Genomic DNA, 238,697 nt, shown 5'->3' with positions numbered 1-238,697 from the left:
GGGGGATTTACTACTTGTTTCTTTGAGGTAGTGTGTCACCTTAGGGTTACTGTACAGCAGTAGTTGCTCATTAGCACACCTCTGAAGCTGCCGCTGTTTTCCACTGTCCCTCTGACCCGCTGAACTCACAAGGCAGAGAAAACCCGTCAGCCCCAACATACGACCCCCCCCCGCCAAGTTTGAAAGTGTCTTCGTCTCTGCACCACATGTCCGTAACACATGATGCTGGTGGTAGCGTACTTTCTACAGTGTCCCAGTTAAATGCACATTTACCCAATATGACTGAGTTTAGATATCGATCTTTTAATATGAGACTCGATCCTTGAGCAGCAACATTTGGGAAGTATTGATATTACCATATCAATCTGCACCACTAGGACAACCCACCTTCTGCACTCCTCGGCGGGGGGGGGGGCCTTTTAAATAACGATGTTACAATGGTACGTCATCAGTGACGAATGATGCCATCGTCTGTAGGCCCAACCCTTGAGTGCAGGTTTTTTAAATTACGAGATGGATTTTCATTTGGACTTTTATTTCAGAATGAAGTCATAAAAACCAACAACATCCTCGGCTAGAAACACATTAAAAGTGCTCTTAAAAAAATAACATTTAATGCTGTGTTACAATATCCTCCACCATTGACCATGATAATATATCATGAGTTATCTGGCAAGTGCGACAATAACTGTCCATCTGACCTTTAACCTGGTGTGACTTATAAAGTGCACTGCACTCCTGCACATGGAAAATTTCATTTCAGGCCTCACACAATGGCCTGTTTCTGTCTGTCTCCTGCAAAAGTCTGCTTCAGAACAGATACACATTTGAATTTCCTGTAGATGAAGTAACTGTAAGGATGAATCTCTGAGACAACTTACCAAAGTACAGAGTGCATGTTAGGAGAAGGTTCTAACAGTGTTAATACAGTATGACCTTATTTAAAATCAATCCTGTGTTTCATTATTAAGCTGCACTGAATCTCAGACCAGTGTGTGTTGTTCTCCAGTCCATTTTTAGTGGAGGATGCGGTGTAGGTAGCGTTCAGAGTGTCTGGCACACTCCTGTCTTGCAACATCCAACCTCCATGACGAGGGTTTGAAAGGATTATGGTACTCTGGGATGTCTTCCTCAGTCGCTGGCACAAATTCTTCCGGACTGGGCTCTATGTTGGCCTCCTCATCCTCAACAGTGTAGTCTGATAATGGCTCCCCAATCCTGGAAGGCAGAGAAGTAACTGGGGTTAAGCTGAGCTATTTAACCCTAATGTACTATATATAATAAAGTTTGAGCACATTAGGCTGCTTATCAATACTTTAACACATAAACAAATGCAGTTGTTGACGTGTTAATGCATGCCAGTTCAAGACAATTGCACAAATTGAACTGACCAGAGCATGCAGCACATGACAGGTGACTGAGGGAAAGAGAGGAGGCAAAAAAGCCATCTGGGACTCCAGAAAAAGCCTCAAGATAGCTGTGGCTAAAGGCAAAAACGAGAGCCCAGAGGAAGAAGTAGCCAGGTTTGGCTTCCGGCATCACAGGGCTGAGTCAGCAAATAGGACTGCTTACCGAGATAACCAGCTAACGGCAGCTAACGTTACATATAGCAGCATACTTACTGCTTACTTACTGCTTACTTTAGCAACAAGGCTACCGGTACCTGTCTACCAGGACACTACATAAATCACCTCAGTACTGTAACTGGCCTCCGTCGTCATTCTCAAAAGGCCATGTACGGCCCAGGGCCAGTGATGTTAAAATGCTGTTTCTAAGTGAGTACAATGTGTACCAAGTTTACCATCTTGTCAGCATGCTAACACTTGCTAATAATCACTAAACATATAGTAGAAAAGATGGATGGGAATGTCATCAGTGTTGTATTGTATTATTGTATTATTATGTATTATTTGCATGGGACAAATTAAAAGTTTGACCTGAGATACAGTAAGGGATCACCAGAGTTCTTAAGGGTGACATGATTGTCTGCACCTTATTTCATGACAACCCATCCAATAGTTGTTGAGATATTTCAGAAGTGGAGGCCCACCGACTGACATTGCCATCTCTAGTGGCTAGAAGTTCTTACAGTACGCCATTTTGTTAGTACCACACCGCCCTGTAGACTCACACCACCATTTTACCATTATGTGGGACTTCATTCACTCCTGCAAATCTAATTTCTTCTCAGTGAGGAATGTGGAAAGCAAAGCATGACAGTTTTTGCGTGTGTGTGTGTGTGTGTGTAGTGGTATGCAGAGAGAGGAGGACACGGTCTTGTGAGGTCATACTGAGTTTGTTAGGCACATGACAATTTACACGCTGCATGTCAAGATTCAGAGAGAGTCTGGACTCATGTTTGACAGGATCTTGAACACTAACAAGATCAACTGAATGTTTAAACAAACAAAAAACAGACATGGGACAGATTATTAATAAAAAACAAGAGAAAACAGAGAACTGCTCTGCCTTTTCCCTTTAACCCCTCATCTACACATCACTTTTCACATCCTTTCTTTACTTTCTGCTGGCCTCTGTCACTTACCTGAGATATCCTGATGCTTTGAGCCACTTGTGCTCTCTGTGTCCCTCGGCCCTGATGCCCGCCTTATTCCTCGCTCGGACCCGGAGCCCCACCAAGGCCTGGGCCAGGCCTGCCTCGCCCTCAATCTCCTCGCCTTCCTCCTCCTTCGCCGCCTCTGCTCCCTCCCTGTCTGTATCCATCCCTTGCCACACCAGCTTCGCCCGATGTTCAGCGTCTCTGCCTCCCGCTGTTCTGAACAGCCTATGCAGCTGGTGCAGGTTGACCCCTGTAAAGATGTTGGAGCAGCCTGACTTCCTGCTACGTCGATTGGAAAATTGCCACAGCGCAGACAGACCATCCTCAGAGGAAGTGGATGCTGGGGCCTCTTCCATGTTGCGAAGGTGGGAAGCTTACGGGCAGTGATATAAGGACAGGAGGGGAAGGTAAAAGGGCTGATGGGAGAGTAAGATGACCTGAGAAGGTTGGAGAGAGAGGAAAGTGGTCAAACTAAAGAGATCACAGCCAAAGCTTGAACCTTCAGCCAGCAGACACATTTCCATTGCAGCAGCCAAAAAGTCCATGAACGTCAGACACCCTTTCCTGTGTGACAAAGTCTTATCTCATTATTTATACCTCTGTGCAGGAAGTAGTGATGGGACAATAAAAAACTTTATTGCTGATCGTGGTGAAATGTAATTATTGGGAGAGTCTTGGATCGAGATATCTGTGAATATCCACACATGAATTATTTGAAAAGCCGTCTAGCCTGCTGACGTGCAGTCCTAAATTGGTGTCCTGATTTATTTTGAACTGCCTAAGCCAGTCACTGTGGCTGAAGGCATGACGTGCTCCAAACTAAAAAAACAACAGGGGGTGAGGTTACCACCATTTATTTATCCTTTATTTGTGAAGGAGGACCTTATGATTTATGATGACTTATTTAAGAGAAAGATCTTCATTGAATGATTTTTAAACAAACTGACCTTAAAGGACAACACAGTTTCATACTCTATTACTTTGTTTATATTTGGCAGACACTGCCACCTTTCCAGCTTCAAACAGTGTTCTGGGACCTGATTTTCCTCTGAGAACAGCTTGTTTATTCAGTTATGGAAAGGTGAATATTCCTGAGTTTGTAAAATGACCTCATTAATATTGTAAACATTAAAAATCTGAGTTTGGATTTCTTCTCCTAAACATAGAGTCCATTTAAGGATGATTTTCATTATACATCAAGCTGTCAGCTACTTTTTCCAACTAATCATTTAGGCCATGAATTGTCAGAAAATAGTGAAAAACATGCAACACAATTTTCCAAATCTCAATTGGACATGGTCAAAATACTTGGATTGTACAAACAATAGTCCAAAAGCAAAGAAATCAAAATTTAATATCAGAAAATATTCACATTTAAAAAGCTGAAACCAGTAGAATTCTGACATTTTTTCTTTAAAGAGGACTAATCAAAGCAGATGCTGATTATTTTTCTGTTGACTGATGAATCTATAATCCCCACATCCAAACCTGCCTTCAGTTTAAGTGTCCCAGCCTCCTGTATCAATACATTCTACCACACATATCCTTCTAAGAACCCATAAGCCATGTTTTGAGTTAGTTAACACAACTTCTTCTTGAGAGACTTACATTTTGGAAACAGTATTGATAAGCAAGGTGAATGGATGAGTAGAAATCAGATTGCTGCTCTGTCATACAGTTCTACATAACTATACATATAAGTGACAAGCTGGATATAGAATAGAAGATAGTCTAAGTCAACCTCATGCTTCATATGTTTTAACTGGTAATTTAGCTGTTTCTCATGTAATTTTACATTAACAGTAATCTACAGTAATCTACATTAATTCCATAAAAAGTATCCTGGCTAAAACTGTTCACAGCTGTCTACTATAGCAACAAAAACAGGCGTTTACACTAAATACCTCAACATTGTTTTAAACACTGGTATAATGAGAATATAATGAGAGTGCTTACCTCTGGCCTTCTGTAGTTTAAATGAGACAAACCCTGACCATGCACCACAGACGAACAGACAACCTAATTATATGTCTATCTAACCGGGATCCAGACAGCAACCTTCACTAATGCCCAGCCGACCCACTTCCGACCCAGCGCGTCAGTGGCGCTGGAAACTGCAGGGGGAACAATCAGAGAGTAGGCTAATCCATGGATGACGTCGGTGTGGAGGTGCTTACCTGAAAACAAGAACAAAAACAAAAAACCTGACATAACAGACAAACAAACAAACAAACAAACAGTAGTCAGCAAGTCTGAGAGAGAGAGGAGGCACACACACACACACTGCACTGCATTTTTTTGCATCAGGTGTGATTGATTGACTCACTTTATTGGCCCAAAGGTTGCAGTGTGGACACACATTTGGACACCATGACAGTACACAGTCTGAATACACAGCACCACCCTACAGCTCTTACACAGTAGTCCACTTACAAGAATTTGATGCCTGTGCTTTTCTTTTATCCCTGTACACAAAGTCCAAACTATACACTCAGAAGCATTAGGAAGGTTGCAGAAAATGAACTGTGATGTGTGCTTACTGTTACAGAGCAGCTTGTCCTTCACACCTCAGTCTGCTCTGTTTGATCTGCAAGTTAAACTCTTTAACTGGACACATGACATGAACAGACAATGATCAATGAACTGCATGTCTTTATGCATCTCCCAACACTGTCAGTGCGTATACATGAGATTAATAAGTGAAATTATTATTTATATAATTAACAATTATTATATGTAGACTCAGCTTCTTTTCGTTTTTTATATCTGCAATAACCCTACCAGTACTATTTATTCATTCTTTTTATATAATATATTTATATATTTAAACATTTCGTTATACATTTGTTACATCTGTGTTTTAACAGAGTTTTCTACAGTGTTTTTTAAAAAAGCCATGCATGTAATTTCGTTCTGCTCACTACTTTTTTGTTCTGTGCTGAATGACAATAAAGAGCTCTTGAATCTTGAATCTTGAGCAATTGTCTCACAGTGAGGCAAAGCCCCCTATAGGACACAGGGGAAATAGCATGTATTTGGCTTATGGGCCAAAATATAAATAAATTACCCTATCTAGTGAAAAATATATATTTTTAAAATTCCATAACTCATCCAGGACCACAAGAATGATAGGCTGATAACATGGGGTGCATGATTTTATGCTGTAATGACAGTGGGATGAAAAAAAAATAGTTTTAATGGGTTTTGATGGTTCATAATATGTACTACAGTTTTACCTGTCTATCTGTAACATACACAGTGTATTATAGACATATTATATGACCTGAGATTGAAAAATAACAACTACCTTTGGCAATATGCATGAATACAGCCAACATGATCCTAAAATGAAAGTTAAAAAAACATGAAATGTATGTCACATGAGGGTTAACTGGAAAGTCAATGTGTATGTCAAATAAATGCTGATGAGAACTGCCACATTTACACTAAACTCATCAGAGCGCTTGGTTTTCCTACAGCACTTGAAGGCAGCCTAATTAACCCAGAACAATTAGCAGGTGTGTTTGAGGACAGCTACTATAAATCTCAGTGGATCCGCCTCCAGGTCATTCTCTTGTCTCACACACTGAGTCTGACCTCTTTTCTTCCGAAACCAAACATGTGTGCTGTTTTTGCTGGACTGCTGAGGGCTCTTGCTCCCAGGACAGGTGTCATGATTCAGCAGCGAGCGGGTTACATCAACAGCAAACCACCTAAAGATAAAGTTGGTCCAGTGGTGAGTTGGCACATTTCATGTTTAGCTCTGTAATGTAACTCAAAAATGTCGAAAATCACTCTTTTATAATTTCTTATGATAAGTTCTCTCTGAATATGCTAGTGTAGCTAACCAGCATGGCCTGCTGTGCCCTGCAGGAGTCTGTGTTCGTGCTGACTGTGATGACTCTGGCCGTCCTCGGACCTTCTGGATGGATCTTCGCCCACTTGGACGATTATAAAAGCCGTCCATGATGGATGAGCCCTGGAGCGTCGTTTACACTTGTTAAAGCCGGTGTGCCTGCTCTTATAAGTGCCATTTGAGCCCTTTCGAGTTTTTTGTTCACATAATAAACTTTCTCTATTACACATGGTCAGTTTCTATTTATTTTACCTGGTGCAGTTCCTCTCGACACCACCAGGTGTCGGAAGCTATCAACGGAAGTGAAACCTCTTCGCTCATAAATAAACAGTGTCTCCACAAGGCATCCATGACAGGTCGTGTTCTCTGCAGGTACTTTTCACATCACCGAATCATCGCACGGAGCTAAAGTGCTTTTTGAATGCACCATGAAGCCGCAGCATGGGGCCAAAAGGCGCCCATCTGTGCCAAAAGCAGCCGGAGCTGTGGCTGCGCTGTCCCTGCAAGAGGAGCTGGTCGCAGCGATACACGGAGCATTTGAAGTGGCTGTGGAGATCGCAGTTCAGGAGGTGACAAAGCTCGTCGGTCAAGCAACAGGAGACGTCCGTGAAGAGATGCGACGGGAGAACGAGTCGCTCAAACAAAGACTGCAGAGAGCTGAAGCTCTGCTGGAGTCGGCGCGCAGGGAGGGAGGAGGTGGCAGCTCTCCTCCACTTAAAGACCTGGCAGCCTCCGACCAGGGAGATCAACCGCCGCACCCGACATGCGATCAAAGGAGCCCAAATCGTGACAGTGTGCGCGGTCGCAAGGGGGTGAGAGGTGGGGGGAGTCCTGCAGGTCACAGCCGTGCAGACCATGTGAGGGGGGATGTGGTGACACAGCATGTCAGGGATGCTGCTTCACACCAGGAGGAAAATAATGGCTGTGCTGTTGCTTGTGATGCCTTGACTATAGGTAGGCCCATGATCCAGTTTTTATTATCTGTGACTTTGTAAAGTAGAATAAATGGTACCCACAGTGGCTGCATGTTTTGTAGTGACAGTTGCTTTTGTGTTTGTTACTGTACTCATGTGTTATTAACAGGCAGGATGGCTGAAGTGCAATTTTCTGTCAATAAATGTGCACACAGGGTCACTTCAGTAATTTTCAATATGTAGAAGCTAATGTCACTGTTAGAAAAATACCCCAAATTCATACTTGAGTAAAAGTAAAGATATTGTGTATAAGTATTGTAACAGTCAACAACATATAGGCTAGTACCTGAGAAAAAGTTTACAAGTATCTGATATTATATGTACTTCAATATCAAAAGTAATTTTCTGGCAATAAATGTACTAATGTATCAAAAATACAAGTAAATTATACGTGTATGTATTTACTGTATACTACGAGTCAACTGAAAATTGGCCCGGCTGGTTATCAGATCTGATATTCAACATTTTTCTGATTATCAGAATCTAGCAGACAAAATAGTAATTGATACTTTGGCTTTGATGCAGCATACAATCTGTAGAGTAATAACTGAAGCTGTAGTTGAGTAAAAAGTACAATATTTTTTATGTATTTACCTCAACTGTAGCAAAGTAGCAGTATAAAGGAGCAAAAAATGGAAATACTGACTCGTTTATTTCCTTTCCTTCAGTGTTTTATATGTCCGTGTGCATATAAAAGATCTTGAAAGTAAAAAGGTCACACCAACAGAAACGCCTCGTCAGTAGTATTGCCTTTAATTCGGTGACTTTGTGACATCACACTACATCACCATGTCACACATGTGCATAATGTATGCCTAGCAGCTAGTTTGGCGTGTAAGAATTGGTGTCGTTGTTCAGGCATGTGTGAGCTGACCAGTCAGAGGAGGCTGGATATTTGGGAGAGACTGGAGCTAAAACAGAGTGTTTTAGACAGAGGGGGAATACAGAGCTGCAGCACTCGCCAGTATAAGAAAACTGATGTGGTTTTTGAACATTAAAGCATGTAAAGCTATTCCAATAGTAACCCAGAGAAAACTTATGAACCTGAAAATGAGCATAATGTCTCCTTTATTTTCAGTTTTGACTTATTTTTAATCATTAACTTGAGAACAGACTTCAGAACATCAGCAACATTATGGGATCACCATTTGTTCCTCCTAAATTCTATTGTTGTCCCTCTTACTAAATATATACAGTGTACGGTAGTTACAGAAGTAATGTTCTTGTTATAGTAATAATATAGAAAAATGTAAACTGTCCAGTGTTACCTTGCTCACTGCATGTGCCTGTGATCTTTCTGTTTGCAGAAGTCAGTGAAGCGATGTCCCGTGTATGTGTGGTGAGGGTGGAAAGCATGAACCAGCAATGTCGAGACCTGACAGCTCAAGACCGCAGCTCGCCACCACTTCCCAGTTCGGATGACGAGACCACTTTTGGGCAGGTCACAGTGAAGCAAGAGAAGCCAGAAGAAGAGAGAGATGGCTCAGCTTGCTGTTTAGACTCGATCAAAGTGGAGGATTTTAGCCCCGAGTGTATGTTAGCGGTCCACTCCAAAATGATGGAGGAGTGGAAGCAAGAAGTGCTGGATAGTCAGGAGCAAGACTCAAACAGTCCTCTGTCTTGCACCGGGCTGCCTCAGGGTGAGAAGAGAAACAATGAGTGTCTGAAACAACCACAGAATGTCTCTTTTATAGCCACAGATCGAGTGAGGGTAACTAGACTGGGGTTGATTAGAACGTCTGTGATCGTAATATCTCTTGCTATAGTTTTTGTTTGAAAGGGAACGGAGCAAAGGTAGTAAGCAATTTTTTAATCAAATGTCCATTAGCGTTGCAACAATCAGTCAGTTAATGAGACAATCAAAATGAAATGAATCGTCAATTATTGTGATAATTGATTAATCATTTCAGTCGTCTTTGAAGCAAAAATGTCGGACATTTGTCATTGTCATTTGGCTTTTCTTTGTCATTTATGACAGTACATGAAGAGTCTTTGGGTTTTGGACTTTGTTGGACAAAGAAGCACTTTGAAGATGTCACTTTGAGCCCTGGGAAATTGTGTTAAAGCTTTTTTTTCCTTTTACACTATTTTGATATTTTATAGACTAAACGACATATTGATTAATCATGACAATATCAGCAGATTAGTTGATAATGAAAAGAATTGTTTGCTGTAGCCCTGATGTCCATTCACATTGATCAGTTATAAAACCAATACGTAATCAACCAGTTTGCATGATGTCAAACTTTACACCTTCATGCGTTTAGGTATTGGGGCCAAATTTTGGCATTTTGACTTCCAATTTGGTTACTGAACAGGAACGTATTCCTTTAACATTTTAAATGCCTTGAAGTCATCAAGTCATTTGAAAAACTTAATAGCTTTGAATAAATATGGTGGCCAGTATGGCTCAATACAAATGTACTGCTGTGTCTTCTTATGACTGATTTAAACCCACAAAAAAGTTGACTGTAAAATATTAAAATGTGGCAACAACATTGCCACAACACCTCATCATGTGGCACTGAGGTGAAAAAGTTTTCAAATTTCCCTCAATTTACCCCCACAATCTTTTCTTTTACACAGCTCATCCTCCAAACCTGATGGCCAACCTCCCGCAGCCCACAGATCTCCCATCCCTCTCCTCAGAGTTCCCGAACATCTTCCCAGAAGCCCCTCCACAGGTTTACGGAGTCCATGTACGGACCAGCCGCAACCTCGGCCACGTCAACCTTTACGCCTGCAAGTTCTGCGGTCAGACGTTCCACCTGCCCAGCCTGCTGCGGCGACACTCCGGCCAGTGCCAGCAGAAGCTCCAGCAGTGTTTTCAGCAGCCCGTAGCAGGAAGCAGGAGGAACAGACTGCAGCTTTATCCGCCGGGCTGCAGCCCCTTCCGCTGCACGGTGTGCAACCGAGAGTTCAACCGCATGGAGAACCTCAAGACTCACCTTCGCATCCACACCGGAGAGAGGCCGTACACCTGCTCGGTCTGCTCCAAGTGTTTCCGTCACTCCGGGGCCTTGACCAGGCACTTTCGTATCCACACTGGAGAGAAGCCTTACATCTGCGGACAGTGTGGGAAGTCTTTCAGAAACTGTGGAGGGCTTAAATTCCACCAGCGGTCACACAGCAAGCAGCTACAGTGATGTGGGACGCAGCAGCGTTAAAGTCTTCAAGATTACATTTGTGAGATGTAAACTGCTGATTTTATGCAATGCTCAACGGTCATGTTTTGATTTGATCATTTTTATGTTAAAGAAATCATTTTACAGGTTTTTACAGCCTCCCAATTGTCTGGATAGACATGTGATCTATAACGTACCTTATGTACACCCGAAGCTCATGATGGCCTCAAGAATTATATTAATATATGTAATATATATTAATTAGAAAAAGTTTGTCAGTAGCATTTTAAAGCGTTACAAGGAAGCATCATCAGCATTTCACAGCAGGGTTATACTTACTGGCTAATATCAGATTTTTGAGACACAAGTTGCCCGCACATGCCAGACGAACCTTAAAGGTACCCTCCACACACGTGTTCAGGCATGCATACAAATTCTCTGCTGTGTGTCCAACATGTTTTTTTGCAGGAAAGAAAGTGTAATAACCACATTAAAATGCCTCAAATGACACCTACTTCTTCTCCCTCAATAACAGGTTCAGACTGAATATGCAATTATTTTTAATTTCACAAGTGTAATTGCTGTAAAGTCCATTCTCAGTGTATGTGTGTCGTTTTATGAGCTCTCAACCAGAAATCAGGATCCAAACAAGTTATAGGAACAGTCAAGTGCATCGTATTGAGGTTAAATTATTGAGTTAGTGAAACAAGAAGCTTTATTTAAGTGTTGATGTTCTATAAATCCTCTCATTAGCAGAAACGCACCAAGTAGAGAGACAAAGTATAGAGTATAGACTGTAGCTATGTGATCACTTACTGAGTCAGCCATTTAGCTGCATACTGTGCAGTATATGATGGCTCAGTAGTACTTCCAAGTGCCATTTTATTTCTAACTTGTTTTATGATGGTTATTAAAGAACATCAGTTTGTGACTTGTTTTCATGGCGATCCTGTTTTTCAAATGATATGTATGTGTGCCTATCGAAATAAGCATCTTATTTTGAAGAAAATAATTTCATTTTCTGAATAAAATGTATGGAAATTACCCAAAAATTAGACAAAGTATGTCTGCTTTGTTGGACTGTACCAATATACAGATGACTATGGAAGTGCATGGGTTGAAATCTATTATTATTATTCTTCAGAGATGGAAGGTAACAAAGTGCGTTTACTGAAGTAGAGTCACTGACCCCAAAACATACATCCAGGTCCAGAACAACAACAATCTCTGCAGAGTCCCTGTCCACCTCAGGAAGTGTTCAGAGTCAGACAGCAGTCAGGTTTGACATCAATAGACAGAAGATGACTTGGGAGCATGCAGATTGCCAGTAGAGGGCGACAAAGATCATATCATATATCATCACTGTGTAAAACTCATAATCCCACGCTTGTATTCAATGAAATTAAGGTTACAGTTCACAAGATGTTACTGTCAGTGACGAGCATTGTTTCCTGGAGTCTGCATAGTCAACCCTCTCTTATCCACGCAATAACCCCTGATACAGATGTACTATGAAGGTGAACAAAACAAAACATTCCAGTAATATGGATTTAAGAAAACTCGTTTGTCTTTTTAAATGGCTATTAAATGGCTACATTTTCCACTTAACTGAAAACAATGTTTTAGGATCAGTGGACTTGACAGTACAACACAGGTCATCAAATAACATTTTGAGTTTCACTATCTTTTCTCCAAAAACTACACAGTGCCCCTTTAAAATGAAAAATACTTTATATTACATATTTACATATTTTGATTTTTTCTTTGAGGGTGAAATCATATTCGATTATTTTATTATTTATTTTAACAAAGTAATACTTTTTTTGGGGGGGGGGGACATATCAGACACAACATTATTATCTAAAGCATAATATTTGTATATGTCTTGAAACATGTCTTTGAGTTAATTTTAGAAACAGACTCACTTTTATGTTTCAATATAATATCTACGTCCTCCACACTAAAAGGAGCTTACACAATGTACATCAGTTCAACTGAGCAGCCAAAGATCACCCTGCTCTGTGCTCGATTGCATCGGTCATACTCCCTCTTTTCTGTTATCACCTATTCGGCCTGCATTAAACCCGGAAGCGGACGTTCTCAGAGCAACACGAAGCTAACAAAGCTAGCTGGGACCAGCAGCCGTCCACAAACAAAACAACTGCCTTATCCGCCGGGTTTCTCCGCTGACAACCTGACGGTTTGATACACCGCCTCGTCTGGACAGGTTAATGTTGGTGCGGGAGGGCAGGCTGCCCTCATGCTGACCGGGCCGGTTGAATTTGGAGGCGCTTCCTTCCTCCGGGCTGATGATGTCGGTGGGACTCGCTAGTTAACGCCTGAGCTCTTCACAGCACTGCTGCTGCTTCACAAGTTGCCTGTTGTTGGACACTCAGCTCGGGGTAACTAATCTCCTTCATGCCCGGCAGATAATATTAGCGGGAGTAGCAAAAATATCTCTGAAGAGCCCCTCTGTTAGCAAGCAAGTTAACTTTCCTGTTTGACAGCTTGTCACAGGCCACAGTGCTTAGCTCTGATTTAGAGAGATGCTCCTCTCAGTCACGATGAATAGTTACATTTTTAAAAGGTAGTGCAGAAGAAAGATGGTCAGGGATGGAGTACACTCAACAACATGCCCTTGTAGTGACAGATTAGGATTACTTGTGTCGAAAACAAAGTACTAAAGTAAAAGTTAAAGTAGCTTTTTTGAAAACTATATAAGTTACCTGAAAAGATTGAATTTAGTATATTAAATGAAACACACCCCTCCATTCCCTGGTTAACTCTGTGGTGCTTTCAGATCTACTCTCAAGGAATTGTAAAGATTACCTCTGAGAGTAAAGGTTCAATCAAAAAACATCCATGACAAGCTACAGCAGGTTACCTTGAAAAGTTTTTAATGAGATACCATCCATTGCTGAAAATAAAAATAACTTTACATCAGGCTGAAAAAGCTTTTTCAAGTTCCCCCTGTGGTTGAGTTTGAAGTGTGTTGCACCTCTGTTGGGTGATGTCCTAAACCTCACCAGCACAGTTCTGGTTTGTGTTGGTCAGGTGATGTTTCACCTCATTTCAATCTGAATAACACACACTTATGTAAACTGACGTCTCTCTTTTGTAAGTATAACAGAAAAGTGTTTTAGCAGCATCATAGACAACACAGACTGATAAACTCACAATTTACACATCGTATACTTGCTGAAACCAACTGGAAAATGGTTGTGTTGTCTCAAGCTGCCCTTAAAAGTTATAAAAAGACAACATCAGACCTGTCTCCTCATATGCTTTTTTTCCCATATTGACCAATATTGGTTTTATCCCAATTTTTAGTTTGATTGGGACCTTTTCTGCCTGGGTTGACTCAGACCAAAGGCTTATTTTGCAGATCATCTTAATCTGTGCTTTGTTGCTTTTGAAATAGCCAAACCACCTACATATTAGGGACCAAAATTATGTACTGGTACAACAAAATAAAAAAGTAAGGCACACCAGTGCAACCAGTGTAAAATGTAAGTCTGGAGCCCTGCATATAATTGACGTCATGTCACGATTTTTGTCAAGAATTTGTTATCCACTTTCCTAATCAGTAGCTCAAACAATGCTTTGCAGTAGGAAATGGGCGTGAACTTTGACGTTCAAGCCAAAAACCTGCAGACTGACTGGCTGCTGTGTGTATTTCTGCTGTGTTATAGGTTGTTGGATCTAAGCATATTGAGAAAAAATGTCCAAAGCTTATCATCAATATCATACATTTTATTGTGATCTTGTATTGCGATAATTTTATCACCCAGCTATAGCAATCCTGTAAACGTGCCTGCTTTCTTCTCCTCACTCTGCACAGGAATGATGATGCACGGCGTGTCCCAGGAGCCGTCACAGGGTACAGGGGACAGGGCGGAGCTGGTACACACATCATCTAAAGAGACCCCCGGGTCTCCAGATGCCTCTGAGTTGGGGAGCCCACGATGCACACAAAACTTTGATCTCTTCAACATGGTTGTGTCCTATAAGAGAATGGCTCTGTTTCTAGAGCCAGTTGTTGATGCAGTGGAGCTGACCCGCTTCCTGCTCGGGTATGTATGTGTATGTGTGTACCCTGTTTGAGCATCATAGTGAGTAGTGAGATGGCAGGAAGGCATGTTGGAGTATTCACTGTCATCTTCTTTGTTTAATCCCTCAGATGGAAGATGCCTTTTTGCTCTCTGCTTGTCTGTGTATTCCTCAATGTCTTCTTCTGCACTGTTAATGAAGGTAAAACGAGGCATTAATATTAATCCAGCTTTTGTTGCATGTTTTAAAAGACACATGAATCATTTATTAACTGGCAGCTGTGTGTTGTCTACCTCTCTGGTATCAGTGGGTTGGTTCACAGTGGGTGTGCTGGCACTCTGTATGCCTGCTGCCTTGGGTTACCTGCAGGACAGGTGTGGGGGCAGAGCCTCAGAAGCTGAGCTCGAGAAGAGGCGCTTCTACGCTGTGCACCGCCGAGACCTGCAGACAGTTCATCTCACCAAACAGGAGGCCATGCTGGAAGTCAAAGACCTGTAAGATGTGCTCAGGGCTGCAACTCATGATTATTTCATCATTGATTAGTCCTCTGGGGATTTTCTTGATCAGTTGTTTCTGAGATTTGTAAGTCTATTAAATGTTAAGGAATAGGAAAAACTTTTTTTTAAGCCAGACTTAATGTTGTGTTATTGTGTCGTTTGCCCGACCAACAGTCCAAAACCAAAATATATTCAGTTTACCACCAGATAAGACAAATAAAGAGAGCAAATCATCACATTTGAGAGGCTAGAAGATGGTAATGTTTGGTATTTTGGTTTGAAAAATTACTTGAAAAACTAACTGCCAATTTATTTTTCTGTTTATTAACTATTCCATTATTTACTAATGTGGTGAGTGTGTGTGCGCACACTTGTCTTTGGGTGTTTCCTAACCCAAGCCAGATCTGAATCTATATCTGTTTGAAATAATATGTTGAGTTAACGGGCCGTCACAGTTTTTTTTGTAAAAACATGTTCAAAGCTGTTCCACAAAAAGAAACCTGCACATTACAAACTTGTATTGGTTCTCGATCATCAAAACATTGTCTACAGCTCCGCTTTAAGAACACCTTTAAATTAGCCAGTTTTCTTTTTTATACCATCATTAAATAATAACCAATGAAAATGACAAAAATCTTATTTAGTTAATCTTTTCTTTACCTTTTTTGGAACAAGTTTACAAATTGTGTATATGTGACATTTGTACTTGGTATTTCTTCATGTGTGGGTTGAAGTGTAGTTCTTACACTGCTTGTGTGTGCTTCTGTTTCTTCTTCAGGTTGAAGCACCTGGATGACATGCTGTCCTCTGCCTGCCTATCAGCAGAAGCTGTTTATAAGGTCCTGTACTGGGATAATCACACCAAGTCATCAAGGTCAGCATCTACACACACACACACACACACACACGCCTGTCATTATAACTACTTTTGTTGGATGATATACTGAAGTTGCTTACACAATGTAAGCTTGTTGTTCGCTGTGAAGGCAACGCTCTGTTAAGTTAGCGTTGAGTTAGCTACCAAGCTAATGTCAATCCAAACTCATGTTCAGGGTAGGTCAGTAGTTACAGCATTAACTGCATGATATGATAACCTACTTGAAATAAAAACGTACTGAGCAATGAATCATATGATACATGGTCTGTCTGTGAGCTGACATTTGTAATGTCTCCCTCAAGGTTCTACGGAGGGATGTTAATATTGGCGTGTCTGCTGTATGCCGTCCCTGTGGGCTGGGTGTTCGCTGGGCTCAACAGCGCCATCTTCCTGTGGAACAGAGACTTCTGCAGAGGTGAGTTCATCTTGTCTGGGAGAAGCAAACTCTAATTCTTGTTTAAGAAAGTAAAGCTGAAGCAAAGTTTCTTTTCTCTCGTGGCTCCAGTTTTGTTGGACCTATGGAAGCTGTTCCACGTGGGCCAGACGCAGGCCTCAGAGGGAGTGTGTGAAGAACAGGAGCAAGGCAACTTGTTGGACAGGACCCCCACACCAACGAGTATGGAGGTGAGAGGAAGGAACATGGTGGAAAAAAGTGCATGTGGGTTTGAATGCTGAAGGATTAACTGGTTGTGATTTACATTAAAACCAACCATGTCTGTAAGCTTCTTATCCAGTTTATCCTATGCTCTCATCCAGTACGTGTCATGTAAATCCATGCACAGATTTGCTCCATCCATCCATCCAAAGAGCCACTTTTTTCAGTTGTGAATTTATTCGCACAGACAGGGGCTCAGATTAATGTGACTGTATCCGCTCAAAGGCCTCTGCATCACTGCAAGGCAACAGCGAACTGCAAAATAAAAAACACTCAAGGTGGTCAAGGTTCAAGAATATCCGTTAATCATCCGACAGTTAATAACATCCTCCTGTATCCTGAGCTGCTTAGATTGATGAGTGAGGGCACGACCACTCTCCAAGGTGCTGATCCTAGGACGGCCAGAAACTCAAGAGCTGCTTCTCAGCCCAGTATTTATACATTACTCTGTGTGTGTGTGTGTGTGTGTGTGTGTGTGTGTGTGTGTGATGACAGGACCTGTCTCCTGGCAGTGTGGAGGAAGCTGAGGAGGCAGAGCCTGATGATGAATTCAAGGATGCCATTGAGGTAAATACTTCTCTGAATTTAATTATTCACTTTTTTACTATTTTTTAATGCCACAGGTGTTACCCCTAAATCCTAAATCAGTTGTTTTGGTGTTGTAATTCTCAGAATGTTTTTTGTTTTTCTAACTACTACAGCTGCAAAATGTATCAAAATAATATATTAATTGCAATATTATAATAGGATAAGCTGCAATTTTTTGATCAGGATAAACAAAGCAGTATAATAATGTAGTACTGTAGTGCTGCAGAGATGCCCTGGCCTTCAAATCTTGTCCATAATCCCAATATGATTAATTTAGAGCCTGACCAATATATCGGGTGACCGATATTGCCCTGTCACAGATATATTGGTATCAGCGTATGTCTTTACAGAACAATATGGAAAAAAAAATGCTTGGGCTGATTTATAATGATTAAATTCCCACTAAGGTTCACTGTGTCAGTTCGCTGATGTTTTTTAAACAATAGAGTTTATTGTTAATCTGTAAATTATCTTGCCTCTGTGACACATCTTTGTCACAGTTGTTTGATAACCACATTGGAGTGATCATTGCAAAGAATCTGTGTATATCAGCAGATACTGTATATCGATATCTGAATTTTTTACTCCCTAATATAAGTATGCACATCAACCCAAAAAATCCAGTATTGATCAGGCTCTTCTTAACCATAGCATGCCTGTTAGGATAAAAAGAAAGATAACTGCAGCCGTATACTGGTGTGTGTCCACTTGTCACTCTGACAGGTAACAATTTTCACAAGTTGTTTGAATATATTTGGTTTTAAATACAGTGGCTTTAGAAACTATATTGCATTTGATTGATTGCATTACTTATTTGAACATAGTTGTTGGAGTTTACCATCACTGTATAAAAAATCCTCCTCTCTTGACGTATTTCCTGTTACTTCCTGTTTTATCTCTGCTGTCCTCTGAACTCAGGAGACAATGTCCCTGCAGGTAAGTGTCGCCTCCTTCTGATTAAAAGAGGCTAGTGCACTGCCACCAATTACTCACATCATACTGCAGGAACTACTTGACACATGAACAACAGCTTCATGTGTTGTCAGCTGGTGACCTTGTGCTGTAGTCCTGTCTTTGCTCTTTGAAGAAGCTTGGTTTTGGGTGTGTTCCTGTGCAATCACACTGAATGTCAGTATTTGTGGGTAACGTTGTTCTCATCTGTTGCTCTGCTTCCTGATCAGGAAACCCCTTTGGTCTTAGTGGTAAGTGGATTTCCTGCTGCCTCCCACCCATCCATCTACACATCCATTATTATTATACATATTATATTATATATAATATGCATAATATCCATTTTATATTATATATTCATGTGCTTGCTCCCTTGGCACGAGTTACTGTTTGCAATAGTGATAATAATAATCCCATCAAACAGGGTGCTCATTCAATTCAATTCTGCATAACTGGCATTGTTCATGAGACATATTGCAGTAGAGAAATCAGCTTTTCCTTGTACAGGCATCCAAACCAGGTCAGTCAGATGGATTTATCTGCTTGTGTAATAGTAAATGTATTTTATAGTTTGTGATCGGCAGTTTGCTTTTCAATGTAGCTGTAATGGCCTGTAATGGTTTGAAATTGGCTATCTTCTGTTGAACACACAGCCAGCAGAAACAAGTCATCTGTTCCCTTATGGCCCTGTGTGTTGTGGTTGGGTCGGATGGTTTTCTTTGACAAAACAAATCCTCTTCACTTCTTCTTTGTCCTCTTACTCTCTGGTCCTCTGGTACCATAAAGTCGTGGTTGTGCCTTCCGGTGGAATAAATTGTGCCACTCTGATTGCCTGGCCACTGGTTTCTAGAAAGTGGGGAAAATACCTTATAATAAGTCTTGTCCTGTGAACTTGTAGGTAAAAGGCGTGAAGCTTCGCTGGCCTCACGATTTGATTCGGATTCACCTGTCATCGATTCGAATGCACATTGATTCTCAATGCATCCTCAATGTATGGTATCCTCAATTTTCTGTTCACATGGCTAATTTTTCATCATTTAATACAAAGCAGATAACAATCATAAAATGTATTTATACAGCAAATATAAACAAGGTGCTTCACAGAAGAGGAAAAGAAAAATAACCAACAGCAGCTTAAAACAGCACAAAGAAGAGCAACAGTTAAAAAGTAGCAAAAAACACAACAAAAGGACTATAAAACATTGTGGGATAAAAACAAAGCTGAGTAAGAGTAAAGTGATAGAATCCAATTGCTTATTTAACAGTAAAATAAATGTTAATTCTCTTTAAATTTAGAAAGTGCCTTTTAAAATGGTAATTTACAAAAATATTGTTTTCACATAGACGGGCATTTTTTCTCTCGTGAAAACGGCTAATGTGGTTTGTAATGGTTGTGAAGCAGATTTCACAAACACCATGTGTCATGTCCAGTTTGTGCTTAAAATCTGAAAAGTCCCCAGATGTCCACTGGGTGTGTGTTTTTATCACTGGCAGCTGATACCTGCCTTCCCCCGACATATCTCCTAACGTGAGCCTGATGTCCGCCGACAGTACATCGGAGCATTAGAGCTATGTTGCAACCTAACTATACAGCTTTCTTGTGCAGCTGAGGCTGGAAAATCAACATTAAATAGTGGCTGCAAACTCAGGATTACGCTCTGTCTTTGCATCAATGCAGAATTTTCCACATCTGCATTGCAATGCATTGTACAACTGAGGAATTTCCACACCTTAAATGAAAATGTAGGTAGATATAGAGACCACAGATGGACCAGACATAAGCATTCACCTTGTTGCTTGCAATCAGCCTATGAGCATATAAGATGACATTCACCGATAGCAGTGGCCGATGTTTCTGTTGTCACATCAATTTTGCAATAGCACATGAATGGGTTCCTGGCCTGTTACATCCCTGCCGTCATTTTGTAAGGCTGTGTAAGTAATGAAACATTCTCCTCAGTGAGTAGGTAGTTGTAAAGCGTTGTGTCAAAGGCTTTTAAAGATTTTTTTTCATGTAAAGGAAAGTTAGATTTAGGGCTCCTTCACAAATTTGTTTGGGTGAATTTGTGCTCTTTCAAAGATTGTTTTGAATGACTTTAAAACTCAGAATCAGTTATTTTTTAATAATGAAGATTGGAGTAATGAATAAAAAACATCAGCATCAGCCGTCAGCAAAGTTGTTATGTTAAACGTCTGGTCCCTAATAGAGATTTACACGTAGGCAGGTAAGAGGTTCATGTAGTTTCCCCCTTGATCTATCTCCCTTGTAGTCCCAGTACTTTCCATCATCATACTGATTCATATGCCAAACATCTATTTGTCAAACTGGCTGAGACTCCCATCACAATGAATTTAACCCAGTTTAATGTCTCTGAGCTCGGCCGTTTCCTGTCGAGGTTTTCATACTCCATCAAACCAACTCCAGTTACTGTAGCTTACACAGCATTTAAATGTCTCTTTCCTCTCCCACCCCTTTCCTCCCTCCTTCCTCCATCTCCCTCAGGAGGATGATGACGGGCCTCTCGGCGCTCCCGAGTATGACACCATCTCTGAAAATGGACTCCTGAGCCGCAACGAACCAATCCGCAGCAAGGTGTCCAAACTGACAGAGAAACTGCGTAAGCGCTACCCCACCACCAGCACAGGTCGGTTCGCTCTGACTCACCCACTGGTTGATTTCCTCTTATATGACCTCAGATGCATTTCATTTTATATTATATTTCCTAATAATAGCATTTATCCCTCTGTCTTTCTTCAAAGGCAACTGTTCCAGCTGCAATGCCGTCTTCTCAGTGCTGAAGAAAAGGGTGAGACTGAAAACTTGTGACAAGAATTGGGGATATATTTAGGTGTTGCGTCATCATGTTTAATTTTGTCTTTTATTGGCTCGAGCTCTAACACGATGTCTCTCCGTTTTACAGAGGAACTGCAGTAACTGTGGCAACAGCTTCTGTTCCCGCTGCTGCTCCTTTAAAGTGCTGAGATCTTGCATGGGGGCAACAGGTGAGAACGGGAAAATGAAAAAATTGCATAATTTTAACATTTTACTTTTAGACAGATTGATGTAATTTCATGACAGTTGCATCATGTCACATCACAATATCCTGTATCTGTGTCTGTTCTTCACTGTATGATCTTATTCTCTTATTCTTATTTCTCTTTCAGCTCCAGAGGCCCAGAGGGAGACTGTGTTTGTTTGTGCTGCCTGTAATTCCTCTCTCATCAAGTTACAGTGAGATGGCAGGCCACTCTTGTTTTCCAGTGGTCAGCTGGAGGTCATTCACTGTTCGGCCCTGAGCCCTACTCCCACCTTACTGAAACCCTAACACATGCCTTGGTTTTCAAGTCAAGCACCTCTATCTGTCAGGACACCTCCTGTGTTGAACCACGAGAACCTTTCCCATGTCTAATGTCTCGGTTGCTTCCCTCTGTAGCTACTTGTGTTGCTTCTGGGACTTTTACTGTAATCTGTTACATATTTGAAGAACTGGACCTTGTGAATCTATGAGACTTTCTACAGAGCACAATAGCTCAAAAATCAAAGGACCTCTTCCCTTTGCTGAGCAGAGGGAGGTGTAAAGTGTGCAGGGTGGAGGCCAGGATTTCACTTGAATGTTGCCATCTTCAGCCCTGTGTAGCAGTTTAACTGTACTGTAATGCTGAGAGGACTTTTCTGTACGAACAAGGCCAGGACTGTATAGATTTGGCACGTTTTCATATTGTTGATGAATGCGATTGTGTGAGCAAAAGCTGGCAGTGTGAATTTAGTTTGTAATGGAAAATAATGGATGTACGGCCAAAAGAAGAAGCTTTGATTGCCACAATGTGCACAGGCTGGCTTGGCAAACTTGTCAGAATTTTTGCCAGTCTTGTTTACAGTCCGCTACTCCACTTTGACCTGCGGCTCCACAACAATGTCATGTGATTAGTTCTGGCTTTGTGAAAGAATTTGGGGAACATTTTCGTCAGTTTACTTCTGTTTTACTAGTTATATCTGCTGCCACTGCAAAACACGTTATTGGTACGCACATTATTTACCAGACCTCAAGTTTGTAAATGGGCATTTGCTTAGCAAAAAACTCAGATTAAAACTCAATAACTTGAGGTTTCCTTTTTTAAACAGTGTTCCCATCAGCTACAGGACCTTACAAGACATAAGGGGAGCAGATATGACATGCCATAAACAATGATAACTTTAAGGCAGTAAACAGAAAATGCATGGCCTGCAATTAATCACAATACATTTTTCAAGTTGCCAGTGATGGTGTTCTGGAGGGCGGGTGAATGAGGCTTTGTCAACATTAGGACAAGTTTGTTACCCGGCTCGGTGTACTTGTAATGATCAAATTGGATCATTTTGTCATCATTTTTCCCTTGTTGACATGTCAGTTAAGATTTTTTAGAGCGTAGCAGCAAACTAGAAGTCAAAAAAGCTGCTAAAGTTCCCTGGAGCAACAAGCTTTTCCTCTAACTGGATCAAAGTTGACCCAACTGGATTAAAGTTGTTTGAATGGATCGAGCAACCAGCTGAAGTTGTCATCAGAGCCTCACACTCTTGCAAGCGGGACTTAAAAGAATTGTTGTTGAGGCATTATAAGCCAAAATGTGGCTCTTGGTGGTGAAATTGTTTTAATCATGATTCAGACACAGACGATTGTAATTGTTTGCTTTGCTTTTATTGTAATCATAGAAAAACTGTCACGATGAATTGTTCTATTATATCTAATATATTTAATTTAAAACTCCCGAAAGTGCAAGTTATTGTTTGACCTAATAATTCATTCTGTATATATTGCCCTTATTTTATGGATGAGATATGCCATTATTGAAATAAACTCTGTGATGATTTGATTGACTTAAAGTCACAAGTGGTAAGTATGGTGTTTTCGACATTTTTGGGTCCAAAGAAATACAGATTTACTTTCAGCAACTTGAACATTGTCTTTTCAAAACGGGACAACCCATAAAAATACATCAGTTGTAGTTTATTATTTTTGGAAATTTCAAAGAAAGAAATTCAAACCTCATAAATTCAGATGGATGGTTCTCAAAACAAAATGGTTCAATATTAACAATTTCAGATCACCAGATCGAGGATCTGCATCAAATTGTACTCACTCATAGATACCAGATAAATATACCTGACCATCCTCAACAAGGTCCATGCATTATTCCCTGAGAAATGAACGAAATTAAGGACACCCTATCTCACAACGTTAGAGAAAACAAGAAGAAATACCCGAATCTGTTCCTTTATCTGGATCCGCACCAAAGGTTAATGGGGTCTATTCTGGGCTGAGACACATCCTCCATCCAAGTTTAATGGAAATCTGTGCAGTAGTTTTTGTGTAATCCTGCCAACAAACCAACCAACCAATGAAAAAACAGACAGGGGGGAAAACATAACCTTGGCAGTAATAAGCCTGCAGTTATGAATACATTTCACAGTAATGTTTTAATTTTCTTATAAGACACCTTCCTATGACAAAATATTTAAAGCAGCATTGGAAATCATGTTTATGGGAGCCCATATCTGCCAGTTAAAGAAAAAAAAATAAGATGAAAACTAAGCTTGATAAAAAAAAATAATCCCATGGCAGAGGGATATTCAATTATAACACAAATCGAAATTATGAGATAAGTCATAATTGTGATAAAAAAAAGTCAATATATGAGATAAAAGTTAGATAAAAAGTCATTATGCGATTAAAAAAATCAAAATTATGAGATTAAAAAGTCAACATTTATCTCATAATTACAATTTTATAGCATCATTTCTTATTATACTTACCACGGGAACATTTCATGTATGTTCTTTGTTTACATGGCTGAAATGTGCTTCCATACATGTGAGACAGCTGAATTAATATTACCTACACTGTACTTTAGCCCCTCCTCCTCCTCCTCCTCCTCCTCCCCCTGCCCACCCCGCCCTTCCCCCCTCCACTCCTCCAATCCGTCCCCGTGTCCCACTAAAGCGATTTCAGCGCATGCAGGGACTCGTACCCTACGGCTACGGATGGCAACATGGCGACAGAGGTAAGTCTGGCACATTGTCTGTTTGGTTTTTCCTGCCGAGGTGTCGATGAGCAGCGCGAACAATTCAGTGTTCAGTGAAACGAGGCGGGCGCGCGGGCAGTGGACGTGGTCAACGAGGGTGAAACTGTGCCGTACTTGAGTCACTCCTGACGGCGGTGTCCTACATTATCATGCCGGCTCCGTCCGGGAGGGTTCGGTTCGGTCTCCCTGGCGTTTTTAAAGGGAAACCCAGAAACGTGGAGTGTGAGAGTCAGCTGAGGCTTCGTGGAGCAGAAATGGGGCAGAAACACGGATCACCGCGCGATGTTAAGCTGTTTTGGTGAAAGCAGATCTGTTGTTGTCTTGTTGAGACGCCCTGTTAATCCGGTGACAGGCCACTGTAGTGTGTGGACACTGCTGACCACACACACACACACACACACACACACACACACACACACACACACACACACACACGCGAGCAGCGTTCAGCACCATGGACAGCAGCCACGCCGCCCTGACCTTCCTCTCTGCTTTTCCAGCCTCCATCTGTGCTCCCACAAACGCTCAAATAAAGAATATTGATGAGCTCAAATTGATGTTTACCCAACACACACCTGGATCCAATCAACATTTCCAGCACGAACATTATAGATTACAAGTGTGTGTGTGTGTGTGTGTGTGCGCCCTTTTATCAGTCTGCCTCATCTTGTTCCACCTGATCAATCTGTTGTGAGCTGTAGTGAAATGTTGTCCTGTCTCCTGCAAGCTCTACTCTCCGCTTTGTGTGTGTGTGTGTGTGTGTGTGGGACAGATAGTATGTCCAATGCCGGGCTCGGCTCCAACAGACAACAAGGCAGAAATGAGCGCAGACACTGAGCCACAGAGTGATTGATCACATCTCGTCTGCTTCTCCTCTATCACCCTATACTTCCGATTCAGCCTCTGTTTGTACACATTAGGAGCGGACTGGTGCACAGAGATCTGGAGCTCCCTCTGGGGACTCATTATAAATACTTAACTGTATCAAACCTCATTATATTTGTCTGTTTGTCTGTTTGTGTGTGTGTGTGTGTGTGTGTGTGTGTGTTTTATCCTCCCCTAGTTCCACAATCTGCAGGAGTTGAGGCACAGTGCATCTCTGGCAAACAAAGTCTTCATCCAGAGAGACTACAGTGAAGGAACCACCTGCAAGTTTCAGACCAAGTTCCCCTCGGAGCTGGAGAGCAGGGTGAGGAGACGGCAGCATTCAGTCACACATGCATTTATAGATGTAATATGTAACACTTCTGCATTTCAATGTCTAAAACTGACCAGAACTTTGAGCGTTTTTGAGTTGTGCACTTACATTATCCAAAATGTTTCCAACAATGTTCAAATCCTGAGGTAACGTTGCATTTTATTCAGTCGCTATAACTCCGAGAGAGCCACAGGGTGAGGAAGGAAGGAAGTCGGTAAACATGAGAGCCACAGACTTCCTTCCTCACCCTGTGGCTCTCTCGGAGTTATAGCGACTGAATGAAATGCAACGTTTCCTCAGGATTTGAACATTGTTGGAAACATTTTGGAAACATACAGTCAATACAATTTTAGAATATTATCTCCTCCTTGAACGTTTGTGCCTGAGTCAGTTCAGTGGTGGTTGTTTCACAATGAAGACAACAACTCCCATGATCCCTCGTGGCAGGTATTACATATATTTGTGGTCATCATAGCACTTGGTATGATATGACATGATGTCATTGTGGCCTGTAAGTGTGAAGACGGCAACACACAGTAAAAACTGATGCTTTAATTAATCAAAAGTATTTGTTAATGTCATCAATGTGTTGTGTGAGACATTTAGAGATATTAGGTCAGAAAATAACAGAGGTCTTTCTCAAACAAAGTCTTTCTAATACAGTCGTTTGCTGCATGTTGGAAGAGATAAATGTTGCTAAATTGGAAGCAATATGTGCCAATTATTTTATTTACTATGTTTAACCAAGAGAACTATTACAATAATAATGCAAACATTTCTGTAAACAAACTACAACTTTCAACTCATTATGAAACCAGGCATCAGTAACAAGACTGGCAACGTCTATATAGTTATTATAGTTATTATAGTTATTCTTAACGCCTGTCACCATGCCACTTTTGTCCACAGGGGCCGCCAGAATCAACCAAAAAATGAACGCTCCTTGTAGCTGCTTTAACTTTCGAACACCCGTTACACTGCCCATCTCCCCAACTCCTTTAATAAAAACATGAATAATACAAGCAAGAATAATTAATGATTTTGATGGCATTTTCAATTGATTTGAGCCATTAATTAATTAATTTATTTTGGCAGTTTCCGTCCTCCATATGAAGCGACCTGACGTTGTGTTCAGAGTGGTTAAGAGTTAAAACAATTGCATGGTGAAGGGGAGACGTCTCCACAGAACATTTATTATTTTTAGTACCCCAGCAACAGGACTGTTAATGGTAAATCCTGGTGGTCCAGTGGTGAACAAACATGCCATATAACTGAAATGTGACTGGTTGGATTTCAGCCATGCAGGGACCTTTGTTGCATGTCATGTACCGGTACTTTATGTTTTCTGTCTGTACCCCTACTGTCACTATCAAATAAAGGCAAAATGACCAAAAAACATCTGTACCAATCGTAACCCTGCTCCTCATGACTGCGTGTGTCTCCAGATTGAGCGGACACTGTTTGAAGACACTGTGAAGACGCTGAATAGCTACTACGCAGAGGCAGAGAAGATAGGAGGCCAGTCCTACCTGGAGGGGTGTCTGGCCTGTGCTACTGCATATCTTATCTTCCTCTGCATGGAGACACGCTATGAGAAGGTTAGACTGGTGATCTCAGTGCATTATATTGGTTTTGGACAATGATTAACATGTCTGGGAATCCTTACCCATTCTCATTTTTCTTCTGTCTGCGTGTTAGGTGTTGAAGAAGATAGCCAAGTACATTCAGGAGCAGAATGAGAAGATTTACGCTCCCAGAGGGCTGCTCATCACAGATCCCATAGAGAGAGGAATGCGTGTTGTATCCTTTCTCAGTGTTTTTGGTTACATGCACACAAAAGCTATAGCATTTATGTTTTCTGTTTAATTAACCACACACCACAGATAATTCTTGATCCCTAACTACTCTCCCACCAGATAGAGATTTCCATCTATGAAGACCGGGGCTCCAGTGGCTCCAGCTCAGGGAGCAGCTCCGTGTCCGGCAGCACTGCTCGATGACTGGGTACTTCCTTAACGCCTGCGTCCCCCTGATCACTCCCAACCCTAGAGGAGAACTTAGGACAATGATGCTACTCCTGTTTCAACTCTTAGCTCACACAAAGGATTCACTAGCTTTCAACCAAGAGAGGCTCCTAACGCGCTGACACATGCTAAAGCTTTTTTTCACATTGAACGCTTAAAACACACACTTTCGTAGTTTTTTGCAAAGCAATGTGCATGTGCTGACTCAGTCATGTTACTGTAGGATGTCTCTGTGAAAAGAACATTTTGTTAGCAATACTTTGTGTGATCGTACCGTCGTAGCTTCCTTCCTGTCCTCTTTGACGTTACCACAGCTGTGTGTAATATGGTGGGTGAGAGAAGGATATGAGAATAAAAAAGAGGGAGGAAGGAAGTGCAGAGGCGGGAGTGAAGACCACAGGTCGCACCAGACCTCATACCTCAGCCACCGCAGTTGCACCAACGTGGTCCATGTCAGCCACAACTGAAACGGACCAACCAGGAACCTGGACTTAACACATCACCATCAACCCTGCGCACCAGACACTGGCTTTTAAGATTTTAGGAAATATACAGGTGCATCTCAAAAAATTAGTTTAAAAAAAGTTCAATATTTCTTGTCGGAAGAGAAGAGCTCTAATCAGCTAATAAATTCAGAACACCTTTACTTACAACCAGCCTTTAATCTCTCAGTCTGGTTCAGTACACACAACCACAATCATGGAGAAGACTGCTGACTTGACAGGTGTCCAGAAGACACTCACTGACACCCTCCACAAGGAGGGTACGCCACAGAAGTTGACTGGAAGGGAAAAGTGTGGTAGGAAAAGGTGCACAAGCAACAGGGATGGCCGCAGCCTTGAGAGGATTGTCAAGCAAAGCGGATTCAAGAACTTGGGGGAGCTTCACAAGGAGTGGACTGAGGCTGGAGTCAGTGCATCAAGAGCCACCACGCACAGACGTGTCCAGGAAATGGGCAACAAGTGTCGCATTCCCAATGTCAAGCCACTCCTGAACCAGAGACAACGTCAGAAGCGTCTTACCTGGGCTAAGGAGAAGAACTGGACTGCTGCACAGTGGTCCAAAGTCCTCTTTTCAGATGAAAGTAAATTTTGCATTTCATTTGGAAATCAAGGCTTCAGAGTCTGGAGGAAGAATGGAGAGGCACAGGATCCAGGTTCCTTGAAATCCAGTGTGAATGCTCCATGCTTCTGTCTGCTGACAAGCTTTATGGAGATGCTGACTTCCTTTTCCAGCAGGACTTGGCACCTGCCCATAGTGCCAAAATTACTAGTAACCAATATTTCACTAATGAATCTAGAATATATGGAAGTTTCACTTTTTGAATTCAATTACGGAATAATGAACTTTTCCATGATATTCTAATTTATTGAGATGCACCTGTAAGTAGGATGTATAAGTATTTAAGTAAGGCATCACCTCCCCAGAGCCCAGAGAAAGTGTACAAAAAACCTCCTCCTCCTCCACCTCCGATGTAAATCATGCTGTCTGGTAGCAGATGAATGTCATTCAGCCTGTCCATGTACATAATGTAGCAGATCTTCCATCTTTTCCTCTCACGTGAAGCCTATACTTCATTTGTTAGACACACGAACACAGGCACTTGCACAAATCTAAGTACTAACCTCTTGGTTTCCATGAGTGAGACCAACTCTTCCTAAATTTTTGATTATGCAAAGATGTACTGTGCATTAAACACGAAAGTGAGCGGACAAAGGATGGGTCAAAAAGTCTTCCTGAATCTTTACCTGTCGTGTTTGAAAATACACCAACCCTTCCTCGATTTCAGAACAATCTTCCAAAGAACAAAAACTGCCAAAAACTGGCTCACAAATGTGAAAGTGTCTCTTGTTTTGGTGACATTTTGTGCAAGAACAAACTTTCGTACTGCTTGTTGTTTGATACACATGGCAATGAGCTAATATGACTGGTGTCAAATAAATACTGTTTCATCACAGCTGCACCGAGCTCATCTTTGTTATTGGACTGTAAATCTACAATATAGACCTTTGCACATTTTGGCTTGTTGACTTCCATTAAAAGCTCTGGTATTTATGAGAACATTAATGACAATAGGCCATAATTATATCCCAGCATGCACAGCTGCAACTCGAACTCTGAATCTGTCATTATTAAAGGTGCAATATGTAAGAATTTTAGAAACATTCAAAACATTAGCTAAAATATCAACAGAATGTGATAGTTTTGACATTATGAAGAGATACCTACTGAAGTTAGCATGCTAACCATTTAGCCCGAGGCCCGAAAACCTCTTTCTCCCAGCGGTCCAAAGTTCCTGTTCTAGTGGTGTAAACACCAACATCCCCCTGATAGTAAGCTAGCTGCACGGCTAACACAGCTAACAGTAGCTACAGTCATGGGTGTATAAAATATATATACAGTTAGCAGCAGCTAGCAGCTATGCCGGTGATATGCTGACCCTATTTGTTGCAAGTATGAATTCAAGGTGACTTATTCTTACGTATTGCACCTTTAAAGCAGCACTAATCAAAACTTTCATATTAATGATGTATCAAATAACTGCATGTGATCTGGTGAGAGTCACTTATAGTCGTGACAGTGCCCTTCAGCTCTACTGAGCTTTATAGCATCCCATAGCTTATTACTTTGGTTTAACACAACTCTATTGTTTTGTTCCAGTCATTCTGCTCTCAACAGGGTCGTTTCCACCCACAAGTGTCAGCTGTTTTCAGCCAGAGAGCTCTCATAAACCCACTGTTCCTGCTTAGCAATAAACAGCAGACACACACAGTTAACCAGTAGCTGGTGAACCTGGTGAAGAATTTGGCAGCTGAAGAGCCAGATAATTCCCTCTGGGGTTGTTGGAGACCAAAAACACAGTTACATAGACCCAATATCTGTCTTACATTTATCATGTGGGCAGAAACATGACTCCAAATGAATGGTAATGCTGCTCAGTAACTGCTGGATGTTTTAATACCACCTTAGCCATAGCAATTTGTTGGGTGGTAATACCATATATCACTGTTGTGCTATTTCTGGTCAGCTGAAGTTTCATATTCTACAAGACATGTCTGGAGCTTCACAGTAAAACAGCGCTGCAGCATTCTCCTAAACAACTGAAGTAGATAGGGACTTGTTTTAGAACATAAAAAAAAACCCCAAAAACAACTGAAAAAGACACAAAATGGCTCCGTACTGCTCACCCGCCATAATCCAAGTATCCGGAGGCTCCCAGATCACAAATTGATTTGATTTACACTCTGAAATCTTCACTGTGGCTGCAAAGCTAAAAGCGTCAGCATGCACCCTGTCTGAATTGGGTGTACAAGCTTGGCTGCGTGTATACAGTGTAAATAACACCATTTTACGTTTGAAGCTCCAGAAATGTTTTGTGGACTGAGAACCTTCACATAACGCTCCATCAGCACGTAGGGGAGCACATAATGACTGAATTTTAATTCTTGGGTGAACTTATCCTTTAGTGCCATCAATTCCAACTGTGTGACAGCCATCATCGGTGGCACTTTCTCACAACTAACTTCATGTTTGAGGTTTTTCATCTTGGCTGGACAGGATTTTAATTAACTCACTATACAGACGTGCTTTCATATCACCATGCGAAATGTATTATAAATGATTAACTGAAAAGTAGGTACAAACATTTATTTTAAGCATGATAAGCCTTTTTCAAAACATTCTGACAAGTCACAGAAGGAAAGGCGCAGGTGTAAATAATAAAATGACTGATGGTTCAATGCCATTTAGCTTCTTCAGTTTCAGGGTCCTGGCTGTGAAAAAGCCCTATAACACATAAAAATAATAATTTAAATGTATTTCATGCACTATATTCACCAGGCATTAAATGTCGGATTTAAAAAACATTGCTAACTTTATGTTGTGGCAAGCTTCGGTCAGGAAAATCCCCTCATGCATGCTTGACTGGATATTCGACACTACAACAGCTGGGCAGAGGGCAGGATACTGATCCCAGTTTTTCAGTCTTCACTTTCAACATGGAGGGAGTACTGCGTGCTCTCAGCTCACCAGAGCCTCCAGACTGCGGGACGTCCACGCACTACGATATGCATTCTGATTAAATACATTCTGTTACTGCAAGTCACAGGACGTCAAGTCTTTAAGAAAATGGTTGCATGCAGTGCTGGTTAAAGGCTGTCTTACTGTGTCATCGTTACCCTCAAGACTACCATCCCCTGAGATCTGCCAGTGCAGAGAGCACCATCACATACTGTAGTAAAACTGTCTTAAAGGAGGAGGCTTCAAACGTGGAGACAGAGGTGGAGCGGACACCATCGTAAAATGGAGCCAATGCTGCATGAATACAGGGACAGAAGAAGCAAGAAAAAAATGGTGGAGGATATCAAAGACAGGCAGACATCAGATTAAGACAAAGCAGTGCAAATGGCTGAAGCTGATGAAGATGGCAGCCACATGGAAGTAGGATGAGTAAAGGCAGAGGAGAGGTGTGCCAACACAGGGGACACAGGGGGATAGAGGTACTCAGTATCTCTCTTTTGTACAGAAAAGATCTGTGTCAGCCACACACATCAGATCTGGTTCTTACTGGTTCATTTTCAGCTTTTAGGGAAAACCCAGTGCAACAGATGTGATTCTTTGTACATGATAATGATGATAATCTGACAATATTGAATTGTAGCGGTTTATTTAGTGAGCTTACATTGGCACATAGAAAAAAGCAACTATAGCAGTAGCACTAAAAGTAAATAATGAAAAAAAGATGAAGAAACAAAAATATTACTAAAATAATACAAAAAAACTACTCATAGAGTAAAGGAAAAAACAATACCTCTGCCTTAGTGTTTTAAAACCATGTGTTCTGTAACATTATTGTATGTGTGAATCTGATTTTGTGTTGTATTTCATGTGATTATCCTCACAGACCTGCAGAAACATAAACATGAAAGAAAATTAAAAAGAAAACAAATAATAGGTTATTTTAAATGCATATACTTATCATTAAAAAGGTCCAGTGTGTAGGATTTAGAAGGATCTATTGGCAGAAATGTAACAAAACATTTATAATTAAGTTTTCATTCATGTATTATCACCTGAAACTATGGTTTGTTGTGTTTTTGTTACCTTAGAGTGAGCCTTTTATGTCTACAGAGGAACCGGTCCTCTTCCACTGAGTCCGACATGTTTGTACGGTAGCCCAGAAAAGCCAAACTAATCTTCTGCTGTAGTGAGGGCTTCTCACATCTTTTCATGTTTTTAGTAGCCATCATACGGAAGGGTGAGGCAAGGGGTGTTCAGTTGGTTGCAATCTACAACCCCACCACTAGATGCAACTAAATCCTACACATTGGACTTTCAGGGTGCTCAATTAAAAAAAAAAAAAAAATAATAATAATAATAATAACGTGAAAAAATATGCTTACCTGCACAGCGGCCATTCTTGACAGTGTAACCTTTACCACACTGAATGAAAGAAGAAAGAAATTAGTTGATATTAAAACCAAATATTTTGAATCATTTAGATTTTAGAAACAGCAAAGAAGCAAGCAATCAATCAGTAACATTACTGACAGAGTGCTCACAACGATATTTTGATAAAACTGTGTTTGATTGAACTAATCTTGCCTGTGACAAAAAACAACAAGAGACAGACTGTGGTGGTTTGGATACATTTATAATGTCACTATAGAGACTGACTGAAACATTACCCTTGCTCAGAGTTCATGCCGCGGATCCGTTCTGCGTACCTGCGTGTCGTTGGCAAGCGCAGTCGTTTCCCCTTCTTTGGGATAGGCTACTTCCACCACTGAGTTCATTTCACCCGGCTGGAGGCTTCGAGTGATGGAGCTGCCGTCTGGCCAGGAGACCTCCAGTACCGTCACCTCATCGTTTCCTGGGAGTCAAGGGAAGAAAAATCAGAGCGTCACACAGGAGGCAAATAAATTAGCTTAGCTTAGCATGAAGAGTGGATGCAGGGGAAACCTGGGTCTGTCCTGAGTTAAAAAACACTGTTAGGGTGATGGATCTCTGTCCAAAACCACAAATTGTTGTTTTTCTTTGTGTATGGAATAACAACAAATACATGTTAACCAATGAGCTTGGTGTATTCTTTAACTTCGGACAGAGCCAGGTTAGCGGTTTATCCCTGCCCTCAGTCTTAATGCTAAGCTAATCTTGCTATGTAACTCTAAGTTTATTGTAGAAACGTTACATATTATATCCTTAATAAGAGATATATGTTTGAGTATCACATTTTCTTTCAGTATCTGTAAATTACATAGTGTAAAGGACGTTACCTAAACCAAAGTGTGCCACAGGCTCCATCTCACACAGGTACCCTGAGCCTCCGTCAATGATGCGCGTGTGAGCGCCGCTCTGGCTGGTGAAGGCTGTTACCTTGGCTCCCCGGGCGAAAGAGCCAAACTGGGTGCGAGGGACGACCCGCAGCCAGTTGTTGGACGAGCCCTGATGAGGTTGGACAGTTTAGGTTTTGTATCTTAAGGGCTCAGTTACTATAAACAACACTGTAATCAAGTAGTTTTAAGACAATTGTACTCGAGAACATACACTTTATTCCACTGCAAATATCTGAGCTGGATTACTTTTCTGATTAATATTTTCCATACACACATTGTACAACATAACCTTTTGAAATTATGACATGTTATAACATGTTTTTTCCTCTCCTTTACAACCTCAATAATCACCTCATGAACCTCAGATTCATCTTGTGACCCGACCCCTAGGTTGGGAACCCCTGAACTAAGCTACCCAACAGTTTATGAAGTAGTTAAAACTAGCTCTACCTCAACAAGCTATAACAGTAAAATGCTGTGCACACATTGATGGATCAGTATTGACAATCTAATAATGTCACTTATAATACAGCAGTCACAGGGAACACTTTCAGTAGTAGTTTGACTGCAAAATTAGTAGTTTTACTTTTGATACTTTAAAAGAACTTTCATTTTGTGTTGAATCTGGTGGCCCCTGTGGACAAACTTGGTACAACTGCCTTCCATCTAAAGATGTTGATCTGGCTAGCGTGTGCATTACTTCTGAAAGTGAGTGAAAGAAAGACGCAACATATTTTTGATACTAAGTAAAATTTGTCTTAGTGCCGTTCCACCAGATTACAGAGCAGCGTCTTTTGTCAGCATGCCGCCAAAAACAGGCTTTAAATTTGATGACCTTGTGCATTGTATGCATCGAGTAAGTATTTTAACATTGTTGTGTTGGTGCTTTTGTTTAAGCAACACATGCACATACACACCTGTGTGACCTTGAAGACAGAGATGGGCTGCTGGGCACTCTCCCCATGTGCAAGCAGCAGGTCCAGCTGTCCGTCCCCATCCAAGTCTGTCACAGTGCCACCTGTCCAAAACAGACAGCAGGCTTTCACTGCACTGACCTACATAACAACTTCACTGTGGTGTTTATCTGACAGCTGTGTCTCTGTAAATCTCATCCAAACAGAGACGTGGCAGAGGTGTCACATACTCACTTCAATTTCTAACATTTTGAGACTTAAACGGAGGAAAATGTTGTCAAATGTCGTCTGTTCTGAGTTTAGAGGAGGCTGACCTGTTCCTCGCCCCTGTGGCTCTGCAGCGTCTCCAACGTTCAGCTGCTGGATCAAAGGGTCTGCATCGGCTCTCCTCGACACCCTGCAAACAAACACACAAGACTGTAAAAATAGCTAATGATATCAGGATCTTTTTTTACTGGTTTTTAGTGGTTTTTTATTTGAACTTGGGTTCACTTGATAATTGAAATGTCACCTGAACAGCCTGTTGGGGGCACTGCCCCTGTAAGCAATATTATTGAAAAACACGTCCAGCTCCTTGTCATTGTCAAAGTCGGCAGCGATGACTGTGCGAATAGGTGAAGGATCAGCAAATCTTCCAGTAGCAATGTTCTGCACAAGAGAACACTGTCAGCTCTTTCTATGTCAAACTCTTTACAGCTTACAGACTTTTAATTGTCACCCCGGACTCCTTCACTGTCCTGTTCTCCTTCCTTACCCGGAATTTAGAGTCGCTGCCCTGCAGGAAAAGTCTGTGCGGGCCGTTCCAGTTGCCATACACAATATCCGTCTTCCCATCGCCATTGAAGTCTGCCAGTGCTACTCCTCTGCCGTGCTGGTACCTATCCTCCACACCTTTACAAGTTGACACAAGGTCGAAAGCTTTAGTGCTGGATAAAAAATACTCCATATTTGCATTTTTAAATTTAAAAAAAAATTTAAATATAATTTATTTTTAAAGCAACATCATGCAGCTATTTTACTTTAAAATTACAGCTTTAAATCATTTTGTGTCTTGTTTACAGAGAACATAGAAAATAGAAAAGACATTGTCAACAATAAATGTGTTTTTTCAGCCTTGATGTCCATTATTTCTATATATTATCTAGATTGGACTTATATAGTTATTACTGCCACTGAGTTTTCTATTTTATATGTTGGGTTCATCTACAAATGACCTGCCATAGATGTGCATTTCTTGACTGTTTATTGGGGGGCTTGTAGCGACCTCTTTACTTATTTTTTACTTAATAAGGTGGGGAAAAAATATTATTGTATTTTGCTATTTTGTATATAAGTTCCATATTTGTCTATTGTTGCTGTTTTTGCAGTTCAGCCTGGGGGACTTTCAGCATCCACTTAAAGCAAAATCATGTAGAAATTGTCAGTTTGTGCGATTTGGCTGTCGCTAACTGAAGCTGCCGTTAGCTAGTTAGCTCGGTTAGCCATGCAGCTAGCAGCCTGAACAGCTTTCTCTAGCAGGGCAAAACATATTAGGTGTGAAAACACAAGTATAAACTTTGAAAAGACAGGAACTCAGTACTCTACTCAAAAACTACATTTATTCAAAAGTATTTCTACTCCTGCTTTCAGCTTCTTCACTTCCTCTACAACTACTCTCACCTGCCTGTCTGGCCATATCAACAAAAGTCCCATCTCCATTATTCTTGAACAGGAAGTTGTATCCGTTTTCGTTGTCACAGAACACATCCGACCTCGACTCACTCAGGATCGGTCCAACCACCACCCCGCGTCCACCTGCACAACAAGCGAACCGCTGATTCAGCACACTTCCAATACATCACAGACTTCACTCCTCCAAGCCGACTCCTGACCTGTTAACCTGTTGACCCCGGCCTCTGCAGCCACGTCCGACAGCGCGACGACGCCCGCGTTCACATCACTGGCAGCATCGTCCATTTCCAAGAGAGCGTGGGGACCGACATTGCCACTGGCGTAGTTGGCCACATATATTGAGTAACGGCCTGTTCCCTGCAGAGCAACAACAGGCAATAGAGTGAGGGGAAGGAATTGTAAACATTGAGAAAAGTACAGAAGTTTTACTAACCTTTCTGTCAACACATGCAACCGAGCGTCCTGCCATGCTTTTAGCAACTCCACGACGCACATTGAGCTCGTCGCTCAGAAGATCTTCAAAGCGGCCGTTCCGAAACTTGAAGAGCTTGTCTGAATAAGTTGCCTTTCCTGCATCAAAAAAAAGTCAGTGATCATGAGGAAAAATCAGTCAGCGGGGGCAAAAATTTTGAGGACACATGAGAATGAGAATGCACACGTTACCAGAGTAGGCATTGTTTGTGTTGAGGAAGTAGATCTCCTCACGTCCGTCTCCATCAACATCACAGGCGGTAACTCCAATAGCAGCCCCTGTTCTGTCCCTCAGGGCGTAGTATGGAGAGTTACTGTCATCAACAGCAATGTTTATCAGCCTGTTTTGAGTGCGATCGTACTTCAGCACCAGGTTGGGCCCATTGTACCTGAGAGAGAACATCACATGGGTTTGTTTTGCTCGAAGAATTTCTGCAAAGACACAATTAACAGAAACTGTCTCGCCATCACTCTCACACTCACCCTGCCACAACCACCTCCAGGTCGCCATCGCCATCCACGTCTGTCACAGCCATCCCATAGTTGAGTTGTGTGGGATTGTGCAGACTGTCGGGAGGAAGCATCGTCTGCGTTACTACCTGAAACATGGGCTCGGAGCTCTGGGCGTGGGACCGATGCCAGAGTCCGACCAGGAGGAGCAACAGACCTGAGCCCCACATCACTGCCACCTGGTGGGACACAGCACAGAGCTGGGGCAGTTAATTCAATACGCCGATCAGGGCTCCAGGGTGCAACTATTTCTGACACCCATGCACCCAAAAAGTGCAATAAAACAACTGAGGTTGTTGCCATTTGTTGTTACGTGTGCTGTGATTAAGAAAACCATGAAGAAAAACATGTATTTGCACCTTTATTGGTGTTATAATGTGTTTAAAAATGTAATCAAAATGTATCACTGTGTTCACCTAAATTATATGATTGTGCACCTAAATGAAAAAGTTAGGCGCACCAGTGCAACCAGTGTAAAATGTTAGCCTGGACCCCTGCAGATGAAGCACAAGTTTAGTATAGAGCACAACAGAATCATGAGCAAACATAATGTATAAAGATGCTGTACAGTATATTCATGACATGATAGACAGCATAGAAGTATCCTTCAGTAAAGCAAGAGTCAGCTTCCAGCATCAGATTCATTTAAAGGTGAGGTGGACCACATTGATTTTACACATTCTGACTGTTTGTTTATGTATGTTGAAAGGCCCAGAAGTTTATGAACATGCATTACTAGTTCACCGAGTGCCCCAGCGATAAATATCCCTTTAAATGACAAAAAACATTTATCTGAAAGTATTCAAAGTAATCATCAGATCAGACTAAAGTATAATGAAAAAAGTCTCCAGAAACATAAAAATGATTAGAAAGCACAATAGAAGATTTACAATTTGAATTTGAGGTATTTATTTCAAAATCCGCCAGTGAACACCATTAAGGTTTCCCCATTTTGAGAATAATTTCCAGATGCTTGCACACACATACTGAACATAAATCTACTGTATGTGGTTGCATACCTCCTATGGGAAAATCAACAGTTTTGAAACCACAGTGCACCATCTGCACACAACTATACTCTATTATTAATGACATTTCCTATATTATTAGAATTATTATTCCCTATTTATTATTAGAACTTTATCTTGTTTAATTGCTGATGCACGACACAATCTTTTGGTTTGATGCCTATTCCCCATCCCTGCTTGTTCCTGAGCACAGTGTTATGCAGAGATAACGTTACTTTAAAACCCGTCTTACCTGACAACAGTATCTGTATGTAGAAATGAAATTATCCGACCTAGATGCACCGATGTGAGTTCACTCAGCGCCGTTTGTTTGAAGCTGCACGATTTACACAATATGCTTTCAAAATTTACGAAACAGCTTGTGTAACGTGTATAAGATTGGCCAATCAGCAAAGGACTATGTGAATAATTGAAATGTTGACCAATAGCTGACTCTGCGCCCATGAGATGCGGAAGTCTGCTCTGTTTTGTAGGCGCTGCTCTACAAATGCATTACAAAAAACAACACATTAAAGCGACGGCACATTATAAACCCTCGCCGGGGTCGAAAACGTGACATATATAGAAAAAGGAATATTCTGATAAAAACTACTTCGACACGAGACAAACGTGCTCGCCGTCAAGAATGCTTCAGCTGAAGCGCCAGACAAAAACAACATCTCCCAGAATACTTTGCGTGGTCATACGCCTGCGTCAGTTGTGCGACGAAGATCTGTTGCTAAACAAACCAAACACGGGTAAGCTGAGCTGAGAGTAACATTTATTTTATATAACTTGGTTTACAAATGATTTAATTCGGAAATAACTTAACATAATTACATTTTGATTGTGCATTGATAAGAACTTTCTTCTCGTGTCCTCAATAAACGATCATTACAGTCTTAGAGAGGACGTTTTGTTAAGCTAGGGTTAGCTAGCTAAATCTGCATGCTAACTGCGGATAAAAGCAATGAAACGTTAGTCGTTTAAATGCTATTGGTTTGATATTCAGACAGTTCTGTCGGAGGAATTAACTAGTTCATGTCACTCATATATAATATATACATAGGAGGCATTTATTTAAAAAGTGTTTTTTAATGTTTTACGTGTAAAGCAGTACAACGAATAATAACCCGAACCTTGTAAGCAGAAGTCCCGTTAAGAGGAGCAGCATTTTTGTAATGCAGTGATGTCATAAAAAAGTTTATTATTTGTATCTTTTTGTCTCCCAGCCTCTGATGTATTGTCCCTGTGTTGCATTTTAATTAGTCTTTTTTTTTGGGAATAAAGAATAATTTGTATTATCATTAAAGTAATTCAAATCTGTTAATGGTTTATTAAAATGTATTACATGATATTATGTATTGTTTTTTCACTGATTCGTCCTCCGTTTCCTCTCCTCTGTGATCCAGATCTGTTAAAATAATTTAATAATGGAGTCTGAACAGCCAAAAGAAGACGGTGCTCCAGCCCAGCCAACACCAACACCTCCATCTCAGTCAAAGAAGCCAAGTCAGGCTCTTTACGTTCCCAAGCAACGACCTCAAGGCTCCAAAGACAAAGCTCAGACTCAGGGAGGAGATAAACCAAGACCCAGGCCTCGCTACACAGACAAGGCAAGGAAAAACGCCAAGAACAAGAAGGACAAGGCTGGAGCAGCGGATAAGGGAGCTCCTGTTGGAGGAGAAGAGGGAGGTAAGGTACAGGATGGTGACAACAAGTCCGATGTGAAGGAAGAGGGGTTACAGGATGCAGATGTGCAGGTAAATGGGCACTGTGACTCAACCGGTGGGGAGGCAGAATCTTCCTTGCAGCTGGAAGCAATGGCCCTTCAGGACGAACAGGAGGAAGAGGAGAGTTGGGACACCTTGTTCAATGATGATGGAGACTGTCTGGAACCACACCTGGTTGAAGAGGTGAGAGCTTGATGAAGGTCACACAATAACCTGAATAACCTTACCAAAATGCCTGTATACCCGTTTGCCAGTTTACTTGTGCACCTAGCTAAAACGTATGTCCCCCATCTCTTTCCTTCCTCTCCAACCTGTCCTTGCTCTTCTCAACTCTTTACCCTTCCAGCTGGCTGTGAAGGAAGGTAGAAAGAAGGAATCAATCCAGCAGGCCAGGTTTGATTACTACAACATGGACCAATATGAAGATGACGATGATGACATTGACCTCAGCGAGGAAGAGCTTTCTCACATCTTAGAGATCTACGACTTCCCCACAGACTTTAAGACAGAGGATCTTCTCAAGTTATTTCAGTGCTACCAGTATGTATAATTCATTGTACTACTGCTAGCCTTAAAAACTACAATGTACTTCAGGTTTCTTGTTCTTGCAGCATTTTCAAAATTGGAGTCCTCACAAAAAGACCTTTCAGCAATTATAGATATTTATTGCTTCTAAGATCCACAAGACTCAGAAGTATCAGTTAAACTCTATCTTCCTTTTTCTTGTAACAACTTCTTTACTGCTTTTGTGTGATTTCCCACTGTCACTCATTTCAGACAAAGAGGCTTTGACATCAAGTGGGTGGATGACAAACATGCCCTGGCCCTCTTCTCAAGCCCCATACCAGGTAGGTGAGGCGCTGTCTCACATAAATGTGGTTTTGGGTGTGGACCTTACAATACATTATTCTTTTTGGTAAATATAATGGTTGTGATACTTTTTCCTGCCACAATGGGAGGAAAACTCTTTAATAAAGCGGTCAGTGCACATGAGTAGACCCCGACCAACCAACTGCTTGAAAAATTCAACATTATTATCATGAAGTAGGTATTAAGCTGCAGTGCTGGGCTATTATTTGATATTGTAAATTGTTAGGGGAAACATCTCTGAATCTCTTTATAACATCATCTTAGAAATGTACTTTTTTGTATTCAAATAATACCAAACAACAAGTTGACATTTGCAATGTATTTATTTTCCATTTTCAGCCCGTGAAGCTTTAAGATCCAAACATCCAATGATGAAGTTGCGACCTCTTTCCAAATCCTCCTCTGCCACAAAGGCCAAAGCCCGTAGCTGCTCAGGTACAGATACAGCCGTCCATCTCGCCAGCTCATTATCCGTTTGTTGTCAGTAACTCATGCCTTTATGGACTAACATGCCCTGTGTCCCTCCTGTCACGCAGACTACCTCCTGCCTGCTAAAGAGAGACCTCAGACTAGTGCAGCACTGGCTCGCCAGCTTGTCATCGGCGCCCTCGGTGTGAAGAGCAACGTGACGAAGGAGCAGCGTGATGCAGAGAGGAGGAAGCTGCAGGAGGCCAGAGGTGCGTTATTCAAAGAGATGTATATTCAACGTATGATTGAGGTTTTTACAAGCAGAACTAGAGATTCACAGTATGGGTTTTTTTGAGCCATTACCAATAACCGATAATTACCTGCTTCTCACGGCCGGTGCTGATAAGATATCTTATAATTTAACATTTTTTAAAAAGAAGTTCCTAAGCTGTAGTTATTCACACCTCAGGGTAAGGAAGGCTCAGATGTAGTCAGCGAAGATGGATGATTTAATATTCCACAGCTCTAATAAGATTTAGTGTGTAAAAAGCTTCCACATCAACAACAACACGTTTGGCTTTGTTGTCTACAATGTGTGGCTTTGCCTATGTGCTCTTCTTCTTCTTTGTCTTCTCTTCCTCCTCATCCTACTCTACCTCCTTCTTCTTGCCCCCTTCTCTTCTTCTTTCTCCTCTTTTATTTTCTTCTTCTTCTTCTTCCTCCTTTTCTTCTTAGTTTATTGGTAGAGTGCACACCTACTTTAAAGGTGCATACTGCCACGTACTGTATTAGAGTGTGTAGATTCTGTGCTTGTTAAGTCAATGAAAGCAATTTTTTAAAATCTAGATAAGCCTATATATATTTTCTCTAGGCCGAGAATATACATTTCCTGACATTGGGATAATTTACTTATTTTATAATTTATTGTCGCAATATATTGTGCATCCCTAAGCGGAACCCTTTAAAGTCTGTCTTCCTCACCAGTTTAAGAAGCAGACTTCTGAAATACTGCAGATCCTCATCTTGGTTGGACTGTTGCTGTGAATAATGGGTTTAATATATGCAAATTTCCCTGATTAAATAAGTGTTTAACTCACACAACACCTGACTGTCCTGGTTTTTGCATAACAAGGTTGCCACCACAAGTGGGAGCTGTTTTTCTACTTTACAGAAGTAAATGGAAAGTGTTGTTGCAAGTCGATGCCAAGAGAAGTTGCTCTTCATCCACTGCTGTGCAGATCATAGCTAGTCTATAATCAGTACAGCAGCCATTTCCCTTCACAGATGGAACATAAGTATATAGGCGCAGAAAACCCCAAATGGCTGTCCACTGAACAGCCAGTCAGGAAGTCAGGGATTTGAGTATAGAAAACTAAAAACAGCTCCTTTGTTCTCTGCGAGCTTTTTATTTAAGGTCACAACACGCACAGTGAATGTCAGAGCAGAAGTGCATCATGTGCTGAACACTGTGTTCTTGGATGGAGCGCCACGGTTGGTCATGGCATCCAGAGATGAATTTACAGACAGCACAGCTCTTCACTGCCCTGCACGTGACAAAGACAGCTATACACATTTAGAACAACATGTCACATAACTGTTATTTAGTTTAAGGCTTTCGCTGATTGATGTATTCAACTGTGTCTCTGTGATTTACCTTTCAGAACAAAAGCGCCTGGCAGCCAAACAAAAGGAGGATGTTTGGGAGGGGAGGTGATGGGAGAGAAAACTACCCCGCTCATTCTGTTTTGGTTAGATTCCTTGATTCAGCAGACACTAAAGTCTGCTCTGTTTTTTCTCAACTGGCCACTCCTTCCTACAGCCACAATTCCCAGAAATGTATTTTTTTTCCTGCAGGGTAACATCTGATGTGAGCATCCTGCCACTGTTCCCTCACCTTTATGCTCATACTTGTCCCAGTTGCCTCTGTGACATGACCAAGGCTAACACACCTGTTTTCATATCTCCTAACATTGTAACCACAGGCTGTAGTGAAGCACTGAGTTGAATCATTTATAAAGGGTAACCCATACTTAGAGAGAACAATGTTTTGTGTAGATCTAAGGCCTCATGTTTGTCTTTATATGGAATTATTTTAATGTTTTTAAATGTGGGGCAGCAAAGCTTTCTGTTAAATTCAGTCCTGATGATACAGTACATTGTACTGCACATGAAGACATTGTTAAGTTTAGGCTCCGTTTGAATTATTGGATTAAAAGTTGTGTCATAAAAAATAAAAAAAAGCAATATTGTTTATAGTTAGTTTGATGACCAGCCCGTGGATTGTCTTATTAAACATTTTCTGAAAATTGAAAAGTCTAAAGCCAAAGCTGCTGCTGTTCTGGTCCAGTATGGCTGTTCTGTCTGAGTCTTTTTGTCCAAGCAGGACTGATGATGATGATGATGATGATAAAGTAGTCATCAGATTTCAACCAAATAAGCTTTTAGTTGAGAGATTTTGTCTTCATGTTGCTAGCCATGTTTGGTTTTGTGAGAGACTACTTTGTCCCTATTCAAAAACAACCACTGTAATTTATGCATCCATTAATGGAGACATAGCAAAAACTTGTCCTGTTACCGTTTGGAGAGATTGTCAATAACTGGTGAATATTCCTGTACTGGTACATTTGAAGAATACATCCTGAAAATGAGTAGCGTGGCTGCACAGTATTAAATCTAGGGTCAGTAAACTTGAGTGAAACTGTTGAGCAGATGTATTTACATTTTAATTTGTCAAACTGAAATGCTTTCATGAAATAAACTGTTGAATATATGTTTTTAAAAAATTAGGTCACCATTTTCACCGTAACAGCAGTTTTGATGATCTGATTGAAATTAAAGCAACATGTAGAAATTGGCATTTTGTGCGCTTTGGCGTTTCCCAAAGTTTCTGACTGCAACACCACTGTCGTAAATACAAATCCAGGTCTGTAACAATTTGTCAATGTGGGTGCTAACTACAAATAAAACTGTTATGTCATAATAATGTTATGTGTTGAAAACTTCTTGAACTAAACATGTATGTACTGCTGTGATCCTACCCTCACACTGAAGTTACATAGTGCAGAAACAAGTGATGGGGGGAGGGAGGAGTGGCTGAGACAGAGACACCAAAATGATTTTGAAGCTGTTATTTTAAGGTAAAGAAAGTTACATAATGTTGTTTTAAAGTATAACATGATCTATTGAGAAAGTTCTGCGACATTTGGGTTTTATCACAACTCTTTCAAACTTCAGAAAACAAATGTGTGGCTAGCAATCTCAACATGCAGTTCTTTATTTTTGGAAAGCTCAGATTCCTGACTGTAAAAAGCTTTCACTCGACATAGAGAGAGATGATGTTTATTTAATTAAACGTTCAACTTCAACTTTGGATTCAGAGTCAGCTTTTATAATTCCGCTTCCTGAATCAAACACATCCAGGAGGCTCAGGAGACCTTAGTGACAGCTGGAGGCAGATGCCGCCTTTGAGGCTTAACCCAGCTGACCACAAACCATGTGGCGCTGTGTCTCCTTCACCCCCTCAGCCAATAGTTAAGTCTCGCTCTCCTGGCTGCATATTTGTTTTTTCACTGGAAATTAGTGACCTTTATATCAACTTCAAGCTAAAAAAAATGCTTTAATAGTTGGCAACATATTGACACAACACATGACAATATTTGAACCCATGTTTGAAAAGGTGATCATTTATACTAAAGCATGTTGCTGGCACACATTATGTAGTAATAGTAGTTGTGTGAGATTTTACTCTGCTATATCCAAATCAGTGCCGTGCAAGAATGTTTAGCTCATTAACACAGGACGACTGAGACACAGTGCCACGTGGCTCATTGCGGGCTAATTAAAGTGCAGCAGCCTCAGAGGAGGCACCATTACATTTTCCGTTTTTGTGCTCATTTCTTTTTAAATGAGCGGTTTACAATGAGCATGACAAATTAATATTCATCAAATACAATCTCTTCATGTATCTCTCTCCAGACATTCCTTGTTTCCAGAGGTGTATTTATACAACAGGAACAGTAGGAGTGACTAATTAATGTTGTTTGTTGACATCATACATTGTTAAAGTTAATGAAAATGCTTCAAATCATGTCTTTTAAGTGTTTTTATGGACACAAGGGCAGGACATTAAGCAGGGATTACCAGTGAGAGAGAGACTATTTTATTGAATGAGGGAGGTAATATTTTCCAGGGAATGAAAGTAAAGAAATGTAAAGGTAACTACACCAACTATACTATCTACTGCTTTCGTGACACAAGTAAATTATTGTGGTTTGACTCCTTCTCACTCATACTTATCTGTTTAACTTTATGCATATCACTGTTAAGAATTCAGGTCTTTGTCTTAGTTCTGCCTCCTGTTTAACCCTTTCTTATTTATTTTTTTGTCCTGGTTTTGTATATTTTTGTTTTGTTTTTTGTATTGGTGAAGCCACGTCTCAACTGGTGGCACACCATACGCCATAACTTAAATTCAGGTATTCTATTATGCTGTTGTAATATATTACTATGAGGTACTACTATTTGAAAACTATATAAGAGTTAAGGAACTGCATACTGATATACTTTGGTTTCATCAAGCAGTGACGCATAGTCAAAAGCGGCTGGCTGGCTATGTATTTATTAATTTCTTTTACATGAACTATGATGAAAAATACTGTTTTAAATGAATAGTGTGTACCTATGTAAAATATCAGATAGAAGCATATCATGCATATGCAACTCCTTTGGTCAGCCAGCTGGGGACCAGTGGTTGTATCATGGTGGCCGTGGTCTCCTCTAGTGGCAGCTGCTCACAGTGCACACGTGACTTTCTCTTTCATGACCTAAATGACTTCCAGTGTTGAATAAAACCAAATGTGGACAAATTGTCATAGTGAGTCTGCCAGAACAGAAGTGGACCTCCCTGAACTCTGTTGTTCTTGCAGCTGAACTACATACGCAGCCGGTAGCTGCTCTTTACCATCATCGTGTGAGATCTGAGGCCTGCCTATAATCTCATGCTTTGCTGTGGCTTCACTAGGGGCTGATGTGCTGCAGAGCAGCCTGCTGGGTGCCTCACACACAATCATTAGATTAACTACACAAACACAAACCACTACTGAGCAAGTAGTGGGTCTAAGTGCCAACTCAGCCCTAGATGTGCTGCACAGAAACACTATTATGTCATGGAGCAAATGAGATGTGAGGCATGGTCCAAATGAAAGAATAATCTGATGTCCCGCCACAATAAAGGACTCGGGTGGGGGAGGGTGGTGCGTTTTCATAGCAACAAACAAACACACCTTACGTATGTCACCCTCTTCTTCAATGCAAAGCTTTGCTATGACACACTACTGATCACCGCCTGAGCAATCAGTGGTGTCTCTGCATTATTATTATTATTATTATTATTATTATTATTATTATTATTATTATTATTATTATTATTGTTATATCACATTTAAGTGCCAGGAACAATGTACAAAAAGCATTAATCTCATAACAAGATCATACAAAGACATGTACTAGATTTAGCTAAGCTACTAGCTAATTTCCATCTGCCATCCTAGACTATAGACTATACCTATACTAGAGTATGTTTTCTTGGTCTGGTAGCTTATGGTGGCTAATGTTAACTAATATTAGCAAATTTTGCTAATTTTGCTGTATAATGGGAATTACTGATTTGGTTTGTTCACTTCTCTACTTGTGCTACTGTTACAGTAGCATAGCATTAGTAGTTTAGCATTTATAATATACTATTTTGTCAAGCTCAGGGTGGGAAGCTCAATTGCAGGGATAATGTTATGCTGCTGTTTTCCAGGTTGCAAGTTGTATAAACATAGGGAATCTGACATGCAAACCATGCAGCTCCCATAGACTTCAATACAGCTGTCACCACAGTCTGCCACCAAGGCAGCTATCCTTCTTTTTAGGTTCCTTGACTAACAGCCAACCGCAGCACTTTCCCAAGTGCTGCCAATGTCACTAAAAAGGTTCTATCACTTTCTTTACGTACTTATCACTCATGGGATTTTAATTTGCCATTTTACGTTAGGGACGTGAAAATTATAATCTACACAAAGTCATAAAAGGGAAAAAAATAAGGCCAAAGTAAGACACATATTTTAAGTATAGCCTATGTAATGTGACAATGGGCAGCTGTGAGTGTTTCCAGTGTGTGTATGTGTTCACCAGTGGGAATGAGGTTGGAAACAACCATAAAACTCCGGTTAGCTCAGGCTCCCTGGGAAAAGATGGCAAACCCAGTTGCTGTTTAATCTTTTTAAATCTTTTTTAAATAGGCTGAGGGAGGCAATGGAGTCCACACACGGCCGTGAACTGAATTGCTTTACAGAGGTACCTTTTAATTTTGTTATTTATCTTACATAAAAAGATAAATGGCATATAAATAATGCATCTTATGAACTATGTATACTATAGTCAGTTAAATGAGGGAATCTCTTTTAACTTATCGGACTCTGCAGTCAAATAACCATACCTCAAATAACCATACAGTTTGTCAATCTGACGTTTATTCTTTAACTACCATTACCAAGTACTGTTAAAGCTGCAATACCCTGGTACAACCAGATCTCATCTGATGTTAGCGATGTTGAACAGGTAGAGAACAAACAGGTGGAAATATTTTCATCATAAAATTGACAATACAAAACACAGCCACACAGGGACAAGTTTCAATTCAAAAGTACATTAAAATTCTGCATAAATTAAGAGACCTAAAGAACAATATTCCAGAGAGGTAATATAAAACTGTACATGACAATACATTTGCAATACATTACAATATTTATTCAAATAAGGCAAAATAGCACCATGAAATAATAATAATAATAAAAAATTCTCATTCAAAACCAAAAACCACACAGTTGTAACAGGAAATACTGCACTTGTAATGTGAACAGTGAAAGCACAGGAAGCACGCACAAGGTTTGTAAGCTGGGTTGATATTATATAGATGACAGTCTGGTGATGTGCTGTCAAAGTAAAGGACTTGTTGTTCTCATGTGCCTTCATGTCATTACTTTGTTTACTGTGGTTTATGTTTTGATCAAGGTAATTAAACTTGTTACAAAATTCGACACATTTTTAAAATTGTTAACTACTCTATGTTTTATCAAGGTGACATGATGCTTGAGATGGCCTCGTTTGGTCTTTTTCTTCCTTTTTTGTCTTGTCTTTCTACATTTATCCTCTTATCTTTTAGACTTTCTCACAAGAACAGTCACTGCTGATGACAAATCAGTCACGGGATACTAATTAATCATTTTTAATTCATTTGCATGAAGACCCTCTCATACCATCCCAGTTTCCCACCCTCCTCCCTGTGACCCTCCTCCCTCTGACCCTCGTCTTTTATCTACTGACAAGTCATTGTCATTCAACCTTCTTCCCCATGACGTTGAGGTGTGGTGAGGAGTTGTACAGTTGTTATGTCCTTAAATATGCATGTTCCTTAATTCACAGGAAGTTGTTGGAGATCTGGCGTTGGTGGTCAAACAAGTCCTCCGCCTCGGCGCTGTAGGCATCACCTGATGAGAACAGACAATGAGGAGAAGTGGAACACATGGCAACAAATAGGGGAAGTATTGAGATTTGGAAATTGAGAGGATTTATGTGCACTGAAAGCGTCTTCACACTGTACCTGCGTGGCAGCCAAACATGTAAACTCGAGCTCCATCGTACTTGCATCGACAGCGCATCACGTTGTTCTGGAAATCAGACTCAGCCATGTCTAAGGAAGGGTTGACCTCCACCTGTAAAAGAGAACAGACTTGAGATGAGATGCTGCCAAATTCAAGTCAATCATCCTCCTCACAGTTGTGTACCGTGCCTTGCTAAACAGATAATTTATCAACAATGAACACAAAGACTGAAGAATACCCAAAGACTGTCAAATATGAGTATGATTGAAATGTTTTCCTATTCTAGAGCCGTTCTTTTGCTATATGTGGAAAATTGTCTGTGTAATTACAGTTAAAAATGATTTTTTTTGCTTTACAAAATAAAGAAAAAGACAACAAAAAAGCAAATAAGTGACAGAGCAACAGAAAAGCAGACAACCAGCTAGAAACAAGAGGCAAAACAAAAACATAAATAAAACAAACTGTCTGGCGCCTACAGCAAGCAACACCCAGTAAACCCTATTCAGAGGACCTCAGATTCCTACTGGTATTATATGGCCCAGTAGCCAGGTGCCTGACCATGCAAGACTCTAAACATGATTAAAATAATCTTTAGTTGGATTCTGAATCTGATGAGAAACCAGTGTAAAGACGTCAGGATTGGTGTAAAATGAGACCTTCTCTCAGACTTTGTCAGAATCTTGGCAGCAGCATTTTGTGCTGCTTGGTAGCAGTTTAGGGATGTCTTGCTAAGATAGGTGAAGAGGGAGTTACAGTAATCAAGATAGGAAGAAATAATTTGAGCAGTATCTTTCTGCTGGTGAAACCAGGAGTGGACCAAACAATTTACATGTTGGTGAAGACCCCAGGCCTTCCATAGAAACACCTATATTATGGACGGTAGGTTTACCAGAGGAAATTGAAGAGCCAAATTTTTCCATTGGATTCAGGACAACGCCATCTGGGGCAAAAATAAGAATTTCTGTTTTGTCAGTGTTTAGCTGTAGACAATTACCAGCCTTCATATCTTTTACATAATTGAAGCAATTTAGTAAAACAGTTTTAAAACATTATGAGGCTTAAACTAAATGTATAATTGAATGTCGTCTGCATAGCAATACTAGGAGATACCATTAAAATGGAGAGAGGTAGCAAGTACAATGCAAACAGCAATGGTCCCAGACAGAACAAAACAGAGATTGAGTCAATGTACTGTCCTCCCCATTTTCATTGCAACACCTGTGCAAACAAAGTGTTTCTCAGTCTCCATGGCTACTCATCTTGGTACTAGAACCACTCGCAAACACAGTTATAGCATCCTAGCATGTCTTTCTTGTTGGAATACAATACATTAGCACATGCATTGTATTTCCCTGTATGCAGATGATATTTTATTATAGTTGTCAGAAGTATAAGTCTCCCTTAAGCATGTATACTGAGCTTTCAAAGGATTTCAAAGACATCTCTGGATGTGACATTGACTGAATTGGTTAACATCCTAACTAACACTCCATACTGAAAAAAAACGATCCACCTTTAGCCTGAACCATCAATGATTCCTTTATCTATCTGGGGAAAAAAGATTCACCCCACAACACAGAAAGCAGTCAAAGACAATTTTGAAAATAGAAACTCTCATATCAACAGGTACCTTTGCAGAATTTAATATCTACAACAAAAGGCAAATATTGACCATGGCTAAAATTGCTGTTGTTTCTTATGTAGGTTATTAAAGCCCCTTTTACACAGATGCCTCTACACCGCCTTCGTTTTTTAAAATTGAACCAAGCAGCGTTGGCATAACGCCGCCCAAGTCTGTTAGTACCTCAGCTGGCAGGTCAGAAGTGGAACAAACTTTATTTTGACGTTAGACAAAAACTGCCCAGTCTGTTGTGGTAATAAAATTAGAATATTCTTGCAAATGTTTTGGAAGGTTTCCTATTGTCTTGCTAATTCCTATGTTGAATGATTTACTACAATGTGTTCCAGACCTGGCTAGTTGTATTTATCTTTGTCTTAATCTTATATGTATGCTAAATATTAAGTCAGGGCCAGAAAAGGTTGGCTTAGCATAGCATAAAGACTGGAAACAATATAAAACTGCTTGGCTGGATCTGCCCAAAGCTTAAAAAATCTGCCCACTGGCCCCTCTTTGGGGGGTTATGTGCAGAACAATTTCTTGGTTGGGAGCCTGGAGACGAAGTAAGTTTCCATCTAAGTCTAAACTGGGAACTCTGCTAACAGTGTCTTTCAATAAAGCAAGGGAACAAGTGAGAAAGTGACATTTCAGACAGTTGGGAAACAACTGGTTTTCCACAAGGCCAACTGCAAAGCCACAGGATTATTGTTCTGTCCTTTTCTATATGGATCATAATGTATAAATTGGGGGTTCAGGCGCTGCATGACATCACTTTCCACTGTTATCTCGACGCAGGAGAAAAAAGGGCTAGAGATGCAGATGACAGTTTGGGGTTTGGATTTAAGTTGCAGCCTATCATTAGGCTGTAGCCATGGTTGGTTGCCATGGTTTGTTGTTTTCCACCCTGTCTGTCTGCCCGCACCATATATAACAAAAAGCGCACAAATGAATTTTCCTGATGCACACATCAAACAGATAACCTGACCACATATTCAACAAAGCAGCCCAGTCTCATTTTTTTATATACTGTATAAATGTTGTGGTACCAATTATATTTACAGCTAAATATATAATATTAATAATTCTTTTTCATTACCTTTTCAGCCAAATTTGGTGTCAAGAACTTCATATATTTTTATGATTGCATGTTGAGAGCAGCCAGTGATTTCAGCACGTACTTTATAGTCCCGGTGTAAAACACTATATTAACTTGGTGGCAGCTGATGCCCTTTTAAAAGCTCTTGTAATAATGTGAAACAAAGGGCCCAAAGCCTGTTTTACAGAACAATGAAAGGTCGTCACTGTCATGTAAAAGACTGTGAGGTTGTGCAGCTGATTTTTAAATGACGGAGCAATCAGCAGCAATCAAGCTGAGGTGGACGTGACTCATTGGTTTAAATGTATGGTCCTAAAAATGGCTGCCACCCTGCCATTCTCGGTAAAGACTCACCCAGCTGCATGAAAGACAAGCGAGCATCTGCGCCCTCCCTCCACCTCTCAATTCTTACACAAATTTATGAGCAGCTCAACTACTGTCGAACCGCAATCGTGGCCGCAAAGTGCTGCTGGGTCGCGTCGTCTTGGCAGAGGCGTGGATCTCTGCTTTATGACATGTATGTGGGTTTACCTCTTAAGACGTGGCTCATCACACAGTGCGGACAGACCACTCCTGCATGTGCTGTACTTTACATACAGCCTACAGACACGCATGCAAGACAAACATCTTGATTTTATGTCAGAAATAAGTAGAAACTGTAAACATCATCACTTTGTTGCCACTGAGCTGTCAGGAAAAAATAGAACAAATGACACAGAGGACAGATTAGTAGGTCACCGCAGCAGATTGGGTGTCTAGAAGCCAGAAGTTGTCGAGCCAACAAACTCCTCTTTTAAACATAAAACCCGGTCTGTACAAATGTAAAGTGCTGACAGAGCTGCTCCACTGCCAATAAGCCTGTACTTTCTGAAAGGGTGGACTAATAGCAGGTCTACTTTCTATATAAATCCAGACTAAATTCACTTTCCTTAAATACGCACACACCCTTAAAACTACATACATGCTGTACACCTGAAACAGCCAAGAGCCATTTACTGAAATTATAGTCTTTTATCGCAGCTTTTATCTCATGTGCGCCTTCAGATGTTGAAACACCGGCCCCTGTGTTTTTTTCTCTTTCATGCCCGATCTAAGAGGTTGTGTAAGCACCTAAAATGATGCCATTTCACCGTGAAGATCGAAAGGTGGATTATTTTTTTCTCTGCATTATTTTTGCAGAACAATGGCAAAATTAACTCTTCAGACAGCTGAGCAGACTGTGTAAAACACTCAGCTGACATTTCACTTGCGTAGATGTTTTTTTTTTCCTCCTCACCTGGAAGACGTATTCACCGGGTCGTATGTCAGTAATGTCGATCCACTGGCAGTCAATGTCGTGGCGATAGGTGTCCCAGCAGCCAACTGAGATACCTTGCTGTCCCATATTATAGCAGGCATAACGCTTATGGATACCTGGTAGAAAACAAACAGATTGAACCACATGAGGAGAGAAAAAAAGAAGACTATGATGTGAAAAGTTTCTCTGCTGTCAAGTGTCTGAGCCTGAAATTATCTGGTCTGTTTTTGGGGAAATTTCAAAAGAATAGAAAGGATCTGAGCTGCATAAAACTGTCTGGGTGTTTATGAAGCCAAGATCAATTTAGGCTTGGCCTCTGATCTCACAGCCCGCCGCTGACTTTGAATGCTCATTATGGGATTCAGCTTTGCACTTTTATGTATTCTTGATTCCCTTGTTTGTCACGAATGGGCTCCTTTTTCCAGATCTTTCCCTCAAAAAGCAGATTTATGTTGCATGAATCTGTCATTTGTCTTACCGTCAGGGCAGTAGGTGTCCTCCAGACAGAAGCTGGCTTTGTGACCTTCGGCCACCTTGGACCCATTGAGGGTCAGCAGATCGTAGTGGGTGAACACCTCGATGCTGTGGTAGTGCCTGAGAATTGGATCAGGATGGCAAGATTAATACGTGAAGGAAGTAAATAAATAAAGAGAGACAGATCGCCATTATATGTTTTTGTCTTTCACAAATTCTCACCTACATCATCCTGTGAAAAAAAACTCTGATGTTTATTTAAAATGTCGCAGCCATAAATCAAGCTACACTGTTGTGAAGCAAACAAACAGACACAGACAATTAAAAAAACACAAGTGGGCAGATGGATATCTGTTTAGTGTCGCTCTTTCTCTCATTCCCAGACCAGACTTTACCCCAAACTGCGAGTCCAACCATGTGTTTGCTGCTCGTGGAGGTAGTGATTGGGTTGCGGCTGGGAGGGACACCGAGCTGTGCCTCCCGTTTTGGGACACAGAACCACAACCGCTGAGATAAGAAGCCAGGCTGCTCTGAGCGCAGTCATGGCTGTGACTGTAACAACTGGGTGACCGAAGAGGAGGATGTTTATTGTAAACATCATTTTGGAGAATAAAAGATTGTGTTCATTGCATGAAATGACAGACTTTTATGCGTGTTTGGTTATTTATAGTCCACATCTCAAAAATATCACTGCACCCAGTGATCTTAATTCTCAAATTCCCATTCATCTTCTCCTGCAGACATTCAATTGTTTGACCTCTGGTTCCAACACCCTAAATTGCTTCTTTTTCTTGTGCCACTTCATAATGATGCCCAGTCTTGTGCCATGGAGGAGGTTATACAGCATATTTTTCCAACCGAACCCTGCAGCAGCTCAAATTACCACAAAGTTACTCCCTATCTGGTTGAAGGCGTAAAATGATCAGCTGCTGGTTGCAAATGAAAAACCTGAAAGCTCCTCTAAGAGACACAGCTGCTTGGGACAAAACACTGCAAATGTCTGGTTCAGGTTATGAAGCCTTCCTTCTCTCAGTCCTACCTGTGACACTGGTGCCACGTCCAGCTCTCTCTGGTGGCTCGGGGTCGGAAGTCAGCGCGGCCCATGTTCATGATACGGGAGGAGAAGCGCAGCAGGCGGCGGTGTCCATAGGGCCATTGCATTCTGGCAGCAGAGGAGGACAGGCAGTTCTCTTCGTTAGCGCAGGTCAGCAGGTGGAGGGGTCGGTCCTCCAGGTAGGCCGTCTCTTGGACGAGCTGGGCATCTAGTACAAGGTCAGGAGCAGCTGTGGGGGTCAAGACTCAGAGTTAATTACGCTCTCACTGAGCAAATAATACGACAGCGCTCAAACGTTTTTGCTGGTTTTGACTCACTTTCTACACATGTGACTCCTGCAGCTCTACCATCTCCTCCTCTGGGGCAGTAGACATTGGTGTTTCTGCGACACTGCTGGATGGACATCTCAGTGCCGATGCAGTGAGTTCCACTCAGAACCACCTCAGCAGCATCTGAAGAACCGGGCCAGTACCAGGTCTCCTGCACAGAGACGCAAGAAGAGAACAAATTCACACACCGAATCATTCCAGACATGCAGAAAATATGTCAGAGCTGAAGGCAAATAGCAGCCTCTGCTGTGCACAAAGAAACCCCCTCTTTTATGGGAACTATCAGTACACATGATCACATTTTCCACTCTTTTTCACAATTTTAAAACTGCCTGTAAAATGTTTCCCAGCAGCCCCCCCCTCAAAACACACTCAGGCTGCCCTTTCCATGCACAGTTCTATTTTCAGTTTGTTTGCTCTGTGAATTTCTTCCGATCTCTCTTCGCCTCACTTTCCCTCTTTTATTTTCGGTGTGCTGGAAGTGGACGTTTGAGAAGCCTGTAATTACCTCAGGCCTCGGTAATAACACAGCACAGACTCACAAACAGTAGGACGGAAAGGGGAGAGAGAGAAAGAGAGAGAGAGAGAGGTGGAGAAGGAAATACAGAAGCACACAAAACAAAAGCCCAGGGACAGAAGAGGAGAGGAAGAAGCAGAAACTTGCAAAAAGCATCAACAGATTCTATTCTGCTCTTTACCTGATGAGCTCTTGAGGCGAAACCCAAGCCCAGCTGTCGACAGACCACCATGGCCTCATTGATGCCCCAGTTCTCACTGCAGACCGAACCCCAACGCTTCACCCCTCCGACCTCCATCAGAACCTCCACACGGCCCTCTGATGACTCCCTGCCTCCTGCCAGACGCACCTGATTGTTCAGAGGAGAAAGTGTTTCTTTGTCAGTCCTATGATAAACCTAATGCCTTTGTATGCATGTGTGTGTTTTTGTGTGTTTCCCACCGTGGTCTGCATGCCGGTGTTGGGGACGTTGCAGCGGACTGCCACGTCCTGGCTGTGTTTGCAGGTGTAAAGGGGCACCTCTCTGTAGTGACACTCCATGATGGACTTTTCCCTGCCTGTGCACTGCACACTGTTCATATGGATTGGACCAGTACCTACAGAAGAAGGGTGGGGAGCGAGAGTTGATTGATTCGCATGTGTCTTACCAACCATAAGCCACATGCAAAACGACAGACTACACACATGGTACATAAAAGACTCTAAAACCTGATGGATCTTTTGCCACAGATGTCCGCAGAGTGGGATTAAGAGCCCAGACATGATCAGGGCCTCTGATGTGGCTCTGAAACTGAGCTTAGCCAGAGAGCTTTCAGTCTAAATGACTCTATACTGTGCACCAGGGCCTTGCTTTATGAACCAAAATAGATAAATGGCAAAATGGAGGAAAATCTTTGAACACATCTCTGTTTGTGGAGGTGTGTGAGGCCCAGGCTAAAGCCCTAAAAAGCCCTATAATTTGGCCTCAAATAGCAAATGATGTCATCGAGTCTACCCATGAACCCTCACACCGCTCCTGCAACACACAGATTCATCTCTTCTGTGCTATATGCTCGCACAACTCTGGCAAAATGGCCCGAGACATTAAAAGCCACAATGCTCCATTTTGACATTTGCCATGTTCATTATTCACACATAACTGCACCATAGCACCTACTTTAATAGAGCCCTAAAAGTAACACTCCAGTGGTTTCCATGAATTACTTCATTAAATAAAGTAGAGAGAAGGAAATGCACCCACCATTATAGGACATGCTATGTGCTCATTTGGGCCGAAAGATAATGGGAGGAAATTAACGTGATTACAGAGTCACTGCAGAGGTATGGCAGAAAAAAAAAAAAAAAGACAGTAAATGAGTGTGTGAAAGTGGGGTCCATTTCCTCTGAAAATGTTTAACTCCGTTACTGCCAGACAATTTAGTGGACTATATTTTCATGCCCACAACAAAAGCAGTGCCAAAGTAATCACAAGCCTTCTGAATGTTTGGCCTGCTCACTGCTGATTGCCTGACATCCTGGTTTCAAAGCTGCGCTGACATTTCACATACAACAGGTTTATTTTGACAGCAACACATGCCGTTGTTTTGTTCGCTGGTCATGGGTAGAGTCCCTCAACAATCAGCTTCTGCGATAGAAGTAGAAATCAGGCTGTAAACAGTTTCCCTGGGTTTATTTGTCTGCTGGGGCGCATGGTTCTTGGAGTGCTGCGTTTAGCAACAGACATTTAGGCTGAGAAGTGTTTAGTCTAAAAGATCACTGAGCTCAACTGATCATGCTCAGAGTGCATGGTGAACTCGGGCACTGATGCAGAGTCCGTAACATTCAGCACATAACTTATTATCAGATCAGTAGCCAGGGGTCAATTTTAGACTCTATGCTTTTATGAAAGAGGAAATCCGCTCAAGAGGACAAACCCAGTTATAGTTTGGTTTAAACATGACGTCACTAGTCACGGTGAGTAAATGCATCACTGGGAAGCACCAGAAAGACTTCAAAGCGCAGTTTGACTTTATGTACACGATGTGTGTGGCTATGTTTACAGTATGTGTGCCATCTTACCCTGGCCCAGCTGAGCCTTGGTGAGGGCCTCTTTGGCTGTCCCAAATCCCAGCTCTCTGCACACAACGCTGGCTGCACTGATGTCCCACAGGTGGTCACACACGGAGCCCCACTTCCCCTCTCTCAGCACCTCCACACGGCCCTCCCCGATGCGGGGCCCCGCCTTCAGACGCACGACCGGCTGGAAGGAAAACAATTGATCATTATTTTATGATAGCTTTATAGTCTTTATGTTATGTTTCTCTTAAAAGAAAATCCTATGGGTGTTAATACTTGGACCAGAAGATATTCTTTTGTAAACTCATTCTATTTCCTCTGTCTTTTGCTTTAGCTGAATGAAGACAAAACATTTTTTTCTCAACGTAGCCGAACGGCACAAGCAAAATTCTAATTTTAAAGTAATAGTCTGACATTTTGATAGACACATGTACTTGCTTTCATGCTGAGAGTTAGTTGAGACGATTAAAACCACAGCCAGGAGATGGTTAGCTTAGCTTAGACTGCTAGCCCATCTGTCTAAAGCACACCTAAAAAAGACACTGTAAAACTGCAATTTGACGTTTTTACACTTGGAATCAATTTTCTTATCTAACAGTAGGCAGGAATGCAAAGAAGCATTTCCCAACATGTCAAACTATTTCTTTATGTCCCCCCTCAGCACAGACTGTTTTCCTGATGTAGCCCTAATTTAGCATTCTTGCTCTTTTTAGCCCTCTGTAAGTGTTTAATGACCAGACGTTAAATGTAGGAACGACAGTCATAACCATAACTATTTTAACATGTGGTCTAATTAGTCTATTTTTACAGGAACAGTTTGGATTTAATTTAACATGTATGGAAAAATGAGAGAGTTTGATGAGAAGGCTGCAGAGCCTTTCTTCTGTCTGATTAGATATCTCATTCGTTTGATTTCTACACAAACAGACATGTAAAAAAAAGAATTACATGCTGTGACTATGTCTTGGCTGGGGGCAGAGAGAACATCAGGCCATATTTCAAGGTAAAACAACATATTTGATTAGCTGTTAGCTAACGTTTCACCACTTCCTAGCTAACGGTACTATTTGATTACATCCAGTATGTTTCACTTCCAGGCTTAAATAAATGTGTCCAAGATGTGTGCTGATATTTTTGAATTATTATATGCTTTTTCTATTGTATGGTGTAACACTGTCTAGAAGTAATGTTAGCGAGAAAGTGGTTGGATGGGTTACACCCCGCCTTTCCGAAACCCCGCTGTTCCGAAAATAGACTTCCATTTTTCGTAATCGCGGGGTTTCCCATTTTTTCTAAAGACCCCGCTATTCCGAAAAGGCTATTGGGGAACCCCTGGCCCTAACCCTAACCCTATTGGGAAGTAATTGGAACTTGAAAGTCGGATTCAGAACAGCGGTGTTTCGGAGTGGAGGGGTTTCGCAATGGAGGGTTTTCGGAATGGAGGCCGTCCCCCGGTTGGATGCTCACGTTAGCTGTTGTCGAACAGTAGCTACAGGGTAATCAAATATGTTGTTTTACTTTTCAATACGGCCCGCCGTGTGAATATGGTCTATTCAATTGGGGCAGAGCCTGACTAGCTGTTTCCCTCTGATTTCAGCCCTTATGCTAAGCTAAGCTAATTGCCCACTGACTGTAGCTTCAACTATTTAGCCAATACATATTTTTAAGTGGCCGATTGTATAAATCTACCCAATCTTCTCCATGAAAATTAATAAGCATATTACCTAAAATATCTTGCTATTTCTTTTATTTTCACGCATTTGCTCATAATCTGTTTCCCCCTTCACACTCACTGTCACAGCAGGTGGTGCGGGTGCTCTGCCGTAGCGTGCAAACTGGGATCCAGGGATACAGCGGACCACAGCGTGCATGCCACCGCTGCATGGGACGTCATTCCTGGGGAGGGACAGCTGTGCCTGGCACTGCGAGAGAGAGACCTCCAGACCCTTACACTGCACCTTCTCCACCCAGTAGGCCTTCTTGCTGATCTGTGTCCTCAGCCTGGTCGGGGAAGGAAGTGGAGGAGAAAGGGAAAACAGAGGTAAGAGATGTACTTGTGATTTGTCACATGACTCATGATATGATACCCGGTTATAAAGTTATGTTGTTCAAAGAGAGGACTGTACCTGGAGGATGGATCGGCTAACTTGGAGTCCCAAAGTTTCCTGAAAGAAACAGAACATCACACTTTGGATTAAACTGTGCACCTTTATATAGACTAAACAACCAGCTGTGCTTCACACTCCCACAGTCTGCTCATGTTCTCCTCCCTCCTCCCAGTCTCCTCTTTCCTCCTCAATCATCCTTTCTTCTCTTCCTTGACAACCCCACTCTGTCTATCAACCCCTAAATAAACAAATTGAATGCTGTGAAGGAGACACAACATGCTGGAAAGGGCGTGTGTGTCTTTGGATAAACATAGCCCTCATGTAAGAGACAGGCAGATTTACAATAACGGATCACATAATTCCCTCTTTCTCCTTTCTTTGCTCTCAAACCACCACTTTCATGTCACGACTATTTTTTTTTTAGATCTTCCATTTCTACATTCAAGGGTATTACTGTTTCAGTGTTTGTCTATATGTCTACAGTGGATGTCTGGTTTTGGGCTTCCAGGTGGAAAAAAACCTAAAAATACGAATAAGCCACTATACATTAATCCCTGCGAGAAGTGTTATTGAGGTCTGCCAACTCCAACAGGGTTTCTTAAACTGTGTCTAGTTTTATGGATATTACCTTAAACTAGAGTCAAATCCTAAAGGGAAACAGTGTGTATACACAAAATGAGGCCCCGTATGCCTCGGCACACACGCCCGCACACGCACACACGCACGCACACACACACACACACACACACACACACACACACACACACACGCAAGCACACCATTCTAAAACCTTAAAAAAGTACAGAAGAAGAAGAAGAAGAAGAAGAAGAAGAAGAAGAAGAGGAGGAGGAGGAGGAAGAAGAAAAAAGCGAGTTCAATAAAAGAATGATTCACACACCAGGCAGAGTCTGGGAAGTGTCTCAGTGTGACACACTCACACACACACACACACTCCAGCTGACCACTTGCATCGACCAGTGTGACCACAGACAGGTGCAGCGTGACTGACGCCCTTCATGAATGTGCCTGAATTAAATGAGTCAGAACACCAAGTTTAGACAGGAGGACGCTTTACCGTACAACCATGATGCAATTAAATATTTGGCAAACTAAAACGGGAGATGTTTCCTCTCCAGGAGAACCCCAGTATCCTGGTATTCCACGGGTTATTATGCACTGTCCCAACACTCGATGAGAAATGTGTTTGAGGCTGGGAAGGCTTCATAAGGAAACCCACAATAGCAGGCCTGAGTCAGACAAACTATTGAACATGTGCAACACAAATCATTTACAATCGGGCCAGACAGTGAACAGCAAACTGTGTATTTCTTTTACTATGAATGGAAATTTCCATCCTCAGATAAACTTACACGGTTACATATCATTATTTTGGGATGTTTGTTGCTGTCCAGCAGCGGAGAAATGTAATTTAGGCAGCCAGTCTGGTCAAGACAACTGGTCTCCTACCGTGGATAAAGTTTCCTCTTCTACACTGAACACATTCAATTTGGTAAAATCTGCAAAGAAAGGCTAAATCCTAGGCTCTCTTTGCATTGTACCTAGACCGAAAATATCTTAAACCTGCAAAACTGATTTTCTTGGCAACATTGACAACATGACCTGTAAAGTGGTCAAACAGTGACTTATTTACACATCCAGCAGTCACGTTCCAACATTATCATTCATCTGTGGCCGAGTTTCTCCACCTGATGGATGTGAGTTCACTCTCTTTAAGCTCTGCTTTTGGTCTCCACCAACTCCTGAGGGAAAAATCTGGCTCTTTAGCTGTTAAACGCTCGGAGCATTTAGCAGCTAAACAAGCTCCCCCAGCTCATCGCTAACTGTGTCCGTCTCTTGTTTAGTGCTGAACAGATAGCTTACAGTGGATTTATCAGAGCGTGACAACAGCTTCTGCTGGAGTCCAGGTTGAAAGTGAAACGGAAAATAAATTTAAACTCTACAGATGCTAAAACAGCCCGTAGAGCTAAAGGGAACTAAACCATTTTACATACATAGCCTACATATTGATACGAAAATATTGATTAGGTACTTCCCATTTTGTGTATCATTAGACTTGTATTGCACTACATTGTAGAGAAAAATATATAATTGAAGTTACTAGTTTCTTTAGTTGCTACTAAAGTTAGTTGCTATAAAATTTGACATGAGATAGAATATTACTATTTTACCTCATTGTCATCTGCTTTGAAGTTTTCCCTTCCTTTATCCTACCTTTCCTGTTCATTCTCCTTTCTTTCTTTCTTTCTTTCTTTCTTTCTTTCTTTCTTTCTTTCTTTCTTTCTTTCTTTCTTTTTCTTTCTTTCTTTCTTTCTGTCTTTCTTTCTTTCTTTCTTTCTTTCTTTCTTTCTTCCTTCCTTCCTTCCCACCACCTCAGGGGAATGTAAATCAGTACATATGTATTGTATGCATGCATGTATGTGTAAGTTATTTGTTTGTTTCTTTTGTGTGTGTGTTTGCACACTGTAAAACGTTTCATAACTCGGTGGTAAATCAAAATGAGGGAGACAGACTCTGAGGGGGTGTTGGTTCATGGTTTGGAGGAGGGGGAGGAGGGGGGAGTGCTACCCATATAATTGCCTGCTCTGCTTGGCAGTGTCTGCTGTGCGGTCGAGCAGTAGCATGTTGGTTCGCACACACCAGACATGGAAATATGCACTTACATATCAGCTTTCCCAGCCTTGCCTCTGTAAAAACAAAGCCCTTTAAAACCCCAGCGTCGTTACCCAACGTTATGACTGCATGCTGGGAAACATGGAGCGAGTGATGTAAGTCTGAACCCTTTGTGAACTGGGCAACTTTTATAAGCATCGCCTAACTTCACACGGTGACAAAAAGCATGTTCTTATTGTTGTCATTGACACATTTGAGTTGTCCTACTAAGAGTTGAAACTCAGACAGTGGATGTTGCTCAACCTTTCACACAGGTTGGACCTGAGTTATGACTTTCTCGCTCTTATAAGGAGTTTTACAGGAAGGGAAGGGAACCACAGCATCATGCTTCAGGCGCAACAAACAGGTTGTGACCACAGCACTGCTGAGGACTTTCTTACTTCTCAGGATCTTCAGCGCGGTGCCAGGTTTTTTATTCAACTCTGACCACACAATGCCATAAGCCGCACTGGAGAGAGGAGCTGACTGTCAGGAAAGCAGAGATAACCTGTTATTATACTGCATGAATGCAAAGCTGCCTAACTGGAACAATTGGCTCACCAAGGAGACAGCAGGTTGCCACACTGACTCCACAACAGCCTCCAGACAATCCCATCAACCTCCATGGAACGAAAACTCATAGGGGTGATAATGATGTACTTTCCATGAAATGTGGTTTTTAGTATAATTACCACAAAGGCATAAGTCTTTTAACTGAGGAGGAGTGAAGGAGCAGGGGTTAAAGTCAATTGAGCTGAAGAAGTTACTGTGGGCCTCAAAGAGAGTGTTGATGTGATGAAACACGGGAGCTGGAAAATGGCTTTAGCTCTTGCCTTTTGTAAGCACAGCAAAGTGGGGGAGTATTTAAACATCTGTAAAAATGCGCTGAGCAATTTAACAGGCTGAGACAAAGCCAGTCACACCAAAAAAGCAACCACACGGCCAGAGAGGGGAGTGCTGACACAGCAAAGGGTGTGCAGCAGGTTCAGTCGAGAGAATGTTCTCGATCAGAGGATCCCTCAGACCATAATTACAGTTGTCCCAGTGGACACAAACCCCAACGAAGAGCAGGCATGAACCACAGCCAGCACAGTGGGTAGCACCAGGAGGACGTTACGTGACTGTTAGCATGTTGGGATCAATATAAACAAGAGCCTGAAGCCGCGCTGTGCAGATGTCAGGCTGTAGTAAGGCACAAAATACTAACATTGCTACAAGTTTAGCAGTAATGTTTGCCATGAACACCATCTTATCACTGAGTTATCCAGCTAAGGCTGAAGGGGATATCAGCAGGTATCTAATAAACCAAGGTATAGCACAAGTTAAAATTTGGACCCAATGATGGCATGTACTACAAGGAACTTATACCTGATAATGAAACAGTCTCTACACCTGTTATATTCATTCTTAATGCCCGTTACCAAGTTTGATTCCATGCTGAAGCTGAATTGAGCAGTCTCACAGCCTGAGCAAAGAAGCTGCTCTGTAGTCTGGTGGTATGGCGCTAAAACAAAGTTGTTGTTTTTTTATATCGCTGTTATTAATCTAACATCACCCCAAATAGATACGTTACCTCATCACCATGCATCTGCAAACAGCTGTTTCTAAAGAAACATTTTTATTAAAAATGTGTTGCCCTTTTCTTTCACTCGCTTCCAGGACAAATGGACATGCTAGCCTGATCAAGAACTTCTGGCACAAGGTGGTGGTGGTCATACCACTTTTGTCCACAGGGGCCGCCAGAATCAACAAAAAAATGAAAGTGCCTTGTAGCTGCTTGAAGGGATTATTGAAATTTTCCTGACAAGAACTTGAATGTCGTTGAAACCAGGTTTCATGGCAATCCATCTAAAAGTTCTTGATATATAATTTCCTCAAAAACACAAATATCAACCTCATGGTGGCACTAAAGTAAAAGTCAGGAGATAAAGTCCTTAGAAGACATTGTTTGTGAAGTCTGTATCAAAGTCTGAGACTGCGATCTATTCAGGAGCTTTTGCGATATGAGCCCAAGTGGGCTTCATCCTCTGGGGACCATGAATGTCTGTACAAAACTTTATGTAAATAAAAGTGGTGGACTGACAGACATTGTCATCCAGAGGGCAATGCTGGTCATGGCCATTGTTGCTTGTCATTGGACAAGATTTTTTTTTCTGAGAAATTCTACCTCGGGAAACATTTTCAAAAATACACCCAACATAAATATCTACCAGATGCCAAAGATCCACCTCTTGCTTCTGGTTCTTTCTGTGAAAAAAAACCTTCTTCTCCTCTCAGTTGTTTACTGCCGGACAAAAATGGCTACTGCGTTCGTCTCCCACGTAGCTGGGTGGAGACTTACAAAAAACAAACAACATTCCCTGGCCTGCTCCAGTCTTTACACAGGCTGCTGGTTGGGTTCTTGGCACTGAAATACGGTGTTTCTCCGGACAACTCTGAGGTGTTTTTCAGGGTTGTTGTCCACATTAGCATGGGATTTAGAAAGTTAGCACAATAGAGAACACGACTTGGCCATGTGATTACATCTTTGCTCCTTCTTTGAATTGAAAGAGTTCCTTACTTGAACAACAAAGAAAAATTGGGTAAAAGTTTCTCACATCACTGCATCTGAACAGCACGGCTCTGAAGAAGCCTTAAAGGATAAGACACAGTGTGAGAGAGTTATTCATCGCTAGTTCTGTGGCTGTGGTGGTGAACAGGGCAGCTGAGGAGGAGCAGCCTGTATCCTACAGCAGAGCTGAGCCGAGCAGGGCACAAGGGGTAATTATTGGCTGCATGGAGAGACAGATGGTACAGGGCAGGCCAGCGGTCAGTACAGTCGTTCTGTTAGCCAAGCCATAAAAAGACCTCTGTGGGCAGACAGATGGACACATTCACATGTGCACAAGCCTATGTGTGTGCATGTGAATCTTGTACATTGTTTATGCAGCGTCTCGTAAGATGCTGCGCAACGAGGGTGGAGGGAGGGATGTTTTAGAGTGTGTGTGTGTGTTAGTGAGGTATTGGGGTTTTGATGGTATGTGTGTAAGGGCTTTGAAGGTTTGTGTAGGTGCTTGTGTGGGTATTTATGGCTAAAGTTAGACGAATGAGTTGGATTTATAGAGACAAAATAAGCCTGACAACCTGACATTATTAGTTGAGCAAATGATTTGTGTTTGAGGGACAATAAAAGAGTTATGAAAAGATATTAGAAATAGAAAGCTGGAGTTTGTTTTCCTTTCCGACCTAGCCTCTGTGCTAGCTCTCATGATTAAATGGGTTTTCTGCCTATATGTTCAACTAAATGTGCATCTATGACTGTAAGACCTAGTAAAACATGCTCATGTGTAGCTGTGACTGTTGATGAACTTGCGTTATGATTTTCAGCTTGCGTCACTTGAAGCGTCAGTGTTCGCGTGTTCTTGCGCAGACCATTCTTCTGGCCTAATTTTGATGTAGTGATGTGATATATGATCTGGAGTCTGCAGAGGATGTTTTTTTTTTTTAACTTGGCCGTTCCTGTTTCTTACTTCCAGCCCTCCTGTGTTTGTTAAGCGGAGCAGAGCGGAGAGACACTTCTGAAACGCACTATGGCGAGTCTGTTGGAATCACAAGCATTGTCTAGAGCAGCCAGACTGCAACACAGGCGCACCCGATGGTATCAAGCCATAAGCCAACCTACTGTTGAAATTTCTCCGTTTTGATAACACTTACCTTTCCATCATTGTGTTATAACTGTGTCCTGTATCAAGAGGATCGTCAAGCTGGAGGGAAGAATCTGACTAGGAGCCCAGGGTCATGCTGCTTACGTTACAGCAGGCAGAGGACTACTCTTTATCGTATGATGAGCTCTTCCTCCAGCTTAAGCTCCATGGACTCGGTTGGGAGCCAAACCAAAGATTGCTGCACCATATCCTTACAATTCTTGGAACGCTGTCTGCAAGGGCAAACGCTGTTCGGCACACTCCTCTTGTGCTTGTCCTACTCATGATATCCAGGTGTTCAACAGGTTTGGCATTCTGGATGAGCAAGAATTCCCATCACTGGACACACGCTCTAATCTTTCTGTGTCTTCCATGCCTCGGATGAGCTGCATGTCATCTCTTTTGCCATCATGGGACTATGATCGCTGTTGGAAATCATTTGCTTCCGTGATCGATCCAGTCAGTGTGTGGGCTTCTTCCCAGCCTTGTTACCGAGCTATGGCTGCTTCTCCACGGGCTCATCACCGAGCTTTGATCACCCAAAAACATGAAGTACATCATCAGCATCAGCGGCGTAACCAGTGGAAGGAAAACCACACTCACTGACAGACTGATCAAGAACCTGCCCAACTGCTGTGTGGTACATCAGGATGACTTCTTCAAGCCCCAAGATCAGATTGAAGCTGGTGAAGCTGGCTTTAAGCAGAACGATGTCATTACTACTCTGGACATGGACGCCATGATGAGTACGATCTATGCACGACTGGAGAACCTGGTGATGTTTGAGAAATCTCATGGCGTTACATACTGATAGTGTCCCGAAGTCTGACCATCAGGAGGATTCACATCCTTACTGTGGAGGGCTATAGACCTACGGACCTTTGATTGAAGTGCTGAACTAACCCCGGCCTGTTTGATGGCCACGTCTGGCCCATACTACACAGAGCAGAATCACAGAAATGATTTTAGACTCTGATTAGACTTTGCTGGTATCAATGTTTATGATTTATTGTTATGTGACGTAACTGTTTTTAGTATTTTTTTTTTTCTGTCACCTTTTATAATAATAATAATAATAATAATTATTTATTATTCCTGAACATGTTCATCTAATCTTGTTTGGTGAAGTTCTTCAGGCTGCATCTTTGCATGAAAGTTGCTCTACAGTTATTATTTGTATTTATGTGGAAGTGCTGCTGCACACAGTTTCCACTCGCGGGCTCTTAATTGTAAGTGATTAGACACCCTGTAATGAGGGTTTCACGTAAAGACACACACCATAATGATGATGATAATCTGGTAGTCTGGATCTGACATTAATAATATACTCACTGAGACTATTTTAAAGGTCTCTGTGAGGCCCAGTCAGCCAATGGGGCAGACAGGCCTGGCCTGACGGGCCACAGCGGACTTGTCATGCCAAGTGTGGGTGTACTAATGACAGCGGTTGTGGTTAACCTCTACTACGGGGGGTGGGGAGCAGCAGTCCAGGCATGGGGCCGCCTAATCCGTGATATTCCACCGCACTTTTCCATCCCTTTCATAACCACACGCGCGCGCACACACACACAAACACACACACACACACACACACACACACTTTCTGTCTCCCTCCTCTTCTGCCACTCTCACACATTCACCTGTAGGCGTTTTGGTCAAACGCTTCTGCATCCGGGAATCCTAACATGCCACATACGACACGGCTGCTGCTGAGGTCCCAGCCATTGTTACACACATGACGCCACCTCCCAGCATTCTTCACCTCCAGCACTCCTTCCGTCACCAGGCCGCCATTGTTGCCGGTCAGCACGGGCCGGAGACGAGCCTCCTCCAAGTGAACCGATCCCTGCCCACGAGAAAACAAGCAGTTTTTAAAGACGATTTATAACTCAGTATTTATCCTAAATAAAGACGTTTATTTGAACTCCTTCCCTGCCAGAGGATAGAGATGGATCTGTGTCAGCCTCCACCCACATCAACCAGGCTTTTGTCCTGCATTCTAAAACAGGATTGACTTGAGTCAATAAACAGGACTTTGTTTAACTTTACAGCTGCAGACAGCACGCAATCGAGACAAGAATAACACGATAAGATGACACACCATGTCTCTAATCACCACTCTCTCTAATCATCCACAGTATGTACTGTAGGCAACAGGAAGGAAACTAGCAGAAAACACAGTTTGTTTAATGTGACTGGGTAAGTGTCATGATGATCACAAAATGGTAAAGAAAGTGTAAACTCTGCAAGTTGAAAGGGAAGAAAGCCAAACACAAGTGACAATTTCCTTTCATCTGACTTTCTTGTGTGTTTGAGGAGTCTGAGCTGTAGATCTTCTGGTGGTTTGGTCCTAAACTTAAAGTCCTGCTGCTGCCTAAGAGCTGGATCTGGAGAAGGTCTGGTTTTAGGTTTGCCTCTAATTATACATATCCTCTGGCCTGTGGCTCTACAAATGACATTTATGTATGGGAGTCTGAATAAAGCTAGATTGGGTTACTTTTTTTGGTGTGTACTAGAGGTTGTGTGTCTATGTGTGTGTTTTTACCTGTGTGTGTGTCTCCACTCCCATGTCTGGATAAACAGGCTCAGGTTCGACATGGTTCCCACTGAGCTGCTGATTCCTGTCGCTCCGCCGCTCTGGCTGGGGCTGCCTGTCTACCTGTCCCCCTGCATCTCGTCTCACTGCTTGTGGACTGGTCCTCGCCGTCTCCTGTCTCTGCCTGTAGGATGCGCCGTTTGCCAGACGTGGAGGCAGATCGTGACCTTGTGGCAGAGGTATGCTGACCTGTGAACTTACTCTGGAACCGCCTCGATTCCGTCGCAAGATCTGGATCTCGTGGCCATTTTCCTGTGGGGAGATGTTGCTGCGGCGAGAAGACGTTGGGTTGCGATTGAGGGCGATCTCATGGCCTCTTGAGGAAGAAGAGGAGATGCCGGCTGGGGCTGGTGGTGCAGCTGGAGGAGACACAGACTGTGGTGGGTTTCTCTGTCTTGGCTGGCTTGGCTGTTGCCTGGAGGATGACGGAGTCTCGTCCAGGGAGACAGGTGGGGAGTCAGGTCTCCTTTCTGGGCTGCAAATGACCCCCAGGTCCTCAGCGTGGGTGCAGTCATTGATTCCCCAACCATTGGATTTACAATCTGCAATGGAAGCCTCTGTGCCCCTGCAGCGCACATTGTCCAACCAGATCAAACCTAACGGTCAGTGAAGAAAAAGAAGCACATTAGTTGTTTTTTATCAGTTAGGTGTTAAAAGCTAAACACCATCAGCTGGACATACCTTGTCCCTGGCCAAACTTGGCACTGTGCGCCCATGTAAAGCCACGTTGGAAGCCCAGCTGTCGGCACACCACATTGGCCAGGTTGAGATCCACCTCGTCATCACACACCGTGCCCCATGCACCATTGTAGAACACCTCCACACGTCCCTCGTTTGCACCGCGCCGACCCACGCCTGCTAGACGCAATTGCACCCCCTGGGCAGACAGCGGAGGGGGGTGGATGAGAAGCAGGAGGAGGAGTGCGGAGAGGGAGCTGAGGCACAGCATCCTGGAGGGAAGAAAAAAAAACGGGGTGATGGGAAAGAAATGAAAGCGCTGCAATGATGGGAAAAGAGAGGCAGAGCAGGACTGAAAACAGAGAAGTTGCATGTAAAGCTGCAGCCCCTATATGCACGTGTTACCACAAAAATCCCAAAAATCACACAAGGCCATGAAACTCACATTCCATACTCTGACAAAACATATAATTAGAAACTTCTCCTCTAACCCTAATGGGACATTTCACTTGAAAATGAAAGATTGATAGATGTTTTTATCCTTTAAAATAATCAGTCATTCAAAGGACAGTCAGAGGCTTGAGAAACACTGTGAAAACGTGGCCCAGTCAGGGCAGAGGGAGTAATAACCCCAGCTAAAAGTAGCCTCTCCATCCAGCCAACGGAAACTTTGGCTTTCCGCAAACCCTCAGGCTTAGCTGCATGCATTTAGCCAACAGACACAAAAGCAAATAAACACCGTCGTAAAAATGTTCTCACACATAAATAAAGCAGCAGGTCTGCGCCTGTGAGAGATGTTTTAGTTAATGAGCAATTATTAATTCATCCTAGGGCCACCCCTGAAACCTGCTTCTCACAGCAGAGAAACTGGAGAGATAAGGAGCGTGAGGAGAGGAGATCTGGAGGATGAAATTCATCCACACAGGGGTCAGGCAAATTCTGCTTTCCATATACCTACATATAGTACAAGCAAATATGTCAATAAAAGCTCAGACTAATGAGGGGGGGGATTAATGATGTTAAAGGAGAGATACATGTGGATGAGTTTTGGCAGCTGCAGGGATGAAATCAATGATGAATTCTGGAGAAAAAGTTAAAAAAAAACAAAAAAAAAGAATAATGCTGAAGTAGAACTCACCTATCTGTTGATCTCAGGCTGGAGTCACTGGGAGAAAGAAGGGAGCAAGCACCGGAGGGAAAGAAGGCAGTGAGTTTTCTCCTGCTGTCTCTCTATTCTCCTCTTTTCCCTCCCTCTTTCTTTTTCTGTCACTCCCTCAGATCTGCTTCTTCATCCATCCCTCCCATTTTCTTCATTTATACAACTTTTTTTCCCTTCCCTTTTCATCGAGTCACGTTTGTCCCGTCCATCAAAGAAAATGTGCAAAATGAAAACTGACCACCAAAATCAATTAAACCAACCGAGGAAAGATTATACAAACACAAGAAATGAATTTGATCTTTTCTTTCTCCAGATGTCAAATCAGACTACTTAGATTTAATGATTTTGTAATAATTATGATTGTGCATCCAACACAGACTTGTTAACACTTGTTGTTGCTGTTGTGCATCAGGTAGTTCACATCAAACCGGCCTCTTTCTCACAGGCTGGTCACATGGTTGGGATACCACAAGACACGTGAGCTCAACTTATAAAAGACTGTCATTTCATTTTTCATTTTCAAGGATTTTTTTCTCCTCATTTTAAACACTTGGGTCAGCCATCTATGTTTGTTTTACTGTTTGTGTATTGAATGTTGAATCAGAGTCTTACCCAATCCTCAGTCTCATCTAATTGTAGACCTCAATGTAAAAAAAGGAGAAATCACTTTCCCCTCTGATGTCTGAAAGACTGTGAGGGTGTGCGTTTTCATCCCACACAATGGCAAAATCATATGCACACACACACACACACACACACACACACACTGTTCTGGCACCATCCCATGCCCACAGTTAGTGGTGTCATGAAATAAATACTATGTAAGAGCAGAGCTGCCTGTCTGAACTCTTTCTCTTTGCATAAAGTTCAGTTTCATAAGATCCTCAGTCGTGGCACCTCCTCACTTAAAGGAAGCTCTCTCTAAGAATAGAGACGGATGGTGGCTCTATGTTTAAATGAAGTAGGGAAGCTACTCCCAAAAATGAGGCTATGGTGCTCTACAGTCAATGAACTGAATCTAACACTGATAAAAATGTCAAGCAAAGTCTTCTTTTGAAGTGTTTCCATATCTCATTTGTTGGAATAGCTTCTTCTTCATTATTATGTAGGTTTCAGTGCTGCTCAGCAGAGAAGAAACATGAATGAATAACTGGTCTTTAAAGGAAAAGTTCACCGCAAAATGAAAACTCAGTCATTATTCTACTCACCTCAATACTGATAGAAAGTTAGGTGAATTTTCGTAGTCCACTAAACATTTCTGGAGCTTCACAGCAAAACAGCGCTATGATGTTCTCCTAAATAAGTTAAGTAGATGGGGTCTTGTTTTAAAACATAAAAAAACAACCAAATAAAACACAAAAATGGCTTCATACCACTAGTCCGACGTAATCCAATTATCCAGAAGCCCCGAAATCCCAAATTGAATAAAAAAGACAAATTACGACCATGATGTCTGATCGAAATGGTGCACTCACCTCAGATGGGATGCATGCTAATGCTTGGCCACTACAGTTAAGATTTCAGGGTGTAAATATTGTCTTTTCAAATCAATTTGGACTCTCTGGAGACATGGATTACACTGGACGAGCAGTATGGAGCCATTATATGTGTTTTGGGGGTTGTTGTTTTACATTTTAAAACAAGTCCCCATCTATTTCAATTGTCTAGGAGGACGCTGTTCTGCTGTGAAACTCCTGAAATGTTTTGTGGACTACAAAACTTCACCTGATTTTCCATCGGCATGGAGGTGAGTAGATAATGAACCTTTCCTTTAAAACTCCTAAATTTATCAACATGCCATAAGTATACAACTTGCAGTAAACATTTACAGGTCAGTTGATCCTCCACTAGATTTTCATTCTGCTTTTGTGGTGGAAGACAGCTCACTGTGATCAGGTGGGTCAGGAGACTAAATACTGAAGCTCAAGAGCTCGCTCTAGTGGAGTAAATCAATATTGTTGAACATCAGTCTCATACATAACAAATTAAGAAAATAGGCTAAACGCAGACAAAGGAATGAAACATCTTCACAACTTTGGTAAATGTCACAAAGAAGTGCAGCAAAATATTGAATCACAAGCGATATAGGGAAATAAAGTCATCAGACAATACATGCAGCCAAAGGGAACATACATTTAGAAAAAACAAGCAAAATCAAGTAAATATAAATACATATATGTAATAAAAGACTTCACTGCAGTGCATCCAACTGAGGTCAAGCGATGTATTTTAGGGTCACATTCTCTATTGCTTGTATCATTTCGATTAACTGCAAATCAGCACATATTCATATCGTCCAATCTTCTTAATGTGTGATCAAATATAAGGTATATATACATATAGGGGGGTATGAAAATGATGTTAGCACGTTGTCAGTGGTTGTCAGTTTTTAATCATTTGATGAACTGAAATATTACACCACAACACATCACAACAAAGAGACAAAACAATCTGGGATTTTTAAACAGCAAAACCAAAGCAAATTCCAAACGAACGCTGAGTCGCCCTCTTCAGTATCCTGACAGCATGGATATTGTTGGGTATCGTTTACGGTGAGTCATGCACTTGTCTCTCTCGATGAACAGCGAGTGAGTTTTACAGTTTATGTCCTTCTCAAGAGTAATACGTGACTCCTCCAGGTGTGACAGGGAGCCTCTGGCCTCGCTCAGCTGCTGGTGCAGAGACGCCAGTGTGGCATCAAGCTGCCTCACCTCCCCTTCCAAGCTATAGACAAAGGAAACAAATAAAGTGAAGTTAGAGGGAAAGGAGGTAGATGAAAGAATGAGATGAGACAGGCTGTACCTGAGCTGGGGTTGGTCTCTGCAGAGCTCCATGTTGGGTCTGAGGGAGCGCTGGTAAAGCCTGGACTGAGCGACTCTCAGTGGAGCCTCTTTGTCGTGGATGGCCTGCTGGAGAGCTACGATGTTCCTCTCCTGAGCACCGATCTGCTCCAAGATCTGCACACACGATCAAGAAACATGAAAAAAATCAATCAGTTAGCTACTCTGTCTACAGTGGTGGGATGTAACAAAGTAGAATAATTAAAATACTGTACTAAGTTATATTTTTTCACTTGAGTACTTTCTTTTCATGCTACTTCATACTTTTACTCCACTTTCTGTCAGAGGGAAATATTTTGTTCTTTTTACTCCACCACATTTATCTGACAGCTTCAGTCATTGATAGTTTACAAATTAAGATTTTTACATACAAAAACATATAAGAGCTTATTAAATATGATGTTATGGATTAAAGTACTGTACCTATCAATATATACAAGTAGAGCTAAAGTGATTAGTCGATTGACAAACTATTTTGATGATGGCTTGAATCATGTTTCATGTGGAAACATTTCATGGTACGGCCTTTTCCTTGTAATTATTTTAATTTTTTAAATTTTTTTTATAATTTTGCAATTTATTATTGACAACTATTGGTTGCACAGAACAAACAAAATGTGCCTGTTTTATCAGAATTTCCTGTCTGTCTGTCTGTCTGCTTGCCTGCCTGCCTGCCTGCCTGTCTGTCTGCCTACCTGTGGGAGCTTCATCTCCAGCTGGGTCTTGGCCTCGATCAGCTCCACACAGCGCAGGCTGAAGGCTCGGTCTACTCTGGAGCACTGGACTCTCAGATCGTCTGTGGTGTCCTGCAGCACTCGCTCCACCAGCAGTCTGACAAACACACACACACACACACACACACACACACACACACACACACACACACACACACACACACACACACACACAAACAGCTTCACTGAAAACACTGCCATGTTTAGCTTCCATCACCCTAAGATAAACCTGGATTGGTGCAGATTAAACAGACTGACCTGAGACTGTTGGTGGCCTGTTCCTCCTGCAGCGCCTTGGACAGGTTGTCTTGTGTAAACTGTGTCCAAGATGTGCAGTTACACACCCTGCAGCAGACCAGGAGACAGGTTGTCTTAAAATATGTACAGGGTTTCTTATTATCTAATGCTAGAGTTATTGTATGTATAGGTTTTGAAAAACACAGTCAGACTCACTGGTCCTGCAAGGTGGCTGAGCTGGGGTGGTGCTGTGTATCTGGGCTCATGTTACTGTATCTTCCACTGCGGTCATCAAAGTTGTAGGCCTGGTACTTATCGGACCAGTCCAACTCTAACGTCTGCTTGGCCTCTCTGTTCATCCTGACACATAAACAAAGACTCAAACCAATGTAAGAGCTTCATCCTGACACATCAGGACACATGAGGCAGTTTAACTTGCAGGGGACAGGCTTCGACACTCACTTGATCTGACAGACAACCTGAGCTGTAGTCCTCTTCAGAAGAGCCTGGACACTCCTGATCAAGTCCACTTCCTGCAAGACACACAGTCACACTCCATGTTACTGTAATGTGTGTGACACTGAGCCCCCTGCTGGTGATGTTTACCATTACAATGAATACAGTATCAGACACTTGATCCTGAGAATATTACTGTTAGAGAGCAACCGAATGGGCTGCAAACAATATTTAGGCTACCTTCAGATTATGTTTTGATTGCTTGATGGACCATTTGGTCTATAAAACTTTAGAAAAAAGTGATAAGTACTACTCTCAAGCCCAAGGTGATATCATCAAATTACTTAGACCAATAAATATTTAGTATAATATAATTTAAAACAAGGAAAATCAGTGAATTCTGACACTTTAGAATCTACACCAAATATCCAGTTGGCATTTTTGCTTGAAATGGACTTGAAGTTATAAATTGATTTTTGATTGATAATTTTCAGTGGCCCTTCTGACCCCCTATACAACATGTCTGTGTGGCCCCTGCTCACAGGCTACAGCATGCTGTGTCTTATAACTTTATCGCTCACCTTTAACAGCTCCTCCTCCACAGAGTCCCGGACCAGGTCTGGTCCCGGTCTTCTGGCCCTGCAGCTCAGATTATCGGTGGCGATGGCGTACGGAGTCTCGGTGGCGTCCAGCGCCTTCTCCAGCCTCTTCTTCTGCGCCAGCAGCGCCTCGGTGTCGGCCCGCAGCTGCTCGATGTGCCGCTGCAGCTCAGACTTCCAGCAGTGGATCTCTTGCAGTCTCTCTCCCAGAAGACGTGTTCCGTCGGCCTGGGTCTTCAGAGTGTCCGCCTCGGTGTCCTGGTACAGAGTCTTGGACTCTCGCTGGATGCTCCTGGCTGCTCTGCCGTCGGCACCGGCCTGCTGGAGGATGCTGTGGTAGTTGGAGAACCACTCAGACGGGTTGTATTTAGCGGAGCGGTACCCGGCGGTGGCTGAGCCTGAGGACGGCTGCGGGAGCTCCGGCCTGACGGGAGGCTCTTTGTCCGGGCCCCCCTGAGCCACAGCCCTGCTGTCATAGTGCGGCCTTGACACTAAAACCTCAGAGCTCATTTTCTGACAATTAAATATCAGGTGCAAGAAAAATAAAGTGTTAAAATCAGATTTTGGACTAAATTAAAAGCAGCTCCAGAGATGCACAGATCTCACTGTCCTGAAGCAAAGCTGTGTTTGTTTGGCGTTGCCTGGTTACACCTGTTGGCAGGATTCTCACGTGACTAATGATTAAATGAGCTGATAGCAATTAAAGCAATGTTATTATGCTACACAAGAGAATATATTATAGTGATATCATTAATAATAAAAATATCTGGGGTCCAATCAAGCTCAAATGAGTCCTGTTTTATCCTTTATTTATATATCCAGTATTCAATCAGGTAAAAGCCGCACTGAGATTAAAAGTTATTTCTAAGAGGTGACCTGGCCAATACAGACAAACACATTCAACTGTTGCACACTACAAATGAGTGAACCCAATATTCATGTGAAATACAAGATCAGGGAGAAAAGAAAGAAAGATCAACTCTTATCATGCTTGAAAACAGAAGAGATATACATTTCAGGGGACATTAACCCGAGAGTACAATTCTCATGATTTTTTAAAATTGAACTAAATTCCCCCTGATAATCAACTATGAGATGGCCATTGAGCAGCAGCATACAGAGTTCAGTGGTATAGATTTCCACAGCCAGTATTTAGACGTACAGTACAGGTGTGTTTGTGACTACTGCTGTCTTCTTCTTTTATGTCTTATAGTAGACTTACAGGAAAATTCTCCAAGAATATCAGTAAAGCACATATAGTTGTCTGTGTACTGTGTTATGGGCACTGTGTGCATATAGAATTTATATAAAAATGGAAAATCCCCCCATAATATTCTTGTTTTATCTGGTTCATTTCTCCATCACGTTGACAGTAGATATCAGACAAGATGTATTCTGACAGTCATATTGAGAATTGTTACATCATTAAGTACTGACACTTTTTATTTATGTGTTCAGTTTGCTAAAGGTACAACGTTTTGGATTTTAAGATTTTAAGATGACTAATTCATTCAGAATATCTTGATTTTCTTCAGTCATTAAGTGTTGAAAATGGCTTCCTGCTCACAGCATTGAAACTAGGAATACTGAATACAAATGTGGTTTCTCAAAATTTAGATTTTTTAATTGAACTTATTATAGTAGGATTATTATTTGGAATCTTGTCATTTTGTTTTGACACAATATTTCTGTTTTTTTTAAAAATCTCAGTTGCCCCTGCAGTACTCCAGAGAACCCCTAGAGGTTTACTTGCCCACATTTCCAACACTGTGTTGGAGCAGATTGTGTGGTAAATATACAGTCGTTATAAACCATGATATGGGCAAATGTCAGACTCATCTGGAGTCAGTGAAGAAGGGGAACACAGAGTTTAGCTAAATGCTAACACAAATGTTTCAGTGTTGAGTGTAATAAAGCTGAGCATTTCCAGAGACAGTTATCAGGCCTTGAGCTTTGCCTGTCTCCAGAGACATGAGGTGATGAGTCAACAAAGTGGCAAATGCTGTGTCATTAAAATTCAGTGTTGCAGGCAGTCACAGGCAGTGTTGCAATGGCTGACATTTCCCTTCATTACCATGAACACACACACACACACACACACACACACACACACACACACACACACACACACACACACACACACACACACACACACACACACAGACACACACACACACTAGTTGAGTCAATCCCACATACATTCCCTGCTGCCAAAAACAAAAATAATCCCCAACAAACGCACTTTGGGGTTCATTCAATAGCCCAGAGTTACAACTAACAGTTGACACTGTGCTGATAATGTGTCATTCCACCATTGATTATTAATGACGTGTTGTTTCAGTGATGACTCCACTCTGTTTCTCAAAGTTTAGTTTATTCATTCACTTTTACAAAAGGTGTAAATACTCTGCATGAGGGATATTTAGATAATACAGTCATTCATACATTGTATTCACGCCACAACATCGCTGTTGCTCATCTGCAAGTGGTTGCCAGGTTGTTGCACTAGACCCGACAATCATTTTAAAACTATCTATTCACAATTATAATTATGTTTTAAGGAAAATAGATTCTTTTATTCTGCACCTTTATGTATAACTTTTTAAAAATGATTTGTCTAACAAAAACCAAATACGTTATCAATATGAGCTTTACACTTTTATATTAACATTAAGCAATCTTGATAAGGTAAATGAGCCTGTGTAAAATCAGAATAAAAATCAGTGAATACAAGTTAAACTACCTAATTTATGTCACGGTATAATTAGATGTCAGTTATGTTTGGATAATCAGAAGGACAACCCTCGTCCAGACAAGAGAAAGGTTTGACCAAATGGTACACGGACATGTGTTGGTCAGCTGTTGACTGAGCGTATACAAACACTGCTCAGGTGTGTCTGGTGTGGAACTCATTGCAGTAGATACCTTCTGTCACGATGAGGTTTTGATACACAGACTCTTGTTGGTCTTCGCATTGCTTGGAGGGGCCCATGTTTGAGTAAACTGCAGCTTCTTCAATTTCATAAACCTAAAAGAGAAAAAAACAGATGTATAGATAAACAGGTACAGCTGCACTTATGAGAGCATTGTAACATCAGAGTTAGTTATGTAATACATTTGGCTCCCGAGTGCTAATTTGTCAATAATAGTAAAAAAAAAAGGTAATTATTTGAGAGTAAACATGGTGATGTCAGTTGATCAATTTGTCTTCCATCACATTTGTCCTCACGAAGACATCTTTACGTCCTATTGACTTTTTATTTATTATCACTATCAGGTTAAATATTATAACCTGTATACAGATAAAGAAAACAGAAATGTAGTAGATAATAGAAAATAAGAAAAATACTCAGTTACATAAATAAAAGACCTTTTTGATTTTATGTAATGAAGCCATTTTCTGCACAATAATCTTTTTTGTTTAAACAAGTTGTGGCTTCTACTTTATTGTCTCTAGGATGAACAGAATCAGCAGCATGTTCTTCATTGCTTGCCACACTTTTATAATTTGAACCGTAATGATCATTATCGTCTTTTGGAGCCACTTGTGAGATTTGTTTTATTGATGTTTTCTTACAGTAGTCACATCCCTCGTTTCCCCTGCTTCATTCTTCTTTGTTATTTTCCTGTTGACATTGACTTCAGGTCCTGGAGACACACAAGTATACAACACAACATAGTGAGTCACAGCTTTATGTGCGAATGACTTTGTGAGTTTGTGCATGTTGTGTGTGATGCATACCTCTCAGTTTGCATTTATAAACTACGACCAGGGCAAGTGCCAGTATCAACAGTACAGCTGGAGGCACAGTGAAAACCACAGCGTGCATGGGTATAACATCTAAAAAAATACAGAACAGAGAGAAGAACACTTCCTGAAAACACATCAGCAGCACGACTCTCACGATCATGTTACATGAAGACATTGGCCTCACTGCTGGTTCAATGCACGATATGTAATTTCTGCTCTCAATCAAAACAAAACAAAAGGACAATACAATACGTACAATATGAAACTTCTGCTGCTGAAGCGCTCTGCTCAACTGCTTAGAGCCGCCTAGAGATTCTGGATTAGAGCACGACCCTCTGGTAAATAGACATCTGGAATCACTTCAGATTCTGCTATGATCAGGAACTGTTTACTGGCGTGAGGAGAGCTCAGAGATTACTTTAAAATTTTGGGGATTAAAAAGTAGATCCCTGTTTATCATCCTGCAGCAGTGATCCGCGAATCCGTTTTCAGGTGTTTGTGTTAGATAAGGTTGACTGCCGACTAGAGCTAGAGGGGAAATGCACTGAATGCACCAAGAGTTGTCTTTAACCACACTGACACACACACATCCTCAGTGTGTGCCGTTGCTCGCCAAAGTTAGCTTACGGCTAGTGTAGAGTAAAGTTAACTGGCTGTTTGGGGCAGATAAACACTGCATGAGTAACACAAATAAACACAAATGTTCCTGCTGTCACACTTGCTTTAATGTCAATGTAAACACCATTAAACCACCAGCACTGCTGATGAAAATCTATCTTATGTGACTCAGGCACAAATTGTTTCCCACTTCCCTATTCTGGATATAGTGACAGGCGACTACATGAAGCACATCACTACCTTGAGTAAACTTGTGTATTTCTCTGGCTTTGAACATTGTTAAAAAAACATTTAGGATAATATAATTACACAAAATATATAACCAAGGACTAGTTACATATTATGTCTTTAAATCACATGAGTGCAAACACACACATACCTTTGATATGTTTGCCAGGCATGTGTGTTGATTGTGATCCGACAGTGATGTTAGGGGTCACAGTGCTGCTCTGCTGTGGAAAGACTGTCACAGAGAACTGTTTATTTCCACAGAGTTTTGAATTAAAATATATTCAGCTGTTTTTTATTCCTGTTGTTTTCAAATCTTACCTACTGATAGTTGAATCTTGGTGTAGTTACCAGGTCTCCACTGTGGGTCTGACCCACACCAGTATGTCTCAACATCACCTGCTTTCAGCTCTGTGATTGTCACTGAGAAAGAGCTCGATGAGGGATCAACTTGTAGTGTGAAATTGCTTTGACTCCTCACCATGTCTGTACAGTTGTTGTAATGGGCTCCCCTACAGAGGAACTTCCTGTTATCCCTGTGTTGTGGTGGATAGGGACACTGCATAGTTACTGGACGTCCCACGATGCCGCTCAGTTTCTCTGACTTCACACAGCACCACTCTGTTAAAGCAGAAGGAGTTTTGAGCAAAGTATTTGCACATCTAATAACACATCTGCTATTATTCATTTTTTAAAACCTTCTTTGGCATTTTAAGCCTTCATGATGATAATGATCGGCCTATTTATTTACTTGGCTCTACTTTCACTTTAACTTCAGAAGGGTAGCTATCAAATCCAGTTTTGGACACGCCACACCAGTATTTTCCAGCATCTGTAAGACGAAGGTCAGAGATGGTCACTGTGAAGACTTGTTTCTTTTTGTCATCGCGGATGGAGTATTTCTTCGTCTTCGCTTTGGTCGTGCTAATCAGAACATCACTGTCACTGGCGCAGTCATTCCTGCACAGGTACTTTGCATAAGACATAAGTCCCCTGTCATAGGGACAGGACACTGTTACTATTGTCCCTTCGTATCCAGACACATGGATCGTCTTTGCTGCGTGTGTCACACAGCTCAGAGGAACTGTGAAGAGAAGATAACATGAAATAGAAAAAAAAAAAGTCTGGATACAGGTCCTAATTTTAATCACAAAAATAAAGAAGAAAAGAAAAACCAACAAAGAAAAAGACAAAACAATGATCTACCTCAGGTGTGGAAAACTGAAGAACAATGAACAAGACAGCACGGTGTGGCTACTTTTTGAGTTCTTCACCCTAAATGAGTTTAACTCTACCTGCGTTTAAATTACAAAACTTCTAATCATTTTAATTTCACAGATGTGCATGTGTGAGCCTCGGTATGATGTACATGTTGTCCTATAGACATAAATACTAGATGTATTCTCATAAAAGAGTACGATCAAAAAAGTTTTCTGACAAGTCCATTGAATGTGTTTATGTAATTTGCAGAACTTACTGCAGAGGATGAACAGCAGATTTTGAAGACTCCACATCTTGATGTTACTGCAGCGTGGAAATTACATCTGAAGCAGCTGTGATGGTGTGGTTATTATTTCTCTCTCTCTCTCTCTCTCTCTCTCTCTCTCTCTCTCTCTCTCTCTCTGTCTCTCTCTCTCTCTCTCTCACACACACACACACACACAAACACAATGGTGTGTTCAAAGGTGTGAATATGACACTATATGTGTTAACTGAAACAAATACTGAAATCTCTCTGTCCACCTTACAGACCAACTACTTTATCAGCCTAAACTATCACACAGTTTCTATGGCCCGAAGCTGAGCTGAAGTACAAATATAATATGGTATCACTCCTTTCTTTCTCTGGCATATAAACCTACTTTGACACTGTTATCAATAAAAATACAAACATTGCCTTTATTTCACCAATGGTACCACTTTAAATTAAGGTCCTTATGGTTGTAAGAGTTAATTAAAGCTGCTGTAGGTGTTTTAGCTAACTTCCTGTCCATTTTGCGGTTGGCAATCCCCTCCCTGCTCTCTACTTCACCACATGAAAGTGGAGATTATTAGATACTTTATTACGGACTTAATGACAGTAGACTATGCTTTTTGCAGCTACTAGATCTAAGATGAGAACAAGGCCTTATTAAGGTTAATACATCCATATAAGGGCCTTATTACCTATTAACTCGGTACAAGCTTATTAGGCTTATTGTAAGGACCTTAGTGTAAAGCGTTACCAACTTTTTTCACTTTTGGACAGAGCTGGACTAGCTCTCTCAACCTGCTTTCAATAGCCATGGTAAACTAAGCTAACGTCTCCTAGCCTTCATGAAAACAAACAAGCGTATTTACTAAAACGTCAAACTTTTCCTTTAAAACAACCTAAATGGATGACTGCAGATTTCCATCACACATTGAGTTTGCAAGCTTGAATCTCTACAGTAAAAGACAAAGCAGGAGTAGCTAACCATTCTAGTGGATGATACGTGCATAAAGTGTTTAATTTAGTAACCTCAGCGTGAATGCAGCTTCCTGCTCTGTGTCACCTCGGTGTCAGTATGGTGCTCTGATGGTTGTTTGACGTGTGAGGTTTACATAAGACAACAGTGCACTCACAGTGTGAGGTTGTCATTAAAAATGTCACCCGGCCTCTGTGTGACAAATTGAGCCATAATGTGCTGACCACATGCACAGAGCACAACACTACCGAGGTACAACATGTGTTGCACTGTGCAGTTTTATGGAAGATATTTTAATCAGAAGAGAAAGATCTTCATTGACTGATTTTTAAGCCCAAACAAACTAGATAAGCAAACGAGTCAGTGACATATACACCAGAAAAAAGTGTTTTTTCAAAAACTTCAAATAACAGGCATAAAAATGATTGACTTTTGTTCTACTAGCTCTCATCTTTATAGAAACATATGTTATTTTTAGATTTTCAATTGGAATCAGAATTTATGTGACAATTTGTTGTATTAGTGCCTAAAATCGTCATATGCTGTGACATGAAAATAATTGTATATAAAATGAAAATGGATTATACCTTTCTTAAGTTACTCACTTTATCAAAGTCCTTTATCATAACTAAACTGTGATCCATTATAGTTTTGTGAAAATTAATTAAATTTGTGTATTATTTTCTAAATCATTGCTCAATGTGAGACCTATGTCGTCAGTCTTTCAACGTATTTTCTATTTATTGTGACAAATCTTGCTATAAAATTATAAAAATATTTGTGACTCTTGCTCATACTATTTTCTATGTATTCCATGAACATTTTCACGTTTTATCATTAATAAAGGTATGTTATTTTCACAATTTCGAATGTCACACCAAATGATATAGTGTCACACCATATGATCATGTCGCCATGTGTCAATGCAAACCATGTATTAACCTACCTATTGGTGAGTACTGATCACTCATATGGCAGGAAATATTAATTAGGGTTATTCTCTGCATTTCATAACTGCGTTCCTCTTAGTTGCACTGCCTACAGCGTTCTAGTCCAATGATATTTTAGATATCATGTATTGCCAGGCTTCAAGAAATCTGCCCCAAGGCCTTTTGAATCAACAATGAAGGCACCCTCTAAAACCCTCCCTCAGACCTTCCTATTGGTCAGCGAATGGAAACAGACCGTTGTCGTTTACTTTTCTTTTCTTTGCCTCAGCAACTCCTCTCTCCTTGCAGGGTCGGAGTTCAGTCTCTCCCTGTATCTTTTTGTCCTCTCTGCACTTGTCATTATTTGCCTCAAGCTGACAAAAGAAAAGGGAATGTATGGTTTAAGACGAAGACAAAACATTGTTTAGACTTAAACAGCATTCTAAGGTTTCTGTGAAGGGGTCTGCTGTGTCTGTCTGATAGACTAGAAATCTGTATCACCGAATAAAACTAAACTAAACTAAACACAAACTATTGTGGATAATTACAGCTTTTATGTGATGATGGATGCAAACAAATGTTTAAAAGGACAAAACATACATTGGACTTTGTTATTTATTGTTATATTTGCAGGAAATTACAATTCGTATCATATGGTGTGACAATCAAAATCATATGGCGTGACAGGCAGACATGTCACACCATGTGATGAAGTGTCACACCATATTATGTTTTCTGCACTTAGCACAACCTTGAGTCTTGTAGCTACACATTAACATGCTAACAAGATGCTAGCTATAACAAAGCAACATAGATTTACATGTAATTATGACAAAAAAAATAAAATTTCTTTTGCATTTCTATGAAAAATGTGTCACACCAAAAGACATCCGGAAGTGGGACTTTTGTCAGAGTGCCAACAAAATCTGATTTATTGAAAACATAAAAATGATAACTCACCTCAGAAACCTGTCATTGTCTGGTATTGATAGTACTGAACAACCTTGCTGAAGAAGGAGCTCTCATTCCCAAGGATGTCAAAACAGTTGCCCGTTGAAATATCCCAAAATAGTGTCACACCATATGATTTTGATTTGTGTGACAAAATCTTTTTGATCAGAACTGACTCAAAACATTATGCTTGGACTTTGAAAAGAGTAGGCTCACAAATAGACATCTGTATTATTTTTCTGTGTTGTTTTGAGAATTTTTGCATTTATTTTTCTTAGCTTTATTCAAGTTCTTACTTTGAGAAACAAGTGCCGGACAGTCACACCATATGAGTTTTGTTATGTTTGGTTGAAAATTCTGAAAAAATGAGTGATGAACTGTTTTAATGTTGAGTATGTTCACATAAAGCATAATTGCACAATATTGAGAAGGTTTTTGACAAATATATTTTTTATTTATACATGTTTGACACTGAAGACAGCAAAACTGCCATGTCACGTCACACACCCAAACTCTCTTTGTTTTCATGACTGAAAAAACAAACTGACCTTAAAGGACAACACAGTTTCACACTGTTTTACTTTGTTTATATGTGGCAGACCCTACCACCTCTCTAGCTTCAAACAGTGTACTGGGACCTTATTTTCCTCTGAGAACAGCTTGTTTATTCACTTATGGAACAGTTACATATTTGTGAGTTTGTATTATTACCGCAATAAAATAAATAATACAATTCTGTTTGAGTTTGAATTTCTTCTCCAAAACTACATAACAAACACAAACACCACAACAAGATGAGCTAAGCAAACATCTTTGCTGTCATGATTCATCACCTCACTGCAAGGAAAAAGTGTGGGCTGATTAATAATTATTAATGTGATATCTAGAAAATGTTCTATTGATTCTTCCTTCTGTAGATCAACTGCCTGATACTGGATTCAGTGTAAAGGTAAACAGCACCAGCAGAGGGCACACGGTGACACACAATAATGAGTGTGTGTGTGTGTGTGTGTGTGTGTGTGTGTGTGTGTGTGTGTGTTTTGTAGGGAGTGGATGTGTTCAGCAGCGCTCAGGCTCCTCTGCAGAGAACAACAGCTCAGGTCAGTTTGAATTCTACTACTTGAGAAAAGTGAATAATAATCTTCTGAACTGTGCGTGTGTGTTTGTGTGTCAGTCAGGATGAACAATGCGGCCTCAGAGACGTTAGAGTTGGACTGGTCTGATACGTACCAGACCTATAACTTTGATGGCCCCAGTGGAAGATACAGTAACATGACACGGAGCCAGTTATATACAGTTCAGTAGTTTAGTTCAGTAGTTTCCTACATGGGGGTCGGGCCCCGCAAGATTAATTTTAGGGGTCTTGAGATGATTAATGGAAGAGGAAAGAGGAAAAGGTTCTGCTACACAAATGTATATTCATATTTTTGACTGTTTAATCTTTGCTTTCTAAAGAAAATATGAGATATTTTGAACTCTTTGTGTCTCAAATAGTTATTTAAATAAAACCATCTGATAAGTTTAGAAGGAAATGTCTCTTTGATGGAACGGCTAACACCTCAAGTACATCTGCATTCTTTCTATGCCAAAGTAAATCGCTTTTTTCAGAGGCTAAACACTCAAAACCTCATAAACCTTGTACAAAATACAAATGTGGTGGAAATGTAGAAATTTTATGGGTTTAAGAGAAAAGTCTCTTGATGCCATGACCCAAAGCCAACAGGAAGTCAGCCATTTTGAATTTAGTGCTCAATTATGCCTATTTACATGTGTTCAACTTGTCCTACAGCCTTAACTAAAATATAAAATCTTAATTTGAAATGTAACAAGAAGCTATATTAGTCTAAATGTAGGCTACATGTTGTGGAGTAAACTGTGTAATATTTCTCTCTCAGTAGCTTAAAATGGAAATACTCATGTTAAGTGCAAGTGTGTCAAAACTGTACAAAAAGTGCAGTACTTGAGTAAATGTACTTTGTTACCTTCCACCACTTTATTTCAGTTCGTCTCGAACTGACAGTCACTGACAGTGTGACAGTATTGTTTTTATGTCCTGTTTATATGGTGCAACAAACATTACCGATGAGTCGCTCCAATAATAACAGATCTACAAAGACTGGTTTTATTCATTTATTCACTTTAACCTTAGATACATATATGTTATAAAGATATATACATGTTATATTAAGCTGAAAGGGTTTTCTGACAAGGAGTGCAGATGTGCTAAACAGTTTGATAAATTGACAAAAAGCAATCATAACGAGTGTAAAGGTAAAAAAAATAAATAAGTGCAAATAATCAGATTACTTTAGCTTTCAGTCAGAAAAATGAAAAGGTTGGAACACGGTGGTATGCAGTGTTGGGCAAGCTACTTGGAAAGTGTAGTGAGCTAAGCTACCAGTTACTCTACATTAAATTAAGCTTCACTACACCGAAGCTACCCCCCAGAGAAATGTAGCAAGCTAAGCTACAGCAACATGGCAAAAGTAGTTTAACTACATTGAAGCTATTTTTTTTTTTATATTGGAACAACTTCATTCCAAGGCAAAGCTATCTCAGTGATCAATAAAACTGTCAATCAGCTCACGTTCCATTTCCATGGAGGCCATTTTAGTTGGGTGGACCCTCTACAAAAGAAATAAAATTCTACAATTTTGTATATTGTATTATTCAACTATCAATGCACACTTAATTCTAACATCCATGGACAATCATGCACCTTACTACCATAGCAATATCCACCTGACTTGCACTAATGTACAGTGTCCTACACTGTAGCACATTAACATAATTAAACAGTGTATACTCAGCAAATAGTATATTATAGTTATAGTTTTCGTTAGGGTTCTCTAGGCTGTATTCTAGTTTCAGCTTTTATATTTATATTTTATATTTGAGTTAGTCTATTTAGTTATTTATATAATTCAGCCTTTTAATTGTATTTGTTTCTCATTGTTTTTGTATTTTGAATCATGTCAAGTGGCTGTAACACTTTAATTTCCCTTTGGGATTAATAAAGTACTCTATCCATCTACCAGTATCCCATATAACTGGCAGTTTCAAAAGTGGTATTTTTAGGCCCACTCTGTACTAGTAGCTATATCTACATACATTTTAAGCTGATAATTTTGACTAACCACCATACTTTGATTTTGTGTTTCTCTGTTCCCTCATTTCCCCACCTCTTACCTCCTATATGTAACGTTACTGTATTTGTTTATTATTTAAGTTTGTCTTTTGCAAGTTGTTAGCTGGTGTTTGCAGACTGCACTGACTTGTGATAATTAGCTTGGTTGGCGATGGTTGTGTTAGCTTATTCTGGAATCACCTGAATGTGTGTTCTTAAATTTGTGTTCGAAGTCTTGGACGTTGAGAGCAGCTTCTTCTTGGGGTTGCACAGCAAGCACCTGAACACATAATTTTTCTCTGTTGTTTCATTCAAACTCATGTATTTCTCGAGGTACGGCCACGGCGACTCCCTCGGGATCAATTCGTCTCCGTCCTCCTCACCCTCTGCCATCTTTCCATCAAGTATCGTAACTCACTCAAGCAAGCTAACTTGTCTGTATTCCCCTGCAGCAGAGACGTTGTAGCCAGCCCAAGGATTGGTCCGTGATGTCACCGTCATACGGAAGTGCTTCTGTCGGCTCCACATACACGGCCGTGTATGGCGGTGGCGTCACTGACTGATCCTTTTATTTCAGACCGCAGCAGAAAGCTCCGCTACGCTGAGCTTCAGAGATGTTTGTAAAAATGTAGCTTGTGTGGACGCTACCGCACTACTTGGTTAATAAAAGAGCTAAGCTACTGAAAAGCTATTTGATTCAGAAAACAGCGACGCTACCACCACGCTACTGAGAAATGTAGTTAAACTAGTAACGCCGCTACTTGTAGCGACGCTACTGCCCAACACTGGTGGTATGTGAGTTTGTGTTGTTCAGCTGTTGAGACCAAACAAACAGGATCATACGGGTCCAAGCATGACCTAAAGATGTGAAGTTTCCTCCCAGGTGTGCATGCTGTTCATCTCTTGGCTTTCATGGGAAACTGGTCACAGTATCATTTGTTCTGTTTTGGTACACAGAGTCTTCACCTGCATCGTCAGAGTGATCAGAGGAAGCGTCCTGCCTCCAGTGCACTACGTCTTGATTTGCATAAATCTAAAAAAGAAAAAAAAATCACCCATCAATAAACAGATAAGAGGGTGGTGTTACACAGATGTGAAATCAAGATAGTATGCACACATTTTAATACCCACTTAATGCACCACAATATCCAGCACTTAAAATGGTCTAATGATCAGCTTCATGTTTTTATGCTCAGTACTCTGGTACAGATAAACACATTTTAACATTGTCAGGTCAGATTGCTGTGAATTTCTTTTTTTTAAGTTTAAAATATCCCTTTGACCATGAAAATGCTTCCTAATAGTCACCAATAACCTCCAGACCTTTAATCTGGCACCACTGACATAAAAACAAGAGTAAGGCTCTTATGTGTATTTACTACAGTTTTTACCATATTCACATTTCCCCAGTTAGAACTAAACGTAAGTGCAGCTAAGTCTGATGGGGACGTTTTAGTTTTGCTAGTTTGTGTATTTGGTCATAAACCAAAGTTTTGGACAAATTAAAATTCTGACCTGATGATGGCGCTAGATGAAAAGTTATTAGGATTCATCCTCTTGAGATCATGAATGCACAAAAAGTTATGGCAATTCATCTGATAGTTGAGATATTTCAGTCTGGACCACAGTGGTGGACCGACCGACAGGTGGACATCAATCATAACCTAAAGCGATGCTGCTAGCAAAAAATAAAAAAAGCGAAAAAGAAAAAAGGCATTCACTTCACCTATCAAAATCTAACGGACCTGAAATTCTCTGTGCACATTCACGCTCTGAAAGGGATGGAAGTGTCTATATAGTACACCAGACTGCAGTGAATTATCAGTAAGATGTTGTCCCACATGTTTGCAATAAGCCTCTTTTGTCTACCAGCAATTCTTTGTTTACTTACGTCTTCTCCATCCATCACTTTCTCTGCTGGCGGTGCCTCGGTTTTGTTGCTGTTGTTGACGACTCCGGCTTCTGGAAACACACAGCAGAACAAATGGTAACACTGTTTGTTTGCTTGTGTAGAAGGGTGGAAAAATAGCCTCTATTTCAAGTGAAAGAAAAACTGACACCCCCTTATTTTTTTCATGTATTTTTACATTTAAATGGCTACTTAATAAATTAGTCCCTCTCACATTTAAGGGAAATGTTGCTGTTATTTTCTCGTCACAGTAGGTGTCGCTGTAAGACCAGACACAGTAGAGGACAGACAACTCAAAGCCGTGTTGCCATGTTACAGGCAGAATAAACATGGTGCTCTAGTTGATCGCAAGCAGATAACTTGTCTCTGTTCCTTACTGCCTCATGTTAAATGTGGTTAAGGCAACTCAAAATGAGCCATCATACTTTCTAGAGGTTACATAAATATTCAGATGTAGCTGAATCTTAACTGCGTGAAAAGAATACTTTATGTTTGATTTTGAAGTTAAAAGGTGCAGTAGTGAATTCATAACCACATTTTGGTGAAAAGTATTCAGTTTGGAGTTCATGAGTTTTCTGTAAAATACGGTAAATTTGTAGCAGTTTTGTGGACCGTTAATTGTTGTTAGACAGACACCACGTGATCAATCACGTACCTTGCACTTTGTGACATTTGTATTTATAAACTAAGACCAGGGCAGCAAGCGTCAGTATGAGCAGCACAGCAGGCATGATGAAAACCACAGGGTGGGGGACAGTTGCATCTGCAACAAAAAAAGAACAGAGTAAAAATATACACTTCCTGAAAACACAGCACTGTGAAGCACAAATCTCAGACAAATCTTAAATATAATCTTAAAGACAAAACAGTGGAAGTAGCACCAAATATTAGAAACTGTGGTTTCATATCATTTCATGTATTCAGTGTGTGTTTTAAGATGGAGAACTGTCGGTACTCCACATGTGACCCCCCCCCCCCCCCACACACACACACACGTACCTATGATAAGTTTGCCATGTGTTGATTGTGATCCTACAGGCTCCTCCACAGTGGTGGGAGCGATCAAAGTGCTGTGAGAGACTGGCAGAAAAAAAAGCTTCTTTGTACGCTCAACAAATATTCTTATTTCTAGCCATGTTAGCTGCAGGGCACGACATCTTGTACAGATATTTACAGTCCCTAGAGGATTAATCCTAGTTATTTTAGTGATACGCTGACTTGCAATGAAATATCTCAAAATCTACTGCATGGATTCACACCTTGTAAAGACATTTATGGTTGACTTTAGGGCTGACATGAAATCACATTTTAGCTACAACACAATTAACGCAGCAGAAAGAATTCTTGATCATGATATTTTTGCGATATCTATAGAATAAAAAAAATGCTTTCAAATTAATCTCCTAAAAAACTCTAAGATAACTTTCAGCTAGCTTTAGTTTGTCTTCTCCTCTGACAGAAGCCACAAACTGTGGTAGTGACTTGCTAGATACTGCGTCTTCTTCTTGCTGTTATTCTTCCTGTTTTATGGTGAGTGGCAACCAACCAATATATAAATATGTATATGTATATATATATATATACACACACACACACACACACACACATATATATGTATATATATATATACATATATGTATATATACACATACACATACACATACAAACCCTTTTTTATAAAATATCTCAACAACTGTTGGATGAACGACTGCATTTTTTTATAGACATGTATCTTCCTCTCAGGATTTAATGTATTATTAAAAAGATTCTTTGACTTTTCATCTGTTGCCATCAACAGATCACATTTTCAGTTGTTATCACAATCTTGAAGACAAACACACACACACACACACACACACACACACACACACACACAAACACACACACACACACACGCACACACACACGTACCTATGACATGTTTGCCATGTGTTGATTGTGATCCTACAGGCTCCCTCACAGTGGTGGGAGCGATCAAAATGCTGTGAGAGACTGGCAGAAAAAAAAGCTTCTTAGTACGCTTAACAAATATTCTTATTTCTAGCCATGTTAGCCGCAGGACACGACATTTTGTACAGATATTTACAGTCCCTAGAGGATTAATCCTAGTTATTTTAGTGATACACTGACTTTTCACTTATGCAATGAAATATCTCAAAATCTACTGCATGGATTCACACCTTGTAAAGACATTTATGTTTGACTTTAGGGCTTATCTTCCTCTCAGGATTTCATGTATAATTAGAAAGATTCCTTGACTTTTCATCTGTTGCCATTTTAAGCCTTCATGATGATAATGATGGGCCTATTTATTTACTTGGCTTTACGTTCACTTTAACTTCAGAAGGGTAGCTATCAAATCCAGGTATGGACACGCCACACCAGTATTTTCCAGCATCTGTAAGACGAAGGTCAGAGATGGTCACTGTGAAGACTTGTCTCTCTTTGTCATCGCGGATGGAGTATTTGTTCGTCTTCGCTTTGGTCGTGCTAATCAGAACATCACTGTCACTGGCGCAGTCATTCCTGCACAGGTACTTTGCATAAGACATATGTCCCCTTTCATATAGACAGGACACTGTGACTATCGTCCCTTCGTATCCAGACACATGGATCGTCTTTGCTGCGTGTGTCACACAGCTCAGAGGAACTGTGAAGAGAAGATAACATGAAATAGAAAGAAAAAAAGTCAGGATACAGGTCCTAATTTTAATCACTAAAATAAAGAAGAAAAGAAAAACCAACAAAGAAAAAGACAAAACAATGATCTACCTCAGGTGTGGAAAACTGAAGAACAAAGAACAAGTCAGCACGGTGTGGCTACTTTTTGAGTTCTTCACCCTAAATGAGTTTAACTCTACCTGCGTTTAAATTACCAAACTTCTAATCATTTTAATCTCACAGATGTGCATGTGTGAGCCTCGGTATGATGTACATGTTGTCCTATAGACATAAATACTAGATGTATTCTCATAAAAGTGTACGATCAAAAAAGTTTTCTGACAAGTCCATTGAATGTGTTTATGTAATTTGCAGAACTTACTGCAGAGGATGAACAGCAGATTTTGAAGACTCCACATCTTGATGTTACTGCAGCGTGGAAATTACATCTGAAGTAGCTGTGATGGTGTGGTTATTATTTTCTCTCTCTCTCTCTCTCTCTCTCTCTCTCTCTCTCTCTCTCTCTCTCTCTCTCACACACACACACACACACACAAACACAGCAGTGTGTTCAAAGCTGTGAATGGTAAACTAAGCATTTACTAAAACGTCAAATGTTTTCTTTTTAGGCAACCTCAATGGATGACTGCAGATTTCCATCACACATTGAGTTTTCCAGCTTGAATCTTTACAGTAAAAGGCAAAGCAGGAGTAGCTAAGCCTCAGAATTTTATTTTATTTTTTAACTACTTAAGCATTTCATTGTATATTGTATATAGTACTTTATTGTTTCTTATTGTTTTTATATTTGCCCTTCTATCTATCTATCTATCTATCTATCTATCTATCTATCTATCTATCTATCTATCTATCTATCTATCTATCTATCTATCTATCTATCTATCTATCTATCTATCTATCTATCTATCTATCTATCTATCTATCTAACCATTCTAGTGCATGATACGTGCATAAAGTGTTTAATTTAGTAACCTCAGCGTGAATGCAGCTTCCTGCTCTGTGTCACCTCAGTGTCAGTATGGTGCTCTGATGGTTGTTTGACATGTGAAGTTTAGATAAGACAACAGTGCACTCACAGTGTGAGGTTGTCACTAAAAATGTCACCCGGCCTCTGTGTGACAAATTGAGCCATAATGCACTGACCACATGCACAGAGCACAACACTACTGAGGTACAACATGTGTGTTGGATTTTTAAGCCCAAACAAACTAGATAAGCAAACTCTCTTTATTTTCATGACTGAATAAACAAACTGACCTTAAAGGACAACACAGTTTCACACTGTTTTACTTGTTTATATGTGGTGGACCCTGCCACCTCTCTAGCTTCAAACAGTGTACTGGGACCTTATTTTCCTCTGAGAACAGCTTGTTTATTCACTTATGGAACAGTTATATATTTGTGAGTTTGTATTGTTACCGCAATAAAATAAATAATACAATTCTGTTTGAGTTTGAATTTCTTCTCCAAAACTACATAACAAACACAAACACCTTTAAACTGTCTGTCATATTAAAGATGAGCTAAGCAAACATCTTTGCTGTCATGATTCATCACCTCACTGCAAGGAAAAAGTGTGGGCTGATTAATAATTATTAATGTGATATCTGGAAAATGTTCTATTGATTCTTCCTTCTGTAGATCAACTGCCTGATACTGGATTCAGTGTAAAGGTAAACAGCACCAGCAGAGGGCACACGGTGACACACAATAATGAGTGTGTGTGTGTGTGTGTGTGTGTGTGTGTTTTGTAGGGAGTGGATGTGTTCAGCAGCGCTCAGGCTCCTCTGCAGAGAACAACAGCTCAGGTCAGTTTGAATTCTACTACTTGAGAAAAGTGAATAATAATCTTCTGAACTGTGCGTGTGTGTTTGTGTGTCAGTCAGGATGAACAATGCGGCCTCAGAGACGTTAGAGTTGGACTGGTCTGATACGTACCAGACCTATAACTTTGATGGCCCCAGTGGAAGATACAGTAACATGACACGGAGCCAGTTATATACAGTTCAGTAGTTTAGTTCAGTAGTTTCCTACATGGGGGTCGGGCCCCGCAAGATTAATTTTAGGGGTCTTGAGATGATTAATGGAAGAGGAAAGAGGAAAAGGTTCTGCTACGCAAATGTATATTCATATTTTTGACTGCTTAATCTTTGCTTTCTAAAGAAAATATGAGATATTTTGAACTCTTTGTGTCTCAAATAGTTATTTAAATAAAACCATCTGATAAGTTTAGAAGGAAATGTCTCTTTGATGGAACGGCTAACACGTCAAGTACATCTGCATTCTTTCTATGCCAAAGTAAATCGCTTTTTTCAGAGGCTAAACACTCAAAACCTCATAAACCTTGTACAAAATACAAATGTGGTGGAAATGTAGAAATTTTATGGGTTTAAGAGAAAAGTCTCTTGATGCCATGACCCAAAGCCAACAGGAAGTCAGCCATTTTGGATTTAGTTCTCAATTATGCCAATTTACATGTGTTCAACTTGTCCTACAGCCTTAACTAAAATATAAAATCTTAATTTGAAATGTAACAAGAAGCTATATTAGTCTAAATGTAGGCTACATGTTGTGGAGTAAACTGTGTAATATTTCTCTCTCAGTAGCTTAAAATGGAAATACTCATGTTAAGTGCAAGTGTGTCAAAACTGTACAAAAAGTGCAGTACTTGAGTAAATGTACTTTGTTACTTTCCACCACTTTATTTCAGTTCGTCTCGAACTGTCAGTCACTGACAGTGTGACAGTATTGTTTTTATGTCCTGTTTATATGGTGCAACAAACATTACTGATGAGTCGCTCCAATAATAACAGATCTACAAAGACTGGTTTTATTCATTTATTCACTTTAACCTTAGATACATATATGTTATAAAGATATATACATGTTATATTAAGCTGAAAGGGTTTTCTGACAAGTAGTGCAGATGTGCTAAACAGTTTGATAAATTGACAAAAAGCAATCATAACGAGTGTAAAGGTAAAAAAAAAAATAAGTGCAAATAATCAGATTACTTTAGCTTTCAGTCAGAAAAATGAAAAGGTTGGAACACGGTGGTATGTGAGTTTGTGTTGTTCAGCTGTTGAGACCAAACAAACAGGATCGTACGGGTCGAAGCATGACCTAAAGATGTGAAGTTTCCTCCCAGGTGTGCATGCTGTTCATCTCTTGGCTTTCATGGGAAACTGGTTACAGTAGATATCATCTGTGTTTTGGTACACAGAGTCTTCACCTGCATCGTCATAATGACCATAGGAAGCGTCCTGCCCCCAGTGCACTACGTCTTGATTTGCATATAACTAAAAAAGAAAAAAGAAAAAAAAAATCACCCATCAATAAACAGATAAGAGGGTGGTGTGAATTTCTTTTCACAGCATATGGGATATTTCAGTCTGGACCACAGTGGTGGACCTACTGACAGGTCGACATCATCATAACCTAAAGCGACGCCGCGAGCACGGCTACAAATGTTTTCAATAATAATAAATAAATAACGGCATTAATTTTACAGTAGACATTCACGGCCACCAGAGAAAGACCTTCCATGGGTTTTGTGACCACTTAACTTTTCCGCCGAAATGTCCTCATGTGCCCAAGATTCATCAGAATCTAACGGACCTGAAATTCTCTGTGCACATTCACGCTCTGAAAGGGATGGAGGTGTCTATATAGTACACTAGATAGTGTAATGGACAGACTGCAGTGAATTACCAGTAAGACGTTGTCCCACATGTTTGCAATATGGTGACTAATGAACGCCGCAGCCTCTTTTGTCTACCAGCAATTCTTTGTTTACTTACGTCTTCTCCATCCATCACTTTCTCTGCTGGCGGTGCCTCGGTTTTGTTGCTGTTGTTGACGACTGTGGCTTCTGGAAACACACAGCAGAAGAAATGGTAACACTGTTTGTTTGCTTGTGTAAAAGGGTCTTCATGTATCTTTATATTTAAATGGCTACTTAATAAATTAGTCCCTCTCACATTTAAGGGAAATGTTGCTGTTATTTTCTCGTCACAGTAGGTGTCGCTGTAAGACCAGTCACAGTAGAGGACAGACAACTCAAAGCCGTGTTGCCATGTTACAGGCAGAATAAACATGGTGCTCCAGTTGATCGCAAGCAGATAACTTGTCTCTGTTCCTTACTGCTTCACAGCTTCACAGCCACCCAGGACTGTGCAGCAAAATAGCTACTGGCCCAGGTACCCCTAGGCTTGAGGCCAGTAACATTTGCTTATGTGTATATGTGTGCATGCCTGTGTGTATGTGTGCATGGGTTCTGTGCATGCATTGACTATGCTTTAAATCACGTACCTTGCACTTTGTGACATTTGTATTTATAAACTAAGACCAGGGCAGCAAGCGTCAGTATGAGCAGCACAGCAGGCACGATGAAAACCACAGGATGGGGGACAGTTGCATCTGCAACAAAAAAAGAACAGAGTAAAAATATACACTTCCTGAAAACACAGCACTGTGAAGCACAAATCTCAGACAAATGTTATTACAACCTTAAAGACAAACACACACGCACGCACGCACACACACACACACACCTATGATATGTTTGCCAGGGATGCCATGTGTTGATTGTGATCCTACAGGCTCCTCCACAGTGGTGGGAGGGATCAAAGTGCTGTGAGAGACTGGCAGAAAAAAAAGCTTCTTAGTACGCTCAACAAATATTCTTATTTCTAGCCATGTTAGCCGCAGGGCACGACATTTTGTACAGATATTTACAGTCCCTAGAGGATTAATCCTAGTTATTTTAGTGATACGCTGACTTTTCACTTATGCAATGAAATATCTCAAAATCTACTGCATGGATTCACACCTTGTAAAGACATTTATGGTTGACTTTAGGGCTGACATGAAATCACATTTTTGCAACACAATTGACGCAGCAGAAAGAATTCTTGATCATGATATTAGAAATGACATAAACATAAACATAAACATTATAGCTGCAAAGCACACACTCTACAATTCACTCTTTCAGCTCTTCTTTAATTTGATGAAGAGTTTTGATAGTAATCGAATTACATCTAATACATGTTGACCTACGCGATTATTAATAGTGCATAGTTTCAGGAATCCAGAAGAAGTGAGGAGGGATTAAATCCATTATGTCATGGTGACATGATGCTAACTGAAGCTGCAGGATAGTTGGCATCAAACCTGTATGTAACTTAAAGAGACATTCAACTTCACTGTCATATATTGAGCTGTGTTCTCCATCTATTGCTCTTTTAATAATCTTACCTACTGATAGTTGAATCTTGGTGTAGTTACCAGCACTCCACTGTGGGTCTGACACACACCAGTATGTCCCAGCATCACCTGGTTTCAGCTCTTTTATTGTCACCGAGAAAATGCTGGAAGCAGGATTATCTTGCGGTGTGAACCTGCTCGTCACCATGCCTGCACAGTTTTTTCGGTGGCCTCCCCTACAGAGGAACTTCCTGTAATTCTTGTGTTGTGGTGGATAGGGACACCTCATAGTTACTTGACCTCCCACGGTGCCGCTCTGTTTCTTTGACTTTACACAGCACCACTCTGTTAAAACAGGACATGTGAACAATCATTTTTTAAGAATCCAACACCACTGCAGCCTGTATTTAGGTCGGATTAGAAATGATGTGCATGGCTCGACTTTTCCTTCAAATATTTAATATACAAGCTTCTGTTGTTTCTTCTTAATATCTATTTGACAGAAAACTGTTTTCTGCTGTGTAGAGTAATGGTTTACTCCTGTAGGATGAGGTAGAATTATTTTCTCACCTTTGACTTGCAGGTCAACAGCAGTGAAAACATCCAGGCCTGCGTCTCTGTGGACGCCACAAAGGTACCGCCCAGAATCTGTCTGGGTCACGTTGATAATAGTCGCTTTGAATGTCTTCAGCCTCCTGTCATCATGAAGTCTGAACTTTCCATTTTGTTGGCTGGTAGAGTTGATTAACGCCTGCTGCAGACATGTGGAGCTCAGGTTTCCTCTGCAGATGTACTTCAGGTTGTTCTGGTCCACAGACTCATATGGACAACCGAAGGACACTGTAGCTTCCTCGTTACTTTGGAGTTTGATGGATTGGTCACAGCAGGTGTCTGCCAGTAAAATAAACAACATCACAGACTGTCACAAGTACAGATGTAAATATTCAGGCTCTTTATTTGAGTAAAAGAAGCAAAGTCACAACGTAAAAAATGTACTTAAGTAAAATACATTAAAACACAGTAGATTAAATGTGAAAGTGTCTCGTACTTAAGTACAGGTTTGAGGTCACTAGTTACTTTTCATATTACATACTGCATTTTAATGAATAATGACCAACTAATTAAGTAATATTTAACATGATATTTTTACTTTTACTCAAGTATGATTTTTGGTCATTTTAATGTGTCTTCTTGTGGTTGACTGGGGCCACTGGTGAAGTGCTGTTTGTCTAAGGGCGAGGCATGACAGTGTTGTATCATTGCCGGATTATTTTACTGATGCATACTGTATAAGTGTAATCAGCATAATGTATGGCCAATGAGGAGCTATTTCCTTTAAAACTAATTTACTTTTAGGCAGTTTAATCTAATCATTGCATTCAATTTTATAGAATGATCACATGTTTTGTATGTAAAAATGAATCTGCAAATCAACTATCTGTTAGACAAATGTAGTGTAGAGTAAAAAGTACAATATTTGCCTGAAATGTGGTGGTGTAGAAGTTTAAAGTAGCAGCAAATGGAAACATGCAAGTACAGAAAAGTACTTGAGAGCTTGATCAAATGTACTTATATACATTTCAACGCTGTAAATAAGTCTGTTTAATGTTCGTCTCATAGCTAAAACACATTGTGTAGACAACCCGCAGCAATTAAACAACAAGGTCTGGATAGGCAACATGCAGTGAGTGAATGTAACTAAGTACATTCACTCAGGTATTGTACTTAAGTACAATTGTGAGGTACTTGTACTTTATTTGCATATTTCCAATTTCTGCTACTTGATACTTCCTCGTACCACATTTTGACGGAACATATTGTGCTTTTATTCCATTACATTTACTTGATGACTTTAGTTACTAGTTACTTTGTAGATTGCAGGCGTCATCAGAGCCAAAGTCGAATGTTTTAGAAAAACACAGATTCCAATAATCAAAAAAATGCTGAGTATCAGATACAATAATTGGCCAGATCAACAATCAGACGACCCTAGTATACAGTGCATATGTAAGTATTACTTTTACTTGTACTTTTGATATGTAAGTACATTTATTGCCAGACAATTACTATTGATACTTAAATACAGTTAATATCAGATACTTTCAGACTTTTACTCTAGTACTATTTGTATGGATGGCTTTCACTTTTACCAAAGTAATATTTTAAAACAATATCTGTACTTTTATTTAAGTATGACCTCCAAGTACCTTATACAACACTGGTAAAATTGCATATTTAATTTTACTTGACACTGTGGGGTTTATTTTTATTTACTTACCTTGTTCTACTTGCAGCTTTACTTCAGTGTAGATATCTTTTCCATTCCTTTCCACCCCGCACCAGTACTTGCCAGCATCCGCATGACTCAGATCAGAGATGGTCGCTGTGAACACTCGACTTGTTTGGTCATCTTTGATGGAGTATTTGCTCTTCTTTGCTCCTGTCGTCATGATAACAACATCCTCGCTGGCGCAGTTATTCTTGCACAGGTACTTCACATAAAATTCATATCCCTCTCCATAGGGACAAGGAACATCAACCTCTCCCCCTTCATATCCATAGACACGGATCAACCCTGCTGCTGTCGTCACACAGCTCAGAGCAACTGCAAGGAGTAGACAACACAACATTTATCAAAACAAGCAAACAAGCAAACAAACCAACAAACTTGGAAATTGTCCTGATTTTCTCATTTTAGGTCTAAGCAGCTTCTTGTCAATTTGTCACTGGACATATACAGTCTGTACATTTGAATCTGTTGTCATATCATCTTTTATCTTATCATAGACATAAATACTGGTAGCTGTAGTGAAACTTACTGCAGAGAGTGAACGACAGGCTTTGAAGGCTCCACATCCTCATTCCACTGCAAAGAAACAGAAACACAACTAACATTAAAAAGGCTAAGGTATCAAATGTGTTGCAAACTCTCACTTCTGCATTTAGATCACCAACCTTGACCAATAGCATAGTTACATCTATAAATATCTATCAAAGATGAATTTCCTGTCGTGTAAAAAACTGACTGTGTGGCACAGAGGGAACAAACTACCCTTCACCCCAGTCAGGGGAGTGGTAATTAATATTTGCATTAATTGATTTTATGGCATCCTTGTTAACATCTGAAGTACAAACAGTTCCTTTAAGTTCATGGTTGGTGAAATTTGCTTTACAAGTTCAATCAGGTGTTCACATTGCCGCCACAAAGGGGCACTATATCCAACCTTATACATTCATACAGTGACACAATGGTACATAAATAAAACTTGTAAATGAACTTTAGTCCTCATGTAATATTAATCATAACATGGTATCTGCCTGACATCATTCAATATTTTGTCAGTCAAAGTAGACCACATGAAAAACATACTCAATACTAACAACTTGTATTTGTTGTTTTGTGGCGGTAACATCCTTCAGAAGGGCGGTAGACCTTTACTTTATAAAATCGACAGCTAAGAGCTATCATATCTCACTTAACATCACACACATTGTACACTGCTTCACACCCTGCCCCTCACACTTCCTGAGTCTGCCACTCACTGAAGCCAACGCCAAAGAACCAATATCTGCAGTTCCTCGAATGGCAGGCTTCATATTCAAACCCACATATTAGAACATCCAAGTTTACAGGAGAAATACACGTTACACATGATACACGTGTTTACAGCCTGGTACAAAACACAGTTTTGGTCTCTATTGCTAATTTTTCCACTGCCAATTTTTATAAAACTCACTTGTTTAATGTATATTAAGTAAATGAAGTAAATAACTAATTAATGTCACCATGAAACAGCTGATAGAGTGCTAGTTCCATCAGCATAGTGATGAGTTTTCTGTAAAACAGGCAGCAGCCAATAGCATGGAGTAAACGTCACGCCCTGCCCCAATCGGCGGCTGAGATGCTGATGCTGACTCTCCCCAGACTGGAAGCTCCCAGTGGACATGGTCTGACCAGGAAGGAACAACGAGAAGAAGATGGTAGCTAACTTTGCAAAGGGAATACGGTACTGGGTTGGGTTTTTTGCCAGGTTTGGGAGACTGGCAACCCAGGGCTCAAGGACCACTTACCAAGCTAACAGCAGATAACTACCAGCAGTAAGTGCTTTAGCAGCAAAGCTACAGGTATCTGTCTATCTACAGGTACCAGGAAACTCCATAAATCACTGGCCTCCATCATCATTCTTGAAGGCTGTGTACGGTCTGGAGCTGTTCACTGACAGGCAGCTGGTTATCAGAACGTTTGTTCGACAGTTACTTTAGCAACTAGGAAAGCTATCTGTCCAGAGCTGCTCCAGACAAAGCAGGCTGAGGTCAGCAGAGGGAAAACCAGCAAATATTTTCTCCATTAAACATGATCCAGTGTCACCCAAAACACTGAATAAAGTTATAAAGTTGGGCTTCTATTTATACATCCATGGGTGCAGGATGAGTCATCCACATTTGAAATGATTTTCCAGGAAGTTACAAACTCCAAAATACCATAAAAAAATACCCTCAAAACAGCCTTTTTGCCACTGTTGGGCCTGATACTGGTGGATAGGTGAGATATGGAGCAAGACATATGTGATAAAAACACTTAAACAGCGATTGTGACTTCATGGGAACTTTAAGGGTGTGGCCGCTTCTGGTAACAGCTAGTCACTGGCTGTCATCAAACAGGTTTCATCACTATGACATCATGCATCATTTATTTTTTTTAATCAGAGCTTCAGAGCCTTGTACTGCGAGACAACTGTTTTCACAGGGTGAGTAGGAATTCTTGATCTACTAATGTGGCAACAAAACCAATTCATTCATTCAGTTTTGAAATCCATTTAGCAATTTATTAACGCAGGATGTTTTGAATTGTGTCTCTGAATTTACTTGAGCACAGAATACTAAACATTACCAAAAACATTTTGCTCCTCAGACAGAAACATTGAAAATGTCAAGAATTATTGCAGTTGTTATTCTAGTAGTAAAAGAAGTGTAAGAACCGCAGTTAAAACATTTCTGTTTGAATAAGATGATCTTCAGTGTGTACTTCCGTCTTTGTGAGGACAGCTACATAAGATATCACAATTAGCTGGGACCCCCTGTAGAAACCAGACATACTTACAGCCTAAAATATTGTGCCACCGCTACAACTACTGACCCCACCCTGGCCAGTGCATTATAAAATGCCAGTGGCGGTATATGTGGGTGAAAGCATGTGTGTATTTTCCCTGAGCTCAGCCATTCCCTCGACTCCAGCTGACCGCTCAGCTGTGCCTCTCGCATACTGCAGCACAAACTGTTTCCATATCTCGCACACTCTCACACTGAAAGGTTAACATTAGGACCCCTGTGCAGAGGGATAAGTGCGTCCCGAATTAGCGAGGATGCCAAGGCGAGCTGAGCTGTTGCCAGGTTGGGTTGCCAAGGGGTTTTGGGTGTTGTACCGCGGGTTGGGTTTCTGCAGTGTGGCCTGTTTGCATGTCGGCAGTGTGCAGGACGCGTGTGTTGTGGTCTTCTCAAACTACAGCCCAAGACAGACAAACACACACACACACACACACACACACAGGGGAGGGGACTGTTATATATAGGCGACCCTCTCAAGTCTTTAGGGCCTATCTTAAACCTTAAAGCTATGTGCCATGTCTCCCTCTACGTCTTACTCGCTTGACTTCTCTCTCACACACTTTACTCACATCAGAGGAAATCTTTTAACTTCACAGAACTAACTGCTACATCTACGGCTATGATTTATTTGCAGAATTCATAAAATAAATTCAGTTTTAACATTTTGAACTTGCATGGACTTTGTGTCAATTCCTGTTGCCCTGGGCGAATTCAGGCCTACCCTTACCTTTCCGTTTACTTTGTATGCAATCTCGCCGCCACTAAAACTTGCTTTGCTTTCTGTCTGAACACACCTTAAAAGTCAGGATAACTCAGCTTGCTGCCTTGATTTTGATCTTGATTATGTGTAGAACAGAATTGCCAAAAGAAGCTGTACCATGCAGTGGAAATGAGGCTCCTCTCTCACTGTCTTACTTCAGACTTAAACCACAAAGAAACTTTCACTCACCTGCATGTTGACAATTATGCATGTCAGGAATTAAGGAATAACACAGTGGAAGGTTAACAGTGATTTTATTCTGTAGCACACTTTGCCACTGCAAACGGAAGTGTGTGTGTGTGTGTGTGTGTGTGTGTGTGTGTGTGTGTGTGTGGGAGGGGACATTCCACACATTCTTGCTCTTCCTGAGGAAAGAGGAAAGCGTCACACACACACAACTGCTGACAGCAGGCGGAGGGAGAGGTGGGCATACACCCCTCTAAGGTCATTCACACATCCGCCTCTTCTTTCAGCCCTCAACCCATCAAGCTCTCAAAGTCTCAGCCATCCATCCATCTGACAGTAGTTTTCATTTTGACAGGAACATTTCGGCTGCTGTCAGGCTACATCACTTTCCTGTAACTTCTTGTTAGCCTGCTTAAATTTTGTGTGATATTTCAGGCCTCAAGAGTCTGCTTTCATGAAACTCATGGGGAAAAAACATTAGCACATTAGCGACTTAGCTGGACCTGATCGTCTACATGGAAAAAATAATTGCTTCTCTTGCTTTACTCTCGCTCTCAGCTATGAATGCATGAACACACACACACACACACACAGGCAAGAGGATGCCAACAAGAACAGTGGCTCGTCAAAGCTCCATGGGGGTAGCTACGCCAGCAGTGACGCACTGCTGCTCTCCTGCCAGCTTATGGTCACTGAACACTCATAATGGTTTTTTCTTTTGGGTAGTTAGGTGGACAATATGTCTTTGTTTATGTCCATGTGGACCGAACGAGAGGCTGGTAAGTTTTGATCCTTCATTTTTTTGGTCCTACTATTAACTTCAGTTGCCATTTGTTTTTAATTATCTGCATCTCAACCACACTGAGCCTCGCTGTGCACAGAGTGTGTGACGCATCGAGACAGGGTTGTTGATGGAATATAAGGAAAGGCCCCTAAATTAAAGGAAAAATCAAATAAATACCTTTTATGAATTAAACAGAAAGACAAGCTGAAGGACGGCTTTTTATTTTCTGTAAATATATAAACCCTTTGAATTCATTAGCAAAACACACAGACACACACTTAGTACATAAAGACTCACAGAGCTGCACACTGTTCACTTCTGTCAGAAGACTCCTAAATTTTACAGAAAGCTTTTTACAAAGCAAACTTTCATTTCAAGAATGATCACACAAGCGGTATCGTCACGAGGATAAAAACATTAACCAGTAAGGCACAAAATTAATTTAAGCTCATCGTTCATTCATTCATTCACTGTCTCACTCATGCACAAACACATTTACACACAAAGCACAGGCAGCACATTGGCTACTGAAATGTTCGAACTGTCTTTTCTTCTGCAAGGCAACAATAAGTTGCACAGCACTGCAGAATGATGGCCAGTGGGCCATTTTCTGTTTATTCCTCTGTTCCTCTTTGCGTCTTTCTCGCTGACCTTTCTTAAGAGGCAATCCACCCTGTGTTGCCCAGAGCCATGGAGAGATCTCTCAGTCTGTGTCTATTTGACAGGGGTTTTTTCCCGCTTTCTGCGCTCTTACATACAGCTTCAGGAAGTCCTTGTAGCGAGGCGCGCAGCCAAGCCAGGCTTCGCCAAAATGAACAGAGCCAGTCAAAAGGAACTCATCCCCTCCAGGATGCACACCGCACTGTGCTGGAACATTGATGCGTCCACTCCAGCGCCGTCCTTTGGCTCCACTCCAAGCAAACACCCTGCTCTTCTGTCGGAACAGCCGACTCAGAGTCACCACGGCAGCAGCGTGGTCGTTAGTGCCCGGTGCCACTGCTTGAAAGATGCCACTGCCGGCTACAGAGACAGGAACAGAAGAGATAAAGAGGACATTTAATCAATCAATCAATCAATCAATCAAGGATAGTGTGTGACTACGTAACTGAAACTTCTGAAACAAAAGACACTAAAAAAAAAACAATAATACCAATATTATGTGCACCATTACCACTACCTCTCAATATCATGTGCAATACTACTCCTCATTATTATTAACGTTTAGTATCATGTGGATTATCCTGTTGATTATCAGTTTCAATATTACTTCTCTTTTGCTACCTTCAATACCACTGCCAATTTAACTGTCAAAATTTCTGTTTTTGGTCATTTTTAGTTAACTTTTGCCTAAACTCGTCTTTCTTAACAATTTCCCTCGGGATTAATAGAGTTCTATCTTATCTTAACTGTTGGAAACTGTCATTACAAATGAAAAGTTCAATTAATAAGGAATAAAAGGTCACATATTGACAATGTCTTTAAAGAAAGGTAATATGTGTTGTCAGTTTCTTTGTTGCGAGTTACATGAGAAGCTATCAGTCCCTTGTTTGTATGGCACATATGTAGTGTGAGCCAGCTGCCACTTAGCCTAGCTTAGCATAAAAACAGACTCCCTGAAGTCTCTGCTGGTCTAAACAGTCGAGATATAACATCTTACTTGGTGAGCGATTTGTTTCCTTTGAATGGAGCCAGGCTAGTTTCCCACTGTTTCCAGTCTTTATGTTAAGCTAACATGGTTCTGGCTCTAGCTTTATCATTATCGTAGGGACATGAGAGCACTAATGATCTTCTCATCTAACTCACGACAGGAAAGGGAAAAAGTGTATTACCCAAAATGTCAAACTATTCCTTCAGTGTGTACATGTGTGCTTGTGTTTATGTATTTACCAAAGTCACTGGTGCACACAGCCATGAGGACCTCTTCATCAGAGCACGGCTTGCAGGTGACTAAAATGGAAAACATGAAACATTAAATACGCTCACAATAGGAACCACATTTGTTCTTATTTCCATGATTCATTTTCTTTGGTCATTAGCTTTTGTACCATCCTGTGACTTTTGCCACGCTTACTCTGTTTCCTGTTCTCTCTTGCTCTCTGCACTGGTGGTGCTTACGAGACCAAAGAGAGACATCAAGAGAGTATGTGAATGAGGACAGCAGGTGAGGGAGGAGACGTAATCACAGAATTACCCCTTGACCCTGTCAGCTATAAAAACAGCTATAAACCGTCCAGACACACACACACACACACACACGCACACGCACACACACACACACACACACACACACAGGCTTTCTTCTGTCTCATTAGGGGAGCAGTCCAGCCTTTCTCTCCACCCACCGCTTGACTCATATGGGTGGGCTACCCAACATTCCCTGTCTTGGTTTTGGGGGGAGGGATGTCTGTTCTTGATTGACAGTTGAGAGACGATTGGCTAACTCTTTTGCTTGCCCCTAACGTGACCTTTTGATTGGTCTGCTTGTTTTTGTAAGTCTGGCTGAGACAAGGGAGAGTGGGAGTGAGGAAGTGGGGGAGGTGTGGGTGTCGGAGCATGTAGGTGAGATGAAGAAACAGGGGTGAAACAGAAACGTGCCCTTTTGTCACTTTCACTTTATGTCAGTGAGAATGGAGTTGCATGCATGAGCGGTTTTTGAAACATTTGTGTTTTGGTGTGTTTACATTCATTCAAACAGTACTGGAAGAAGTATTAACAATGCAGCTACAAGGGACTTTCATTTTGTGTTGATTCTGGTGGCCCCTGTTGACAAAAGCGGTGTGAGCACCACTGCCTCATGTCTAAAGATCTGGATCTGGCTATCATGTGCATTTGTTTTGAAAGTGAGTAAAAGAAAGATGCAACGGGTTGGCGGCCGACGTGTCCTGGAAACCTAAAGCGTCAGCTTTGGACGAGTTGGGAATGAGACTCAAAAATCTGCGTTTCATACAAATAGGCCCTTTAAACACGTGTTTGCAGGATACATAGCGATGAGGGAATGTATCTATTTGTGGCTATATGTAAGATTAATAACAGCAATATGTTTTTGGTTATACAAAGTCAACTTAGTTTTAGCGCTGTACCACCAGACTACAAAGCAGCTTCTTTCCTCAGACCGTGAGACTTCTCAATTCATCCTGAGCACTCCGCCAAAACTTGAATGATTTACCCAACCTATTTAAGTCTGAATCCGACCTGGTGATGGCCCTTAAGAATAACTATAATAACTAGAGTATGTAGAACTAACCAGTTTTCTGTGTTTCATAACCAGTTAAAAGGTCCTTGTAGTAAGTCCTGCATTCAAAAGTATTAGCAGCATAATATACTTAAGGTATCAAAAGTAAAATCACTCATTATGCAGAATTCCCCTATTAATGTTATATGAATATACCATTGGATCATTATTATTTATGTATTAATATAAAAGTGGTATTTTCATGTTTGTAGTCGGTCAGAGTGGAGCTGATTTTAACTATTTCATACAACGTTGGGTAATTTAATCTACAACAGTAGTAAATCCCTCTGACAGTTACACTTAAGTAACTTAAGTATTAAGTAATACTTAAGTAAATGTACTTTTGCTTAAGTATTGCTTAAGTTATGCTATTTTCCAACACTTGTTCTTCAGAACAACCTAATTTGCTTATACTTTGCCTTGTATATATGATTTTTCCAATAACAGATAGTGAATACAGTTTTTTTTCAAAACGTTTTTTGTTCACAACTTAAAGCAACATTTTGTGCGATTTGGTGCCCCCCACAGTTTCTGAATGCAACACCACTGTCGTTAATACAAATCCCACGTCTGTAACAATTTGTCAGACGTAATGTAGGTGCTGACTACAGACAAAACTCATTACATCATAACAATGTTACGTGTTGTTATATTGCAGTCACAAGTGATGAGGCTGAGACAGAGACACCATTTACCCTGTAACAAGACCATCAACATGATTTTGAAGCTGTTATTTTAGGGTAAAAAAGTAAACATTTGGAAATTTGCGAAATTAGTGGTGAGGGTCGGAAAATGGCCATGAGTACTGTAAACAACTTGCGGCAAGAGAAAATGTTCTTATAATGCTGTATGTTTGAACTTGTAAGTGACCAGTGAAACTCTGATTTGAACTTTAAAAAACTAGAATTAGGCAAGTAGATACCAACATTCAGTGTCTCTGTTCACACAGAAAATCACAAGAACCGTTACTTTTTCTGGTGGAACAAGTCTCAGTGCCTATAAAAGCCAACAACACAATACAAATAATGAACAATTATAATACGATGATAATAATAATAATACATTCTCTTACCTAAACCAGGGTGCAGGTATGGATACATGTGTGTCCCGGGCCCCTGACTGGGCACCAGCTCGTACTGGAAAGCCGTGATCCTCCGGCTGATGTCTGTCTGAGGGACGGCCTCCACAAAGAGAGCTCCCTCTGCCAGGCTGAAACAGTGCACCGTGCCCTGAGCGTGGTCCTTCTCTGCCAGCAGCAGCGTCAGATCCCCGGCACGCTCCAGATACACATGAGAACCCTGAACACGAAGGACCAGGAGCGCACATATGAGCTCCATCCATCTGACACATCATACAGTAGTGGTTATGTTCTGAATGTTCATTTCTTAATATTGGTGTCATAATGTACCTGGGAGTACGTGTGGGGTTTGATGCACACATGGAGACCTGCCATGTGTCCAGATGAGGGCTCTGTGTTTGGCCGCAGGTTGACAATGATGGCTCCTGTGGGGTAGAGCCACTCCAGAGACCCCTGAGAGCAGCGTAGGTAGATCTGCTCCACATCTCTACGGTGAGACTCATGGCTCAAACCACTGCAGACGAGAGGGCGGATTATATTTTCACATTTTTAATAACAGGCACGCAGTTTGCTCTCTGAAGATTTGGATCAAATGCCTGAAATCGTCAAGCAACCAACAATAAGGAAACTTGGATCCAGGACTTCAGAGCCCTAAAAATGTTCCTGTATAAAAATCTATAGTGCCAGAGTTATGGAAACATGTGCAAGGGATTTAATGATACTGCAACATTCATTAAGAGCAACTCTGGCACAGCTGTCTGCCAACAAATCTCTCACTTTGGACGGATGCGGTCGCTTGTCTCTGATGTGCATAAGCTACCTCAACACCAGGAACTGATTGGGCTATTAAGTCGTTAGAAGTCGGAGGCCGGGAAACTTTACAACACACAGTGCGAAGTCATTTTTTATGACTTGGGGACTTGGAGGAGTGTTCAAAGGCCCCATAGAGCCATATTTACTCAAGATAGGAACCGGAACAGAGACATTCCTCTGATCACAAGGACGTTTCCATAATCTTAAAGGTGCAGTATGTGTTTTTGGAGAAGATATTTTAATCAGAAGAGAAAGATCTTCACTGACTGATTTTAAAACAACCTAAATACACAAACTCTCTTTGTTTTCACGACTGAATAAACAAACTGACCTTAAAGGACAACACAGCTTCATACTGTTTTACTTTGTTTATATGTGGTGGACCCTGCCACCTTTCTAGCTTCAAACAGTGTTCTGGGAGGCTTATTTTTCCTTCCTTGTTTATTCAGTTGTGGAGAAAAAACAATATATCTGAGTTTGTATATTCACTTAATTAATATTGTAAAATCCTGAGTTTTAATTTCTTCTACAAAACTACACAGTGCCCCTTTAAAGTGAGTTTTAGCACATGGAGAATCTTGTCAAAGTGGTTAGATAAAGGCACTTCCTGTGAACATTTAATTGTTTTTACCATTTTTTTTCATCTTGAGAGGACAGATTGTGGAGAAAGACTTTAATACAAATGCGAATTTAATACGAATTTACGGAGATCTGACGTCATAAGAAGTAGTAACCACAAGCGGTGGCACAAAGCGGCCAAAAGCATCCTGCGCTACTTTTCACCGCAGATCTGCAGGAGGATGTGAAAGTCACTCATTCTACTCTGACCTTCCACTGCCCTTCCTGAGGATTACATGGAAATCTTAATCAAACACCCATGCGTCTAATTACCCCTTTGAGCCCGCTGAAATCCCCCGTAATGCGCAACAGAACCGGTTCAAAGAAACAGCCTCCCCCTCACACACGGCTGAAGCTCCTATCATGACTCCCACACAATTTAATATCCACAGATGAGAGTTCAAAGTACATGAAAGTGCAAGATCACTTTACAAAAAAACGTTACGATTTTGTTATTCCTGAAGAAAATGACTCTAACATGCTGATAACATTCCTGAATCGTGCGCTAGGTGTGTTTTCTTTGTCTCCAGTGATGACAGTACACTCTCCTTCTCTGGTCGGTTGCTTGTTATCTGCTCCTGAACTCATCCTCACCTTCCCCGCCAGCTGCACTGGTCGCTGGAGTACTGCGCCACCGCCCCGCACAGGAGCGCAGCGGTGATCCAGTGCGCAGCCCACGGCCGGAGCATGGTGGCCCGTCCGCCCCGGCGGTCACCGGATCCCGCACAGCAGACCAGCGATCCCGCGCGCTCTGCTGCTCCCGAACCGCAATATCCAGCCGCGAAATATCCCCCAGAGATCCGTTCGGCGCGCGCGGACTACATGGCGGGTTCAGCCGAGGCAAACGATGCGTCCGAGGCAGGAAAACATTTTGACAAGAGATGTCTGAGAGACGGAGCCGTGTGTGTGCGCGCGCTGCAGGACGACAGACTGTTAAAAACACTTCTGCTGCGTGCGCTCTGCGTCACATCACCGGGGGCGCGTGCCAGAAGCGGAGTTGACTTGAGTGACACGCGAGCGGCCGCTCCAAACCACCCCCACATGTTCCCACTGAAGGATGTGTGTGTGTGTGTGTGTGTGTGTGTGTGTGTGGAGAGAACGCCCTCGAGCTTATCATTTCAGCCTAAAAAGTGCCATCAAACTTTTACGCACGTGAAATCGGACCACTGATTGGTAAAGAGCACTCACCAGAGCCCGAGACAGTGATAATCAATAATTGGAGCAATGTTTGAAACGTTCACAATGAAAAGATAGAAAGAAAAAAAAATACAAACAACAAATAAAAGTCACACAAACGGTCAACTTTTTAGTTTTAATTCACTTCCATTCGGCCTATCAGCTCCTTGTGCTCAGTTAAATCCGCTCAGTGCCAGAGACAAACAGTGCAAGCCTGTGTGTGAGTGTGTGTGCTGGCTTTGCAAACAGATGGATCATATTAAAGCAGTGAAAATGAGAGCAGCATGCAGGTTTGGAAGAGCAGCATCCAAAGACTGCTGCCGCTCCCTCAAACCTTCACTAAAAACCTCTGCAGTCGGTAAAGATATTCGGGATTATTCATTTGGGATTGTCTGTTTTATAACCACTTTTTCCGTGTCAGTCCTGTGTTTCAATAGTCGACCTGCCTCTTGGGAAAAGAGAAAGGCCTTGACAGAACAAATAGTCACACGTGTGCTCCAAACGTCTGTTTGGTTCTCGGGCGGTTTTCCCGTGAGAAAACAGTCGGAACAGCAAGCATGTTACTGACTCGTCACATTCCCCCACACAGCCAGAGCTATGTAACGCATTTCGAGAAATACCGAAACACAGACTCCCCTACACACACACACACACACACACACACACACACACACACACACACACACACACACACACACACACCCCACTTCCCCTCACTCACTCACTCACTCAGTGCTGTTGAGTAAGCCTCTGTGTTGGGATAGCCAGTTAAAGTATCAAAACTCATTCAGAGAGATTTTTATATGAACATTTTATAATATTAATAAAATATTATTCATTTCCCTTTTTGTGATCGCTCTGGACCTCACTGTGCTGCAAGCCAAAGGAAACCTTCGTTTGACTGCAAAACACTCAAAGTGTGAGTGAATGGAGTCTGTAAACACTTTCTGACAAGGCAGTGATGTAGGGATTTGTAGGCTAACCAGGAAGTTAGCATCGCCCAGGTTCCCTCTACAAAGCTGATGGGATTTTTGAATTGGATTTTGGAATATCGCCAAAAATAAACACAAGTTTATGATACTAACACGTTTTGTTCAGCAAGATAACCTTCACAGATGAACGCCACACATCGCTAGAGGTAAAAAGCTAACGTTAGGCTATAAACAGACAACATTGCAGTCGCATGACTTAAACGTTACCACCACTAAGCATCTTACTATACAATTACTATACAGGTTTTCTGTCAGTTGATCAACCTACAGGTTGTAAAGTTAGAGTTAGAATAGTTTTGAGCTAAAGTCCACCTAGGGAGTAGACGAGTCTCCATGTTTGGGATGATGACGTTTAATGTCCCTGACAACCTCTGTAGTCTCATTTAGCCACCTGTTAGCAACCACTGTTTTTAAGACACGTAAGCGGTTTATAATTAATTTAAGGATGAATTTTATGACATAGAACAAAATGTATCTTAAGCCTGTGGTAACTACAGACCTTCTTTCAGGCATTTAACCGAAAACCCATTCAAAAAACCCATTGACTTTGAGACGAGGGAACCAGATGTGCAAAAATGCTAACCAATTTCCGTGTTTTGGACTCATTACTGCATCAATCTATAAACAGTTTATAAGTTGTAACTAATGGCTTCGATCACTATTTGTTAATGCTTTATAGATCATTTAAGCCAGTAATGAGGACAACACTCTGTTATGGGAAAGATCCTTGACCTTTGATTTATTGGATCATATTTCCACTTTACTCCTGTAAAATGGCTGCAGAGGATGCTGACCAAAAAACTATTAATTACTTCATTCATTAAAGGTGCAATATGTAAGAATTTTGGTAGAAAAAACATTCAAAACTCAACTAAAGTTAAGAAATTGTTTTTCAGGCCCATTTTTAAATGAACAAAAACATGTTGCACCTTTAAGCTTAGGTGCATTGACAATCCCTCGATCAAACGACCTGACAGGCAAGGTGATTTTCTACACTTCCCTTCTAATGCACAAAACATATTCCCCCAGTTCCTGGAATTGAAAAAGATGTAAATTGAAGCCCAAAGATCTGGAGTTAGCCAGGCGAGTCTGACCTGAGTCTAATCTTGTCACCACAGCCGAGGAAGTCTGAGCTGCTGATGTGCCGTTTGACCTCATGTGCTCCTTCACCATGTGAAGTATTTACAGAGCAGCAGAGCCTCTGACCTGCTCCCCTTCTCCCCCCCGCCGTCACCTGGCTCTTCTCAAGAGGCCTGACAGGAGGAACGCTCCGTCTGTCCACACACTGCTTCCTCACGGAGCCACACACACATTCCTCTATCTCTGATTTCAGTCTACATGACCTTTATTTCCTCACAACTCGCGCACAGCACGCTCCTCTCTCTTTTTTAAAACCTTTATTTACCCACAGGGTCCAACGGAGGAGCTCCCAACTGGATCTGTTTGGAGGGTTAAGAGCCTTGCTCAAGGGCAGCTTCACAGTCGTTGTTGAAGGAGGAGGAAACATCACTCAGCAGCACCAACAACTTCATACTGAAGAAAGCAGTACAAAAGCAGTGAAAATGAAAATGAATGAAATGTAATTCAGGCAGACCAGCTTACTGCACAGACCTATAGCAGACACATACCCTTGTTTCCTGAGGAAGTAAAGCAATACAACCTGCATAAGACCTAAAACATGCAGATGCACTGTTTTGGGACCATCTCTTGAGAGGGAACACCACAGCATCTATCCTACAAGTCTCTCTGAGCTGTCTTTGTCATATGAACTGTGTGCTAGTATCTGCCTGTTTACATGGAGGATAAAATGTGCAACATTTCTGCATTGGTATGGGTTGCAATTGTATAAACATAGGCAATCCAACAAATTATTGTCATTATGGAGCTTCCCAATTGACCAGCAATTGAAAACATGACGGACAGTGAAAAATCTGGAGGCACATTAAGCGATATGTCAAGAGAAAACAACATAATTGATAAGTCATGACCCAATGTTAGCATTCAACAACTTCCTTGCTAATAGTACAGTCTGATTACATCCCATACAATATCTTCAAATCAATAACAATGTATCTGCAATTTAAATAATCTGAAAAGTAGTTTAACTTGAATTTCACAAAGCTAATTAGCTTTCACAGGAGCATCACCATTTGATTAAGTTTCTGATTTACCTTGTTATATTATAACAAACTGAATAGAACAATAAAGTAAATGATTGTAGAAGGAGAGAGATGTTGAAACAAAGGAATGTGGTAAAGTTCCAGGTGAATGAAAAAGCCTTGAGTGTGTGACCTCTGTCAGCTCTCTTCACCCAAACACACCCAACTTTTATCTCTTTTTCTTATCAGCTGCACTGCCAGAGAGCATACGGCTGTGTAAGTGCATATGTGTGTGTGCATTTTGTTTCTACGTACATGCACGTTTATTTGACCAGCGAGGGCAAGCAGGCTCCAGGGTCAGGGTCATTCATTGTGTGTGTGTGTGTGTTATCAGGTCTGATGTCTGCAGAGAGACAGAGTGTAAACACTGAGTAAAGCTCTGTTTACGCTCTTTCTGAGTCTCTTTCATAGATTCTCCATTAGAGCTCGCTCTGATCATCTACCAAGTGCTTCATCACGAGGGCAGAGTGGGTAAAGCAGACAGGATGTATGTAGACAGAGTGCGGCCTTACTTAAACAAATCACTTTAGTTCGTTACATTCTTAAATATATGGTCTCCATTTGGTGGACATTTATCCAAAGCACCTTATAGCTCAATGACTGCGTATATGAGAGTGACCACAAATAACTGTCAGGCCTGCTGTTCACTCAAATATTTAGCAACAGTCATGGTTAGCAGAGGTGATAAATGTATTCAGCGTGTGTCCAATAAAAAGTTATGAGGGATTAAAAAGCCCAAAAAATGTACTAACACAATGCTAATGTAAATATATGCTAACATGCTGACAATGAAATGTGAACTGATTTTAAGCAAATGCAATGTTTATCATGTACACCATCTCAGTTTATCACGTTAGCCTGCTAACGTTTGATGATTAGCTGCAAACATTAAGTACAACTGAGGCTAATGGGAATGTCATTAGCATAGCATGAATTGATTATTGAATGAAGGTATTTCCAACACTCACCAACTTTTGACCTGATAGTGGAGCTTGAGGAAAATTCAGTGGATCACCAACGTTATCATAATTTATCCACTGGGAGCCATGAATGTACAAAATTATGTGCAAGTTGTTCTCATAGATGTTGAGGTATTTCACAGAATAATGGTTGATCTGAAGGTGGAGGATCACCGAAGTCATCAGGATACGTCCTCTGGGGACCATGGATGTCTGTGCATAGTGTCACAGCAATGCTTCTGATAGTTGCTGAGATCTTTCAGTTGGGACAGACCAACTGACCAGAGCTAGCCTTGTAGCATGAAAAATAAACCCAGTCACCACATACTTAAAGGGTAACTCCATGAATTTTATACACCAGAAAGGTGTGTCCTTTTGAAAAGGAAGAAGAATGTGTGGAATCAAAAAAGGTGTAATTGCTGGTTCTGCAATGCTTTTCCAAACCTGTTGCCTAAATTACCCACAATGCAATTTAGCCTCTGAGTGACATCACTGGAGGCAATTTATCAGATTACATGCAGCTTCCCCTGGAGCCACAAAATACTTTTTTCTTTTTACACATGCAGTCGTACTCCACTTTACACTTTAATGTGTAAAATTGGTGGAGTTACAATCAATTCAAATCTTGCAAATCAGAGCCAAATGATAAACAATTATTAATTGAAAAGAAAATAATCTGCAATTATTTTGATCATTTAAGTTACTTTTTAAGCAAAAATACCAGACAGTAAACTAAATATCTTTACCTTTTAGACTGAAAACAAGCTATTTGAATACTCAACCTTGGGTTTTAGGAAATGTCTCTTCATAAAGACAAAAACAATGAATCAACTAACCAAGAAACTAATCATCAGATCAATCAACAATTATCACTGGTCGCAGCCCTACTGCAAAGAATGACATGTCTCAGGAAAACACCGTCTTGTTTAAGTGTTTGTGTATAGAATTACAGAGGGGGAAGAAGGGTCTAGATGGAGAATGAGTGCTAAGTGGATGTGATATTTTTCTCAGCCCCTACACAGCACTGTACTGTGGGTGGCAGAGGCCTGGGGGTTTTCACCTCAAACCCCAGGCTGAGTCAGGCCAAACAGTCTTACAATTTATCAAAAACAATGAATTCAAGCCAAACTTCTAATATGGTGCAGTGACTCTGTGCCTTCACACCACTGTGCAAATGTACATTCAGTCTATGATAACAAACAAAGGTAGTGAAAATAAAACTTTGGCAGAGTCGAAGACCTCTCTCCAGTTTTTTTTACTGCAACTGCTGTTTCCTTACAAACTGCTGCGGCCAGATTTACAGTAAGGCGGACCACGTCGCCGACCCAGGAAACAACGCGGGAGATTTTGTGGGGAAAGGTCTGTTTACCTTTGGGCAGAAAAACTCCACAGTCTGTGAGGTAAAATAAACTTTTTGTGTGTGTTTATGTATCAGAACTGTTCTCTCTTAAAGAGGTTATTGTTCTTTAGATTTCATAAGAGACCCAGGGAAAGAAAAACAAATACGCAGTATCCATGGTTGTACATTTGTAGCAGATGTGTGTGTGGATCTGATTTTGCACGGTTGCATCAGAGAAGACTGTTAAGAAATCAGTGAACGACTCAGGCTATAAAACATCTCACCCTCAGTAAGTTGAACCTTCTGCGATGACACGCTGATCATTTCCTTTAAAGTTTAAGTATAAAGGTTAGCATATACCAGTCTCAGTCCACACAAGATTAGAAAACACAATATCATTTTATTCCTCCAATGGTCAACACTGGCAATCATCACATCCTCTGGCACGATAAGAGTAAAATATAAAGGCCTTTAATATGTAATTAATTTACCAAAGCATCCCTTCTTGTTTTCTTTCTTGCCAAATCATTCAACTCTGGGTCAGGGTGTGGTGGCCTCTATTAGCTTAAACATCCTTGTTTGAGCTTTTAAAAGGAAAAGTTGTCAAAATATTGTCTTTCTTGCCTATTATTTGATGAGAATATCAAGGCCACTCTCATATCTGCCGGTTGAATATGAAGCTATATCCAGGAGCCTTTGCACAAAGACGAGAAACAAATGGAAACAACTAGCCTGGCTCGAATGAAAGGTATCAAAGTCTGGCTATAAGCACCTCTGAAGCTCAGTTTAATCCACACAAAAACTGAAGTGTAAAAATGAACACAAACTGCACCCATATTGCTATTTTTTTGTACGTATTAATCGACTACTAACAATAATACTATCAATGACTTACAAGCACTGTGTGGTTCTATCTGACGTCACTCAGGCAGAAATAGTAGTATCATCCGGCATTTACCTGAAAGCTACTGTATTGTGACAAGTGACCAAATGAAACAGGTCGTTTCCTTGAATAACATCTCAGTTACAAGTATGAATAGAGACTTCAAACATTCTTGTTCACTGACTTTCCAGAGGGCATTTAAAAATATTACATTTCTTTACTTTTGCACTTCTTACATCTTTTAAATCTACTGTATTTCTAGTTTTATTTACATGATTGTATTTATTTATTTAATCTTTTATAAACTGTCTTATTTCCTGTTTCTTTTTCTAGTTTATGTATTGTTATGCTTTTATGTAAAACACTTTGAATTGCCTCGTGTATAAAATGTGCTTTTCATATAAACTTGCTTTGCCTAAACAGACGTGATATGAAGTGTTAAATACTGAGTTTTAGAGCTATTGGTAGGCTCATTTTGTAACCTTTGGAAAGAACCACGATAGATGTTTCCTCTTGTTTCCGGTCTATGTGCTAAGCTGTCTGCCGTAGCTTCATATTTTATGGCCAGATATGAGATGGTGGTTTCAGTTTTCTCCCAGTGCTGTAGATCAGGTGTGAGGCAGAGAAATCAGGGCTGGGATGTGTCGTTCCATCAACTCTGCCAAGTAAATCTTGAAGAACATTTCCACATTCTTTCCCATGCATAAAAACATCTTTTAACACTTACAATAAATAATAACCATCTCTTTCCTTTGTCTTGGTAGTCTCCATTCCAGTGTTCAGTTCACGTTTCCTGTTATCACCTGCCTGCCAATCCCACAGTCCTCTGCCTTCCTCTCAGCTGCCTGTTAAATCTGCAGGAGTCCTCCTGTCTTCTCTGTCACCCTGAGCAGTCAGTTGAAATGGAAGTAATCTATTCCTTCCTTTAGCTGCAAAGAGTTGAGGTTTTCCTCCAGGACGCCTCCTGTCATGTCCTACACATTGAACAACAATATGAGTGAAGCAACAGGAACAAAAAGCATGGTGGAAGGTCAACACTAAAACACAAGAAAGCATCTAACTCTTGTATTTGCTTTGTCTTTTGAAGGTGCTATTTGTAAGAAAAGTTGATTTTTGAGTCACATTCCCAACGCTTTGGGATTGTAGGACGGGTCGGTCACCATCCAAAAATCAACCTCTCTTACAAATAGCACCTTTAAATGAAGGAATGAAAGTCCTTCATGTCTTCAGTATTCTCTACTGTTTGTTTTACCTACTGAACTACAGTCAAAGGTTATTTACAGTACACTCAGTTTAACAAAGTTCACATGAATTGTATAGTTGTTGATTATATTTATTTGACATCTAGGAATAAAAAAACATGTGATTGAGTCCAGGTGTGAGTGTGTGTGTGTGTGTGTGTGTGTGTGTGTGTGTGTGTGTGTGTGTAATATAGAACAAGAGAGAGGGAGAATGATTGAGTCCAGGTCTCCTTGTCCTCTGACTATAATTACTTCTCCCAATTCCCATAATTGAGCAATTAGTAGCCCCCGTAGGTGGGGTCACTCTGGATTTGATGTCTGAATCTGGCTAGGTGGTAAATAGGCAATTAGTGATTTGGCTGCCAGAACAGCCGTGTGTGTGTGTGTGTATGTGTGTGTGTGTGTGGTATTTTAAATTAATAGAAACTGAACGAAAAGAGAGCACAAAATGTTCAAAACTCGACAGTGGCAAAAACATCAGACGTTTGCACAAGCATCATGTGATCAAAGATCAGGCTGCTGTCTCTACCCATTTCCTGACTGCCCTCTGTGTGTGTGTTTGTGTCTGTGTGTGTGTTATGTCCTGTGCCGGGCACACGCCCTTGATCATTATGTCGTTAACTTAGATTACAGACCTGAGGGACAGGCGGCCAGAAACAGCAAACATACAACACACAAACACGCTTTCTGCTCACCAGTTTAACACAGATAATGAAAGGGGCGGAGGCATCTTTGTAGTGCTGCACTGGGATTTTTGGCTTCGGTCTTTGCTGGAGGGATATCAGGAGAGAGAGAGACAAAAAGCACATATCATTGTTGGTCACAGCTTCATAGAAATCCAATTCACTGGAATAAAGTGGTTGTGACCTTCCGTTTGAATCTTATCTTATGTAGCTTAAAAAGCTCATCCTTGGCTTGAGGACCTTGTTTACATTGAATCACAATAAACCCGTTGTACTTAGTATCCACAGTGGTTGCTCTCACCTTGGATTCCTCATACGTGTAAAAGCCTTTCTGGATCTTGTTCTCATCGACATCACAGAAGGCCTTCACCTGATGAATGAATCAGAATGGTGGTGAAAGTGAAAAAGGAGACGTTTTCCACCAGTTCTACCCACTGATAGGCAGAAAACAGTAAACAATAGAAATAATTTGGCTGGTGTTTCACATCTGACTGGCAGTAACGTACCTTCTCCTGATTGGTCGGGCTGAGGCAGCGGTACAGCTTCCGGCCCTGTTTCCCAGCATTCCATATGGTGAAGCTCTCCCATTGGCTAAGAACTCTCTCCTGCAGGAAGTCCACTCGCAGCTTCCAAATGGTTTCTCTGGAAACAGAGGAGATGAGTACAGGATGAGAGGGTGGATACAAAAGCAGGAAGTGTACACGCTTTAAATGAGAGATGCTGTCAAGATTGTTGGATTCATTGAGTGAGAAAAAGACTTTTGAACTGAGGAAGAGGAGTGGACAGATATACTATACGCAGTGATGGGATATAACTAAGTACATTTACTCAAGTACTGGACTGAAGTACAACTTCAACATACTTTACAATATCAGGCAGGTTGTTATAATGTCATGGCTGATGTTAGGGTGTATATTCCACCATCACCTCCTTCTGGTGACTGAACTGACTATGGAAGATTTCACTAACCATGACTGAATGATATTTAAATGGAAACGATCGCTCAACCCTTGTGTTTAGATCATTTGGCTAAATTGTCGATGTGTTTACAGCCTGTCTGATCGTCTGACTGCTCGTGTTTTTCTCTCGCCAGACTGTTTTAGTGAAGTCGCCAAGTCCCTGGATCTCAGTAATTACTTTGTTGAGCACGATGCTGAAAACAACTGAAAGAAATTAAAGATACAACTTCAGAATTACGACCTAAACCGTATTAAACTGAAACAATCCTCTCTCCTCTTTAAATACATTTTCCAATAGAGTTCACTGTATTTAATAAAAACTAGACAGATTTTACAAGTGGATGGAAAAAATCATGCCTGTTTTAAATTAGCTTGTTTTCCTGTTGCATGCACCTTGACTGATATGCACAGCTGTGCACAGGCCTCACACACACACACGCACACACACACACGCACACACACACCTTTACACTCAGATACGTCTTCACACTTTTCACCCCTTCCTCCTCTCTCTCTCTCTCTCACACACACACACACACACATGCACACACACACCTTTACACTCAGATATGTCTTCACACTTTTCACCCCTTCCTCCTCTCTCTCTCTCTTACACACACACACACACAGGCATGCACTGATATTGAGTAATTATATGGACACATGCACAGGAGGTGCTCCACTCTCATCTCCTGATGTGAGTCTAACAGTGGGCCTCACATGACAAACAAACCCAAACCCACCACCATGGAGGAGCGCGGGTGGTCTCCAGAGTGTCCTCTGTACATTCTCCATACAGGCTTTGATTCTTCTAAGACATGGCAAAAACATGGCAGAGACTTACTATAAACTCTGTCTGTATACACATACTGAAGCCTTCATCCTCCTAATACCCTGCAGATCAAAAGGCAAACACACTTTCACACACTCTGGTGTAGATTCGCATACGCACGCTCACATTTATAAACACAGCCCTTCTGTGTTAAGAAGCCTCTCATCTCAGTTACTCATTGGCACCATCTTAACTTCTTTTAAACACACTTCTCACCTCACCAACATGGCCTCTACAATTACATGTGCGTGTGTGCGACACAGAGAGAAGATGATGGTTTCATTTGACTAAAGAGAGGAAGTAGGTAGGCTGTGGATGAGGAGGGGTGACAAGAAGTAGGGGAGAGTGGAAAGTAGGCTTGAAATAGGCATCCAAAAATAGACAGATGATAGATGAAGACAGAGAGGAGGATGATCGGCAAAGGAGTGCGTCAATGCGGGCAGATATACGAGGAGCGGACAGATGCAGCGGAGGGAGGAAGGAAGGAAGGAAAGACGGGAGGAGGGAAGGAAGGAGGGATAACAGGAAAAGATGGGATGAAAGGGAGAGAGCTGCGGGGGGAGGGAAAACAAGAAAGACCCTCTCCTTTTGGTGTGTTTTACGTTTTGAGGCACACCTGCAGACTCTACATGACCTTGCTGAAGTGCAGGCAACAGCAGGAGTGATAGGTCCTTCACACACCCACCCACAAACCCACCCACACACATACACACACACACACATACACAAGCATCAAGCTCAGATTCCCTCCCAACAGTGTGTGAGAGATACTGAACATTCCAAGCGGAGAAGAAAACAGGTTGAAATTCCTGATTAATATGCTGGGAAAGTGTCAGGAACTCCAAAAACATTCTAAAAATCTGAAGATTACGAGACATGGGTCCGTGTGTGTGTGTGTGAATTAGTGTGTGAGAGTATCAGTCCCTGAGAAAATCTGGGATGCCAGCAGGCAGCTGTGAGTAGGTGGAGGATCAACGCTGTGTCCAAGTATGTGTGTGTGTGTGTTTGTGATGGGGACTGACTCTTTCACAGAGTGTGTGGCAGCCTGCTCGTGGTAACGGTACACCAGCTGGCACTGATCGACTCTGGCCACGCCCCCTCCTTGGCGAATACTCTGGTAGAAGAAGAGCAAGTCCTCCGGTACTCCCTGGAGAGGGAGAAGTAAAGTGTGACAGGATCAACATCAGTATTACAGTTCTATATTAGAGCCCGATTGATGCATCATATGGCCGTTATTATTGGCTGATACTGGCCCACCACAGATACATTGTATTGGCAAACATTTTGTTGGATATGCACTGATATGAGATAAAGTTATTTATAATTATTAAATTCCCAGTAAAGTTTACTGTTTCTGTGCACTGATGTCATTTTAGACAATAAAGTTTATTGTTCACCTGTAAAATATCCTGCATCCACACACTGAAATCTGAATGTTGGTTCAGTCCGTTCAGGTAAGAACATAAGATAAATGAAGTCAAAGAGCAATTGTTTAAATGAACGTTTTAGTATCCTGATTATTGTCTGAATTGCCATTTTGTTTCATTCACTCAGCCTGACATTGTTCAGTTCAGTTCAGCTCAGACTTTTATTGTCCCTCGAAGGGAAATTTGACTTACAGAAGTGGGTAAAAACACAAACATAACATACAAGAGGACATAAGACATCCCGATAGAATAACAACCAAAAGAAAATAAAATGCAAGTGTTCAATCCATTGGAATGGTAGCGATAATAAAGTGCTGCCTAACAGTGCAGTTAAGGTTTTAGAGCAAAAAAAAGTGCATTTTTTCCACTTGGAACAAAGGAAAGTTCACACCTATTGCTCTATTGCTCCTCCAAGAGTGGATAGTCAGAGCAAGCCAAGATCGACCTTGCCATTTGTCCGTCTTAAATATCTGACATAGAAAGCTGCTGTGTGCCAATTATTTTGCTGGCAGTTTTTATACGATATTGGACAGCCGATTTTTGTCATGCCCTGAAAGATTACCATACCAGGAGATAAAACCATCAGTGTGTCCATGATTTCTCTGTGGGAGGAGCAGACATTTTGTTTTGTTTTCCCCAAACCAATCCAGGCCACTGGAAAGTGATGTGTTTTGCGGCGGATATGAGCAATCAACTTCATGTTTTTCACCTTGATCAATAACAATATGTTGATTTAAAGGGGAATTCCACCAATTTTACACATATTTACAGATGTTGTGGAGAACCACTGCATTCATGAAAACAGCTGCATCAATCTTATCTGTACTTGTTTTCTGTTACTATTTTTCACGAATGTCACTATACAGCTAGCTATATAGGAAGATTCTTACGTTCTTACTTAGCTCTGGTTGGTCAATTGTTTCTCTGATTGAGGGAACAGCTGTCACAAAGAGAGGTTTGGAGCCAGGCAAACATTTTAAAATAAAGTGAGCAGAAAATGGAGCTTAACTGAGGGTGGATTGACACTTGGACTGTGTTAAATTAGGGTAAGCAAGAAAGACATAAACGAGAAAGAAACACTAACACAGAGTGAAAAGTCTTTGGGAGCAGTTTTGGGTGTGAACTCTGACCTTGCCTCCCTCGTCAAACGGTCCGACCTTCAGGAACCAGCTCCTCGAGCAGAACCATGTTGGCATGACGACTGTGGGCCCATGAGACGTGTATACCTGAGACACAAGAACAGTTCAGACTATGTGCACAACATTTGAACATATACAGGCTATAAATCACATAATAATTGTCATATACTACTGTATACAGTGTTCATACTGGTCCCTGTGATGGGACCAAGTTTTGTACATTTTGCTGTCAAACCCTTGAAGATCAACGATGAATTTGTCGAAATGCTCCATGGAAATGTTTACTCAGAGAACTCAGGATACAACATGTCTATTTTTAAATGTCTTGCTCTATTTTAAACATAGTTGAGCCAACATTAAGTGTGTTAGTAATGTGTTGGGTCACTGCAAGTCAAAAGATATTCCCTCATTTGGTGCACTGACAAGGACAGGTTAAATAAGATTATAGACACGAGAGGTTAAGAGGGAACTACAGGACATGAGTACAGCTGATAATACAGTATTAGATGCTGAGAGTATAAATAAAGTTTTATCATTTTCATATAAAAATCGCTTCATGTTAAATGCAAACAAACAAACAAACAAACAAACAAGTCTGCACTCGGGCTTCCACAATCAAATCCTGAAAGAGTGTAATTAGATTCATCCTCATCATGCTCCCCCTCTCTCACACACACAAATACACACACCCGGTGCAGGAAACAACGTTTTATTTCAGCTTTAACAATAAAATAAATTCTTGTCGTGGTTAGAGACCATAACATTAATATCAGCTAAAACCTCTCCCGGATTTGGCAGACAGCTCGGGGATTTTTCCCAGTTGGCTTTCAGGAACAAACAGTCAAATCTGCGTAAGTTAACTTTGAATTCTGCAAACAAAACAGGTTAGAGTGCAGCCACATGAGCTCTCTTACAGAAGTGCGCGCTTCCTGGAGTGTGCAGGGGAAGGATACGAAATTCCACCCTCTGGCACGTGATCATTGACTAATGAGTTTGTTTTGGCCTCTCTTTCTCTTTCTAACCACAACCTCTTTAATACACCAGGACCACTTTACGGCCTCTAAAACTCTTTCTCGTTATACCCCCACCTCATGCCTACGCATCTCTCCAGACCCCCACCCCTTCTTGTTCCTTATTTTCATCTGTGTGTGAGTGAGTGTAAGTTTTTTTGTTCAGCAGCAGTGTTGCGTTTTGAATCGGAGGGTCATTCCAGGTGGATGTTTCTTCGTCACAAGTGTTCCAAATGCTGAGCTTATATATCTGTGTGTACATGTGCATGTGTGTATGATTGTTCTTATTGGAAGTGGAACACTACTGCATAACTGAAATGCATCACAGATGAAGAAAATTGTGAAAAACATCTGGATTCAGCCAGTCGAACAGCTGGACAGAATCGAGTGAGTGAGTGTGTATGTGTGTGTGTCCACCTACGTACCACTCCTCTCCCTTCTGTTGTAATATTGCAACATTTTGCAGATGTATGCTGTGGCCAAAAGCATGAATAAGAGGAATAAGAATGAGTTCTGGGAAACCAGGGGACAGAAAGGGGGAAAAAGTCAGCGTGGATGGGAGAAGTAAGTGGGGTTGGGCAGGTTTAGGATAACCATATCTAATGTACTACAGATGAACGCTCAGGTTCCAGCTCTGGATCAGGTTAAACAAGCACCACCCTGTGTAAATCTCTGGTTTAACTCCGTTCGATTCAGTTTCTTTTACCCAGAAACAGAAAGTAAAGGCACATAAAGTGAAGCAGGAGAAGGGGAAGGGAAAGGAGCTGCTTTTAAGCCCGCAGAATCAATGTATGATCTCATTCTCATGCTCCATGAAACTTAATATCATATAAATATCCTGGAATGTCTGCTAAGGAGTTATGCAGACGGTGTGTGTGTGTGTGTGTGTGTGTGTGTGTGTGTGTGTGTGTGTGTGTGTGTGTGTGTGTGAGAGAGAGAGTGAGTGAGTGTGTTTTAGAGAGAGCGGGTCCAGGTTGTCTTGTATCCTTGGTGACAGTGTGTTTTGTTCAGTTGATTTCCATCTCTACATAAATAGAAAAACTGCCAGTGGTTTACTTTTTATATCACTCGCTCCCTTATCATTTGGTGATTAATGGGACTATTTTGTGTGGTCAAAGTATTTAGTTGTAAAAGTTGAAAGTGTAAAGATTTTCACTTAAAAACACCTTGTGTAAGATATGGCTTACTTCAAAGGTCACTCCAAACAAATAGGGGGCAGAATATCATCTAACTATAAAGGAAAGAGTCGCTGTCCATCTGCCTGCTGTATGTATCTACTTCACACATGGCAGGGTGCTGCTGAGGACCCAAGGAAGCCTGGTGTCAAATTTGGTGCAATTTGGACATGTGAAATGTTCAATATAAAAGCTTTCAATAAACAGCGAACACTACTCTGTGCGACAGCGGCAGCGCAGTTTCAGCGCTCTGGCTTCATGACTCTGCAGACTAAAGGGCTCACATGTGATCCCCCCTCTCGTGATCTCATGGGGAAGCAGATGTAAACAAAATGTTGCATCAGTGTGGTGCAACAACTTGCAGAAGGTTACATGAGTCTGGAAGAGTTAGGTGACACAGTCAAAAGGGGTTGTCTATTCTTCAGCGAGAATTGGAGGTGAGATTTGTTGAAGTTTCTGTCTGCAGAATGCTAGCTAACGTTAGCCTAAAGTGCTAAAAAGTTCATCATTGCTTGGCGAAACTGTCAGCTGCCCTGGGATGCCTCTCTCATTTGTTGCTGTATTCTGGCTCGGAAAGTACGGATGTAATCATGCAGATTTTAAACCATAAATATCAAAAACGTTTGCTATTATCTTGGCGGCCCTGATGGGCCTGTGAGCAGTTCAGTTCAGGAGTTGGCCTGGGCCGGGACCTTGGATCAGAGGAAGATTGTGGTGTTTACACCACGGGCAATGGAGCCCAGCTCAACCAGGATCAGCAGCCTCCAAGTGAGCGCGGCTGGACGCTGAACTGAGAAAAAACAGAACAGACAGGTCCCAGTTTGAAGACGGGTGATTTACTACGCCTCCGACAAGGACTCTGACTCCAAGAATGAATTAGACGGCAGGCAGGGACAAGAAAAAAAAGGAGTTAAGCGGGAGAGGAGTGAGAGGAAGTACGGTCTTCACATCTTATTTTCACATCTGACTCAGTGACCTGAGGATTATTTTGACAGAACCAGAGGTGATTGTTGGAACAAAGGAAAGACAGACAGATTCTGTGAATTTTGCTTTGTTTCTGTCAAGTTGGAATGAAGTGTGTAACAAAGCAAATCTTGGAGTGAAATTTGAATTCAGATGGTGTACAGTTTTTTTGTTTTCTGTTTAGTAAGGAAAACATTCTGAAGGTTTATTTTGTTTATTTCTATGGAAGAAAAAGCTAAAAGAGCTTGTGAAACATAGAAAACTATCCACTCCAATACAAATCCCAGCTGAAACAACAGGGAGCTGTCAGATAATCACCTCTTGTGATACAAAGTGGTTTTACAAAACATGAGGGGCTGCAGCTAGCTGGTTAGCATGCTAACTTCAGTAAACATCTCTGTAACACAATACATAGACGTCTCTTCACACTCTGCTGATAATGTTAGTTCATCTTTTGAATAATTTAAATTAAAGTTATGTTTATATTTTCATATTGTCTGATGTTGTCATATAGTATTTCATATCTGTATGTTTTTTTCTGATATAAACTGTCTAAACATCAACATCAGTTTTGCCAATCGCAGTGTAATATTAAAGTTTAATTACAGCCAACACCAGATGCCAGAGTAGTGACAATGTTATTAGTTTTATTATTTGAAATGGTCTGATTAGGTGATATTACAGGCAAGACATGTCAGATGACACTTGGATCCTGACCATTCAGAACTTGCCATCTTCATTTATTTCACATCTGCGACGGCAGGAAGCTCTAACTCCAGCTGCTCTGGCCCAACAGCAGCCATTTTTCTGTTCTGGTCCATAAAACAAGCTGAGGCCGAGCTTTTAAATTTTGGCGATGGATTTATTTACAGTAACTATACTGTTGTCTTTAGTGATGCTAATACGTGGCAACTTTCACACAGCAGTATACTACAATAAGCACTGTATCAGTTGAAACAAAAACACTATAAAATGAACTTTTCCACTGCCAACAGTTTCCACTATGGACTACCCTCAGCAGACAGCTGGCAGTGTGACAGTCTGTTTCCTCTGGTGGGACTGAGATGGACAGAGAGATGCTGCGTCCTCCGTCCAGCCCGCTGCCACATTTCCGTGGAAACTGCAGACAGCAGGTACGTATCCTGTTTCTGTCTGACCTGGTCGCTGCCTGGCACATGACCTCTTCCATACACACAAACACACATACACAGACATAGCATGTGTGCCCAGACACACACACTGTGCCATGCTGGGGGTATTTACCTGTGTGATGAGCTGATCCTGACTGATTGTGTTGATCCAGCGGGTGTAACGCTCAGTAGACCCCTCTGGAAGCCTCTGTACTTTACAGCCAATCAGCTATCATGAAAACACACATACATGTACAGTATATATGAGCATGGCATGCTTTTTTCTGTCAGAAACCACTGGAAACATTTACAGAAATTCTGGAAAATGCTGCCATACATGTAACTAGAATCTTTTTTTGTCATGGGTTGGTCTAACGCTTTAATTCACTTCTGTTTTGGACAGTATGACCTCAAAATAAAGGTACAGCTTAACAGTCTAACAATCAAAAAAAACACATCAATGTTTAAAGGTCCAGTACACAACATTCAGCCAGGTCAGGAAACAACTGTTTGCAATGTAAAGATGTAGTGGAGTAAAGACATCCTGAGCTGACAGTGATGTCACACTCCCTCTTTGTGTCTTCTGTTTTTTGTTTTGGATAGCCGGTCCGGCCCGCACGTGTACGTTAGTGCATGTGAGCCCCCTCCCTCCAGAAGCTTTGGACCACTCAGTTTATAGCTACAGCGAGCAGGGTTGGGGACAAACACCACAATCAAGACTGCATTTGCATGAAAATAGGTCTACCTACCCTTCAATACTTCAAAAGTAGCCCAATTCCACAGGAAAACCGCAGGAAAACCGCAGACTTCCTCGCAAAGCAAATAATAGCCAAGGCGTACATCCTCTTGCTCGCTTAATGTACTTACATCGTCACTTGACGTTGTCACCAAAAGGGTAACTATATTCCGTTATCTCCTGTGTTGAGGGGATGTTTTTTTTTCTTTTTTTGGCATTTCTAGTGGCCACCATAGTTTCTCCTATACGTTTGGTGAGACTAGATGTATTTGGTGGTTGCAATCTCCAACCTCACCACTAGATGCTGCTAAATCCTCCCCACTGGTCCTTTAAATAATCAATTAGTTGATGGATGGAAAACTAATTTACAACAAATGTATCAGTTAACTGTTCAACTCATATACATAAATACAAAAATACCAAAAACTTGCTCGTTCCAGCTTCTCAAATGTAAATATCTGCAGCATTTATTTGCCGTGTATGATAGCAATGTGAATATCTTTAGGTTTTGGGCAATTTTTTTTGACAAAACATGACATTTTTAAAATGTCACAGTTGGCTCTGACAGCTTGTGATGGGAATTTTCCTGACATTTTACAGGTCAAACAATTCATTGATGAAAACAAAGGTTAGTTAGATCAACATTATGTAGAAATTGGCATTTTGTGTGATTTGGCGCCCCCCACTGTTACACCACTCTTGTATACAAATCCCAGGTCTATCAATGTGTCAGACGTAACGTAGGTGCTAACTACAAACAAAACTCATTACGTTATAACAATGTTATGTGTTGAGAACTTGTATGTTGAAGTAAACATGTATGTAACACTGTGATCCTACCCTCTCACTGAAGTTACATAGTGCAGAAACAAGTGATAGGGGGGCAGAGTGGCTGAGACAGAGACACCATTCACCCTATTACAAGACACTGTACCATCAACGTGTAGTATATAGTGATAGTATAACAATAAAGAGAGGCTTACATAAAGAAGAGGGAGTAAACACAGAACTGAAAAATAAAACAGGACCACATATTTATCCAGCACCATAAAATATTACAGTCATAACAGCGGGAGTCAGGTTGTTTGTGCGGGGCAGCAAGCCTGCTGTCTCCATGCTGTCTCCCTCACTTCCCTCACACACATGACCTTTAACCTCTGACCTGGCAGGCCACAGAAAGCATCAACACCGGATACTCACACCGTTATGCATGCCAACTGCATAGAGACACACACACACACACACACACACACACACACACACACACACACACACACACACACACACACACGCTCACTGACTTGATTTTTAGGGAGGGATTGGTCAGAGAGAGAAAGGGAAGAGGAGGGAGGGACGTAAGGAGAAAAGAAAGGGAGGAGGGGTGAAGGCAGAGTGAAACAGAGGGAAGGAAGTGAGTAAGCAAATACTTGAGGGAAAACTTACAGAGTTTGGGTGGAGGACAGACGCCTCATATTGCAGACGAACTCTTTCAGGCAACATAACATCATCCTGGAAAATGAAAGATTATCAGTTAACACACAGATGACATGTTAATTATAGTAAATATAGTTTAGGTTTCACCATTAACTTATATGTGAGCTGCCAGTATCTACAGTATCTATCTAGAGACAGAGAGCCCACGAATAGCTAGATAAACATCTATTTCAGAGTGATAGGTAGGCTGTGAGCAAGCCAGCTTTATTAATCTCGACAGGGAAACTGCAGTTTTACAGCAGCTACTTCACATAAGATATAATTAAAATGCCGACATAAAATAACTTATTCATAAAATGGAGACACAAAAACATGAATAAATTAAGAAACATCACGATTGTAATACCCGTATACTTAAACTAAAATAAACAACACATTATTTTCCTGGACTTTGTGTGAAGAAAGAAGACAGATGTTTATGAAAGAGTATTTGAATGAAGAGACACAGATAAGTTTCACTTTGAGGTTTCAGAGGAAAAGGCGCACCAGGATATGAACAGTGTTGATCAGCAGGACAGAATTAAATGTACGAGAGCAAAAAGAAGTTGACTGTTTTCTGAGAAAGCAATCTTATTTTCATTGAGTTTTCATTTAATTCTGGCAACAGTCTATCAGCAGAAAAATAGTCTTTGATATACTGTATGACTCAGAAACAAAATAAAGATGAATGTGAGATCACAAATTCAGATGTTGTGGCCTTCGATTTGCAGTTTTAATAACTCAGCCTTCGGACAAGCGACCTCAAAGCACTGACAGCAGACATCCACATGAACATACACATATTAAACACACACACACACACACACACACACACACACACACACACACACACATATATATCAAGTACGTCTCTCAGGTCATTAGTCATGTGTTCTGACAGGTCTGACAAACAGTCACTGAGCTGCTGATGTGTCTACGTACAGCCTGTATATTTGGACAAACCAACATGATCTAATTAGTTTTGACTCACTACTGTATGTGTTATGGAAAACATCTGGAGAATGAAATGAAACATGCTCTCTCTGACACACACACACACACACACACACACACACACACACACACACACACACACACACACTTACCGCATCCTGAAAGCACAAGTACTGTCCACAGCTCTGAGATATTGCCTTATTCTTGGCATATCCCACTGAAAGAAAAAACAAAACTGTATATTTATGTGTGTGTGTGTATTTTGTGTATTTCTATTATGATATTCAATCATTACACATGTGGCAACATCAAAAATAACCTAATCACAGTCACATACATGAGGCAGGGAGCCCATCACAGTGATCACAACGCTGTTTTATTTCTGTCAAACATTATTGATCCCTGATTAGTCTTCAGGATATAAAACTAAACTATAAACTTTTGAAACTAAACAAATCAAAGCTTCTACATAATCACTAAAGATGTTTTCACATCATTTAGATTTTTTATGAACAAATAAATGCTAACAAAGTGAATTTTATGCATGCAATATACGTAGGCTTTAAAAAAAACCCTGCTCACTAAAGTGACATAAAATTACAGTGTAATTTAATTCAAACATCTGATTATTTCCCATTGATGTTTTAAATGAAAGACTTGAAATGCAAAACAAAATTAATTTACTGTTTTCTATTTAAGATTTAAAGTATTTCCATTCCAGCTTTTCTATTCCCCACTTTGAGTTTAACATTTGATGTTTCCCTCGTCTTTCCACTGCCATTTTCAGTTTCATCTGTACAATTTAAGCTTCCGGTTGGAGCATTTCCATTTAAGGTTTTGCATTTTAAATTTCACCTTTTACATTTTCACTTTGAAATTTCGAATTATCATTTTACATTTCAAATTTTTCAATTTCCTTTTTCTTTTTAAGTTCAATCTTGGCCTGATTATTCCTAGTTGGGTGGTGAAATAATAAGATTATTAATTATTAGTATAAATCTGGACTTTTAAGTATAATAATGACCAAAAATATCCTCCATGCAGAGGATGCTTATTTGTTAAGCATCCTCTGCATGGAGGATATTTATAATATTTGTGACTACACAATTTCTGCATTTCTCCACCTGTATGAATCTGATACACTCTCGCTCAGTGTTGACAAAGATTGCTTGCGTTTTTGCACCCTTACATGTACTTGTGTACACGAGCATTGTCCATAGTGACTCTAGTGAAGTTTAAACAGACGTTGGAGTGCAATATCATCAGAGCAGGGTGTCTGGTGCAGGTACATAAGAGCACAAATGTCCACAAATGAATGCTGGGGCCAAACCAAAACAGTGCTTTAATAGTCATGAGCAAAACCTTTAAATAAATGCTAAAATCAACTGGAAACCAACGAAGCAGTGCAAATATGTCCCATGTCACATATCCTACTTGAATGGATCACCAACATATGTTACTCATTTCCTTCAGTCACTCACTGTATTACAAGCATGTTTGACAAGTTAATCTAAACTCAAGGTCCACTTACTAGCTTTTTCTCAACTATAGTCCTTCCCTGCAAAAATACTAACTACAGTCTATTGACAGATAACATTGGCCGTCTGTGAACACCAGACCCAAACTGGTCACAGGATCTTCTGGGAAGATGTCACTAGAGTCTGGGCATATGGTTGAAAGCTTGTGAAAGGCTTGTGAGCTTTGAGTATCATGTGTTGTGCTCAAATTTTGGCAAAGTTTAACTGATTTTAGGACCATTTCTCCTTAAAAACTGTCTGATCAATTCCTTTCATTTGTCTATTCTTTAGGTCAATATCTGGCTTCATATGTAAAAATGAACTGCTGAAGTCATAGTCTGACCAGATTATCCAATCAGGAGCTGGAATTGATTGCTGATCAGCAACCTAAAAGTCTACTGACCTCCTCGGGGTTGTGCAGAGTCGTGACCAGAGATCACTAAAGAGATGCCCCTCGCCTCCAGCCTCTCCCTCCAACCCTCCACCACTTTCCTGGAGTCATCCTTAAGGACCCACACATACACAGAATTTGAACTTCAACTGAACTCTCATATTCTGAGACAAATGAACTTCTCGCACTACTAAATGCGCCAACAAACCAACTCACAGTGCTTGCGTCGTCAAAGACAGACAGCTCCATGGTTCCAGTGAAGTCTTGGTGTAACACGGCCTGCAGACATTCATCCAGCCAGCAGGATGCATTGTACATTGGCATGACAATACTCTGATCTCAGAAAACACAGAGAGGGATTTTACAGTCAGTGCAAGCGGCAAAAAATAAAAATAAATAATAAATAAGAGAAGTTAAATTGGAAAATGGATGAAACTGCTGCTTGTGACACTTCTTAAAGATGATTTGTGATTGATTTCTGGGACAAATGATTCAACAGATAGCTTAATTTAACGGTGTACCAGTGTTTAAAAGAAGACCTTTGTTCTTATATTATCTCAGTACATCACTGTGTGTGGGAGAGTGTCAGTCTGTCACCCACCACATCCACTGCCCTCCTCTCCTCCTCCCCCTCCTCCTCCTCCTGCCCTCCCGGCGGTGTTTCCGCTTCATTTTCGGTGGTGCGGAGTCGCTTCGCTGGGTTCATATATGAGCCACCCCCGGTCCCTCTGCCCGAAGAGTCTGCTACTTATCTGGGCAACGAAACAGCCGCCGGCCGAGGTCTGAACTCAGTTTAGCAGACTTAAAATGTGATGCAACTATAGCTGAAAACAATGAAGTTGAGTCGAGTGATGTTCAGAAGGAGTCGGTGACGAGCAGTAACCCACGCGGGCTACACGTGAGAAAAATGTCAGTTACAACAAATGTTTTAACTGTTCTGTAACTTTAATGGATCCAAGTCAACAAAAACATATTTTAAAAGGTCTTCTGTGCATTTAAGTGTCGGTAAAGGCGACAAACTGAGCGAAACGTGTAGTCAAAACTCGCTGCGTGGGGAACTGATTCACGACTTCCGCAAACAATGAATCCCTGACGCTCATTGGCTCGTGCAAAACACGGACAGACACCTGATTCGCTGGAGCCGACTGTCAATCATCTGGAATAGTGACGTCTCCTTTTTTAAACTTTTCTCTCATTTTCTTAAAGACATGCATGTCTTAAAAATAATGACTGAACATTTCAAAATAAAAATAAACAATGTGATGGAGTTTACATACATTCATTCACATGAATAAGCCTGTAAGATTTTCAATAAGCATCATTTAGATATTGCTTGAAATATTTTTTTCTATATGTCTGGAATTTCATGAAAATTCATATTTTGATAGTCAGCAAACATAATTTGACCAAAAAACAAGTTTCTCATGGAGATCAATTCAGTTTTAATGTGATCTAACTCTGGTATGTTGTTTATCTGATAACATGAGGTGATATGTGACAACTACAAGGTCATGGTCAGGTAATGAACCATCAAGCTATAGTGTTACCTGTGATTTGTTGAATCAATTCAATTGAAGACACTGATTTGACTACTGACATCATAACAGCGTGACATGTATTGAAATATATATATAGAATCAAATCATTTTCACTGTTGTTGAGCACATTTAAACAGTTAAAATGACTAAAACAACCACAGTTTAATATAGTTTATAAATGCTTAAACTAAAGTTTCCATTAATAAGTTATCTTTGGTTTATTCAGAAGGAGAACTACAGTGTGATTGAACATTTTAACAACATTTTATTTTCATTTTTCAAATACATTTCAGATCATTTTGGGATTTTTAAGACAAATACTAACTGAAAAAAATGTTCCCTTCATATGTCGGTACCTGTTTTGTTTGAAACAGTGCAGCTCTCTGTAGCTTCCCTGATGTGCTGAATAGGGAACCAGATCAGTGTGTTTTTTTTATGTTAACGTTGGCAGCGTGGGAGGTTTGTCTTGGTGAGCAGACAGAAAAACAGGATGGGCTGAAATATTGTTTTCGACCGTTTTCATTTTCTCTAGTGTCAATGTGTGTGTCTGTGTGTGTGTGTGTGTGTGGTTCATTGCAGTCTGTTTAATGGTATGTTTTGTACTACTGTGCCAGCTCCAGGTGGTGTATCAGTATCAGTGAGTTAAAATCGGTGGGTAAAATGTATTTGAATCTACTGTGACTAGAGGTACTGTAACAGCAAAATGAATAAACATCACAGCACTGAATTTAAGCAGCGGTACTCCAACAGTTTAATTCAGGAACTGAGTCAGGAATCAAGCAACATCACTCCTGGATTATGAAATATCCAAACTCTGGAGTACAGAAATCACTTTAATCCTCCTTTTAATCCTTTAATTGTTCTCTTTTGCTGTTGTGATAAATCAATTCATGAGCACCAAAAAAGACAAAAGCTGCTTAACTTCTTACCCACTTCCTCTTTACTGTAGCTAAAGTCCCCATGATATTTTTAATGAAGTCCTCAGTTTCACTTCACGGACACACAATCCTGCTTAATCAGGGCACCACTCAGGCAGGATGTTGTTCAGAGATTGCGCTGCAGTATAATTGCTCCCACATTGCAGCAGCATCTCCACCAGACTTTGCTTAATTTATCACTTTGAATGCGTCTTTAAATTGGACGGATGCCTCACTGCAGGCCAGGAACAACAGCTCCAAGGGGGGGGGGCAACATACCAAGGCCAGGATCAGGGATTATTCTCTCATGCTTGAGTGCATGATAAATGGGATCAAGAGAGAACTCGCCCTGGCTGTACAGATGCAATAACGTGCACACACGCCTGCTTAACAGGATAGTTTATAGAAAGACTGCGTGTGCTCCTATGAAAACAGCTAACAAAGATAAATGATGTTAAATGTTTGGAACACTGTGAGAGTCCACAGACACCTTTCATTGATCCCTGCAGGAGTGTTGCACCGGGCCTGTGAGGCAAAACAGATATTAATTTCTGACTCATAGAGATTAATAGTTTCAGACAGCCATGCATGATTAACTAAGTCGAGTATATTACTCAGGTGTTTCACTCCCAGAGGTTCAGGTTGAGGTTATGAGTCCCTCTGAGTCTGTTCAGACTGTGGCTGTGAAGCTCCTCCACTTCGTTGCACTGCAGGTCCACAGGGTCTCTGATACACTTTTGCAATAGAACAAAATATTCTGTACTCGCTCTCACAACCGGTCTCACAATCTATCACCGCCGCCTGTTTACTCGCCTCCCTCCACCAAATCAACACCACATGGCGACGTCGCATTTCAAACGTGCACATGAGTTGAGTTACTGTATCTGGAGGTCGAGACTGCAGCTGTTTCGATCTGCGATCCGATTGCACTTGTTTTTGCTTGGGCCGAAGTTACAGACATTAAAGAGATGGGAAGTGTGCGAGTGTGGTGGGAGATGTGGGCATGGTTGGATTTCCTTCATTCATGCAGTTTTGCTTTGGGATTTGCACCTATTTGACCTTAGGAGAATTTGTGGTGGTTTTAGTTAGAGCCTGACCGATTTATCGGTTGACCGATATTGTCTGCTGGTATTGGCCTATCACAGATATATTGGTATTGGTATTGTTGATATTGGTCGATATGAAACTGTGCTTGGGGTGATTTATAATTATTGAAATCTGAGTGAATTTTACTGTTTCAGTTCACTGATGTCATTTTAGACAATAAAGTTTAGTATTAAACTGTAGAATTTCCTGCCTCATTTACATATTTTTGTCTCAAGTGTTTGATAACCCACATTTGAGGTTAACAATGTGTGTATATCTACCGATATATATCGATATAGGACTTTTTTACTCCCTAATATCAGTATCAGTATAAAAACTGCATATCGGTCAGGCTCTAGTTGGAATTTATCTTGTCCCATGCACCCGACCCATGCACACACACACACACACACACACACACAGAGAGAGAGAGATAGTAGACACACAACATGTTGACAGGGGCCATTATCAGTCATTCTTTCATTTTAAAACTTTTTCAAGAGCCAGAAATTTCCACAACAACTGGCCGTACTGCCAAGAAGATTCCCCCTTGACTTTAGTAGATAACAATGTATCTGGAAAATTGAAAAAGCCCAATTTCCATGATCCCAGGGACCAAAACAGTAGTTTTATGTGCTGATTGTCTTAAGAGCAGCGTGAGTTAAAGGTGCAATATGTAGTTTTGGGGTAGAACTTTGATTCAGAGGAGAAAGATCTTCAACAAACTCTTTGTTTTCATGACTGAATAAACTGAATAAACAAACAGAACTTAAAGGACAACACAGTTTCATATGTTTTACTTTACATTTGGCGGACCCTGCCACCTTTCTAGCTTAACAGTGTTCTGGGGCCTTATTTCTCTCTGAACAGCTTGGAAAAGAGTTGTATTAGTACCTCATTAATATTGTAAATGTTCAAATTCTGAGTTTGAGTTTCTTCTTCAAAACTACTTTTAATTTTCTCTCTCTCTTTGATATGTACCTGCTAAAAATGCTAGATGTGAAAGTCAGTGGTGGAAGTATTCAGATCCTTTACTAATACAACACTGTTTAAAAAAAACAAACTCAACAACAGGTCGAAGTCCTGAAGTTAAAATCCTTTCAAGATACTTGTGTTTTACTGGACAGGACGGGTGTGTAAAATTGTAATCTGTGAAGTGAAGTGAATTGAAGTAAAATGTACAATATTTGCCTGAGATGTATTTGAGTAGAAGTATAAAAATGGATACTCTCAAGTACCACAAATTTTTACTTGAGTACCGTACCTGAGTAAATGTACTTCATTCCAGCACTGTTAAAAGTATCATTTCTTCAGTGCGAGAGTTCATCAGTTTCTTTTCTTTAGAGAGTGTTAGGCGTTCCCATCATCAGTGAAATCAGCTGCTGCTGTGTTTGGCCTGATTTAAAAAAGCACACACACACACACATACACACACACTGACAGCTGGATGTGGTGTTACTGTGTAACACCTCATTACCACTGTAGTACAGCTGTTGTTTACGGTGCTAAGTCTTGGAACATAAAGTGTGCTGACTGCTGTCCGAGTCACTCACAGACATGTAGTTGTGTAAATTTTGAATCACAAGTGTGAAAGATCACCTCTGACTGAATAGCTTGAGAGCAAAACGGCAGGATGCAGACTGTGTTAATACTACCATCTAGTGTTGAATGAGCAGGACAGCTCGTATCAGCTCCATGCTTTCCTCGGCCATAACATACAGTGCTCAAACTCTGGCCTTGGTTCCTGTTATGTTAGTGTATGTGTGTGTGACTGTTCTTGGTAGAGTGTGGTCAAAGAAAGAAATGTGCCCTCGGCTGAATCTGCAGCTCCCATCTACTTTACAACAATCTTAGGCTTATTGCAGAGATGTCTGGCAACAACTTTACTGTTTGGTTCAGGCTCATTAGTCTCATGGCAATGTGTTTGGCAAGAGCAGGCAGCTATTTTCTAAAAAAACACATTATACACCACCTGCTCAGCAACAAACATCAGGCAGACGCAGTTAGTGACTAAGTTAGCTCGACATCAACTTTAAATCCGATGATATGTCAGTAATGTTAGCAAAACAAAACAAAACAAACAAAAAACTGTTACTGTTGGTAACCAGATTAAATATATCCTGCGACTAAAACATATTGGGCTGTTTTTACAAGCCAGGATGTTGCATAGGCCCTATAGGACACCCCCAGCTGGAGGGGCGTCAGTGAGGAAGAATAACTTTTAAGTCATTTATTTCAGACACTCAATCTACTTTAAAAAGTCAGCAACGCTCACGCCTATGCATGTGTTTCATTGCTAAATAAACTCAGTGGTTGTACTGCAATACCAGATGAGATGTTATTAATACCGATGCCATTATTGATTCTGCTCATGGGTCAGATTCTCTCCCCTATTGATTCCTGATCAACCTTGGTCAAGCTGGCTGTAGACTGAGAGATAGTTGCAGCAGCAGACTGTCTGACTGTCGACATCTAAAATGGATGAAATGAAAGAATATTTGAACGGCACTTGTTTTCATCTAAGTTTTCGTAGTTGAAGAAAAAATATGCTCAGCTGGCCTGCTTGGTGCTAATGTTATAACATAGTGTATTCACAGCTGGTACCGCATAGGGATTCGTTCATAGAGTGTTAAATATGTACATGGCATTACTGGAATTTAAGGCCGTGTTGCATAAAAGCAATTTGTAGACATGATTTTGCCTTCATTGTTTCCAGAAAACATGAACCAGATCATTTTGGAACCGGTTCCCAATGAATCATTGACTCAAGACTCAGTTCTCGGTTCCCATCCCATCTGTGATAAACAGATATTGCTGTGTACACAATTTTCTGTATCTTTAACCGATGAAAGAAAAAAATGATTAACTCATCAATCAAACAATTGAACACTTGAGAAATTATAATGCAAACACCATTCATTTATTGGTATAATATTCCATAATACTATAGGTATCATTCTGTTAAATACATATGTACTAAGCCTGTGTGTATCTATAGGCAGGCATTTCACATTCAGGTCCAGGTTCAGTGCAGTGATGACCAAACATCTCGTCTCGTCAGGTCCTTTTGATCCTAACACAGAAGTGAACGAGGAGCCGAGGAGAAGAGCCTGACACACCAGTTAATCATCTGTAATTCACCTTCTTACTCCGCCTTTATCTCTTCATCCCTCATTTTTACGCTCAAGTCATTGATCTTGTCGTTTTTTTCCTCTGTCGACTAAATGCCTTTCCATTCACTTGGGTTGAATCTCATTGAAGGAGGGACAGAGCGGTCTCCCTGAGGTCCTCCTCAATGGCGCCAATATCAACCAGCCGGGAATGGATTGTGGGTCAGCTGTAGAGACAGGCACGCGGGTCCGATAGGGTACAATCAGTGATCAGTTTAGGTCCAGGTTGAGACAGTTAGGTCTAGCTTAGGCTGGTTTAGTCCAGTTTTGAATCCACCTGGATCCTCTTGGGGCTACTTGCCTTTAAGGACAAACTAACTTAGGACCAGATGCTTTTGAGCTTGCAGGGTAACAAGGCAATGCAAAATAGATATAATTATGTTGATGTAAGAAGGGAAACCTAAGTCAAGTAGTTCTTGAACTGTCTCTGAATCTCACAGTAACACACTCCTGGGGCCTTCTCTGGCGATTCAATTGTGCCAATAAAGCTCAAGATACTATTTGACTCAGCAGAGAAAGAGGATTTATTTGATGAACTCATCTCAGGTGCTCGGTTAGAATAGCATAGTTTGGAGTCTCGGGGGAGTGGGATGCATTCATGCTTTCGTCGGTGAAGCAGCAGCGGTAAGGATCCTTGTGAATCTCTGTGGACAATCAGAGTATGTGGCTTCATCCCAATCTTCTCAAGGAACAGTTCTGTCTCTGTGGTCAGAGGGCGCTCCGAGTCGTCACTGATGATGGGGAAAAGGCATCGAGGGGACTGTTCAGATACACCCTGTTAGTTTGGTGGCGTGTGCATGTTTGTGTCTGTGCACCCTTAAGTGCGCCTGAGTGTGTGTGTGTGTGTGAGAGAGAGAGTTAGCTTTTCTTCAAGAGTTCAGGTTATATAGCAGCTGATGTGTCTCTAGACAGACACACGTACATCCAGTCCAAGTTTGATCCGCTTCAAGTGTGCACAATGACATCAGACCAGGATCTGCAGTCCAGTTCAGGCTCATTTAAAATTAGTCTCCTTGTAGTCAGCATAGATGAATCCAAAAAGAGTCCGTTCTCCCTCTGCAGGCCAGAGCATGAAAGATGCAGGCGTCTCAGAGGAAGGGGTTGTGGCTGTGTGTCTGTGACTGCGACTGAGTGCGGTGTGCCGGTCGGGGAGAAAGGGGGAGCAGCGGCTGCGGGAGGTTGGAGGGAAGGTCCAGGAGTCCGGCAGGAGGTTGTGTAAGAGAGGAGGGGAGGACGGGTGGCTGGTGGTGCAGAGGGAGGGGCAGCGACGGGCTGTAGGAGAGCATGTGAGGGGGCAGCGGGGATGTAGAGGAAGGTCGCATTTGGTTGAGGGTGAGGCGAGGCTGGTCGCAGTGGAAGGGGTTGGTGGGAGACGGAGCACTCAGACCTGAGAAGACAGAATTGGGGGGAAAACTTTTTTAATGACATCACAATAATGTTCCTTCTTATTCCTGGAAATTGATGGAAAATTATCCTGAACACATATCAGTCCAGCCCAAAGTACATTCAAAGCTGTAGTTGAACCATTTGGAGTACACGCCTACATTTATTAATGCAAAATAAGCCCGCAGATGACCTGTAACTGCCTCTATTAGCTGGAAAACACAATGGGTCCACATCAAATAGTCAAATTATAAAACAGTATCATTGGAAATGAAATGAACACTTAGCACTTGTTTTTCTGGGAGGAAATTTCCAGGCGCTGGGCAAAGAAATGAAATTTTATGATCTCAATATACCCCTGCCTGAAAGCAACAGGGGCAAAAACTCACTGTAGTTCTTTATTCCCTTATTTACACTAACTTTGTGCATATGAAATAGTCAAAAACAAGTTCTTTAGTGGAAAAAACAGCCTATTAAGAGAGCAAAAAGCATAATAGACTACATAATCTTGCATCATTTTCAGGTTTATGGATTTAAAAACTGTAATAAAATATATATTGCTGGATTTGAAATCTCATTGGCTACATGATGCACCAATCATCTGGAGGCTGGTGTGTAAGTGGTTCAGGAGGGAGGAGAAAGAAGAGACAGTGGGCAACTTGTCTACACAATCAAGCATTGGCTGTTTTAGGCCCTAGGGCGGGCTTAGAAGCTCATATCTGCTCAAATGAGCTGTCAATCAAATGGCTGCCATCTCCGGTGTTGAGGGATAATGGCATCTGCTGTAAAATAGTAATAGGAGTTTTTTGATCAGCTAGGCCTTTGGGAGTAACAGAAGATGATTAACTTGTTTGTTTGTTTGATTGTACCTTGCATACCTTGTGGTCTTATCTTGGTGGTTGGCATGAATTGAATCCAAGCTTTCTAACGATGTATGGCATGACTATACACTTTAATTAAGCTGTTAGCCTTTTTGCTCAGCTGTGTTTGTAAAGTTTGGTGAGCTACCCGCACGGCCCATGAGGGGGTTGCTGACTTTTAACAGGTTTTTAAGTACAGAATGTGAGTTCTTGAATGGCTGTTTGTTACCTGAGAGGAAGGGGTTGTTGTGCGTCTTGCTAGGCGGGTTGGAGGGTATCAGAGCATCTAAATTGACCAGCGAGGCTCCTGTAGGTCCCAGAAAGGCCTCGGGGGTTCGACACATACGTGTAGGTGGGGCGCTGAGTGGGGGTGCTAGCCGGGACAGGTCAAACATCTCTGGGCTGGCCGACTCCCGTCCGTTTACCTGGGGTTTCACCGGAGGGTCACTCCCAAACGGATCAGGATTGGAATCTGCTTCAGCAAACGGGTCAGAGTTCACTTTAACCCCGAACAGCTCTGCATCTGCATCAAGACAAAGACAAAGGATTATTAAAATAGTTATTGGAGCATATAATGAAATATGATGATGTAACATATTGTGCACAATGTAGTAGTTAGCTCAACAACTCCTCTGGAGGGATGAACACCATTGGTCCAAAGGATATTTGGTGTTTTGATGATGGTGGTGGAGAGCGCTGACAAACATGTTGCTCCAAAATATCACTTATCATAATAAGGTTGAAATAAGGTGCCATTGAAGGCTACAGCCTATGATTCACATGGCTTTTAGGACTTTTAGTGATCCCTTTAGCTCTGCAAGGAAAGTAATAACAAGGACTACACATTATAATGTGATCCCTTACCACAGATGTAAACAAACTAACTATGTGTAATGTGGAGAGAGGTGCTGCGTTTGTAGTTTGTTTTTGTACATTCTAGTACATTGTAAGGTACATTGTCCTTATTTTGTTCAACTCTTTAATGTTGTCAAATAAACCAAAATCTGTTTATTTCAAACCAGTTTTAAATAAAATGCAATATGCATTTGCCAAAGGTCATATAGGCATTCATTTCAGTGCTGTTGTATCAGATCCCATTAAAGATATAATATGTAACATTTCTGCTTTAAAATGTCTATTTTACTCAAGGTGCGTTTCATTTGTTTGACTGTAATTATAATATCCGGGAGAGAGAATCAGAGAATGAAGCCGGAACTTTGCGACACAAAGTGTATGTTGTATTGTAATATTTTGCTTAACAACACATACAAAATGTGGATTAATAACACCTTTGGTCTTGTAGATCATATTCACACGGCAGCCATTCAGGGTGGGAAACTTGAATGCTGGGATAATGTTATGGGGCTTTGTTCCAGGATGAAAGTCATATGAACGCAGGGAGTCAGACAAATTGTTATCATTTCACAGCTTCCTGATCGATCAGCAGCTGAAAAGATGATGATAGTGAAAAATCTGGAGGGATGTCGGTCTATATTTCAAGGTAAAGCAACTTATTTGATAGCCTATTCCCTAACGTTAGCATTCAGCCACTTCCAAGCTAATGTTAGCATTGGATTACATCCAGTGTGTTTCACTTCCAGGCTTAAATAAATGTGTCAAACATGTGTGTTGGTATTTTAGAATTAATTTACACCTCTTTTTCAGTACTGTGTAACACTATCACGGTAATGCTAACTAGGAAGTAGTTCAACGCCAACATAGTTGTTGTTTAAGGAAGTTAATGGGATATCAAATATGTTGTTTTACCTCGACGGATGGCACGATGTCCCTCCGGATTTGAACTCTCCATTGTCTTTTCAGTTGCAGTTGTTGATCAATCAGAAGCGGTGAAAATATTACATTTGTCAGATTCCTTACGTTTATAGGACTTGCAATCTGGAACACAGTTCTATGACATTCGAGCTTCCCACCCTGAGCGTGATGTCAGAGGGAAATGGCTGCTGTGTGAATATGGTCTATAGTACTGTGAATTTTCAGTAAGTTATCTTGTAGTCAGCCTACCAGCTGTACATGTGTTCATGCTGGAACAGGATTTTTTCTTTACAACCACTTTCAATGCAGGGGACTTTGCTTCTGTATGATCCCAATGTACAGTTCAATCCTCAGTACTTCTGTCTGTCCTGTACTACCCTACCTGTGGGACTAGCTGGTTGAGGGGAGGACACTTGAGGAACCTCTTGTTTAGGCTTCTCCTCTTCCTGTGCAGCAAACGGATCTACTCCATCACCACCTGCACGTTGACCAGAGTAAAATCTTTAATTTAGGACACAGAAATCGTCAACATACATGATGAGACCTGTGTTTTTGAAAGGTACCTCCGTCTGTTGGGCTGTCCCACGCTTGATCAACAGGACTGGAGGAGACAGGCGCTCCTTCCCAGGGATCTGTGCATGAGTCGGGGCACGGAGCCCAAGGATTGGCCGCGTCGGAGGATGAGGGAGGGCCCGCCCCCGCCCAAGGGCTACCAATCACAGGAGTGCTGGAGTGGACCGCTGTGAGGAAAGGCACGACTCAGTGTGAAGCATTAAAAACATACAAAGAAGACACGATGAGTGGCTGACAGTAAGTCGAACATCTCGTTGGCCTTTGTGTGCTTGTGATGAACCACCCACCTACGGAGTCCCAGGGGTCAGAGGTGGCGTTACAGGTGGGTTGGGCAGAGTTCCAGGGGTCACCAGGCGGAGGTGGGGCCTCAGATGAGGCGCCAAATATGTCCACCAGGTCCAGCATGGCTGACTACAGAGGGGGCAGAAAACATTTCGGTAAATATGTGGCAAATATTCTCAGGTTTGCAACCAACAATACAATACCCCTCATCTCACCGTCCTCCTAAAAAAGAGTTAAACGTGAAAGGCTGTCTCTGGAGCCACTATTTGGTTTGTCTCTTCTGGGCTACTGTAGAAACATGATAGTGCCCCATGTCGGACTTCACTGAATCTCCCTCTGTAGATATATAAGACTCATTCTAAGACAACAAAAATGATTCTTAGTTTCAGGTGATTATACACCAATGGAAACACAATTATGAATATTATATTCCATTTCTGCCAGAAGAAGAGTATGAGGTCTTCTACAGTTACTGTGACCGTGATGCTGTTGCTGAAATGTTTATCCTATGAACCCCATGTTTGTCCAGATTTAATCATTTTATTTTTTTCAGATACACTGATGGATAGTGTTTCTTAATGGTTTGAAAATTCTGAAAAAAGAAAAGACAACGTCACAAACTCATTTGAAGCTGATGTTGGTCTTAATTCACCTACCAGAAAATGGTTAGTTCATTGTACAAAATACAGACTGTTGTTTCCCTTGAGCCTCTACAAGCACAATTGTTTACAGTATGTTCCACTGCCACTTAACTGAATACACACATGTATAGTGTCAGTCTGAGTTATATAATCATTCACTGGTCTGTTATTGTGGAGAGCCAGTGTGTTGCTAACTGTACGCAATGAGACTGCGTGACATAATGCAGTGAAAAGCGCTTGAAGTATTTCAGAGACAGTTTGTCGGCTGCAGCTGAACTCCACTGTTTACTCTGCAGCAGTTGGCAGAGCAGACAGCAGAGCAGTCTGATAACAACATTTTGTTTACTGCTCAGCTGCACATATGGCATCACTGTAACAGCACTGACACATTTTACATTTGAGGGATCCTCACTTTGTGTACATACAGTACAGCAGAGACCAAACATCTGTCATATCTCACACGATATGTTAACATATGTGAGGGTATCGTAAAAACCTTTCAGACTGACTGTGCAGTATGATGACATGTTAAGTGGGTATTTGGAAGTATGATACCATAAAAAACTGCTCATGGTGAGTCATCGTGATATTATCAGGTAGTTTTATTTTAGCACATAAATAAATACCTGAAAAAATGGCATCTATTATTATTACTATTATTTATTTATTTTTTTCTTACTTAAAATGACATTTACCACACTTCACTTCACATGTCAACATCTTGATTACAACGATGTGCATAAATCAGTGCCATCATTTAGACAGAAACAATGGCTACATATGTACCAACAGAAACATCCACACGGCCTCTCTCATCTACCTTTCTTGGATCTCTCGACTCTTTTAAAAACCATTTAATTGCATTCATGAGGGGACCAGTAGCAGACTGGTGTGTTTGAGGGGCAGGGGCGAAAAAAATAAAACAGGCACCAGCTGTATGTGGTGGGGCACCCTTGCAAAGAAAAACGTTACATATTTATAGAAAAGAGAGGGCACACCTTACATTTTGACCGCTGGAAGGGCAACCTAGAGGGCACTTTATCATGTTTCATCTACAATATGGGCATGCAAGAGGGCACTTTGTGGCATTTTTTTCAAACATGGGAGCACTTGTGGGGCAGGTCGCCAACTCCCTGAATCAACCAGTAGTGTGGACGTACCTGAATGACTTTGTGACATTACATCTAGGTTGGAAGCCAATCATGGTCCAGTTAGCAACTTAGACCAGAATGATGTGGAAACTTGAAATCTGAATTGAACATGCTGAGAATTAAGTACTAAGAATATTGTGTGTAATAGATTCTGGATTTTTCACTGATGAAGAGGGAGCAGACGTAATTGACACAAGAGATGATTCCAGGTTGAGTATTTTTATATTTTTATGTTTTAATCCATGTCTTAGTTTAATCTTGCTACATGAATTGTAACGCACTAAATCAAGCCAAATCAGATAAAAGGCCAAAACTGATGATACAGGACATGATGACCTATGACATCAACCAGACCTTGTAAATATGTCAGGAATTACATCAGTCAGAAGCTCACCTTGACCTTTTTTCCCCTGATCTTTATTCCCTTGCTTTTTTCTGTGAAGCACCTGAAAGCTCCACGATTTCCACGATGAGCAAAGTAATATAACCAATTACACACCATGAAGACCTTTACATAAGACAGCTGGTGACTCTGATAGGCTCTTTGACAGGCCAATGAGTAAAGGAGCTACACGATAAGGAGTATGCTTTCAGGGAAATGTCATGCTGAGCTCAAGGTTAGACAAGACAAAGTCATTGTCATTCAGCAGGCATCTCTTTCTCCTCTCTCTCGGCTCTCTAGTGTTTCTCACTCTAACCTCCCTCATTATGCTGATCTATGTCTTTTTGTCTCGTTTCCCTCCCTAGCCCACAGTCCGCACTATAAACTCCACTTCATTCTCTAAATGTCTGCCAGCAACCACCTACAAATGCACCCGCCCACCTCTCTGTGCAAACACACACTCGTGTAGCACGCATGCACCCACACAAGTACTGTACAGCACACACACACACACGTTTTTAAACTCACCTCCTGTGTCCCTGACTGGCTCTCTCTCCTGCTCTCATCCAGGGCCTTCTGCAACAGAGACTCGTCTCCTTGACGACAGCACTGCTCCTGCAGGGGCGGCATCATGACATCATCAACATTATCGCCGCGGCATTGAGCACGGACGCACGTACACACACACACACACACAAACACACACACACCAGCGTTAGTGAAACAGTCGTTGGTTTTGGCCCAGTAAGATGAGGGCGGCACTGGTGGCTTTTTTGGGCTGTTGAAATATTTAGTTGACAGAGAGCAGAAGCTGGTCCAGAGCAAAGCAGAGAGAAGGAATGTTTCAAATGCAGAAGTTTAAACATTTAGGCAAAATCTGAAGAGCTTGAGAGCCACTGGGAGACACAGCTGAGGTCCTGGATGGACGTAAGCTGGCTACAGAAGGAAAAAGTTGGGAGGAAAGTCGTTAGTTGGCCACAGAGACGCACTTCAGTTCAGATGTAATTAACAACAGAGGATTAATAAATGTGGATACTGAATGGTCAGGAGCGAAGCGTGTTTCTGTGTGTATGTACCTGCTCAGGCTCCTTTTGGCTAAGACTTTAGGCAATCTGTAGCTGTGTATGTCTCCATCCATCGCTATGGTAACAGGGGAAGGAAGGGCTAGCTAGATGAAGGTGGGCGAATGTTCAGATTTTTTTGTAACAGAATTTTCATCATTGGAATCAGCAAGACATATGAGACATGTGGTTAGAGTACAAAGGAGGAGTGTGTGTGTGTGTGTGTGTGTGTGTGTGTGTGTGTGTGTGTGTGTGTGTGTGTCGTTTTACCTTCTGACTCTCCTCCCTGCTCATGGCTAAGGCCAGCTGGAGCTGCAGCTCCTCCTCGCCACTGGTCTGCGGTCGGGCCTGCTCCAGGTCTGAGGCGGCGCGAGGGGACGAGGACGAGGCTGCAGATGGGAACAAGTGAGGGAGTTTGAAGGAGGACGCAACGATGGCGCGTGTGGAGGAATGGTCAGACTGACGCAGGGGTGCATGAGACACGGGGCACAGGAAGTGTGGGGCTGATTTGAATATTTTCAGGCCGACACTGCAGTATTGATAATCTATGTGGTGGATTGTTCAAAGTGCTGGGCTACAGCACAAATTGCATTTCACTTGGGATCAGCCTGAGTATGAGTGCGTATTTTTAACACCAGATCCAATTATTCACACATTGCCAACACATAAAATAAGCTGGTCAGTGCTTCGTATAAGATTAAAGGAGATACAGTCCATGGTTTTATAATAACAATGTATCAATGACAGCGTGAAAGGAGCCGCTCATAATGATGAACCTACAGAGAATTATCACCTGAATCTGCAGCTTCCTTCTGCTTTATGAAGCCTAATATTGAGTTCCAGCTCATTGTTTTGCTGCCTAGTCTGCAACTTAACTGTTTTGGCTCACCGTCACTCGTAGGTGTCATTTACACTAGGGACATGTCCCCACCACTTTTTAAAAATGCTAATTTTGTCTCCATCACTTTTTAAAAGCCAGTGGGTAAAATGAGCCAGCCCCGGTTTCGAGGTAACCATAAACAAAAGTACTCATGTGACCACGAATGGACAGAGTCATAAGCAAACCAGATAAAAAAGAAAAGATTATTTTCATGCTGAGTAAATTCATCATGTTTCCAAAGTTATCCATCCTGTATCTTAAATGTAATAGATATGTTTTGGACATTGTAGCATGTTAATATAAAACTTTGTAAGCTACAAACCAAGGCCATAAACTTAGCATTGCATTAATTAGCTTAGCGTTATTGTTCATTTGATAATAGATGTCAGAATCTTGCTACAATAGCCTAAGGTCTGGAAATGTACTAAGGTCATCGCATCTTTTTGCCAGATTTTATGGTACATAATCAGACAGTAAATGGATATTCAGCTGGGAATCGAACCAGCAACCTTCCGATTTCTGGACGACCTTCTTCACCTCCTGAGCTACAGACGCCTGCAATGGTGACTTACAGTACAGTACTATTTCCAAAAGTAAATTAATGTCTCCCCTTTTTCCTCGACCCTTGAATTCTTGTGAACTGCTTGTTTCTCTAATGTTAAAAAAGTGTGCATGATGATTATTATGATGAGTGATGATGAGTATGTTCTGAAAAATGATTAGAAACTGCACTAAACGGGTGAAATCATGAATACTGCAGTGACAGGCCACAGGGGCTTTCCTTTCTTTTTTCCATTTCTCTTCTCTGAACTAATCCGCTTACCTGAACAGCCAATCAGAATGACTTCTCTCACTGACATGTGCGGGACACGCACTGACTAGAGCCACAGACGCTCACTGACTGCACTGACAATGCCCGACAACTGACTGTCGGCCTGGTGTGTAGGGGCTTTGAAAGAAGATTTTGTCATCTGAGTTCTTATATTCCCTCCACTTTTCAACACAAAGTGACGTTCTTGTCCCTGTTTTTCTGGGAAGCAGCTGTGTGCAGCTCTTCAGTGGAGGTTGGGCGGTTGGCCAGCTGTTCAACCAACCAGTTAGTCCTAATCCCTGAAGCTTTTTCTTTTGCCAAACTGCCTTATGGCAGGGAAAAACACCAATATGACTGCGGTTCTCACCAGGCTATAAAAACAAGTAGTTGTGAGTGCCTCTCTGGTCTCAGGGGGTGCTAAAGAGCCCATTACGGCTGCTTCGCGTGATTGTGGTACGGCACCACATCTGAGGCGAAGAAGATGCTGCCCTAGGAAACTTACATGGACAAGCAACACAAAGGTGAGATTTATGCTCGATCAGAAGTGTTTTCAAACAGTGTTTTTTGGTTTTGTGGTTTTCAAATATCTCCCACGCAGCAGATGGGACAGACATGAATGCAGCTATTAAAAAACAGCACCTTCCATTGTATTCACGCCACAACACTGCTGTTGTTCGAATCATCTGCCCCCTCAAGTGGCTGCCAGTTTGTTGCACTACCTAAGGTTGCTAATGCTAGCTAATGTTAATGTTGCTAACACTAGTTAGCTCACATTAACATTGCTAACTCTACCTAATGTTGACAATGCTAACACAAGTTAACGTTAATGTCACTAACGCTAGCTAGTTAACATCAGGGCAGTATAATATGCTGGGCTCATAATGACGAAATCAGCCATTTTTATGTTTTAACACACTGACAACTACCAATAATAGTGATTACGTGCAAAAAGCTTGTCTGTGCTGCCACAATGTGGCAGTGGCAGCAAAATCTCTAAATACCCACAATACTCACAGTTGAAGGAGGATGGAGAGCCTCTGGAGCGGCTGAACTCCTCTCCGTACAGCACAGCCATGCTGGGCTGGCTCGTTCGCCTGCCTGGGTGGTAAGACGGTGGTATACCTCCATACACACCCCCGCCGCCGCCTCCACTGCCGCCCCCAGCCATTCGCTCTTTGGTCTTAAGGGCTTGACTCCTCTCCTGGCGGAGCCGCTCCTCGTCTCGGAGGAGACACACCAGTTGCCGTGCTTTTTCTCTCACATTGGCCCCCTGGTCTCTGCCGTCACGGTCGACGTATTGGAAGTCACGTAGCGTCTGAACCACACATGGACAACAGACATTTCCATGACCTTTTAGAGATGAACATGAGCTGAGCCTCAGAAAAGTAATGACATAACTTTGTAATTTTATTCCAAGATTCTAGTAAAAATGGAAGTAGGGCATGCAATAAACAGGTAACAAGGTTATTTTCTCAACTGGTTTACTTTTCTTTTCAATGTTTGAATGTATTTTTACTGTTATTTTTTACTGAATGTAGTGTAACCTTCACTGATTATACAGTTTTTTTCTTTATGTGTGCCAAGGTGACAACTTCCAATGATCAAATGAACAATAAACAATAAACCAGCTCTGCGCCTGAGCCGATCAGACTGCTGAGGTTCTCCTCTTGTTGCGGTCCAGTACCTGAATAGTGAATGCGTTCTCTCGGCACTGCTGGGCCACTCTTTCTGATCCTGTCTTCAGCAGGTAATCCAACAGAGTCAGGGCCTGCAGGCAAATGCTGATTACAACACTGATACCCCAAATTTAGCATTTATTTACATCTCCACACTGTGTAGTTGAAGAAAAAAAACATAAATATCTACCTTTTACACTAGACAAGAAAAAAAACCCTGTTTTTATTGATGGAGTCTGACAGGCTGAAGGAAAGAAGCTGCTCTGTAGTCTGTATGTGCAGCAGAGGATACTGATGTATCTCTTGACAGATGGCAGCATGGTGAACAGACTGTGGGGTGGGTGTTGTCTTTTAGTATGTTGTCTTTGGGCTCTGTGCCGACATCTCACTTCACTGATATCACTGATGCTTTAAGTTTTGCAAAAATGTAGTCACAAACCAAATTATTGGAGAAAAATAATTTTGACCAGATGTAGTGGATGAAGTTAGGAGATCAAAGTTATTACAATACATCCTCTGACGACTTTTAATGTTTCACAACACGTAATAGTTGTTGACATATTTAAATACAGAGCTAACTAGACTGGCACTTCGCCAAGGCCCAACAGTCTCCTTCAATTCAATCAAGTCCAATCCAATATCAAACTTGATAGCCCTGTATCACTCAAAATTTTGAACCACCCATAACTGCTTCGCCATAATTTAAGAACACCAGATTTAGGATCTGCATCAAATTGTACTCACTCAGACATTAACAATATATTTAATGAAAAAACGCCCTATCCCACAATTTTAAATAAAGTGAGAAAGAATTCCTGGATCCACACCAAACGTTCATAGGGTCTATTCTGGGCTGAGATCCATCCTCCATACAAGTTTCACCAAAATCCCTTCTGTAGTTTTTGTGTAATCCTGCTGACAAACCAACAACCCAACAAACAAACAGATATAAGTTAAAACATAACCTGCTTCACGGAGGTAAATAGTCAACCTCACGGTGGCACAAAAGGAAAAATAAGAGTATCAGCACGGCCAGTAACCTCTCGGGATCTTGAATATCTGCTCTAAATTTCATGAGCAGAACATCTGAGAGAAGACATTTCACTCTGAACCACAAATGTCAACCTCGTGTTGGAACCAGAGGAAAAGTCCAAAGATCACCCAATCAAGTCACTGGGGTTCATCCACTGGGGAACATGAATGTCTGCACGAAATGTAATGGCATTCCATGTAACAGTTGTCCGGCCCTGCCGCCAGCATGGCTGAAAACTGAAAGCGGCTGAATTTTTTCAGAGGCAGACAGAGGTGTGAAGTGTGTTTGCGGAGGGAAAGAAGAATAGATGTTTAAGGGGAAAAGGTGAGGAGAGGGAAGTAGTAGTGAGTGACAAGCGGTCAGAAGGAAGCTTAATAAACCAAACTAAAGTCAGCTAGCAGAAAGGTAGAGAAACACATACAGACAGGATGTATGTCTTATTAAACTGAGTCGTTGCATCAGACAGATGACAGTGTCTTTCATTAGGTTACCTTGTAGACATGTCTCCAGTTCTTGCCGCTGTCATTGAGGCGTTTCCACACCATGCCCATGACCTCGGCAAACGCCACCACATTGAAGGTCAAGTCAGCGATTTCTGACATGAGAGACGAGGACGGGCCCCATGGATCGTTGGAGGTGGCCTCGCGGACCTACACATCACCAGAGGAGGGGCAAAGAGGCCTATTTGTTAACAAAGTATTTAAATTTCATTCATGTATTGATGGTTTTCACCCCGTACCAATCTTAACATCAATGTTAGTTTAAACTCTTCCCAACACATAAAAGCTCCTACACATCTACAACATTTGTGGAGAACGAAGATCATTTAAAATACCTTGATCTCCGCTTCTGAATAGTTGTGCACAATATTCTTCACCTGCCGGCGTAGGGCTGAGGTTGTCATGGTGACAGGTGATGGAGGATGTGGAGGGAAAGAAAGTGACAAACAAACACTCGACAGATGAAGAGAGGTGGTGAAAGGGGGATCGTGGACTGGAGGAGGAGGAGGAGAGGAGCAGTAGCTATGGCGATGAAGGCTCCTCTTCTCTGTCAGGAGTTACAGGACGCCCCTGTAAGTAAGAGATGGAGACGATACATGAAAAGTTTTCTCATGGTTTTCAGGTAATCTGTCACACCCCAGTTAAACAAACTCCATATCGATTCAGTGAGTAATGTTGACTACAACTTCAGCCACATTTTACTCTCTTCAATTACATTTTGGTAAACTAGCACCATCGAAACTATGCCGAATTATCTATTAGCAGGTGCTGTTTGCGATGTATCCCTGCATTTAAAGAAAAGTATCACTGGATTACTTTGATGTGGCAGAAAACAAAAACATGAAGATTCTAAGGCAAGTTCTGGAGTTATAAGGAGGCTCCTTTTTCTATGATTTCTAGCTCACAATAACAACACTAACGTGCTAATGTTACGCAAGTATAACGTTTACCGTGTTCACCATCTTAGTTTAACATGCTAACATTCGCTAATCAGCACTAAACACAAACTACAGATGCCATTGGTTGTGCAGATATATAAATGTAAACCACTGTGCTGGGCAGGTTGAAATTTTGACCTGATGATGGAGCTAGATGAAGAGTTAAGGGATCAGCAAAGTTAATACGATCCACCCTGAGAGGAACATGAGCCACATCTCCATCCAAACTGTAAGGCTATATCGCTAGCATGGTTAGAAACAACAAGTCAAGGTAAAAAGCTGCCCTCGTTGATTTATTGCTTTGCTATTTACATCAATATGAAAACACCTAGCAGTATAAACAATGACTGATGATAGTGACTGAATGCTCATAATTGCGGCCCACTCAGGAAGTAGGTCATACGAAAGCTCTGGCACTCAGGTGTCTGATGAAGCTTCTTGGTAGCTTATGTTATTCAGGCCAACAGACACACACACACATACACATATATACACACAACCCATTTTTCTCTTCCAAAGTCATATTTCACAGAGGACACAAGGGAATTGATCATTAAAGATTCCTCTGATACTTCTCCCTCTGCGTGCGACTAAGCCAGCACTGGAGCAGAGCTGAACTAGGGTGACCTCACTAAACTAAACCTCCTCTCATCAGTGATCGTCTCACTATAAAATGTCAGATCGTTATTGATTGAGGAGGTGAAATTTTGAATGATAACGTAAGGTCCTGGGTGTCCCAACGCATCATCTGCAACTAATAAAATCACCGGTGAACTCTAATGCATTTCTTTAATTAGTGATTATTGTGTGAATACAAATGTTCATTTGCTTTAGAGTTTTTTTATTCAAGACTAAACCACTATGTCTTTGAGTAGCGAGTTTACCTACAGAGACTGAATATCACCTTAGATTTTGGATATTGTTATATCCTGTTATGGCACAAGTGTTGTCTTTTCCTGGCTTTAAAGGCTGTATTACAGTAAAGTGATGTCATTTTCTGAACTTACAAGGTACAAGGTAATTTATTCATCATTATCCAACACAGGGGTTGCATAGTGAAATGAAATATTAAAATTAACATTAACAGATTCTTGTACTAATACTTGTCTTTACCCACTTTGCCATTGCATCCTAATTTCTGATAATTATTTATCAAAAATCTCGAGTTGAGAGAGCCAAGGGGTAAAATGAACTGCCCCAAAAGTTAATTTTAAGGAAGTACACTTCACATTACTCATTTCATGTTGGACTGAAGCACATGGAGAGAGTGGTAAGCAAACCAGAGCAAAAAAAGATTATTGTCATGGCAAGTAAATTCATCATGTTTCTGAAGTTACCAATCTTGAATAAAACAGATGTGTTTTTGACATTATAGCATGTTAATTAAAGTCAGCGTAAGCTTCAAAACAAGGTCATAAAGTAAATGGATCTGAGCCACTGTGTCAAACAGTTTGGTCAAAATGGAGGTTGTGTGGAGCAAGATTTGCCAGTGTGTACACACGCACGCACGCACACACACACACACACACGCACACACACACACACACACACACACACACACACACACACACACACACAAATATGTTGTACATAAAAGCACATTTAGACATACATTCTCTCTGTAGTTAACAAAAGATTACAGTCTAATCTTTACTGAAATTGTTAAGTTTGCATGTTTAACAAACGATCATAATCATATGGTTAGAAATATTGTTATCAGATGTTTCAAACTCTCTAATAGGGATATGAGTATTAATAACGTGATGTTTTTTATTTAGCTTTCATTCATTTCATGCCACACTGGGATTATGAGACAAAGGTTTCAGTTCAGCGCCTGTACTATGGCTGTGAATATGAGAACATTATTACCAGTCGGCTCGCTGTAATCATTACTTACAATAATAATTATGTGTAACAATTACTGACTTTTTAAAGATTCCTGCGTGTTCTTTTTTATGGTTGATTTATTTTTAATGTCACTGTCCACTGCTGCCCCAAAGCAGTTCACAAAGCCTGCCACAGTGAAACAAGTCACAGGATGCCTCATCCTGCTGAAAAGCAAACATCAGCAGAAGCACAGAGGACCTGAGATGCACACAGCAGGGATCCAGACAGAAAACTCCGAGAGGAGGACGAGCCTGACAGTGTTTGTTCATGTGAGAAACAGAGACAGTGAAGGGCAGGAAGAAGAAAGTGAAGCTCAGCAACTTCAACCGGTATCACCTTTCTGCATAATCATCTTCAGCTTTGTGTTTGGACACACACACACACACACACACACACACACACACACACACACACACACACACACACACACTCTCTCTCTCTCTCACACACACAGGTTATTAAAGGCTGGCGCTGTCAACTGTATGAGGTGTTTGAAACTATTGCTCTTCATCCCTCTATCCCTTAATCTGACCCTCACACCACAACAGATAATTCACTTTGTGGGAGTAATGTGATCTTTTTCTGTGCTCTAAAATAAATCTGAGAGGACAAGGGGAACGAGTCATCAGCTGAAAGAGTGCGCAAGTATGTTGCTGTTCAAATTCAAAACACATCCACCCTTGTAACAAAGGAAGTTCCCCTTTTCTGCATAATTGTGAGCCAAGTATGTGCTGCTTCCACTGCCCTCACTGTAACTACTGTCTATATATTTTATTTTGTTTTTTATTTTATTAAATTCTAAATTAAAAATATTTTATATATGTTCTGTATGTTTAGCATGAAGGGGCGACCCTTTTGTGCAGCCCTGTGTTGTAAAATGACACATAATTAACCTTAATTATGTAATACTATAGAAGCATCAGACTTTAAAGGACCAGTGTGTAGGATTTAGTTGCCGCTAAAAAAAAGAGCCAGTGTTTGGTTTGTCTGTTCTGAGCTACTGTCGAAACATAGTGCAACATGGCGGACCCTTTGGAAGAGGACCTGCTCTGACTGAAAACATAATGATTCTTAGTTTCAGGTGATTATATATGAATGAAAACATGATCATGAATGTTAAGATCCATTTCCTTCAATAGATCCTCCTAAATCCTACAAACAGGACTTTTCAGTTTAAAAGTAAAAGTATTCATAATTAAAGGTATAATTTGTGGAAGATGGCCAGAATTTGAAGGTAGCTCCAAAAAACATAGGGGGCAGCATATCATCTGAATAATGAGCAATTGGTACTCTTTGCTAGCTGTCCTTGGCTGTAGTTAGCTAATTAGCTCTTTGCTCATTGTCAGCTGTGGAGCCAGTGGCACCAGAGTTTGTCTGGATTGGGACCTTGGTTCATAGGGGGAGTCACCATGGGCAACAGGGCCCAGCTCAACTGGATTTGGGGATAAAGTACAGAGGTGATTTACAGCGGCTCTGACCAAGATTATGGGGACGACAAGACACAGCAGGCAGGGACAGGAAAGGTGTGCAGCAGTTGGACATCAGCAGCGGGTATAAACGGCGTGTAGAGCTGTAATAATTTCACATCCTACCTAGCAATGAGTTAACAAGGCAACTAAGCTGGTAAAAGCGAGGAACTTGAATTCAGAAGTAGTACAGTTGTATTTTTCTATTTAGTAAAGAAAATAGAAGCAAGAGTATTTCTTCCCCTCTTGACATTTTTCGTCCTTAAAATTATGTCATCACTGTTGTTTCTCAACTCTCATGTTTGTTCATTTTTTAAGAATATTTAAGAGTAAAATTCTGGCCATGACTTACAAACTGTGCCTTTAACAACCCTGTCAGTTGAGCTGTAAGCAGCACTGAAATGTTGTAGTTGGTTTAGGTGGAGCTAATTTTAATTACTTCACATACTGTAGTTTAATGTGTAATATAAATGATGTTCTGTAAAATCTCAATCCGAAAATTAGTCACTACAGCTTTAAGTCATTTTCTTTCTTAAATGTAGTGAAATAAAAACCTGAAACAACACTGCATTTGTTTCAGTTTGTTTCTTTGACATGCTAATAAGCTACTGAAGTTAAGATATTATGAGAAATGGTCTTAGTGCCACATGTGTGGTGAACTTTATATGTGAATCCACAAAACTCTAACATGTATGAATCCATCCCTGAAACATCATGAACTTGTGCCCAAACTTTTTAATTTCGGGGGCCAAAATGGAGACCTAATGGTGGGCCAGGGGTTGAGAAGGTGCAAAATGATAATGTTAATAAACATCTTATTAAGCCTAACAAGGGTGTTACTACCTGTCATATAACACTTATTACAAGGGCTTTAATATAAAGTGTACCCAATTTGAGATGCTTTTCACTGGAAACATCTGGTGGGCCAAACTGATCGTTATGCCGGGCCAACTTTGACCCAGGGGCCCCACTTTGGAGAGCCTTGAACAAAATATTTCTGGCATATTGTACAGCTCAGTTTTAATGTGTACATTGGAGGAAGACTCATGCAGCACACACACACACACTCACTCTCACACACACAGTGATGAAGTCATCCGGGGACTAACTGTGGAGCTGCTGTGTGAATAATCCAACAACTCCTTGCACACACCGACAGCCCCCGTGTTGGTTTTACTGGGATATGGGCACACGCTGTGATTCACGGCCACAAGCTCTACATTCAAATGACTCATCTGAGCGTAACAACATGAATTCACTCCGAGTCACAGTCACTCGGTCACCTGATGCAATCATCAGCTTAGGTCGTGACGCTCAACTCCAGAGAGACAGCCGCTCTTCACTTGAAACAAGACGACTCCATCACACCGGCTGATCCGTCCACGTTAGTGATCGGCTGCTTGTAACTTCGTGAGCTCCCGTCTGATGCGTCAAATTGCCCAAACACAGAGATCTTACGTCACCCCGTCGTCCACGTTTATGCATGCGCATGCGTGCTGTGGCAGCAGGTGTACTGTGTTTTTCAGGTGGCGATGGAGAGGGGAGGGGGGGCGCCCATGGTGGGTATGCATAATGCATTTCTACCCCACCTCCCTCCACACACACACACACACACACACACACACACTCTTGCGGTGGATTCCCTGTGCGGGTTGCCATGTGTAGCACAAAATCCAGCGCGAGGCCAACTACCACTGGAGTAACATGTAGGTCGGCAGCACAGCTCAACACACTGTAGACTGCACGTTAATATTATCATTATGTTATTATGTTGTGACTGTCATCTCAACAACATGCAGCAGCCTACCTTGCCCATCGCTCATCTCCCGCCGTGTCCACAGAGCATCCTCGCCTCTCTGCCACCACCTCTCCAAGTCCCCGATAATGTGTGCCCTCCGCTGGGATCGGGTAAGCAGGGCAACCACAACGATCCCCCACCCTGCACCTAGATCCGGAAAACGTGAGAGAGGAGCCGAGCAGTGCGCGTTAGAGGAACCGCTGAATGGGAATGTCAGCGGCTAAATCCCGGCCTACCCTGGGTGACGCGAGCCGCTCGGGCAGGCAGTCAGCGGTGAAATCCGCATAGGACAAGGATAAGCCACACACAGCACACGGCAGCTCGCTCGCTCCCTCTCTCACTCAGGCAGCAGCAGCAGCAGCAGCAGCAGCAGCCCTCATCCACACACGCACACGGCACCGGCAGTATGGCAGGTCACGCACAGCACCGCAGCGCACCGCACAGCGCACGGCAGTCACAACGGGGAGCGTAAACGGAGAGGCAGGCACGGGGGCGAGTCTTTGCAGAGTCAGCGGTACTGGTCACCCCAGTGGTGGAATGTAACTAAGTACATGTACTCGAGTACAAAGAACAAATTCGAGGCACTTTGCCTTTTCATTTGGTGCAGCTTCATACTTCTACTCCACTACATCTTATTTTGTTTCACAGCTTTACTAGTTACTTTTCACAGAGTAACGCGTAAAAGCGTGTATCTCCAAATTTGGTGAGTTTGAATTCAATTTTGTTTCTGATAAACTGACGGATCGAGTGTTCCTGTAAAGGTACAGAGCTTTCTCCTGCTTCTTAAAGGCGCACTATGTAGTTTTACGAAAGAAATTTAAACCAGAAGAGAAGGCTCTCCACTGACTGATTTTTTATGCCCAAACAAACTAAACAAACAAACTGACCTTAAGGGACAACACAGTTTCATACTGTTTTACTTTGTTTATATGTGGCGGACCCTGCCACCTTTCTAGCTTCAAACAGTGTTCTGGGGACCTTATTTTCCTCTGAGAACAGCTTGTTTATTCAGTCATGGAAAAGTAATTTTTTCTGAGTTTGTATTATCACCTCATTAATATTGACAATATTAAAATTCTGAGTTTGAATTTCCTCTCCAAAACTACATTGTACCCCTTCAAGCTAAATAAACTCCTCTTTCAATTAGATGGAAAATACAGTGTCACAACACTAAAAAACTGTTATTCTGACATTGTGAATAGTTGACTTTTTAGAGATACAGTACGTGTTTCTCACTGGACAGCGAAGCTACAAAAATGATTTTTGATAGAATATTATACATTAAACCAGCGGTTTTCAACCTGGGGGTCAGGACCCTCAATGGGGCCAAGAGTTAATCTGAGCTCACCTTTAAAATGAGCTCAACCTTAAACATCTCCAGCAGCAGAATGAAACACACATCCAAAAACATCAGATATAATAGTGAAACAATATTAATGAGCATTTTACTGCACAATGAGTACAGTGTGCTGATAATACTTACATACTTATACTTAAGTATGGTTTAGATATGCAGGACTTTTACTTGTGGTGCAGTATTTCACAGTGTCTTATTAGTACTTTGACTTAAAAGCTGAATAATTGTTCTGCACTGATGATGAGTGTGAAAAAGTGAATAATACTGATCAAATGTTACTCCAGATCCACTGTGCCAGAGGAACAAAGAGTTTTATTGAACAATATTAGGTAAAAACAGAGATTTCTATGTGACACCTTTTATTACATTTAGTGTATATATTGAGTCGGCTCCTGTGCCTGCCTCCTAATAGTGTGTGTCCTGTTCATCTCCCTCATTAGGCTCATCCAGCAGGTCACACATGTTGTCCACCAGGTCCTCCATCAGAGCATAAACCTGCCAGATAGATAAAAAAATATATACATATATAGATTAATGTATTCAAAGGATGTAGGACTGTGGGAGAATCTAAAAGACTACTCGAGGGACTCAGGAGAGACAGATAAAAATAAAAGAAAGGTAAAAATTAAAGTAACAATGGCTGAGACGTTCTGACTATTTATCACTAGTATAATATTACTAGTTTAATCACAAGTATAGATCAAGCTGTAAAGAAACTGGATCCTACAGTACCCATAATGCAGGAGGATAGTGTCTAAATGGCCACTTCTTTTAAACCTCAACCTCCTCCTGTAATGCAAGTCACAAACCTAACCTGAGATAATCTTGATGACATCTAAACAACAACACACTTTGGAAAACTCCTCCAGACATTTACATCCGCCAAGGAGGTTATGTTTTCACCCCTGTCTGCGTTGGTTTGTGAGCAGGATTTCACAAAAACTACTGAACGGATGTCCACAAAACTTGGATGGACGATGGATCACAGTCGAGAATGGACCCCATTAACGTTTGGTGCGGATCCGGGTAAAGGGACATATCCAGGACATTTTTCTCACCTACTTTGTAAAGTGCAATATGTAAGAATTTTAGTGTTCAAAAATTATTTATTTTTCATTTATTATTTATTTTGCCAGCGGTCCGAAGCTCCTGTGCTAGTGGTGTAAACGCTCCCAAGGTAGTCCGGCTAGCTGCACGGCTAACTGAGCTAACAAGCTGATGGTAGTTGCAGTCATGGATGTATTAACAGCATACGGTTAGTAGCAATAAGCAGTTGCTCTGGTTATATGCTGCCCCTATTTGTTGGGAGTATGATTTCAACAGGTGGCTAATTATTACATATTGCACCTTTAACATTGCGAGATAGGGCGTTTTTCCGATATTGTTGTTAATTTCTCAGCGAATAATGGATGGATCTTCGTCAAAAAAAATCAGGCGTATTTAGGTGGAAGCACAAACAGGGTCGGTTGGGCCTTGGTGGAAATATGAGCGCTACTGAGGGCCATTCTAGTTTACGACTGTTGTCACAGGTTGAGTGGTACGCCTCATGATGGAAATTGGTGTCCTGAAAAATCTGAAAAAAAAAACAACAAAAAAAACTGCATGAAAAGATAATTAAAAAGACTTGCCTTTTTGTGCAGGAGCCTTGTGTAAATGACCATCGGCTCTACATTGTGGTCATTAGGACTTTGTTGACAGATGCTCTCTGGACGGGTGTCAGTCAGCGAGGCCGCTTCCTGCCCTTGCTTCTTCCTAGTGTGTTTCCCCGCTTCATCCGTTCTTTTGCCCTTCGTTCTGCTGTCCTGTGCACAGGATGGACAGACAGAAGACGGACAGAGTTAGACAGAGCGAATGAGAGAAAGATGTTGGTGTGAACTGGCGATGAATGACAGTGGAGTATCCAGTGGGGAGTTGACACTGTGTTGGTTGATAAGTGGATGCATGCGTCATACGTAATTAAAATGACCTCCCACATACCACAAGGTGTTTATTATGTCCTGTGCTGCTTGACTTAACATATAGCTGTGTGTGTGTGTGTGTGCGCGCGTGCACCACAGATGGCTTGGACTAGTCCGAGTGCTATTAATTCACACCCTGGGCACACAATTGGAGAGCAGGTGCACGTTTTCACGCAGTGCTCAGTTACCATGGTACCCTGTGAGTAATAAGGCTGTACCTTACCATGACTCAACCATCACACAGAGGAGAAAATCACTCAGCAAAATATGGACAAAACTGTGTCTCCAGCCTATTTCTAAATTTAATATCAAATACTTTTTTTGCCTTTGATGGCTGACAATAGAATCACTAGAAGAGAGATCTAACACGTCCAAGAAGACCAAAAAGGTTGTTTTTTCCACCAGGACACAGCATCTTGTGTTTATTTGAACGTCACAGTCAGCCTCCTCATTAATGTTCTCAATCTTTGTGCTGACTATGAAAAGTTGCTGAAATTCAGATTTGTGAATAGGACGATGCAAAGTGGCTGTCTATAATGAGGATGGGTGCAGGAAAACAATCATCCGCATTCAAATGAACGGCTGCTATAAGTGACATTTTTTACTCATTATCTCACCCGCCCAGTCACACTGCAAAAACATGACTGGCCACACTAGCATACTATAATGATTACTCTGGGGGACAAAACACGGATACACACACACACACACCAGTGAACACACACTTGCTCCCAGGAATTTCTGGCAAAAAATGTGAAATCAGAGACTGTTGTGTCCACAGAGAATGAGGAGGAGAGGTGGACTCTCTGTGCTCACACACTGTCAAAGTGGATGGACAGTGTTTCCCAGATGTCAAACCTTTAATATGAAGATGCCGACCACATTATCATCACCATCATGTTGCTGCTGTTTACATACACCCTGACACAGATTCAAAAAATGCACTTCATGGTGATGTTCATATTTGTATATACATAACTGTATATATGTTCTGTAATTTATGTAGTACAAAGGAGTTTACAAACTTTCATTTCATTATGCAACCCTGTGTTGTATAAATGACCTTGTACCTTGTATCCTGAATGTGCATGAATTAGTCTAGCACACTAAAAATATTTGTTTCACAGCTACATTTTGTGGCAAAGGTGCCCCTCCATGACATCGTTTTAGAAAACTATCCTATATGACATAACACTGTAGGTGTATGCATTAATGAGAACCAGGCAGTGGGCGACTTGATTGCAGTGGTGATTCATGAAGGCCAGCTGAAGTGATGTGTTGTGTTTTACAATACATGATATTTCATTCATGCTCATAATATAAATACTTTAGAATCTGCTGCCACTAAGTGGCAAAATATTGGTCCCATCTCTGTATTGTATTGAGTGAGCTACAGGAACACATTTACTTTCCCTTCACCTCCAGTGATTTTTTCACTTGTCGCCGACTTTGACTATCCTTTGTTAACATCTTTAAATCTTGACCTCACCCCATTCCTCTCCTCTTTAGCAGCTGCTCCCCCCTTTTTCTCACTCTGCTCATCGTCATCGTCTTTGTTGTCAGCCAGATCTGCGATGTAATAACACAGTAGTGAGCAGCATAAATCCGAAAATCTTCCAATGTCTAAAGAGAAAGTCTAAATCTCACCAGCATCATAGATTTGGGATTCCTCCTCCTTATCGATCCATGTGTCTTTTTCTGGAAGGCCCAGCAGGTTTCTGAGCCACATGGCCTCAGTAACCATCATGTCCAGCAGTTTCCTCCACAGCTGCTGCCTGCAGGGGGCACCACACACCACCATAACCTGTAGGTTTACTACACTGGGTTTGCAATTGAGGAGCGTGGGTGTGTGTATAAAGGAGCCAAGATGCTACAACAGAGATGCTACATGACTCATGTGTGTTGATTCCTCACCCCACAGCTGCTGCTGTTAGATGATGTATCGGTTCAGTAGGTTCACAAAGCTGCAGAAGCAGAGAGTTGAGCTGGGCCAGGCTCTTTTCCTGAGCTGACTCTGGCTCGGGCAGAGACAGCACAACCTTACGTAGGGGAACAGTTGAATGGACAAATATGTTATGTCTCTGATGCCTCATCATGATATAAAAATGTACAGATGGGTACACAGTGCATTCAACGACTATAACCTGCTAAATGGATAAATCTGCAAAATTTACTGCGACACATACTCTATTGAAGCACCACATATCGTCTCTACCTGTCGGAGTGTATTAACAGAGAGGTCCCAGATGTGTCCTGGCTTCACCTCTTGCCACAGCCTCTTCAGGTCCTCCACTGGCTGATCACGGTACTGCAACTAAAAATAATGTATGGAGCAGTAACAAAAGCATGAACATGTGACCACAAGACTACAATGAACAGAACTTACTGTCACTCTTCAGAATGAACTGACACTGTTAGTTATGCTCCTCTAACAACTGTAATGCATGTCATTATTTTTATTCTCCCCACAAGGGAAGAGAAGAAATATGTGTGCCACCTTTTGTGGCTGTTATATGACCAACAGCTAAGAGCTGTAATCATCCTAATATCTGATGATGACAGATGTGACGTTGAAAAGAAAGGTCACCCAATATTCCAATTACAGGTGAGATGGGCTATAATAAGAGATAATATTTTACCTTTGATGTTTGGTTACACTTTCCAGTGTTGTTTCCAATCATTCCCTCCATGTCTACTGCTATCTGCCATATTTACCTACCCCAGGTCAATAGTATTCCCTCCTAAGGTTTAACAGAGGTACTGCCCAATCTCAATCCTTGCATCTTCTCAAGTACTAATAAACTGGTGTTTTTCCTCGTTATCGTAAACATGCGTGTGTTCAACCTAAGGTATAACCAACCTCTTAGCCTGCTCACTCTCAGCATCTACCACCCTATATCTAAAGTATCTGTTGGAGAAAGTATGAGTACTCTACACAGTGCTGAGACAACCTTAATTAAGGTGACAAATGATTTACTTCTTTCTTGCAGATAAAGGTGAAAGCTCCATACTGATCCAGCTTCGGTAGACTTGACTGTGGCCCCCCCAAGTGGTTGCCAGTTTGTTGTAACTGACGTTGCTAACGCTATTTAGCTAACCCTAACGTTGCAAACCGCAGCTAATATTAACGTCAATAACTCTAGCTGATGTCAACATCACTAATGCTAGCTAGCTAACTAATGTTAGGCAGGACAGCATGCTGGGCCCATCCTGTAAAAATCTGCAAAATAATTAAGTTTCTTCTTCTTCTTGTCTAATGTAGCTGAGGAGACTTATTCACTAGCTCTGTATTCACTAGATCAAACTAATCAGCCTACCAATTAAAGCCAAGTTTCTATTGCACTGCCATGGCAACATAAACTCTTTATATTTCCCACCGTACAGTGCAGAGCCAATAGTGGCTAATTTAAGATATTAGTAGTTATGATCTATTATAGGTTAATGAGCTGTCATGAATTATGATGGCAGTACTATAACTGCGGAGAACAAAACGAATGGGGCCCATCATTAAACACAGGTTGCGAAGGGGCAGCCATAATGGGCTGATTGAAGCCCTGCCTACAGTCAGAGAATTGTCAAAGAGGAACAACACATTCGTGGGGCATCTCACACTGAATGAGGTGGTGTGACTATAATTCAGACTGAAGTAAATATGAACAATGAAAGATGTCTGATACATCGGTGATACATGAAACTGGGCCACCCAGAAGTACGATTAGCAACGTGTCTCAAACTACACGTGAAACAAAAATTACACATTGTATGGTATCATGCTCTGTAGACAACACTGGTTATATTTATATTTTATTCAAACTCCAAGGAGGGTTTGCACAAAGTAAAACCACAATGTCACTGATCACTAAAAGAGTGGTTAAATTGCTTCTATCTGTCAGATTTACCTTGGGGTTTTTGCTTAAAAACTCTTGCTCTTCAGTGATGTAGAGTTCTGCAGGAGAGCTGGGTCTCTCTGGGCTGTGGACCCCCTGCAGCATCTCATACATAATCGACCGACACAGTTTCACTGTCACTTTCTTTTCCAGCTTCGTCTGTTCATGACAGACACACACAAGAAACACAGACAAAAACACATATGGGTGTCTGTTTCTGCAAAAACCTTGAACAGCAGATACATAGTTTAATTGTACAGCACCTCTAGGAAAAGTCTCTGGTCTGCAGTTTTGTCCTGGTACAGAGACACTCCCCTTAATGTGACCTGTATGGAGGCTCCTCGCAGCAACACGGGGTGAGTATTGAGCTGCCACTGTTCAGTTTTGATGCCTGGCGTCTCTGATTTAAATATGAACACCATCCGCTGGGTATCACCTGGTAAGATCACATCTTGGATGGGGGGGGGGGAACAAAATGAAAAGCAGAAAGGCAGGTTGAGTACTGGTTGAAAGACACAGGGTGATGGGCTGACACAGGGACAAACACTGTGTGACGTAAGAGTGGTGCCAGCAGGTGTCTGATGTTTGTCTTATGTTTGCTTGTACCAGAGGGGGAGCTGAAGTAGAAGCACTGAGACTTTCTTTGTGACTGCAGGTGAGGAAAGTGGCGTGGCACGAGAAGCTGCTGCCAGCTGTAGTAGATAGCTGTGCTGCCCTCATTGTGGAGCTCCAGGTGGGTTGTGGCAATTTCTCCAGTCAGGGTCTCAAAGATTACTGTGGCACTGATTCCTACTTCTCCCTGATCCATGAGCATAGGAGAAAGAGAGGTGTCACAAATCAAAGCAAGTGTTAAAGGCAGCAAAACAAAGAACATGCGTCTGTAGTATGTTTACCACAACAGCTCACCTAGCATAGCATAATGTCCATTTCTAGCAGAGTCATCTTATAGTCATCACTCTGCGGCTTTCAGTTTCTGGTTTTAGTAGAAATAATGTTTTCATACTCTAATTCTAAAACATAATTATACAAATATTTAATATAAATGGCTGTTTATACTGTTTTACATGTTGTGAGGTGAGAATGATCTTTAAATATGTAGAATCCCCAATTACTAATTATTTTTCATCAGAGCATGACAGCCAGAGTGACGCTTTGCGCAGGAAGTCAGTCAATTAAAGGAACTTGGGATCTCCACTTTACATCTTAACAAAACAACATGTTGGGTGTTTCCTCTTTGACTGTGGCCCACCAATCACTTCCTGATGTTTTAAACACTGAAAGCCTACCTATGATTGGACAGCTGCAGGGACTCTTAATACTTGAATACTGGAGGATGTGTTGAGTTTGATTTATGTTGCCGTACAGGAACACTTCAACTTAAATTCGGTCATTATTCACTCGCCCACATACCAGTGGAAAGTCAGGCAAAGTTTCACAGTCCACAAACATTTCTGGAGCTTCACAGTAAAACAGGGTTGCAGCATTCTCCTAAACAACTAAAGAACAGAGGGATTTGATTTAAAATGTAAAAGAAGACCGGAAGGTTCTGTACAGCTTGTCTTTGGGAGCCCCCAAACCCCAAATTCATTTGAAGAGATGTTTTCTACGCCCTTTTTTAAGCCAAAATCTTCACTCTAGAAGCCAAGCTAGCAAAGCTAAAAGTGTTAGCACACACCTCATGTGAAGTGGGTGCACAAGCTTAAAGGTCGTCAACGGTGTAAATAACATCTTTTCATATCAAGAGCTTCTGGATACTTGGATTGACCTGGATAAGCTGTATGGAGCCATTGTAGTGGGTTTTTTTTATACTATACGTAAAACAAGACTACGAAACTTTACCCAACTTTCCAACGACATGGGGGTGAGTAGATAATGACTGATTTTTTTTTTTTTGGGTGTGCTGTTCCTTTAATATCAAGCACCGAACAGGCAAAGTGCTGAAGGAACTATTGCTGTGGAAATGGACATTATACTGAATTTATCAAGACAACAGGTAAACATGGAGGAAGTGTTGTCTTTGAATGAACTGGGAACATAGGATGATAATAATTTCTCTAATATAAGCCCAGATTTCTCCGAGCTGAGTAATAATATCTGAGAATGTGCCGTACAGACGTCATGGTTTGAACTGTTTAAAGGACGTTCTGTACCTGGTTAGTGGTAGAGTTTCCAGTCCAGGGAGCAAGCAGACCACAGAACCTCAAGGCAGGAAAGGGTAGAGCACATGACCGAACATCATCATACTGTGCCAGTGGATCACTGAGGAAGACAGGGAGATAGTAGGAGATAGTAGTACCAAGTCCACAAGTTAGACAATATGAGTACGTTATTATTGTCAGTGTCACAATTTAGCTGCTGCAATTAACGATTATTTTCGTCATCGATTAATCTGTTGATTATTTTATAAACTAAACGATTAACTGTTTAGTTTATAAACGGGTAAAAAAAAAAAAAAAATGTGAAAAATGCTAATCCCAAATTTCCAGATTCTTTAAATTGCTTCTTTTGTCGAACCAACAGTCCCAAACCCAAACACATACTGACATAAATGACAAGCAGCAAGTCCTCACATATGAGTAGCTGAAACCAAATGTTTGGCAATTTTGCCTGAAATATGACCAAAAAGATTAATCGATTATCAAAAATAGTTGGCAATTAATTGTCTTTCTTTCTTTCTTTCTTTCTTTCTTTCTTTCTTTCTTTCTTTCTTTCTTTCTTTCTTTCTTTTTTCTGTACATATACATACATATATATATATATATATATATACATATACATATATATATATATATATATATATACACACACACAAACACACACATATATACATATATATATACATACACACACACATATATATACACACACACACACACACACACACACACACACACACACACACACACAGGCCCAGTTTTCACTTATTCAGATTATAAAAAGTTGAACTCTTGTTAGAAAGTATGGCAAATACAATTTTTTTCCTCACAGGTTCTCCTTCGTCATCTCCTTGTACTCCTTCTCCTCTTCTTCCTTCTCCAGTGAGGGACTACGACACACTGTTACAAAAGTGCATGGCTTGCCAATCACCGCCAGTGCATCGATAGCCTGTAATCAAAGTGACACAGACAGGTCAGCTGGTTCCTGTAAATGGAAAGCAATAGCCACAGTCATTTTCAGTCCAACTTCAATAGATATGTATGTATGTCCATGTCTCATATCCAGGCAGTACAGCTGGAGAGGAAATAAGGTAATATTCAGCATTTTCTGATTATTGGAAAAAAAGTTAATTTTAATCCAATTGCTGATAAAATAAATACATTATAAAGGTTAAAGTTGCTGCTTTGGCTCTGATGCTGACTGCAATCTGTTAAGTAACTAGTAACTAAAGTTATCAAATAAACGTAGTGGAGTTAAAGTGCAATATTTTCCTCCAAAATACAGTGGAGTGGAAGTATAAAGTAGCAGAAAAATGGAAATACTCAAGTAAAGTACAAGTACCTCAAAATTGTACTTAAGTACAGTACTTGAGTAAATGTACTCAGTTACATTCAATCAGACAAGTGAATGAAGGGTACTGGAGGGAAGATTTCTTTCTTTCTTTGGTTGTTGAATCCCAGAAGGGTAGTGTTTTTCTGTTGCACATTCTGTCTGTTACATACTTTTCTAAATCTAACAAGCAAAGAGCCACCAGGACAAAGTCAAGCTGCTGTTGTAAAACACCTCTATCTTCTTCAAGGTGTGATATGTATATGTAGCATTTTAGTTGAAAACATTCCTAAATTTACTAAAATGATCAACATAATGTGAAGAAATAACAGTTTTGATGTCATGATGAAGTTTGCATGCTAACCAGCCAGTCCTGGCCCATCCTGGTCAGAAGGTAATGTGCTAGCAGCGTAAGTGACAATTTGATTTGAGAATGAATAAGACAGGAGGCCAACTCTTACATATTGCACCTTAAATAATTTTAAATGTCAATGACAGGGTTTTCAGGTCATAAAACCAATGATCTGTTGCTCTTTACAAATTCAAATACGATAGTCTAACAATAGCATAGCCGTCAGTGTTGAAAAAAAAAATGTAATAGAAAAATTTAATCGACTCTTGGATTTGGAGAATCGCGACACTGCTAGTTCCTCCTGTATTTCAAACTTCTCCACAGTTTTAAGTAGCACTCGTGACTTGATTTTCTTTCACAGCTTTCTCTCCTTCCTTCCATTGGGCTTTCTGCCTCTCTTCTTGTCCACCACAAAGCAACAGACAAGTCGGCTGCTGACAGGACAATCTGTCTCTGTCTGTGTGTTAGTCAGAAGGCACTTCAGAACTCAAATCACCTCAGCATCACATGAGCCACCAGCATGACAGAACACATTGCTACCAAGTCCTCTTATGTCACACGTATGTATGTGCGTGTGTGTGTGTGTGTGTGTAAAGAGAGAGAGAAATAGTGGGAGGAAGTCATTTGAATAAACCTTCCCATCATCAGCACCTGTTACTCGGTGTGTTAATAAGATTAATTGGGAACTGGCTGTGCAAAGAAGTGCAGATTTGTCTAAGTGTTTACCCCAGAACCTCCTGCCCCTGCTGATAAAGTCATTGTGATGCAGAGAGAGCAGTAAGGCACGTTCGGTCCCTTTTCTTGGGCTCTGTTAGTCCACAAATCTCAGTAGTACTACTCTATGAGTGGTCATGCTCCAGATTTCATAACTGTACCGTCGCTGTGTTAGCATGTATTTAAACACAGAGTGTATATGCTGCAGTGCTTCATTAATCTCATTATGCATCTGCATGATTTGCAGGTAATCAAATATATCATCACATATTTGCACAACAGTATGTGACCAGCCTTCTGCGTGTGTTTTCGCCCTGGTGCCTGAATGCTTGTGTATATGTGTGGGCGTGCGTGTACATTTGCTTGTCTGCCTTGCCACCGTGATGTAGTTTATTCCGTGTACAGAAAACCAAGAACAGTGTGGCCGATGCTGGGTGTTCACAAGCTGTTCTGAAGAGACTGATCATGAGCAGCTCCAGCAGCTAGAGACACAGTGTCCCGAGGGTGTGAGCAGCTTCAGCGTGATGTGTGGTTGGACAATTGGTCCAATGATTCAGCTGTTTGTGTCGATGTGCAATCTAGATCTGAAATTACGAACATACATTTACAAGTATGTAGTTGGCATTGCGTTATTGACCTTGCCAATTATCAGATCTGATATTAAGCATTTTTCTGATAATCAGAATCTTTTTTTTTATTCGATGGCGGGTAAAAAAAATAATTTATGTAGTGGAGTACAACATATGTCTCAAAATGTAGTGGAGAGGACTATAATTTTGCATATTCTGCTGATAATTTTAGTTGATTTGAAATGTTGAACTTTTACACTGAAATTATTACATACTGCACCTTTTTTTCCTGAAAGCCTCACAAAGATGGCACTCCTCAGAGTGATAAAGTCAAATCTGAAAAGTGATTGACATTTTTTAGTCTTCTTCATTATTTTGGTAATCCAGTGATGCTTGTCTATACATCCACAATTGTACTGCAAGCAGGAACTGCTAATAGCTGATTCAGCACAGTTTTGATGGTGCCAATTTGCCAAAATATTATCAAATACAGCCTAAAGAGGTGGGGTGAAGTTGGCTCTCTTTGATAATTTCCCATGCTTTTTGGAAATGTCATCAAGCTACAACTTTCTATCATAACAACCTGTTTTGTACTGTAGAGTAAATAATACATCACATGTAGTAATTATTACTGATAATGCTGAGCAATCCTGGTGGTTATACTGTACCTCAAAACATACTGTACACAACCCTGTCCTGCAATCTCTCGTTAGTACATGAACTTGAAGTGCTACTGAGCCATACCAGCATTCACTGTTAAAGTATTAATGCTTGTGTTACCTTTTTGATGTCTATGTCCTGAACGACCTCTCCAAGTTCCTGGCACTGGTGCTGCAGGTGCTCACTCTGGTCCAAAGTCTGAGAGCCTAGATGCAGAGTCTCAGCACAAATTACTCCTGCAGGATGAAAAGTTTACCACATTGAGAACACAGTAACTCTCAGTGTCTTTTCTTGTTTGGGTGCAAGCATTCACATCCAGCTCACATTGCATTACCTTCTTTGAATTTTAACAATCTTCTTTGAAGATGTTTTGGGATCGCCCTCGTTGCCTTACTGTGTGAAAGCGGCTGGATTCTGAAGATCACGTTATCATGTGGTCTCGCGAATCCATCTTTACAGGCTTGTGACCAAACCAGAATGGTTATGTGGAAAATATTTAGTCAATGCTATTTTATATCATTTAGATGAGAGGTTCCAATTTAAATGGTTATGTGGACACGAGATAAAGTGATGCAATAAGATGTGCTGAAACGCTCCAAAGCATTAAATCAGAACAGAACATTTGGTTCAAAAGTGGTTCCACCCGCTGTGAAGCATCTAATCTGCCAGAAATATAACAGAAGAAGAAAAATATGTTTGTTTTTTTGCAACTTTATTGAGAAAATGCAATTTATTGATTCATTTGCTCTGCCTGTTAATACAATTTTCAAGATGGAACCACATCATGACCTGGGAACAACATTTGCGTTTCTGGTTCAGTGGATTGTGGCTTCGTTCATTTTTTAACACTTGTTTGAACAACATGTTGTTTCAAGCCTTTTTGACCATCGAGGCGTTCTGCAATCCTTAAATCTTCTAAAAAAAAAGTCACACGACCACTAACCACTTCTGTTTTGCCACCACCAATGTTTCTGTCCCTCCTGAAAGCAATGTTGCCTAATGCTAACCCCACATGTGGCGAACATGCACAGAAAGAATATTTTTATTCCAACCAGAAAGAAAGCATCAGATAAAACATTACATGGTTATAAGGCATTAATATTTTCCTAATGAATGGATTATCACAGGTTTACACCAGGGTTAGGTGTTTGGGTGGTTAGATTAGGCAATTTCTATTCAGACTGAGCTATTATTCGGAATAATAGGGTCCATGTAAAGGCAGCAAAAGTTGTTCAGACCAATCGGCGTCCTATGAGGAACTTCTGGCATCTATGGGCGTGGTCTGGGCGTGATGAGTTGATCAGTGAGAGAAGCAACTGTTCTCTTCTAGAGGTTAGCAGAGAGGTTAGTGCTCTCCTACTGTTGATCTGATTGGTTGAAGTTGAAGACTGATAAGTTGTGATCGACAGATGGTTCATCCAATCACCTGCCAAGTATTTTTTGAAAACAGTTTCCAAGGACGACTTCCCCAGATGATGTAACAAACCATCTGGCACGTCAGGTTACTTGATGCCAAGCGTGGTTATTAAAAATGTGTCATCAGAGGGAGAAGTGGATGTCTCAACTGTCACTTCACAGAGCACTGTTTTTTTTTTTGTTTTTTTTTTGGGACACCACTAGCTTTCAGGTGAACACACAATCAAAAGGAACAGAGTCAAGAACAAGGCTGAAGAAAAAAGATGGGACAAGGTGTACTGTAGGCGTCTGTGTGTACCTGATTCCTGGTGTGTGCTGCTCGGCTGTGCTACGTGTGTGACAGGTTCACATCTGCCCCTCTCTGTCTGAGTCAGAGCGGCTGTGATGGCTCCCATTTCATCTTCAGAACGCTTGGGGAGATTCCCAAACTCACTGCCCACACGGTAACCCTAAGACATCGAAGAAAAGGCACGACTGACTGAAGACGCTTCAGAGAAAATGAGAACAGAGCTTTGGAGCTTTTAGTTATTGAAGAACTATAACAAATATGAGATACGAGTCCGACAGATGACTAAAGACAAAGTGGACCAGAGAAAGCAAATGTGTGTCATGCATATCCAGAGCGGATGAGTGGCATTACTTGGGTTAGAAATTCCCTCTGCTCCTGAGTTTCTCTGAAATGGTCGGCTTGGTTCATCAGTAAGTTTTCGACTGGCCTGTGGAGTACGTCTTCAACGATGACAACGAAAAGAGCAGCAGATAGAACAGAGACAGCGATAAGACCTTAATGCAAAGTAAATCAAATATATATCTTTTTAAATTAGCAAATAGCTTGCTCTTTAAAGCAACATTATGCAACTTTTATACCTTCAACTTCAAAATCATTTTCATGATGCAGTGTCTTCAAAATACAAGTTTTCAACACATAACATTGTTATGACGTTATGAGTTTTGTTTGCAGTCAGCACCTACATTACATCTGACAGATTGTTACAGACCTGGGATTTGTATTTACGACAGTGGTGTTGCACTCAGAAACTGTGGGGAGCGCAAAATCACACAAAATGCCAATTTCTACATAATGTTGCTTTAATTTGCCTGAAATAAGAAACCTCTTTTTGAGATTATGCATGTATGAGGTTTGTTAATAAACACCTGATTCAGGTACAAGTGTGTTTTCTATTATATAATGCTCGTTGTTGTTTTGGTCAGTTGCTAATGTTAATAAAAATTCAGGTAAGAGAGTTTATTGTGGCGTCTCTCATATTTCCTGCTGTTGTATACAGGTTAAGGCTGTAATAACGATGCTATTTTGATCCCTCTCTGGTGCAGGTCGCTGTGCTCTCTAATCATCTCACCAGATAAGAAACCCTGCTGACGTCTGCGCTGTGCCATATGTGTGTCCCAACGCTGCAGGGCATTACCCTGGGTGTTTCCGTGGCCAGAGGGGAGCCCACGCTCATCCTCCACAGCCTCAGAGGGAGGCCATCCTGGGGTCTCTGATGGTGGATCTCTCTTGGACTTTGGTATTCGCGTTAACAACTGGACAGTGGAGGGAGGATGTAAGGAACCAGAGGTGATTAATTAATTAATTAATCTTCAAGTGCAGTTGTTAGTAGAGCTGCAACGATTCATTGATTAGTTGTTTGAAAGAAAATAAATCTGTAACTATTTAGTTTTAATGAATTTTCAAGCAATAATGTCTAATATTTAGTAGTTCCAGCTTGTTAAACGTGAGGATTTGCTGCTTTTCTCTGTCATTTATGACAGACCAGGCTTTGAGTTTTGGGCTGTTGGTTGGACAGAAGAACACATTTTGGTTAGGGACATTTAAGAGATTAACCAATTCATTGTTGAAAACAATCAGCAGATTAATCAATAATGCTATTTGTTAGTTTACAGAGCCTGAACTGCTATTGTTTGATATTTTTTTTAAATACTGTATTTACAAAATGAATTGTCTTTTTAAATGTACACCCATTACAGTGTATGTGTTCTGAAAGCACCTCTGTCATCCCTTTGGCCTCCAGATAACTTCTGAAATCCTCTAAACTACCCAGGATGCAATGTGGAAGAATCATGCCTTTCTCATCAAACCGAAGCCATTCTGATCCTGAAAAGAGAAGAGCATGGAAAACAAAAAGAAAAAAAAAATACAAGAAGCAGAAATACAAGCAATTTTAGCCTTAAAGGAACAGTTCACCCCAAAATGAAACTTCAATCATTATCTACTCACCCCCATGCTGATGCAAAGTCAGGCATTTTCTTGACCACAAAACATTTCTGGAGTTTCACAACAAAATGTATTCTAAATCTGCACTGTGGCTGCTAAGCCAAAAGCATTAGTGTGCACCTGGTCTGAAGTGGGTGCACTATCTTGACCGCATGTAGAGGATGTAAGCAACGTTTTATTTAAATCAATTTGGGATGTCAGGATTTCCTTAGCGAGTATTACGCTGGATGAGATGTATGGAGCCATTTTATGTTTTTTTTTAAGTTGTCTTTTTTGTTTTATAAAGTTCCTATCTACTTCAGTTGTTTAGGAGAATGTTGCAAACACTGTTTTGCTGTGAAGCTCCAGAAATGTTTTGTGGACTACAAAACTTCACCCGACTTTCCAACAGCATGTTGGTGAGTAGATAATGACTGAATTAAAAAATTTTAGTTGAATTAATTTTTTTAAGAATGCATGATATGACTGCGATGTTATTATCCATGAGGACAAAGGAAAACAACTAACCTGCGCAGTCCGGAGGTTGAGAGTCAGGGTCCAGGTTCAGTGGATGAGTTGGTTGTGTCTTATGTGCACGAGCCATGAGCACTGGTTTTTGACGGCCCTTGGGTGGCCTTGGTATGTGAAGCTGCAGTGATAATCACATACTCAGTTACATATACTACCGCTTTAAAAGGAAGTACCTTGATCTCACACACACATGATTTATATTGCATTTGGGGAGCAAAATAATCTTCCAATAAATAATGGTAATTAGTGCATATGGATGGGGTAGGTTTACTTTCTTAAGGTCGGGGGGGTGAACAGCCAGAGCCTGGGTATCCTCGCCTTTAAGAGTGGAATTCTTGGACTGGTCATCACCCAGAATGTACACCTCCTCTGATGGTTCTGGTTTCTTGTGTTCTGGAGGAAAGAAAATGAAACAGAGTGTGTGTTTGACTAATAGGTTATAACAAACTGGGTGCTAAAATACTGAAAAGTATAGTCTCTCTCTCTCTCTGTATCTCTAAAAACAGATTATAATGATTCATGTTGTTATTAGTGATGTCCTGATTTTAACCTTTAAAAACTGAAAAGAGGTACTTCTTCATTGTGCAGAAGCACATCAGTGCTCACACACACACACACACACACACACAAACACGCACGCACGCACACACACACACACACACACACACACACACACACACACACACACACACACTGAGCCAAAGAGAAAACCCTGGAACGCTGACATGGTTATGCAATTCTGTTAATTTCTTTGTCCAACCGTGCCTGATTATCGTTTCCATGGCCACAGCAACAACCATCATGAGTCCTTGGCTTTTTGTAAGTGTTTCACTTTGTTTCCTGCATGTTTTCAATCACAGACTCGGTTCAGTTTGTCAGATGAGTGCTTTGCTTCACTGAAGGCAAGAGATGCCCTTGTCCTTTGAGGAAAGAAATTGCTGCAGCACTTTTATACAGCAAACAATCTATGGCCATGATACTGACCTATTTTCTGACTTAAACTTTGTTTATTCCTTCCTCTGGTTTAAGGCATCCACAGACGCATGGAGGCGTTGCTTCCTGCTCTGACTATATGAAAGGCATCTTTGTAGGCGAGCTGTATTTACTGTTACACTGCTCTCAAATACTGTTTTGAAGTACATTTAATGCAAGGCTACTTCTACTTCACTTATTGTACTTTTCACTCCACTTACACAACATTTATTAAATAAGTTGACGAAGGTTCTCAGTCATCCAGGTGTCTCTCTGTCTGCTCTGGATCTTTTAGAGGTTTTGACAAAGGTCCAGCTTATTTTATTAAATAACTTTACCAGTTCCTCAGCATATTCTGATTACAAAACAGAATATAATCAATACATACTTTGATGTATTATTGCAGGTTAGGATCAGATAATACTGTATTGAACCCTGGGGGGAATTCTCAAACTAGCCTAGTATCTAATGAATAACATGTTCAAGTAGTTAGTAGTAGTTAAAAGTATATATAGCTTTATATATTAATCTCACATGCATGACAAATAGCCTACATTTACTTGGATATAAGTATATGTAGGCTTATTTTGATGATAATGCCGTCGTGCTTTTACTTGAGCACATTATTGCCACAGGGATATCAGTTGAAAGAGGGAGAGCAGGTCAGTTAGTGTCAGCAGTGAGGCTAACACTTAATGTAACGTTAGCCTCCAAACAGAAAGACAGAGTTGAAGTACAGAGACGCATGGGTGTAGCTGACCTGGGTGACTTGGGAGTCTTAACTCCTTCTTCGGTGAATCACCGCGGCTCATTTGGTCTAAAAGTCGTTAAAACAATATTTAGCAGCAAACGTTGTAGCCTCACCTAGCAATAGTTATCTGTGCTAAACGAGCAAGCTAGCTGCGCTCTGACTGCTAGTGCACCGTAACCATGGCAACGGACGCTCCAAAACGGCGGAGCAAAGAAGGACTCTCTCTCTCTCTCTCTCTCTCCTCTCTCTCTCTCTCTCTCTCTCTCTCTCTCTCTCTCTCTCTCTCTCTCTCTCTCAACATCATCATCAACAACAACAACAACAACTTTTTTTTATTTCTGTGTCATGCCAATATCTGTCCCATCCCACATGGGATTACAAGACACCATCACAATATGCAGAACAAATGTGATCTTCAGGTTTTATCAGTATAAATCAGTATATTGTATATAAAATACATAAATGCATGAAATAAATGAAAACCCCAAATACTGTATCATCAATTAATTGCGTGTTAAAAAAGAAGAGAGAAACAGCACATGAAATCGTGACGTTCAAGTGCATTGTATGATGGACAAATAAATGTAGATTATCTTAATAAAGAGCTTGTTTCTCTCATCTCCCGTGCTTTCTCCAGGTAACTGGCTAGTCTAAATGTTTCATATGTAAAAAGCCATCTTAATCGTTGTGCATCATACAAAATCAATAGGCCTATCTATTTATAATTATCTCCGTAGCCTATATGTACAAAAAAATATATAATTTTCTACGTCAGTCAAACAGCAAACTAGAACAAGTCTTCCACACTGACATACCGTCCTGTTACAACCAGAAGTGGTAAAACAGCCTCCTGCTTAGCACATAAGGATGTTTGCTTTTTACTTAAATTATACAAAGCATAGTTCTCCCTCATAAAGTTTCCTCAAAACACGATGCTCTCCTAAAGAACACAGTCCCTTCCGTCAATCAGCATGACGCGGTTCAGGAGAGCCTATTAAGACAGCTGACATCAGCCCGAGCAGGCCTATAAAACGTCGGATCACAGACTCTGCTCACTTTGTTGTGGAACGATGGAAGTGGGCAGCATCTCCACCGGCGCGCAGATCACCTCCATCCCTGCTCCGCACCAGCTCAGCTGCCCCTCCATAGACGGTCCACAGTTTCATGGCAATATGGACGGGCAGTGCGCCGGGTCCTCCAAAGTCTTACTGGCTTACAAAAACGCGTCGCAGCACCTGAGTTCGTCGGGACTCAAAGCGGGCTTGGGGTTACTTAAAGTGGCCACGTCTCAGTGGAAACAGGAGAAGAAGACGCGCGCAGAGGCAGCCGTAAGACAGCTGTCCACTGTCAACAGCAGCTTTCCCTGCAAACGATCCCCACTGGATCAGCTGGCAGCTCTGGTTCTCCACGGTCAAACCCGGCAGCGCCACATCGGCCAAGAGCACCGACAGGACCACCTTCACTCCACCAAGCCGCAGAACTGTAAGCGCATCGTGGTTCTCGGTGCGCCACGGGTCGGCAAGACCTCCATCCTGAGAAGATACCTCCGGGACGGATTTGTGGAGGAGTACAGTCCCACCTCAGAGGATTTCCTCAGGAAACTGTTTCGTATCCGCGGAGAGACGTACCAAATTGACATCCTGGACGCGTCCAGGGAAAGGGACTTCCCAGCCAAGCGGCGGCTGTCTATCCTCACCGGTGAGTACTGGCTCAGTCATCTCTGTCCTGCAAACTGTGTAGTTTTTTTATTTGTTCATAACAGAAGAAACAATGCAGGTGATAGATGCATGCGTAAAAGGTGCATGGATATGTCAAGAAAAATAAACTATCGGAGGAAGATAATTAGGGCTTAATTTATTTTTGATTTTATTTAAGGAAAAATAATTGATTTCTTTTCCATGATAATTTTTTTTGCAGGTGACATTTTTCTGCTGGTATTCAGTCTGGATGACCGGAGCTCTTTCGAAGAGGTTTGCGCCCTGCGAGCGGAGATTCTGGCTGCTAAATCCAAGCTCACCAAATCCTCTGTGCCAGAGCAGTGCGCACAGCCGCCGGTTCCCCTGGTGGTCTGCGCCAACAAAGTGGATCTCCTGGAGTCTGAGAGAGGACTATCAAAGGCAGAGGTGCTCCGAGTCCTCGGAGACGACTGTGCCTATTTTGAAACTTCTGCGAAGGACAGCACGAATCTCGAGAAAGTCTTCGAGACTTTGGCAAAGCGAGGCGGGCTTCCGACTGAAACTGGCCCGTCTCAGCACCGCAAAGTCTCTCTCCGCTCGTACCAGGAGCTGCGCACGGGCCGTGTGCCGGGCAGGGGGAGCCAGGCCCCGGGGCGCGATGATCCCTGCGGCGCCCTGCACCCACTGGCTCGTCGGCCGAGTTTTCGCACGGATCTCCGACAAGTCATTGGGCCACATACGGCAAGAAAGCCCGGCAAAGCACTGGAAAAATGTCAGATCCAGTGAGAGACTAATAGAGTTTGAGTGTTGTGGAGCAAATTAAACAAAAGCATCGATATTCATTGAAATATAATGCATTTTCGCTGTCAAGTTACATGGACTTGAGTGTATGTTTTCAAAATAAAATATTTTTTAATATCACTATGGCTTGCTTATTAACATCTATCTATCTATCTATCTATCTATCTATCTATCTATCTATCTATCTATCTATCTATCTATCTGAGTGTGTATTGTTTGTTATCCAATCACTCAACTGTGAGGGAGAAAGTGGGAGTATGTTGAGTCAGGAACCTTGATCATTTGATTACTGTATGACTATTGCATAATCTGTATTCAGAAATCTATTAGGTAGCAACTCTCTCTCTCACCCACTCTTTTTTTCCTCTTCCTCTGTGTGTGTGTGTGTGTGTGTGTGTGTGTTATGCATGGATTCGTGATTGCCAGAGGTCCACAGCCTGAATCCCACACATCCTGAGCAACCACATCAAAGTCAGGGTTTCCAGTTGGCATATACCTTCCCATCCCACACATCTCTATAAATGACTTCTCATCCTGTGCGCCCCTCATGCACGTCAACCACGTCCACACAAGTTATGTAGCTTTCACCTCCAGGATGGCTGTCAGCTCATTGGGTGTTCTGTGCAGAGGCCTCTGTAACAGGCGGAGAAGAGAGTGGATGTGAGGCAGGGTGTTGGTCTGCTTACATCTCTCTAAGTGTAGCAGGGTAGCACCAAGATATGACATGTCAGGATGAAAGTCCTTTCAACAGACGACATGAATTATAATGTGAGAAAGAAACAGTTGTACTGCAGTGATTGCCCTGACACAGTTTAAGACACCTCACACACATCCATGGGCGTCAGAAGCATTTAAAGAGGGTGGGACAACTTTAATGGAGTGTTGTTTGTCATTTCATGTATTCTGAGGCCTTTAAACAGGCAGTTTGATACTTAAGTTAGTGGTAGGCCTACATTTTGCAATCTTATCCAGAAAAAGTTTTTGAAGATAATAAAAAGCTAAACATATATAAATTGATTCAGTGACTCATTCATAACAGCTTTGTGGCACAGGCTTATAATACTGTAACTTTTTGGCTATAAATACACATTTGCTAACATTTTAAATAGAAAATAACTTAAAATTCAACACATAGAATCAAAAACTCAAATGAAATATCCAAATTATTGTGATACAATCATTCACCAGCAATGACTTTTCTATTTAATAAATTCCAAAACCTCACACTGTTATAATATCACCTAATGTAATGGTGGCACTGCAGTAATAGTTTAGGGTTTAGGGATTTAGGGATAAATCTTTATACAATCTTTATATCTTTATATACATACATACATATATACAAACTGTGTAAAAAGTTAGGTTACGCTAAATTGTCCGTAGGTGTGAATGTGAGCGTTAATGGTTGTTTGTCTCTTCATGTCAGCCCTGTGATGAACTGGCGACTTATCCAGGTTGTACCCCACCGTGACCCAATGTCAGCTGGGATTGGCTCCAGCCCCCTGTGACCCTGATAAGGATAAGCAGTTTCAGATAATGGATGGATGGATCTTTATACCCTCTGTCCCTTTTTGTTTAGTTCACTTGTTTCACTTAATTTTATCCCTTTCCTTCCCTCCCTGTTTTTAGTCTTGTTTGCCATCTCCCTTTCCTCTCTCCTGCCATGTTTCCCTTCTTCCTATCTAGTTTACTCTCTCTGTTTGAGGCTCTTTGTGGTGACAGTGTCTGACCCACCTCAAGTCAGCTGCCTGGCATTGGCACTTCAGTGACTAGTTAACGTTTGCGCCGTATTTGCGAGGATATGTGCATGTACTGACTGTGTCAGTCTGCCTCGGTGCAAGGTGGCAGTGAAAAGGAGTTTCATTGATTTGGGCATTCTCTCAATATGCAAGTGGGATGGAGACAGATGGTGCGCATTTTCAACATTTTCAACAAGTGTGTGTGTGCGAGTGTGTGTGTGCCCATTTGTAACAAGCTAAATAAAAGGACACTGTCTCTTGTGCACTGATAAATGGTCTAATAACACCCATCCCACGCTGTCACCTAAAAGTGGTAATAAAAGTGCTACCTCTCACCCCTCTTCTTTACGTATGTAATGTGATAATCACCGCATGTCACTGTCCTGCCCCCATGTGTATTTTTTCTCAGAAAGGAAAACGTGAGAGTAGTTTCTCTAATCTGGGAGCCCTAATTGGGTACTTAGGTAAAGGTGTGTAGTCTGGATATGTGAGTCATGGTGCCTGAAAGCCTCAGAACATTTTCTGCACCAATGTCAGGCCAGGAAAACCTAATATTGAGTATAAAGAGCCCCTCCTAATAATGCATGCAGGGAAGCTCATATCCACTTACACGCATTATTAAATGCATAGCCTGATGACCTGTAATCATCTCACCTCATTCCTACTAGCTACGACACATAGGCTAAGCAGTATACAACTCTAGTGAGGTCAGGTTTACCATTCGAAAAGTTTTTTATTTTTATTTTAAATTTTTAACATTGTGTCCTTGATTGCAGACAGATAAAAACAGGCCTCTCATTTGTAGCAAACAGATTTTTGATCGCTGAAATGACAGTTGTCCCGTGCAAGTGATATTAGCTGTAACTTTTCGCTAATTATGCTAACGTTAACTGAAAAGGCCTCTGTTGGCTCACTGTAATGTCTCCAGATTCTTGTTTAACAATGAGAAAGCCCTAAAAGTGGTCAAAAATATGCAGTTGATGCCTTCATGTATGATACTGTGCTGAAAGATTGAAGCTAAAGCTGTCAAACCGGTGAGGGAGAGTGGCAACAGGGGAAGGACCCACATGCTGACAGGATGATTTCAATGATTTAGAGATTCAGTAGGCTTACAGGCAGGTCCAGGTTACGGTTCAGCTTACAGAAGCTCGCAAGCAGAAAACTTGAGGCATGAAAGCCAACATTGTGGCGGCAATAATGGCAAGAAAATGCACGGGAATCAGTGAAGAGAGAGGTGACTGAATGGAAGGACATTGAGGAAGAATGAGCCAGAACATGACAGAGGTGGACATTGTGACAAAAGCTACACATCCAAGGACAAAAGTCAGCATTCTCACCAGTTGATGATATAGAACAGTGTTTCTCAAACTTTTCACACTTTGTACCACCTCAGAACATATTAGGCTTTCAAAGTACATACATAATGACTGATGCTGCACATCATGCTGCTTAAGTAGCTAATAGCACTTGTGCACGGTACATTGTTGTCAACTTCAGTTTCAACAGGGCTGCTTTAAAATACGCACCTCTTTCTCCGCACCGGGTAGTTTCCTTTTTGGAGCCATGTTTGTAGTGTTTTTGAACCTTTCATTTGACCTGTGCTTAGGCCTACTATGTTGGCGGCACAGTGTCACTTCAGCTTGTAACTACTGTAAGTATGACCGTGTGGTGTGCATAAACCTGACCACAAGAAAAGACTTATTTAAATGACATTTCAATGTAAGTTCTGCAGCATTTTTAACAGCTTAAAACAGCAAAAGTTTTTAAATTAAAGGTTGAGATCATTCATTGACTGATTTTTAAGCCTAATCAAACTAAATAAACAAACTCTCACTGTATATGTATAAGTCTTTTGTGGCTCCAGAGGTGGCTGCTTATGCTTTTTCTTGTGGGTCTGCATACAGAGTATCCCTCTTACTAGAGCTGCGTACACACCACTTGAACATGTGGATAAATCCAAAGCTCAACAGGCCTCTCTTAGTTACAGCTGCTAAGCTATGATCGGACAATCACTAATTGTTTGTCTGTAAAGATATTTGTATCCTTCATCATGTAAAAGTGTTATGTTTTGGCCACAATAGGCCTTCTCAAATGTAATACCATCAATGGACTGACTGATGTTGAATGGCTGTTTGTTCATGTTTTCTGTCTCTGTAAGTGTGTCAGTCTGAACTCAGCCTTGTTGCTATCGCGTGCTGGGAGGTTCACATTGCAGGAAACTGCAGCACTACTGCAACTGGCCCCGACGACTATTGCTGCACGTGTAGTGGTACTTTTCATCTAGCTCTTTGTTACAATGGTCACTGCGCACACAAGGACACACACAAGGACACACACACACACACACACACCCTCATATACAGCCAAACACTTATGAACAAGTGCTCCTGCCTCTGTTTGCACGTGTGGAGGATTCACATATGTTCCTGATGTTCTGTCTGTCGGTCTGTTTCTCTGACACACACACACACACACACGCACGCACGCACGCACGCACGCACGCACACACGCACACACACACACACACACAAACACACACACACACACACACACACACACACACACACACACACACACACACACACACACACTACTGAAACGTGATGCTGTTTTTCCACTCAGCCTTGTTCTTCGCCAGAACAACTGTTCTGATCATAAGCGGCCAGTTCTACAAACCCAATTTCTTTGCATTTCCTTGCTGACACATTGTGGATGCTTGGTGTTGCACACACAAAACTGTTTATAGGCCACTTCAGTTGGACAACGAGCAGAGTTTGGAAGGTCTGCATCAGATGCAGTCAACTCCTCCTCTACTATGATTTCAGACCTCCTGATGTTGAATGCACACAACCAGTAGGATTAGAACATCCGCTACTGCTGTCATCACATCATTTCCTGACTTTCTGTGAGTTCAAATACAAGGTGGGACATGATGATGTCTACACCTGGCGTATGGAAAGTTGTTTTTGTCAACAGTCCAATCAGTCACTAGTTCACTGCAGCAGGGGCAAGATCATGCCACATAGATAAGGATGTAGGGAGGCAGGCAGCTTGTCACGCAATGAGATGACAGAGAAATGAAATGACAGCGATGGAACAAGCACACAAATGTGACAGGTTGAAAGCTGGTACACTCAGGCTGTTACAAGTTGAGAAAACAGTAAATTTGTGGCCTGTAATGATGTTAAAATTGTAAAAAATGTATGTTAAATTCATGATCGTTAACGCTGTCACTGTTGTACTCTGCCACAATTTGTTAACTTCCTGCAGAAGGGCTGTCTGTCCACCATGGTTGAATCGAGCACGCGGACCCTGCCATTTGGCGGACCCTGCCACCTCTCCAGCTTCAAACAGTGTTCTGGGGACCATATTTTCCTCTGAGAACAGCTTGTTTATTCACTTATGGAAAAAAAAAAATAATTGTATTATTAGGCTACCTCATTAATATTGTAAATATTGAAATTCTGACTTTGAAATGTTCCTTTCCAAAACTACATAGTGCCCCTTAAAGTAAGTTTGTTTGTTTACTTAATATCAAAACGTGCCCGTAGGGGCCCCAAAGTCCACCTGGTCTAATTTAACCGTTTGATCCGGCCCTGATAACAATCAATCATGTGATTATCAGTCAAAGAGCTTGAAGGCTGTGCTTGTGTTACACTTTCTAGAATACTCACATCCACAGACCTGTTCAGCATACCCAGGGAGCTGTGGACAGCCCTATACAAAGCAATAGGACCCCCCCTACAGGCAGGAAGAGCACTACAGGGAGGAAGTGAAAGTGAAGCTACTGCAGCAGCAACACGTCTGATCACCTGCGGGCTGGGAAAACAAAGTAAGAAGCAAACTAATGGTATTATAACAGTTTGTGTAGATTAAGAGTATTTGTCAAGGGAAGTAAAGTGTGTGTGTGTGTGTGTGTGTGTGTGTGTGTGTGTGTGTGTGTCTTGTACCAGTTTTGTGAGAGCAGTGAGCTTCAGCCACTCTGTGCTCAACAGAGCGAAAGTGAGAGCTGTCCCGGATGTTGTTGTGACTGTGATAAACTCTGTCCTCCTCTGAACAGCCTGCATTATATGACCACACAGTTTCAACAATCAAAGTGTATGTTGGATTGCAATCGGATTGAATATATTCTGCCTCTCTTTCTGTCTCTCTTCCTGTCTCTCTTTGTCTCTCTCTCTCCTTTTAAAAGGATTTCAGCAGAGTTGAACTTACAGAGATGACACCAGGATGGATCCCAGGTTTAATTCTGCTTGTGCTGTTCACATTATGTGATCAAATCCACGGCCGTTATCAGCACAAAGGTACAGCACACTACGCATACATCATGAAGACTGCTTTCACAGGGATGCATCAGATTTTAATAGACACGCAGACACAGTGACACAGATGTACAAACAAGGGTGCAGTACAGTAGGTATGACAGTGGGGAAGAGTGAATGAGTGTCTCTGGTTCATTGGTGCGTGCTGCCATGCTTCATAATGTCCACTAGAGGGCAGACAGAGTACACAGAGTTTGGTTCAGATGATAAAAGTTTGACTTTACAACATAAAGGTGGGTGATATTAAAGGAAGCAATGTCTCTGCAGGTTTATCATGAGAGGAGAGCTAAAAATAGAAAGCCCTTCAACTGACAAAATAAAGTCAAAGGTTTAAGACCAGTCAAAAACCTTTAAATTACCCTTAAAGGGGCACTATGTAGTTTTGGAGAAGAAATTCAAACTCTACTACTAACAGTAGGATTACTGTATGTATATTTTTGAGCCAGCAGATTTGGTGACATTTTCAGAAGACCCTAATAAATTCATTATTGAACCAAACTTCATGACAAATTAGTTTGTGTTCCTCTCATTCCATGACAGAGAGAGCTGTAGAAATCATTGGAAGTAAAGACTGCCATCACATACATGTTCTTTACAAGTGGATGTAAACTTTTGCCCATGACTGTATATGTACATACATAGTTGTCTGTGGTGACTCACCCTGTGATCCCAGGTCCCCATCCAGGCAAACTCTAGGGCTGCTGGCTCCAATGCTAACTTAGACGTGAGCTAATTTGGTGATATGCTGCCCCCTTTGTTTTTGGAGCTACCTTAAAATTCTAAATGCCATATTCTACAAATAACGCCTTTAAAGCTGCTGCATGTATCAGCACTCCTGATGACTTTGAATGAGAATACATAGAGTTACAACCAGGATCCAACCACACATTCAACATATTTCAAATCAAAGCAGTCAAGTGTGATTTCATCAATAATTCTTGGCAAATGATTGGAAATATGTAAACAAACACACCTCCTGAAACAGATTATTTTATTTATTAACACCATTTTTTGTTTATTCATGTCACAGGTTCAACACATCCAAAAGACTTGACAATCATCCTTGTTGGAAAAACTGGAACAGGAAAGAGTGCTTCTGGAAACACCATCCTGGGTACAAACGCCTTTAAAGAGGAAATGTCGCCTGAGTCTGTGACTGCAGGCTGTCACAGAGAAGAGGTGAACGATGGCGGCAGGAACGTTGTCGTCATGGACAGCCCGGGGCTGTTCGACACACAGAAAACACAAGCAGAAGTGAAAGCAAAAATTAAGGAGTGTGTTAACCTGTCAGTTCCTGGACCACATGCCTTTCTGTTAGTGATCAGTCTGAAGTCAAGATTCACAGAGGAGGAGAAGGCAGCTGTGAAGTGGATCCAGGATAATTTTGGCTCAGATTCCTCCATGTATACCATAGTCCTGTTCACACATGCTGACTCCTTAGAGGGTAAATCTGTGGGAGAATATGTGAGCGAGAGCAAAGATCTACAAAGACTGATAAACGAGTGCGGAGGAAGATACCATTCACTCATCAATGACAAGGGACGAAGCAGAACCCAGGTCAGAGAACTCCTGGAGAAGATAGACAACATGGTGAAGTCCAATGGTGGAAAACATTACACCAATGAGATGTACCAAGAGGCCCAGAGGGAACTTGAGGAGGAGAGGAAAAAGTGGGAGGAGGAGGAAGAACGAAGGAAGAAGCAAGAGGAAGAGAGGATCAGGTGGGAGGGGGAGGAAGAAGAAAGGAAGAAGCAAGAGGAAGAGAGGATCAGAGAGGGGTCTGGTTGGCACAAAGGGCTGAAGTCAGTTGTTGATGTGGTAAACGTAGTTGTTGATGTGGGAAATTTACTTGTTAATGTGGGAAGATTATTCAAGAGCGATGGACAGGGGGGAGAAAAGGGGCCGAGTGAAGTTCACGAGTGGAACACCCAGTATAATATTAGAATGGATTGCCCTGGATGCAGGAAGGAGCCCATAGAGAATGCCGCTGTGCAGCGTCTAGAATATAGTGACAAGCCCCCGGAGCCAGGTAACCTCCAGGTTGTCAAGGAGATAGATGAAACACTCGCAGACGGCGTTAAATTCATTAAAAAAAAGTGTAAGCAGTGGTTCGGTCGGTGATAAACAAGATAAATTTGAAGAAATATTAGCTGAGCCTGAAACACTTGATTACCTCTGCTAAGATGCCTGCTAGCTAAAATCAACAGAAACACAGGGTTCCCAAGCATCCCGGAAAACCTGGGAGTCAGCTGACCCATTTACCATTCACTGAAAACACATAGAAAATTAGACAAGAAGCGAAATCTTGTTTTGCCCTGGAAAATTATTTCAACAGTCTCCTGCTGTCCTTTAGCTGGGACAGAAGTACTAGGCTAGATCAGTTAGCAGTGTGTTAAATAAAAGAAAATGCTGCATGCTACTTATCGGTGTATAAGCTCGATTCCTACATTTTAAAGCAACATTGTGCAACTTTTTTACCTTAAAGGTCCTATTTGTAAGAAAATGCCAATTCCTACATAATGTTGCTTTAAGCAGTATCAGTGGCATATTCGATGCTAGTATTGCTATCAGAACGACCCTAGTTTTTATAAGGTTTACAGATTAACGGTGCTTTATTCCCAACTTGTTTTAATGATTTGATTCAGTTTATGGATGTATTAAGGAGAACAAATTCAGTTGTTAGAGTTGACATGTTTGCTAGCTTGTTTCTCAACATTAGCGAGGAGCAATGGTTTCAAATCTGGTTTCAAATCTGTGTTGGGCAAATGATGTTTTCACTTTTAGTGCTCCCCTTAAGGTGATCAAATATCCTTAAAGACATTCCACCTTGATGTCACTTAATGCCACATTATGCCACTAGTTAACTGAATTTAAAGTAAAATATGAAAGCTGTTATGAACACTGTTAGGCTCATCTGACAGAGGTTAATAAAATACAGGCAAGAGACAAGTTCCCTGTGCATGCACCGCTTCCAGAGGTTTCCCAGTGGAATTCATCAGAGTATGTAGAGCAACAGGCTATATTTCTATTTTTGGAAAAAAGACAGAACTCGAGAGAATAATAGCCTGTTTATAGACTTAAAACCCTTTCCATCAACACTCCAAGTCAGAAGATGGTGCTAGTTTTCAACTGCCTACAAACATCAGAAGAAGAAGTCAAACCCACAGCCTCTTCACTACTCACACTTGGAACAACACCATCGACCTCCTGTGAGCCGGAAATCGAAAGTAAGACACAAGAGAATGTATTTGTAACATTTGGAGTACATTTAGACTTTTTTTTTGCTCAGAGTAGTAGAGTGTGTGTGAGAGAGGTTCTGACATAGGCTTCTTTTGGGGACAAATTTCAGACTTGAGAGTAGTTAACTGGGGACAGGAAACTGTGCCCCACTTGAGAAAAAGTAGATTTGCACATCAGTAATAAAGGTTGAGGTAAAGATGAGGCAAGTAGGAATGCAGGAAATGAATGTAGGTCAGTGTAGAGTCCCGAAGGTGGCGTAAGGCAAAGTGTGTGTATGTGTGTGTGCGTGCATGTGCGTGTGTGTTTGTATGTGTGTGTGTGTGTGTGTGTGTGTGTCTGCCTTGAGAACCTGTTAACCCTGCCCCCGTGACTGTGCAGCCTCTAATGTGAATACACGTGTACACACATTGTAATCTGTCTTGCAGTAATATCTGCATCACGTTTTCATGCACTTTAATGAGTTTTGGAGAGTTCTGTGAGAGCTTAATCAGCTTAAGCTGCCTTGTTCTTGACAGTATGAGAGAAAGTGAGAGCTATCTCGGGTATTATTGTAACTTGAATAGGGTTTGTCCATCTCTACTTTCCAAGGGAATACTGCATTATATGACCAAAAAATTTAATGCAATTTTTATTATGTTGTTTTCATTCTAATTGTTTGTTCATTGCAATCTGATTTAATAGATTTTAATGTTTTAATTACATTTAAAGTTAAACTTACAACAAGATATCCCATTTTTAACGTAAAGGATTAACTCTTACAGGTCACTTTTGACGAAATCTGTCTTATTCTTCTGCTTTTGAAAGTAGATCAGTACTCTATGTTCTGCTGCTCAGCACTGTGAACCACCAGCTGAAGGGAAACTTAAACAGAAACCAAAACTTTGTTTGTTGAAGTCAACAGTCAGAATAAGGTTGGGGAGTTTCCATTGAAAAGTACTGATCAACAGTTACAGGAGGGACAAAGTTATAAAGTAAAGCAGTTAGCAAGATTTATTTTATGATTTTCATTTTAAATCTTTTCTTTTTTTCTTTAAGGCTTCTGCAGAGTTAACAGTTACAGAGATGACACCAGGATGGATCCCAGGTTTAATTCTGCTTGTGCTGTTCATATTATGTGATCAAATCCACGGCCGTTATCAGCACAAAGGTACAGCACATTACACATACATCATGAAGACTGCTTTCACAGGGATGCATCAGATTTTAATAGACACGCAGACACAGTGACACAGATGTACAAACAAGGGTGCAGTACAGTAGGTATGACAGTGGGGAAGAGTGAATGAGTGTCTCTGGTTCATTGGTGCGTGCTGCCATGCTTCATAATGTCCACTAGAGGGCAGACAGAGTACACAGAGTTTGGTTCAGACGATAAAAGTTTGACTTTACAACACAAAGGTGGGTGATATTAAAGGAAGCAATGTCTCTGTAGGTTTATCATGAGATATCCAAGATATGGATATAGTCATGACCTGATATCATCATAAATATAACTGCAAAAATGCTTTAAAGGTGCACTATGCAGTTTTTGGGGAAGAAATTTTAATCAGAAGAGAAATATCTTCATTGACTAAATAAACATACTGTCTTCATTTGCATGACTGAACAAACAATCTGACCTCAAATGACAACACAATTTCACACTGTTTTACTTTGTATATGTGGCGGACCCTGCCACCTTTCTAGCTTCAAACAGTGTTCTGGGACCTCATTTTCCTCTGAGAACAGCTTGATTATTCAGTTTTTGAAAAATTGAATATTTCTGATTTTGATTCTTACCTCATTAATATTCTAAATATTACAATTCTGACAATGAAAACTCTAAAACTACATAGTGCCCCTTTAAATACTGTAGTTAGTTAAAGCTATCTATCAGTGCAAACACACACACACGCACACCTCCTGAAACGGACTATTTCATTTATCAACACCAATTTATTATTAATTGTCCACAGGTTCAACACATCCAAAAAACCTGACAATCATTCTGGTTGGAAAAACTGGAACAGGAAAGAGTGCTTCTGGAAACACCATCCTGGGTACAAAGGCCTTTAAAGAGGAAATGTCGCCTGAGTCTGTGACTGCAGGCTGTCACAGAGAAGAGGTGAACGATGGCGGCAGGAACGTTGTCGTCATGGACAGCCCGGGGCTGTTCGACACACAGAAAACACAAGCAGAAGTGAAAGCAAAAATTAAGGAGTGTGTTAACCTGTCAGTTCCTGGACCACATGCCTTTCTGTTAGTGATCAGTCTGAAGTCAAGATTCACAGAGGAGGAGAAGGCAGCTGTGAAGTGGATCCAGGATAATTTTGGCTCAGATTCCTCCATGTATACCATAGTCCTGTTCACACATGCTGACTTGTTAGTGGGTAAATCTGTGGAAGAATATGTGAGAGAGAGCAAAGATCTACAAAGACTGATAAACGAGTGCGGAGGAAGATACCATTCACTCATCAATGACAAGGGACGAAGCAGAACCCAGGTCAGAGAACTCCTGGAGAAGATAGACAACATGGTGAAGTCCAATGGTGGAAAACATTACACCAATGAGATGTACCAAGAGGCCCAGAGGGAACTTGAGGAGGAGAGGAAAAAGAGAGAGGAGGAGGAAGAACGAAGGAAGAAGCAAGAGGAAGAGAGGATCAGATGGACGGAGAGGAAAAAGTGGGAGGAGGAGAAGAAACACTGGGAGGAAGAGCTAAGAAAAAAGAGAGAGACAGTCAAACACGAGACGAGCACGTTTAATTGGCGTGACATGGTAGTATTTGTTCAACTGCTAAAGGTCGGTGCAGATTATTATAACAGTAACCCTGAAGTCGTCAAGGAAATAAGTCATGCAATTGTTGAAGGTTCTAAATACATTAAAGATGGTGCTAAGCAGCTGTTCAAGCAATTCATGGAGGGACTAAATAATGCCAACTGAACCAAGTACTTGCGTTTACTGAGATGATAGCCTAATAGCTGTTTCCTAAAGTCACCGCTTAAAGCTCACAGACAGTAATTATTAACTGCTTTTGCTATTTTTATTATTTGGTGCTGTGAATAGACTGACAGCTGTGATAACACATTATTAAAGTTGGCAGTGACATTTGGAGTTTATTAAGATGTATCTGTTCAGTTGATTTGTCAGTACTGTCTAGACGGCGACTGAAAATGATCTTTTTAAATAATGAAGCTCTTTGTTAACATCTGCACCATTCCATTAATGTATCTTTGATTTCCCTTTAGAGTTGTGATTAATTGTCAAATTAAACAAACTTTTGTCTCACTTATTCTGTGGATGTGGTTGTGTAATAATGTTGCATATGTGCACGATGAGTGCTGAGCATTTTTTCTGTTCAAGAATTTTTAGATTTACGTTGCGTGAAAAAAATATGTCGCAGTTGTTTTTTTCTACTATTGAAATGAGATACGTGCTATATACAGATGTTTTTCTATGTCATTGTGTCAGCAAAAAAAAGGTCAATAAAGGTTTGAAGGTCAGTTTGTTTTGTCCTGGCATTCATTTATAATTCCATTTATTTATTCGTAAGTGTTACAACAAGGCTATGATTTCACAGAAGAAATGAGTAGAGCCATAATTGTAATTTTAAACATACAAAGTCACATTTAAAGCAACATTGTGAAGAAATTCGCATTTTGTGCGATTTGACGCCCCACAGAGTTTCTGAGTGCAACACTGCTGTCGTAAATACAAATCCCAGGTCTGTAACAATGTGTCAGACGTAATGTAGGTGTTAACTACACACAAAACTCATTACGTCATAACAATGTTATGCGTTGAAAACGTCATTTGTTCGAAGAAATGCTGTCAAAGTGCCCCCCTGGAGGCTCCTATGGTAGAGAAAACATGCTAAAGTGCCCTCTAGGTTGCCCTTCCAGTGGTCAAAATCTGTGCCGTCTCTTCATGATAAATATATCACGACTCTCTATGCGCTGGTGCCCCCCTGCATACAGCTGGTGCCCTTATTTATTTTTTCCGCCCCTGCCCCTCAAACATCCACCACTGGTAGATATTTAAGAGACGTCAACAATTGAAGGATGTGATGTCATTCAAAAGGTTTTCTTGTTCCCTCCCTTTTTAAACAATGTGGCCTTATATGGTTATAATAAGATGACCTAATGTTTATCAGCTAAACAGCTTGAATGCAGTTTCCATGTTGCGGTCACACTTTCTAAAACATACCAGCCATAGCCTGACACAAACCTGTTCTACATATTCAGAGAGCTGTGGACAGCCTCTGTGGGGGATGCACATTTTTTAGATGTAAACCAAAGACAATACAAGGAAATAGGAAGCCCCCCGTGCATAACTTAGGCCAGGCTTCCAGAAGTTTCCCAGAAACCTAACGTGAGAGTCAAGCCACAGAGCTTCTATGTTCACTACTCAGGCCTGGAACGACACATTTGGCCACCTGGGAACTGGAAAAGGTCAATCCGCAGTAATGGCTGAAGGTAGGACAATCTACGTGACTTGATGTTAAAACAGAAAGAATGATCCTTTGATAACTATCAGATGTGTGACACTGACTGTGATACTGTGACACTGGGACGAGCACAAGAAGGAGATAGGAAAAAAAATGCAGACCTTGATGAAGTTCTCAGTGACTGATAGTCTATTTTCTTTTGTGTCTCAATGGTATCATTTCATATCACAGAAATACCACTGCGAGAAAAGAAGCAGAGAACTCTACCTCGGACTGATGGGTGTGGTCTGAACAACTTTGACGGTATGCTCATTCATTGCCTCTCTCACTAAACCTCTCAGTATCATTTGACATATGCCACTTTCTAACAATGAACGCTTTAGTTAAATTAGAGACTTTATTAATGTTAATACGTGGTTTATTGTTTCTGAAATCAGTAACAAATTTTGGGTTGCCAGGTTGTGAAAAGTCCTTCTTGAGTGTTGCTGTCGATCTTTGTAGCTGCTCGGCTTATCAAAAAGTAAAGTAAAATGGGGCACTTCTTAAAAGATTTCTTGACTTTTGAGTTCTTGCAACTTATGATCATGGGACTGGAGTTGTCACAAAGTCATGAATGAAATAGTTCTTCCACTACAATTAGACATAAGAGCATGGTTATAAATATAATAAATGGGTCATGAACAAGTTTAGGTTCCAGTTGCCCTGTAACTATTTTGCAAACAGGACGGTAAGCGATTGAACGCTCTTCCTGAGAGATGAAAGCTGCTCTGACATCAATGTTTCTCACCAAAACACATTGTGTGTGTTTCCTTTCTCAAAAAAAACAAACAAAAAAAAAACTTGCAATGTCGACTTCTGTAATATTTTAAATGAATCAATTTTATGTATTATAAGAAATGGATACGAGACTGCCAAGTCATTTGAATGAAAATCATTCACAATTTTGGTGTTTCCAGCTTTGCTTCCGCATTGTGCGGCCTACTGCCAACAAGCTTTAGTGTTTGTCCTGCTGGCCCCGCCCGTGTGGTCCCACTAACAAATACCTTTTCTCGGCTCTAGCAAAAATGTAACTCCATGTTTTAAAAAAGGCATAACAGACAGTGTAATAACCCCCCCCCCCCCCATTTGATGTTTGAGGTGTCCTAGAAACATTTTTACAGGCGTCTGTTTTATAATACTTTTTAGGCCACAGGGTATTTATTTAGTTCCAACTAACAGTGCCTTACTCTCACCAACATTGCTCAATAGTGCTACTAGCAGTCAAAGACTCGCCAGGGTACGCTGTATGAAGTCATTACGGAATTAACTTAATGTAAATATACAAGTTTTGTTCATTTCAAGTTGACTAAACTTATAATTTTTTATTTTCAGGCCACTTTCAGAACGTTTATAAACAAATTCCTCTAACTTGAAGTGTTTTGACTTTAATGACGAGTTGGATGAATGTACTGGACAGAGTTCAATCAACTAATTAAAATAAGCTTCTAAAGAGACATGATCAGCCCAAAATATTTACCGTCTACCTTTAAAGAAAAAGCTTAAAGATGAATCGAGTTATACTAGAGGGAGACACACAACGTCTATAGAGGTCTTTCACAAGCCAGGCAACCCGGGTAGTGCCTATAAATCAAGACTGCAAAGAAAAAGAAGAAATGATTTACTTTTGCCTTGTTCTCAATATTTAATTTTACCTTTGCTGTTACAGCTCTAGATTTGTCTGGAGGGTTGAGGATTGTCCTGGTGGGCAAGACCGGATCAGGGAAGAGTGCATCAGGAAACACCATCCTTGGGAGAGCCGCCTTCAAAGAGGACCCGAGCCCTGTGTCTGTGACCAAGCACTGTGAGACACAGAGCGGGGAAGTGGACGGGACTGTGGTCCAGGTCATTGACACTCCAGGTCTGTTTGATACAGGCATCACAGAGGAAGAATTAAAAACCAGAATAGAGGAGTGCGTCAAGATGTCGGTGCCCGGCCCTCACGCCTTCCTGCTGGTGATCCGGCTCGGAGTAAGGTTCACTGAGGAGGAAAGGAATGCTGTGAAGTGGATCCAGGATAATTTTGGAGATGATGCCTCCATGTACACTATCATGCTGTTTACATGTAAAGATCAGGCCAAAGCTGACAATGCTCTGAAGGAGTGCAAGGAGCTGCGGAGACTCTCGATAACGTTCGGACGCAGATACCACGCCTTCAACAACAACGACGCAGACGACCGGGTGCAGGTCACAGAGCTGATCACCATGATCAAGGAAATGATACAGGATAACGGCGGGAAACACTACACGAATGAGATGTACGAGAAGGCCCAGAGGAAGCTGAGAGAGGAGGAGGAGCAAAAGAGGCAGGAGGAGGAAGAGAAGAAAGAGGAGGAGAGGAAAATGTGGGACGCAGAGAGGGAGAAGGAAGAGAAAGAGAGAGAAAAGAAGAAAAGGGTTAAAAGAAAGAATATACGTGTGGCGTCGGCTGCCGCTGTGTTGTTGGTGGCAGCTGGGGTGGTTATAGCGGTGGGAGCTGAGATGACAGTGGCTTTGGCTCTTGGAGCTCCGGTGCTCATCATGGGAGTGTTATGTGGTATAGTTGCCTTTTGCATATGGAAGGACATAAGATGCAAAGGCAAAACAAGTGTTCCAGTATAACCAGTAACAAGGACATGTCCATCAACTGCAGTATTAGTATTGCACAGATCACTACTGACTGCTAAGAACCAATCAGTGATGTTGTTTTTAGCTTTTTCTGCATTCTGCTTCCGAGATGATTTGACACAACACTGCAGTAACAGAAGTATGTGAATTTAATGTGAAGTAAACGGTATGAAATGCAGTTTTTGTTTTGTTTGTTTTCTTTTGGCTCATTTATTGCTTGGAGTTTATACATGAAACCCACACCATGACTTGGGGCTGGGTCTAGGCATAGGCATTCTTGGCACATGCAGAGAGCCTTATTACAGCTGGAGGGGTTGCAATACATTTTAAAATGTTTTAAAAGTATAGAAGGATCTCAAGTCTCAAACTTTATTTGAATGTTTATATATTTATTTATACATGACAAGACACACAGTAGCTATACTTTTCTTATACGTGCATGACTAACCAACTGTGTATGAATAAATAAGCTAAAATATATACCTGACTAAATTAATATTTAGTAGAGTTTAATAATAATAATAATAATAATAATAATAATAATAATAATAATAACCATGTGGCATTTCAGTAAGTTTGTTTTCACCAAATATCAACATGTGTGTAGGGAGCCCAGAGAAAATAGTCCGCCTTTAGTAATCTGTCCATTTAATCTGGCACTGTTCAGGATTTATACTTAAACAGGTGTTTTCTGGTTTATGAGAAACCATTTGAATTTGAATCATAAAGTCGGTAAATACAGTTTCTAACTTATGTGATAGCTGGTCAGATTACATATTCATGCAGGTTTATTCCTGTTCCTTATTTAAACTATGATGCACTGTTGCCCTGTCTTTATTATTAGCAACATGACAAGCTCACTTCCCCAGGAAATGAGAGACAATGGTAAATATCCGCCGACCGATCGCATTTAAGTGAGTGAGCATTCTTAAGAGAGCAACCTCTCACTATACTGCCACTACTTCACTGTCAGTACACACCATCTACAACAACATGACCAGGAAAGGCCTCACAGAAATGAACTATAGGTGGGTCTGTGTCAGCCACATGTTAATTAAAGTCATTTTGCTTTATTATCTGGTGATGAAGCTGAGTCCCATTTCTTCACAAACTGTTTTGTACAAGTCAAATGATTTTTTTCTTAACATTTGTATCCATCGCATCAAGATTTTAACCCATGATAGGCGATCTCCTCTCTCTTTGACATTATCTAAAAGTAAAGAAACCCCTACAGGCTTGTTTCTTTGTCCAATAGGAAAGTAGTTTGGCCCAAGTTTGCTCTTCTATTCTTTATTAGCAAATTTCAAATTCAGTTGCAAGACTCAAAATCAGAGAGGGTAATGAGGTGTTATATATTCAGTACTTTTCTATTTTCAAAGTGTAACAATTAAATGTTGTCACATGCAGTATTTCCCATTTGTGATGACTTATGTATTCATGTGTTATATGGGTTATCTTTCAACTGTTGGAGCTCGAAAGAATAGTATAATTTACAGGTCAGGACACTCAGACGAACAGTTAATGTCTTTTATGCCTTTTAAAAGTCTTAAAGGTGCAATATGTAAGAATTTTGATTTAAGACATTCAAAAATGAACTAAAATTATCAACAGAATGTGGATAAATAACAGTTTGGATATGATGTGGAAGATGTCCTTGTATTGTGCTAGAGAGATATATCTATTGAAATTAGCATGCTAACCAGTTAGCCCCTTGCCAGTTTGTAACAAGAGGTGATAGTCCGATAGTAAACAACACCAAGCTCAGCTAATGCGATTGCTAGCTGCATAGTTGACTGAGCTTACTAGCTAAATAGCAGCTATAGTTAGCAGCAGTTGGCAGTTACTCTGGTGATTTGCTGCCCCCTATTTGTTTGGAGTATGAATCTGACAGGTGGCCAATTCTTACATAGTGCACCTTTAAAGTGGTTATTACATTTAGCAGGATATTTTATGCACTCGAGCTCTCACATGTCTCTCAAGGTTCTGGGATTAGGCTCAGTTTTGTTGTCTTATTGTTGTCCTATCAAAACAATAAAACTGGAGATAAACTTGAATAAAGTAAAATACAATAGGTAGCACTGAAGGACAAACAAATAAATTAAAATAAATGTATTATATTTACAAAACAGATACTCAGTTATGTGTGTATACCATATATAGTATACTGTATAGGTAGAAGCGGTTAACTATCACAGTTGCAATTGACCAAAAAACATACTTTATTGTTAGGTTTTAGTTGGTAGTTACACATTTCTGCTACTACTCCAATACATTTGTAGGAGATACACTAATAATAAATGTAATTTATTAATCACTGGATTAATAAAACACTCGTTAATGGGGCACCACCTCCGTTATTTTGTCTATTTGAATAATCCGGAGGTAATTAATCAAATTCGACTGGACAAGTTTAACTTGTATCAATTTTAATCAATTTCAGATCAATTTATTCAATCTCATATATGAAGTAGTGAGATTCTACACATATCCATCGGTTCTCCACATTAAAAACAAACCTGCACAGACAACGACATAAGGTTAAATATGTTTATTGACTAAATAAGTCAGGTTAAATAAATGAAATGGCAATTTAAATGAATAACAACAGGTAACAGGAAAAGTGAAATAACTAAGTAATGGGTTATTAGTGGAATATAGGCTGATGGTGAGATCATGAGTTAGGGTGAAGCATTTAAATATTACGGTAGTAATTTTAATACTAACGAGACCCTAAACGAATTTCTCTTAAGCTACAAGATCAGAACCAGAGCCATATACACCATCTCATGTATCATGTGTGAATCCAGCTGTTGTGAGTGATGGAGAGCCTACTTTCTTAGCAGAATGGTTGAGTCTGCGGCGGCGGATTCCCTCGGGTGATCTGCGGCTCTAGCAGTCAGTCCCGGTCCAATGGCCGGGTTCAGCTCGTCCGGTATCAGTCGGTTGGGCACCTCGGTCCGTTGTCTTAGGAAGAGGGCAGCTGGTCCCGTACCGATCCGGTGCAGATCTTGGCTCAATGCCCAGCGGGATGATACCGCTAGCGAGCGCTGGGGGCTTGTCACAGAGTCTGTCTTTCGTTGGAAACCGCTTGCACGGTCTCGGACACAGCAAGTTGCTGTAGTGTCTTGATGATGATTGTGATAAAGATGTTCTTCTTCGTTTCTTCGAGTGGTTCTGGCGAGAGGCTCTGACTTTGTAAACTAAATTTAACTTCTTGAATAAAATAACTGAGGATGATACGTTGATCAGGCGGATCTTCCGTTGTTAGTTAATGCAAGATAATCTAACTTAAGTTCACTTCTTCAAAAGCAGGTTACGATACTTAACGGTATAAAACAAATTAAAACAGAACTTCGTTCTGGTACAAACTTAATAAAAGAAGCTAATCAATACTGCGAAAAAATATAAAGTGAGAAAAATCAACGCGTGAGCACTTCTGTTGAGATCGCTGTCTTGGAGCGTGTTTCAAAGTAAAGTAAAGAGCTTCAAAATAAGTTACAAAAGAAAAACTTAAACAAACTAAAACTAAAAACTGAAAATAAAAACTACTTTAAAAACTGAACTGAAAACTGAACAAAAACCGAACTGAACCGAGAGACGTGATCTCTCCGTTTTATTATTCGCAAATCGAGGCGTGTCTAGGCGGGGCTTACCGGCTTTTGTCTCCAAGATTTAAACGTTACAAAACAGTGCTTCACCTTCTCACAGATTCTCACCATGGCTTAATAGATGTACGTTGTCTATCATGAAAATGATTATGACGTGATTAAACATTAATTATACATATTCAGCTTAATACTTGTTAAAACAAAGACATATCAGAGTCATTTACTGGTTATAACCATGAACATATTAAACAGAATATTTCTCGTCCAACTGTATCAGGACTCACCATCAGGAGGTGCTGTGGTTCCACCGAACACAGTACAGATTAAACATTAAAATTTGATTTCAGTCAATCTTAATCGTAGAGAAACGGGAGAAAGATCAGTTTTATGAGCTTCTCTTACTGATTCTTAATGTGTTAGAATTAAGATTGTGAGATACTGACTTAATGGTTAATTAGAAATGGTCTGAAATCTGGAAGAATACAGAGGCCATTTGAATGGAATGTGACCACAGATAAGGATACCAGGCATATGTCGTAAATTACAGACGGGAGTATCACATAGAACAACTCAGCAGAAGGTGTCTGATGTCCACTCTGGAGAGTGTGTTCGTGGATCAGAAGTAAGAGACAGAGAGAAAGAGGGAGAGATCAGACATGTTACTTAATTTCCAAATGTAAAGACATTGTATTAACACATTCTGATGACCAGTTCGTTCGTCCCTCCTGGTGAACTGGCACAGGACTCAACATGACCTGTGTGAGGAGTATTTATCTGTTTTGAGGGGAAAGAGAGTTCAGAAATGGGAGTTTAGTTGTAAATTAATTAAAACTGTCCTCATTTGAAGTCTTTATGGTTCAGAGAAGCACTGTCCTCTCTGCCAGGTCAGCCTGGAAGACGCCTCCTTCCTGTAAATCTTCTTCATCCAGATGAAAAGGGTTAACAAGAACAACAGGGCCTCAATTTAATGCAGAGGCGATGGCATAAGTTCCTACACATTGTACAGGAAAAAGAGTTTTGTTTGTGGTGCGACCGCATTGACAAAATTACATTTAAATGTGTTCAGCATCAGAGATAATGACAGAATGAGTGATGGAGAGTGGCAGACAGGAAGTAATGGCAAAGCTTTGGATTGTGCAGTGTAACAAACAAAGCTGGAAGTTTGGAACAATACAGGATAAGTCCTACACAGCATTTTATAATTCAGCTGTGATTTATTTCTAATTATCATATATTGTTTCACTAGACTGGAGGGATACAGATAATAACAGTTCCTAAATAATGCTACATTTGTGTTTTTACTTGAGAAAAACAGAGGTCAAGGAAAAAGTATTTTCAGGAACATGTAGGCCTATTGCCTAAAGTGGGCCTACTTAGGAGATACAATACTGTACTTATAGTGGACTTCAGCAGCCTGAAGTGGTTCAGGTTTACAATGTTGATATTGGTAGTGCTTTTAATGTAGTGATGTAAAAGAAAAAAGAAAGAAAACAGACATTTCACAAAATACAATTATTCATGCTGAGAGATAGAAGAGAAGATCGATACCACTTGCCTGTGTGTACAGAAGGCCTATTTATGAGGCTACAGCCAGCAGCTGGTTAGCCTTAGCAGGGACTAGAAACAGGGGGAACAGCTGGGCTGGCTCCGTCCAAATCTGATTAAATCCACATACCAGCACCTCTACAACTCACTAATCTGTTTATCCATGCACAAACTGAAGTATAAAAGCGACATGTGGTGTTAATGTGCTGAAAGTGGTATCGATCTTAGTTAAAGTAAAAAAAAACTTTAAAAAGCAGTAAACACGATCAGTTTAAAACTTCATTTTTAAAATTTCAGTTATATATATATACACACATATATGAGACTATATTTGTAATTTATGTAGTGAAAAATTAGGAATTAGATCAATAAATAAACCAGATATTGTGCCTTTGCAGAAAAAATACCAAAACAGTATTGCTTTTATGGATGAAGCACTCATCGTCTCCTGATTAAAATATCTGTATCTGTTTAGTGTTTTCAGATAAGACCTATGATGTTTCTGTCAGTGCCAGCTTATGCTATGAATTCACCCTGACTGGGTTTATCTCAAACAAGCACCAGTGTGGAGCCTGGAAGCTTCCATGGGTATTCCTGCTCTCATAACTGGATTATTAGAACATCAAACAACACTTTTTGGAAGTTGTGGTCACATTGTTTTATTCTTGCAAGTCAAACATTAAACATTATATAGTGTTGTCAACACACAATGGTATCCTGGATAAGAGTGTACATTTAAAAGAGATGTCGTAGCTGTTTCAAGGCAGGCAGGCTGTAACTAAACTGCATGAATATACATCAATGAAGTGATGAAATGCAATGAAATCTTACAAATTACGCAAATGTGCATCTGAATTTGAAAAAGCAATTAAATGACCTGACTTCAGAACTTTGCCAAAGTTTCATGGCATGCTTGACACAACTTAGCTGTCTTTTGTTTTAGGTTTCATCCACCACCCGATGGCTTTAGAGATCCCTGCGCCTGCAAACATTAAAGCTGACCCAGTGGATGTTACTGCAGGGCCTCTAACTGCAGCTGTGAGGACTGCTGCCGCAAGCAAGTGATCAGCTGCCTTGTCCACAGTGTTTCCCCACCCTCTCCGCCATTCATCCGATTCCATTTTTCTCTGGGCCTCTGCGTTAATGCAGCTGCTATAATGGTTACCATTTAACTGCACTATCTCGTCTATCTTTTCAAAGAGATCAGCCACCTGAGTGAGATTTCCTCTGCATGTGTTGTCAAACACAACGTACCCAGCTGTAGACCTCCTGATGAACTCTTTGTGCTCAGAACTTTGGTTTAAATAAGCCTCAATAGACTGATCCTTGAGCTCATCTCCCCGAGTGAAAAGCACCAGTGTGTACTTTGAGGCTTCCGCACCAAAGTTGTTATTTATCCACTTGACGGCGTTTTTCTCCTCCTCTGTGAACCGTACATCCAGTCTGACCACCAGCAGGAAAATATGCGGTCCTGGCACAGACATCATGATACATTTCTCTATTTCACTTTTCAACTGGACCTCTGTAGTCGATGTGTCAGAGATGCCAGGGGTGTCGACGACACTCACAGTTCTTTCATCAGAGTGGCAGCTCTTTTTCTGACACGTCTTTGTCACAGAGGACAATCTCATTCCTGTGACAAAATCTTCTCGTCCCAGGATAGTGTTCCCTGTTGCACTCTTTCCTGACCCAGTCTTCCCCAGCAGGACAATCCTCAGGTCTCTGTTTACTGGAGAGCTGGAGTCTGTGGACAAAGAGACAGTGAAACAGCTTGTATGAATTCTGGGGTTTTAGGTCAGCTTATAAGAAGTGCATATGTCTGAGTCACATGTCTGTAAAAATACCTTCAGTTAAGCTTAAACCCATCTTGTTGTAGAGAAAGAAATACCAGGAAACAGAAACAGATCTTGCAGCTCACAAAACGTCTGCACTTGTGTGTGATAGTCAGACCTCCCTCTCTCCCCTTTTCTCTCCCTCTCCGCCTCAGTCGTTTCCTGAGAAATGAAACTCTCTCTTTCCTTCACAGTGGCTTCCCGAAAATTAAACCAACCTTCCAGAGAGCAACTGGAATGGCTTCAAAACATCATTAAAATTGCTTAGATGGAAACTTTGACATGCTGAATCTAATCTCAGCTTTATGACACACTCTTGAATTAGACTTGGCATTTTTAACGCATTTTGTGTTGCCTTTTGTGGACAGAAACCAGAGATCTAGTCAACAACATGAGTTGACAATTTTTTTTTATTGCTGTGTCTCATTCACTGATAATCAACGTTCAAGGTTAATTTACATTGGCACTTTGTAATACAGCATTTCACAGTGAAATGCAGCCTTCAGAACACACAGAACACAACCAATGAAGCCAACCAATCAGAGGCAGAGCAGGGCCCATCAGGGAGCTGGGGGGGATAGAGAGGGATGCCAGGTTAACAAGGGGGACGGCGTCCACCCTCATCCCCCCTGAAATCACGTACCCCATTATAATCATACTATACTCATTCATTATACATGCATTATAATGCATTGTAAATGTAGGTTACCAATGTTTCTGTCCTTACAGCTCTGAGAGAACATGTCTTTATTTTCGTTTCTTATCAGATAAAAAATGCATTTTTCCCATCTCTTAGATAAACTCATGTGCCTGCAGTTTGATCATGTGGTCAAAGATCAGTACACAAAAGTATACAAGTACATTTTTGTGTTGTGTTTCTCTACATCGTCAAGACCCTTCACTTTACTCTGATGGGTTAACACTGTGGTGTCATTAAAAGAAGTTTCAAAGGTTTTTCTTTTGAGATAAGACCTACGGTGGTTCTATCAGCGCCAGCTTCCTCTAATAAATTCACCCTCACTTCATCAAACATCAAACATCACATCTTAAGGTTGATGTTGCATTGTTTTATTTAATTTTTACAAATCAAACAGAAAAATGACAATAGTGTTCTCCACATTAAATAACAATATTGTACAGCATCGACAATTAAAATGTTTGTCATAATAGGCTCATTTACTGGTCAAAGCAGCAAGGCAGTGCTAATGAAATCACAATAACATTCTGACAAGAAAAGAAAATTGAAGTTGCACTCATCTATGAAATAGCAATAAATAGAATGAGTTTAGAAGTTTGCTTCACTTTCATCATATAAATCAGATTTAATATAAAAGGACTATTGACTGAGCACCCCAAGAATAAACCCCTGATTCAACAATAATGGCTTATTTTAACTTATTTCTTCTCAAAACATTTCAAGTTATGTCATTAATGTCATCTAATAAAAACTGATAAATATTATTTTAGAAAAGAGTTCATTTGCATATTAATTTTAGCTTGAAACTGCAGCTTTTATCTCGGGTACATTATATAATAATGTAATTTATTTAAGGTCAACATGAGATGTTTTATATTTATGTTGTGAAACCAACCGGAGTAATTGTGACCCCAACAAAGAAAAAATATGTTTTAATCTGTGTGCTCTGCATCTGTGTCTGTGACTGATGATGCCCCTAACCCCCCCCTGTGCTTTTGACCTGGGTCCCACAGGACATTACATACATACGTTGGTATCTTTAAAAGCACTGGTTTATAGAGACAAAGAAAACAATGTTATGAAGTCATTAGGAACGACAGAGGAAGAATGATAGAATAAAGCACCTGTGAGATATGATCAAAAAGTATACCTCTGAGGTTTGTGGTCCCCCTGCCAGGAGGGTTAAGGTTTAAGGGTCATGGCTTTACACAACTTAGCTGTCTGTTGTTTTAGGGCTCACCCACGTCCCGATTGCTTTAGAAATGCTTCCAACTCCAGCCACTATTAAGGGCCCAATGGATACAGCAGCTGCTTCCTCTGCTATTATAGCAGCACCAGCTACAGGAGCAGTGGTGACTGCTGCTGCCACAAGCAACTGATTACCTACAGCCTGCAAAGTGTTTCCACACTTTCTCCGCCATTCATCTGATTTCATTTTTTTCTGGGCCTCTTCGTAAATGCTGCTGGTATAATGGTTACCATTTAACTGCACTATCCTGTCTATCTTTTCAAAGAGATCAGCCACCTGAGTGCGATTTCCTCTGCATGTGTTTTCAAACACAAAGTACCCAGCTGTAGAACTCTTGATGAACTCTTTGAGCTCAGAACATTGGTTTAAATAAGCCTCAATAGACTTTCCCTGGAGCACATCTCCCCGTGTGAAAAGCACCAGTGTGTACTTCGAGGCTTCCGCACCAAAGTTGTCCTTGATCCACTTAACAGTATTCTTCTCCTCCTCTGTGAACCGTACATCCAGTCTGCTCACCAGCAGGAAAATATGTGGTCCTGGCACAGACATCATGATACATTTCTCTATTTCACTTTTCAACTGGACCTCTGTAGTCGATGTGTCAAAGATGCCAGGGGTGTCGACGACACTCACAGTTCTTTCCTCAAGTTGAGCGGTTGCTCTTTTACAATTTTTTGTCACAGAGGACGGAGAGATGCTTGAGGCAAAAGCATCTTGTTTCAGGATAGTGTTCCCTGTTGCACTCTTTCCTGACCCAGTCCTCCCCAGCAGGACAATCCTCAGGTCCCTGATTACTGCAGAGCTGGAGTCTGTGGACAAAGAGACAGTGAAACAGCTTGTATGAATTCTTTGTTTGGGACAGATTACATAAGGAGTGTAAAAAGCCTGAATAATTGTCTACACACAAGTAAAGACACTGACCTTTGGTTGAGCTTAAAGGCATGTTGCTGTCGCGAAGTACCACAAAACACAGGTAAACCTGAATTTCAACAACAGAGTCCGTCTGTGTGTTTCTCAGCTTTATCCTGCAACTTGTCAGTACTTATGTTTGGTAGTTACACCTCCCTCTCTCCCCTTCTTTGTGTCTCCGCCTCAGTGGTTTCCCAAGAAGTGAAACTCTCGCTGTCTCTCTCCTTCACAGCAGTTTCAAGGAAACTGTTGACATGGCTTCAAAACATCATTCAAATTGTTTCCACATGCTGAGTCTACATCAGGTGTTTCACACAGTTTTAAAGAAAACTAGCTCATTTGCGTCGCCTTTTGTAGACAGATACCAGTGACCTAGCCAACAATATGAGTTGACTAAATGTCCTACTTTATGTCCCATTCACTGATAATGATCAACGTTCAAAGTTTATTTTTATGGGCACTGTACAGCATTGTGCAATGAAATGCTCCTCCATTTTGAACACATGTTGAAACTGTAAAAATGAGACAAAGAAATTTAGAATACTTTTTTTTAATTGTCTAAAAATAAGTATGAAAAGAATCAGAAAATATAGAATAAAGAAATAAAATAACCCACTGCACACACACACACACACACACACACACACACACACACACACACACACACACACACACACACACACACACACACACAAACAAACAAGTGTAACATTAATATGAAAAGAAATAACGTACAGTAGTGGTGGCAATAAGGTAGGAGACTGTTGCAAGGGTAATAATAGAGCAACGTGTCAGGAAAGAAACAAAAACTTTATAACAAACGCAGCACAGCACAAATTCACAGATGCACTGTATTTTTATGTATACAACATGTATTACGTGTCCTAAGGGGCAGCTGAGGGACGAAGACACAAGTCAGGATGTCTGAAGACAACATCCCTGCAAGCCTGGACCCTCACCAGTTTGAACTCAGAACCAACAGATCCACAGAGGATGCCTTATCCACTGCCCTCCACTCAGTCTTCACACACCTTGAAAATAACAACAGCTACATCAGGATGTTGTTTGTTGACTTCAGCTCAGTATTCGACACAATCTCACCATGAAGCTGACTTGAAAACCCAACAATCTGAGTACAACACTCTGCAGGATATCGGACTTCTGCACAGGCAGACCCCAGACAGCTTGGATTGGCAGTCACACCTCCTCTACGTTCAACCAACAAACAAACAAACAGACACAAGTGAAAACATAACCTCCTTGGTGAAGGTAATAATGAAGTAATGAAGTGAAATAATATTGAAGTCAGTGTGGGAGTGGTCTCTTGTGCCATCTAGTGGCTCTACAGGGCAACTTTTCATTTACCCTCCTGCATGCTGTCAGGGTCCACATAGCTCAATACATTTTTTTCACCACAATAAATTGCTATCTGTAAAGGCCATTTCCACTGCTTTTGGTGGTTTTGCACTATAATATGTGTCATGTTGTGCTAGTTAGGCTCCAATCAGCTTTTACCTACTCCTCTTTAGCTCCGTCCATTGCCTCAATCACTCCGACTCCAAGAAATAACAGCATGGTAGCAATAAACAGTGTCTGTAACAAAGTGTCCTTGTGCTGTCATTTTTTCCATAACTATCTGTGTTTGTGTGAGTGAGTGTGTGTGAGTGTGAGTGTGTTTAGTATGCAGTATTACACAGTGCTGCCCTCCTACACCCCTGTGTATGACATACAGAGGGACAAGCTGGCCACTCATAACAGAAGAAAGACACCAGCTACTCACATCACACGGCTACACCACCAAGAAACACGCAAAGGATCATCATCACGCCATCTGTGGACATCTGACCGCTTGATTACGGATTGAAAAGTGAGTTTTATTTGAGAGCATTTTTGAGATTTTTGCCTGAAATGTGAACTGGTGGTGAATTGCTTTAACTTAAGAAAACAGGTGCAATTGGAACAAGTTCAATGATATTATTTTTGTATACTTTAAATTGCACAATTATATGTTGTACTGCTCTTTAATAAGATCTATAATTACTTAAAATGTGCTTTTTAAATGTAAATTGTCTGAAAACTCTGTCATTACACAGGTGTTACTGAGAAGACCGGCACTCATCTCAACAACTCTCAATCACTGGATATCTTACTGAATATCTGTGGCAAGACTTTCGCTTACTGAGTGAGAACTCAACTCTCAGCAACCTCCTCATCCAGAGAGACAAGAAAAAATCAGGACTGAGGTTTGTCAAACGAACCTTTATTAAAGCTTCTTCAGCGGCCATGGCATCAACAGGTCTTCAGCTGCTGGGCTTGGTGTTGGCTGTGCTGGGTTGGGTGTTTGGGGCGTTGGTGTGTGCCGCTCCCCTGTGGCGCGTGTCTGCCTTCGTGGGTGGAGAGCTGGTGATCGCCCAGGTGTTGTGGGAGGGACTGTGGATGAACTGCCTGTCTCAGACCACAGGCCAGATCCAGTGCAAGACCTATGACTCCACCCTGGCCCTGCCCAGGTCTGCCCAAGCTGCCCGGGGCCTCACTGTTCTCTCCCTGCTCCTCTGCCTTCTGGCCCTCACTCTCGGGGTGGCAGGGGCCAAGTGTACTCACTGCATGGGTGACGGTAACCAGGCCTCCAAGGCTCGGCTGGCTAGGATAGCAGGGGTGCTCTACCTTGTGGCTGGCCTGGCCTACTTGATACCCATCTGCTGGACTGCCTACGCCATCATCCGGGACTTCTACGATCCAAACATTGCGGCGCCTTTGAAGAGAGAGCTAGGCCCTGCTCTGTACCTGGGCTGGGGGGCCTGCGTGCTGCTCCTAGTAGGGGGCGCTCTTCTGCATGTTGGCTCCTCTCCACCAGGAGGAAGAACGCTGCCTGTTTTCGGAGGAGCAGCAAAGGACAACCCAGGAGAGGGGAAGCAACAGGAAAAATCTTTCGTATGAGATCATTTTAATGGACATGTGAGGTACAAATAAACACAGAGGTCACAACCTCATCAGACTGACTGCAAGGTAACGATATATTGAATATATATACAGACATACAAACATCTTATAAAGCAGAGTTGGTATGTCTTTCTTTCAAGGAGCATTTCACCTGAAAATGAAAATTTAGTCTTTATCTACCCACTCTCACACTGACGTTAAGTCAGGTGAAGTCCCTGAAACATTTCTGGAGCTTCACAAAAAAACAGCGTTGCAGCATTCTCCTAAACAACTGAAGTTGTTGGGAACTTGCTTTAAAACATAAAAAACAACCACAAAAAACAACCAACCAAACAAAAAAAAAACCAACCCAAAAATGGCTCCATACAGCTGATCTGGTGTATTCTAAGTCTCTGTAAGCGCCGAGATCCAAAATTAATTTGAAAAGATTTTTTTTACACCCTTGGCTTAAAAAAGCCATATCAATTTGGGATCTCAGGGCCTAAAGACTTGGATTACGCTGGAAAAAATGTTTTTTTACACTTATAAATCAATAAATCACAATAAATTCCCATTAACTGCAGTTGTTTGGAAGAATGCTTTTGTGGACTCAGAGCTTCACCAACTTTCCAATAGCATGAAGTGAGTAGACGGTGACTGAATTCTTTATTTTTGGGTGAACTGTCTCTTTAAGTTTCAATGTGGATTTCATTACATGTTGGTAAATGATGGTTTTGCATTTATCAGTAAATAAACATGATACACTTTAAACTCATTAAAAAGGTTTCTAATAGAATTTACATAATGTAATAGCTTTGTGTCAGAGTGGGAGGTGACATGAACTGTGGGAGGATTTAAGATGTTTAGAGGTTTACTAATGTGTGTGACTTACATTTCTCAAATTCCACTCTGCCTCTGCTTGTGTTTGTGTGTGTGTGTGTGTGCGTGCGTGTGTGTGGGCAGTCTGTGTACAGAAGGCCAGTGTACATAGTATATCTGTGTATGCTGATGTGTTCACTGACAATATGTGAGGGCAGTCAGAGCTGATGCTTGTTTATTTAATTTTTATGAATCTTTCTGAGTATTTGGGGTTTTCCGACCAGAATTACTCTTTATATTTTATTTTTCCTTTTTTTAAAACAAAAATGTATTTCTTTATTCTTGTTTACATTTGTTTGACTGTGTAATTTTACTTTACCTTCATAAACACCCCTATTTTGAGGTGGTTTCTATTGCCTACATATGAGAAATGATAGTTTACTTTTATGTAATATTATTATCTCCAGTAGTCGTAGTTTTGTAATTTAGTTAAAAGCAGCTAGTGGAACATTCAATTTGTGTTGATTCTGGCGGCCCCTGTGGACAAAAGTGGAATGAGCAGCACGGCCTCCTGTCATAATTTGGATTTGTTTTGAAAGCAATTGAAAGACCAATACAACACATTTTTAATACTACTTTTCTTTATAAAACGCAGCTGTATTGAGGGTGTATTTCAATGAGGTAATGTATCTATTTGTGAGTATGTAAGATTAAAAACTGTAATATGACTTTAATGAAAAAAGCACTACAGAGCAGCCTTTTTCCTCAGGCTGTCAGAGCCCTCAACTCATCCTCAGCACTCTGCCATAAAAAATGATTTTATTTTTATGACTTATCCGACCCAGATAAGTCGGAACAGATAAATAATAATTTGAGACTGTTCATAAACAGACATAAACAGTTAAATGTTCTTGATCTGATCTAAACTGTATTTTTGACCTTGTGTTCTCTTAGTTTACTAACTCTCATCATTGTATAGAAGTCATCCCTGGGCTCTGGCTGGGTGAGGATATTTAGAAAAGGTTAAGGTTAGGATGACATAGTCTAGATCTAACTTTTGCCACACCTCTAAGTTGACTTAATAACATTACACCTTATAAATTATTCAGTACATAAGTGTGACATTGTATTTTGCACCTTTGCTTTTTATTGACTGTCTTCTGTATAATTTATACAATTTATAACCACTTGTGCTTACTAAATATATGTTTGCATTCCACTACAACTGTTTTTTTATAAGTAAGATGTAAACCCTATGTGATGTAATGCACTGTGTGTTTATGTGCAGAATAAATACCTACTGTGTCCCGCTTTCTCTCTGTCGTGTTTCTCAGGACTACGAAACACATACAGATGACATCTACCAGAGATGTGTATGCTACCTGACACGTGTTTCACTTTGCTGGAATGATTAAACAATGAATAGGCAATGTTATACTGTATGTTCAAGGCTTGTGGAAAAAAGCAACACTTGCACACTCAATCCAATTTAATATTAACATAAATGGACAAGAATTCAAACCATAATTTGTGATGGTGACAGCAGACATAACACACTTGGGGGCAGTAAACACTGAGCAACGGATGTGCTCTCTAACATGAACTGTCACATGTCATGACTGTCATGACACCCACTGCAACACTGATTATTTACAGGCAGTGGACAAGACAATGAAAACACCCATAAGCACTATGTATTTTAATTACGTTTGAGAGACAGTTTGCCATACCGTTGCACTTAAAGGGTAACTCCACCAATTTTACACATACAATTTGTTCAAATGTGCTTACAGGTCTTGGGGAGTACTACTGCACACGTGAAAAAATAGTAGCATTAAAATCCTATTGTAGCTCCAAGGAAGCTGTATGTAATCTGACCTGATAAATTGCCTCCGGTGATGATGCTCAGTGGCAACGTTGCATTGTGGGTAATGTAGACACCAGGTTTTAAAAAGCAGGCCACTGGTAGCTGTACTCCTGTAACATAGTTGGACTCATTATGGACAGTTTTAAAAACAATAAGTAGAACCAAATATCACCTTTTTTATTCCACCCATTCTTCTTCTTTTTCAAAACATGGCACCTACATTACCCACAATGCAACTTAGCCACTGAGTGACATCATGGGAGGCAATTTATCAGATTACATGCAGCTTCCTCTGGAGCCACAAAACACTACAAATATACTACTTCACATATACAGTAATACTCCCTGAGACCTGTAAACACACTTTGATGTGTAAAATTGGTGGAGTTTTCCTTTAATGTGTGCCATATAAGGGCTTTTCACATTACGTAGTTGACCCTGGGATAACTTAACTTCTCTGCACACCTGCATTGTTAACCCAGGCTTAAATTAAACCAAGTGCAATGACTGATTGATGATTCACACTGCACTTCTACTAGGCCTAGGTTAACTACTATTCAAATCAAATCAAATCAATCTTTATTTATATGGCACTTTTCATGCAGTTTTGCAGCACAAAGTGCCTCACAGAGGTTAAAAACAAACAAACAGAGCAAGACAACATCATAAAAACCCCAAGCCTCCCACACCCATAAACATACACACAGATACACAGTTACATACACACTCACGTACATACATAGACATACTGACATACATACACCCCCACACACACAAACATACACACACCCACAGACATACACTAGTTATTGCTAAGGAGACATGGCTCGGCACAAAGATCAGAGGTGAGGAACAGCTACCTTTGGGGGCCGTGCACACCGAGAGGAATCAAGGTCCATGACTGCAGGGGCGCCACCAAAAGGACCGCCCCAGCCCAGGTAGACAGGAGGCTCCACACCAAGACGTAAAGCTCTCCCGCCACTCCGGCCAGGGCCGTCCTCGGGACAGCACCCCCAACGGTGGACCAGAAGCAACTCCCGGTGTGGTAGGCCCCCAGGAGGAAACACTGGAGAATCGAGGGGCTAAAACAGTAAAATAAGATAAAAGGTATAGAAGCTAAAACTGAGGGAATAGAACAATATAATGTATAAAATAGACCATAAATAACGACTAAAACATTGAAATAAAACATTGAGATAAAACAAGTAAGTAATAAAACAGGATTGGCTTAACTAAGAATTAATATAAAATAGAATAATAATAATAAAAAATAAATAAATAAATAATAAAAAATGTCGGTAATTAGAAAGAGTTAAATGAGCTCAATTAAATGCCTGATTGATATTGTCTGTTGAACTATGTGTGACTACTCTGTGTACCTTAGAGCTGTTTCACAACGGCACCTTTCAGCCCTGTGTTAAATTTTCTGGAGATAACCCACAAAGCTGCCCGGGAGCAGGGTCAGCAAGCCCTAGGCCAAAGTCAGGGTTGGCCCACTTTGAAATGTGCTAGTATTGTGCGAGTGTGAAGGATTTCTCAGTTTGGGGCTAGGAAGGTTCGAAAAATGTTTTTAGCCCTGGGCCATGTGAGCCCTTGATTTTATGACTGTTGCACTCTCTGCTAAAATACATTGCTGTTTTTGTTTTTCATGTACATTTTGGGCATGGCGATTTGGCCTCTTCAGAGCACCGTGACGAGCCTCCTGACACTTTGAAAACACCTCTTAAAATATGGCCCACCAATGTTGTATGTTTGCAAGTGTGACTAAAATAAGGCTTTAACTGCTTCTTAGCTGTTGTTGGTGTTACAGAACAATTATGTTGTACAACCTGGAGAAGTTTCAAACGTGCCAATACATGTCCATGTCTCTAGCTGAACTGCTATAATCCCTTCAGAGTGATCCAGAGGTTGTAGGTGTGTGAGTTATGTGTGTTAAAAAAAGCTTCAAGGACACAACTTTTATTGGACACATAAAAGATACTGACGACAGCGTGGTGCCGACAGTCAGCCAAGAAAAGAAACATATGTCCAACAGTGTCTCCATGTAGTCTTGACTGCATGTTGCTCTGCTTACTGTGCAAGAGATTTAGACTTGTTTAAAGGGCATAAAGGACTGGACTGTCCCAAAAGTTCCCCTTAGAAAAGAACAGGCGTTAGGCCAAAGGTTTTTTGTCAAGGCAACTGGGCGATGCTAACTTCCAGGTGGGACTTTAAAAATACGTCATCCCTACAGCACCCTATGGGAAAAATTACATCTCCCTTCAGATACAATAAGGAAACAGCCAGTTTTATGAATCTGTTTCTTTTAAAGAAATGAAATACTTTAAATAAATCAATAAAATATGCTAAAAGGAAAAATACAACAACATGTAAAGCTCCAAAAATGTGTTAATTTCTTTCTTTCCTTCCTTTATTCTTGTCTCATATGTATATATTTGCTGTAGGCAATGTCTTCTTCACTACATGACATTTTTTGTTGAGAACTTAACTCAAGTCGCTGTAATAACCCCTGAGTGTGCGTGTGTGTGTGAGCCTTGTAATGCTACATGGACACGTTACAATAATCGTACCAAAACGACTTTTTAAAGGTGGGGAAGAAATTTTAATCAGAAGAGAAAGATCTTTATTGACTGATATTTTTTTTATGCCTCAACAAACTAAATAAACAAACTCTTTGTTTTCATGTCCTTAAAGGACCTTACTTTGTTTATATTTGGCGGACCCTGCCACCTTTCTAGCTTCAAACAGTGTTCTGGGACCTTATTCTCCTCTGAGAACAGCTTGTTTATTAAGTTATGGAAAAAAATAATATTTTAGTTTGTGTTATTACCTCATTAATATCATAAATATTAAGATTCTGAGTCTGAATGTCCTCTCCAAAACTACATAGTGCCTCTTTAACGGACTCAAGTCTCTGCTTGGTTGAGAAAGTCGGCTATTGTCCTCTTAAAGAGACAGCGTGTGTCCGTGCGCTCTCGCAGCTGCAGGAAGGGTGCGTATGACTTTAAAACGCCACATGACAGTTCGTGGTGGGGAAAGTGGGCTGTGTGTGTGTGTGTGTGTGTGTGTGTGTGTGTGTGTGTGTGTGTGTGTGTGTGTGTGTGTTGCTTTTCGGGGCTACAGCATTCTCAAACCCCGCTGTCGACCTTTGGATCTCGGAGCCGCGGGGCGGGTAGGCAGCTCCTCCACGCACGCTGGCAATTGGCTGCTCTCTTCTCTTCTGTCTTCAGCTGCTTCCTCTCTGCACATCGTGGCCCAAACACGGAGGAACACACACACACACACACACACACACACATACACACGTTCTCGCACGCGCGCTATGTGGCGTGAGTGCGCGCGATGCTGCTGGAGCCCAAAGTCCCCACGGTCCGTGGCGCAGTCTCTTATCGAAATGTTTGAAGATTAACGAGGTTATCCGTGTCCTGTAGAGCACAGGCTACTGCCAGCTGTACCCTGCGGGCCAGGAGGGCGACAGAGCGGGCGGACAGCGTGTCTAGTCGGGCTGGGAGGACGGAAGTCACCGCTGTAGCTGCTGCATCGGACCGCTGTACATCACGGAACCATGACCGAGAAGCGGATGTCGCGGTGGTATTTCGGAGGGCTGGCGTCGTCCGGAGCCGCCTGCTGCACGCATCCTCTGGATCTCATCAAGGTGAGGGGCCGAAGTGTGTGTGTAGCCCTCCGTCCGGTGGTGTGTGAAGGAGTGCAGGCCTGAACACCGGGCTACAGCTGGAGCAGCAGGAGCCACACATGACGGGCTGCACTACCACCTGACCTATCATCACATTACTATATATGTCTGTTAGATATCAGGAGCTCAGAGAGCTTATCGTGGCATGACATACTCATACTGAAGTCTCCCGTTTTCTGTGGAGTCACTTGAGGTCAAAGGGAGGACAACACAGTTTCATACTGTTTTACTTTGTTTATATGTGGCGGACCCTGCCACCTTTCTAGCTTCAAACAGCGTTCTGGGGACCTTATTTTCCTCTGAGAACAACTTGTTTATTCACTTATGGAAACTAAATATTTCTGAGTTTGTATTATTACCTCATTACTATTGTAAACATTTCTTCATATTGCCCTTTTAAAGGTGCACTTTGTAGTTTTGGGAAATAAATGCAGAAACTCAGAAAGGTAATGTTTACAATGATGATGAGACGTTTATAATTTCCATAAGTGAATAAACAAGCTGTTCTCTGAGGAAAATAAGGTCCCCAGAGCACTGTTTGAAGCTAGAAAGGTGGCAGGGTCCGCCACATACAAACAAAATAAAACAGTATAAAAGTTGTGTTGTCCTTTCAGGTCAGTTTGTTTATTCGGTTTATTCCGTAATGAAAACAAAGAGTTTGTTTATTTAGTTTGTCTAAGCATGAAAATCGATCAATGAAGATCCTTATCTTCTGATCAAAATTTCTTGTCAAAAACTACATAGTGCTCCTTTAGAATATAGGGCACATACTCACCGATATCAATGATGTGTAAAATAGTATAGAAAGTAGTTGTTAGATTGCAGAGAATGGTCCAAAATAGCTGTAGTTTCACATTTAGTTATTCATTTAGATGTATAACTTGGTAACTAAAACCTCCACCAGCAGCCCGTTAGTGCTCGACAGTGGGTGTGTTTCTCAGTGGGGTCATACATGTTCATTCTTGTTAATCTTTGCCACGCTGCGCTGCACACAGCAGTCAATCACACCATCTCCACCCAATGCCAAAATCCGTACTCAGTTCACTTCCACCTCTCATTTAGTTGCATTGAATACAACAGCACATGACCCCATCACACTAATTGGTGGTCATGCAGTCATGTGGTGCGTAATTATATAGACATGGCTGGTAATCACCACATCGCAGTTAAAGTCAGGGCTTCATTTCTCTCCTAACCTGCTTGTTAGCTGGTGATGCCATATCCAGTTATAGTAGCATAAGACTGAGGCTTGTTGATAAAGGTTCTCAGTCATCCAGGTCATGGTAAATCTAGCTGCTGTATCGTAGGCAGCTGGACTTGTTTCAGTTTCTTGAAGATGTTTCACCTCTCATCCAAGAGGCTTCTTCAGTTCTATCTAACTGGACGGGAGTTGGCTGGCTTTTAAACTCTGTGTGGGAGTGTCCTTACAAAGTCGTTAAGGACACGTGTGACCTCTGAGTTTCAGAGTCGTTAGGGCCACTTGTGAGTTGTTGGTCAAACCGGCCTAGGCCTAAGCCTCTTGGATGAGAGGTGAAACGTCTTCAAGAGACTGAGGCTTCTTGTAGATCTACTGCAGCTTCAGCTATCTTTTCATCAAATCCGTAAAAAGGGTTTTTTCTTTCTTTTTTTTTTTAACCTTTATTTGTTTAGATTTTGGCAAATAAGCACCTTTTTAAAAGTGTGCTAAATTAGTGTTTAGACGTTCCTGTTTGCAATGTAGCCCTGGCTTTACAGACAACTATCACTAGATTATTTTAATACTGATGAAAACTGAAAAACGTGATGATTCACAGGCAAGTTCTGTAGTTATACACTAGGTGTTCTTTCTATGTTTTCTAAATGGATTTATGGGTGTTTATCTGCAGTCAGAGATAATGATATCATTGGAAAGTGTCACACTGATTCTTTCTATCGTATCCGTGTTATGACTTTGAGAAGGTGTGTCAGTTTTGATGCAAATTGAGCACTGGAGCGTGAAGGGTTTTAAGATATCTTGAGCTGTTTGTGTTGTACCATCTGGGAAGTTGTCACTGGAAGCTGTTTGGGAAAGGGCAGCCACTTTCGAAAAATGCTTGACAGGCATCTATCAAAGTCTACTATGGTCTAACTTCAATCAATCGGATCCACAGTTGGAGAGCACGACCGGCAGAGCCAGCTGACGTCACACTAATATTCAGCCGGTATGGAACAGAGTTTCCTACATTAAGTTGAGCGCAGCAGTTCAACTCTGTTCCTTAGTGCTTCATTTTGTAGTTGGACCCCTTCACATTGAGCTGTTTTTGGTGACCTTTAGTGCACAAGAGCAGTTATTGCGGACACTATTTCATTCTGTGATAAAAGCAGCGTGGTATTTATTATAAGAAGCAAACAGCACTTATTTAAACAGGAGGAATTCAGTATTAAAAGCAGTGATTTATAAAGTACTAATTGTACAGCGGTCAAAAGTTCACCTGATATGGATATGAACAGCTTTAAAATTAAGGCTGAGACTCAGTGCTTGAACCACAAAGTCATTGTTTAATCTCCAGATCATTGTGCTGGAGTACAGAGCTGGCCGGACAAAAGAATGTGTCACTGTCCAAATACTTAGAAAAGACATGTTATCTTAAAGCGGTCAAACTTCTAGTTACAGTTGCGGTTGGGTGAGGAGTGTTGCTGGTGTTTAATGTAGCTGACGCCGTGTTTGGTCCCCTATCAGGACCGGTGCTTTCATGAGAAGGTGCTCGAGCTGGTGAAGTTGAGTGTTGTTGATTACAAAATAATATAAAACATTAAAAACATGCTCTTAAAAACTCAGAACTTGAGAACATGTGAAAGAATACTTTAAAAACTAGTGTTCATCAGTTGGTGACTACCTACAGCGCAGTGGATGCACAAACTGTTGGCATATAATTACCATGTTGGTAATGGAGAACTCCATGAATTTTAAGGAAAGCTATCATTAATTTGTAGAAATGAGAACGTGTGATGAAAGCTGGAGACAGCACTGTGTTAATCATTGTCACCTCCTGTGACGGAGTAGATCAGTGCTTACATGGTGTACACTGTTCATATTTGCACAACGTGTACAGTGAATTTCAACAGCACCCATTTCTCTGTGTCGCAAGCTTTACAAGGCAACGCCAACACCACAGTTTGTCCCATCACTGCTTGAGAAAAGAAGGCTCGAATGAAAGGATGGTAGCATCCTGAACGAGACAGTGTTAATTTCTGTGCAGAATGGGCACTTTTTTCCATTAAAACGATAAATAACGTAATGCAGATGTGGGTAAAATCACATAGAAAATGATCAAACTGATGTTCAAACCAATGAGGCTGTTAGCATTTGGTTTGTTAAGAGTGATCCGATCACAGGCAGACAGCTTTCAGCATGTCACTTCACACCTGACATTAAATAGGTCTCGACACAGATTCACCTCTTGTGATCGGGTCTCACTTCCCTGCTCTACATGCAATATACACCTACATCACTGGAACAAACCCATATAATGTTTTTTACACAAAGAAAGAAATATCTTTGTATGATTGCCAAATTAACAAAAAGGCCCAAATAGTTCAGAATTTGTTGTAGACAGGGTTTCACAAAGTTTATAAGTTTCTCCAAACGCAACAACTCTCAAAATGTAGCATTTTTTTAAGGGAGTTCCCCATGCACATCATAGAAGACGCCTATATTTGTTAATGTTTGCTGTATTTGTAAAAGTTGACGTTTACTTTCAATATGTTATCTATTCTTTAATAGATTTGGTGTAAATGGTAAAATCAGTTGGAACAATGTATTCCTTGTTTGGAGGTATGACGCGCTACAGACACAAAACCAGACAGGCTGGTATTTCTGTAACAAAAGGACACTTTTTATAAGGAAATCTTGATGTATTGTATTTAATGCTGAATTTACAAGACGGCACCAGTGATTGAGGATTTACCGCAGTGGTTTCACAAAGTTCGTTAGGTCACGTGATTTGTAAGGGAGTCTGGGGATATATCCGTTACTAGTTCAATGGTTAGTTGAAACTGCGTTCACAACTGTCTGCTGTCAACATCTGCAGGTTACGAGAGCATAAACATGTCATTTACATTGAAGTGTACTACGTGGAAATCAGATTGTTGTGATTGCTGTTGTGGCTTTTTTGTGTTGTTTGGCGGAGGACGTCGGTTTCCGTGGTCCTTCGGTGTGGCCCAGGACACGTTTGTACACACTGCCAGAAGAATGTGGCCACATGCGCCCCAGACCACCTCCCACTGTGGTGATCAGATCTCAAATGTGCCCTCAATATGTCTTGAAGGTGTTCACAGCTGAACTTTGAGCTGTCCACTTGTGATTGGATCACTCAGGGCCAATGACCTGTGCTCCACTGTTAAGTATTATATGAAATCAAGCTCGCGGAAAAAAACTTCTGTAACTCATTCTGTTAAATTTTAATCAGACAATAATAGCAATTAAACAATAAAAAAAATCGCCTTGTCCACTATTGTGCAGCCTGATCAGTCCATTTGTTTCATGCTCTTGTGTAAGAGGCTGTAACCTTAGTCCAAAATTGAACATTATTGCATCTATTTTGCTCCAGTGAGCACACACAGTTCGCCTTCCAAGCCGAGCTTCTTGTGGTGATTCAAACATTTTTTACCCGCAAAGCTTATAAAAGACACGAGAACTCAGTTTGCTCTGTTTTCTGTCACTGCACAGTGAGGCAGATGGGGACTTGTGCTGTACACTTATCACATCCCTGCAAAAGTAAACAACAGCGAATTTAGGACTGAAGTGTAATTTAGAGGAGACAGTATGTGAATGTGGTGTTTAGCAGGAAAGAAGAGCTTTACCAAACACACGTATCACACGGCAAAGATTGCCTCGTCATGTTTTATTGATTTCCTCCTTTGTGTTAACCCAGGCATTGATTACACCATCAAATAAGCTGCTCTATCTATCGCTGCTCATCTGATACAGCAGAGTTGCCAAACAAGAAATGTCTGCTTCACCCGAAAAGACTTTTAAGCCTGTCACTTATCAACTCATCTGGGTGTAATATTTCACCAAGGTGTGAGAGAGCTGATGTTGCTGTGCATGTGCGCCTTAGCTTCCTGATGGCTCAGTAGGACATTGTCTTAACACATTTCTGCACTGTGTGGTTTCCTTAATCAGAGCATCAAGAAATTAGCAGTTGCAGTCAGTCCTGCCTACATTGAGATTAAATTCCCTGAAGTAATTTATTTTGGCTCAAGAATAGACTGTTCTTGACTGTTGTAGATTTTGAGCCATGTTCACTGTCTCTGGAAGGTCTTTTTATTTTGCACTTTGTACATCAGACTGAAATATCTCAACAACTGTCTGTACTGACTTAAACATGTGCACACATTCATGTTCTCCAGAGGAGGAATCCAAACGGCCTTGCCGATCCCCTGACTTACCTCTCACACCACCAGGATGTCCAATTTTTCACGTATCCAGTTGGATATTTCAACATTTACTTGATGCATTGCTGCAAACTTTTGTACGGACATCCATGTTCCCCTCAGGGTGACTCGTAATAACTTTAATCCCTTTTGAATAGAGCTGGGCAATATATACGATATACTGTATATGTACAATATATATTGTTATTGTCATATGAGACCATATATGTATCATCTTAGATTTTGGATATCGCTATATTGTGATATGGCATAAGTGTTGTCTTTTCCTGGATTTGAAGGCTACATGGCAGTAAAGTGATGTCATTTTCTGAACTTACCAGACTCTTCTACCTGTTCTAATACTTATACTTATATCCCCATTGCTGATTATTATTTATCAAAATATCAGTATTGAGGCCCAAAAACATATACATTTTTATGAAGTGCTTCTGAGGAGATTTCAAAACAGAGATATATATTGTGTATTGCCATATAGCCTAAAAATATGGCAGTATTATTTTAGGGCCATATCGCCAGCCCTACTGTCACCCTCTCTATGCAGAGCTGTGGCAGTTTGACAGCTCTTTCAGCCATGAGATCATCTCACCCAGATGCAAGAGGGAGTGCTTCAGATGTCCTCACTCTGACCGGCCAACTTTACCCTGTAGCCTTTTTTGAAATTACTCTTGTATTATTTATTTACTTATTCTGTCCTGATGCTGCTGCTACAACCGAAATCCCCCTGCTGGAAATCAATAAATGAAAATCTTATGTCATCTTACATTGATAAATGTTGTGCTTTGAAGTTGCCTTCAAACTCAAATACTGATTACAACAAAGGACAGAGGCCACATTGTAGGGCTGCTGACCTCTGAGAGGGACAGCACACCAGGCATGCACGCACACACGCACACGCACGTGCACGCACACAAACACACACACAGTGGTTAACACAATAATGAAACGGGTGTAATGTAACTCCCTGCCAGACATTACTCTCTTTCTCTATCAATTGTACACATGAAGTTCAGTTTAGTCATTGTGGTGAGCACCACTCAGCCTGTGAAAACATTTGTATGACGTCCTCTGTGACGTGTGGAGTCACGGTATCTTGACCTCTGCTGATTAGAGTTTGGGCCCTTTTTTTGTTTTGTTTTTCCTCCAACTTTATTAATAAATCACTGGAGGACCTCTTTAAAGGGTGACACATTGTACTCCTTTGACACATTCAGTTGCCCAAATGACAGCTGGTGTCTGAGTTTCCCCCAAAAAATAACAAAAAGATAAAGTTGCTGTGTCAGCCCAAACAGGACTAAGGATTCTCTTTGTCCTTACAGTAGTTGTGTGCATTCTGTCTAGCTGGTATAGAAAATGACACCAATGCTAATACATGACTGTATGTAATGTCATTCCAGGTGCACCTGCAGACACAGCAGGAGGTGAAGAAGAGGATGATGGGGATGGCCCTTCATGTGGTGAAGACCGACGGGGTGCTGTCTCTTTACAATGGCCTCTCTGCCTCGCTTTGTAGACAGGTATGTGTCTGTGTAATGTCCCAGTCTGTTCTTGAGCCTGTGTGTGTTGTAGTATTGAACAGTTTGTCATTTATATAAAAAAAATAACCTACATTTAACCAGGTGGGTCCCAATGAAGGACCTTGCTGTGGTTTGGAGGATTTCATCAGCACTATGAAACAGCTACTCACTGTTTTCTTTTTAGTTTGACCGTTTTATTGTTAATCTCATCTGCAGTGACAGTCTGTGTCTAGATCGTCTACTCTAATGGATGGTTTAAGTATCCTTTACATACAGGAAGATTTCATAGAGTATACTGGTGTAGACACTGAGTGGTATGAAAAAAAACCTTCAAAATAAGATATTCTGCATTAAAATATCTAAAAACGACCAGGTCTATGTTATACATGTTGTTGAGTTGTGTACATACGTTATCCCAAATGTCTCCAACAGTGTTCAAATGCAGAGAAATCAACAGGTTTACTCTCCGTCACTTCTTTCAGGATAGGGAAGTTAACGAACAAGACTTAAGTCAACGTGAATAATACTCCTCTCCTCTCCTCTCCTCTCCTCTCCTCTCCTCTCCTCTCCTCTCCTCTCCTCTCCTCTCCTCTCCTCTCCTCTCCTCTCCTCTCAGATGTCCTATTCACTCACCAGATTTGCCATCTATGAGACAGTGAGGGACATGATGGGCAGCACAGGCCAGGGCCCCATGCCCTTTTACCAGAAGGTCCTGCTGGGAGCCTTCGGAGGTGGGAACACACACACACTCTCTGTTTCTCTCCACTCTCCCTCAAAAACATGTAAACATGCAGTGTCACCAGCCTTGGATTTTTTGCCAACAATGTTTTTCTGCCAACAGGTTTCACCGGTGGGTTTGTTGGAACGCCAGCAGACTTGGTGAATGTCAGGTAACACCCCGTGATAATATTTAAATTCTCATTAACGTATTCAGAGTTTAAATGATGCTAGACAAGCTGTGGTTAGGGTTTTGGTCCAGGCTGGAGCATTGCAACAAGTACTGAAATGTTTCTGGTTCTAGGATGCAGAATGACATGAAACTACCACCAGAACTGAGGAGAAAGTGAGTGTTGTAACTTTCTCAGTTTAAAATGTTCAGTTAAGACATTAAGACTCTAATTTAAACCTGAATGTGTTTTTTATTTGTCTTCCAGCTACAAACATGCCATTGACGGGCTCTACAGAGTCTTCAGAGAAGGTAAATCTCAAGCAATGCAGTGTATGTGTTGTCATGTAACTCACACAGTGGCATCATGTCTGACCTCTGACCCGTGTCCTGTCCCGCAGAGGGCGTGAGGAGACTGTTCTCAGGAGCCACCATGGCCTCCAGCAGAGGAGCGTTGGTCACTGTGGGACAGGCAAGTCACAGTGCTATGGGATAGGCCGATATTTATGATCAGGAGACTTTGTTTTAGATATCACAGGTATAACATTTGTAGGTGAGGTGTCCATTTAAAGGTGTTATTGATAACATTCAGCCGCTAAATATGGCTTTCCATCTCCTGCCTTCCACTGCGTTCACGTTACAACACAGCTGGTTGAATCATCTGCAGATACAACATGATACCAACAGTGTTATACTATTAGCTGACAAACCTTGTTAGAAGCTGGAACCATAATCATCGTAATAATGTTTTTAGGAAAAGAGATGATGTATTATTAATAGATGTATTATTTTTTTAAATGATTTGTCTACATAAAAATGCTATCAATATGACCTTTAAATACCTGCTCGTGTTAAAGAGACCCAAGGGATTCTCCGGCCAGTGAAGAGCAATTATTCCATCTGAGCTAACACAATTACACTTTAGATTGATTCTTCTTCCTTCACTCTTTCTTTAAGAGACATCAGTCACGTCAAATTCAGAATTCATCTAAAAGTCCTGTAATAAGATCATGGACTTGAGTAGAATTAAAGGTACATTCATTCATCAGCACTAAATCAATCTCCTAGATGAATAGACTACTAAATGGTTCCACTGAAACAATGCATAATGTATTATGCATTAATCTACATAAACTCAACATTACTTAACTTTATATGGAGCCTGTGTAGGCAAGCGTATCCAAAGGAAATTGAGTTCAGACTGTAGCACTGATACAACTGTTCACATCCAATTAGTCAAAAGATTAATCCATATAACTGTAGGCCACACACACACAAGGACAGAAGAGAATACGCTGTATGTGCATACAGCCTGGGTCTGGAGGTGTTCATTGAGCAGCTGCTGGTTATCAATACGTTTGTGAGCAGTTACTTTAGTAACAAGTAAAGCTATCTGGCCAGAGGTGCTCCAAGCAAGAGAGGTCACCACTAAAATTCCCTGGCAGCGCCAGGGAATTAAAGAAAGCATTTATTGGATGAAAAATCAATATATGTCCCTGAGTTCAGGATGAGTCATCAATTTTTTAAAATGATTTTCAAGGATGTTACAAACTCTGAAATACCATTTAAAAACTACCTTCAAACAACATTTATGACACAGTTGGCCCTGATACTGGTGTGTAGGTGAGATATGGAGCAGGACATTTGTTAAAAAAAAACTTGAACAGCAATTTTTACTTTATGGGAACTTTAAAACTTGAGACTAAATTTGCAGGTGGCTTCCAAAAGCAAAGATAAAACACGGAACATATTCATGTAGTCAGAAAATAGTAACTACATCAACCCAGATTGTTAGTGTCACCATTAAAATGTCACAGATCTTCCTCCTCCGTTTATTTTCCCCTCCTTTAGTTGGCGTGTTATGACCAGGCCAAGCAGTTCGTCCTGGGAACAGGCATAATGGGAGATAACATACTCACACACTTTCTGTCCAGCTTCATTGCTGTAAGTATCCGGTTGTATTTGTGTGCCCTGGGAGTCAGTGTTAAGTTTATGGGGCTCTTCTGTGCAGTGATGAACTGTTCCTCTGCAGGGAGGCTGTGCCACATTCTTGTGTCAACCTCTGGACGTGATGAAGACGAGGCTGATGAGCTCAAAGGGAGAGTACACGGTGAGTGGATCCATCTCTTTTCATTGCTCCCCGAAGCCTTTAATTCCTCTGTTTCTGTCTATCCATCTTTTCTCCTCAGCGTTCACTCTAACCCGGTGTGTCTCTCTCTTCTCAGGGGGTGACGCATTGCTTGCGAGAAACTGCCAAGCTGGGCCCGCTGGCGTTTTACAAGGTAAAAACAGTCCTACACGCAATAAATTAACACCACTGTGGTTACTTAGTGCCACTTTTAAGTAGATGTTCTTTATTACAGTTTTTTTTATTATCTCAGTTATTTGAATCAAATACAGGATCATCCTCTGATACATTGTTTCACACTGCGCAGTTAGAGTAGAGCTCGTGATTTCTGACAAGAAACGTTGCTGTTGAGTTTTTCAGATGAATTTTTGGCTTTTGAGCACCACAAGACAAGTGCCATCAGGATCCATTGTATTTTAGAGAAGGCCGATATCTCCAAAACTCTGTAACTCAAACCAAATCACGACAGGTACGAGGAAAACTACTAATCCAATGCCATTTTCTTCGTCGCAGGGTCTCGTCCCCGCAGGGATCCGCTTGGTTCCTCAAACAGTCCTCACCTTCATCTTCCTTGAGCAGCTCAAGAAGTACTTCGGCATTCGCATCATCTCCTGAGCGCGCCCTTTGACCGGCCTCTTCAACCACCCACCAACACTGCCGCTCACGGCGCCCCATCATTGCTCTGCTCTTGGCATTTAAAAGAAACTAAGGGAACAAAGGGAGTCATGTACAGTTTATCACAGGCTTGTGCATGTTTCCTTCTCCTTTTGCGCTACCTCTGTCTCACTACCAGGAGCCAAATGATTCTGACTATTATGAGAACTTCTGGAGGGGATGAATACTGGAATTAACAGACCATTTCCTTCTGTCACTACAGATGATCAGTGGGATGCTAAGAAAGAAGATGCCATGTAAAGGTGCTGCACTGGGGTTCTTAGAAGAGAGGAGATTAGAAGTAGCTGTAGCAGATGTTTAATGTAGTTCTCCAGTTTAATTTCAGGTACGGTTAGTAAACGTACGTATGAGATGTTTTTGAGATTAAGTGTTAATTTTGTGTCAAGGAACAATTCATCTGTCAGGTTGACGACAGACTAAACGATGACTTCAACTAATTCCACAACAGATTTTCAGCGCCTTCAGAGCCCTGTGTGTAATGACTGTGGCTTATAAAGTTTGCGCCAGGAATGTGTTTCCTTATTCGACCTTTACAACATTTTATTATTGTCATACAACCTCGATTTCAAAACTGTTGGGACGATGAATAAAACATAAATAAAAACAGTTTACCGACAATGGTTTTACGAAGTGTGCAGAGCCCAAAGTGGGGCTTGTGGGCCGCTATAAGGTTCAAATAGGCCCACCAGATGTTTCTAGAGAAAAAAAAATATATAAAGGAGAAATATGTAAGAATTTTAATCGGAAACATTAAAAAAAATTAACTAAAAGTATCAAGAGAATGGCCTGTCCTGGTCTAAAACTCCTGTGCTAGTGGTGTAAGCACCCACACTTCCCTGGTGCTCCTGCTGTTTTACACAACGTCCCAACTTCAGAGGTAAAGAATGCAAACGAACACAGTGTAGCCTCGTCAGCAGTGCCATTCTTTTCCAAAAGCCATTTCTTGACATGACTGAACAAACGGTTATTCAGTCGGATACTAACCATTCCCAACAAGTGTGGTGACCAAATGTGATGCACCCTGAATTTAGCATAGTTGATTTATTTGTTTGCTTTTTCTTCCCTAAATTAACATTTTAGAGTTTGTAATCAAATACGAGCAGGTTAAAGATCCGCTAAAAGGTTTAACTTTTGCCGGATTGTCCTTTACTTCATTCCGATCCTCTTTCATCATTTCAGTCGTAAAGCTTTTGGAGAAGAGGACCAAGCTCGTTTGTTTCGTGTTTTTTAAATAAGGCGGGACTTTAGGGGGAAGCTGTGAAGCAGAGAGAGTCGATGGTTGAAATCCTCATGGAGGAACATTTTGCCAGTGGTTCTTTTCGTTTTCCAGTCCCAGTGAACTTCTGTGCGACCACTTGATCTCTTAAAGTTTTTATTGTTTTGAATAGAGATGCCTGTAGAGAACTGCTACACTGTTAAGGTGTATATGTAGCATTTCCATCCTTAATGTCACTGTGTTGTTTACCTGAATGCGACGACTCAGGATGCCACTCTGATTAATGAGGCACTTTACTGACATACTGACTCACCTGCTGCGTAGAAACACATGCTGCATACTAACACATATTCTGAAAGTAGAAACGAAGATGTTTTCACATGTTTAGAATTAATGTTAGTGGTTCCAATTTAGGGCAGTCTGTAATGTTTTGTGACTGTTTTTCAGTCCAATGATAAGTTTCATGGTTCACCAAATACATTATTCTGATCTGTGCCTGCTCTGTTGACAGAGCCCTTGTCAAGTCATGTTGCCTTACAGTAGGTGTCCTCCAGGGGGCAGTATAGTAACGTGCGTATTATGCCAACAACCTGAATGATCCTCTCTTGAGCATCCCGCCAAGCCCTCCACCTTCATCCCATACATTTATAAAGAGACAGCCACATACTGAGAGATAATGACTGTGTATAACTGCATGTTCGTATGTCCATAAGTGTTCCTCAGTAATGTGAGGTACTGTAGAGCAGCCATAGACAGTAATGTTAACCCCAAACTTTATTCATACGCACAGAAATGAAACTGGAGGCACCCACATTTGTGGGTGTTGTGAACTTGTTTTTTGTAGATCACTGACTAATGATTTTTGAATTAAAATACTAATGTGAAAACTGAGTTTTTGTGTTCTTTGACTGTCTGCTTTGTTAAACGGTAACTCCACCAATTTTACACATTAAAGTGTGTTTACAGGTCTTTGGGAGTGCTACTGTACAATAGTATAAAGCCTTTTGTCACCGCAGACGAAGATGTATGTAATCTGATAAATTACCTCCAGTGATGTCACTCACTGGCTAAGTTGCATTGTAGGCAATACGTACGAATTTTAGTTGAAAACATTCAGAAATCAACTAAAATAATCAACAAAATGTGAATAAAGAGACAAAAATAATGTTTCTGTATTGTGTACAGAGATATCCTCTGAAGTTAGCATGCTAATCAGCTGGCCCCGGCCCATCTCGGTCTAAAGCTCCTGTGCTAGAGGTGTAAACACAGACCCTCCTCTGGTCCTGAGCACCCAGCCTGAACCACAACAGCTAACGGAGCTAACTAGCTCAGGGCAGGTACAGTTAACAGTTAGCAGTACTCCGGTGATATGTCACCCCCTATTTGTTTGGAGTATGAATCTGACGGGTGGCCAATTCTTACATATTGCACCGTTAATATGGAATCATATGTAGACAAATATGTATAAATAAATCAGGGAGGAATTAACAGACATAAATATATAAAGAAATTCATAAATACAGTAAATGTGGGACCTGTTCAGGTATAACGTCGGCCATGTTTACCATCTCAGTTTAGCCTGTTAGCATGTTAATATTTGCTAATAAGCACAAAACCAGCTGAGGTTGACGGAAATGTCATAAAACAAATATTGGACATTTTAGTTAAATATTGGTTGGGCTAAGTGATAATTCAGGGCATCAGCAAATGTAGTACTGTTTATCCTGAGAGGAATATGAGTGTCTGCACCAAATTTCTCTCCGTCCAATAGTTGTTGAGATATTTCAGGAAAGTGTCAGACCGACTGACAGACCAGCATCACCATGTTTAGAGCCAGGCTGTCACCATGGGCTGATATCCACACTAGATGCTGTAAATCTGCAGTTATTACTGAAGTTCTCCATATTACTGTGAAGTCATCACTTGTTGCTTTGCTTTGGCTTGTCTCATGCCAGGGTTACCCTGTCACCTTGATACTCACCCTGATCACTTTATCTAACTCTCCACATCACAACAGCCAATCAGGCTGCTGTTCTCCTCACAAGCAGCTACACAGTCACATTCTGGAAAACCACTTACAAACACTTTCATATAAGTGAGGAACTGCTGGCATAGAGACTGGCTGCTACAGTGTGTGTGACTGTGAATGTGTATGAGTGTGAATGAACAGATACAGAGAGTTAAATATTAATTTAAGACCCTCAGGAACAGGATCCATCCTGCTGTTGCTGACCATGAAACTACTTCCAGTCATCAGAGAAAGCAAAGAAATGAATGAAATGGAAACAGATGTAACCAGTTTAACTGATGTTTGTCAGTATTTTAATTATTTATTATATTTATGTTAATATGATTATATTATTATATGTTATTATGGGATGGGATGAGTGGAGGAGATGGGTGAGGGGTGGAGGGTTTGTGTTAGGGAGTGGGTAAGTGTAGGCTGGGTTCAGGGGTTAGTTTAGGAGGGTTGAGGGTACAGGGGAGTGGAGGGGAAGACAGGAGTGGGTGAGGATCTCCTCTGATCACTGTAGATTTCAGTTTTTGCCCCGGTTTTCCTTCCTCTCTCTCTCTTCTTTGATTTCTCCTCTTTTTACATTCAGTTTGTTTCTCCTCGTCTTCATCTCCTCCTGCTGCTCCTTTAAATTGATTATGAGCTCCTGAAAAGAGAAAAACAGTTTTTATTTTACTTTACATAAAAAAAATCTGATTCTGAACCAGTTAAACACAAGCTATTAGAATCCAACAGCTGTGAAGTGAAGTGATGGTCTGAGGTACATACAAGTGTATGTAAACTTTTGACCACGACTGTATAAGAGAGGTTCTGTATTTCTCAATGTGGCTTACTGGATACAATAAATTATTAATGATGCATTAAGTTAATCCTGTATGAAAATTAATCTGCTTTCTAATGGTTTACTATGTTTTTTTTTTAAGCTTTAGACAACAATATGAAGAAATAACAGCAAATATTATGCTGGACTAGAGAGGCACAGTGCTGAAAAAAGTCTGTTCAGGTCAAATAAGAAAATCTTATCAGGTTTCTGTCACTGGATCTTCTGTTCATGTCGGTACAGTGAAGTTGTCACAGTGGCAGCGAAGACAGTCGTCGTAATCAAAGTTGGTCCAAAGAGTTCACCTTGAAACAATAGTTTGATTTCAGAGTTCAGTACTTTCTGATGTACTTACTAAAACTGAACGTGCAGCTATTATCTGTTGAATCTTCCAAAAATCGATGGTTAGTTCTCAGCAAACAATGTTGTTGAATGCAAATGTGTTTTGAAAAAAAAACAAAAAAACACCCACAGACGTGTTGATCTTTAAACTGTCACAGGGAGTCAACAGAGTTCTGCTCTTCATAGTAACAGGAGACAGTGGAGGTGACAACATGTTTTATTGTCTGACCACACTGTAAAATACATAAAACACGTGTAATATAATATCTAGAGAGGTGTTTGTCTCTATCAGAGGTGTAACATGAATGTGCATGTGACATCATCTGATTCTGTTTTATGTCTAAACAAACTAAACAAACTTTCTTTGTTTTCATGACTAAATAAACTGAATAAACAAACTGGCCTCAAAGGACAACACAATTTCATACTGTTTTACTTTGTTTATATTTGGCGGACCCTGCCACCTTCTAGCATCAAACAGTGTTCTGGGACCTTATTTTCCTCTGAGAACAGCTTGTTTATTCAGTTATGGAAAAAATAAATATCTCTGAGTTTGTATTATTACCTCATTACACAGTGCCCCTTTAAGCTTTTCCAGGGCAGAGCCAGAGTATAACACAATCGCTTCCTTTTATATGATTTTTACATGTGGACACCCAATGGACTTCTCAGTACTTCTTAGTACTTTTCCACTGTGACTGTGAATCAAGCTTCACCCTCCTTCATCAGAGCAAGGACATATTTTAATGTTCACCCCCCTAGTCTCTCACAGGCCTAAGATTCTCAGAATTACAGCCTCCCAGCCTGCACCATGTAGCAGCACCATCCACCGTTAAATGGTAGCAATCAGCCGTAATGATGAATGTGTGACTCTGCCCCTCTGCCTCGATGAACTTTGCTGTCCGTTCCTTTATTAACACTATCCATCACATGCACAGCATTAATGACTGTGACCACCTACCTCTACCATCACATGCATGTGTGGGAATTCATGAGCCGCATGTCTCTGCATCCATGTGTGTCGAGTGATGAGGAGAATCAGGCTGTAGGACGACTTGTGATGCTCCGACTTCAGGAATGTGCTTTAATTTCAGGAGGAAACATCATCTCAACCACGCTCATTAACCACCAAGCACTTCAGGTTCTGTGTCTATAAATATCTCGTCCTTTCATAGACAATGCACTGAAATTACGGGTCGTTACAAACACGTGCGTGCAAGGAGAATTAAGACTAACCTCTTGAGTTATTGAGAGTACTCTGGAAAAGAAAGCATGTTGTCAAGGACAGTCGATATCGTCAGCGCACAGAAAACTGATCTCCAGGCAGAGAGCAGGAAGTATTTCTACGACTTCTTTTTAATTCATTTCTTTGAATATGAATAATGTTCAAAGCACCAACTCCGACTTGTATTCTGTATATCCTTCCTTGACGTTTGTGCACAATATTCTGTACTGCGGCCTTTTTATTTATGCAAGCAGTTGACAGAAACGTTGCCCTGTGGGATAATTAAATACCAAATCAGATCATACAACAACAAAGAGATGGGGCAGGAGCGAGAGAAATCCAATTCCAGATAAAATAAATGTAATGAAGAATGTAATACATTTCTCTGATGCGGCATTCGATCTGCAAAGTAACTAGTAACCAAAGTTATCAAATAAATGTAGTGAAAGTGCAATATTTGCCTCCAAAATATAATGGAGTGAAATAAAAATACTACAGTATAGTATAATACAATTACCTCAAAATTGTACACTTGAATAAATGTACTTAGTGACATGTCATCATGTAAAAAGACATCACATTTCCAAATCTTTTCATTCCTGTTCTTTAACATCATCCTTCGCCCACTTACCTGCAAGACCCTGAGAAAAAAGAGGAGTGAGAGAAAAGAGAGAAGAGATTAAACCTCACAATAGAGGACCTTGTTAGTGGAACAAACATTCGTTCCATTCCATAAAACAACAAGGGTAAGAAGCAACATTCATTAACGGAGAAGCAGGTTTTCTTTCTCCTCAAGGTTTTCGATTTCATCGTGTTCGTGTGAGGTGAGGTGGTGAGAGCGGTTGATAAAAAGTTCAGCTATAGAGGCAGCTGTACCCCCTCACCTTCAGCATTAAATAACACAAACTCTCACAGCCGTGACTCTCCTGACATCTAGTCACATTCATGCAGGTGCACAGCGCTGACAGTATAACTAAGCCTAACAAAAGGCTTTATACTACATATGCAGAAATACACCCCAAGACCTGTATACACACTTTATTGTGAAGAATTGGTTGAATTACCCTTTAAGAGCTGTGATAATGATACAAAAATGACAACTTTTATTTACAGAATATTTAATCAGATATCCCTCTTCTAACACTGAGGCCCAATACCACGGCTACCTTGTAATGACTTTAATTCCCATCACAACAAAAACAAATCTATTCTGCATGTTCAAATTATCTAATTAAAAAGAAATTGATTGTCTGTTATCTAAAATTGATTGTCTGTTATCTATGAAGTATGATGAACCTGATTTTTTCAGTCATCAGTGACAGTCAGTGATTGAAACAATCAGGTTAGCATTAGCACACCGCTTCTCCTGTCTGATCAGCGGTAAATGAAGCAGACTTTTTCATGACTTCCCCACCACAGCGAGTGTGCAGGAGGCAGCGATCGATAGACTACCTGACAGAGATGTTATAAATCTTAAGCCGGATTTCCTTTAACATCATTAAGATGGTTAATGAGGATGCTTTGCACGGCCAGGCGAACACACTCTGAAAGCTTCAATCAGCAAGGAAAAAGCCTGTTGGAACACTGGGCAGCTAAACCCTAAAGCATATTTAAGAAGATGGTTACAGCTTCTACTTTGTTACTGAATGCATATTCATTATGACTTCATGAGAGAAATAAGCAGCATGAACCAAAATAACAATTTGGTAGAATCCAAAATGATGGACCCCACTCATAGCAATCTTGAAGGTATGGTGTGTAGGATTTCAGTTCGTCCTTACTTTTTAAGCTGTCCACATCACTTCACAGCAGTTTTTATTGTGGAATGTAGTTTGTCGTTTTTTTCAATCTATCTAATTTGACCACTAATGAGTGTGCTGGACTCCGAAATAAACAAATGTATCCATGTGGCTGGAGTGAATCTGACAAATGTCTGCCACTGTTGACAAGAAAAAATGCAACAAATTGTAGCCTCCTATGTAAGACACAGAGGGATGAAAAAGTGTGCCCCTCATTAATGATGCGAAGTAGTTCAGAAAGGTATAGATATAGAGGGAGAAAACCAAATAACAGACACAAACACAACTGGAATAGTGTGTGTCATTTATTGTGAGAATGGAGTATGAGAAATGCCAGGGAGCTGTGTAACTGAGTTATTTCTTTTTGTTTCACTCACACACACACAAACCAGAAGACATACTTCGCCTCACACCTGCCTCTGCCAACAACAGTGTAATGAATTGGGTGTGAAACAGGAAGAAAATTCTCTCTCTGACACACGCACATTACATTTCTGCTGGGAGGAATATGTGAAAGATCATAACTCAGCCTCTGACTGTGGGACAAATGGGGGCTGAGCTGCATAATGCAGATGTTTGCCGCAGTTGAGTGTGTGCTGTGTGTTTGTGTGTGTGTGTGTGTGTGTGTGTAAGCAGGCAGGGAGTGTGGATGTTAGTGTGAATCAGAATGAGTTCTCCTCTGATCAGTGGGGTTAAGATAAATATCAGGCTTTGTGGTTTACGACCCGGGAGATAATCCCTCTTGACCCGGCCTCAAACGCTGATTGCTCTCCTGTCACCAAATCAAAAACAACTGTCAAGGGCTCTAAGACAAATGTCTCTGTGCCATGTAATTACCTGTCTTCTCTTGTGTGACACATTCAACCCTGAGTGTGTGTGTGTGTGTGTGTGTGTGTGTGTGTGTGTCTGTGTGTGTAGGTTGGTGGTGAATTAGTGTGTTGTAGGTGTGGGTGAGTGAGACCATCAGGATGGATTAGAGAGATTGGGAGAAAAGAGGAGAAAAGCAAATTTACCTCTTTGTGGGTGTTATATATATGTGTGTGTGCATGCTTGTCTGTAGTTGTGTGGAAGGATATCGAGGCCTGATCTATGAATATCATCTGTGTTCAATTAGGTTTCTGTCTTCAGTGTGACTGAAATGACGTGTGTCTGGGAAACTTTCATCAATAACTTCATGACGTTGTTTCTCTGCTTTCCTTCCCTCTATTTCACTCACATGTCCTTCAGTGCTCATGATTATTTTCTGTTGTCATGTGTGGCAGAGATGTGAGGTGTGTTTGCACATTGTCGGGTAAATAGCTGAAATAGCAATTTATGTCACATTTTATTTATTAATAAATGGCTAGATTAGTTTTCAATACATTTTTTGTTGCATTCAATGGCATTTTAATGTATTTATTAAGCTATTTATGTATTTCTGATTTTGTCGGTTTCAGTCCTCCATATCTTGCATTGCACATTAAAGCGCTATTACAGCCATGTCTCTTAGAAATGTGAAGCGATGGGGAGATATGTGCCAACTGGAAAAGACAAACGCAGATCATTTGCATATATGCATATGATGATTCTCATTTTCTGTCTGTTTTGTTTCAGATTCACATTTACATCAAAGGCACTCAAAATTAACTGGAACTGGCAAGAGCTTGAAACAATGATTTAAACACACCATTTCATTTCCCAGGAGGATACTTCGATGTATAAGGGCTGAAGCTTTACTCAGGAATATTTATTTATTTATCCAGTATAGGGTTTTGCAGATCACCGATGCTTTTTAATCTATGTTTTGTATCATGTTTTTCAGGGTGTCTGCCTGCTCACCCACTCCTGCTGCTGAGGCCTCATCCAGTGGCTTCCTATGCTATAGGGGGGATAGTTGAAAAGCTGTCTCTTTCCACTTAAAAAAATACTGGAAATAATGCTGGGCAATCAAGACATGCAACCATGCATTAACACCCCCACTGAGGCACATACTCATAGATTCACAGCATCTACAGAGAGACACACTTGATGTTGTGTTTAATTTTCCTGCCAATTGATCCCAATTTTTCAGGGAAATTGAAGATAAGTTAATCAAATGGAACAGATGGTTACAAAGAGTCTCATTATTTGGAAGACGCGCAGCTGCCATCTGCACAATATTGGCAAATCAATTGTCCATACATCTTCATAAACTGAAAACATTACCACCAGCTTCTGTAATGTCTGATCACAGCTGTCAGTCTGTTCACAGCAGGATTAATTACTGACTGTGAGTTGTGTAGTGACCAGTTTAATGAAAATGTAACAATTGTTAGATGTAAAAAAATGTACTTTTATCCATAAGAAGTTGTCAAAATAGTGTATTAACATTAGATTCTGTGCAATTTAAATACTTGTTCTATTAAGATGGCAGCTCTGATGTCACTGAGCTTTTCTTTTTCTACTTATTCAGGCTCATGAAGTAAGTCATGAGCCTGAATTATGAAGAAATAAACTATTATTTATTTCTTCATAATTAAGTCAGTCAATTAAGTGAACTTTGGATCCTAGTACCATTTTACATTTTTACATCTTAACATTCCCATGATAATTCATAATTATGAGTTTGAAAAGTCATTATCATCAGATTTAAAAAAGCCAAAATTTAGATAAAAGTCACATTTATAAGATAAAAAAGTCAACATTTATCTCATAATCATGACTTACCATGGGAACTTCTTTTTTTCATCGATTCATTTTCTTTAACTGGCAGAAATGGGCTTCCATATGTTTGCTTTTGGCTCATGGCCCACCATTAACGGCTTAAAGGCACTGGTCTGTGTTACGCACAGATGAGGCTGTGACAGCTCAAGTTCAGAGGCCATTCTCATATTGAATTGCATTTTTCATGAGAACCACCTGAAGTATGACAGAGAGTGAATCAGAAGTAGAAACACAATAATACCTCGCACTGAGATTAATGGATTCTCATTTACATCTCTGGGACCCGGCAAAAATAAGATCCAGAGCTATCAGACAGAATGCTGAAGCTTTTTGAGATTCAAAGCCTGTGGCGGTCATGATGGCCTTGTCAGCGAAAGGTCCTGCTATATGCAAAGAAGCCTAACAAGCCTCACACCCTTTTCTGAATGATGATTATGGTGCTAAGTTTTTTTTTTTTTTAAATGAAAATGTTTTTATTTATGAAGATTCAACCCTCCTCCAGCCAGATCAGGGTTGATCAGGCTCTCCTCAAATAGAGAAAATTCTGTGTTTTCACAACCACTTCCACCCCATGTTGAACAGGATTATCTAAATCACTTATTTGGAGGTTAAAACAAAGGTAAACACGACCCAAATGTGCATGTGTTTGAAATCCTGTGTGATTTCACAACTAGGCTACATATTGTTGAACCATGAAGGTAAATCTACTAAGTTTAATTGATGATTTATACACAGTTTGCACAGTACCTTCCATATGCAGCTTCAATTTGTCTCCCTGCTCATTTATATGAATAATTAAACCAAGGAAACAGTCAGGATGGAATCAATGAAACTTACTTTTGCAAATGTTCACTCAGGAACACTGCTTCATTCAAACTCCTGTTGCTTTCTTAATTAAGCCAGTCAGGCTGTGCCTCATGGCGCTTATCTATTCATGTTTCCCTGCATCCTTCTATTATCTTATCAGTTCATCCACAAATCCACAAGGAAACTGCCTTCTGGTCTGCATCACTGGTGCCGACATACAACCCCCCTAAGACTTTAACTAGACTCCGGTTATTGATTATCAATACTGCAGGGTTATGCTGCTAATCATGAGGCGCTGACCCTGGATTAAATGTCTGTGCATTGATGCATCACAGGGTGTTGGTTATACATGCAGAGTGGCATGAAACAGAACTTCATAGGAGACAGGGATGCTTGTTAAATAGTAAAAGAGCATAACTCCACCATTGAAACAAAAACATGCTTTTTCCCCCCTTTTCGATTGGCTGAACATCCTACAACACTGGGACATACAGCCAGTTTACAGAGCTGAAAGTTTGATTGTAGTCAGAGAATAGATAGTAAACATGTAGTGGTGGACTCAGGATGTTTTAAGGGCAGGGGTGAAAAAATAAATAAAAAGGGCACCAGCTGTATGTGGTAAGGGCACCAGCATGCAGAAAGGGCACCCTAGAAGGCACTTTATCATGTCTTATCTACCATTGGGGCATCCAAGAGGGTACTTTCTTCATTTTTTCAAACACCGAGTCTGAGTTCACCAGAGCAAATATGGTCTCCAATATCATTTCTCTCACGAGTCTCACTGCTTTATCAGCATGCAGCCCTCACTTTTATACTTAAGCTGAATCATTAGCCTACAGGCTGATATTTGACTTGATACTGTAATACTACATGGGGAAATTGCTTTGGAAATAAAATCTTTACTTGCAAAAACCCAAACAAAACAAAACAAAAAAACATAGGAAGCTAAAAGGCAGATATTAAATGCACAAATCTAATGAAATGTGTAGACGATAGGTCACTCAAAGCTTAGATTTTAGGTGTACCTGTAAAAATATTGCTTCAAACATAGAGCGGGAGGAATAAAGATATGTCCTGTCTCAGAGCGTATTCAAAAAAGAAAAGAAAACTGAGATGTTGGTGTAAAATTTGTGTAACGGGAACAGAGTTAAACAAAAAATTTGAAATTAGAAATAGCTTCAGATGAATTAAAGCCCAACAACACATGCCCTGTATAATTTACTGGTAGTACAAAGAAACATTTCTCGTGCCCTGACGACCACAGTAGAGCTGCTTAATGGACATTTTGACTTGACATAGCAGGAAAAGCACCACAAGTATCATTAAAAATGGTTAATTTCAGCCATAATCACTGTTATTAATTACACACGTGCTTGACGAGCACAATCTCTATGTGTACAGTTTTAAGTCTTGTTTGTTTTATTTTATTTCTTTAAAGGTGCACTGTGTAATTTTAGGGAAGAAATTTGAATCAGAAGAGAAAGATCTTTATTGACTGATTGTTTTTATTTTTATTTTTATGTCTAAACAAACTAAATAAACAAACTCTTTTTGTTTTCATGACTGAATACACTGAATAAACAAACTGACCTTAAAGGACAACACAATTTAAAAAAAAAAAAAAAAAGTTTATATTTGGCGGACCCTGCCACATTTCTTCTCCAAACTACATTGTGCCCCTTTAAGTACACCATCGAATACTTTAAAAGTCCATCTTGATTTTTATGTTAGTATGATTATGGCAGGTTTACGCTTCAAAGTAAACTAATAATAA

General features: G+C 41.0%; 20 protein-coding genes across 23 annotated transcripts; 9 read left to right on the top strand and 11 right to left on the bottom strand.

Moving 5' to 3' along the window:
• Window positions 1–593: 593 nt before the first annotated feature.
• On the bottom strand, window positions 594–4,726 carry avpi1 (arginine vasopressin induced 1). The gene is made up of 3 exons (XM_073477994.1): window positions 4,517–4,726; window positions 2,546–2,997; window positions 594–1,218 (listed from the first exon to the last, which is right to left on the bottom strand). The coding sequence occupies exons 2-3, from the start codon at window positions 2,914–2,916 to the stop codon at window positions 1,017–1,019; spliced, it is 573 nt and encodes a 190-aa protein (XP_073334095.1). The 5' UTR covers window positions 2,917–2,997; window positions 4,517–4,726; the 3' UTR covers window positions 594–1,016.
• A 1,816-nt stretch (window positions 4,727–6,542) lies between these two features.
• LOC141007601 (uncharacterized) lies at window positions 6,543–11,579 on the top strand. Its single transcript, XM_073480002.1, has 3 exons — window positions 6,543–7,370; window positions 8,698–9,030; window positions 9,977–11,579. Exons 1-3 carry the CDS (start codon window positions 6,845–6,847, stop codon window positions 10,534–10,536), a joined length of 1,419 nt encoding a protein of 472 aa, XP_073336103.1. The 5' UTR covers window positions 6,543–6,844; the 3' UTR covers window positions 10,537–11,579.
• A 1,001-nt stretch (window positions 11,580–12,580) lies between these two features.
• Window positions 12,581–22,994, top strand: zfyve27 (zinc finger, FYVE domain containing 27). Its single transcript, XM_073472069.1, has 12 exons — window positions 12,581–12,917; window positions 14,357–14,588; window positions 14,696–14,766; window positions 14,873–15,059; window positions 15,841–15,936; window positions 16,242–16,354; window positions 16,445–16,563; window positions 17,090–17,161; window positions 20,637–20,778; window positions 20,894–20,940; window positions 21,055–21,136; window positions 21,299–22,994. The coding sequence occupies exons 2-12, from the start codon at window positions 14,359–14,361 to the stop codon at window positions 21,367–21,369; spliced, it is 1,230 nt and encodes a 409-aa protein (XP_073328170.1). The 5' UTR covers window positions 12,581–12,917; window positions 14,357–14,358; the 3' UTR covers window positions 21,370–22,994.
• Window positions 22,995–24,132: 1,138 nt separating this feature from the next.
• On the top strand, window positions 24,133–27,391 carry golga7ba (golgin A7 family, member Ba). The gene is made up of 5 exons (XM_073476477.1): window positions 24,133–24,172; window positions 25,257–25,382; window positions 26,837–26,989; window positions 27,090–27,191; window positions 27,308–27,391. Exons 1-5 carry the CDS (start codon window positions 24,161–24,163, stop codon window positions 27,389–27,391), a joined length of 477 nt encoding a protein of 158 aa, XP_073332578.1. The 5' UTR covers window positions 24,133–24,160.
• Window positions 27,392–32,064: 4,673 nt separating this feature from the next.
• crtac1a (cartilage acidic protein 1a) lies at window positions 32,065–38,730 on the bottom strand. 3 transcript variants are annotated; one of them, XM_073472024.1, is made up of 14 exons: window positions 38,577–38,730; window positions 37,290–37,495; window positions 36,999–37,195; window positions 36,769–36,905; window positions 36,536–36,692; window positions 36,324–36,458; window positions 35,419–35,555; window positions 35,176–35,312; window positions 34,979–35,061; window positions 34,668–34,768; window positions 33,691–33,859; window positions 33,103–33,287; window positions 32,818–32,857; window positions 32,065–32,320 (listed from the first exon to the last, which is right to left on the bottom strand). In XM_073472024.1, exons 2-12 carry the CDS (start codon window positions 37,484–37,486, stop codon window positions 33,109–33,111), a joined length of 1,629 nt encoding a protein of 542 aa, XP_073328125.1. In that variant the 5' UTR covers window positions 37,487–37,495; window positions 38,577–38,730; the 3' UTR covers window positions 32,065–32,320; window positions 32,818–32,857; window positions 33,103–33,108. The 3 variants fall into 3 exon arrangements, with proteins under 3 accessions (XP_073328125.1, XP_073328118.1, XP_073328133.1); XM_073472017.1 differs by having other exon boundaries at window positions 33,142–33,287; window positions 38,577–38,727; XM_073472032.1 differs by lacking the exon at window positions 36,324–36,458 and having other exon boundaries at window positions 33,142–33,287; window positions 38,577–38,729.
• Window positions 38,731–39,009: 279 nt separating this feature from the next.
• r3hcc1l (R3H domain and coiled-coil containing 1-like) lies at window positions 39,010–44,317 on the top strand. The gene is made up of 7 exons (XM_073472043.1): window positions 39,010–39,081; window positions 39,736–40,239; window positions 40,403–40,596; window positions 40,834–40,904; window positions 41,266–41,361; window positions 41,463–41,603; window positions 42,996–44,317. Exons 2-7 carry the CDS (start codon window positions 39,757–39,759, stop codon window positions 43,046–43,048), a joined length of 1,038 nt encoding a protein of 345 aa, XP_073328144.1. The 5' UTR covers window positions 39,010–39,081; window positions 39,736–39,756; the 3' UTR covers window positions 43,049–44,317.
• Window positions 44,318–48,795: 4,478 nt separating this feature from the next.
• LOC140997843 (lysyl oxidase homolog 4-like) lies at window positions 48,796–69,426 on the bottom strand. Its single transcript, XM_073467899.1, has 14 exons — window positions 69,159–69,426; window positions 68,427–69,073; window positions 67,522–67,727; window positions 59,547–59,585; window positions 59,214–59,421; window positions 57,424–57,604; window positions 55,807–55,961; window positions 55,547–55,714; window positions 54,837–54,999; window positions 54,505–54,748; window positions 53,470–53,585; window positions 52,971–53,107; window positions 48,980–49,091; window positions 48,796–48,866 (listed from the first exon to the last, which is right to left on the bottom strand). The coding sequence occupies exons 1-14, from the start codon at window positions 69,424–69,426 to the stop codon at window positions 48,796–48,798; spliced, it is 2,715 nt and encodes a 904-aa protein (XP_073324000.1).
• A 3,398-nt stretch (window positions 69,427–72,824) lies between these two features.
• Window positions 72,825–75,690, bottom strand: tekt4 (tektin 4). Its single transcript, XM_073478681.1, has 7 exons — window positions 75,163–75,690; window positions 74,588–74,658; window positions 74,342–74,485; window positions 74,147–74,233; window positions 73,850–73,985; window positions 73,117–73,271; window positions 72,825–73,038 (listed from the first exon to the last, which is right to left on the bottom strand). The coding sequence occupies exons 1-7, from the start codon at window positions 75,688–75,690 to the stop codon at window positions 72,825–72,827; spliced, it is 1,335 nt and encodes a 444-aa protein (XP_073334782.1).
• An 18,957-nt stretch (window positions 75,691–94,647) lies between these two features.
• Window positions 94,648–103,121, bottom strand: LOC140997501 (polymeric immunoglobulin receptor-like). Of its 2 annotated transcripts, XM_073467438.1 has the most exons (9): window positions 103,086–103,121; window positions 99,850–99,896; window positions 99,309–99,635; window positions 97,601–97,921; window positions 97,082–97,375; window positions 96,376–96,465; window positions 96,134–96,241; window positions 95,623–95,693; window positions 94,648–95,121 (listed from the first exon to the last, which is right to left on the bottom strand). In XM_073467438.1, the coding sequence occupies exons 2-9, from the start codon at window positions 99,890–99,892 to the stop codon at window positions 94,984–94,986; spliced, it is 1,392 nt and encodes a 463-aa protein (XP_073323539.1). In that variant the 5' UTR covers window positions 99,893–99,896; window positions 103,086–103,121; the 3' UTR covers window positions 94,648–94,983. The 2 variants fall into 2 exon arrangements, with proteins under 2 accessions (XP_073323539.1, XP_073323547.1); XM_073467446.1 differs by lacking the exon at window positions 96,376–96,465.
• Window positions 103,122–104,071: 950 nt separating this feature from the next.
• metrnlb (meteorin like, glial cell differentiation regulator b) lies at window positions 104,072–110,542 on the bottom strand. The gene is made up of 5 exons (XM_073478987.1): window positions 110,202–110,542; window positions 108,507–108,690; window positions 108,171–108,396; window positions 105,754–105,813; window positions 104,072–104,886 (listed from the first exon to the last, which is right to left on the bottom strand). The coding sequence occupies exons 1-5, from the start codon at window positions 110,294–110,296 to the stop codon at window positions 104,570–104,572; spliced, it is 882 nt and encodes a 293-aa protein (XP_073335088.1). The 5' UTR covers window positions 110,297–110,542; the 3' UTR covers window positions 104,072–104,569.
• A 6,102-nt stretch (window positions 110,543–116,644) lies between these two features.
• Window positions 116,645–133,078, bottom strand: b3gntl1 (UDP-GlcNAc:betaGal beta-1,3-N-acetylglucosaminyltransferase-like 1). Its single transcript, XM_073469520.1, has 11 exons — window positions 132,962–133,078; window positions 132,758–132,857; window positions 130,990–131,054; window positions 129,854–129,919; window positions 127,808–127,903; window positions 123,388–123,483; window positions 121,853–121,977; window positions 119,546–119,681; window positions 119,341–119,409; window positions 119,052–119,126; window positions 116,645–118,089 (listed from the first exon to the last, which is right to left on the bottom strand). The coding sequence occupies exons 1-11, from the start codon at window positions 133,067–133,069 to the stop codon at window positions 118,009–118,011; spliced, it is 1,017 nt and encodes a 338-aa protein (XP_073325621.1). The 5' UTR covers window positions 133,070–133,078; the 3' UTR covers window positions 116,645–118,008.
• A 7,466-nt stretch (window positions 133,079–140,544) lies between these two features.
• epn3b (epsin 3b) lies at window positions 140,545–152,866 on the bottom strand. Its single transcript, XM_073477839.1, has 11 exons — window positions 152,798–152,866; window positions 152,454–152,612; window positions 150,938–151,021; window positions 150,268–150,568; window positions 147,833–147,951; window positions 147,030–147,116; window positions 144,333–144,456; window positions 144,036–144,212; window positions 143,855–143,950; window positions 141,929–142,222; window positions 140,545–140,843 (listed from the first exon to the last, which is right to left on the bottom strand). The coding sequence occupies exons 1-11, from the start codon at window positions 152,864–152,866 to the stop codon at window positions 140,545–140,547; spliced, it is 1,809 nt and encodes a 602-aa protein (XP_073333940.1).
• A 7,447-nt stretch (window positions 152,867–160,313) lies between these two features.
• Window positions 160,314–176,493, bottom strand: mycbpap (mycbp associated protein). Its single transcript, XM_073469605.1, is given in 19 exon segments — window positions 160,314–160,403; window positions 161,537–161,710; window positions 163,275–163,435; window positions 163,514–163,641; window positions 163,781–163,905; window positions 164,082–164,180; window positions 165,766–165,912; window positions 166,017–166,204; window positions 166,360–166,552; window positions 167,904–168,012; window positions 168,740–168,858; window positions 171,655–171,770; window positions 173,249–173,399; window positions 173,564–173,679; window positions 174,309–174,492; window positions 174,957–175,063; window positions 175,691–175,811; window positions 175,965–176,086; window positions 176,454–176,493. Coding segments are annotated over 19 exon segments (2,490 nt in total).
• A 1,993-nt stretch (window positions 176,494–178,486) lies between these two features.
• Window positions 178,487–179,878, top strand: rasd2b (RASD family member 2b). The gene is made up of 2 exons (XM_073475298.1): window positions 178,487–179,114; window positions 179,334–179,878. The coding sequence occupies exons 1-2, from the start codon at window positions 178,487–178,489 to the stop codon at window positions 179,876–179,878; spliced, it is 1,173 nt and encodes a 390-aa protein (XP_073331399.1).
• Window positions 179,879–185,846: 5,968 nt separating this feature from the next.
• Window positions 185,847–192,674, top strand: LOC141002853 (uncharacterized). The gene is made up of 4 exons (XM_073474264.1): window positions 185,847–185,933; window positions 186,982–187,205; window positions 190,227–190,338; window positions 191,147–192,674. The coding sequence occupies exons 1-4, from the start codon at window positions 185,849–185,851 to the stop codon at window positions 192,112–192,114; spliced, it is 1,389 nt and encodes a 462-aa protein (XP_073330365.1). The 5' UTR covers window positions 185,847–185,848; the 3' UTR covers window positions 192,115–192,674.
• Window positions 192,675–193,496: 822 nt separating this feature from the next.
• Window positions 193,497–196,439, top strand: LOC140996243 (GTPase IMAP family member 9-like). The gene is made up of 3 exons (XM_073466574.1): window positions 193,497–193,646; window positions 193,850–193,921; window positions 195,324–196,439. Exons 1-3 carry the CDS (start codon window positions 193,568–193,570, stop codon window positions 196,253–196,255), a joined length of 1,083 nt encoding a protein of 360 aa, XP_073322675.1. The 5' UTR covers window positions 193,497–193,567; the 3' UTR covers window positions 196,256–196,439.
• A 5,608-nt stretch (window positions 196,440–202,047) lies between these two features.
• On the bottom strand, window positions 202,048–203,364 carry LOC140997379 (GTPase IMAP family member 9-like). The gene is made up of 2 exons (XM_073467363.1): window positions 203,259–203,364; window positions 202,048–203,158 (listed from the first exon to the last, which is right to left on the bottom strand). The coding sequence occupies exons 1-2, from the start codon at window positions 203,278–203,280 to the stop codon at window positions 202,338–202,340; spliced, it is 843 nt and encodes a 280-aa protein (XP_073323464.1). The 5' UTR covers window positions 203,281–203,364; the 3' UTR covers window positions 202,048–202,337.
• A 934-nt stretch (window positions 203,365–204,298) lies between these two features.
• LOC140996341 (GTPase IMAP family member 7-like) lies at window positions 204,299–206,359 on the bottom strand. The gene is made up of 2 exons (XM_073466716.1): window positions 206,114–206,359; window positions 204,299–206,001 (listed from the first exon to the last, which is right to left on the bottom strand). The coding sequence occupies exons 1-2, from the start codon at window positions 206,133–206,135 to the stop codon at window positions 205,157–205,159; spliced, it is 867 nt and encodes a 288-aa protein (XP_073322817.1). The 5' UTR covers window positions 206,136–206,359; the 3' UTR covers window positions 204,299–205,156.
• Window positions 206,360–208,384: 2,025 nt separating this feature from the next.
• On the top strand, window positions 208,385–209,038 carry cldn31 (claudin 31). Its single transcript, XM_073466524.1, has one exon. The coding sequence runs from the start codon at window positions 208,385–208,387 to the stop codon at window positions 209,036–209,038; it is 654 nt and encodes a 217-aa protein (XP_073322625.1).
• Window positions 209,039–214,733: 5,695 nt separating this feature from the next.
• On the top strand, window positions 214,734–228,125 carry slc25a10b (solute carrier family 25 member 10b). The gene is made up of 12 exons (XM_073471905.1): window positions 214,734–214,878; window positions 215,138–215,361; window positions 222,210–222,329; window positions 222,946–223,060; window positions 223,171–223,219; window positions 223,351–223,392; window positions 223,484–223,527; window positions 223,617–223,687; window positions 225,067–225,159; window positions 225,248–225,325; window positions 225,441–225,497; window positions 225,857–228,125. Exons 2-12 carry the CDS (start codon window positions 215,272–215,274, stop codon window positions 225,956–225,958), a joined length of 861 nt encoding a protein of 286 aa, XP_073328006.1. The 5' UTR covers window positions 214,734–214,878; window positions 215,138–215,271; the 3' UTR covers window positions 225,959–228,125.
• The last annotated feature ends 10,572 nt before the right edge of the window (window positions 228,126–238,697 follow it).

The sequence above is a fragment of the Pagrus major genome, chromosome 1 (assembly GCF_040436345.1).
Source record: "Pagrus major chromosome 1, Pma_NU_1.0".
In the NCBI taxonomy this organism is placed as follows: Eukaryota; Metazoa; Chordata; class Actinopteri; order Spariformes; family Sparidae; genus Pagrus; species Pagrus major.
Note: the sequence above shows the minus strand (reverse complement) of the source record. Positions and strands in the feature narration are given on the sequence as shown.

What these genes read in the sequence shown, in the direction of transcription:
- avpi1 (XM_073477994.1), bottom strand. Translation starts at nt 2,916, where the DNA reads ATGGAAGAGGCCCCAGCATCCACTTCCTCTGAGGATGGTCTGTCTGCG. An exon ending in AAAGCATCAGGATATCTCAG is followed by an intron (nt 1,219 to 2,545) that starts GTAAGTGACAGA and finishes TCTGCCTTCCAG; the next exon opens with GATTGGGGAGCCATTATCAG.
- LOC141007601 (XM_073480002.1), top strand. Translation starts at nt 6,845, where the DNA reads ATGAAGCCGCAGCATGGGGCCAAAAGGCGCCCATCTGTGCCAAAAGCA. An exon ending in TTGTGATGCCTTGACTATAG is followed by an intron (nt 7,371 to 8,697) that starts GTAGGCCCATGA and finishes TTCTGTTTGCAG; the next exon opens with AAGTCAGTGAAGCGATGTCC. An exon ending in TTGCACCGGGCTGCCTCAGG is followed by an intron (nt 9,031 to 9,976) that starts GTGAGAAGAGAA and finishes TCTTTTACACAG; the next exon opens with CTCATCCTCCAAACCTGATG.
- zfyve27 (XM_073472069.1), top strand. Translation starts at nt 14,359, where the DNA reads ATGATGATGCACGGCGTGTCCCAGGAGCCGTCACAGGGTACAGGGGAC. An exon ending in GAACAGAGACTTCTGCAGAG is followed by an intron (nt 16,355 to 16,444) that starts GTGAGTTCATCT and finishes TCGTGGCTCCAG; the next exon opens with TTTTGTTGGACCTATGGAAG. An exon ending in TCTCAGTGCTGAAGAAAAGG is followed by an intron (nt 20,941 to 21,054) that starts GTGAGACTGAAA and finishes TCCGTTTTACAG; the next exon opens with AGGAACTGCAGTAACTGTGG.
- golga7ba (XM_073476477.1), top strand. An exon ending in CCTCGGAGCTGGAGAGCAGG is followed by an intron (nt 25,383 to 26,836) that starts GTGAGGAGACGG and finishes GTGTGTCTCCAG; the next exon opens with ATTGAGCGGACACTGTTTGA. An exon ending in TAGAGAGAGGAATGCGTGTT is followed by an intron (nt 27,192 to 27,307) that starts GTATCCTTTCTC and finishes CTCTCCCACCAG; the next exon opens with ATAGAGATTTCCATCTATGA.
- crtac1a (XM_073472017.1), bottom strand. Translation starts at nt 37,486, where the DNA reads ATGTGGGGCTCAGGTCTGTTGCTCCTCCTGGTCGGACTCTGGCATCGG. An exon ending in CACAAACAATGCCTACTCTG is followed by an intron (nt 36,906 to 36,998) that starts GTAACGTGTGCA and finishes TTTTTGATGCAG; the next exon opens with GAAAGGCAACTTATTCAGAC. An exon ending in CGGGGTCAACAGGTTAACAG is followed by an intron (nt 36,459 to 36,535) that starts GTCAGGAGTCGG and finishes CTTGTTGTGCAG; the next exon opens with GTGGACGCGGGGTGGTGGTT.
- r3hcc1l (XM_073472043.1), top strand. Translation starts at nt 39,757, where the DNA reads ATGGAGTCTGAACAGCCAAAAGAAGACGGTGCTCCAGCCCAGCCAACA. An exon ending in CTTCTCAAGCCCCATACCAG is followed by an intron (nt 40,905 to 41,265) that starts GTAGGTGAGGCG and finishes TTCCATTTTCAG; the next exon opens with CCCGTGAAGCTTTAAGATCC. An exon ending in CAAAGCCCGTAGCTGCTCAG is followed by an intron (nt 41,362 to 41,462) that starts GTACAGATACAG and finishes CCTGTCACGCAG; the next exon opens with ACTACCTCCTGCCTGCTAAA.
- LOC140997843 (XM_073467899.1), bottom strand. Translation starts at nt 69,426, where the DNA reads ATGCTGTGCCTCAGCTCCCTCTCCGCACTCCTCCTCCTGCTTCTCATC. An exon ending in CCGCACCACCTGCTGTGACA is followed by an intron (nt 57,605 to 59,213) that starts GTGAGTGTGAAG and finishes TTTTCCTTCCAG; the next exon opens with CCGGTCGTGCGTCTGAAGGC. An exon ending in CAAGGCTCAGCTGGGCCAGG is followed by an intron (nt 55,962 to 57,423) that starts GTAAGATGGCAC and finishes CTTCTTCTGTAG; the next exon opens with GTACTGGTCCAATCCATATG.
- tekt4 (XM_073478681.1), bottom strand. Translation starts at nt 75,690, where the DNA reads ATGAGCTCTGAGGTTTTAGTGTCAAGGCCGCACTATGACAGCAGGGCT. An exon ending in CAGGCCACCAACAGTCTCAG is followed by an intron (nt 73,986 to 74,146) that starts GTCAGTCTGTTT and finishes TGTGTTTGTCAG; the next exon opens with ACTGCTGGTGGAGCGAGTGC. An exon ending in TGGAGATGAAGCTCCCACAG is followed by an intron (nt 73,272 to 73,849) that starts GTAGGCAGACAG and finishes TCGTGTGTGCAG; the next exon opens with ATCTTGGAGCAGATCGGTGC.
- LOC140997501 (XM_073467438.1), bottom strand. Translation starts at nt 99,892, where the DNA reads ATGAGGATGTGGAGCCTTCAAAGCCTGTCGTTCACTCTCTGCA. An exon ending in AAAGCTGCAAGTAGAACAAG is followed by an intron (nt 97,922 to 99,308) that starts GTAAGTAAATAA and finishes TTTTACTGGCAG; the next exon opens with ACACCTGCTGTGACCAATCC. An exon ending in CAAGATTCAACTATCAGTAG is followed by an intron (nt 96,466 to 97,081) that starts GTAAGATTATTA and finishes TTTTTCTGCCAG; the next exon opens with TCTCTCACAGCACTTTGATC.
- metrnlb (XM_073478987.1), bottom strand. Translation starts at nt 110,296, where the DNA reads ATGCTCCGGCCGTGGGCTGCGCACTGGATCACCGCTGCGCTCCTGTGC. An exon ending in AACCCCACACGTACTCCCAG is followed by an intron (nt 108,397 to 108,506) that starts GTACATTATGAC and finishes CTTCGTGTTCAG; the next exon opens with GGTTCTCATGTGTATCTGGA. An exon ending in TGTGTGCACCAGTGACTTTG is followed by an intron (nt 104,887 to 105,753) that starts GTAAATACATAA and finishes CTGTCTCTGTAG; the next exon opens with CCGGCAGTGGCATCTTTCAA.
- b3gntl1 (XM_073469520.1), bottom strand. Translation starts at nt 133,069, where the DNA reads ATGCCAATGTACAATGCATCCTGCTGGCTGGATGAATGTCTGCAGGCC. An exon ending in CTCTGCACAACCCCGAGGAG is followed by an intron (nt 131,055 to 132,757) that starts GTCAGTAGACTT and finishes TTTTTCTTTCAG; the next exon opens with TGGGATATGCCAAGAATAAG. An exon ending in ACTTGTGCTTTCAGGATGCG is followed by an intron (nt 129,920 to 130,989) that starts GTAAGTGTGTGT and finishes TTCATTTTCCAG; the next exon opens with GATGATGTTATGTTGCCTGA.
- epn3b (XM_073477839.1), bottom strand. Translation starts at nt 152,866, where the DNA reads ATGACAACCTCAGCCCTACGCCGGCAGGTGAAGAATATTGTGCACAAC. An exon ending in ATTCAGAAGCGGAGATCAAG is followed by an intron (nt 152,613 to 152,797) that starts GTATTTTAAATG and finishes GGTGATGTGTAG; the next exon opens with GTCCGCGAGGCCACCTCCAA. An exon ending in TCAACCAGCTAGTCCCACAG is followed by an intron (nt 142,223 to 143,854) that starts GTAGGGTAGTAC and finishes GTCTTGATGCAG; the next exon opens with ATGCAGAGCTGTTCGGGGTT.
- rasd2b (XM_073475298.1), top strand. Translation starts at nt 178,487, where the DNA reads ATGGAAGTGGGCAGCATCTCCACCGGCGCGCAGATCACCTCCATCCCT. An exon ending in GCGGCTGTCTATCCTCACCG is followed by an intron (nt 179,115 to 179,333) that starts GTGAGTACTGGC and finishes TTTTTTTTGCAG; the next exon opens with GTGACATTTTTCTGCTGGTA.
- LOC141002853 (XM_073474264.1), top strand. Translation starts at nt 185,849, where the DNA reads ATGACACCAGGATGGATCCCAGGTTTAATTCTGCTTGTGCTGTTCACA. An exon ending in CGGCCGTTATCAGCACAAAG is followed by an intron (nt 185,934 to 186,981) that starts GTACAGCACACT and finishes TTCATGTCACAG; the next exon opens with GTTCAACACATCCAAAAGAC. An exon ending in CACAGAAAACACAAGCAGAA is followed by an intron (nt 187,206 to 190,226) that starts GTGAAAGCAAAA and finishes TTTTTCTTTAAG; the next exon opens with GCTTCTGCAGAGTTAACAGT.
- LOC140996243 (XM_073466574.1), top strand. Translation starts at nt 193,568, where the DNA reads ATGTTCACTACTCAGGCCTGGAACGACACATTTGGCCACCTGGGAACT. An exon ending in ATCCGCAGTAATGGCTGAAG is followed by an intron (nt 193,647 to 193,849) that starts GTAGGACAATCT and finishes TTCATATCACAG; the next exon opens with AAATACCACTGCGAGAAAAG. An exon ending in TGGTCTGAACAACTTTGACG is followed by an intron (nt 193,922 to 195,323) that starts GTATGCTCATTC and finishes TTGCTGTTACAG; the next exon opens with CTCTAGATTTGTCTGGAGGG.
- LOC140997379 (XM_073467363.1), bottom strand. Translation starts at nt 203,280, where the DNA reads ATGGGTTTAAGCTTAACTGAAG. An exon ending in GGGTTTAAGCTTAACTGAAG is followed by an intron (nt 203,159 to 203,258) that starts GTATTTTTACAG and finishes CTTTGTCCACAG; the next exon opens with ACTCCAGCTCTCCAGTAAAC.
- LOC140996341 (XM_073466716.1), bottom strand. Translation starts at nt 206,135, where the DNA reads ATGCCTTTAAGCTCAACCAAAG. An exon ending in GCCTTTAAGCTCAACCAAAG is followed by an intron (nt 206,002 to 206,113) that starts GTCAGTGTCTTT and finishes CTTTGTCCACAG; the next exon opens with ACTCCAGCTCTGCAGTAATC.
- cldn31 (XM_073466524.1), top strand. Translation starts at nt 208,385, where the DNA reads ATGGCATCAACAGGTCTTCAGCTGCTGGGCTTGGTGTTGGCTGTGCTG.
- slc25a10b (XM_073471905.1), top strand. Translation starts at nt 215,272, where the DNA reads ATGACCGAGAAGCGGATGTCGCGGTGGTATTTCGGAGGGCTGGCGTCG. An exon ending in ATCCTCTGGATCTCATCAAG is followed by an intron (nt 215,362 to 222,209) that starts GTGAGGGGCCGA and finishes ATGTCATTCCAG; the next exon opens with GTGCACCTGCAGACACAGCA. An exon ending in GCCCGCTGGCGTTTTACAAG is followed by an intron (nt 225,498 to 225,856) that starts GTAAAAACAGTC and finishes TCTTCGTCGCAG; the next exon opens with GGTCTCGTCCCCGCAGGGAT.